This window comes from Gambusia affinis, linkage group LG22 (genome assembly GCF_019740435.1).
Source record: "Gambusia affinis linkage group LG22, SWU_Gaff_1.0, whole genome shotgun sequence".
NCBI lineage: Eukaryota > Metazoa > Chordata > Actinopteri > Cyprinodontiformes > Poeciliidae > Gambusia > Gambusia affinis.
The window spans coordinates 10020691-10296308 of NC_057889.1; the positions used below are offsets into that span (position 1 = coordinate 10020691).

General features: G+C 37.0%; 8 protein-coding genes and 1 pseudogene across 18 annotated transcripts; 6 read left to right on the forward strand and 3 right to left on the reverse strand.

The window, feature by feature from the left end:
* Positions 1–910: 910 nt before the first annotated feature.
* On the reverse strand, positions 911–8223 carry epm2a (EPM2A glucan phosphatase, laforin). Of its 2 annotated transcripts, none has more exons than XM_044107193.1 (5): positions 7813–8223; positions 6966–7140; positions 3234–3478; positions 2324–2450; positions 911–1558 (listed from the first exon to the last, which is right to left on the reverse strand). In XM_044107193.1, exons 1-5 carry the CDS (start codon positions 8057–8059, stop codon positions 1546–1548), a joined length of 807 nt encoding a protein of 268 aa, XP_043963128.1. In that variant the 5' UTR covers positions 8060–8223; the 3' UTR covers positions 911–1545. The 2 variants fall into 2 exon arrangements, with proteins under 2 accessions (XP_043963128.1, XP_043963127.1); XM_044107192.1 differs by having other exon boundaries at positions 936–1558; positions 2129–2450; positions 7813–8221.
* A 610-nt stretch (positions 8224–8833) lies between these two features.
* LOC122825685 lies at positions 8834–12146 on the forward strand (annotated as a pseudogene).
* Positions 12147–12779: 633 nt separating this feature from the next.
* Positions 12780–17037, forward strand: LOC122825686 (hydroperoxide isomerase ALOXE3-like). Its single transcript, XM_044107194.1, has 15 exons — positions 12780–12892; positions 13117–13277; positions 13461–13665; positions 13769–13850; positions 13920–14033; positions 14125–14228; positions 14334–14506; positions 14821–14964; positions 15159–15362; positions 15455–15541; positions 15630–15796; positions 15872–15993; positions 16061–16161; positions 16553–16723; positions 16810–17037. The coding sequence occupies exons 2-15, from the start codon at positions 13131–13133 to the stop codon at positions 16987–16989; spliced, it is 2001 nt and encodes a 666-aa protein (XP_043963129.1). The 5' UTR covers positions 12780–12892; positions 13117–13130; the 3' UTR covers positions 16990–17037.
* A 1459-nt stretch (positions 17038–18496) lies between these two features.
* On the reverse strand, positions 18497–23883 carry LOC122825687 (F-box only protein 30-like). The gene is made up of 3 exons (XM_044107195.1): positions 23711–23883; positions 19333–21394; positions 18497–19232 (listed from the first exon to the last, which is right to left on the reverse strand). Exons 2-3 carry the CDS (start codon positions 21349–21351, stop codon positions 19038–19040), a joined length of 2214 nt encoding a protein of 737 aa, XP_043963130.1. The 5' UTR covers positions 21352–21394; positions 23711–23883; the 3' UTR covers positions 18497–19037.
* LOC122825689 (F-box only protein 30-like) lies at positions 23864–27846 on the reverse strand. Its single transcript, XM_044107196.1, has 3 exons — positions 27693–27846; positions 25381–26625; positions 23864–25218 (listed from the first exon to the last, which is right to left on the reverse strand). Exons 2-3 carry the CDS (start codon positions 26584–26586, stop codon positions 25012–25014), a joined length of 1413 nt encoding a protein of 470 aa, XP_043963131.1. The 5' UTR covers positions 26587–26625; positions 27693–27846; the 3' UTR covers positions 23864–25011.
* A 3504-nt stretch (positions 27847–31350) lies between these two features.
* grm1a (glutamate receptor, metabotropic 1a) lies at positions 31351–71668 on the forward strand. 2 transcript variants are annotated; one of them, XM_044107197.1, is made up of 9 exons: positions 31351–31457; positions 32128–32959; positions 37770–38019; positions 54692–54927; positions 56913–57159; positions 57591–57759; positions 59278–59404; positions 60748–61684; positions 67447–71668. In XM_044107197.1, exons 2-9 carry the CDS (start codon positions 32266–32268, stop codon positions 68255–68257), a joined length of 3471 nt encoding a protein of 1156 aa, XP_043963132.1. In that variant the 5' UTR covers positions 31351–31457; positions 32128–32265; the 3' UTR covers positions 68258–71668. The 2 variants fall into 2 exon arrangements, with proteins under 2 accessions (XP_043963132.1, XP_043963133.1); XM_044107198.1 differs by having other exon boundaries at positions 67482–67728.
* A 924-nt stretch (positions 71669–72592) lies between these two features.
* On the forward strand, positions 72593–91167 carry rab32a (RAB32a, member RAS oncogene family). Its single transcript, XM_044107199.1, has 3 exons — positions 72593–73030; positions 85631–85908; positions 89913–91167. The coding sequence occupies exons 1-3, from the start codon at positions 72817–72819 to the stop codon at positions 90060–90062; spliced, it is 642 nt and encodes a 213-aa protein (XP_043963134.1). The 5' UTR covers positions 72593–72816; the 3' UTR covers positions 90063–91167.
* Positions 91168–91767: 600 nt separating this feature from the next.
* On the forward strand, positions 91768–133414 carry adgb (androglobin). Of its 5 annotated transcripts, none has more exons than XM_044107200.1 (39): positions 91768–91952; positions 92043–92181; positions 92708–92812; positions 95049–95120; positions 99692–99868; positions 101424–101563; positions 101662–101748; positions 101962–102134; positions 102331–102375; positions 103972–104042; positions 104522–104696; positions 105059–105112; positions 105229–105282; positions 106349–106442; positions 106550–106582; positions 106998–107136; positions 110058–110103; positions 110951–111041; positions 111138–111201; positions 111349–111444; positions 112264–112372; positions 112570–112720; positions 114358–114472; positions 115181–115348; positions 116046–116184; positions 116434–116568; positions 118898–118991; positions 120000–120131; positions 120593–120740; positions 120843–121030; positions 121142–121320; positions 122883–122956; positions 123403–123514; positions 126078–126232; positions 126510–126665; positions 126802–126871; positions 126960–127062; positions 129894–130077; positions 130207–133414. In XM_044107200.1, the coding sequence occupies exons 1-39, from the start codon at positions 91879–91881 to the stop codon at positions 130366–130368; spliced, it is 4503 nt and encodes a 1500-aa protein (XP_043963135.1). In that variant the 5' UTR covers positions 91768–91878; the 3' UTR covers positions 130369–133414. The 5 variants fall into 5 exon arrangements, with proteins under 5 accessions (XP_043963135.1, XP_043963136.1, XP_043963137.1 ...); XM_044107201.1 differs by having other exon boundaries at positions 92720–92812; XM_044107202.1 differs by lacking the exon at positions 102331–102375.
* An 11050-nt stretch (positions 133415–144464) lies between these two features.
* Positions 144465–240852, forward strand: stxbp5a (syntaxin binding protein 5a (tomosyn)). Of its 5 annotated transcripts, XM_044107205.1 has the most exons (27): positions 144465–145033; positions 147977–148074; positions 179129–179210; positions 180759–180859; positions 190557–190691; positions 198377–198440; positions 201232–201315; positions 211882–212005; positions 215280–215358; positions 216011–216165; positions 218149–218221; positions 218435–218582; positions 219930–219997; positions 221042–221082; positions 221426–221646; positions 223660–223835; positions 224127–224252; positions 224548–224699; positions 228721–228783; positions 230399–230452; positions 234095–234145; positions 235491–235772; positions 235901–236270; positions 237627–237792; positions 237920–238031; positions 238128–238348; positions 239002–240852. In XM_044107205.1, exons 1-27 carry the CDS (start codon positions 144884–144886, stop codon positions 239041–239043), a joined length of 3438 nt encoding a protein of 1145 aa, XP_043963140.1. In that variant the 5' UTR covers positions 144465–144883; the 3' UTR covers positions 239044–240852. The 5 variants fall into 5 exon arrangements, with proteins under 5 accessions (XP_043963140.1, XP_043963141.1, XP_043963142.1 ...); XM_044107206.1 differs by lacking the exon at positions 234095–234145; XM_044107207.1 differs by lacking the exon at positions 230399–230452.
* Positions 240853–275618: the final 34766 nt, after the last annotated feature.

Sequence of the window (275618 nt, forward strand, 5' to 3'; positions counted from 1 at the left end):
TGCCAAGATGTCTGGAGCTATGCCTGGAAGCAAAGTTAAAAAAATAAAATCTTTCCTTTGGATTTTCTTTAAACTCAAAAGAATAATAAAACAAAGTAAATGAAAAACATCTACCCTGAATCTGTAAACTGTGGAAAATAGTGTTGTTGAGATAAAATATAAATGCTATACGTTTTGCTGTCATACTGACCACTCAGACTGCTTTACACTGGAGGCATGTCCATTTGTGCTCACAAATGTGCACACATTCATACAGATATACAGATCAGTACAGTTAACTAAATATGTGATAGGAGGAAGCTGGAATAATATGCTGAGGTCCAGGCTGGATTCGAACCAAGGACCCATTGCCGTGAAGCAATACTTCCAAGAGTCCCAAAGTACAGTCCAAATAAAACAAAAATACTTAATTCTTTTTGGGTAGAATAAGATTCACAGTGGGACCTAGCTATCCATGACATTATTAAATTTTCCCTTAATGTAGCTTGGATACTGTTATTTAAGGGGTTTCTTGCCTTATAGAAGAGATTTTTGGACAAAGCTGAGTCATCACCTGAGTCTTAGCATAGCCATAAAGCAAGGGTGGCTATCAAATGAATGATTGAAAAAGATGTCTCTGTGGAACTCAATGATGTTCTGAATAGGAAATTCAGCTGCGCAGGAACAGGGACACATGAATATGGAATATGCAGGACATAGACTCTTGAAGACTGGAGTTGACCATCTCTGTCGTAAGGAATCTAAAATACACCTTGAGTTTTATGCAGTACCTCTATAAAGCGTACCAGGATTCTAAATCTCCTTAAATCAAATCATGTATAATCACTCATCATCTGTTCAAATATTTTTGTTTTAGGTCAATGATATATATAAGAAATGTTTAATACTTTCTTTAGAGTGACTGGACATCCTTGTGCTCTTGCATCCACAACATATGTTGTTCAAACAGATGAACATGGCACCTTAACTAATATGGAAATTGTACTAGAGGATGAACCAGACTGGTAAAAATCCACAATTCTCCAATTATTATTTTTGTTTATTTCATATGAGTTTCTCTTTATGTCACACATTCGAATAAAACTTGACTGATTCACCTCGGCAACATAGGAGCACAGCTCTATCCACCCACACATCCCAAATGACATCTAGCTCAGTAAGTCATTGAAAAGTACCAGTAAAGATTTTTGCTTCAGGAAAAAGTTTCTTAGCATTCAAAGTAACAAATTTTTTTAATCAGAGAAGGATAAAAAAATCTCTTTCAAACAGTCAACAGAGAGATTGTGGTGTTCAAAAAGGGAAGCTTGCTGTCTTAATAGATTATGTTATATCGATATGACCTGAAAATGATGTTGTTATTTTTCTGAGGATGGCTTCTGACGGAAACATGAAGGAGGAAATGCTGCAAATAAGAACTGTGAGAGATAACTGTACTCCTTGAAGTCTGGAAGGCAAGTACCTCTGGGAAGAGGGTAAAGTCCTTCTTGATTTACTGGATTAGAGGATAGACGTGTCTCTGGCAAGGAGTAGCTCCGCCATACGGCTCTACAATCTTCTTCTGCAAAACAAAGACAGCAACTTTTTCTTTCTAATGAAATTGAAAGGCAGATTAGCTAAAATAATACACAGCAATTAAGGCATACAACTATCTACAGAAAAACAAAATATGTAAGACAAAATGTTGGCAAGGAAGAGAGAACAGAATGTGTTTATTTTTTTGGCTTCCTACATGGATTTAGGCCAACCTTTTAGTATATTTTGTAATTTGACTTTCTACATGTTGCTTTTATTCATTGCAGTTTAACGCCTTTTCCAAATGTCGACTGTTTATTGATTGCAAGCCAAAGGGCCTAAAGTAAAGTTCTTTCCAAGCCACCCCCTGATAGCATATGCTGAAAATTACAAACAGGATCCATACTTTGTAGCTGTGAGTGGGGCAAGCCTTCAAAAGGTAAAAGCTAACACAGTAAGATTAATTGCTTGTAACATCCCTTCTGGCAGCCTGCAGGACTCTCTCTAAAGATTCAGAAATCAACCACATCCTGAAAGCCACTCAACTGAAGTGGGTCATTTGCATTCATTAGATTTTAGTAGAGCAGTTTCTACATTTACTATGTCTTATTTTCACCTTCTAGATCATTTTGTAGGAATGATGCCTGGTCTATGTCATGTTTCTGGGTAAGAAATGGATGATCGCAGCTGACCAAACTTCTGGATGAAGTCCTGCTGAGCCTGGACTAAAGCTTCTTCGTCTATGTAGACTGCTGGCCTCCTTGAGGTGACAAAGTACTGCACCCTCCTGAGGCTCCAGCCGACGACGTACATGAGAAGGCCGCATACAGCCGCCGTGGACCTGCCGACTCCGGCATTGCAGTGAACGTACACGGTGTGGCCATTTTCCAGGAGTCCATGGAGCAGGAATACAGCCTGGGGAAGCATCCTGATCCGACCTACAAAGAAAAACACAGATATCATGAATTAGTCATTCTCTCAGATCCATTTTTATATGATTAATGTTGCTAATTCTTGTTGAATAAAAGACACATATTCAACATTGAAGAATGTTTTTGATACACAATCATTCGTCAGCAGTTGCCATCTTTTTTCACATGCTTTTCCTTTTGATCCTCTCCTGAGAAAAAAGTATATATTATAAACAAATAAATAAGGTAAAGACAACTTTCTGCAGTTTCCTTAGAGGAACAGCCACATATATTTATAATAGTTATGTATTGTAATTAATAGGTGCACGTTATCAAAAATATGTAGAGATATAAGACTCAGAGTCTGATCATAACTACCTAAAATGTGACTTCAGACTTTTTTCATTTATCTTACCTTTGAGGAACTTAAAAAACAAATATAAATCTATACTGTGCTCTAATATTTGAATCATCTTTTCTCTAAACTATCAGGGCTGCTTCAATAGGACTTGAGGATGTCATACAGTTTGGGGGAACTCTTTCACTTTTGTTCCAGTTGACCTTTTTTCCAAAAAAAAAAAAAAAGCTACCAAACTGATTTAGTTTTTTTCTTTTTGTTTTCTATTGCCTCCTGTTTGTATGTTTTGTAAAACGCTTTGTTTTGCCCTGGTTGTACAAAACTGTATGTAAAGAGTGGCTGAAAAAGATTATTTCAATATTCTCTGCATATTGTAGCAGGTTCTTCTTTGTGACTGGTCACTTTTCCCTTCTAAAATACAAAAATAACCAATATGTAAACCTGCTTCTTACCCTCTGTGCTCATGTCCGGTGTTGGTAGCCACACATACACAATGCCACAGTCTTTGTACAAATGCATCAAAGCATCGGGGCTCATGGTTTCCTCCTGGTTACGTCTGCATCCACTGGAGTTGTTCACTATGTCCCACTCCGTCTGGAAGTTCATCACAGCAGTGATGCCCAGTTCGTGCTTCATCTTTATGGTCACGTGCTCCACCTGTCGAGGGCAGCTTCCCAGCCAGACACATGGCAGAACACTAGGATCAGCAGACAAGGACAAATTTATAATTCTTGTCAATTCAATTTTAATGTGAGAAAATAACAGAAATATATTGTTCAGCTAAGCCAAGTCTTCTGCTAGCAATTATGACTTGTACTTTTACAGCTATTGTGAAAACAAATTAGAAAACTCAAACTGCTAATGAGATGCAGGCTTTGCCTCTATTTTCTGTCTCTCAACATTCTCTTGTTCTCCGTCACAGCTCTGATGATATCTCGACTCGCAACCCTATTTTTTTCCCCCTGGTCCCCATAGTCTGGGGCAGACTCTGTTGAGTGACCATTAGTATGCACAAAGTCAACAAGCAGAGGAGGTGACACGTGAAAGACAGGACGGACACTGTTAATATGTGATGTCTCATTGTAGCACTTTGGTCTCGGGATTTTCTCATCAGGTGAACTGATGTTTTTAGGGTTTATTCTTTCAAAGAATAATCTCACAAAACAAGTTTTTTTATTTTTATTTAGCTTTAAGTAAAAAGAAACTAAATTCTACATAATCAATAGGCCTCTTCTTTTTCTATTTATGAGAACGACAGGTTAGTTATGAAATAATAAAAGCTCTTTGAATATATTGCTGACTTACCACAGAGAGTGTGTGCATGATTCTTGGGGCTATGTGGATGCACAGTTGGCGAGACGAAATTAGAAAGCCATTAATAAGCGAGTTACAAATTCACCGTGCTTCCTCCTGAACACCGGCCCTTGACATAAGACTTGTAAGGTCTTTTAGGCACAAATTAAAACCCGATGGCACAAGCAAGCCCAGCTCATTCTTATGCAAGCAAAGCACTCACAGCTTTAGGGATCTTTTTGTGCCTGCAGTAGCATGGCACTGACTCTGTGCTCTACAAAGACTTGATGTGTATGAGTGATTTGGTTCACAATGGTCTAAGATAAAGATGTATATGAGCATACAAAGCAGTTCTATTTTTTTTTTTTTTTTAATCAAAGTGAACGCTAGCTTCACTTGTTGCTCAGAATATGACATTTACTGTCTGTCGCTCCCACTGATCCTGCAGCAGTCAACCAAAGTTCATGTCTTCTCATAGATGAAAGGATGGCAAAGGACAAGAGGAGTAGTGGGAAAAAAAGAAACCAAACATGGTGGTGAACTGTCCTATACAGATGAAGGAGCACAGTACAGATAGACACTATTTGTTAATCTACAGTAAATAATACATTTCATGTAAAATTACCAGGGAGACTGTTTTCACTAATACATAATTTTTACTGTTGAATAAGGCAACAGTTTTGAATGCAAGCAGAGTTGCACCTTGACTAAATGCCAGTCCTGTAATAATTATGTTTTAATATGTGAATTTTGAAGAAACATAGTAGATAGATGCCAGCATCAACAAATAAGTACAAATGAATCTTACAGGTTCACAATAAAAAAAAAAAATCTAAACAAGAAACCACTGCTTTGAACTATTCCACAATATAGGAGCAAATTAATGATTAAACCAACTCAGTTTGTTTTTGAACATTTTCTTTTACAAATCCAAGTTAAAGAGAAGAATCCTGTGCTGAAGAAATAATGTTAGTATGCCAGATAAAGGCATAGGTTGGGTCAGATTTTACTTTGCGGTATTTGAGAAAGGATGCCATTTGCAAATGCACCGAGAACTTCAGAATTCGATCCAAAACTACAGATAACTGTCCTTTAGCTTTACAATTATGCACAAGTTTATGTTTATCAAATTACCGTATGTTAACACATAGGTCAGTGGCAGTAGCATGTCAAAATTTGAAAAAGTCTGCAGTGTATGAATACTTTTTATAGGCATGTTATACAAGACAAAAGTAAAAGGGAAAAAAATAACAAAAATAGGTAATATGAATATTGAATATTGCATTCAGACAGGCCAGGTTTTGTTTAGTATCCATCCATGGTAACGGTCTCCCTACAAGTAAACCTTGAGCAGAGCTCAACTTCACTGCAACTATTCATGTTGAGTCTACGGTGTGCAGGAAAGATTGGAAATAGAAAGGAGATTTCTTTTTCTGCCTCTCCCATCAAGAATATAGACAGTTGTGGTGTCAAAAGGTACCGAGGAAGAACTTTTTTACAGAAGAAATTCAACTTAGAGGCCAAATATATATTTATTCAAAACCTTTTTTGTTTTTGAGAAAGACGGCAAATGTCAAAAAGTGTGATTAAGCGGAGAGATCGGCCTGATGCAATCCTCCAGGCTGTTCAAGAAACAGTCGCTGTTTAGATTTCTAGAGGCCAAATGTTAAAGGCACACACAACAATAGTGTCTACATATCAGGACAGCTCCAAGTCAGGATATTCCTTCTGTTTGTCTGTGCTTCATTTTTTTATACTCTAGAAGAAAATAAAGCACCTCCCCAGAGAATCAGATTTATTGCTTACTGCAGAAAAGCTGGATTGTTTTCATTTTGGCATTTTGGAAGTTGAATGATGAAAAGAACATGCAAATAACTAAACATGACAAATGAAAAAATATCCTCCAACAAGAAGATATTACAAAGAATTTTTAATTAACTTACGTGCTGAGATGTAATACTTCCTTACAATAAATCTGCTTTTAATTTTTTCTTCAAAAGGTCAGATATGGATGTTGCTAAAATTCTTTTACTAACGTTGTCAAATACAAAGAATCATGTTAAGCATTCACTGGTTAATCAGTATTCCTGGCTATTGTTACATCATGAAGACAAAACAATCCAAGCCAATCAGAGAAAATATTGTTGAAAAGCACAAGTCGGGGGATAGACACAAAACATCTAAGAACTGGAGTTCAGTGAAATTCAGACAGGAAATGGAAGGAATATGACACAAATCGACCTAGATCAAAATATTGGCAGAAATCTTCACAAGTGACCATACAAGAAGGAGGCTAGTGAGAGAAGCCACCAGGTCACTCACGACTATGCTGAAGGAGTTACAAGCTTCAGCGTCAGAGATGGCAGAGGCACTGCAGTAAACGGTTGCCTGGGTTCTTCACCAGTCAACACTTTATGGGAGAATGGCAATGAGAAAACTACTGTTGAAGAAAACTCATATTAAGGCTTGACTAGTGTTTGAAATAAAAGGCATGACTCAATGGTCAAGTGGAAGAAAATTCTTTGGTCTGATGAGAAATGAAAAGGGCTGTGGACAGTCGATCATCAGGCCATCTGACAAGAATTTGAGCAGTTTTCCAAAGAAGAATTGAGTAAACTTGCATTGTCCAGATGTGAAAGCCTAACTATATCTACACAGATTCCATTCTGTGATTGCAGCCAAAGGTACAGCTACTAAATACCAATTTGTAATCACTTATTTTATGTAAAATATTTTGTCATTATTTTGCAAAAGTCAGTTTTCAATTACAGTTTTTGTACCTTTTTGTTAAAAATGTTGTTCTTCATGATTTATTAAATAATAAAAAGGGTGAAACAACCACTGGGGGTGAGTACTTTTCATAGGTGCTATCTTTCAAATTATACAGTTACCTGGAGAAATGTATGGCCTTCTGACCTGCAACCTTAAAGTAGAAATTGGTGGTGTGCCTCATCTCATCAGTCTGTCCCGTTTCTTCTAACCAGTGACCAATTGGGTGGCAGTACACTCCGTCCACCACATTTCTTTCATCATATAAACAATGCCTGTCATGACTTGGTCCGCTACCTATGGACAAACAAGACCACAGTTGTTTTTTTTTAATTTTTTTATTTTTTTATTAAAGGACATTTATATTTCAATTCTCTGACAGTGCATCCAATCAAACACCAGTCACTCTGTCGACCTATTCCATTGAAAAGAAACACAAATGTCCAATAACTGGACGCAGTATGAGTTTTGATGCATTTCTGCAGATTTTTATTTGTAAAAAAAAGTCAAAGCTTATACAAATTTATTTGACTAAAACAATTGGAAGTCTTCATACCAACCACAAGCACTTCATATTTTTCTGACAACTGATAGGCATGAAGCCAAATATTGAAAGACGTTTTGAACAACTCCTCAATAACTAAACACCCAGGTTCACGGAATAAATTAAATACATAAATGAATTCCTTTATCTAAGAATATTAATATTTTCAGCTGTGCTTGGAAACGTTATTTTAGCTTTAATAGAAAAAAAGATAGTAGTTAATTCGTTTTTATTAAATAATACATTTTTAAACTATCCAAGACACTTTGCTGCCATCATGTGGCTGTAAGTATGTATTACATCACATGCACCACTTGTGCAGACATGGCGACGTTCTTATTTTCTCTCTATGCTAAGATAACATGACATTGGTTTAATTTCTTTCGGCGTGTTGTGTTGCTGCATCTATGTAAATCGTTGCGTACCTTCCCAGATAATGGTTTCCCGGGCCTTTTTGATAAACTTGAACCACAGAGAGTGTTTGAACGGCTCGGCCAGCTCCACTTCGCCGGTCCACAGACACGGTTCATCTGGTGACGGCAGCTTCTGCGAAGCGTTCATCCTAACCGCCCTGTTCGGGTCCCAGTGACCCATTTCCTCACGCGAACCGAGAACTAAAACCTCCACGTCCGAGGACTCCGGAGTCAGAATGACACCGAATCTGAACAACATATTCGCAGCTGTAGCTAAACGTCTCTCTAAATCATGTCTTCAGTTTGAAAGCGCTTAGTATGGTACTAACAACAAGAGTGTTAGAGCTAGTCTGAAAATCAGTGAGGGACGCAGACTGTGGACTGTGATGCTAAAATAGACAGGCCCTGTCATGGTACGTTTGGCATCAAAGATATGGTATAGATGCAGACGGTTCACTCTCTCAGATTCCCGAGGAACCAATCCTGGGCCACATCGCTTTTGTAAGTCGAGTTCGGAGAGAAAACAGAAATATCGAGGAAAGCTTTTGCATATCGACGGCTTCAACAAGCATCGCAGAGGCGTCCAAAGGTTCTTTGAGGCCTGAGCACCAGACTTTCCACTCTTCCAAAAAAATTTTCTTTTATTTTAGCTGAAATCACAATCACTGAAATATTTAAACTAAGAAGTAAATTGAAGGAATTCATTTCAGTCCTCTTTTAAGAAGAAAGTGTTCCAATCAGCAGCAATTCAAGACAGATCTTGTGGATCTATTACTTATAAAACCACCTACAATTGATACCTGATTATTAGCCTTTTACTGAACTGCAATTATTCAGATGTATAAAAGCAGGGAACCATCGAAAACATGCAGGGCAGTAGGGCCAGGGTTAGGAAACACTAAGGAAACACTAATCTAAAATATTGGTAAAACAAAACAAAACAAAGAATACTTGGCAAGACTGTGTTTTTCAAGTTATATACCGGTAGTTAGATGTATTTTAAGTTAGCTACTAATGTGTAATTGCAGCGAGACTGTGTGAAAGAATGGAAAAGAACTTATTTCAGATTTAACAATTTTGATCTCTTCTATTTAGGTTATAAAGAAATGAGTTTCTTGCATACATTCCTCAGTCCTTTAGAGTTTGAAATGTCTTTCTTGTCTTTTTCTGCTTTGACATTCATCAGACTCTGTAGATCCTAATCAGCATGACTCTGTTCCAGCTTTGCTCTCCAGAAAGCAAGCCTACAGTAGGTACTAGTACGCAACAGCCGGTTTGTGTTTGTTCTACATGAACCCTGAGAGAAAACTGATTCCAATTGCAATACAGGTAGCTCAGCTCTGTAATGTGATTGTGAACAGAATGCAGTTTTAGCTCATTGGAATTTCTCATTATGACCATTATCTTATTTTTTTGATAACTAAACTTTATGACACGAAGGAACAAAAGTTACACTGATGGGAGACCAGCATCACAGCACTCATCTTAGCACAACCAATCAATTCAGATGTGTTTAGTCAATCAAAAGGTTCCTGAATGACATCAACATCAGGTGATAATCTACTTTTAAAAGCCTTAATAAAATCTTTCATTTCAGCTGCATCAACAACCCTCTGAGCAGAACCCCATCTTTCTACCAAGTGACCTGGAAACAGATTGGCTTCTGGCCAAGCTGTTTTTTAGGAGTTCAGACCAGATTGAATACCAGGCCGTCCATCTTCTCATGAGCGTTCACTATCTTTGCTGTTGCTACTCTCCGCTGCTTCCCAACTATTCATCCCCTTTATAAGGTATCAACTGACATAATACAGCTGACAGAGGAATGTTTTTAGTTAGACTTAGTTTTTTAAAATATATTTTGGTTCTATTTATACAGCTACTGATCCCACACTTCCGCCACACTCTACACATAACTATAATAAGCCGTAAAACTCTTCTTGGACCTGGTGGAGCTTTAAGTGAGGTACTGCAATTTAACATGCATTTCTAACACCACACTCCTATTTTGGCAATGAGAAGACATGTTTTGTTGTTGAAGACTTGCATGATTAACGTGATTTTGAATCATTTAATTATGCCGGACTTTATGGTTAATAGAGCTCTCTTGGAGAGGAGGGGCTGACAGAGCTCATGAGAAGAGCGCTGTCTCAGATGACCTACAGCTCCCTCTGTCTGCCGGAGAATATCGCTGCTCGAGGACTGGAGACAATTCCCAACTTCTACTACAGATATGATGCGTCGAAGGTCTGGAATAATATCAGCAGGTAATGATTTAAAATTTACTATTGTACATTTTTAGCAAAAACATATTTTGTCTACAATGTAAAAGTGATTGGTTCAGAGAAATGTAAGAATGAAATATTACGCAGAACATTTCAAGCATGTTCATACACCCTGAAATTGTACATATTTTATTAGGTTGCAGTGCCAAGCTTTATTATAAATTATTAGTTTCCTGTACTCGGATTTGATCTCGTCCAGTCAGAGCGCCTTCCTCTAGATGCCACTTCTTCGTCAAGTTCATTTCTAGGTTGAACGACTAATAGTTTCTCTATCAACCAATTAACTCTGAAAAGATTTCCTGTACCTGCTTAGTAAAAACTATTCCACAGGATAATGCTGCCACGGCCGCATGTTAATGTGAGGTCCATGCTGCCATTTTTTTTCTGTGGTGTCCCCTGCATATTTTGTGGCAAGTTATAACTGGGACAATTTCAGGCTGTTTTTTTGCTAACTTTTCCTTATAAACCTCTTCACAAAAGTGTTACATCTATGCTCAAATTTGGACATTTTTGTTTTTACTAAATATAGTAGCTGACTTATAACGGTACTTGGTTGAGCTGTACTTTATTTTGGGTTGTCAAAATAAGGATGAAAGGGCCTGAATATATAAACTTTATTTTATGAATTTATTTCCACTTTGTTTTCACAATTGGGTTGAAATAAAATTCCAATAAAATACAATGCAGTTTGTGGTTGTAATGTGATAAAATTATGCGTGTGAATACTTTTGCAGGGCGTTTTATTGCCAAAAAATGTACTGCAAAATTTGACAGTCAGATGCATACTAAAGAAAAGATGAATTTGTACTTTTTTCTACTTTTTACTAGTTTTGTGAATTCCGTGGTGGAATATTACTATAACTCTGACAGCAATGTGTGCAAAGATTCTGAGCTGCAAGAATGGATCAATGAGATATTCACACATGGCTTCCTGAAAATCAGGTGAGTGTCAGACTAACCTATAATATTGGTCTTGATCAATATTTCTTTATAGTTCCAAGATTTTTCAATGTAATGAGGTTCAAGAAAAATCTTACTTTTGCCAAATACTATCTGTAACATGTTGTTTTCATTGTTAATTTAGTTGGAGTTAAAACTAACAGTACAAATTATGTAATAGGTTGTCCATCATGCTTTAACACCGTGGCTGAAGTGACCAAGTTCATCACCATGGTGATCTTCAGAGTGTCAGCACAACATGCTGCTCTTAATGATGGACAGGTGGGAAAACAAAGATCTATACGACTAAAATGTTTAGGAAATAAATGATCTTCTGATTGTAAAATAATAATAAAATATCCATACTAAATCAAAGATCAACCATTTGCAACTTCTATCGCTTCATTTGTGTTTCTAACTAATGAAGAACTAATGAAAAAGTAAAACTTTTTCTTCTAGTTTGATTACAACTCTTGGATTCCCAATGGCTCCCTCCTGTTATGTAAACCTCCTCCCACCACCAAGGGGCAGTCCAGCATGCAGACGCTTCTGGAGGTTTTCCCAAATGTTGGAGACACAGTAAAGATTGTGTCAACTATTTGGATTCTCTCAGACAAGTGCACTGATGTGGTGAGTTTTATGTCTGTTCAGACTAGAATCATTATAATTCTAAAACTGTTCTTCAAATGAACTGGTGTATGAGCCTTTCTTAATGGCTTTTTTCTGACTGCAGGTCCCCTTGGGTACATACCCTGAGGAACATTTTGATGAGCCTCCCCTGAAGCAGATGATTAAGGAATTTCAAGCTGAGTTGTCTTACTTGAGTGAAGAAATTACAGCAAGAAATTCTCAGCTTAAAATACCCTACCCATATCTGAACCCTGCTGTTATAAACAACAGTGTGACCATTTAGGAAACAACGCCAGCAGATACTTCTTTTCTGTTTTCAGCTGGTTTCTCCTGAAAGTTTTACGGCTCTTTCAGATAATTGCATATATTGTGTCTTACTTATTTTTCTAGTGACATTTTTATTTTCTTAACTTTAGACATTCTCCGTGTTGCTTTGAAGTTCTGTAATCCTGGGAGCAAATCTAGACTTTGGCTTTATCTGCCAAAGGCAGAATAACTGGGCTGAAAAAACTGTGAAGATTTTGCTTTTACTCCTGATTATGAGATCTCTACAACTTTGCTTTTGTACTCAATCAACAGAAAATGCAATAAAATGTTCAAAATCTAAACCCTATTCTAGATTTTTTTATTTCAAATAGGTGACAACTTCACTCCTCTGCAATCTATTGCCATGACAGAAAAAAAAATTACCTACGGTAGTTTTATTATGGGTGTTTGTAGCAGATTATTTAAAGTTCAAAATAAAGTTCACAAATAAGAAGCTGGAATTTAAGGGACCTGCTTTCACAAAGATTTAATTCACTACAGCCTATTGTGAAAAATTACACAGGAAATGATGTAATTTATTTCATGAAAATAAATTTGTAAACAACATTCCCTTTGCACATTATTCCCCTGTGGCAGTAAAGTATTTGTGAATTCCAGTTTAATGGTAATTAGAATTTCTGTATAAAAAAAACTTTAAAAGAGACGTTTTGGTCATTTCATTTAAGTTTTTGCAGGGCTCATATTTACATTTTCTGAGCAAAGTGCTTTCACACTTCACTCTGCCTTGAGCTCTAAATTAACCTACTGACTGTCACTAATTAACAGCACACCTGTTTCAGCTTTCATAATTGCCATCTTCTTCTTTTTAACCTGCATCGCCTCCACCTGCTTCTGTTCAGTGATCTGACTTCTTTCAGTCCTCAAAGTTTGTTCTAGCTGTCTGCTAACTTTGTTAGGTGGTTATACTGTCACTGGTAAGGCAAATGAAACTCAATTTAACTGTTGACATCAGTCTTATGTTGAGAATCTGAAGTGAACTTTTTGTGTTCTGTAGCTTAAAGACCATTAACTATAAGATCTGCAGCTGTAACTTTATGTGCGATAATGACTACTTGGCAATTTCTTTCTCTCTCAGAGGAGAAAGTAACTTGTTTTTGTTTTCCCCAATTGAAATGTCTTGATTTTTCTCCTGCTGCAGTGTGTATTCAGGCTATGGCTGAATACAAGCTCAAGGTGACAACAGGTGCCATGAAGCATGCAGGCACAATGGATTGTGTCTACGTCGTCTTGATTGGGACAGAAGGGAAGAGTGAGCGCAAAGAGTTGAACAATTTTGGGATTGACTTCCTGAGTGGAAAGGCAAGCTGCTGTATATTTAAACATAAGATAAATAAATAATGTTGGCATACAATGTAAAACTGCATGTTTTTGGTCAAGAATTTTGTCATAACAAACATGGATACACTTGTTAAACATTCGTCACTCTGATATTGATATGTAGGACAGCGTGTTGACATTCATATTTTGTGTGTTAACTTTCAGACTGGTGTATACAAAGTCAAAACTAGTTCTTCTCTGGGGAAACTTCTGCTTGTCAAGGTTGAGAAGGATCCCTATCTATTCTTGCCAGAAGATGAGTGGTACTGCTCCAAAATAGAAGTGACGACTCCAGAGAATGAAGAAATTGTTTTCCCTTGTTATAGATGGCTTTCCAGGGGGGAAGTTGCAGAGCTCAGAGGAGGAAAAGGTCTGCTTTTTAAAGTGCATTGTTACTGTAGCTGACATCCTGCAAGTTTTACAAGGCTAATTATTAATCTTCACTATGGTATGTATTTTTTTGTGTGTCTAAGGAGTAACATTTATGAAAGAGGAATATCCTCTGCTGCTTAACCACAGGAAAGAAGAACTGAAGTATAAAAGGAATTCTTACCAGTAAGCTGACCAGTCAAGTTTCTCTGGAATTGCATCGGAGCAAATTTTAAACTTGATTTTTGTTTTTAGCTGGGCATTCATTGATGATGGGTTGCTGCACATCAGTCACTTCAAAGATGTATTTGAGCTTCTTGCAGAAGTTCGTTTATCCATGTCCGAATTGGAACACACACACAAAATAATGTGAGTCAATTATTCCAGGTTCCCCCTCATTCGTGCTCCTAATACCTGAAAGTTGAATTCACTGATTTCTGCTTTGTACTCTATTCTTCAGAACTCTTGGCCTGGAAATGGAGGGACTGGCTGAACCTGGTACAAAATGGAACCGAATTGAAGACATAAAAAATATCTTCCAGCTCAAAAAGACAAACATGTCAGGTGGTTGAAGCCTTCTTACTAGTTTAAATATTTGCATGTCCCCTCCTCAAAGTGTGTTTCAGAAAATCAGAATTGTGCTGTATGGTTTCCAACTTATTATTCCAGAGTACGTTTCAGAGCACTGGAAGGAAGATGACTTTTTTGGATTCCAGTTTTTAAATGGAACAAACCCCAATGTGATAAAGCGCTGCTCCATACTTCCCCTAAACTTTCCAGTGACTGATGAGATGGTGAAGCCTTTTCTGGAAACTGGAACCACTCTGAAACAGGAAATGAAGGTGAGAATACATTTGCGATTTCATGTGACAAATATGAAACAAGGCTTAGTGGAGGTGTTGAAGGATTTTATTTATTTTTTTTAAAGACAAATTTAGGGGCTCAACTAGGAAAGTACTTGTATTTTTTTCACAACTTTAGATTTGGACTTTTAAAGGGGACATGATACTGATGCACTTCAGTTTGTTGTCGAAGAACAATTTTTAAAATACCTGTTCGGCTTTTTCTCTATTCATTTTCTCAGAATAGAATGGTGAGGTTGTAATGACATAGGAAAAGTAATGTACTGAATCCAACTTGTTTCCCTCACACACAGGAAGGCAATATATTTCTATGTGACCAGAAGATAATGGATGGAATACCAACCAGACAAAAAGATGGAAATCCTCTGTATGTTGCTGCTGGTTTGTGCTTGTTTTACAAGAACCCTGAAGGAAAACTGCTGCCTATTGCCATACAGGTAATTTACTGAAAGGAGGAAATGCTTAAACATGTCCATGTCCCATTGCTAAACCTTAATCACATGGCATGTGAATATGAAAATGGGACCTAGTGGTACAAAAGTGTGACACTAATTGGGGACATTGGGAAAATTGAGTTCTATTTATGAACTAGAATTTTTTTTAAATTTTTCTTTATTCCAATTCTATGCAGCTGTACCAACAACCCTCTGAGCAGAACCCCATCTTTCTGCCAAGTGATCTTGAAACAGATTGGCTTCTGGCCAAGCTGTTTTTTAGGAGTTCAGACCTGATTCAACACCAGATACTCCATCATCTCATGCACACTCACTATCTAGCAGAAGTCTTCACTGTTGCTACACTCCGCTGTTTCCCAACCATTCATCCTCTTTATAAGGTATCAGCTGACATTATAAAGCTTGGGCAAGCAATATTTTCTTTAGGCTACTTGACCTTCACTTTTATCTTCGGTTTGTCTTGTCTAAACAGCTGCTGATCCCGCACTTTCGTTTCACTCTACACGTAAACATCTTGGTCCGCAGACTGCTACTTTCACCTGGGGGAGCGTTGAGTGAGGTATGACTGGAAAAAGCTTAGTGAAGCCATTCATGAAACTCTTTTGGTTTTTAAGAACAATGGAATTTTATTTATTTTAAATTAACAGAGCTCACTTGGAGTGGAGGGGCTGACGGAGCTTATGAGACGAGATCTGTCTCAAATGTCCTACCGCTCCCTCTGTCTGCCTGAAAACATCAAAGAAAGAGGACTGGAGTCGATCCCAAACTTTTACTACAGAGATGATGGGTTGAAGCTGTGGAAATGCCTCAATGGGTAATTAAACATGGCAGCTTATAGTTGAATGCATTCATTTCAGAATGCAATTGTATTTTTTCTTTTTCTTGCCAGTTTTGCAAAGTCTATGGTGGAGTACTTCTATTCTTCTGATAGTGATGTGATTAAAGACATTGAGCTGCAGGACTGGATCAATGAGATATTCACACATGGCTTCTTGGAGCATGATTATTTAGGTAAAGATCTGTTTCCAGTTCAAATGCTACTGCTGCTACAGAATAATGGACAGTGACTCTGCAACAGGTTTTCCATCATGCGTCAATACCATTGAGGAAGTGACAAAGTTCATCACCATGGTGATCTTCAGAGTGTCTGTACAGCATGCTGCTGTTAACAATGGACAGGTGGGCAAACGTTAGCCATTTTCTGCACTGGACTGTAAATTTTAATGGATTTGTTGATGCTTAAATGTGATTAAGTAAATCAAATCAGTGGAATACCTCATCAGAGCCACAGGCTGATCACCTTACACAATGGAGCAATGATTGCAGGAGTCCTCTCCTCCCACTCAGTATTGTGTCTGCATCCTATGCAAAAGCATGGACAGTCTTCAGTAGTAAATCTTTATTAAAATGTATTTAATTTGGTTTTATGTTAACATTTTTGAAGAGTTGACTGTAATCTCTAATTGAAATTGGCAAATGTCTGGGGGAAATCTTTCACTTTCTGATTTAATGTTTGAACAAGAGTCCAAGACAACCTAGCTTTTCTTATACATTTTATCTTTTATTCTAGTATGACTACAACTCCTGGGCACCCAATGGCTCCCTCCTGCTGTGCACACCTCCTCCAGCCACAAAGGGGCAGTCAAGCATGCAGACTTTTCTGGAGACTCTCCCAGATGTTGATGACTCTGTAAACTTTATGTTGACTGCTAGGATTCTTTCAGAAAAGTGCACTGATGTGGTAAGAAAATCAAGACAGATTTTTTTTATTTTAAAGTTCAGTTTTCAAATTTCTGAACCGGCCTCTCAAATGTCTGGTACATGCAGTTTCTCCTGGGTGAATTTCAAGAGGAGCACTTTGACGAGCCTCGCCCGAAGGAGATTATCAAAGCCTTGCAAGTTGACTTGCACTACTTGAGGGAAGAAATTGCAGCAAGAAATTCTCAACTGGAAATACCCTACACATATCTGAACCCTGAGGTAGTAGAAAACAGTGTGACCATGTAGGGATTGTTTTCATGTTAAAAAAAAATAAAATAAAGGCATGTGTGAAAAGCTTTGCGTTCAGTCTTGAATGTACAATTCACCTGGAACAGGGCTCTACAATGCTTATTTAAAAGTATTATCTTTGCTGTGCAGTATGTTAATGACATTATAGGGTGTCAAAAAGCTGTTCAGACAAAACATCAAATTAGCTGTTAAATTTCTAGCGAGGGTGAAAAGCATGCAAGTCTATTTAGAATAGATGAGGTGAATGACTTGAGTCATTTAATAGTTTGTACATTACAACTAAATGTGCCAAAGAGCCTGTGTAAAAACACTGGGATTTTATTTTTGGAACAATTGCATTAATCAGAAGGTACATTCAGGATTTGTGCACACAAATTGTTGACTTGTGAAGCTTCTTGACACTTTCTCCAGAATGCTTTAATAGTCTTGAGACTTCACCATACCTCGCACAGATTCAAGATGCCCAGTCCCAGATATAACGCAACAGCCCCTGAACATAACGGACCCTCTTCCATGTATCGACTGTTTTTGTAGGCTTCATTTTGTGTCTGAACACAGTGGATGTAACTTGCCAAAACGCTCCTGATTTCTCATCTGTGCAAAGGACATTCTCCCAGAAGCTTTGTAGTTTTAATATGCATTGTGGCAAATTCCACTCTTTTTATTTAACTTTCCTCTAGTAGTCTCCCATAAAGTCCACTTTGGCTGAAACAGTGACTAATATGATCTGACTCTGTACTTTGATCTTAGAGTTCATCTTTAATTTATTTGGAGGTTCTGAGATTTTTTTGGTTACCATTAGTATTATCCCAGAAAGGTTGGCTACATTGCCATGGACCTTGGAATATGAGCAACAAGCTGAAGATGATCTAATAGCCTTTACCTTTAACATGCTTGTCTGTAATTGTCTTTCTAAACTCCAAGGACAACTCTCTTGTTTGGTTCCTTTCAATTTCTGTAAAGTACACACCATGTCACAACACTGCAGTGACTACTTGTCACCCTTTAAGTAGGCAGACTAATCAGTACAAGCTCAAATACACCTGCAAGGCTAATTAGAAGGTGAAACATATTTCAATACTTTCATTGGCTCCCAGTTCTTATGTTAAATGTTTGTTTCTAAGAAAGCTCTCTAAAGGTGGGAATGGGATAATGGAATGGCCAAAAATGCAAAATCAGTTTGATGGTAGTACTTGTTGATGAGTGCTGGTAAATCACATAAAGTGACATTTGTAACAGTTGTCACTTTTAACCTATTCCCATCCTCTCACCACTGATGGGGTTTGGCAGTTTATTTTGCCCTTGAAACAGTTGTTGCACAATGAACCAATTAAACTAAGTACTGTATATATTACAATATCCTATTGTAATCCTCAGCTATGTAAGGGTAGTAACTTCAGTCTAAATTTGGATTAGTTTTTCTGGATTTGGCAAGACTTGCTTTCTATCCAAACATCTTACATACATATGGAAATTAACTATTAAAAGACACCTTAGAGAAAAATAAAAAGTCAGTAAACACTTTATTAAACTGCAGCAATCAGGTACATTAGTCATTCTGTGATATCAAACTGTGATCCAAACTTCAAATAAAACCAAACATAACATGCATACTGAACTTAACCCTTAGTAGTGATCAGAAGCTCTTCAGACAAGGTTCACTGTTCAGTTTGGAAGGAATTAAAATATAAAGTGCTGGCATGGTTTATAATATTCAGAAATAATGGAGTTTTGTAGTATTGATTTCCATAGCTACAACTCAAAAGGCAAAATAATATTTAATCTTCAGGAGAATATAAATCTATTGTGCACAATTATCTTTAAAATGTTTTCTTAGCAGAATAAAGGTGCACTTTCAGCACAAATCCATGCAAAGCAATTGTGAATGCTCACTTTCTCAATCCACATACAAACCATTAATAGACCTGAAATAATTTGTTCCATTAAGGTTTATTTATAATCAAAACTAATCAAAATCCATTTTAATTCATTAGCCACATTCACATAAAGCTACAGTGAATCTCATGCAGCTCAGCCTTGTTTGGTCAAGTGTTGACATGACGTAGGACGCGGCGGAGTGACAGTCCATCTCGTGCGGTACACATGGCAGGAAGAGGTATCGGTTCTGTCTTCTGCTCTACTACATTGAAAGGACACTTCTTAAGGTGAACCGACATGCTGGGGACCTCGGTAAAACCCCACGATGATACAGGAGTGAAAGCAGTGCTGAATCTCCACACCTGTAACAGTAAAATATATCTGAATGATCATAAAAAGATTTCGTTTTTTGTTTCGCAAAAGTATTCACACTCATTGAAAACTGATATATTCTGAACTCACCTTATTTTTGACCTGCCACGACACATTACGGAGCCCACTAGAACAATCTGTTTGCTCCCACTGCAGCTCTACAATGCCCCTGGTCTGGAGGAGACTGGCACACACTTCTCTCATTGTCCTTGACACCAGGGACAGCTGGCACAGGCTAAAACTATCCAGGAATCCAGCTATGTGCCACAGTATCTCAATAGGGAGCCCACTAAACCGGTCTGACTGGGAGTCTGTTGGAGGTTGCAATCCAGTGCAGGGCTGAACCCCAAATGCCTTAAGATGCCTATCGTGAACCACCTTTGCTCCTCGGGTAGATGGGTAAAATCTCCGCTGGGAAAATGTACAGCCATAATATGCAAGAGGGCACCGTTGCTCTATCCAGCCACTGAGCCAAGCGTGAATCTCCCCGTGGATGTTTCTGAAATGTGAAGAAAACTGGTCCCGCCTGAATGACTGACCACATAAGAAAGGAAAGGTGTGCTGGTGTTGGGGGTTAGGTGGGAGGTAACGATTATATGGGACCGCCTCCGAATCCAGCGCTTCGAGGACCTGGCCAAGGCGAAGGGTACGAAGAGGGCTGGGGTAGGCGAGCTGTGGTGCTGCATGGTCACAGGCTGAAACAGAGGCCATGTCACCCACTCTTGTATTAGTCACCAAGACTGCCGCAGGAAATGTGAAAGTCTGTGTGCCAAGGTCAACACGGTAACCATCAATGTATACCGTATCAGAGATCCTTCTACACTCCCTGGACTCTTCCAAACAGAAGAGTAGAGCTGGTGGGATTGCATCAATCTCCCCAAGACCCATAGGATCATCATCATGCTCCAAGTCTGAAGTATCAACTGCTTTGTCTTCCATTTCTACCTGGAGCCTAAATGGTGACTTGTCTGGTTTAGCACCTAATTGTCCATTAGTTAGAGGATATTGAACCTGGCCCTTATAGAAGAGGTTCAGGGGCAGCATTCTCTCAGGTCCAAGATTTCCTGAAAGAACTAGCTCTTTATTGTCCAGAACTACATGGTCAGCCCACTGTGCCACACCCTGGCTCATATGCACTGGGGATATCATTTGTGGAGTCACAGGTTCTTGTGAAGTATCAGCATTTGTTGCCTCCACCAATGATCCATTGGCTGTGGTTTTGTTCTGCATACTGATTCCTTCAAAAGCCCCATTTTCATCTAAGCGGCTCAGACTAGAACTGTTCCAATTTATGTTACTTTTGTGCAAACCATCAGTATGTTGAGGGGTTATGTCTTCCAGTCCATTCTGAATGCTTCCATTATTGTCCAAACTGCTTTGTAACAAGACATCTCCTACATTTTCACCTACTGAGCTACTTTCACCACAGCTGGCATTGCTAACAAAGTCTAGAGCAGCAGCTAAGCTTCTTGCAGTCTCAACTGTGGCCTCATACAGCTTACTGAGGTGTTCCTCTTTCAATCCATTAATCCCACTGAGAATTTTCTCCTTTGCTGAAGCTTTGGGGGCTGACTGGGATTGATATGAGGGGGATAATTGCGAGCTTGAGATTTCAGGAGCAGATGACTGTAAAGCTAAATGTTTCGCTTTAATCTCCTTTCTAGTGACTGGATCTTCTTGTGGAGATGGAGTCTTGGCAATCATCTTCATCGAATCAAGGAGTGTTTGTTGGTCCTGAAGTGCAAGCGCCATGTCCAGTTGCTCCATCTCTTCCAACAGACTAATTAGGCTCTCGTAAGAGGTGTAGTTCAAGCAGCTAACAGGCCACCTGTTCCACTCCATTGTGCAGGAGACAGCTCCTGCTGGACAAACATCCAGGTGTGCAGACATCTGGTTACGGATCAGCATGGCTGGGCAGCCATAGCCGCTATTAAGGCATGGAATCCTCATAAGTGGGCACAAAAGTTGGTGCTCATCAACTTTGCAGGAGTGGAACACAGCTCCACACACCAATGGACATGCGATTAGCTCACAAGAAACTCCTGGTTCAGGTTTGACCATGCATCTTTGGTTAACACAGGAGATACAGTGAACATGATGGTGCTCCATTTTAAGAGCCACTGAGGTGGTGGAGTGGTTTATACAGGTGCCTCTGTAGGAGAATATCATGAGAGATAAGAGTCAGGCACAAATTACTTAAATTATGTGTTTACATTATGTCAATGAGTTTTAAAGACACAAAAAAATATAGGGAATAACAAACAGTATTCAGCTCCTATAAGAAAATATAGTAAAATACAATATTTATATGTACTGAATCTATATAAATATCAATATACATACGCAGTGTGTAATGATTATTTACATAAGTATACATTCATTACACACTCCTATACTAATCATTAATAATCTGGATAATTTTGATGATAATGTAGTAACATACTGTAAATGAAAACCCAAAATATAGTGTCTCTGAAAGTTAGAGTATTACAAATAACAAAAAAAGCATATCTGTATAAAATGGTTTACTCAATTCATTTTGACTTGGTAGATGTAATTTACATGATCCACAAGGAGAGTAGTCCTCCATAGGTCATTGCTAACAAAGTTGGTTGTTTACAGAATGCTACATCCAAGCCTATTCATAAAAATTGCAATGGAAGGGAAAAAGTGTAGTAAGAAAAGGCGCACCAGCTATAGGGCCTTCATTACAGCTGAACAAAGCCACAGGCTGACCGCCTCCATATTAAGCTGCTTTGATGCAATAATTCATGCAAAAGGAAGCCCAATTAAGTATTGAGTGTATTCAAATAAACTCTCTTTTCAAAAGGCTGACAATTTGGTTTATTTTTTTATCGGTCTTCTGTAATATTCTGAGAAAGTGTCTGAGAAACCAAATTTTGGATTTTCATTCACAAGTCAATCATAAAAATGGCTAGAAATAAAGGGTTAGTATATGTAATTCTGCCTGTAAGGAATATATGAGTTTCAGTTGTTGAAATGATGTACCAAAAACAAAACATTTCTATAATACTTAGATTGTTTTAGATGTACTGGTATTAAGTAGACAAACTGCGTTTTAGTGATTTGTTTCAGACTCGTAAGACTGCTATTATAACAGCTACCAGCAGATGTCACTGCTACTGACTCTACTCATTGTTTCAAATCACTGTCGCAAGAGATCAATGATGTTTAGGTTTCAGAAACTTTGTGTATGCAATGGGATTTTGGTGAGAAATTTTTAGGTGATTTTGTTAAGAGCCATTTGAAAGTGAACATTAGCATTTATTTTATGTGCTAGATTGAAAACAGAAACAAGCAACAAATATTAAGAAAGAATGCCTCTGCACCTCAGGCTCTACAACAAAAGGGGTTTAAATCCCTTTTCAAGAGTTTCAGTTAGTTTACATAAAATTACATTTTTATCATGAATATGCCTGTTCAACCCAAGGTAAGCCAAGCAACCAATTGCATGTGCAAAACAAAAAATACATTTAGCTAAAAGTAGACAAAGCTTCTAAATTAAAGAAGTGCTTTGAAAATTAAAGGCAGTGCAGTTAATCAAAATTGCGTTTTAATTTGGAATCCAATCAAACAACCTACGCTACTGACCAAAAGACAAACAGCAAAAAATAAGCATAATAAGGGAAATTCCTGTCTCAAAGATTGATAGCATTGCAATTTCTATTTTGGCCAAAATAACTGAGATTGGATTGCTCCATATTGGAGCCTTCCAATCTGCAAGTTGTCCTAAAACTGCAGTTTGATCATAGATCTGCTGTTGTACATTGCTTTACTTTAAAACTGCAAATTAATTTTCTATAAATTTAACATTGCAACAACTAAAAACTTTTAAGTAGCAAAGTTAGTAAGGGCTTGATCACAGAGTGATGTTATAAATGCATTAATTTTCATTAAAACATATGAAAAGCAGAAGAGGGGAAAAATGTTAAATGTGAAGCAATAACTACTCAGATATCTAGAGAAAATTAAAAGCTTGTCTGTTTCTTCAGGACATTCCGATGTATTTGCTATACGTTTAAATAAAGCGTTTATAAATGAAGTATTCAAAACTCGTATCTTATCTTATCTTAGGATGGTTATCGAGTAAATAAAGCATTTTTAAAGCGAATTTACTTATAACAACTGAGACAATAACAGATTGGAGCTACTTCATGTCAACAGGAAAAGTTCAGTTGCAATTTGCAGCTCTGTAGCAAAGTTTACAACATTTTGTTTCGGGAATCTACATATTTTTATCCATCAACCTAATAAAAACTCTCATGTTATCGTCTGTAATTTTCTTACGATATCAACTTCTAAAGATAACAATAGAAGGCTAGCTAAAGCTCGGAGTGAGTGTTGCTAATGTTGGCTAAAAACAGCTAGCTCGGACGGAAGTTGAGCAGTTCACAACAAAAACAACTTTTCGTAAAATAATGTTTTAGAGGTTCCAGATGTTTCTCACCTGTGTGCCGTATTAACAGAAAAAGGCGAGTTATGACGTCTTTGATTGTTTCCACATTAATGCGTCAAAACCTGTCTATTAACTGTAGTTGCCACTGGGAAGAAACTGCTAAAGATAGCTAGCCACTCTCAGTCAGTCATCGTCTCCACCGGGTTTTTTTTCACCCCTCTTCAAAACTTTATTTAACAAAATGTGAAGTTTATGCCGTTGCAAAGTAATAGAGTGGGAGAAAAAGGAAAACACATTTCAATACTACAATATTGTAGTTTATACAGGTGAATTGCTTTAGTCTAGTGTTATAGATCAGATTAATAGAAAATCAAAGGGGAAATGTTCTAAGTTAAATAAACAGTAAGCCACAGAAGAGAGAGAGAGAGAGAGAGAGAAAGAGAGAGAGAGAAAGGGAGGAGAGAAAGAGAGATAAAACCAATAATGTTCATGATTTGTATCAGAATATGATTAATTACATTTGTGAAAGGCAGGCCACACAACATGCAGAGTGACAAACCAGTTGATATGTAAAAGTAAAAGCATGGGTCACATCTTTAAGGTCAAGATAAAAAAAAAAAGTGTTGTACTATTAAACAAATTTGAATCAAATGCTATTCCAATTTTTTTCAATGTACGAGTTGACAAAAGTCCATTCATACTGTAAATAATAATTTAGTCAAACAGTGGGCTTCATGAAAAGGAATGGAAGAACTTCAGTTGAACATCAGTCTGAGTACCATCAGCTTATAAATCAAAATTGTTATATATTCTGAAATTGATGCCATAATGGTGGGATGTAGATAAAAACCGCACCCAAAATGGATTGCTGAAGAACACCAGAAAAAGCAGACTACAGAGAAACTCAGAAATAATAGATGAGACCTGAAACTCTGTAGCATGTATTTTTAAAGCCACAATGACTTGAAGAAACTGCCACTACAAGTCCACTGAATTAGGGCCAATTAATAGATTAAGTGATTATCTTTAAACCCAGACTCTTTTCAAAAATATGGGCACTTAAAAAGTGTAATTACATATCAAGGCCATGGCCATTACATGAAAAATCCATGAGAAATTAATGTGGGGTTGGAAGAGCTTCCCCAGGCTGCCATTTATGCAAAACTTTTATTTGTAGCACAAATCCAAAATGTCTACTCCTCTCTTCTGACTCAAAATTACAAACTTGACTAGTACATCATTTTTTTCTGAATAATAAAAGTTCCATTTTGATTTAGTGCAAGAAAGGACATTTTTATTAGCAACATTCCCATAATTCCACAGTGAATCTCAGAAAAATCAGCTTTGCTTGATCAAGCAATGAGGCTACGCAAGGTTTGATAACAATGCAGGATTGTGAGTCTGTCTTGTTCAGTGCGCATTGCGGTAAGGGGTACTGGCTCAGTCTTCAGCTCAGCTCTGTTGAAATAAGGACACTTCTTCATGTGATCCGACATGCTGGGAACATCAACAAAATGCCACGAGTACACAGGACTGAAGGCAGGGCTGAATTTCCACACCTGCAACAGTAAAAGATAAGCAAGTTTACTAATACACAAAAATAAAAATAAAAACTAATTTGCAGCTGTTAAAGGTAGATCCACAATTAATTCCATGGTGCATGTTATATAAAAGGGATTATTTAAAACACACAGATACACAAGTTATTGTTTTTTACTCACTTTACTTTTGACACGCCATCTCACAGTGTGAGGATGACCAGGAAAATGTCCTCGCTCCCACTGCAGCTCTACTATCCCCCTCGAAGGGAGGAGACTGGCACACACTTGCCTCATAGTCCTCGACACCAAGGACAGCTGGCAGAGGCTAAAACTGTCCAGGAATCTAGCTATGTGCCACAGTATCTCAATGGGGAGCCCACTAAACCGGTCTGACTGGGAGTCCTTTGCAGGTTCCGCACTGATAGAAGGCAGGATTATAAACGACTTAAGGTGTTTATGGTAAATCACCCTGGCCCTGTGGGTGGATGGCCACAACCTCTGCTGGGAAAACCTACAACCATACAATGCCAGAGGACAGTGGGACTCTATGCGGTCACGAAAGTTGGGGTGAAAGTCACAATGGATATTTAGATAATGGGAAGGATATTGGTCACGGCGAAATGACTGACCGCATATGGGGGGATAAGTGTGTGATAGAAGGGTCACAGGTTCTTTTGAAATATTATTGGCTTCTGTTTCCATGAATGATCCATTGGTTACATTTTTACTTATTACACCAATATTTTCAGGAGCACCACTTTCATCCAAACACCTCAGACTAGAACAGTTCTCCTTTATATCTCTTTTATTAAAATCTTTGATTCCACTAACAACTTCCTCTGTTGCGGATCCTTTTGGAGCAGACTGCAATTGAAGTGAGGAAGACACAGTTGATGCTTCAGAAGCAGACAATGCTAAAGCTAACAGTATCGCTTCTTCAATAACAGAATCTTTGTTATTTAAGTTTTCCATCCCCATCTCCTCTATGGTCTCAAGGAGTGCCTGACGGTCCTCCAGAGCAAGCGCAAGGTCTTTATGGTTCCTTATCTCATCCAAGATACTTCCTAATTTCCTACCAGGTTTCAAATCCAAGATTTCTGTTGGGTGCAAGTTCCATCTCTCTGGGCAAGAGACAACCCCAGCCGGACAAACATCCATGTGAGCAGGGATTTTGTTACGGATCATAATAGCTGGGCAGCCATAGTTGCTATTAAGACATGGAACCTTCATAAGTGGGCACAAAAGTTGGTGCTCATCACCTTTGCAGGAATGAAACATAGCCCCACACATCACAGGACATGTGATAATCTCACAAGAAACTCCTGGTTCAGACTGTGCCATGCATCTCTGGTTAACACAGGAGACACAGTGAATATGGTTCTCCATCTTCAGAATTAAGGGGGTGGAATGGTTCGTCGGGTGCCTCTGTGAAAATAAATAAAATGTTTAATATGAAGACACACAAAGATATAAATGCATTGAAGATAATTAAAGATATCAACTCTTGGGCAACAAATGCAAAACAATTGAAATGTTACTTTTTAACTATAACCACAGGATATTACAAGGCTAATGGTGTTTGCCGTGTCAGCTTAAATCTCTGTTGCACAGTGTTACGTCCCTCCACTTTTGAGGAGGGGAGAATAACCCAACAACCACAATAAATTGACAGAGTCTCTGTAAATGTATAAATATAGAGTTTCAGAGCTTTAATTTATACAGTTGGGCTCTAACTACTTATACCTTAGGTATATTTAAGTTTAAGGCAATCTTTTTACATATTACTAACATGTCTGTTTAAACTGATAGTAGTATTACCCCATTTGGAGTGGTCCAGTACTTGAATCTGATAGAGACCCCAGAGGGAGCCAAAGAATAGACTGATGGCAAGGAAGCCATCCAACCTCAAATTTGGAGCACATCAACAAATATACCAATGGAAACATACAGTGCTTAGCATAGAAAACTGATAAATCACAATTAAAATCACAAAATTGTGACCAGTGGTCAGTGATATTTCAGTAGTCAAAAACATTTAGATGAGAGTTTTACCAGATTTTTCAGTTCGCATATATTAATAATTTTGAAGTTTAAATGTACATAACTAGTGTCCAATTAAAATAATTAAAATAATTTCTTTAATGGGAGGCTGAGGAACTCGATTGATTTCAGTCTGAAACAATATATTTCCACAAGGATTTGTATCCATTTACATGATTCTAGTGTGTAGAATCATGTAAATAGAGAATTTAAGATTACCTGGCTGCATATATCAACAAAAAAGTACGCTGCAACCATCACCTCTTCAGTAACCTTTTCAGCAATAAAATACTTTTGATATAGATATTTGTGCAACAGCATTTTCTTTTTTTGTTTAAGAAATTCAGCTATGCTATTTTGTGCTAAAAACAACTAGCTCGGGCGGAAGTTAAGCATTCCAAAACAAAGGCCGTTTTTTGCACAATTATGTAAGCTCTACTGGTTTTTCTTACCTCAAGTCATGTTCACTGGAAAATGCATGATACGACTTGTTTGTGTCTACATATATTGGGTAAACCCGTGTGTGAGCATAGTTGCCTCTGGAAACATGATTAGCTAGCCTAGCCACAATCGCCACCACTTTTTTTTATCCCCCTTTCGGAAACTTTATTGAACAGTGTAACTGTGGCAATGCCTGAGATACTCGACGGTGAAAAGAAACTTGGATAACGTAGCATCGAATTTATTATTCCAGATTCCTGTGTTAACTTTTTTTTTTTCATTATATATTCAAGTTTACTTGTTTTTATCAGAGTGGAGAAAATGGGCTTACATAATAGCTACAATTTTCTTTATTTTTTAAGTCATTTACGTATGTGGGGGGGGGGAGGGGGGGACGTAAAGCAAGTATAATTAACTCATTAAAGCTTTTTTTTTTTTTTTTTTTTTAGTGAAATGGTAAGAAATGACATGAAGGTATAGGACATTCTTCGGTTAATGCAAAAGTAAAAAAAAAATCTCTGAATCTAAAATGTAATAGCCTAGTTACAACAGGAGATGGCAGTGTAGCACGTGATTTATTTTCTCTCTTGAGGACAAAGGTTTGAACAGAACCCTGCACATTAATGTAGACAGTGGGAGATGCCACATTTCAAGTCCGGGGTCACCTACACAACATAAAACCCCCAGAAGCAGGAGGAGTTGACTCATGGGCACAGCAACAGCACTGATGACCACACTTGTCATCAAGACTTGAAACAAAACCATTGTATTGGACTTTACACTATGATTGCAATTATGTCACATCTAAAAGGTGTTATATATAAACATCAGAACAATTATTCTACTAAATATATATTATCTAATATGCCAAAAGCAATGCAGCTAGAATCTCAAATGGCTTTTGCCAAGTCAGCAAAATACATGAATATATATTACAAAATAAAAAGTAGTAGAAATATAATCTATTTTGGAAATACTCAGCTCAGTACGTTTTGGAATATTTGAATTTGAAAGTAAAAAAATGTTGATTATACTGGTTTTCATGTCTGCAAGGCTTTTAACTTGTGGCTAAAACATGGTTAATTTACACAAATGCTATATTTTTTTGCAGTATGTAACTTTGTGATTCACATTATTTTATTGATCACAGTTCAGTGTTCATTTTCACATTAACTTATTTGTGTTTTGTTGACTTAAAATGTCTACGTCTAAACCCAGTTTGACAGTATTTTCTCCAGACATGAAATATTCAGCAAACGTCTTCTCAGGATTATTCAGATATCATAAGCACAAGTGAAGATGCAGACATACACAGCTCCAAACAATATAATGAGCAGACTGACTGCTGCAAAACAGTTTAAACCAGTATATTCTTGTGCTTGTGAGTGTGGGTCCACTTCAACCTCAACAAATCATGACACTTAAATCCTTTTAATGGAGCTACACTGTCTCAAACCTTGTAATTTATTTAGAAACAGAAATACATTTCCTGAGTGAGTTTCTTGACACAAGTCATAGAAATAGGTGTAAGAAGAAAAACAATGTCCTTGAAACAATCAAATTCTCTGTTATATTCAAAAGTAAACTTGCAAAATAAAAAACAAACATACTGAATAATACATCCAGTTCATAAATTTTCTTTAAGGCAAATAAGTATGTTCACTACCAATAATTCATCATGATGATTATATAGGCCTATAGTGCTTAAGTCATTTCCCTTGCAGTCAACCCACGCACACTCCATTATGAGAATAGACCAAGCTTAGCCATAGCCCTTTGGCCTGAAGAGTGTCTACAGCATCCCATCCAAACAGTCTTTCCTTCTCCAACATGTCACTTTTATTCAGGTTCTATAACAGACAATCACTCCCAAAGCCTCCAGCAACAGTGTCACACAGACTTCTTAAGTTTATTTGTGATTTATACCGCCTGGTGTGAGTCACGACACAGCCCTTCATGTATAGGGTCTGTGTCCCCAAGGAGCAGAAAGTTAAACTATTTACCGAGTCATTTGCTACTTGGAGTCGACTGTTTTAACAGTATCTCATATTTTAATGCTTTTCAGTAGAAATGTTTCTTGCAAAGCTTACTAAGAGAATGCCATTACAGACCAAGGTTGCTTCACCTGATCTGTTATATCAAATACAACTTACATTTAAGATGAAGAGAGAAGTTCTCATCAACATCTATGACTCTCAAGGTGATGCTAAATGTCACATGATAGGAACTGATGAATTTCATCGGTTGTGTCTAAACTCACTACTCAAGACTCAGTTGCTATAGAGTCTATAGAAAAGGCAAATTTTAACTTGATTAAAGTTTGCTTAGAAGATTTGGACAAGCCAGTGAAATGTTGGGAGAATTTACATGAGGTCAAAGTGGAAACACTGGAATGTCACCTGGACGGAAGAAGACATCCTCACATCACCCCAGAATCTCCATGCCAATAGTGAAGTTTGCAGGTGGGACCATCATGGTGCGGGGTGTGTTACGGCTTAAAGTACAGGCATGGTTCATTTGAATGAAGGAAAGCAAAAAAAAACATGACATTCTTGATAAAAATCTGATGAAACAAGCGTGGCAAAAAAATATCCCAAACACACAGTCAAGAACACTCTTAATTAATTTGAGAGGAATAAGAAGTAAAACTGCTAATATGGTGCAGTTAATCACTGGACTTATTTGGAGTTGAAACTCTATAGTCAGAACTGATTATCAGAGCGCATAATGCTGGAGTGTCAACACATTAAAGATTTTTACCACAGGTTGTGTGGGAGAATGTGTCAATTCCCACCAGAGCGATGCATGTAGGTACTTTCTGCATTTAGAAAATGGTTGTTGTCATGACCAAAAAACATTACTTCATACATTTCTGTAAATATATTCTGTATTTTTATCCCTTACTTGATCTGTTAATTTAAGGGTAACCCCAATAAAAAATAAGAAACCAAAATAACTACATTGATATTTATAACTTCTGTGCTGCAGTGCAAAGACTGGCTCATTAAACAGACTAACTCCTGAATGGGTAAATAACATCAAATCCATTTTAGACCACCTTGACTGGAGTAATGTTAACCCTATGGATTATCAATTGAGATTAAATAGTCTTCATCTTGGTTAAGAGCACAATTATTGCAAATTGTGTTTCCAAATAAACTAGCACTATGCATTTTGCACAATTTTTGTTCATATTTATTTTTATAATTTTCAACAGTTACTCATGAACTTAAGTACTAATATGTTGTATTATCTGTAAAATTTTTGCACTTTTGGTCATCCATGAAATGGAAGCTTAGTAAAATGAAGCAAAGAGTTTTGATTTGTTGGTTGTTGCTTGGGATCCAAATGGATGCAGCAACTCCTAACATTTCATGTTGTCTTTTGATTTCAAGAATCTGAATTCACTTCATTGAATAATACAGCATTGTAATTAAGCAGCCCGTCTGTGAAAGTCAGATTTAGACTGCTTAAAGTAGTTCCATAAAGGGTGCCGTTTTTCTGATTGGGTAATTATTATTGTTGGAAATGCTTCAAGTAAAACTAATTAAGTTATATCCTAAAGATAAAGACTCAAAGACAGCTCTGGAAAGGGGGAAAAAAAGAGAGAGAGAACCTGGAAGTGGGGTGTTGTGGAGAGGACTGGAGGGGGTTCTCGTTATCACGTTTCGAGTTGGATGAGCGAGAGGGAGAGGGAGAGAAACTCAAGCAATACCGACAAGGACCACGCGGCACAGAAGACGGACGAAGGCACGAGACATGATCCAAGGATTGAGGTAAGTTTTATTACAGCAGAACAATCCATATGCATGGTGAGGAACTGTGTGATTGTGTGACCAGGCACGTTCTGTTTCGTGATTAAAGATTACAAGACAACTGGTATAATAATGTATCATTGATAATCCTGACTTCATCCGCTGATTGAGAGAGACTTCTAGAGAAAAAAATAGAGAATCCAAGGTCTATGAAAAAATAAGAAAACAGTCGAGGGAGGGAACCTGTTTTGTGCTTCTGTTCGTGCTAAAATAAAGGTGGTATTTTTTTTCTTTATATATTTATATATCTATATATATTAGTATATATATAGATATATAAATATTTTAGGTTAAACCGTGAAGAGTTTGGATCTGCGGGAATGATGCGTGCAGACAATAGTCACATAGAGGTCCTTGTAACGTATTTGGAAAGCGCGCTGTCCGTGGTACTGAAATCCGGTTTCTCTCAATGAATGACACTGGCAGTATCTGCACTCCACCAGGTGCAATAGTTAAATTCTCTTTAAACAATAATAGAGACGCAGTTGAACTGTGTTTTAAATGGTTTGTCCAAAGGCATACTGATCGGAGACTGTAAAACAGGGCGTGTGGAGAGAAACATGCGTGCTTAGTAAACTCTTAACCTTCTTTCTCCATATCTCAACAATTTTCTCGTTTTTTTTTTCTGCAGGTGCCTACGGATACACTCCAAACAACATTCCCACAGGTAATGGCTGGGATAAGCGTGGAAGCTCTGACAGACAGCAGATAATATGCCATCGCAGACGGCACGGCTCATGCTCTGTGGCACGACCTGGCACGCGTAAAGATGAGTTTTTTCGCTCTCCTGTGTCTCCCCGCATGCCTCGTGATCACCCACAGCAGCGGCAGCATCCACGAGAGATCGGTGGTGCCCCGCGCCGTGTCCCGTTCCGTGGCCCGCATGGACGGGGACGTGATAATCGGCGCGCTCTTCTCTGTCCACCACCAGCCGTCTGCCGAGAAGGTGGCCGAGCGGAAGTGCGGGGACGTCCGGGAGCAATACGGTATCCAGCGGGTGGAGGCCATGTTCCACACGCTTGACCGCATCAACGCCGACCAACACCTGCTCCCCAACATCAGCCTCGGCTGTGAGATCCGAGATTCCTGCTGGCACTCCTCTGTTGCCTTGGAGCAGAGCATCGAGTTTATCCGGGACTCTCTCATCTCGATTCGGGATGATAAGGACGGTTCCAAATGGTGCATCGACGGAACCCCGTCCAACCAGCCACCGCCTTCAAAGAAACCCATAGCAGGAGTAATCGGTCCCGGATCCAGCTCTGTGGCCATTCAAGTGCAAAACCTTCTACAGTTATTCAACATTCCACAGATTGCCTACTCTGCCACAAGCATCGACCTGAGTGACAAGACTTTGTTCAAGTACTTCCTAAGGGTCGTTCCTTCAGACACTCTGCAGGCCCGGGCCATGCTGGACATCGTCAAGCTTCATAATTGGACCTACGTGTCTGCAGTCCACACTGAGGGTGAGAAAAATTAGCACCAACTCCAGGGCCAATTTTTTGAGGGATCTGGGCCAGGTTTATTTAAGTTCATTTTTAAATAAAATTGATTGAAATTGATAGGTGTTAAGAGCCTAAAATGCCAAATAATTTTTCATTAAATATATAAGTTCAAATGTGATCATATAAACACAATTGAATAATTTTTTTGCAACGTGTTGATCGCTTTGAAATTCTCTGTGATTTGTTAAATCATGTACTTTATCTACCTATTAATGGTTTATGATTACAGTTCAACTAATAGTTGGTTAAATTATTTATTAGCTATATTTAAGGATAATCTCAATGTAGTCTCAACAAAACAAACACATTAATTTACAGTGTTTTCAGTGTAATGTAATAATGAAAAGTTAAAACTAAAAACTGATGTCCTTAAACAGTAAAATGTATTACATCATTTCAGTATTGATTTGATATTTTAATTCCTCTGTTGGAGTGCTCTGGAAAGTAATTATCACTGCTGCAAGTCATGGAGCCTGAAGATGATTGGTTACCCTAAACATGAAGTGAACTTTAAGCCAATCAATGTAAGCTCCACCCATCTGCTGACCCTCATGACAGTCTAGAGTAATTATTCAAACATAAAGAACGTGTATTAAAAATTTCGATTGATAAGAATGCAGAAATGAATAAATACATCATTAATTGTATGTGATACAATCACTGAAATATATATATATATATATATATATATATATATATATATATATATATATATATATATATCTATATAAGGTGGCAAAAAGCATGGACAAGGCTTGGTGTTATGTCTGACCTGCTCAGAGGTAACTTTGAGGTTAGAGGTAGGTCTACTATGATATCATTGCTTTCAAATAGTTTCCTTGGGTATAAATTATATCTATGAGAACCAAAGTAAAGTAAAACACCCTAATGTTACTTTTGAAATGCTCAAAATATATTTTGTGTTTCAAAACCTGAGGGTTCTAGGTTAATGTCCTAAAGACCTTTTAACACAGACCAACTCTGTATTGCAGTCAAGGATCTTATAATACATGTCACATGTTAATAAACAAAATACCTAGTTTATAGTGACCCAGGTTCTCTTGATTGCATCTTCAATTAACCATTTCATCAAAGTATTTCTTTTTATTAGGAGTGGCACAACAGCTTATTAGTGGTTACATTTATAAAAGAGTCATAAACTTTGACATATCGAGGATCACATGCTGCTGAGGTTTCACAGGTCCTCAGGGTTTTATGGTGGAATATAAATATGCACTGACCCCAGAGCAGTTTTTACTTGATTTATTTTTCTAAACTCCAACTGAGTGTGTTCTGTTTGTGTCAACCTTTCGAGGTTGAACTTGATATAATTTTCTTTGTAATAATGTCTCACACTTGGCAGGAACATTCACATGTAAGACCATAAAGAGTACTCTTATTGTTCCCACAACTTCACACCTAATGTGCTTTGCTAATCGGAAAAGAACGTGTGAACTTTCTGGCTTTGTTAGGATGGCCACCATAGCAAGTTTCAGAACTGTATTACAGCACATAAGGGACTATTTTAGAATGGACACATTAATATTTATTTCATTTTTAACTGGAGAGGACAAGGTTAAGAATTATACAACTGTTTCAGATTTCATCAAATATCTATTAATTAAACTGGACATAAATTCTCAAAAATACACTTAAATTCTCGCATTGTGATTAGCTTCTAACCTTTTTGAAAACTTCCTCATTTGCAGCACATCGGTTGTGTTGTGGTGGAGACAGGAGATAACAGAAAAAGGCGGGTTGGGTAGACAGAGTAATTACTGTGAAATGAATTATGTCCGTGGCTTTTCATTAAAGTCTTGGTGAAACACAGTCAGTGATGTGCACCCAAATTATGACTGACAGGCTGCATTAACCAGGATCTCTCTCTAAGGAACTGCAGACATGCTGGGAGTGTAAAACATCTTTGGAGAGTCTTATTATAGTTAGGTATGGGAGACGAGCTCAGGCTGGTGTTAGGTAAATGGTAAAGGAAGTTAAGAAAGTCTAGTACCTGAAGGACTATAGATGATATCAGGTATCTGACCCTCCTCTGGGAATGCCATCAGAAAATTTAGTAACTGCAGAACAAAGACATAAAGGAAAAGTTATCATTTCTATCAAATGCAATACAGAATAGCACTGACAAATCAATATTTGGTACAGAAGCTGTTATTTTGTGAGTACTTGTGATGTGAATACTTGCAAATCCCAAGTGTTCAAGCGATGTTCTTAGCAACATTTTTCATTACAATAATTATTTGCCAAATGCTTCTTACATTGTTAAAAAATCAACAAATTATAATTAATCCCTTTGTTTTGAAATAAAGAACAGTTTTTTTAAGAAAACTTTTCTACATTTCTGCTGCAACTGGCTGAGCTACAAGCACTGCCTTCTGCCTAATCAGTGATGACATTTGGGCATTTGTTGACACTTTTTAAAAGTCTCTTCAAACCATTCTACTCATATAGATCACTATCACTATTTCAATCTCTTTCAATCTGAAAGAGATTGAAATTTGTTTTAATACCCTTGACTCAATTCGTCATACTATGTCCATGAAAATAAAACAAAATTTTCCAAACTTGATTGAAATTGTTTGGAGCTAATTTAAGTATTTACAACCTGTGAACTTTTACACGTTACACTTCAGTGTCTTTTACCGGATTTTGATGCGATAAACCAGCAGAGAGTAGAACAGAATTGAGAAGTGAGTACATAAGGTTTTAATAACAAATAAAATCTGTAAAGTGTGGCATGCATTTGTAGTCAACCTCCTTTGGCTGTAACATAACTAAAGTGGTGTCAATACTTTTGCAAGGCACTATTCTTGTTTGTCTTGTCTTTAGTCATCTTGAATCTGTGGTCACGACTGGCTCAAGCTCATCACTTTTCTATCTCCACCACCCGAGACAAGTTATAAGTGCAGCTTGTTGCCTGTAGCAACAGCTAGAGCTGTGAAATTGCATAAATTACCTGTCTCGATTATCATCTCTGTGGTGATGAATGCTTAGTGCAGGTTTTTTGTTGTTGTTTGGTCATTGTGAGGTGTCAACTAATGCACCACCACCCACCGGTCTCGTAGCTGAGATGGAGAGAGTAAAATAATTGGATATCATTATTTCTATTTACTTGGAGCAGAATGAAAAGAGGCAATTGAAAATATAATCAAAGGACTATTGGCAAACCAACACATGGACGCATAATGGACCTGTGTAAATGAATTACACTGATGTCTATTTCTGCAGCAATGTAAAACTTCACCATGTGCAGATGTATGATTGTTTGTCCTCAATCATGCAAAACACGGCATAGACTTCCTTCAAGAATCGGGCTACTTATCAACTGCAAGACAAATGTTTTCACATATTTACAGCAAGGTGCTACTGATTTCCCTATGATGAAATGTCTGTTCAAAAGCAAAAACATGTTCTGTTGCACACAAGCGATTGGATTGTCTGTGTAATCCAGCTCTGGGTTTTCTCATCAATTCAGAGCAGCGTTGCAGTCTACATGGAAGTAGAAGATTTAGACGTAGAACAGATTTGCCAGGCTCTTGATTGGGATAGTTTAGAGTTAAACAAGGACAATCATCTTCACCCCTTTGGGCTTGATTGCAATCAGCAGCAAGTCAAGTCTGATTCTCATTATCAGTGGATCAGAGCTTTAGGTCAGTCAAGGATTGAGGCAGTGAGAGATGGCTGAGAGGAGTCCTTTAGGCATAACATTGATTATCTTTTACAGAAATAAGTAGGTTATGGCTTGTAAAAAATTTTGTTAACTGTACTCTGACAATCTATCTGCTTTCTTTCAAAATTAAAACCACCAGAGAGAGTACAAAATGCCGGTTTCAAAAGACGTTTTATTCTATCAAATAAAAAAAGACTATCCAAACTAACCTGACCCTGAACCTTGGCCTGGTTGTGCCAGTGATGACAACACCTGTCATGAAACATTTGCAACATCATGAGATGAGATTTTTTTCAGGCATAGTTTCTAAAATAAAAAAGGATGCATTTCCATTACAAATGTGTGCAAATGTTTTTCTATATTCTGCTAATGTAGCCCCCGCCCCCAACAATTTTGTAATTGCGGCGTTTCCATTAATTAAGAAATTAAATTAAATTACAGGTGAATAAGCTTGTTCACGCATAAGTCATGAAAAATATCAAGGTAGCGACTGATGTAAATGGATGTAAACATTAATTATATGAATAATTCAGCCATAACGCTAGCGCTTATCATCCATGAGTTATCAGAGGAGACACCAGCGTTTTGTTCAGGTGTCTGAGTGACATTCTTTGGGGTAATTATGTATGCAGACTTTTGAGTGTAATTGTAGTTGACTATTTTACAGACGAGCTGGGCATTCAATATGTTTGCCTGACACAAAACGTCTCATGAACTGTGCGATGTTGAGAGAGCTCTGGTGGAGCCAGCTGCACATTGTCCAAGAAACCAAAACCAAAACAAACATCATCCTCCTACTACTTCTCGCAGTCTTCTTCTTTCTTTCGCCAGCAGTGACATCCATGTGACTCAGGTGGTGCGGAAAAACTGTTTCCATTGCAGTTTTGCTAAATACATCTATTTCAATAAGGCGGGAAAAGAACCTCATGCTGTCGGAAAAACTTTTTAACAAAAACAGATTTTTTTTTTCTCTCTCAAAATTGACGTGTTTTCATTAAGCAATTTTATTTTTGTAATTTCATTTTGGGCAATTTTATGGTTAATGGAAACGCAGCTAATGTCTGCTTTATTAATCACCTTCAGGAAACTATGGGGAGAGCGGCATGGAGGCCTTCAAGGAGCTGGCCTCTCAAGAGGGCCTGTGCATCGCACACTCGGACAAGATCTACAGCAACGCCGGAGAGAAACACTTTGATCGCCTTTTAGGGAAACTACAGGAACGTCTGCCCAAAGCTCGTGTGGTGGTGTGTTTCTGCGAGGGCATGACGGTCCGTAATCTTCTGATGGCTATGAGGCGACAAAGGGTGCGTGGGGAATTCCTCCTTATTGGCAGGTATGGTTGTATGTATCTGCATGTTTCTTTTCACACCAGTCCAGAGTGTCTTGCTGGATGACAATAACTCTGTCAACAGGCAGGGAGTCTAAGAGAGGCTCTTTTGTCTTTCCAAAGCACATGTCACCAAGGCAACCAAAAAGAATTAGACTACATAAAAGTAGCATTGAATAGAAATGTTTGTCTAGATTGAATAATTATCATTTCTGTCACAGATGCACAAATAGACAGTCAATTTTCTTGTCCAATTTCTACCTGGCCTCTTTAGGGTAGATTTTCTTATATATGCAGTTGTTGCATTTTGTTTCAGCATTGACTCATTTGGATCAAGCACTTGAATTATAGACATTCCTCTTAATATGGATCATATGGATAATTAATATGGATATCCAATTAAGTTTTATCTCACAATTAATTTAGGCTTTTTTCAAATGTAAATATTCATTTGCATAAATACTTGCTTTTTGTCAGTCACAGCAGAGACTGGCTGGTTAGCATCACATTCACAAGCTAGGTTGAAATAATGGGGTGGTTTGTTGAGTGGAACCTTGATAGATCTTTTCAAAAGTTTTCCCCCCACAGACAAGGTTATTCAATGGAAACACAAACAAATCTGCTGAAATAATAATAAAAAAGAAAAATGGCAACATCCTTGTTGCATAAATATGCACACCCTTAAATTTATTCACTTCATCAAAGCATCTTTTGGTTTACTTTTGTGGCTCGGTCTACTTTGGTGAGAATTAAACAGCGTCTCACATCAATAAGCGCCCAATCTGCCTCTTAAAAGATTTCAAATGCTGGGGATTTTACGCGCATCTTTTGTCCACAACCCTGTTCACATGGCTACAATTTTTCTGCCATTTTAGTTTTAGATTGTGGCTTGGCCATTCTAAAATCTTACATTTCTTTTCTTTAAGTCATTTTATTTTTCTGTGTTGTATTTGTTCTTGCATCTTGGCCAGAAAATAGGTTTTTAATCTCTGTGGGTTTTTTTTTATCCTGGTAAAATAATGTTTCAATAAAAATATTTAATTGGATTTATCCTTGCTCTTACTAGATCACTGAGAAAAACAAAACAAATAAAGACAAAACAATGAGATTACAATGAAAGCCACTGATATTGATGCTGCTACAGATATATTCATCCTGCGTGTGAATAATGTTCTTTTTATAGTGATTTAATGTTGATTCTTATGTCAAACCTGCATGGTCGAGTTTTGGTCCAAAGTTCAAGTTTGATTTCAACAAATTGTGACACATTATCCCACAAAGTTTAGGGAAACTTTAGATAATTCTTGATGTTTCACTTGTAAGAAAAGATTTCAGCTTTAAAGGCCTCCTCTCTTTTTAGGTAAATAGACACAAAGGATGATATTGTCGTCTCATGCAGAAGGACACAGCCAGTGCTTGACAGATATTTCTTCAGTTTTCTTGGTGCTACTGTCAGCCTCTTGGCAGCTTTATTGACCACCTTGGTTGTTGCTTTTTCATCAATTTGGGACAAACTTCCAGATTTTGCAATGCTGTTGTTTTACTGTGGTTTTAGCTGTGCATGTCATTAAAACAGACAGGCAGTGGCTTGATTTTTTTTTCCTGTGCTGTTAATTTTCTAATCTTAGATTCTTTTTCTTGATGCTATGAGTAAATTAGATGCCATGTTGCAGAACATAAAAACTATGTGGATTACAACACCATGCTGTGAATAAAGTAGAACATTATTTTCTGTTTCTTTTTAGTGATTCTCATTCAAAAAATAGGGAATATCTTGTCAGTGTGAAACCAGTTTGAGTTTTTTCAGGCTCTCTGTTTAGCATAAGATAATTAAGTTTTGTGTTTTAGAAAAAAAAAACAACAAACAAATTAATTTTAACATCTGCACTCCAACAGGCAGGCATGCTGCCATGACTTGAACTTATTAAAGAGCGATGGGGGGAGAAACAATGGAGCAAACATAACAATGTTTTCAGAGATTTGTAGGTAGCTAGGGACTAAGGAGGAGATAAACACTGAAGAAAACCAAAGTTGGCAATTCTGGGTTCCATTAACTTAGTGGAAGTAGAGGGTAGTAAGAATAGGTGCTCATTGCAGAATACAATCTCATTCCCCATGAAGACTGCGCTGTACATAAACCCTAACTTCTTATTCATCATGTTTTATGAAAGAGTGAGGCTCTTGTACCTTCTCTAAAACTAAATTATCATTTAGATGAGAATCAGGATTAATCTTTTCATTGAGAGTTTTAATTATGCTTAGTATTTCCATGCAGATAGAGATCACTTGATCTAATCCAAACCTTTCATGTTGAAGAATATCTTTTTGCCATCGTCTTCATCTTTGAATAAGCCTTTCTCATAATCTGTATTATTTCCCATAAGCAGAACTGAAGGGGACTCAATCGCCGTTCTTAGCTGCCTGTTTATATTTCTACATCCAAGGCAACCATGCATATCTTAGTTCTTAGCAGGGCAGTCATCCTTTTTTTGAATACCATCTAAATTATCTATTGTAACGACACTCTAAGACTGGCTCCCATATGTGTCCCTTTCTCTTTCCTCCATAGGAGAGGAAAAAGTAAATCTTTTTTTAGCTTTTTGTGGAAATTTCCACGGGAGAAAGAAATGCTTCTAGGTCACAGAAAATAAAAGGAGATAGAAAGGAGTGTGTAAAATGACAGAGCAAGTCTGGACCAGCACACATGCTATGCCACATGTGTGGCCAAATAAAGCTGGCAGGTAGGTATTAGCTCACCAGCGGGAGCTTGTTTTCCTAATTTAAGCTTTCATCCTACAGGGAGCCTCTTCACATGACGTGTACATGTGCATTTTGGCTTGTTCTGTGTCTTACATTTGCATAAAGCAACAAGGGACATTTAGACTGATAGCATGCAGTTGGTAAACAGGCAAAAAAGTCCAACATTCTAAGTTAAGACCGGATTTTTGAAGTTTTAATCAATAATTTTGGATATAGGAACATTTGAAACACTGGTAAAATCTTACAGCTATATGTGAAAGTTCTATTTTGTCACAGTTTATGTCACCTGATATGGTTTGTTCCCAGTTGTAGCCAGTTGCTGCTTTTTGGTGAAAAAGCCCCTGGAGAACACTTTTCACTTGACAGCACACACATAAACAGATAAATTAGCAGCTGAACAACACGGAGTGCAAATGAACAACACTCCAGTATGTTTGTAATGTAAAAAAAATATCAGCTTAAAAAGTAAGGACAAATCACTACTTCAATCAGGCAAACCCGGTCCACGAAACATGTCTCTGCTTTGAAACTATTGTTAAACAACAAATGAAAGCAGTTCAGTGAGCGCTAGCAACCTTAGTGGTTTTGATATTTTTGAACTGGAAGAGCCACAGGCTGAAAACAACCTGTTCATACTCCAGAATCACAGAAACTGCCATGAATATGACAGCTGGTCATTTTAAGCTTTGAACTTTTGTAGAACAATTGAGATGTGAAATCATAAATGTAGTTTTGATCTCAACAATCTTATTTCACTTAGGATGTGTAATGTGCAACTCTGTGCTGCAAGCTATAGATCCAGTTTACATATCGGCAATTATTGAAAATGGAATGTTTTGGATCAATACAAGCAACAAAAGGAACCCAGCCTTAAACCAATAATCAACTTTTGCTTCATAACCCATAAAATTAGATTTTATAGTGAAGCTTGTATCTCTTTGACATTATCTCAATTGCTGCTGTGCCAAGAAATTGCAATACACCAAATAAAGCAACATAAAAGCTTTTGATTCAGAGCATCAGGATGAAATCATCGTTTGCTATCAGTGTGGTGGTTTTCATCCTCACTTCGTACACTGTGATGATCAGAACCCCACAGAGGCAGACGAAAACACTACAGCAAATGGGCACATCTGAGTGGTTTGAATCTGAGAGCTTTTTGTTGTTGCTGTTCATCTAACCTGCTCTTCAGACGAGGGCTGTATGTGGCGTCATCCTAGACCCACTTCATCCCTTGATTTCAACCTTTTCCATCCACTCTGCTTCTCTGTGGTCTGGGAGTCTCTTCTCGTTCTCTCTCCATGTTTTTAGCCATGATTGTCTCAACCAGCTCTCTCAGTTTCTCTATGACTCCAAATATAGAAACCAGCTATCAGTGTGGTATGAACAGAGAAAGAGGAACTTCCATTCCCAACACATTGTGCCCTACATATATGCATGACCCTTGAACCTTTTTCAATGTTGTCACCTTAAAACTACAAACGTCAATGTTTATGTTCTAATTCAATGGAAGAGTACAACATGGAAATAATAAAAAGAAAACATTTTCAAACTTTTTGACTTATAGATAGCTTTGCTTAAAAACATAAAAGTAGCAATAGCATTATTAGGTCTATGGAAAACACAAAAATGTTATGGATATACCTGTTGTGAAGTTTGTTGAATAGTTAGGCTATAAAATAATGTCTCAAGCTTTGGATGTTTCTCATCTTAAAATGGAAATTGTATTGCACAGCTGCAAGTCTACCAAGCTGGGGAAGTAGAGCATTAGTGGGAGAAACAGTCAATATTCCCCTGGTGTGGTAAAGTCCACACACAGGACCTTTATGAAAGCAGGGCAACAATAAAGTCATTGATGAAAGAAAGAAAGCTATTGCCCTGGTGAAGCATGGTGGTGGTAGGATCATGCTTTCTCTGACAGGTCAGTAAAGGAGAGGATCTAGATAGTTTATTCTGTGTGATCCATTATGTCATTATATGTGTTTTATCGATGGATTGTAATAAATAAAACACAGTGCAGACGCATTAAATTGATTCACATACATAGAAGACTGTGGGTGGTTTCTCAGCTCTGCACTAACTGAAGATGAATATCGATATTCTTCAGGTGTGGACTTTGAACTTTTCAGATTGAGAGATCTTGCAGAGTAACTAGTGATAAAAATAGATTATAAAAAAGAAAAAACAAAATAAGTAGACAGAAACAGAGAAATTGGAAGAAGATAAGAGAGCTGAGGATGGAGATTTTGTTAGAGTAGCATCTGTGGCTTTCAGTTATTTTCAAAGATTAAACGCTTCCCAGCAGACTAGAAATTAGTTTTTTGCTTTGCAGGGAAAGTGGAAAATGCTAGCAGCAACAATCCATAACCAAAACTTGCAGTTCCACCGTGGGCAGTTTTTATGCACCGTTAAAATCTTAAATGGCAGTTTATTATATAGGAATTAACTGAGGGGGTGTAAGCAGAATACAGACCCTAAAAAAGGTCTAGTTGTATAGACTGACTGAAAAATATTTGAAATGGAAAAGTGGATATCAATTTCAGACAATTTCAGATCGACCCGCCCCATTCAGTATTCAAGAATATTAATTTATACTTGACTCATACAAATTTAGAAAAGAAATGTAGAAATATCAGTGCAATGACCTTCCTGATGCACAGCATTAATAGAAGGTTGTGAAGTTTGCTAATGAAAGGCCGGACATCAGCTCTGGACAAAATCAATAGCCTACTAATTTATTTTTTCAGCAGGTCAATGAGGCTACTATGCTTTGTATGAATGAAAGACCAACTTCTACAAGAAATGTGAGCTATTCAGAGAGTGATGGTGCAGATGGCCACAGAGTTTTCACTTGTTAGTTATGTGCCAAAGCAACATGCACAATGGCTCCCAGTGTGCATTGTTACAGTTCAAACTTGATTTTGTTTCTTTCATATATCAGCGTCTTCACCAAATGTGAGTCCTTTGAGACTATAAGCTATAGATCTGTGAAGCATATTATCAAACTAAATTAGGGGCTATCTGTTCATATTCCCCCCTTATATAGGGAACAGTGCCTGGCAAAACATTCACAAGCTCCTTGAACTTTTAAGTAGTGCAATTTTGTGAAGTGGGAGGAAAATGAACAAATAAAAACCTCAAACGTGAACATAATTTCGATCAGATTTGTGGAGTAATTAAATCTACCATATGTAACTTTTAGAAAACAAAATGTTAAGTTCTGACAGAACAGCTGTGCACACATTAATATCTTTAGTCATTTGTTAGGTGATGTATAAAGCTTATGATTTAATTATGGGTGTCAGAGGACAAAGGGTTGAAAAGATCCATGCACACCACACTTTTCAAATTATTTGTGTAAAAGCTTCGAAGCTATGTTTCATTTTATCTCTACCTTGCTGTTTTACTTCTAGTTTGTGTTAATCCTTCAAATAAATTGCAATTAAAATACAGTGAGTTTGTAGTTTATAAGCGTAGAAGAACTTAAAACATTTAAGGGCTGTGAATGCTTCACAAGACAATGCAAATGTAATTTAAACCTTGACACAACTACCGCCATATAATAAAAATAAGTCTCTCGAAGTCAAAATTTGATTCATTTCCAGTTTATCTTTAGCTCATGTACAACCTTCTGATTGTATTTGATGCCTATTTTTTCAAAAGCCTGCAGCAAGTAAAAAAGGGAGAAAGGTTTGAGAAAGAGGCTCCTCTAACATTTGCTCTGTAAATTACACCAGAATCAGACATGAAGAGTCAAACCTGGTTTCATGTTGGCATTTTTGAAAACACTTCAGGAATTCATTTCAGGAATTCATTTATTTCAAAGTTGTTTTGTTGTGAGAGTGGAAAAGATGTTTGTGAGATGTTGCTGCATCTTAACAAATACTTAAATAGTGTTCCCTGGGGCCACCACCATTTGGCTTATTTTGCAGTTCAAAATGTTAAAAGGAAGCTCTGAATCCGGAATAGTAATTTTCCACCCGCTCCATTCTAAATAGAAAGGATCGTGGTATTCACGTCTGTCTGCTGAGCTTTAGTTTGTGCAGCTTCTCAAAACCAGCTATACATTATCTGTGCAGTGGCCTTTGTTATTGTTCCCTCTGCCGCTTCCCCCACCACCAAGTTTCTGAATGGTGGCATGCAGTGAATCCACCCACTCATTTGCCTGCCTGCTCTCTTGCAATTAGAAGCATTCATTTTCTCTGTCTCTCTAATGCTGCTCCAGTGCTGTTATTACCAAACACCATTTGCATAAGCTGCTTTTCCACATGTAGTGCTCAATTCTCTCCTTCTGCTACATGCTTGGCTTTTTGGTCGGGGTCCAATTTTCAAGACTTTGGTCTTGTTTAGTCTGTCAAAAAGGACATTGACTCGCTTGACACCCGTCATTACGATTTGCACGACTCTTTATCTGTAAGGAGAAAGCTGGAAATCTGAGCTGTATGTACCAGCTGCATTCAGTTGTACTATTGATTTTTTGCTTTTGTGTGTGTAAGAGGAGATTGGCGTTTTCCTCCAAGACTGAGTCATAAAATGTTTAGGGCTACAGGAGAAGAAGCGTTTCTGAAAGGACACATTCTACTGTCTTTATCTAGTCATTTCCCTGTGTGTCATCTTCTCTCCATCTCAACAAGAGCACTAGGGATGTCAAACTTTCCCTCTTGGCTTCTTGACACAAGTTATTTGGTAAATAGCAGGGCACGAGCAAAGAGAGAGGCTCCTTCTGTCAATAGCACTGAAAGCAATGATAAATAAATGGGTTTCTTTTTCAAGCAGCTCTGCACATGGTTTTTTAACTAAGCACAATCCATCCTCCTCAATAAAATGTTTCAAGATATTCAGAATGAAATTATTTGTGAAATAATCAAAAGATCAAAACGTTTTTGTTACATAACTCATTTTAAGCATCCCACGAATTTGCACTTCATTAGCTAAAAGAATGAAAGCACTACCATGCTTTATAGGATACATATTTTACTGATCAGGTTGTTTACAAAATAGGTATTAGAATGAAGCTCATAAATATTAAGGGTTTTTGATTATTGATGATTATTTGTCTTCCACCTACATGTGGATTTCCTTTCTATCTTATTTATTTTGTTTTGTTTGCAATTTCCCAGAAGGAAGACAAAACACGCTTTTAACATTAGTGACCTTTCTGCCACCTTATACACCTATGAACACAATATAAGGGGTCAAACTTTGGCAGGACTTTGTATTGATATTCAATTATTAATGCCACAAACAGAGTTTAGTTTCTAATTCCCCTGTTTCACATTCTTTTATACCTCACACAGACATGTAATAATGGATGTACTATTTCCATTTATTCTGCTTACGTCACTCAAGACTTGTCTGAAAAAAATACAAACAGCTTCATACCAGTTTATTAACTCTGAATTTCCTATGTGTAGGAAACTTAGGTGCTTTGAGATTTTTCTGTGGCTTTCCACATGAAAATTATTCTAGTTTATGTCTGCAGAAAAGAATTTATTGAACCAAAGCACAAAAAAAGTAAACAAAAATTAACTTGTGTGCTGCTTTCACCACAGTCTCCATGGAAACATTGTTTGACCTCTCGATAAAGTTTGTGTGATCTTCGCATTGCAGATCTGTTAAGCGCTCTGTCAGCGGGGCTTCGCAGAAGCCAACACAACGGCTCTTTCTCAGCAGACATGGCTGAAAATGTTCTATTAATAAGTAAAAAAAAATGCATCTATAAGTAAGGAATGTATTGCAGTAAAGGAATTGTTTCTAAATACACCAGTTGAATCTTAATTCATGTTGGGTGAAGATTGATGAATTTATTTGTCTTCACTTGTAGAGAACAATGTGCTGCACCTGGATATTTTTATCACACCTATGATGTTAATTGAGATCAGCCACACATTGTCAAGGGCATCTATCTTTCTAATTGATGCCTTGTGCTCCAAGTACAAGGATATGGCTCCACGGCATTGAAGGGATCAAAAATAGCTCACTGGCCTCGCATCTGGGCATAGCTGTCACAAGCTGATTAGTGGAAGCTGTAAGGCTTTTGCGCAGACAGAGGCCACTAGAACAAAGAGCGTGGGTGCTAGGCTTTTCTACAGAACAATATAACTGAACCGAGCAATTATTATTTTTTTTTTACATATTTAGTTGAATTTTTAAATGACATGTCTTAGATGTTTTTACATTCTGTGTCGACCTTGTGTGTTCAACGAATGAATGAAGCCATTTGAAAAGATCTGAAAACTGAAAGGAAAGAAAAGAGAAAGTGAGCTTTGAGTTTGCGAAAAAGAAAGCTGACTATGGTTGTACTTCAAAAAAGTCTATGCAGGTAATTACATCTACAGTGAGGTGAAAATGTATTTTCCCTTTGCTACTTTCCCTCATGTTTGATGTTACACTTAAATATTTCAGATCTTCCAATATGTATTTTTTCTCAAAGATAATCTAGGTAAATTGAAAACACTGTTTTCAAATGATACTTTTAATTTATTCAGAGAAAGAAAAACTATCTCATGTAACCTTATAATCCAAGATTTACAAGGCCATCTGTAAGGTTTTAAGACTCCACTGAACCACTGAGAAATCCATTAACAAATGGAGAACAAATGGAACAAATGTGAAACTTCCCAGGAGTCTCTAACACAACAAAAATATTTCAGGCGCAATATCAAAGGGTTTTCAGGAGGTGACAAAAGCAGAAGTGTTTAGGTTTACCCTGGAAACTCAGTTTAGAAACTGCAGTTTAGAAACCAGGTTTCTAAACTGCAGCTTCCAGATTTGTTGTGCTGGAGAAGGGATGCATCTAAAAGTTGCAGGATATTAGCATCTTAGAACTGGGCTGAGGGACCAGAATCTCTAAAAGCATCGTAGTCCTTATTGCTTTAACACAGAATAAGAGACTTAGCTAAATGTTGTGTATGTCTCACATTTGTCAGAAAGTATCTTGATGATCCCCGAGATTTCTGTGAAAATACTCTGTGGACAGATGGGGCAAAAAGAGAACATTTTGGAAGGTGTTCACCGTGTTTCCTCTTGCGTAACACCAACACAGTATTTCAGAAAAAGAGGAAAGTCCGGGCAGTCCAACATGGTATTGATAGTGCGATTCTCTGGGGATGTCATGACCTGGAAAACTCAACACAAATTTTGTCCTATACAAACTCCCTGCCAGGATCTGTATAAGACTCTCCATCCTTCAACTCCTGACATGTTTATTCATTGTTGGTTCACAGTGTAGAACATTTACAAACTAATTTACTCAGGCTCTCTTGGTCTGATGTAAATGTTTATTTGATCTGAATCATTTAAGTGAGGCAAAAATGCACACAGGACATTTTTATGATGCCATCACCTTTTTGTTGTAGTGTAGGTATCTTTTTTCCCGACATTTCACTGACAACATTCTGGATGCTATCACTGAACTACAAATTTTCTGAAACGTTTTACTAAATGTGCAGTAGATGTTGAAATACCCAAGATTATTGTTACCTGAATTTTGAAATGCAGCATTTTGTCTCATGACTAATAAGAGGTTCGGTAATGGAAAAAGACATAACGTAGATCATATTTTTGTAAGATCCATCCATCCATTTTCTTACACCCTTGTCCCTTAGTGGGGTTGGGAAGTGCCTATTTCCAACTTACATTCTGGGCGAGAGGCGGGGTTCACCCTGGACAGGTCTCCAGTCTGTCGCAGGGTAACACAGAAACAGACAGGACACACAACCATGCACACACACACTCACACCTGGGGACAATTTAGATAAACCAATTAACCTGACAGTCATGTTTTTGGACTGTGGGAGGAAGCCGGAGAACCTGGAGAGAACCCACGCATGCACAGGGAGAACATGCAAACTCCATGCAGAAAGATCCCAGGCTGGGAATCAAACCCAGGACCTTCTTGCTGCAAGGCAACAGTGCTACCAACTGCGCCACTGTGCAACGTTTTATAAGATACACAGAACAATTAATTAATGGTCCTTTATTTGATTGTTATTTAAGAGTTCACTCTTTAAGACAAATAGTCGGGTCTTAAAAGCTTTTCAGCAAAACTAATTGCAATTCTTTGGAGTTTACAGGCAAACAGGAAAATGTGAACTTCACCAGAACTGTACCCAGTTTAAGAAGAGCAGCTCTAAAAAATTTAACTAGTTGCTTTCAATATTTGAACATCTTTTATACCATTTGGGAAATAAATGTTGTGAAGGGATTTAGAAATGAACTGAATCCTTTTGTAGTAAAAAGAAAAAAAGACCCCTAACCCCAGTGGTCCTTCCTGTTAACGCTCAGGACACAGATCTCTCAACCTAAAGTGGGGCAAGATGAATTAATAAAATGGCAGCTTGCATGGCTTCCATAGACCACTTTGGGCCTATGCATCTCCTCAAGAGCGTTGGGCTTACTACAAGGCAGAAAAATGGATGAAAATTAAACTGCAGAAGGTGGGATGATATTTTTGATTGTGGAGTCTTCAGATGAATATGTCAACTGCCTTTGTACAGATGATATTGCATGTATTTTTCACTACGTTTGAAAGACATTGTTTATTGATGTAGATCATGTTTTCTGATAAGTATAAACAGGATTGTATCACTAGAGGCAGTCTGGCAAGACTGAGATGAGTTCTGCACATGATGATTCTAACTCTCCATCATTTAAGAAACTGAGTGCTTTACAGATAAAACCACAAATTTAGCATCATGCCTATTTTTAAAACCTCTGTTCATTTATTTGAGCATTCTATGTATTTAATGTTCCTTAGTTAAGTCCTGCTAAGTGTTCACCAGAGTTATATTTGTAAATTTCTTATCTATTCCGATTAAACATTAAACAAACTTATATTCTGTTATTTTATATCCTGCAATTTATTTAAAGTTTTGATGCATTTATTTATTGATGCATAAACAATATAAAATCTAGAAGTTTTGCGCTCAAACCTAAATTAACTTGAATTATCAACTTTTTAGCTTTTTCAAATGACTTTTTTAAATTCATCAACAAACACGTAAAATCTTGCTTTCTATTTTTAATATGAACTAGAGATGCACCAATCTGTCTCTCATTTTCCCATTTTTGTCTTGATTGGTTTTATTTGGTGATCAGCAAGTCAAAAATGTAAAAGAATAAACGTTTTAAGTGTTGAAGAGTGTAGGGACTTTAAAACTGGCATCTACACTTCCCACTAACAATAACCTAATTATTATTCCAATTTATGAATGATTACAAGTTTTGTTACTTTTAAATCCACACAGCAAATTTAGGAACTCTTCACTCTCCTATCCCACTTTTCTAAAGCAACTCTTCTCAGTCGTCCTCCAAGAAAAACGGTGCATGTGATTAAATCTCTTCCCTGCCAATTAATTCATGATTTTATAAATATACAAGTGTACTTTCAAACTGGAACCAGATCATCTGACAGAGTCCTCGATTCCCATATTTTTCATGCAGTTCCGTGAAATAACCTAAGCTGCTGACATGTGTTTTCTCATCTAAGAAATGGCACACATGATGATGTGTCAGTAAATCTATGAAGTACCAGATGAAACTGAGATCAGGGCTGACTTTCAGGAATAACCTGAGACATTTGAAAAGCATCATCTAGATATGCCTTTTGTGAATTTTTAACCTGTCGTCCCACTAATCTGGCTTAGTTAAAGGTTGTCAAGGACAAACTCTTACCATTCTAAGATATTTCCTGTTTTTGAGTGACTGTATCCTCAGAGGCATGAAAAAAGTAGTCTGTTACATAATCTGGTTGCATAATATTTCTTTGGCAAACTGCAACGAGGACGACTAGGATTTATTCATTATGTGATAAAACCTGCAATTATCTAAGTCAAATGTTATCCTTCACCCATCTTAAATGATTTAAACACATTTTTTTATGCTGAAGGAGCTATAATGAAGCTAATTACATTGATTATCTGTCAAATTTTCCAGTTTTTGACCACATTATAAGTCAACACATCAAATGTATGTGCATTTGATGATGCTGTTATGCTGTCTTATATGTTCATGAAGCATGTTCACAAAACCATTACATGACCTTCAACAGATGCACCGTACCTTTTCACTTTCTGCCTGGTTTGAATGTCAAACTCGCTTCCATCCAGAAAGCTTCACTTATGCTCTTTGACACCATTGGCATGTCGGCCGTGAAATTACAATTATATAGTTTGGTTGAAATGAGAATTAGACAAATATCTGTTTAAAAGCATTCACACCTATCATGTAAATTTACATTTGTCATGTTTTAGAGCTACAGAATATTTTAATGAGTCTAACACCCTTTTCCCAGTTGTCCAGTTCAGCCTCTTCTTTTCCTTGACAAACCTAGAAACTAAAGGTGCAAAATGAATTCACCTTTTCAACTATTCAGGTCAAAAATGGAAAAAGATGGTAAAGCTCCCATTACATAACAGTATATTTTTGCTCTACAATATCTGAAGTATCAAAAGTTGTGATCCTTTCTGGTAAGATTTGCTTATTTTTAAACCTTCTGGCTCTCTGTCATCGTGGAACCATCTGCGTCGCTAATGCCACACTTAATCTGTTCAAACAGGTGTTTCTCTGGTATGCCCAACTGCGCTTATGTAACAATGGACCATTCAAATATGCAGCGCGAAGGTGCAGAACATCGAGGTGACAGTAAATCAGATTCGGTCCCATTAGGCAGCCTTCATGGGGCATGGTAAACTTTGATGAGCTGTTTGGACCTTTGCCAGATAGAAATATTCTCAAAGAGAGAAGGGTGAGAAGAAAGAAATGTCATTTCACTTTATCACAAAACTGCACTGTGAGAGACAGTCAGGCATGTCTTCAGTGCGCTGTGAATTATTCATGTGGAGTGTTGAACAGCACTCCTCCTGCCTCTCTTTCGCTCACTGTCTTTATTTTAGAACCGCCTGCTTGTTTCTCTTTACTTTGACCAAAACATGAAATTGAAAAGCACAGACTTTACTAAATGCCTTTAACCTTTCACGCTAGCATGTTTATGGTGTGCTTTACATTTTTAAATGATAATGTGGGGCTTGTTTTTGTGTCATTTGTACTGAAGAAGAGAAGGAGTGACAGAGGTGGTACTGACTCAGAGAGAATGAAGGAAATGTGACTAATGACCCAATGACGTTCACGTGTTTCTGAGTCTTAACTCAATTTGGAGAATTCTAGTGGTGAGTCACATCAACTTTCCTTTTAAACAGTCAGCAGAAATGCAGGAAATCTTGTTGGTACATCATCCACAGAGATAATGTATTGGCATTTAAGAACACAGTAGGATTATACAAGGTTATTCTATTTTGTAGAATGACTGTTACACTAAACGTTAAAGGCAGCAAACAATGTTTGATTAGATCTTGTCTGACTGCTGACCTTTTTGACAACAAGTTAATGTTTAGCCCCAGTTATAATTTTTGGTTTAATATAAGATATATATGTTACAGTGTATTACAAGCCTGGAAGGCCACCAGGCTTTATTTTGGCCCCCACCAGACTAAGTACGATTTATTTTTTTAGTTTCTTTTAAATGTTTGCATTTTTTAAGACTTTATAGTTGGTATTCAAGCATTAATCTTACAATAACACATAATTATCAAGTGATATTTTCAAATTTTCTGTCAACTTTAAATACTTTTTAACTCAAAAACGTGACAGGCAGCTCAATTAGGCCGCTGAATGAATGACTGCCCTAGTGCCCCAACCACTGGGTTTAGCAAGTTTTGTGTTATTATGTCTGCAATGGACTGGCGACCTGTCCAGGCTGTTGACAGCTGGAGGTAGGCACCAGCACCCCTACCAACCCCAATGGGACAAGGGAGTAAGAAAGTGGATGGATGGATGTTATTATGTAGGCACATACATCAGCGCTGTGGCCTTGTAGACCAGTCAGAGACCACATTTTCAAAGCCTTTGTTTTGTGACAGTCTAACTTTTTACTGAATCGTGATTTGGTCTTGTAGATGCTGAATTGAGGGTTGTTGTTTTTTTTCTCAAGACCAAAGCATTTTTTGACTGGAACATAGTTAACACACATATTTGCATCCCAAATCAGTACATACTGTATATGCTGAATTAGTCATCAGTGGAAAATTTGAAAGGTTCACTACTGTTTCATGTTTTCTCCATTTTATGGATATTTTCTCTCAGCAGGGTTTACTAAAGTTCTAAATCATTTAATATATCTGTGTTACTCTTTTTAGAATAATTTATCAATTCCTTTTTTTGTTGTTTGTTGAGGGATTCAATCATTCTACAGGTAAAGTAATCGTTAGCTCAAGGCGTGGCTTGTGAAATTCCACTGTTCCACTGAAAGTTGTGAATAAATAGGGGCATTGTATGTAAATGTTTTAAGACATCAGACTGACCAAAACCCAACTGTTTCTGTACTGGTATTCTTATGAATTCATAAATGTCATGTGATAATGAGTCTCTGATCTTGCACAGTGGGATGACTACAGAGTATATTAACAAAAGTTTGATCAACTGTGGTAGTTCAGTTTTTAACAAGATGAAAAGATCAGAGGATCAGACATCAGAGTCAACTTCTGAATAACCTGAGCTCTACCTTTAAAATAATTTCCGTATCTTTCCCTTTTCCAGCTGAACAAATATATGCATGGCTTTTGCTTTGATAAGTTCCACACTTGGCTTCATTGTGTCTCCCACACAATCTCGCCAATTAGTTTGACTGTCTCCTTTTTCCTGACTGGCAGTAATTGTAGACAAAAAGGTCAGAGACTCTGAACTGAACTCACAGAGACATGTTTGTGTCCTTATCCATCACCCGGAACAACGTGTGAGGTAATTGGTTCCATGGTGAGTTGCACTTAATTGGTTTGCAGCTGTAGACGGTACAGGTATTTCAAGGCAGGAGCCCGGAGCTAACATTAGGACGACAGAGAGACACAGAGAGTCAAGGAGCTGAAAACTCTCTGGCTCAGACTGTGAGGAAAAAGGCAGCCCTGAGCGGCATTGTTCATCTGTTAATTTGTGTCACTTTCACTGATGTTTTTCATTTCTTTTTGAGCCCACTGGCCAGATATATCCAAATGAGCTTGATAGGATAGATGTTCAGGCACACTGGATTATCCAAGCGAGCAAACCAGCAAGCTGGAGAGATTTTCTAAAGCCAACAGTAGCAGTGAGATTTCCGTCTTCTTGACTTAAAGATTGTTGCAGCAGATTGTCAAACTCACATTTCTGTGCAAGTTTCACATCATACCACCTTCATATGGAAATAATGATTTAGTAAAACAAAAAATATTACACAATTTCTATCCGAACTGACCTAAAACAGGATTTCATGTCAAACAGTATAAAAAAAAACGAGCTTAGTTATCTCTTTATACAAGACTTGTAAATATCAAGTTCCAGCTGTGGACATGCTGTACCCAAAATACAAACACATTAACAAAACTTCATTTTGACATTTAAGTGCTTTTCATGACCTTCAAATGACAAATATGGGAATAATCTTTTTTTGTAATATGGTAGTAATCTTTTTTTGTATCCTCTTTGAGAGCTGCTTCAAAGCAAAACATCATCAGTATGTTGACATATCGATTTTAAGATTACTTGGTAAAACTGAGCCATCAATCTACCAAAAGGATTGTGAATCCAACCAGGACAGAGCTGTGTAACCAAACACTGCGTTGGCAAAATGAGTGAGCGAATGAAGGAATGAATTTCTGAGCTCTTGCAAATGTTTGTTCTTGTATCAATCTGATACTAATCGCAAATTACACCCAACAAGAATCTATTTTAAAAGGAAAGCTGACAGTGACAAGCAAAGTCTGTCATTACTGTCTGCAGTGACTTCTTACTGTTCTGTTGATGCTTTATTGTCTATAATTATCATAATTGTCTTGATGACTATGATTTATATTTAAGGTTTTTTTTTACATTTATTTGCATGTCACTGCAGCGATGGATGGGCTGACCGTTATGAAGTGGTGGAGGGTTACGAGGAGGAGGCGGAGGGAGGAATCACCATGAAGCTGCAGTCGGAGGTCGTGAAGTCCTTCGACGACTACTACCTGAAGCTGCGTCTCGACAAGAACACCAGGAACCCCTGGTTCGCCGAGTTCTGGCAGTATCGATTCCAGTGTCGCCTTCCGGGGCACCCACAGGAAAACAAGAACTACAAAAAAGTCTGTTCTGGTAGGTGGTAGCAGAGAAGTTCACATTTAGTTTCTGAACTAAAACAAAAGGGTTGCTTAGAATTAGATTTGAGGTAAAGCAGGGGTCTGCAACTCCAGTTTGAGTGTCACTGTTGGATCCATACCTGCTCTGAGACACCTGACTCAAATGAATGGTTATTAACCAGGCCTCTGTAAAACTTGCTGACATGTTGATGATTAAAGTGTTTTTTGCAAAACAGTGGCAATCGAGGATTGGAGTTGGTGACCCCTGATCTAAAGTGTCACTTTTTTATGCTTTTATCTTGGAGCGGCTACATTTAAGCAGTAACTCTTAAAAGAAAAGAAAATTTTGTTCTTGACAAAATCAACCACCACTGTTGATTCAATTGCACCGCGTGCTTTTCATAATAAAAGAAATGAAATCTCATGAATTTTACTGCTTCACACATGTACAGTCATTGTAATCACGGCTGCTTTTCTGCATTGTCTGTGTCGCTGCTTAAAAACAAATCTCCCAAAGATCTTCAAGGTGGTGAGTGTTAGGTTAATATTTATTTTATGTCACTTGCACATTGTTTATGTTTGATTCCTCAAAGGCAAGATGGATTTGGCCAATTTGAAAACAAGAACAAATCTCTGAGACTGTTATGATGTATACTGAGATTTTCAATGGTCAAACTGATATGTGAAGTAGTAAGCTGCTTTTTTAGGAGTCAAATTAAAGTAAAAAAAAAAAAAGGGGTTAGAGTTAGATTCATAGACTGCACAAATGAATAGCTCACACTGGCACCTCTGTGGATCTGGAACACCTTGTGGTTTCTAGAGTGAATGCATGCATCTGACACAGAGCACAGTTCACCTTTTGGCCTTTCTGAACCACAATTTATATGTATCAAGAGGATAAAACAAGTCGTAAGAATTCTTACATTTCATTTAATTAAATTTAAATACAATTTGAATAAGGCTATTTCATTTAATTTTCCTTTAATTTAAATGCATTATAATTTGGGGTTTTAAAAAAATGTATTTTATGCAGCAATTAGCATTTTACCCCAACTCCATTAATTGTTTTTCTGTCCCTTTTCCTCAAAATATGAGAGATTATGTTCAAACTTTCTGCACACCTCTCTTGCTGAGACACACGACCACTGGAGTCCCATAACTGAATATGATTGTACGAGAATAGATTACACAAAATGACCTTAAATTATCCATTCTCAAAATGAGCATCGATCACCCCTAGTGGAAGTAGAAACTGATGTATAGTCTCTGTGGATGGCTTTATTTTATTTTGAAAAAGCTAGTTATAACTAGCTTTTTCAAAATAAAATAAAGCCATCCACAGAAACCCATCACAAAGATTTCTAGACTTTTACCTTCAGAAGCACAAGGAAACATTATTTGGATCCACCTGAGGAAATAGATGTATTTGAATTACTTTTGGCTTTAGTTTTATTTTTGTTTGTTTTGCTTTTGTTTATTGTTTTAGTTTATTATTTTTCTGGGTTTTTTGTTTGCGTTTTACAGAATTTGGTGTTCCTCTGAACAGAGGAATTGGTGTTAACCGTTAAGAAGTTGTGGCGGGTCATAAAGTTCTCATTAGTAGTGACGCTGTAAAAATTTTTGAAAATGTAAATGAAATTCAAACTTGTGCAAATGGGTTTACTTCTGAAGTCGTTTCTTGTACACTTATTACATCCTGCAAAAAAAAAAACATAAAACAAAAAAAACTCTATTTGATTTTAGATTGATTTGTGTGTATGTAATTTACACACAAATTACACACAAATTACATACACACAATATTTTCCCGAATTTATCATTCGGGAAAATATTCTCCCGAATGTTTCCCCAATCTGTTTCCTGTGGAAATTTGGATGGATATGTTGATGTTTACGATAAAGAAAAAACAATGGCTTCCATTCCTGTTTACTTCATTTGAATCAGATTTCACCACAGTTCTAAGGCTTCCACTTCATGACTTTTTTTCTTTTCTTTCAACAGGAAATGAGGGCCTGCACGAAAACTATGTTCAAGACAGTAAGATGGGCTTTGTCATCAATGCCATCTACGCTATGGCTCATGGCCTTCATGATATGCATAAGGAGCTGTGCCCGGGCCAGACGGGACTCTGTGAGGCAATGGATCCAATTGATGGCAGCAAGCTGCTGGACTACCTGCTCAAGACATCCTTCAAAGGAGTGTCAGGGGAGGATATTTACTTTGATGAAAACGGAGACACCCCAGGCAGGTGAGAAAAGAAGAAGAGAAGCGGAGCTTTTGTGCATAAGCACATACATGTGCGCTGGGCCAGAGCACACAGAGGGATGTAATTAGTTTGGACTGGAACAGATTCAGCGGACGGTCCACTGCGGCAGTCCATTTTCATCTTTTTTTCTTTCCAGCACCATAGACACTGTTTGACAGTCGGAAAACAGAGCAGGGCCATTCCAACAATAGTGCGAGGTTAGGTGAAGCACATCCTGGCTCATTTTAAAAATGAGAACGCCGTGTCCTCCTGAACACACACTAACAAGGTCTCGCACTGCAAAACCAAATTTTAACAGACAAAATGGTTGCAAGGCTGTTTAATCTCTCTAAATTACCTCCCACTCTTCAACCTCATCCTGTTCATACCAATGCTTATCTGCCATTTCTCTCTTTTTCTCTCCATATTTCCAGGTATGACATCATGAATCTCCAGAATGTTGGTGACGATCGCTTCGACTACATAAACGTAGGATCCTGGCATGAAGGCATCCTTAGCATCGACGACTACAAGCTGTGGATGAACAACAGCGAGATGGTTCGTTCAGTCTGCAGCGACCCCTGCTCCAAGGGACAGATAAAGGTAGGGATTCAAATCCTGCTTAAAGGGGATTCTGCAACCGTAAATAAACACTGTCAGCGATTTGTCAAAATAGTCTGAAAGAAATCCATAGTCATTTAACAGCTGCAAATAGCTATTGTAGCAAAAGAGGATGAGCTTGGAAGTCAGTTGCATTCTAATGATTTTATAAATGGTTCTTGCTTTCTCAGTCAAAGGCAGCCTACATCACATATCAAAAGTGATGCCAGACATTTTCTAGAAAGTCGTGTATGAGGCTGCTGCTGCTGCTGCTGCAGATGATATCTGATTTTTGTCAGATATCTCTCACAGTCCTGTTTTTCATTCAGTGTTTGACTTTAACAGTAAGCACAATCATTTTCTGTTTATTAATTTATGAACAGACATATCTGTCAAATTACACTCGAACACAAGGATATGTCCAAAATCACTCAATATCTGCTTTACATAACAGGGCTTTTTTGAACATCCATACTTAGGCTAAGTCTGTATGTTGTGCAAGAGTTTATCTGTGGGAAACAATATAAACAGAGCTAAATACATATAGATCAAATTCCTTTTGATAAAATGTATAAACGCTATAAATCAAGTCAATCAATCAAGTTTGTTTGTATGTCACATTTCAGCAGTAAAGCAGTTCAAAGTGCTTTACATCATAAAAACACAAAAAATAAAGTCATAAAAACATCATTCATCAATTGAGAAACCAGTAGCAAAAATTACATTTTGTCAAGTGCCATCATCAAAATCATTAAAACACATAAAATATAAAATAAAATGTTGTTTTGCTGAAAATTAGGTATTAGTTTAATAAAATATATTCTATTTACTCTTCCAGCGTTCTATACAGGAATATGTCATCAATATTTAGTAAATATCGATGATATAAATATTTATATTATATTTATTAAATGAATACATTTTGACTTATTACAACCTTACCTGGTTGGAATAAGTAGTCAGTGATGGAACCTTAAAAAGGTTATTCTGGAATTATTTAACTTTAGATTATGCCACATATCGCGCACATATTCTAATAATACTGGGACATTTACCCTAACTGGATGAAGAGAAGCCCAGTTTGCCTCACTGAGTAATCAAACTGGTTCTGTGCCCAATTTCATGAAATGCCCCGACTGGCCTCTGCTAGGGATGAATAGTTTCTGTTGTTGTACACTGAGCTGTCCTGAAGGGAGGGTTCAGCCTCTCTCTGTTGGCTGCCCCTTACTTCTTCCTCTATCTGCTTTGTTTCTTGTCCCACTTATCACCCTGCTTTGCATATCAGTGCTGGTAACAACCTCCCTGGGAGCCGGATGTAAGAGAGCAGTTGGCCTTGTTTTCCAAACACTGTTTTTGACTCCAAAAAAAAAAAAAAAAAAGCACTAAAAAGATGCCTGACTTTGAAATTTTCCTTGATGTAAATTACGATTTTGTGCTTCTTAGAGTGTACTATGCTTTATGTGGTGGTTGGATTAGCATTGCGATTGGTTGAAACAATGCCTATTTCCTATCTGTATCCAGGTGATAAGGAAAGGTGAAGTGAGCTGCTGTTGGATTTGCACGACCTGCAAAGACAATGAGTATGTTCAAGATGAGTTTACCTGCAAGGCCTGTGAGCTGGGATGGTGGCCCGACGAAGATCTTGCAGGTAGGAAAATCTTGCTATGAACAATTTTAAAGCCTGATATACACATACACTGTATAAAAAGATGAAAAAAGCTTTTCTTTTCTAATTGTCTGGCATAAGATCAAATTAAATGTTTCCTGTTTTGATCAGTCAGAATTACTAGTACAAGATGTATGTGTCTACTGCAAAATCTCACATTTTTTGTAAATTCTCTTTTTAAATATTTGCATTTGATTAAATTTCCTTTTAAACTGTAAAGCATATTGTCAAATGCACTGGATATCTAGACACACAGATATCTGCCTATCGGATTTCTTCTGATGTCGCCTTGATGTCAAACAAGGAAACTGTGTTTGAGGTGGTCCTTGAAATACACCCACAGGTCAAAAAAATAATGTTGTTTTTGTTTCTATTTTTTCCTGTTATAAAAATCATTTTGGCAATAGTGTTTGATCTAAAACAGGAAATATTTAGTTTAATTTGAAGATAAGTGAGGAAAGGTATTAAACAAATCTATAATAGTTCACCTGTTTCAGCTCCTGTCAGGCTAATCCTTTACCTAATGTGAATAATTAGGTAGATGGAATAAAATACAAACTATTTTATACTTTTACAGACACTCTTCTTGCTGAAGGGTGATCCTCTCATTGCTTCCTCAGGCTCCTTGTTACTTAAAAAAGGTGATATTGCTCGCTTCCTTGCTCCCTGCTCCCTGCTCTTCACCTTGTATCTTGGTGGTTGTTTTGACAGCAATTTATGAAGTTGAGAGGAGCTCTTCATTCCCAGGTGTAAAATCCTATTACTGCCATGAGAAGCCTGGGAACACACTTCAGCAGTGTGTTGAGGAAGAAATTTCCCTTTCACTCTCATTACTTTGAGAGAAAAGAAAGGAAGGGGGGGCACTCGGTTTACTTAGAAGGGTTTCTTTATTTTAGAATTGTAACTGAAAGGTTCTAGAATGGCAAATTTAACTTTTTACCTAAAAAAAAGAAGCATGTTCTCTCACTGTTAACCAACATGGACTACTTTTAAATGTCAGATTTCTAATGATTTGACATGTTAGGCGTCAGATCAAAAGTGGGCTTCTAAGTGAAGTCATTTTAATGCTATTAGCAGAAGCACATCATTTATGGTGTGTTAAGCTGGGGAAGTCGAGGGATGTCAGTTTTTTTTTTCTCCAAATTAAGCTCTTCAGTATTCCTCCGCAGGCTAGATGACAAGCATGCAACTAGTGTAGTTAAAACACACATATTCATGTCTTGCAAAGCCAAATCGATGCCAGAAGACTATACCACTGCTGATAAAGAAATTTGTCCAGGAACACGAGCATGCTAATAAGTATTTGTACTGTAAATGTCTTTCAGGCTGCCAGCCCCTGCCTCTGAAGTATCTTGACTGGGCCGATGTGGAATCCATTGTCGCGGTTGCTTTCTCCTGCGTTGGCATCCTGATCACCTCCTTTGTCACCTTCATATTCATCCAGTACCGTGACACGCCTGTGGTTAAATCCTCCAGCAAGGAACTCTGTTATATCATCTTGGCAGGCATATTCTTGGGTTACATCTGTCCGTTCACATTAATCGCTCGTCCCACTGTCGCTTCCTGCTACCTGCAGAGACTCTTGGTAGGCCTCTCTTCTGCCATGTGCTACTCTGCTCTGGTGACTAAAACAAACCGAATTGCCCGTATTCTAGCTGGCAGCAAGAAAAAGATCTGCACCAGGAAACCACGCTTCATGAGTGCCTGGGCCCAAGTCATCATTGCCTTTATGCTTATCAGCGTGCAACTGACTCTTGAGATAACGCTCATTATTCTGGAGCCTCCCGAGCCCATCAAATCATACCCAAGCATACGTGAGGTCTACCTCATCTGCAACACCAGCAATGTAGGCATGGTGGCACCGCTGGGCTACAACGGCCTACTTATCATGAGCTGCACCTACTATGCCTTTAAGACGAGAAACGTCCCTGCCAATTTCAATGAGGCCAAATATATTGCCTTTACAATGTATACTACCTGCATCATCTGGCTTGCCTTTGTGCCAATCTATTTCGGCTCAAACTACAAGATCATAACCACGTCTTTCTCTGTCAGCCTGAGTGTAACGGTAGCCCTGGGGTGCATGTTCACACCCAAGATGTACATTATCATTTCCAAACCAGAGAGAAACGTCCGAAGCGCCTTCACCACATCCGACGTGGTGCGAATGCATGTCGGCGATGGAAAATCTGCAGCTCATTGTGGGAGCACCAACTTCTTTAACATGTTCCGTCGGAAGAAGGCGATTTCTGGAAATGCCAAGTGAGTATCTAATCTTTTTGATATTTGGGAAAATTATATCATCTTTGGTAACATATATTCAAATTAGAAGATACTGGTGCCTTCCCTTTGAGCTTGTAAGTCGGAATTTGCTTTCATTAGTCTGAAAGACATTTTCAAATCCCAGTTTTGACTTTAGAGGCAGAGAGATTGCAGCACCAAAATGAAATAAGAAAAAGAGAAGCCAACCACTTATATTTCCAAAGGCCATGGATTTGTATAGTTCTTATAAAGTGCAGTCAAAGGGAAAAGTTTGCATGAAATCATCATAGACATAAATGTTATGAAACTACAAAACAGAAATACATGCAGAGCAAGAAAACCTATTCTTTGGGCCCATCTGTATCAGAACTGCTCAGCTGTAGTGGCTGCAGTTTTATCAAGAACTGGATGACTTCTTATAAAATCTGGCTTAGCATATTTTACATAAGCTATTTCAAGTAATAGCTTTGAGTTGAGTAGTCTTTTAGAAATTTCTTAAAGATAAATCTCTTAAAAGTAATAATCCTCTTTCTCAGATCTGGATTGAGCTCCATTTACTTAACCTTTGCAGTGTTCATCATTGGTTAATAACTTCTGTGAAACAAACTCTTACCTAATGGGTTGACTTATGGCCATTCAGTGGAAGTCAAAGACACTTGGGAAGCTGACACCTATGTTCAGAGAGGACAAATACATATCTAAAAACCCACTTTTTTAATTCATAAGATTAATCCTACTTTATATTTCCCAATGAATTATAAACAAATCAAGCCATGACATCCATGTTCATGATGTATATAAGTTTGTATGTGGAATAGTTTGAGTTCTTTTTGTAAAACCTGTTATTGTTTATACTCCATGAACTTGTTCATATTTTTTTACATTAGCACCACAAACTTCTATGTATTTTGGGAGAGACTTTATGTCACAGACCAACCAACATGTAGTTATGTGAAACAGTGAAGTAGAAAGAAAAGGAAACATGGTTTTCTTTTTCATTTTTTTGCAATTGAGAATCATAAGAGTTTGGGTACAATTTGGATTCAACCTAATTTACTCTGATATCCATAAAAAAAATCCAGGATGACCATTTAGAAGTAGCCTAATTAGCAAATAAAGCCACAGACTAAGGCACTCTGTGAAAACAACTAATTTGTGAAGGCCTCCAAGGATTTTTGAAACCAATATGAATACCACGGACCTCACCAGAGACGTCAGGAATAAAACTGTGAGGAAAGTGTATAGCAGAGTTGGATCCCAAGCTCAACCCATCATCTACTGCAAAGAGGAAACTCCAAACATATCAAGACAAAGCTGTCCATAAAAACTGAAAGTCTGGCCAAGGGGACCATCAAAAAGAGAAGCCATCAAACGGCCCGTTCCAACCATGGAGGAGAATCTGTTGATGGGGAAACTGTTAGTGGTGCTCTCCACAATTCTTGCGGGGTTTGAAAGGATATGCTGTTTGTGATTTGCCCACCTGAACTAGTGATGGTGACAGCATCATGCTATGGTGATGCTTTTATTCAGAAGAGGCAGCAAAGTTGGTCAGATTTAATGTGAAGAGCTGCTGAACACAAAGCATTAATGGTCAAATTTATGTATTTGACACCTTTCACAGATTAAAATGTCAAAGTTCGCAAAGATTAAAATAAAAATATAGATTTAAACATCAAATTAAAACCTGATTGAAGAAAAAAAACGAATGAAATGATGAAGACAAAAATGCAATGCTATGTTTAAAGATCCTAAGGAAAAGCATGTTTGAATAAATGTACTTTAAATAAATGTCAGAGCCAATAAAAGTCTTGAGAAAGATTTACCCCATTCACACGTAAGCATGACCGAATCAAACATCAGACTTAAATTCAGCTAAAAATCTGCATGAAGGATTGAGAGTGACTTGAACAACAATTTTTAAAGCCCTAACATAAATTTTCAATTGGAACTTTTTTCTTTTTCCAAGGATGAATGAAAACAATCTTTCCTGGATAGGTGTGGGCTATAGTAAAATGTATCTCTACAAACTATTGTCACAAGAGGTTGGTGTGGGGATGAATGCCACAACTGTTAGATCCTTTCATTTTCAAGAATTATGAAAATCATGAATCCTTTTCCTTAAACTTCAGAATTAGGCAGTGCTTTCTATTGGTCTGTCCTATAAAAATCCTATAAAATCCATTTAGGGTGCAACAAATTGTGAAAAAGTTTGGGGTGTGTGAAATCATATCAATTTGACTTTTGGCACTCTAGTCTTAGTAATGTGGAACTGATATATATATATATATATATTGATAAATGATTTCACAAGACACATCCCCCTCCCCCTGAGTTCTAGAATATTAATGATGAAATTAACTTCAATTTATTATATTACTCACACACACACACACACGCACACACAAATGAGACTGGTTTTACAGATTTGAAGAGAACTGACCTTTCTTCATGTAAGTGATTATTTGAGAACAGATGTTACACAGTCAGTCAAAATTGTATGTAACATTTTTGAGCTCCACAGCAGTGACACGTGGACAGGTGACTGAAGTAAGGAGTGGGGCAGAGAATGAGACTGATCCTAAAATGTTTAGGTGTTGTCTCTAAATCCTTGCTATGCATCCTACCTAACATTAACCTTTACTCATCTACACAAGCACTGTAGATTCAAGGCTGGCAACTGCTGTGGCAAGGGGGTTTGTTTGTCTTCTTTATTGGAGGGCTGCACTGTCAATGGAGCTGTTTTTATTTTTGACATTCAACGAAGTGGCTGTTCAGTAACTGCAGTATAAAAATACAAAGGAATGTGTGCTATTCAAATTCTTAAATCCTTAAACCATTACCAGTTTGCTTCTAAAGCACGAGGGTTTCGATTAACCTTTTTAAAGTCTTTCTTTGTGCTTAAAAAAGGATGGGGAACAAGACGATGGCATGTCCAACCTAACAGCTCTGACACCAATATCAAGGTGTGTTTTAGTTGTCCTGTTGATGCAGGGAGAAAGGAAAACTGTACAGTCGTCTTATCTCTTCAATGGGGATTTTTTTTAGTTAACTTGCATTTCAGAGGTTACTGCTTACCTTAGAGTCTGAGCAACCCCATCACTCTTCAATGAAGATATTTGGTAAAATATTCCACTGCAAAATCTGACAGTAAACAAACCTGTCAATTAATATAATTTATTTTTATGTAAACAGACTTGAACTGTTTGAAGACTTCTTGCAAAGAATTGGGTGGTGATGTACTCAACATAGCACATTAGAAATTGCAATGTTTTAACATTTGTGACTTTTTCATTGGCACATCTTGTAGCTCTTCAAGAATCGCCCCTAACATTTTCTGTTTGTAGGTAGAAGCGGTACTTTCCTCTCTCCTTACATCACAAAAACTGAGTGGAATCTAAGTAACCCTTGGCATGATTGTCCAAAACATTTTAGATGGTGGTGTCAGAGGATGCACAGTTCTAGCTGGCAGGCACAATCTTGAATTTAATCTTAGCTCACTGTTTCCTATCTGGTCATGCATCCAAAGATGAAATGAAAAACAAACATGAGGTCTAAATGTGAAGAAAGGAAATCCTGTCTCTAAAATACATTTCGTGATTCTGATTAGTTTCTTTTTTGAATAGTGCATACATAGTGGCGTCAAGCGTTAGAATCCATGGTGTGCAGCTGCATTTGACAAATCCACAGATGTTCTTGGAATGAAATATTCATCATCTCAGTGAACTCAGTGGTCTGATAATTATGAGCCACATTACTAAGAAAGTAGGGTAAATCAATTTCAATTTTAGCTTAGAGCATCCGTCATGTCGAAGTAAGAGAATCTTCATCAGTGCAAACTCAGCAGAGGATTGTGTGAGATTGTTTTTATTCGGTCACTGCTGTAATATCTGAGTCACGGTTCCTTCAGTTCTGTGGCAGTGGAGTGTGAAAGCTGTAGTTTTCATGCTTCTTTTTATTTGCACATTGGTAGTAACCTAACTTAGATGGTGTTCAATTGATGCCCTTGTCGTCCCTGAGATTTAAATCATCCAAATGGTTACAGAACGTCTTCTTGTCTTTCTTATAAGGGTCACTGTTATATGAAGATATTAAAGCTTAAAGTGAAACAAATCCAGAGGAAGACCCTAGTGGGACCCTACAGATGAAAAAATATGCATTGGCTTTGTGGTAGTGCAGGGTGGACCTGTAGATTTAAATTAATTCTTACAATGTCTCATAAAGTATCATCTGTTAATTTTCTTATTACTTTAGGTACGTTATTGAGTTCATCTTTCCCTCTCTGTGCTGCAGGCTTCCAGTGTTAGAGGAAGCAGCTGCGCCAGTTAGCCATCACCATGCTTCATGGTGTCCTTTTCAGCCTGTGCTTCTTCATTCTTACTTCTTGAGAGACACCAGCCCTAGTTCCACTTTTGGTTCATCTCTAATTCAGACAGAATATTTGTGTTGTTGTGAGCACAGACTTTTCTCCTATTTTTTGTATAGTAATTGTGTCCATCTTGTAGTTTGGAGTCTCTCGGTGTTTAGTGAAAACTGAAACCTCAATTACTGTCTTGCTGTCGGTCTTTTGCAGTCAGTTGAGGGTTTCTCACCAGCTGCCTGCTTATAGGTCTGGTAGATAGTCATTATTGGCTTCATCTTTCTGCCAGATTCAGGTGGTATAACCACCATTACTTTAATTTTAAACTTGTGAAACATGACTCCCTTGGAAGGTTTAGGAGTTTTACTTTTTTATTGTACCTCTTTCCTTTGTTTGTGCAAGCTATAATCTCTTCTCAGACTTTTTTTTTCTTTCTGAAGATTCTCCAGATCTCTGACATGTCATAAAACATTACTGAATATAAGAGACTAAGACCTTGATTGGTTGCATCGGATTTGCTAAAGTTTGGTCTGATGAAGAAGTGCATTCAGGCGGTTGAATGATTTCATCCAAAAAATTGCCTTTTATGTTGAAAATAGTTTTCCTAAACATGGTATTCCAAAGTTTAAAGAAAAACTTTTGCAAATGTTTAGAAATTTAGAGAAATTCTTGTTTAAGACCCCTTTGGCTATTAGGAAGCATGATAGAGATTTGAAGACTTAAGATTCTTGAACAGCACATTTTTAGGTAATTAGGATATTCCACTTTTTTTTATTTTGCATTCAGCTACAAAGCAGTTTGCTAGCCACTGACGTATCACTCCCTAAATTATCTGGTCACTTCTGTGTTTTTGACACTGCAGCCTTCCAACGAGAAGACCTGCCACCCTGCTGCTTTTGGTTTATCCTGAATTAACCTCACATTTAACTTTTCTCAGCATGTACACCCTCCCTGACCACCCCTCAAACTAATCACATTAGAGCCAGTCCAAGCTCATTTTGAGCTAAACTGTATGTCTTTGTCAGGCCAGATCAGGGACAAAAAAAAAATCTGTGCAAATGCATGCATACTATTTTATTAAAAGCCAAAACAAAAAAAGGAATTAATAAATGAGTTGGATGGCTCTTAATTCTTTAAATGAGGATCATAATGCTGTCTGCAGCGCATTATGAATCACTGTTTGTTGAGCCACTGCGTGTAATGCTCCTAGCGGCTCACCAGTTAGCTCTCACAGCAAAGCTGTTAATGTCTAGTTATGTGATTAAAAGTATTTTGACATGCACCAGAAATGTTAAAATGCTATCACCCTGCTGTGGTACGTTGCTGCTGTTGTGTTCTGCTGTTTTTTCTGCCTCCACCTCCTGGTTTCCTTTGATAGTAACTTGGGTCTTTATCTCATTCATAGTTCTAATGGCAAGTCTGTGTCATGGTCTGAATCAGGTCCCAGACACCCTCCGAGGGGGGGGAATGTGTGGCACAGACTGTCTGTGCATGTGAGGAAACAGGAAGCCGGCTCGAATCAGACAGCGGTCATCAGGCCCCTAACTAACACCCCCGACCCCCACAGTTGTGAGCCCTCCAACGGCAACCATGGCACAGACCCCCAACCTCCACAGGACACGCCTGGCACCAAGCCTCCATGCAATAAGGCAGAGGAAGACGACCAGGGGGATGCACAGCGCCCCCTCTGGACCCCGACTTGCTCAGAACAGAAGCAGCAAGGACTGGAATTTGATTTAGATGAGCCGGCTTCTAATTTGCCCTCCGACTTCATACACCCAACCCATGAGTGCTTGCAGGGGGCGTTGTTGAACACGCACAGCTCTCATGTCCCTGCACTAAAAAGCTGCACTTCCTTTGAGCAAATTCCTGCCAATGAGCCTTTGAGCCTGATACCCTCTCAGTTTCCTTCAGACCCAAGACTGGGGGAATTTGAGGACGAAGGGTCTGAGGATGAGGAGCTGGACCTCTTGCACAGCTACATTTATGACGCCAAGGAGGAGGGGGAGGGGGATGAAGGAGAAGGTGAGGATTTAACTCCAAATAAGACCATCCTGGAAGATTCTCTGGCTCTGTCTCCCCCCTCCCCCTTCAGAGACTCGCTGTGTTCAGGGGATTCGGCAAACGGCTCCCCCATCATCGATTCCATGCTTGGTAGCTCGGTCTACACCTCAAATATCCTCCAAAACTTTGCACACAGCTCCTCAACACTGTGAGAGCAGAACCGGCGAAGTCAATGGACATTTGTTTAGAAACATCCAGATACACACAAACAACTTTTCAAATTTTTCATTAAGTGATTTGCTCGCTTGAATTTATTTCTTTTATTCATAGGTGAGTTAAAAAAAAGAAGAAAAAAACAGTTTAAGGATAAATATATGAGGAATTATTTACTGTAAAAGCGCTTTTGGGAAAGGCTGCTATTGCATGTTTTTTCAAAAAACATTTACATGGAAGAGTGCCAAAACCAATCGGAGGCTTGTGCTATGAAGCAGGTTTACTGGCTTATTGAAGTAGCTTAGGCTTCCAGATAAGATTTTAACAGACGTGTGAATCAATTAAAAGGACAGAGATGACTGAAGAGTGAAGCAGTGTCTTCTGTCTCTCTCTAAATTAGTTTCACTGAGATGCTGTTCATAAAGTACATCCCACCAGAATTGATATTTATCTATATGTATAACAAAGACTGAATCATCCAAGGTTTTTGCTTAAATATTAAAGAATCTTTAATTACATAATGTGACGTTGTAGATCCTAAGTGACTGAAAATGAACTTGGATATTTACAATACCTCATTACCTGGAATGTATCATTTTTAACTTGAATAGTCTTTAGGGTAAAGTGTGCGGAACAATCATTTTCTTAATATTTTAACTTTGTCTCAGGTCTCAATAACAGGAAACACCTGCCCTGCAAACACTGGACATCCAACTTTTCAATATATTAACCTCTTACACCCTAAGTGAGCCGAGGTCACATGGCAGCTGGACCCACCGGTGGGTCCGTCTGGTTCTAGAGGTTAAGAGAGTATTAAACATTCTTTTATACACGTATTTAATTTTCCACTTTTCATTTTGCTGTTTAGATTAGTGGATCTCATTTGGTCTGGCTTCAGGTATCACCAACAAACCTTAATGACAACACATAACCCAAATGAAGTCAACTCTACAACAATTTGGAATAAAAGTATGCAATTTGGACCTTATATGGTAGAATGGGCTGATACAGTATGCCATAGTATAAACACACACACACACACACACGCACACACATTTTCCCTTTCACACTAAATTACTAGCATTTTATTGAAAACCAACTTACTTTAGACTTGTTTGCCTTTCTGTAGCAAATTCAGAAGTGCTTTCATGCTCAAACATGAATGGAAATTTCAACTATTTCAACTTCTGAGAATGAATTTCTCTGTAGTTGAACTAAATGTTCAGTCCTCATCCACCATGCTAAAAATAACTGGTTTAGACAGAGGACAAGACAGGTTTATTATACTGTAAATATACTTCTCCAAAGTATATTTTTCTGCTTCTTCATTGTCGTTGAGTCTCTGACATCAAATCTGTCAATCTTATAGACTGACCAAGGGTTAGTTAAGATAGTTGAGCTAAAACAAAAAACCTGCTTTGTAGCACCGGCCTCTTGTTTCAAGCCAAACGAACCCTGGAAATCACGAGAGAAGATATAGCTTTGGTTTTGATGGTGCAAACAAAAGGTCTGTAAGAAAAACAGTTTTACTGAGAACATAGAGATGTAAGGATACATAAAAATCACAGTTTGGTATGTACCTCGTCTTTAACACCAGATGGGAAAACATCTTCAGTATGGTGACATTGAGGACAACAAAAGTTAAGTTTTCTTGGGGTTTTTTTTTATATAAAGTGTACCTGACTACAAGCTTCTTGCAGATTTTCCATTTCCTATTTTTCAGTTTAGTTTTCTATGTTTTACTTTTCAGAGTTTGACTTGATTAGCATATGTGCTCAAAACTTGTTTTTTATTTTATTTTATTTATTTATTTATTTATCAGAAAATCTTAAAATAATGCTGAAACTGCCTTTCCATTTGGTAGCTTGATAATGCATATTTAACAGTTCTTTGGAGAGTTTAACAAATTTAAATCAGTTGAAACTTATTTATTTAAAAAATGTACTGGGCTATTCACGGTTTTTTAAAAAATATATTTTTCATCCATTTGAATAAAATAAACAAACTAGAGACATTGGAGTTTTAACTTCTCCATGTTTCTCCAAAGTTGGAAAAAAATGCAATTTAAAAACTTATGAACTTTAAGTCTACTTGGGAACCATGAACCTAATATTGTTCTTGTATTAAAATTAGTGGGGGGATCAGCACAACCTTTGGATAACCTTAGTTTCTACTATCTTATATGAAGCTGATAGTCTGCTCGATGAAATGCTGGTGAGGGAAACTATAATGTGGCTTTACTATCTTACAAATCTGTTTAAAAAGGAATATAGTTGCAGACACATACCAAAAATGATAAATATGAATTAATCTGTCGCTATTCTAACAAAAAGACAAGTTTCATGTCTTTGTTAGAATAAATGCATCTCATTCTTGTCTGGATCAGAAGAGTAAAGAAATCTCAGCTATGTTAAAGATATTCTGTTTTAGTTCATATAACCTCCAATAGTTTTGTCTTGAGACCTAAGTGAGACTTTAATACAACAAAATATTAAGAAATGTGCCAAACATTGGTTACATGCTAATTATTAAAAGGTCTCAAACACCAAATAACGATACAAACTGCCATTCAGTTGAAGCCTTGAGCTGTATGATATGCATATCATGTGTCAATCCCTGGTTTTAACTCTTTTATATAAATTATCCAATGAAGGTGTTCGTGTGATTGTAGATCATGGCATTGCTATTAACACAGTTTATACTAAATTATAGCCCTAGGAATGAGTTTTAATGGTAAGAAAGGTGATTTAATGAAAATAAAAAAAGAAATGTTTTTTCTTCCTTTTCATGCTGCGCTGGTATTTTTCCACATTTTTCAAAGTTTTACTGTGTCATTGTATTTGAAACACAGTACAAGTTGTACAAGCTCTCAAAGTTTTTAATACTGTTTAAGCCATCAATTGCTTTTTTTCACAGGTGGTATGTTTGTAAAATGGATAAATGTTTATATATTTAGAATGTGAACAGAAAAAAAGTTTATACATTTTGAAACTGTCCGCAAAAGCTGTGCGTTTGAATTTTTGGTAACTTTTAAGCTAACTTGAGTTAACTGTATCCTCTTGCTTTCTGTAATGGGATCATACATGTTTCAGTTTCGCTTAAATCTTGCTATAAACTTAAGTAGTTGAATTAAGACTAGATTTCTTACCCTTACTTTTTTAAATCTTTAAGATGGAAAATAATTTTAAAGTTAAAGGACTACATGGTACATACTATAGTGCAACTGTATTGTATTTCCAAATGTTTTTAGTCGAAAATAGTGTAAGTTGTTTAACGATTTAAGCTGATGTAAAATATACAAGGTGCCACCTGTTTTAACACTGTTGAATCTAGAGTGAAATAGGCCTTCATGTTTTGAGTAAACTGGACATGAACAATGCTGTAAAAATAAAAGTTATTTATATCTAGAAGTCTGGTCACTGCCCACAATTGCTTTCCAAATTGCTACAATTTACACATTTTCAACTGTTTATGTATATTCTATCTGAGCCATGTTCCCAACATTAAAAAAGAGATGTTAAATGTAACTTGCAAGGTTAGTACAGCAGTCTATTATTCTTAATTATGACAGGATTTGTCCTCAATAAAAAGTCAACATAAGCATAGAACTGAGAAAACAAAAGCTTTGATTTTATACCCTCATGACTTGGGAAGTAGTTATCATATCCAAAAGCCATGAACTGATAAACTCACACTTACATTTTTACACATGGCTCATAATGAATTTCCCAAAACGAATAACTGCTGTATCAAATCACACAGCCCTCATGTATAGTCCCTTGTTGACTTTAGTGTAATTACAACAAGGCAGAGTACACTAAATTTGGGCAGCATTAACTTCTTGATACATCTTCCTTAAAACATACATAGGTTTGGGGTCAAGATCCTCTAAAGGTTAAGTTGTCGTTTTGTTACTAGGAACAGAACCTGTGTGAACCTGTTATCGTTTGTGCATAAGGACAGAACAGAAAAACATCTATCATAGAGGATAAATAAATTAATTAATTAATATTAACTAATAAGTTAAAGCGGGAGAAATATTAAAACAATAGGATATAGTATCATTTTCAAATGTCTTTGTAAGAAGTTTTCAGTTTGCTTTAATACAATTTTTAAAAACAGAAATGTGCACATAGACTAAGTTTTTCTAAATGTTGCCTATCGATTCATTAAATAAAAATAACATTACGTTGAGGAGACGATTTGGCTTTAGTGACTGATTACATGAAAGCAGAGAGCACAGAAAAGTGTCTGATTTATTATAATAAGCAGCGAAGGTTTATGGCACTCACTGCAGAAGCATGTCAAACTTACTCGATATTTCCGGGTCCTATGACTTATCAGGTGGTTACTGTGTAGCAGAGGGAGGAGGAAAGGAGGGAGAAGGAGGAGAAAAACGGAGAATTAGAAAGTAGTGGAAAAGGAGGGACGGAGTGGGGGACTCCCTGACCGACCCAGCTCTCTGACCTGCCCATTCTCCTCGGCTCCTGTCAGCGTAGCTATATGACCGAGAAAGCAGAAGTTGCTTAAAGTTTCGCTAACAGCTTTCAGTCTCAGCATGGCCGGAGGCTCGGTGTCAGAGTGTAAGGAGTATCTCTTCAAAGTTCTGGTCATCGGGGAATTAGGAGTGGGGAAGACCAGCATCATCAAACGCTATGTCCACCAGCTTTTCTCCCAGCACTACAGGGCGACGATCGGAGTCGACTTCGCTCTAAAAGTCATCAACTGGGACAGCAAAACGCTGGTCCGTCTACAGCTCTGGGACATAGCAGGTAAGATATTTACTTCTTATTCCGTAAATAGATAAAAACAGAATCTTCTGGCTTGGAGTTGATACTATTTCTAACGTTGTGTGAGTAAGAGTCATGTGTCAGTGAGGTTTCCTCTTCAGCAGATAAGTGTTAAGAGATTCTTTGCGACTTGTTGACAGTTAACCCGTGAAATTATGCAATGTGTCAGCCACGCTAAATCTGATTTGCAAGGAGACAGAATAGAATAACTGGTTTAATTCCGGTGGGCCATGAGTTCAAAAACTCCAGATAGGAAATTCCCGCGGCCCTCATGCCTGTTCATTGTGTTTCCACTTTATGATCACAGCAGCTCATAATTGTCAATGGAATGTAGGTCACGTTGTTATTACCGACTAAGCGCCGCCACAAAAAGTTGGCTCCTTTCAGTTTTTTATTTTATTTTTTATTTTTAAATATCTTTTGTTTAAATTAAACCAGGGTTCTCAAACTGTAGTACTCATAAAACTAGCACCTGGGCTGTCTCAAGTGGTAACTTTTAGCTAATTATCTGTAATGTAGAGCCAATAACATAAAAATTAAGTTGTCTAATCACACTAGTCTGTGCTTATCTTCTCAAAAAGAGAAGATAAAAACTTCAGTGCTGATGGATGAAAAATATTTTTCTTTCCTTCTTTTTCTGTTGAAAAGTCAAAACAAACTGTAAATGTCCAAATCCAGTCGCAGCATAAAATATAAAGTAATTGTTTTTTCTTCTGTTCTTAAGAGAACAAGTGTGTGTGGGAGAAAGTTTGCTCTTTTAGTCTTTTTTTACTGTTTATGTCTTAAAGTGCTGCTATAGCGCTTCATAACAAAGTCCAGGCATTGATTGGCTCCTTTAAATTTCCTGGTGGCTTAGAGGCCTATTTCCAGAGCAACAGCTACTTTACACCACAGTGTACTGTTTCTACACAAATAAAGTTAAATGAATGAATGACTGCTGTGTCTGTCTAGGTATTATTAGGACAGAAGTAATTAAGTAAGTGGTAAAATGTTTGAGAGCCATTGGAATGAAGTGGGTTTGCTCAAGGATTTAGTCTCTTATCTTTTTCCTGCTATGGTTTATTATTTTCAAACACAGCCAAATTATCATCCCCCATGTACAGTCCCATGTTGACTTTTTATTTTGGTTTCAACTTAAATAATCTTCTTTATGTAATGCTGCCAGACTTGGCCCACTTCCCAACCTGTTGCATTCCAGCAGCTTGAGTAAGCAAGCTGAAAGGAGCAGGGTAAATGCAAGTTAACCCCTTATGAAGTCAGCCAGGCAACTGATAATGCCATCTCAATGCAAAAATAACAGAGTTATCACAACAGTAAGAAAGCGACACGCTTGAAATGACCGATGAATGAGGAAGTGAGCAAAGACGTCATGAAGCTTTCAATTCACTATAGCTGTAGCCAGGCTGGTGTTACCACAGTTCAGTCAGCATGAACAAAGGTGGTGTCTGTGTTGTTCCATGAAATCCTTTACTTTTTATTATGCTTGATATGATTGTATTTATCATTAAAGATATGTCTGACATCAAAGCTTTTGAAATTCCTTGGTTATAACCCCTCATGAGCATGCTGGAAGTCATGAGGCCAATTCATGCTAATTATCATTGTGTGTGGAAGATCATGTGGTACAGGGCCTTTGAATGTGTATGTTTTCTTCAGTCATTTTGGAAAAGCAAAATGTAATTTGTGCAGACTTAACAGTTTTTGTTGTACTTTTTTATTTTTAAATCTTTTTTTTTATAAATATCCCATTTATTTAGACGTTTGAGCCTTGAGCAAACAAATTTCTGTCTTTTAAGAAATAAGGTATACTGTATAAATTTCATTGAAAAACCAAACATTTGATATAGCTACTTTGTAACAGTGATAAAGAGAATATAATTAAACAAGTGGTGCATTTTAATTTTTTTTTTGTATTTTAGAAGTATCAACATCAGGGTTCCCCCCATAAAACTTGCTAAGCCCAGTGATCGGGGCACGGAGATGGTCCACCGGCGGGCCACAGTGTTTCTGTATTAAAAGATGTTAAGTAGACAGGAAATGTAAAAAATATAACTGGGTAATTATATGTTACTGGAAAACATCGCCAGTGAAATGCTCTTTAAACCCACAACTAGTCTTAAAAACAACAAATTAAAAAATGCAATTAATATGAATATCAATTATTTGTTCTTCTGTTTAATCCAAATTAAGTCAGTGGCTCCATAATATCCATACAGATCAGCTTGTGTCCAGTTTGGGTCAAAGGAGGCGAGCGCGATCTGCAAAGAGGTTAACTTAATCCAGCTGCTGCAGCGCGCGAGGCAAGAGGCAACGCGCAGAGGCAACGCCAGCGGTGTGATTGGTCTGGCTTTAAATGCATAAACAATAAATCTATCTTCTATAAACATCTTTCAGGAATAAATCAGTTCCGCCAGTGAAAAGCTCAGAGCAACAGAGACGCTTGCAATCCGGCTTAGGAAAAAAAAAAGGAAGCTTTTTTTATTTTTTTATTTTCCTAAAAACATAAACAAGAAAGGGTTAGCCTGGCGGCGGGGCTAGTAAAGCATGTCGGCCACCAGGTCTATAATACCTATAATACACTGGGGGAAACCCTGAACGTATATATGACAAGGAATAAGTGATATCAGAATTTGACTGTTGTCCAACGAGTGAATTAGCTTTCTTATGTCTCTGCAATCATGAACTTTGAATTGTATGATATTATTAAATCACAATCTGTTTGTTATTAATGACCAATCAATCAAGCAAACAAAGCATTGGTTTCTGTAGTTACATTTTGACCTAAAACAAGACTAACCCTGGTAATTAAACTAAATGGCTGTCTTGAATTACTGTGAGCAAAATATTTTGATGATTAGATTAATAAATAATTTAAAAAAAATAATAGTACTGTTAAGCTTTCAGATTGTAGCTATAATGTCGGTGTGTTTCTGTCTTCAACAGTTGAATTTTCACCAAACTTGCTCGTAGAAGCTCTAAAAGTACAGTGCTAAATCCAGTTTCCCTTTGAACACACAGGCTTTCTGGAAAGATGTTCTCTGGTCAGATCAATCAAAGAGGGATTTTTGACCTTAGTAACAAAGAGCAGTGTTAGTTAATAACCTAAGACTTCTTATGAAGGAACTTCATGCTAACTGTTTTGCATGGTTGTGAAGATAATGCAGTTTTGGAGTACTGTGCTAACCTACGGTCTGGAGTGCTTGCTGTGATTAGTCTGTGGAAAAATTCTGCACTAAAACATTGCAGGATTACACTGACAGACCACCTAAGCAACAATATAAACTGACCATAAGTTAACAAAACACCAAGACAGGAAAACATGCAATTCTTTTTTTTTTTATTAAAGGTTAATGCTGTACTTTTGGAAATGTGTAGAGTTGAGTCAGTTTGTCTAATCAGATATTAATCAGATCTCATTTGATTAAGCAGATATGTCATTTTTATTTTTTTTTAAATAGAAAAATAACTGAAAACTTTTAAATGATCGTCCCTCTTTAAAAAAAAAAATGTAAGCATTTTTTAAAGCATTTTTTATTTATTTATTTCAATTACAGTTCAATTTAACATGCATGAAAAGGATCAAAGTAAAAGTTTCCCTTTGTAGGCAATGCATATAAAAGGCATACACATCCCCATTTAAGTTTTTTTTTGTTTGACTTATATTCTATATAATTCAATATGTCAGAAATCTATTAGGAGAAAAATACAAAACAAAACAAAAATTTGATTCAATTATAGTATTTGTGCTTTTTTGGTATAAGTTGATCAGCATCCTGTGTCTTGACTTGCCAATATTTGATCAGATTACAAATCAGATTTGTTAAAACCCGGAAGCCTACATGTACCAAACATTCGAGTTTTGAACTTGTCTCTTTAATTGGACAAGCATTCAGTTTTCATATTGACACCATACCAGTTCTCTGCTTTATTATTGATGATCCTTCTTTTCAGTCTGCAATGCATGAATATGTAATGCTGTAGACTTTTTTAATCTTTATCCTGACTGATACCTTTGTACTACAATATTCTTTTGATATGTTGTACATCCTCCGCATTCTAGGATTTTAGCTAAGGATGGAAATGTGCAAATTGGTGAGAAGTTTGAACTCAGGAAGACTTAATGTTGAGTTAAGTGCTCCAAAATTGTTACATTTGGAACACATTGCTGTAGTTTTTTAATATCACAAAAGACATATTTAAACAAATTATAAAGGGCATTCAAGAAGGCATTTGGATTTGGCAGTACAGTTACAGCTCATAAATAGTTTTGAAGTGTTTTTTCCCAGTCATTCATTATGCTTCAGACATTTTTCTCATCACCATATAAATTAGAGCTGAAACAAATATATCACAATTATGAAAGTAATATCAGTGTTTGCAATGTAATAATCTCAATTGAATTCTTAAATGCCGCTTTTGGTATGACATCATATTTTAACCATTTATATTCTGTATTCTAGTAATAAAAATTACAGTGTATATTGTGACTGTTCAGCAGCATGTTCGCAGTTACATATTTTTCCTGATATTGTGCAGCATAAAATCTTACAATAATCCTTAGGGTTAGGATATATGACTCCTGGAGCTTTGCACTAAGCTCATGTGAGTGCTGGTATGATTCCAATAATGTGACTTATTGCCATTTTGGGTTGATTTCAAAACACAAGTCACCTGAGGAGTTTTAATTTTTTTTATTTGTATTATTTCTAGATGTGTTTCTCTTGACAACATCTCCTTCTTGAGCTTCATTCGTTAGATTGAAAATCTAAAACTTTCTTTTCAAAACAGTTTTTTATCCTTTGGAAGGAAAAAAAATATGCCCTGCCTCTAGACACATTCTGTTCTACCCGCTCCCTCAATCAAATAAACCTCATATGCTGAGACAGATCGGGACAGATGGTTATAAAGGCTGCTGTTTTTTTTATTTTATTTATATATATATTTATTCCATTGCTCATAGCGGTGACAGAAAGGGGGCGAACGTTTGGGTGCTGGATAGGTCGTCACAACAACTTGAGTTTCTGTCAGAAGCGGATTGGCAGTCCAGGCTGACGTTCAGACCCTCGCAGCTCAAGCTCAGTGAGTGTGCACGGCATCCGTGACTAAACATCAGGGTGGGCCGGCTGCCTGTCACTGCAAATCATGACCTAATCAGAAGATCTGTAAGAGAAAAAAAAACAACCAAAAAAAATCATGATACTTTGCCTGATGTTTTTGTGGCGAGACAATGAATCATTTGCATATATTGAAAGAGCACATACTTTTACTCCCAACTAAAAAACTTCATGTTGCCCATCTCTACAACAACACTTCAGATAACTTAGAGAAAGTAATAATAATAAAAAAACAGAATGTGGGTGTAAGAGAGAGAGCTTAAGGTAAATTAGATGAGTCATTAATGAATGGCCTTCAGGTCATTTGGTCATGCAGAAAAAGAAGGAAGGTGAATTTATCTTGGAAACCCAGAAAGCAATTTCTGAGTTGCGTAGTTTTTGTTTTTTTTAACAAGCACAACTGTGATTACAGTCCGTGTAGAATGACAGTAATCAGGGGCTTTTATAAGAGGTAGGAAATTAGTATGTAGCTGGAGAGTAACCCAGCCCCTTTTCAGACACAATTGCTACTTTCGCTGGGATGTTTTTAGCATGTGGACAGGATGTGATTACCACTATGCTATATTGTAAAAGGAGGATGCATCTTGTTGGGCAGAACAGGTAGACAATTGTAGGAATACATTTTTATGGTCATCACCTGAAACTTGGGTTATTGCTGTCTTCAGTGTTCATCACCAGTCACCTGATATCAGCTGACCTATGTTCACACCTCTTAAAACATTGTGAACGGCTGATCTGGACACTATATATTCACTGTAAAGTTATGGAATTTTATAACTGTAACACTTTAACTCAACAATCTTAAACATAGTCCAGAATCTCCCACAGGAGCGCAAAGATAAGATATTGTGCATTTAGGATATCCTTCATAATTAATTTGCACTCCTATTTTTATTTACTCAATGAAATTTTTTTTTAAGCTTGTTTTTTTAATGACCAAGAGATCTTTGGCTAGAATTTTTAAAGTTAAACATTTGGAATACCATCTGAAAGGATTTTGGACTCCATAACTGGGATATGTGTTTTTACAAGCAGAGAGAACCCTGTAAGCATTTTACAAAACTTTAAGAGGATCAGTGAGCAGGAAGGGCCGTAAAGGTTTGACGGAAGTTGTGTCTGAGCTCCTGTGCTAAAATGAGCCTTTTAACCAAATACAAATTCTGTCAAACTGACAAGATGAACAAATTCTAAATATAAGTTGTATTTGTAAAGGGTATTGTTGTATTCTTTTACTTATTTTATGTGTTGTAGCCTTCAGGCCCATGGTTCTTTTAAAGTGAAATATCTTAATTTGAATGACACCTGGATAAATAAAGATTCTACATAAAATGCAAATGGTAGTCAGGCTCCTTGTTAATTGCCTAATTGATAATATTTTGGCAGTTTTGCCAAGCAGACCCTCAACTCTCTGTAGATGTCCATATAAATCAACTGTATGCTGAGGTGAGCGATATTTGTAAAGTGTAGACAGCAAAAGTAAAGCATGACAGAACAAATGTTTTCTGTGAATCATGGCTGTGACTGTGTACCTGTGGTTCCCATGTAATTCACATGGTCAGCAATTTTTAACTGGTGATAAATTTTTTTGAGCTGCATTTTTAATTTTGACCTAAGGTAGTGCCAGAACATTATTTTCCTTTCCCATTGCGCTGTCCGAAACTATTCAATTTAGTGTGATGGATGATTGTATTAGCATCAGCTGCAGGAATAACAAATGGGAGGAGCAGGTCTGAGCCTGAGGGTCACTTGGTGTTCTTTCTTTTTGAAAGATGTACAGGCAGTAAGGTATCTTCAAAAGGTTTTTCTAGTGAAGTCTAGAAAATTACAACACTGGTGACCCTTGGAGATGAACCAAAAATCCCTGCTCTACTTTCTCTGCTTCCTGTGAATGCGTTACAGTTCAGATCAATTTGTAGATAAATAAATCAAAACGGCTGCAAAGTGCTGAGATGTGCCACATACACTGAAAGCCAATTGAGCAATAGATTAGATCAGACAGATGAGATGCCATTTCATTCAACGTGACTCTGTGTTCTTCTTTCCAAACCTCACTCTACTGTAGCCTTTGCTAACTTAAGGCACACTGTCCTCACTTAGCAGAAGAACAGCTATAATTCTCTTGTCTCTGACAGAAAATTAGACCATTGTTGTGATTAGCTGAATGGTCCTTCAGTCAAACTGCTTACCCCATGCATTTAGCATAAGTCTGTAGGAACAGAGCATCAGTTCAAGTTCCTGCTGTAGAAGATCACAATCATATAAAATGAGAAAAGTTGAGGGATGAAATTATATTTCAGCAAAAGTCTTTATTGCTATCCTCATGCTGGAGACATTCTTGGAAAAAATAAACATCAAACCACACATTTTACAATCTGCTCAAATATTTTGGCAAACCCAAAAGCATTTAGAGGCAAACCAGACTTTAAATGCCTGGATTTTCTTTCAGGGATTACAAGGTGGTGAGGGTTGTAGGGAGAACAGTCCAAATCTGTCCAGTGGAAAGATGATTACCCAAAAACAGGATGCAGACATTGATGTGCAGGTGAACTCTTGTTTAGCTGGGGATTTTTTTTGTTGTTGCTCTCAGCCAACACAAGTTTCAGAAGGATGTGAGATTCAGCAAATTCTCTGTATCTATCTATGGCCACAGGAGTATGCAGTACTGCAATTTAAGTTAATTAAATTCTTTTGCATTACGATGTCATTAGATTATGACTTAACACAATCTAAAATGTATTTTAAATCATACCAATGTACTTTTAATGTCTAACAAGTTGTTAACCATAGTCTTTAAAAGATGGAACCAACTTAGCAAAAAAAGGTTCTTTTGAGGGAAAGCTAAAGAAGTATAAATTATAATTTTTTTGCTTGAGATTCACCCATGAAATGAAATGAAATTAGTTTACCATAGCATGTTTTGAAAGTAATCTCTATCTTCTACTTCTTTATGTTCAGCCTTACATCCATTGTAGGTTTTCTGGTCTATTAAAGTCGCCATAAAGCTCTGATTGTTTTTTAGACCGTTTGCATATCCAATCCTTTTGCATGTGGATTTTTGTTAAATCTTACATCAGATGGTTTTTCTTTATTAGCAATGAGAATCTTTGCACAATGTATTGCTCGCTACAGTGATTTCACTCCTCATCACAAAACAATTGTGAAATTCAGTTTAACATAATTCATTTGTTGAACAGTAATGCAATCATCCAGGTTTTTAGTTTTTTATTCATCGATCACCGATTAGGCCCAAAAATTTGGAAAGTGGGCCAATAACTTGCTGATTGATAAATGTTCTAAGAGGCTTTGTGGTAACACTGTGTTCCTACTTCCCCCACAGTCTTCAGTTTGAGTAACACCTGATTAAGATTGTCTGCTTTTTTTCAAATCCATGGTATTTTCTGAACAGTAAACAATTAGACTGGATTCAGTGGATTGAACATACAAATGTGTATTTGAACACCAGCGCCACAAAAATAGGTTCTTTCACTATGATGAAACTCATGTTTTTGCTAAACTGTAGATTTCAGTCAGAATTTTCTTTAAACATTGTCTCAAACTTACACTTTGTGACACTTCAAAGTAACCTACTATGATATTAGCATTTTTTCTGATTAATGATTCATACTTAGCAACTATACAAATGGTCTGTGTTGCTCCATGCTCCTATAGATTCACTACACATAACTTTACCGATACATAGTTTGCAAACTAAATGGAATAATGGCACAACAACTGTTCGTTTTTCGTCAATCCCCTCTAAGTCCATATTGCTACATTGCTGAAATATTTGCATACCAAAAGATTAGGATGCCCATTACAGATTGGTGCTCCTTTTTGTAGTTTTTCCTGATGTTGTGGGTCAGATATGTTGCAGCTCTGACACCTAATTCTTACTCTTAATACATCTGTTGCACTTACTCAAATGTAATGCATCCAGTTGAATGTAAAAGATGAAACGCTGCACTTGAATTTACAGAATTTTTCCCTCAGTCTTTGCTAAGCGCATAAGTAAGCTGCAGCTTTTCCTCACATGCTGCTCAGAGGAATTTTAACGTGTCGGTCATGTGTTCTTCACAGTCTCGCTATGGAATTCCTGCTGAAGACTACCTTAAAGACAGAGCTACTGTGTTGCTTTTCTTATTTTAGTGCTGTTGGGATGGGGGTGGAGGGTATGAGGAGGGTCACAAGCAGTTGGCTCCCTAACAGATGGAGGCTGCTGCCGCTGTTGCCGCTGCAACGTCTGGCTTGGACAGTTTCTATAGTAACCCACCCACAAGAGTCTGTATGACCATAGAGGAAGCAGGGGCTGCTGGGTCTATGGATAATGATGAGACTGTGCTTTATTTCTGTTTCTCCCACGCAGCAAACACAGATTAACCAGTGGCTGTAACTTAGCCATTTCATAAAGCAGTTGTGCAGGAGATCTGACTGATATTTATCTAACCAGGGTGTCTAATTGTATTTGAGGTCATGCACCGGTTCTTGTAACTTTGGTAAACTGAGCTAAAAAAAGTTTCTTCTTATGAAACTTGCTGTTTTCCTTCTAAATTTCTGCATCTTAATGTACGGCTTTGGATGTATGTATTTGCTGGCAGTTGCTTCATGTTGTACATTGGACACAGCAGCACGCATCTCATGCTCCTCTGTGGCATCCGCTGAGTAAATACTCTATTGTTCATGTAGTTCAGTCCATTCCCATGTTTTTTGCTGATTAGGTTAGCAGCATATGACACTCATTAATGTTTGCGGTGTAATTTTGTTTTCTCCTTATGTAACAAGACAAATCTTGTTGAGATATTCTCTTCCTTTGCTTGAAAATAATGAAAGATGACAGATTAAATAAAGCAGAAAAGTATGAGCACCATTAGAAGGATTTTTGCTGATCAGATTTTTTTTCTGCTTAATAGTTTGTTGTGGAAATAACAGCATTGATGCTAAATTAAGAGTTGCTAAATTTTGAGTTTTACATTATATATCAACAAGTTTGTTTAATATAAGCAGAAAAATGTGAGCATGAGTGGCTAAACAGTATTTCAGCAACCATTTGAGAAAAAAAAGAAATAAATACGGGCCCTATACAGAGTTATTAGCAAAAATGTTATGAATCAAAATAAATCAAAGTAAACTTCTTTAGTCATTATTTGAACCCTGACAGGTACACAAAAGGGGAAGTCCTGAATATTAGGTCAGTTGACAGCAAAATTTCCAAAAAATATGCCAGTTCTACTTTTCGAACAAAGGGATCTGTCTTAATAGGAAATTAAAAAGAAAAGCCTTAAAGTAAATTTGATATTTTCACTTAATCACTTAGTCGACTCACATATCAAGAGGAAGAGTATCCTTTCTTATGTACACTTGAAATGATCATTGGCTCTTCTTTCTAGAGCCCCGTGATAATGCTGGAGGAGCGACTAACTATCAGTTTGCATTCTACAAACTGGCCTGTTTGGAAGAGAACTAGAAAGAAAGACATTGCTGAAAGAAAGTCTGTTTAGGGTTTACTACATGGCATGGAGGAGACATAGCAAACACATGAAATAAGGGTGAGACTAAAATGTAACCTTTTTGATGTCAAATATGAAAAACATATACCTTGCCCCCTGTCAAACATGGTGGTGGCTGTATTGTGGTATAGGGATGTTTTCTGGAGCCACAGTAAGGGGGGTTAGAGAAGGTGAGAAGATTAAAGAAGCCAAATACAGGGTGATCCTGGAGGTAAATCTTTTAGGGCCTGAAAAAGATGTCATGCTATGGTAGAAATTCCCCTTTCTGATTGACACTGGCCCTAAATGTAGAATCAGAGCTACAATGGAAGGCTTTTAATCACAGCATAGTCACATGTTAGAAGGGTTTCATTAGATACTTTATCTAAATTCACTTAATTTGTGGCAAGGCTTGAAAATTGCCTATGAAAGACACTTCCAATCTCGTCTCACTTTGCAAAAAAGACTGGCTCTGGTCGAATCATATCCCCAAAGATAGAATAGAGGGAGACTCAAATGCATTCACCACCTGTCGTGTTAAGGTGGCAAAATGTTAAGATTGGAAACTTTTGAATGTGGCTGTATATCCTCATTGTACTTGCTATGACTACTACCTAAAGTTAGTTTGCTGAATTGTGATGTTCCTCAGCGTTCTCCTCCCCCCGTCCATCAACTAACAGTGATGATGCTGTGCGAAAATGTCAACCCATTTTGGCATAATTGTTGCATTTTACTCAGCAAGCCCATTAACAAGAGCAGAAGTTCACAGAGAATGATGAGGTCCTTTATTTTTGTCTGTATTCTGCCCTGGCCTGCTCAGTTCTGGACGTACGGTCTGTATAAGGTCTGGAAATAAAAGCCTTATTTTCAGTCCATCGGCTCTTTATCCCACTGTGTCGTGTCTCTGGTGAATTCACCTGGGGTTAAATCACCTAAAATTAGACTCTCAATTATGAGCAATTACCACTAGGCCTGTGGGCCCCACAGTGGATTCGCTCCCTCTCGCAAACCTGCACTGCAACACACCTCTCCAGTTTTCTGCGAGCTTGGGAAGGCACCTATACTGCAAAGTGAAAGTGTGCTAGGAGGAGCTTTGCTTACACTTCCTCAATTGCTTTCTAAACCCATTTCCTATTTTTGTGACAAAGATATATGGGCTGTATTTTCCTCAATAGGCTAACTGTAAAGTCTTTATTCTTTAATTGGAGCAATAGAACAAAACGTTATGTATTAAATCTGTCACATGCCACAAATCATTGGCGACCCTGTATGCGTGGACTCAATCTAATCACTTCTGTGCTGCTTCTAGAAACTGTCCAATAGCTTAAAAAAAAACATTCTGCCATTTCTTTGGGGATATGTTAATGTGTCTTGATGTCTGGAAAGTGAATCATTTCAAAAACCTCCCAATTATTAAATAACAATTAAGAGGCACTACCTTGTTATTACAAAAAATCCACCATTGCACAGTTTTGCAACTGTTTGCAGCCATTTTATGTAATATAAAATAAATGTTGAGTCGGAAGTGGTGGCTAGCAGCAGGTTTTTGGATTTTGAAGGGAGAACAGCTCATTCAAAAATTAGTTAAAAATAGACAGAACTGTAAACAAATAAATAGAAAAACTTAGTTCAGCCTCTTATGAAATATCATCATAGATTTTCCCACAGAATATTGACAGAGAAAGATTTCATGAGAGAATGAAATTGCTAGTATAACTTATTACATGTGGACTTGAATTTGGCTTATAGCAAGTTAGGGACTCAATTTAAGGACTGTGTGAATTCTCATTGGTTAAGAGTTTAAAAAAGAAGAGTGAACTACAATACTGTGCCTATCAGGGTGTAGTCCTATAATATCTTTGTAATAACACCCACTCTTAGACTGATCTGCAATATTTAAAATCTCGTATTTTTCTAAATCTATAACACTCCTTCAAGATTTTAGCCACAGATAAATATTTCATTCTTTCTTTCCATTCCTCCAGGGCAGGAGCGATTCGGAAACATGACGCGGGTGTACTACAAGGAAGCCGTCGGGGCATTTGTTGTGTTTGATGTGACGAGGGGTGCCACGTTTGAAGCCGTGTCTAAATGGAAGCATGACCTGGACAGCAAAGTGAAGCTGGCTAATGGCAACCCCATCCCCGCAGTGCTCCTCGCCAATAAATGTGACCAGAAGAAAGACAGCGTCAACAATTCAACACTAATGGACAATTTCTGCAAAGAGACAGGCTTCCTGGGCTGGTTTGAGACATCAGCTAAGGTGAGAAACAACCAATAACCCACATGTGGTGCCTTGAAAAAATACTTGTCACTTTACAGGTTTCTTCTGTTTTTGCTTTTTTTTGTGTCACACTTACATTTTTCAGATCCTCAAACTGACTTTAATGTTCATCAAACACATTTTTAAATGATATATAAGCAATATAATTTTAAAATTATAAAATAGTTTTGGCATGGTTGTTTGTCCTGTCTGTCTCTGTGTTTCCCTGCGACAGACTGGCAACCTGTCCAGGCTGTACCCCGCCTCTTGCCCAGAACGTTAGTTGGAGATAGACACCAGTACCCCTCCCAACCACTGTAGGGACAAGGGTGTTAGAAAATGGATGGATGAAAATAGTTTTGATTAACCAATTAGATCTTGCTCAGTTTTGTGAGTCAAAACCAAACACATTTAATACCATTCTTGTAGAATTAAGTAATCAGTTAAATAAAAATATTTCTGACAATATAAAGTAAACCAACAGGTCCCAAAAAGCAGGAAATCACGCCCCAATCTAAAAAAAAATAAAAAAAATAAAATCAAGAACAGAAATTGACATCGATCAGTCTGGGAATGGTGACAAAACCAACAAACTGCAGAAGTTAGATTATCCACAAGTTGAGAAAACAGAGTTAAGGTGTTGTCCATCGGCCAAATTTACTCTGCATCAGCAAACTTTCCAAAGAAAATAGTAAATAAATTTACATAGTGCTTTTCTAGTCATACAACCAACTCAGACACTTTGCATTAGAGCTACATTCACCCCACTGTTTCATATTAAATGCAGTCTGGTCTTGTGATCTAAACTAATTTAAATTGTAATACTGTATGTAATACAAATTGCTGTTGTGACTTTGTGTACAACCTTTTATGTGTTCTTTTCATCTCATATTCAGCATCTTCCTTTTTTTTGGTTATGTCATTGTGTTTCTTCATAGTGAATCATTCTGCAGCAGCATTAGATTCCCAATGTTGGAGTTGTTTTAATGTCATGACATGATGTGATTGTTACTGAAGAGAGATTATAGCTTCATCATGTAAGCTTTTTACATGACCCAACAAGAGACAAAAGTTGTCACCGGATGCGTTGCCACCTTCCTGAATGATTTCCTTTCTGCCACTGACTGACAGGAAATCCTCCAAAGTTTTCCTGTGGAGCAGCCTGGTCTCTTCTTCTCCTGTGGTTATTGTGAAAGTACAAAATGTTGAAATCTTTTTTGGCTCTGAACTTTTCAACAGCAAGTGTCTGAAACAAGCAACCATATTGGTTAAAAGTGTTTAAACCAGTCTAGTAACCACAGCAAAACAGATTTAATATGGTAGATTGGTTTGGGATTGGCATATAAAGGAAATGTCTTACTTTTCTTCCTTCTCCTGGTGTCATAAGTTACTGTTTTTATTTTGCTTACTGTGACCTTCGTAAAGTAGAATCTTTCAAAATTTTTATGAATACAATTCAGAACAAATGAGCTTTATTTTCAATTAAACTCTTTTATGGATACCCTAAAAATTAGCAGTAACCTTAGTCTCAGTATAAACTCTCAGAGGTTTGTAAATGAACATCAGTAACTAAATCACATGATAATAAACAAAGAAACAAACAAGTCACGTCTCAGATACAGTTTTGGAAATGTTTAAAGTGTAAACGCAGATGGATGTAAAACCTGGAGAAAGAAAGAAAACTTGTTAGAAGGTCCTGAAGAGACTGAGATGGAGATTCACCTTCAGCAGGGCAAAAGCAGTCAACATACAGTGAGGTGCAATGGAACAGTTTAATTCAAAACATGGTCATCTTTTAAAAGGGCTCAGTCCTGCACCCAAAATCTGTGGCAAGACTTCACTGATGTTCCCTATTCAGTCGTTCAGAACTTGAACTATTTGAAAATAGGCAAAACATTCTCTTTGTGCACAACTCATAGGTACTTCAAGGGATAGTACTTTAACAAATTACTTTTGTTATTTCTTTGGAGGGAGGTATTGTTAGTTTAAATTATTTTATATTAACACTGCTAATGGGTATTTTGAACAACAGAGTTGTACTTTTCACAAATATAACTAAAAGAGAGCAGGAAAATGTCATCCATATTTCTTGTCATCTCATTCCTCTTGCTGTTATACTTTACTCACTGGCATTATCAGTCTTTCTAGGAAAACATCTGAAGTCAAGAAACTGGAAACACTGCAAGGAAGAGGCTCCCTTACATTTTGAATAATAGCTAATAATAGCTAGCACTGTTACTCTTCCCTGTTAAGAGATGAGTTGATGTGTTTGGAATAAGTTGACTCTATTGATCTAATTATGAAAAGAACTTTTGCTCCTGGAGCTGTGTCATGTGAAGTGTGTGGTTGTGTGACGAGTGCAAAGCAGTTTCCTTTCTGTTAGTGCAGTAACTTGCTGGTCACATTAGTGTAAAGCCCCACCCACAAAAACCTGGGATGGGAGTTCTCTTAATGGGAGCCAAATGTTCACAGAACAATGTGTTCTCAAGGCCATAAGCAATAAAATAACATTGTCTTGGTGAAGTAAATCAATGTTTTTAGAGGGTTTTTGAAATATGGGTCTGAAATGTATTGCCTCGTTACTGGAAAAGTTGGGGATTTTTTTTTTTAGAAAATAATAGAAGTTAATCAACATAAAAAGTACTAAAATAATGTTATTTTGGATTAAAAAGAAATCCAAAAGAACATTCAAGACTAATTTCAGTTTTACTAAAATGCAAATAACATTTCATTGTATTCAGCAATTACTTTTGAAAAATAATTATCTCTCACTGTACAGTTATTTTGGCATACGCATATCATCAGTTTTGCAAGACTTCATGAGAACAGATGTAAAATAATCCTTTTGTAATATATCTACCTTCTGTTTTCCACTTAGATGCTGCCTTTCAATTGCAGCACAGGCCAAGCATCAAGTGAACATAAACAACTGCAAAAGAAAAAAACATTGTCAGCAGTTTTAAAAGGCTCAAACAATTAAAACAGCCATCTGCTTGTTAGAATATTCTGACAGCTTAAACTAGCATCTGATTGCTCCTGGTCAATTGAATCATTTTCCAGCTTCAACACCCATTTTCGACCCAAGAGTTGACATTTTTTCCCCACCTACTTCAGTTTGATCCCTAAAACAAACATCAGTGCATCAGTGCCATTTTGATGCATAGGGAACTTATTGCAGTCCTACAAAAAGCACATAAAATAGTCTTTTTGTTCTCAGCAGCCATCACGCAAACCACTTACCATTGGTTGCACATGCAAAAAAGCAATAGAAAACCAGTTCAAGGCACAACAGACAGATGGCTGTAAATTTTTATCTGGTGCTTGAGCGCCTATGTCCAACCCAAACTGTAAAAGTACAAAATGGTGGACGGGAGAAATGACCGGGAAGCTTACCACAGTTAAAAAGGCGGTGTATTTCTAGTTTTTAAGTAATTAAAATACTTGAAAACTCTCTCTGTTGGCTGAAAAAAAACAGACAATGTGAATTGTTCCAATACTCAGTCTAAAGGCAAAACAGAACCAAGATTTCAGTTGGAAAGAACAAAACTTTTTTTTGGTATATTTTGCAATGGTAATCAATGTCCGTTAGTCCAGTGTTTCCCAATTCCAGTCCTCGGGGCCCCTCTGCCTGCATGTTTTAGGTGTTTCCCTTCTGCCACACACCTGGATTGAATCTTTGGGTGATTAACAGGCTCCTGCAGCACTTGGTGGCTGCAGAAGATGTCATGCAATCATTTGAATCAGCTGTTCTGGTTATAGAGGCACATCTAAAACATGCAGAGCAGGGGGCCCCAAGGACTGGAATTGGGAAACACTGCGTTAGTCATTTAAAGCTTTTGACCAAAATGAAAATGTAGTTACAAACAAATGTTGTTCCCATGGCTTGTGTGAATCTATTTTGAAATTATTGTACTTCATATCTGCCATTTCTTTTTGTAGTACGTATCCTTTAACATCATGTTGTAGTATCCCTATCTTACTGAACTATTTTCTTGTGTTATTAGGACAACATCAACGTAGATGAGGCGGCTCGTTTCTTGGTAGAGAACATCCTGGCGAATGATAAAGGTTTGCCGTATGAGGAGAGCAACGGAGACCGGATCAAACTGGACCAGGAGACTGTAGCTGCTGAGAGCAAGTCAGGCTGCTGCTAACACTCAATCCACTCACATTAACCATCCGCCTCCCTCTGGTGGGGTCTAGTGAGTTCACCCAGCCTGTGGCTCCAGCTGCCTGATGCAACCTTGGAGACAAATATGATTTTTTTTTGTTTCTTCAAAGCTTCAGGAACTTCTTACACTGATGCCCATTTGACCTGTGCATCCAAGATTCTCATTACTCACTTTTATTTTCGATCTTGCCTTAAAGGTTTTCTATTGCATTTATTTTGCATTTGGGGGATTTTTTTTGCTGTTCCTTTAAAAATGCTTACAGTATGTACAGCTGATTTTCAAACTGTTGCCCTGACAACCTCTAAAGTTGTTTTTTTTTTTTTGGCAACTTCTTAAGTCTTGGACTACTATCGTACAAGAAACGGGGTGGGGGGTGTGGTGCATTCACTGCAGAAAGTTGAGCGCACGCTTGGAAGAAATTTTTGACCTTGTGATTGTCACTTTAGTGTATTCTTAATCAATATCATTCCATGTATGTCTTATTTTCTCACCTCACATTTTTCTGTGAAACAAAAAGAACACAAAAAAATAAAGATGCTGCAGCTTTTCTTCGGTGCCAATAGATGGACATTGCATTCTATTGCACACTGAATTTTGCCTGCTTTTTTCATTATTAGACTTGCTATTTGGCTTTTTTGCTATCAAGCTGTATTGCATTTGTCCACTTATCTCTAATTAAGTATTGTGCCATAACATTGCTATTATTTTAACAACAGCATGGGTAACAATTTTTCTGCTTCACATAGTACAATCAAAATTACACTGCAGTATTTCACAAAAAACTAACAAAGAAAAAGAACAAAGCTATATTGATGGTACTGAATGACTACAGAAGCAATTGCAGACCTTTGCTTAGCTATGTTTCTGCTAGTGTGGCTGTGTAAAGGCGTGTGCTTTTGAAATGTTTTGGGTCAAATGTTGCATAACTGACTGTGCAGCAAAACCAGACTCTGACAGAGGTCTCCAGGCTTTTGTATATGGCAACCTGTTGAGTTGTTGATTAAATGTAAATATTGTTTTAAACATGTTTACAGGTGAAAATACTTTAAATATGCAAAACCAAAATAGAATAAACATTTTGTCAGATCTTTGTTGTCAAGTTGTGATTTAATGCCTGTTGAAGGGCTCTGGTGATAGATGTGATCCCAGCTCCAGAAAGTCTCCAGGAAAAGGTAAACACAAAATACTTTATGGGTGAAGTAAGACGAACATTACTTCTTTAGTTGAATTGTAATTAAGAGCACGTTGAATGTTAAGAACACAAAATATGTGACTGCCTATGACCTCTGAAGAAACAGATGTTGTGCCTGGGTTTTAAATGACGTATGTCTAGTAAAGAAGGTTTATTGGTACCTTAAAAGCAAACTAATCCATCCATCCATCCATTTCTGTACACCTTTGTCCCCTAAAGGGGTCGACAGGGGTGCTGGTGCCTATTTCCAGCTAACATTCCGGGCGAGAGGCGGGGTACAGAGCCGTTTTCCTTACGACAAACAACTTCGACATATGTTTTGGAAATATGATAATTTACGCTAAATTGATTTTATATCGGCAGATATAAAATTTCTACTTCTTCTTAATGTTTTATTGGCGATTGGCACAAAAGTTTGAGCACATAGTGTCAAAATTAGAAAGTGCAGGAAATGCCCCTACTCTTGATCCCGCCCACCTTTAAGCTCGGTTGCGTAGCAACTGTCAAACTTCGACAGGCAGAAAGAAACGCTTATGAAACGAATATAGTTAAGGCGCTTTGTTTTACTTTTCTTTTTTTTTTTTCTTTTTTTTTGACATAAACACAATGTCCAAACAAGCACAGATAAAGAAAAGGGATCACGCCACCAGCAAAACGTCTGCATCTGAACGGCAGTATGAGTGAGTCATTAAATACAACTGCGTTGCTGCCTTGCCGTTTGCTAACAAAGAAAAGTGCACAAAGGTGAATCGAATATCTCGGTATTTTAGGACAGCCAACTCCTCTGAGAGCCTCGAAAAAACCAAAGTTTACATCTGGCCCGAGTGGAACGATACCGAAGTCAGCAAGGAGAAGTGGGACGTATCTAAAGGAGAAGGCAGAAAGTCAACCAAGACCAAGAGTAATTCTGTAAATATGGGGCGGGGGGTGGTAGTCAGTGAAAGACGGTTCCGACAGTGAGAAACGTGATTTCAGTATTTTCCAGGTCTACAACGTCTGGTCTTAAGAGCATGGACAAATGGGTGTTTTCGGATTTTATTCCGTTTCATCATCTAAAACGTTTTGTTGTTATCCTTCCTTGCTTCCTTTTGAGTCATTCCTTTTCAGGTGTCCTTTTCAGCTTCCCTCTTTTCCCTTCGTCCTTTCTCCCACACTTTTCTCTTTATTTGATTCCTTCCTTTCTTTCCTGTTATGTCTTTTCTTTGCTATCTTTGTCCTTACAGTCTGTGTTGTTACAGATCTGTCATTTAAAGCCTTTGCACTAAATATCCTATTCATTGTGAAACTTTGTATTTCATAGAAAGTTAATTCCGGAAAGCACTGAAAATGTTTGTGAAATATTAATTAATCTAATCCATATATGGAGGATAGTTAAACTTCATCACCACATTCAAACAAAAATGATTAAAATATGCATCTGCATTTGAAAATGAAGTTGCCTTTTCAGTCATTCTTCGACGATCCAGAAGGAAAGGTGTTTTTGCCCTCAGCCCTGAAGGTGCACACATGGAAACGTCCAGCTGAGTTTATTGTTGATAAGGTAATTATACCTTCCCTTTCAGAATTATGTTGTTTTGTGTTAAAACATAAACCTTTAGTTTCAGTTAGTTTTAGTTGGGGATAGCTGCTAATATAATAGTCTAGTACTTGTGTAGTGAAGCTATATTAACTTTCGCCATTTAGCAAATATGTTGACTCGTATTGAACTATAAATGTCCAACAGTGCAGTCTGTCCTGCCAAATGGGTAACCAAGTTTCAGCATTAAGAAAAAATCATGTTAATTAAGTGAATTGTTAGTAATAATTTTAACCGCTTTTACCCTTATAAGATAATTTATTTTGGATCTTGTGTCAGATTGCAACTAACATTAATTCTTATCCTTGCAAATATAAAAGCACTGATACAGTACCTCAAAATGGTACTCTTAATCCATTGAACCTTTATGCAATTTGTTACATTACGAACATAAAATTTTATGTATTTAAAAAAATTTCATGTGATAGATGAAAGTAAAGTAGTGTCTGATTGTAAATTGGAAGTTAAAACATATGTGAAACAATTGAAATGAACAGGTGAAAATTGTGGTATGCATTTGTATTCTGTCATAGGTTTTGAGAATCACCTTTTACTGCAATTACAGTCTCGTTGTTAGTTATGCTCATCTATAAATTGAAATGCAGATATTGTTTTCAATGGAAAATGGCTCAAGGTTAGACAGATCAGATTGAAAGTGTCTCCAAATTCTTTCAAAGTTCTCAATCAGATTTTGGTCTGGATTTTGACTGGGCCTTTAATGCTTTACAATAAACTTTTCTATGTAATTTTGGTAATATTATTGTTCCACTGGAAATTGAAACTGCTGTCCCCATTGCTAGTGTTTTCACAACCTGCTGCAGTTGTTTTTCTGATTAAATGGCATTTAGCTCCATATAGATTTACCAACCTGTAAAGTGTTTATCTGCTAATAGAATAGTTAAGGTAATTTACTCAGCAATAAATCCCTAAAGTAAATTTCTCCTTGCGTCACAATGTGAAAAGTATGCAGATATCTTCTCTAACCTTCTCCAATTAAGTGTAATTGCATCACTTTATTTTTCACATTGGTGTATGGACCACTTACTAACTGGAAGCTTCCTGTTATTTTGAATCAGTCTTTGCCAAGTCACATGGTGCCTTTTCACTCAAGAAGTCAAAACAAATTCAATGGTTTCATACAAAAGGAGCAGAGGCTAATCAAGGAAGCAATCAGCCATACAGAAGGAAGAAGACACTCTTCTGAAAAAGCTGTCTGTCTTGCTGAAGATGCACATTATGAAAGAAATGATTTAACGTCCTTGAAAAAAGTTGCTTCAGTTTGAACAACAAAAACGTCCTTCTTTAGCAGTAAACCTGTTTCTGACATCTGATGCAGGACAGGCATAAATAAAACAGTATTAGTATTTTATTTAAATGCATACATTTAAATACATGCATTTTAATTTAAATTCCTTATTTAAATTTAAGGACCTTGAATTGCATGTTATATATTTGACAGTAGATTACTACATAAATCAACCATTTATTTTCACTGTTTGACAATAATTTAGTCTTAATGTTTTCTCTGTCAGTTAGATTTACCAAAGGTATTTTATGTGATTATTATCAGAATAATGAGTGTTTTTGATCACTTTCTTGAAGTTCTGTAGGTCACCTACACCCAAACTATTTAAGTCCATATTATAATGACATGGCTTTCTAAGCTTCTGAATAAATAACTGGTTAACACACACTCGTGGATGTGTTTTAAGGCACAAATTCACTGCTTGCTTTTGTGTCATAAGAACATTTAAAACAAATGTGACAAGACAGTTAGAAATGTCAATGTGGACCTTCTTAAGTCTAGTTCATTCTTTGGTACAAATTTCTGATGCCTGAATGAACCACGATAATCTTTTTTTCCCCAAAAAAATCAATTTAAAAAGCCAGATTCTGGTTTGAAAATGCACAGAAACCTTAACCTTATCATGTCCCATTATGAAACTAAAGCTCGAGTGCAAATTTGTGAAAGATTGTGGACAGACCTAAAAAGCTGTGCTAGTAAAATGGCTCACGAACTTGACACATTTTCTGTCAGGAAGAAAGAGTTTAGTGTGTTATATTGTTACAAAAAAACTAAGGTTGTGTATGTGTTTTATAGTGTGTATGTAGGTATGTTTTCATTTGTATGTATTTATATTATAGTTGTGTTGAATAGTCAAATATCTTATAGGCAAGTCAGTGTCTCTGTCGTTTTTAGGATGTGACTGTGGTTGAAAACAAAATGGACTTTGACCTGGTCTCCCCCAACAATCATTTGTTTGGCTGTGAGGTTAGTTTTTAACATGTCCTACACTGTTAGCCTTTGCTGTATTTTCTACAGCTAAATACCGCAAAATGCCCAGTAAAACTAACATAAAACATCTTTACAATTAGTTACTGTAATTTGCATTGCATTATGGGTAAAGGACATAGTATTACAGTAACTTACTGTATGTTTTGAAGTTGCAGTATTTTACTGTTTACACATTGCAGTAGTGGTACTGTATTTATAATGTCTTGCACTGTTAGCCTTTACTGTATTTTTTACAGCTAAATACCACAAAATGCCCAGTAAAACTAACATAAAACATCTTTACAATTAGTTACTGTAATTTGCATTGCATTATGGGTGTAGTACATAGTATTACATTAACTTACTGTATGTTTTGAAGTTGGTAATTTACTGTTTACACATTGCAGTAGTGGTACTGCACTTATAATGTCTTTCGCTGGCCATGTAAGAATTCTATTTGATTTCCAACGGTCATCATAGATGTTTCATCGTGGTTCCCTGTTTCTGTATTTTTACTCCTTTAGTGGTTAACATATTTTAAGGCAGAAAGAGAGCATGTACTTTTGTTTTTTCACATCCTAGCTAACATTAATATGCAGTTTATCTGGCTACGTCATCAAGGGTGGCTTCGCTTCCAACGTTTTTCTGATGACGCGTTTGTTTTAAACTCGAGCTTTTTCCGTCAAGTGCAAGTGCAGCTCTGTCGCGTGCTGTGGGCTCACACTGCTTCAGCTCTTCGCAATACAGGTAAAAAACACTTAGAAAACTGTTTGAAGCCAAAACCTAATCTGGATATGTACATTTTAGATGGAGCTAACGTAACTTATAGCATCATGCTGTAATGCTATAACTTAGCATGAGGTGAAAGATAGAAAAATATGATGGTGTTATTTTTGAGCTGGTTCGAATTAACGTAAGCTAAGGTGCTAATTTAACCGAAGTTTAAAGCTTTACTTTTGCCGCTAAATCTTCCTCGAGCGACTAGCTTTGGGATGAGATAAGCTCAGTGCTGAGTGTCTGTTAGCATTGTTGTTACATCCTTTGTCGAACAATATAACGTTAACTGATAATTGATCCCCTTTTTAAAAAAAAACTAATAACTAATTAGCTAATTATTTTATTAGATAATAAAATAATCTAATAACTGTTCATTTGTTTAAACCATGACCTTGCAAATGTTAAGAGTGCAGATTAGCTAGGTCAACAAAGATGTATTCTAACTTGTTCTTTTTTTCTTTTTGTCAGATGACTTTTTTAACTCCCAAGCTTTTTCCTCCAAGTGGCTGTGCAGTTCTGTCCTGCTGAGTGCTAACATAGTTTCAACTCTTGAAAAGACAAGACAACAGGTAAAAAGACAGCTCTTCAAACATATTTGAAGCCACAAAATAGTCTGGAAATGTAGAGGAGCAGCTAACCTAATCTATAACTTTGAGCTTGCTACAGCTAGTTAGCCTGCTAAAGTACCATTACATCTCCAACATAGTGTATAAGAGTCTGTAAATGAGGACAAAGGTGGAAAACATTCAAGTGGTTTCTGTTATTTTTTGAGTTGGTTCAGCCACAGTGGCAGGTGGACAAAAAAGTTAATTTCCAACCCTGGTTACATATAAGGACTGTTCACCTGTTTAAACCATGCTCTTGCAAATTTAAAGTTAAGTCAGTACTAACAGGTGCAATTATGTACAGGTGTAAATTCTGCAGCATTTGTACTTCATAATTTAGAGAATTTTGTAGTCATGTGAAGAAACATCAACACACAGCTAATTATCGGTTTCGTTGTGGAATAGAGCAATGTCCTACTTCCGTCAGAGAAAAAGAAAACATTTCGAAGAAAAAGAGGACTCAATCTTCATCTTGGTTGATGTAATTTTATATCGACTCTTAACTTAAAACACACATCTTAAATCAGAATTGTTCAATTAATTTGTTAAAGGATCAATTCACCCAACTCACAAACATTTCATTTCATTAACCCATATTGTACTTAGCCATTCAGATACTGTATTTGTGGAATGTAATGCTTTCAAAAATGCATTTAGCCTCACAAACTGTCATTCACATCCGCTGTTTCTGAGTGGTAGCAGGATGTAGGGGTAAAGTCTAGTCTAGTCTCTGGGGTGAGGTTCTCAAAAACCTGTTGTAATCTGGGTGAACTGGCCCTTTAAATATAAATTACTACCAGTAATTCATATTTAAGAGTTTTCCTTTTATGTTTCAAAGGTATCTTCCACCAAGATGTCTGTTGAGATGGAAATGACCTTACCTACAACACCAAGGGTAATCATGCTTGGTAAGAGGAATATTTTCTATCACTATAATTTTTTGTAGCAATGTATGTAATAGTTATGGTAGTCTGTACTTTTACTCACTAGCATTAGCCTGACAAGGGTTTGTCTATTTTAGGAAATAGCTTGATGTCTGCAACCCGGTGGATGGTCAGTATGGAGGAGAAGGTATTTTTCGAGCCTGAGCAACTACATGACTTTGCCAGCGTCCTTGCTGTCTTTTTGGGTCATATTATGACTTCAATCTGGAGTATCAGGAGTCAGCATCCACCACGCTGGAGATGATACAACAGTAAGTACTCTACACCAAGCCATTTATGAATTAAATTTAATGACAGTTTGACTGATGATGAAGAACCATAGCTGATTGCTGTATTGTATGTCTTCATTTAAAAAAATACAATTAATATATTTTATTTCTGTTAAAAGATTCTTTGTGAGGATCAATCCAGATGTTGGTACCAAATGCACAGCCAAAGTCAGTACAAGCTGCAAGATGGGAAGTCTTGTCAAGAGGAAAGTAGTCAGTGTCAACTCCCGGATCAACACCTTCCTCAAACGACTCGCTGAATTTGAATGGAGGACTTCCAACTAGGTAAGCATTTTACCAAATGTTTATTATTTTATTGTCTTTATTGTCCACCAACAAAATGACTAAAAAGATTGTTATGACATGTTGTACTTCATCGTCTCCTTGGGGACATTTGCAGGTCTCAATACAGTACGCAATCGTTTGAATTAGTGAAGACTGACTGACTGCTTTTGCCATAAACAATCCAAAAACCTGAAGTGAAGCCAGTCCTGCTCATTCTTTATGCAGCTTCTATTATCACTTCAGTGTAATTGATTTTTTTTAAAGAAATTATCACCTTAATGCTGCTTTATACCAATGGTTTTATGCATTTGGACATTGTCACTTCAGCTTAATTTGTCAGCCTTCCTGTTGATTTGAAAATGTAGATAACTTCCTGACCATCTCATGACCTCCCACATCGTCTGTCTTATTCTTTACAGTTCAGCTTCCACAAGATGGATCTCACTGATTTTGTTTTAATGGAATAAAAGTTCTTCTGATGTAGGAAATGCATCTGATATAACAATATTTATTGATATGAATGTCTACCATACAGTACATTATCACACTTGCACTGTTATTGTGATGTATTGTGTAACAGTGCACATTTAAGCTACTGTGAACTGCTTTCTGACAATGCAGCCTCTGCTGGTTTTTGACTGTTCACCATTTGAATGATATACGTGTTCATGTTGGTGCATACCTGATGTGGTACATAAAATTTGTAGTGCCCAATTTTTTTAGTTGTTCTTTTGTTGTACAGTGTGCAACAAATAGAAAAGTTTATGCAAAGATTGTTACTGTTATTGGATCCAGATGCATTCAAGTGTCCATATTGAGTGAAATACAGTTCATATTCAAATGAAGTTAAGTATATTCTATATATTTTTTTAAAGTCAGTCTTTTAATAGTTTATGGCTGGTACTTGATGCACACGTTCATGCTGATACATACATGTGCCATAAAAAATATTGACATGACCTGTAGTGTGTTCTATGGTTTTGTTGTTTTATAGCACATTATATTGTATTGTGACATTGTTCTTTATGACATTGTGAATATATAAATGGATTTTATTTCAACAAATCTGCTGAAAATAAATACCTGTTTTTATTCACAGTACTTGGACTAAAATTTCTTTTATGAAATTTTTCGGTTTATGGTAAAATATTCTTGTATTAAAAAATGTAAACTTTAATTTACAGTAAAACTGACATTATGTTGTGAAACAAGTTTACAGTAGACCAGCTTTACTATAAAATACATTTACAGTTTTATGCTATAAACTACATTTACAGTAAAGCAGTTATAACTGCAAAGCACACTCACAGTAAAAATTAACTGTGAAATATCATGACAGTAAAGGTACCGTAGAATGGTAATTACAGTAACTTACTGGCAACACTGTTGCCAGTAAGTTACTGTAAAATGGCAATTACAGTAACTTACTGGCAACACTGTTGCCAGTAAGTTACTGTAGAATGGCAACTACAGTACCTTACTGGCAACACTGTTGCCAGTAAGGTACTGTAGAATGGTAATTACAGTAACTTACTGGCAACAGTGTTGCCAGTAAGGTACTGTAAAATTACAATAAAAAGTCTAACAGTGTATGTGTAAATATTGCTTCTGCATTGACCATGTAACACTTATACTGACAGTAATTTTTGCCTGTCTTCTTTGCTGTTTCTGTCCTACCTTCTGTTAAGCTAATGAGGTGGATCATCAGTGAGATCCATATTGTTTGGATGCTTTACACAGAGTTTACCTTCCAACACGACAGCTGGAAACCCTGGGAGCACATCTACTCAATGTGTGACGTGGTGAAAGGTCATGTGCCACTTTATAACAGCTATGGGAAATATGTGATCAGACTTTACTGGATGGTAAGCCTATCAGAAAAACATGCATTCATAAAGACATTCCTGAAGTCACAGTAGTTTTCTAATCATGCATGTCTGAAGGCACAGTGTTTTATTTCTTTATACAGGAGATTATGTCAGATTTAGTCAATGAAAATGTGAATGAACTGAAATAGAGGGAGGGAGGGATATGAGAATCTTATTCTCTGGACTAAAATCAATCGGTCTCACTGCCGTTCCAAAATGGATAAATTTAAATAGATAAGGCTTAACACGAGTCCGAGGTTTCTCAAGACTCAAGTGTGATAGTTACACTTTGGTTGCAGTTATATTATTTTGTACACAAGTTTTATAATATATATATATTTTTTTCTGTAAAGCGGCTCAGAATTAAAAATCTTTCTCTTAAAACTCCACTTTGTGAGTTTGTGTGCATCTTACTAACCTCTAAATTGATTTTTGTTTTTTCAGTTCTTTTCTCCACTTCAGTTTGGGTCAACTGGGAATTTTTTTTTATTATATTGGTGATTCTTGCTTTGACAAACAAGCATAACACAGTTGTAGCCATCACTTTCCATGCCAACCATAGCATCCCAACAGATGGTTGCTGAGATGTTATTAGGCACCCAGCCCCCACTACCCTCTTTTCCTGTTTCCTTTTCGCATTTTTGCTCTGACTGCTTAGCTTCTTTTTTTGTTCAGGTTTCTGCAATGTGCAAATAACTTATTTACATTTTTGTCCTCAGTTTGTCTTGCACACGATTATCTTGTGTTTTTAAAGTCTCTCCCTATACCCACTATCTTGCACTATCCTTCACCTCATCCCATGACCACATTAAGAGCCTCCTCTGTGGGGAAAATATATTCCTGGAGATAAAATGAGCTAGTGAGAAACTAAGTGTTCCACCCTTCCCTGCCTCTATTCTATAGAGGTTTGCAGTGCTTGTTCACACAATTCTGATAAGTAAAAGATTTGGTTGTGAGCAATCAGACACATCACCTGACTGCATATTTTCTTTATAGGTAACAGACAGACTTATTGTGTAACAAGCTATTACTCTAAATCTAATGGCAGTAATTGCTAGAAGGTAGAATGGAGAAAAGCATGAATCCTGACGTTAGCATGCAATAAATGTAACTTGTCATTATTACTAGAGTTACTCATATTACCTACTCAATTCCCTCATTGCTGGCACTGTGTTTTATACAATATATGTGAAACAACATCCAGTCTCCTACAGTGTTACTACATGCCATTATTCAAACAAAGAACTGTGTTATAAATTTTTTAATGTTAACTAATTACCTAACATTATTTTTAAGTGCCAGTTTAGTTTTTATAAATGCTCAGCATAGTATTTACAAGGTTTATGGTAAAATCAAATAATTACAGTTTTATTACTTTTGGGTTTTTACAATGACAAAACACTGAAAATCAGAAATTCACGAATGTAAGACTTATATATTAGTCTTAATGTTTACATAAAAAACTGGGTGACAAATATAGCATATTTCTTCCACTCTATCTGAAAGACATGCAGCTCATTCGGTTTCTTCTATCGTCCCTCTTTACCCTCAGGGTTCCTGGAGAAAGATGATCGTGGATGATAACATGCCATTTGATGAGGAGAATAATTTGCTTCTCCCTGCCTCTACTTGTCAGTCAGAGATTTGGCCAATGCTGTTGGCTAAAGCTCTAATTAAAATAGCCTGCACAATGTAAGTTACTGTGTTTTACAACATAATTAAGCATTTTATATACTACAGTTAGCATATTTTTAATCAGTTTTGATGTTTTTTTTGTTTTTTTTTCTCAGTCCAGTTTTCAGGGTTGGTGGCGAGATGGGTGATTTCACCTTTATCCACTCCCTCACTGGCTGGTTGCCAGTAATCACTCCTATAGTGTAAGATTGTTACCGATCTGCTGGATGTTTGTTTTAAACAGTTCTCTGCAGGTCAGGATGTCGCACCCAAAAACACTAAATACATTTCACATAAAAACCACATAAAACATTTGCAATTTCACTATTAATGCCTCTTCTTCTTCTTCTTTTTTTTTTTTTTACAATGAGTCATATTGTCTTAAACTAATTCTGTTCTCCTTTACACCCTCTTAGGCCAAAGCACTCAGGAAAAATATGGGAATTCCTTCTAGACACCATTCCTAAATTTACACACGATGAAACGGGTTTCGGAACTTCGACGTCTGACAGTGACGATCAAGTTGGAGGGAATGATTATCTTCCTCAGGACAATAGGAGTCTGGTCCAGGAGACAGAAAGAAGCACAGGTCCAGATTGTTGCATAATTAGACACACGTTCATTTTCACCGAAATACACATTTATGAACAGATTAATGCCTACATCATATTTCTAAATTGCATCTGGTATTAAATTAGTCAACCAATCATCTAACATCTGGCCATATCCAGTATGTATGTTAATTTATGTCTCATTTCTTGGTATTATCTTCTGCATCTATGTAGACAGATCCAGGAGACCCTCTGCCTCTAATAACTTTGCTGATCCAGGTAGGACAAAAATACTCCCAGAGAGAAATTTTATCTGAAGATAATTTAAAAAGACCATTTTATGATAAAGTGGAACTGTTAAATTCTTGTAGCAGATCGTAAAATAGCATTAACACTATGTTAAAAATTTGGATGAAAACACAGAAGGTTTTTTTTGTTGGTTGTATGAGACCAAGTCATTTTCAGCTACCAAATATTTTAAACCGTTCTCTTTTTTACCTACTGGTTCTTTTTTGTTTTTACAATAGACTCCTACATCTTCCTTTACCAAGCCCTCTTAAATGTAAATAGCCTTAGCAAAGTAAAGCTATTGACACCTAAAATTTGACCTCCTTACATATATTTTCTTTGTCAGATACATGGCTTGTGGTACATTTCAAGCAGTGCTTCTGATGGATTTCTTTAAGCGACGAATGTCTTCTTGTCACTCTTCCCTAGAGGCCAGGCTTGGGGAGTGCATAAATAACAGCTATCATGTTAGCAGAATCTGCCAGAGTGGTGTATTTATGCTGCTCCTACAGCTCTACCATTGGCCACTTATCTACCTCTTCACACTGATGGGAATACATTTCTTTCACCAGCAACAATGACTGACAGAAGAAACATTTTACTAGCCATTAAAAATTTCACAAGCAACTATTAGTTTCAAACTTATGTCTTTATAGTATTTGTATTGGTTACAAAAAAATATAAAATTAAGTTCTTTGGGGCCCTATTAAATGTGTATGTTTTTTTTCTCCACGTTCCATCTTAGTTTTTCCCAAATAGTTTTTCCTGTTCATCCATCCAGCCGTACAATCATTATCTTTGCAGGCCCGTGGGTGCTATGGTACTGCCTATGTCCAGTAGTCATTGGCCGAGAGGCCTCGTACACCCTATGTATGTTTGTCCATCACAGAACAACTTAGGACAAACAACCATGCATGTGCATACTCACTCCTGGACAATTTAGAGAGACCAATTAACCTAACAGCCATGTTTTGGAGGTTTGGGAGGAAGTCAAACTACTTGGATAGAACCCATGCAGACACATGAAAAACATGCATACTCCATGCATAAAGACCCCAGGCGAGGATTCCTAGGACCACGTGTTCAAAGTGTTTTTGCAAAAATGTAATACATTTTTTCAGTTTATACCACAAACTCACCCTTTTTGTAGGTTGATCAAAGTTACCCAATACCTGCTACTACATACATTTACCTGAGATTTGGCCTTTAGCCAATTTCAACTCCTGCTTCTCTAATGAATCCTCTCTTTACCCAGCTTGTCGGATTAGATAATGGCTATTTCTGGGATGGTCTGCTATTGCAACACACTCTTTCTATTTGTGGACATTAAATCTCTCAAGCTTTGGATATTTTATTTTGTGGCGCTGGTTAAAACGACTCCACAGGTTGCTCCTTGAGAAGTCTACTGTGTTCCTTGGTGAAAACAGTGAATGTTTCGCGCCCTCTAATGTTGTCTAACGAACCTCTTCACTGTATGTTATTAGTGATAAAATTGTAAAGAGGGCAAGTTGAAAATGCACACCTCAATTTCATTTCACTTTTGTGTTGCTTACAGAACTTTAAATAATTTTTATTTGTATTTTTCAGGTCCTCTAAAAGTTGCAGTATGTGCCAGCTTCTACCCTTCTCTACAATATTCTATTGGGCTTGTTCAAACGGTATTTATGTTTCTAGTGTTGAAATGAAATGAAATTTATTCGAACATGATACAAATATAAAAATAAAATAGTGCACAGTAACAAGAAGTGCATAAGAAAGAAGAGAAAATACAGATTTTTTGTTTCAGTTAACATATCATGCTCAAAATGGGGTAGGAAGAAGTTCTGCTCTTGCTGCCTACTTCAGGTTTCAATGCTGTTACAGCCATTTATTAGGTTTAATTGGGCAGACACCGTTTCACATAGGGCTAAATGTGTTTGTATAGTTAACAAAATGATTATTTGAATACTGGATTTTGTTTTCTGAAATTATATTTATCCGAGATTGACATTTATTTAATGATCTGTGTGGCAAAAACAAAAATAAGCAGTAATCTATAAGGGGCAAATACTTTTAACTTTACTGTTTTAAACAAGTATTTATAACTTTCGCTGAAGATGTTTTCATTTCTGTGCATCTGACATTTGTGGTCATACAGGCAACTTCCTCAGAGCGTTTACGGTTTTATGGTTTGTCGATGCTGCACAGCCATGTTGTCCTGTTGACCAGAACCCGATCATGTTCGCTGATACCTCCTCCCAAAGCTAAGATGGTGTCCCGATGGAAACTCATCCGTCTGCGCAAGAAGATAGTAGTCACATCTGAGCCTCAAAGTAAGAAAAAGAGAAAAGGAGACATTGAATTATGTTTTGAAATAAAAGCATGGTGAAAGGAAAATTGGAAGAGAATGCATAGGAGTATATCAAACAAACAATGTGCAGGCAATTCCACAGTGTGTTGGCTAGCTGGATAGATTTGATTGATTGATTGTTTGATTAATTGATTGATTGATTGATTGATTTGCAGCATTGTCAGCAAGAATTTACATGAAAAGACACATATACACACATTATACCATGACATTAATACCAAAGGGATTTGAATGCCTCAGTAATGTATGGTACCTTTTTTACTGTTTAATGATTTAATTTTTTGTGGTATGAAAGAAAAATTTTGTCCTGTTTCTTGAGCATAGAGGAAAACAATTCCTTATCCCTGAGGGAATCATCTCATATGAAGATCTTAAGGGGTATGTATTGTCTGCTATAACCTTGTTTGCCTTCCTCATAACTCTGTCCATGTATATTTTGTCCATGATTGGAAAAGTGGCATGAAAGAAATTATTATCCTGTTTCTTGAGAATAGAAGAATGCAGTACCTTCGCCCTGAAGAAATCACCTCAAATAAAGTTCATAAAAGGTGTGTATTGTCTACTATAAAGTTGTTTGCCTTCCTTATGACATTTACCATGTATATTTTTACTGTGTTCTGCAAAGTGTTCCCTTTGTGGCTGTGGTCAGTGGACTTGTTAAGGATTTCTTCTGAACCTCTGTAGCATTGCCATGCTGTCAGTCTGTCTTTCAAAATTATAGTCTCTATTGAGCTTTGTTGCTGATAAACACACTCCATGAGTCCGACTTTAAATTACAGTCCAGAACCACGCCCAGGTTCACGTAGCAAGAAACAGTCTTAATCTGCTCTCCATTGCTGAAGGTTGGAGATAATGACTGAAGCTTCCTGAAGTCTATGGTCAATTCTTTTGTTTTAGTTGTGTTCAGAATTAGTTTAGATATTTTGAACTAGTTAATGAAGAAGTTTAGGACTGGTCCTCTTGTTATTTAAAAGCTTACCAGGGTTGTGTCATCAGTACCCTTACAAAAAAATCCCATGAAAATCACATGTGATTTTCACATGTGGTTCACACAAATTTTACATGTGAATGATATGAATCACATGTGAAAGCACATGAATACATGTGATTTTGGAACGTTTCGTGGTAAAATCACATGTGATTCACATGTGAATTACACATTTCCACATGTGATTCACACATTTCCACATGTGATCACATGTGAAAACGTGATTTTTTTGGTGGATTATGTGATCACATGTGATCCCATGGAAATCACATTTAATCACATGTGATTTTCATGGGATTTTTTGTAAGGGTATATGTACTTAATTGTCTATTTGGAAAAGTACTTATGCAGTTTGTGTTGGTGTATAGAATAAATACCAGTGAAGATAAAACATCCCTAAGGAGAGTCAGAGCCGGTAGTTGTTTTGTCAGAGTGTTGAACACACTCAGACCTGCCGGACTCTACCTGTTAAAAAAAGGTCAACCAGAATTACATGCTAACTTGAAAATATGAGCTGTGCTGGTACATAACTTCTGGTACTAAGTAGCTCTTTGTATCACCTGCTGATCTCTGATCAAGTAATGTTGGCATGATATGTTTGAGTTTTTATTTTTCTCCATTTGCAGAGGAACCTGAGCCATCAAATGAGAAATTCATTGAGGTTACCAGCACTTTTGTATTTCGCAGTGCCACAGTCTCTGGAAGCATTGTCCCAGAACCGTATGTTCTTTTAAATGACCAAACAATGAAACTGAGTTGAATTGTTCTTTCTGTTTTGGTTTTGCAAGATACTGTTGTCTTTTAATATTGGCTTTTGTTTTTCACAGTGACATAAGCAGTGACGCCTACAACTCGGAACCGTATGTTCTTTTAAATGATCAAAATATAAAATGAAGTTGAACTGTTCTTTCTATTTTTGCAAGATGCTATTATCTTTTAATATTGGCTTTTAAATTGTGCTAATATTATATTATTATAATATTATGGAGTCAGTTTTCTTGCTTTCTTATTGCTAAGGTAAAAAAGCAAGAAAACTGACTCCATATGTTGTTCTAACCCAAAATGATGCTACTTATGTTTCTCTCTGTCCTTTGATGCAAAAGGCATTACAAGATTACTTGCTCAGAATTGTAAAATATTAAAATTATGCATTTTTTATTATCCAGTAATTTAAGTAATTTAAGGTAGAAAGTGTATTCTTGGCATTCATAACTATTATCTGGGTAAAATGACTTGTTCCATTTATTATAATGACAATGTGTTTTCGTGTGGCAGAGAGACCAAGATGAGCACACCAAGGAAGCGTTCCCATAGACCCAGTATGCTTGCGATTACTGAGTCAGAGGAGGCAGACAGACGTGAATCTGAAGGAGTTGAGCCAAGCCTCACTGGCGAAATCAAAGTGTCTCCACAGGTCTGCTTTTAATATATAAATTTAGAATAAATGGATTTAACATGCAAAACTTAACCATTTAGGGGAAGTGGACTGATAGCTTCTACAGAGTTTTAGGATATTTAAGAAATTGTATTTCAGTCCTGTAAAAAAGAAGTGATATTTTGTACCTTTTTGTGACTACCTTCCATTGTTTCATTCTTGTGCCCTCACACCTCTTTAGAGTCATTATCCATGCAGCTGAAGGCTGATCAGTAGAGTCCTGTGTGTTTGTGACAGCACGGCTGCCATCCACCACTCTCAAAGTCACTTCTGTTATCTCCTGGTCAGACCACCACTGACCAGAGGCACATTTGGACTAAAGAAAGAACCAGCTCAGAAAGGGAAATACCAGAGGCTAGCATTCAATGCAGGACACATATCCTTGATTCTGTTTGAGACGAAGACAGAAGCAAGGATGGCAAGGAGCACAGAGAGGCAACTACTGTGTAATAGAACAGGATATAAAAAGGGGCACCTATGCACTTATCATAAGTGTATAGGTGCACTTATCATAAGTTCACCTATGCACTTATGATAAGTCCATAGGTGCAAAGCATGAAAAGACTCTGCAGTGTGGTAATGTATAGGTGTCATACAGGGAGGTGTCATGTACTATGCTGATGTAAAAAGGACTGCAATTAGATGGTGAGCCATGAGTGTCTACATCTCTCGGGGGCTTCATTATTATATTCCACCCCCAGCATACGCAGGAAAAAATAGCATTCATATTAATCGCCCTCTTGTGTAACTGAGCAGTTATAGGGCAGATAGGTTAGGACAGTGTTGGCATGCTAATTAGATTTGTGTGCGCAGACTTCTCAGATCAGTTTGCATGTGTCATGTGTGTGACACTTTTCATGGCGAGCACATGGTGGATCACATGCTGAGACTGTGAATCGAGCAAAGAAGGTTTTCTTGCTCTATTTTCCCCTCCCACTGTTTTTATTAACCTTGACCAATAGAATTAAGCTCTACTGCTGACTCCAGGATAAAAGGGAGGTGCTATCACATGACATCATTAGTACCCTCTCCTGGAGTAAGGTTTATACTGTTAGCTCATAATACAAGCTCCCTGCTTTTACTTATTAAATGGTCGGATGGTCATCCGTACTTACAGTTTGCTTTATTGTTGTAATCTCTGATGCCAATATTTAGAACATCCAGTCTTAAAATCCTATCTCACCACAGAGATGAGTAGTCTCATGGATGGATATAGAATACATTGCATGACTTGGAGCATGACTTAAAGTTTTATGAACTTTTGCCAACAAGTTCATAAAACTGCATATTGTTTATGCAATAGACATCTGCATATTGGCATAGACATCTGCATATTGGCATAGACATCTGCATATTGGCATTTCTGTTGCAGCAGAGCTCTTTTACAGTGGTAGAGAGGAGGTCAAGTGTGCCTCCCGATCACAGTGCCTCTTTCCGTCTGTCTGAATCTCTGGGTACTTATTTGAATAAGTGGTGACTCACATGCAGCAGCAGCAGACACACTCTCTGTCTCTCTCTGAGTCAGAGAGTCTTGGCGGGGGATACTTTGAAGCTACACAATACAACATGATCATTCTTGCTCAGCACTCAGTAAACCCTTGGACATTCACCAGATTGGTTCCTCAAGGGAATGTTTTTCGACAAAGACTTGAAATGAAGGGAGGAAGGTTTAGATCAGTGAGACATGGGCATATCTTGTACTTGGCTTTGATATCAAAGACATACTTTTCTGGAACAATCACCTTGTTTTTTGTTTAAATTTACTTAAATTAAGCTCACAGCAAAGCTCATTTTACGGCACTGTAAATTAAGAATAAATTGGTAAAATTGAAATCTAAATACTCCAATGTGTTCCACTTCATCACTTACAACCTGAAAGTCCTTTTTTTTTATTTAATGTTACAGGAAAATATGAAGAAAAATGATACTTGTGTTTTGAATTTTTTACAAGAAAATGGAAGTACTCCAGCTTTTGTGTTTGGCCCCCTTTGCTCAGAGAACCTAAATGAAATAAAATACATTCAGTTGCATTCACAAGTCAGGTCTTCTCTCTGGCAAACAGCATTAAGTAGAGAAGACAGCAAAGGCTCACGATAACTCTGGTGGACTTGCAGAGAAACACAGCTTGGGTAGGAGATTTTGTCAACAGGACAACTATTACTTGTGTGCGCCACAAGTCTGGTCTTTATGGGAAAATGGCAAAAGCAAAGTCTCTTTTAGAAGTCTTTCTTTAAAGAAAGAGACCATGTGTAGGTCTGTCACCTAAAATCCCAACAAAAATACCATGTAGTTTGTGGTTGCAAGGTGAAAGTGTACTGTGTGGAAAAACTGTATCTAGATGTTCTGAATGTATTTGACTAAATCTTTATTCAGATTGAGTCCTTTTATCCTTAACTTCATTAATTTCCCTCACTTCCTTTTACTACCTTCTTAATAGTAAAACACTTCAAGTAAAAGCAGCCAGGAGTATTTAGTGGCAGACTGAGGGGACAAGAAAGGGAAACGAGAGGGAAAATAGCTTAAGAAAACATTTCAAGTATATAATTATGACTCATTAGTGCTATAACGTTAAAGAATTGGGCACACTTACAGGGAAATCAGAGCCACTGTGTGAATCACCTCTAAAAAGAGTAACAAACTACACAACACAACAACTCCTCCTCTGTCACTTGCATTCAAAGTAAATTAGAGCTGGTATTCCCTGGTGGTGATTTTAGTTGGGGCGGAGCAGGCCCTGTCACATTAAACTGTGTCTCTGTGTCGGGTGAGAATGGCACAACACCACAGCTGGCGTGGAATAACTAGAGGGTAGAAGCATATCTCTCGCAGTGGTACTCTGTCAGCATCCCACAGTTCATGCCTCTCTCCCTTTTTTTCTGTCTCTCTTATTATCCCTCTAGGTTACAGCAGAGGACAAGATAAAGGACATTGATCAGATCGCCATTGGTAAATGCTATTTCATCGCAATATTTTCACTACTTAAAAGAATACCTGTATGGAAAACTGACTTGTAAGAAGTCAAATATTTGACTATAAGACAAATTACACAGGGTCTTTCATTATACCTCATGAAATGTTACTATATTTGGTCTAGTTGAAAGCATCCGTGGCGTTCAGCCTAGTTAGTAAGATGGGAAATATTTGCAACCATCTTTCTGTCTCTCTGTGGGCGAAGTGAACATTTGAAGAAGACAGGATTGAAATTTCAGCTTGTAACATCAAACCGATTCTCTGCCTCCTCTCTGCCCCTTTTTAGTTGCTTAGTAACACCTGCAGTTTGAGTTAGCAGACCACCATTGCTCAGCGGCAGAGACGCTTGCCCTCGCAGGCTCAGCTTACTGATCAGAATCTTGCTTCAAGTAGAGCTCAGGGGTAGACCGTTTGCATGTGCGCATGTGTTTTCTTTTTTTGAGATGGAGCCTATATGCATGCATATGTCTGTGACTTTGGCCAGGATGCACAGAGATGGTGGGAGTTTGGGTGGGAGTATGGACGTGCATGTGTGCTTACACTGTGCCTTTATGTGGGAGTTTGGCCAGTTCAACTTGCTGTAATGATTTGAGTCTAGGATAACTTGCTATGACTCACACACATTTACTTGCAGCATTTTAAGACTAGAACTATCACTGTGACATGAAAAGCGCCACTCATTTCAGTTGTTAATCATCTCAAAAAGGTCATTATGTTGTTCACTATATAATTATTTAGTGTGTGTGCTTCAAATACATCCTATGACAAACATTCCTGTAGTCATGATGAATTATTGCCCTAAGTTCAATCCACTTCCTTCCAGAACCACTGTCATTTAGAGATTCTACAGTCAAGAATGTTAAACCCCTACTGACCACATGGGTGGACGTGGACGACTTTGCAAAGTGTTTTCAGTGAGACAAATGCAAATAAAAGCAAGAAATATTACAGTGCATGAGGTAATGGTTGGGTGAAACAAAAAAAAATCTTTCTTTGTTGTTTTTCTTCAGGTCATTGTTGGTCTTTCACAAACCCCAGATGTACTCTCATCATATCCAGAAATCACAATTCAAGGTAAAAAAACAAAGCATTTCAGAATAAGTGACTAATATCTGCATTTTTAACATGCTGTTACCTGACATTTCATTGCTTTGTGCTTTGGATATTATCTTAATACTGATCATTGTGATAACCGTTCCCTGACTGTTCCTTTATCATCAGAGCACTCTCCTGTCAAAAGACATGGGTAGTATCAGCAGCTCTGGAACGTCTTGTCAATATCCTATCAATAGATCTGTGGAGGTAGCAAGTGCTGAGGTACATATGCAAACACACATTTTGAAAAATGATTTTCTCCTTTTATAGGTTTGGTCTATTTCTTTCTTTTTATGACATGCCAAAGTTTCCAATCACCTAATGCATTTTAACTTAATTATGACTAAGGTTTTTGTTTTTAGAAGCTGGATTAAGTAGTAGTAGCCACACATTGTCTCAAGTTTTTCTGACATGTAGGATCAAAATGTCACTGAAATAGAAGCTGTCTGATAACATAAAGTATTATCGAATTTTAAGACATTCAAGAATAGAAAAGAAACTAACTCAATTGCATTGAGACTCAAGAAAACCACTTTGATAACTTCTGACCATACATTTTGAAAGCATAGAGCAGTGGTGAACCTTCTCAGCAGTGACCATTACTCCCATGCATCAACAACACATCCAGAACTATCAGGAAAGAACCTAAAACAACATTTAGCTCTGCAGGCTTCACATGCCTTTGTTAAGATCCTTGGTCATGAGTCAACAATAAGAATGAGACTGGACAAAGGCCCATTTCACATTTCTCAAAAAATGCATTGATCCCCGAGACAAATGTAGGAATTTTCTGGAAGGCAGCTCGTTTTCATTAAACAGTGAAATAATCATTAGAAAATTGACTGTAGTATTCAAAACTAGAAAAACCACACTAAGAAAATATTTAATATGCATTTCACCTTCTAACCTTCAGTTTCTCCTGCTAAGAGTTTATCTTCAACATTAGTTTTTCCTCCATAAAGCTTTCCTTTGTTTTTGTTTCAGTCCTCTTCCAGTTTTTATTTAAGAATACATCGGTCTTGTGTGTGTTTCTTGGCACAGTGTTCAGAAGTAAGAGGAACTTACTATCTTTTTGTCGACTCCCTGGAACCTTGCGAGATCCTCGTCAGTTTGTCTGCCTTTCTTCACTGGGGAGACACTAGTGAAAAGAGTGAGGGATTATCTGCACATGAACACACACTGAAAATAATTATTTTCTGTGCACTTTCTGTAAGAATATCCACTTACTTGCGTGTTGTGTGTATATCAAGTTGTTGCTAAAAAATGATAACGTTTGTGTTTACCTGCATTAACATTTTGTAACTTAGATTTATGTTAAACTGTACAACCAATTGCTTTCCATTTCAGCATGTTCTGTTGAGAAAACGTCATTCGGAATACACAGGTGTGCAGCGCTTCTTGTTCAACCCCAGTCCTGGACAAGCTTGCAGGCTCAGCTTCCAGTTCTCACTATCAAGACCACCTTCTCAAAAGCAGCTGTTCTTAGCTTGGCAGCAGGGTAGGACTTGTTTGTTAAACCTGCAAAATAATTTTAAATTGCACTGATAAACATAAAAGCAAAGGCACTCTCATTGGCATCGGTTAGTACTTCATTTATTGGACGATAGTGCTTAAAGATTCCACATACAATTGTACATCAAAACAAAAGAAATAATAGTATAAGAAATCCATACTTTATATGAATTTTTTAAATTCCCTACAGATGTAAATAAGCAGTTCATTATTTCCCTTTGTGTGTGTGTGTGTTCACAGCCATTGAAAAATCTACAAGTGGCTCTTATAACATGAGCACATATATTTTCCCACTATAGTTGTCCTGAAAGGCAGCAAAAAAGTATCTGTCCTTGTCTCTATTAATGGCAATAGTTTGGCCCAGAAGGAGAAAGCCTAGTTTCTGGGGTCAGGTGCAAGTGTGCAGCAGTGCAATTACTGCTGAGCCATAATCATGCACAACACTCAATTGGCAATGCCCCATAATACTTCCTCTCCTGTGAACTGTTATTATGCTTTTTGTTACGAAATTTACTGCCCTAGCTCATCTATGTGTTAAACTCTTTGTTCTACTCTATCCTTTTCCACTGTGTTTTGTTTCCTTCTTTTCAGTTTCTGTAGCCCTAGCCAAGTTCTGATTCACTGCTCACCCATTCACTAAATGCTGTGATGGCTGAATTGTATAAAGCTTCAAGCTTCCATGCTTCAGTCCCCGCGAACTCAGCTGAGCATTTGGTAGTCAAACTCTTTGACTGGAGCAACTCTTGACCAGTTGACCCACTGATTACCACAGAGAAAAATGGAAACATGCAGTACCGTTTGCAAGAGTGCAGTGAATCTGTCTAAAATACTCAGGAGCATTTTAAAATACTAGGGTTCCTACTCGGTGTTGAAAAGTATGAAATTAGCTTTTGGTAATTTTCCATCTTTGGTTAAATATGATAATAGTAAAAAAATTGTATTTAAAGATGCTCGGATTTTCAGATGCTTTTCTCTGGAGTATAAAGAAATGTTTAATAAAAAAATAAAGTAGAAAGGTGTAAGGAAAGTAAAACAACAATGGTAAACTCAATACTAAATTGATTTTGGGTTGTACTTAATGCTGAATAATCCAGTCCATATTTGATAATGAACATTTTACATTTTCACACCTTTTGGTAAAATAGAAATGATGTGAGAAAAAGAGAAAAGAAAAAAAAATACATTTGTCACTTTGCCAAATAAAATGCCAAATTGCATATTGTCTCATGGTATGTGGAAAATCTGGATAATAAAACTGACTTTGTTCATTTTGTTACTTGTTTGAAATATTGTAAAAACTGAAGAAAAATCTCAAAATTGTTTCAACAAGAAACATACTAAATAGAATAGTAAATAACATATTAAAATAAGAAAAAAGAAAGGAAAAACATTTCTCAGACTAACAATGAAAAACACTTTTTTTTAATTTAATTTTATTTAATGTGATTTGAATGCAGTATATACAGTCTCTGATTGTGAAAGGGGTCTATTGGTGAAGGAGCTCTTTGTTTTATTGAATAAATGATAGCACAAGTCTTTATAGTCTGTTTAGCAAACAGTGTGAGCTGCAAGTCCCTGTTTTAATGTTAAAAATTTATTTTGTCACTGTCTCTCGTTTTTCAGGCGCAATGTGTTTTGCCTCCATGTACATGCGACTCTAGGCTACCACATCCATCTGAGCAGCGAGACTCAATTCATGTTAGGAGATGAAGAAACCATTATGCCCACCCTTGGAAAGGTGACACAAAACTGTTAACAGCTGATCACGTTGGTGGTTCTAGTGGACAATATAGTATCTTTGATTCTAAACAGATTATTTTTATTTCCCTTTTGCTGGACAAATCCATTGACTGTTCAGTTTATTTCTGATGTGTGTACATTTAACCAGTTAAGTAAGAAAACCACTGTGTAACCAAAAAATTCAGAATAGAAATATCTCTTCATGTACCTAGCTGGGAGACTTCAGGAGGGAGAAGTTGATGAAAATAAATTGACAAATCTTGTGTTTGTCTATTTCTCCAAGAGTAAAACAGCATTTTGTTAATGAACTAAAGAACACGTGTTCAAGCAATATTTTGGATTTTCTTTGTAAAAAAACTAATTATGAAACAAAGAAACAAAACCAGAGGAACTTGAATTTATTTTCCATTTTTTCTTTAAGTATTTACTAATATAAACACTTTCTTTTGAAATATTTTTGTCTAAAACACATTGGAATTACTTTTATTTTTACCCCTCCAGCTTTTAAAAGTGTACAGCTGTCCGTGTACTTTTCTTCATGTTTTAAATTAGTCTCTCATTTGCATATTTTTTTTTTCCTGTTTGCCAGCACCGTTTAGTTTAAACTTCTTTTTTTCTGCTACAGTTGCATCAATTTTGATTTAGTTTAGTTTTGTTTAACTGGCAGCAGAAAATAAAAACATATGCTATCGTCCTGCCTTAACAGGAAAGTGTTCGCTTCACTGAGCAGGCTTGGGCCATATTCAAAGCCTTATCCCACGTGGTTGCTTCCTTTTCTGATGAACAGAAGCTCCCGTCACTCAAACAGAACCTGGAAAAGACTTATTTCCCCCAAAGTGTCTTTTCCAAAACTGGGACAAGAAAACACCAAAAGGTAACTTGTGATCATAATGCGACATGAGATCAATGCCAATCAATAATGATCTTATTGTGCAGCACATAAGTAAGGATGGTGCAGAGAAACTTGCTAAAAGTGCTGGGCTCAACACCTGAACTGTACAAAAAGAAGTGGTGATGTGACTTTGACTGTTACAGCTATTATAAACAAGTGTAATTTTGGTCTATGAACATTTTTGTACTGATATTCACATAATTATCTACTATATATGATATCTCTCTCTATTGTTAGCTTGTTATATCCAAGTTCTGCCACCTAAAAACCTTATGGTAAGGCTTTAATGTGCTTTACTAAATCACCCATAAGGGTATTTTTTATATATTGGAGAAAGACTATTTGACGGTGTGTCAAAAATTATTTTGTAAAAGTTATAAGTTGGTAAAGATCTAATAGCCCTAGCAGAGAACCTGTTGTGAGTTTATTTTACATATACACAAGAGTTTGTATGTAAAAATAGCAGTAACAAGTCATCTTTAATTAATAATAATTACTATGTTTAACTTTTAGCAAGCATGCAAAGTAATTGTTATTGTAGTCCAGTTGCAGTCATAATCTTGCAACTGACTTTGCAGGATTATGACTTTGCATAACTATAATCCTGCAAAGTCATTTTATTTTCACACATTCATGTATGTATTTGTTACTTTGTGTTTTTTGTTTGCCGGAAACAAAGCTGTTTAACTTGGCAGTGTGCCACATGTTTCGTGAGGCCCAGGGCAGAAAGCTGACATCACAGGAGCACTTTGCACTTCAAGCCCTTACTGCCGACCCCTCAATTTGGGCCCCAGACATAGAAGTATCACCTTCTACCCGTAGGTCTCATTTTTATGTTGAAAAATAAAATGTATACATTTGCATATGTTTGTAATTCACAATTATGGCATGCTGTCTTGCAGCTTATATTTGCAACACCTGTTATATGTGCTATAATCTGTGCATTTACTCCTAAATCCAGAACTGCTTGATGGAAACCATTTTAGAATATAGCATTTGAACTTTTTATTTTTTATTTTCTATCATCTTAACATGTGGGTTTATTTCTCTCTTTGTCCTGTTTCTAGCAAATACAAAGGTCCCTGAAGTATGGGAAGACAGGGAGCCAACAGACAAAGAAATCCAGGCAGTCACAATTCTGCAAGCTCGGTTAAAAGGGTATTTGGTCCGAGCGGCACTTAAAGCCTCAAAACCTGGCAAAGGTACATATCAGTATATGAGAAACATACATTTAATAGAGAGTAACTTACGGTTTCACTCACTGTTAAAATTTGCCTGATTTATTAAACTGAGCTGTGAAGCAGAAGACCCAATAATGCAGGACCTCCATTCTTACCAATAGACCAAGACAAAGAGCTCTGTAAATGAGGAAATAGAGAAAAACATTTAGCTAGTTGCTCTTACATGTTCATACATTAATACATAGATCAGTTGCCACGCTGAGGTTAAATGTCATTGCCACAGGTCCTGAGTGTCTGGACTGCTGTAACACTGAGCACAATCTGAAGGATAATGAAAAAGAAGTCAGCAAGAACAACCAAAGCGCTGCCTTTGTCATCCAGATTGTGTTTTTCTTTATTTGTTAACAAACAAAACTTTTACAATGTACAGCATTAATGTTGTCTTGCAGACCTGGTTTACTTTTTCACAGGTAATAATTGACTTCACACATGACCCTTTTCAAATTTCCATCCTTCAATTTAGAGGAAGACAACCAAGGTACAGTGTACCAAACAGGATAAATCAACTGTTAAAAATAGATTCACAAGATTTACAAAACAAATATATAATTTAACTTAGCATTATTTCAAGTTTAGCCTCAATTCACACACTTTATGAACAAAGAATAGTTTCTCTACCTTTAACCTTGCCTGGACTCACTTTACTCATGCTCTGAGCTACATTACAAGTCAACGACCAGTAAGATATCATGGCCTACTATCACCTTCCCTCGCGGGACTTTCCCAGCATGGGCTGGTATAATTCCAGCTTTACTTTTGCCCGATAAAACTGGCAACTACTGGTAAAAGGGTGCACAGAAACCATAACACAGTGCTATCTACTAGTCAAATAAGAGGAACACATCTTACAGAGCAGCCTTGGTATGTCTTCACCAAGTACTGACCTGAAGGATAATAAAATAGAAGTCAGCAATGACGATCGAAGCGCTGCCTTTAGCATCCAGATTGCATTTGAGGCAAACTGGAACTCCACCCCAAAACCAACCCAGAAGCAACGCCCCCCCCCCCAAACAAAGGTTCCGCTTCTCCACTATTGCTCCCAATAGGATGAGGCAGAAGGAAACTGTCCAACCAACAAATTTCAGATTTCAAGTTGACTACTGTACACATTGGGCCACAGTGCCATCAAATAAAAATCAGTTAATATCAACCCAGTTCATTGCAAAAGTGCAATCATAGTCACATTCAGTGCAGTTTGATCCCAATTAACATATGTTACAATCAAAGCTACTTGTTTCAGACTTTATGCATGTGCAATCCTTTTATAAAAAGAAGTAGAAAACAAAATATGATGTTCGATGCCTCTGACGATATTCTGAAGGTGACATTTGTTTTTATTTCAGTCGCCTAAGGCTAGTTTTGGCAACTCCAGGTATATGTGTCAGTAGCATCACTTAAAAAGTATAGTAGCATCACTTAAAAAAGAAAAAGTTGACATGTAGTTGGAGTCTTCAAAACTTCTAGAATACTTACACTGTTATAGAATCCGCCAGCACTGCCAGAAAAAGTTGAAGGGAGTCATATACCATTGACCACAGCTAAGGCTTAGCTGCTTGATCAGTATGAAACCGGACTGTCATGCTTTGGTTTTCCCTACCTCTTTCATGTTAGCATATTTTCTCTCCATTTCTCTTTTTTATTTGAAGCAGCTTATCCCCAAAAACCCAGGCATTGCACATTACCACATTTAATTTGAAAATGTGGCCATATAAGGGGGCAACGAAATAACATTGGGGTCTTGGATAAAACGCAGTATGAGGCATGGTATTGGGAAAAACTTAACTTGATCTTTACAGAGGTGTAAAAATCTTGTCATAGATCCTCCACTTCACCTAACAGTAGACATTCGGTTACCAGAACAACAAACTAAATTTAAATTTAATCTAATGGTTGTTATGTTGTTGCCAAAAGTGGTCTTTGAAGATTTGTTCGCCATTTTCTTGACCCCCATCTATCCCAATGAACAGTTTCAATAAATGCTGGACTGCGTCATATCATATTTATTCAATAAGATTTTGAGACTTTGGCTTATTTAATGCTGAATTTAAATACCGAATTTAGCTAAATAAAAAGAAATAAGAATCTTTCTAAAGGGACTAAAAGAAAGGAAAATAGAAAAACCCACCGACTGGCAAAGTGAATCTGATTTCCAATTTATGTGGCCCTCTCTGAACTAGCTCGTTAATAACAATGGTTTGTGTTTTACATAAGCATCCAATGTCTTTCAGCCTTAATAGTGGCTGTTTTTCTTACTTGTTGTTTTTTTTTTGTGTCCTCTTATGTCATTCAGGAAAAAAAGAAAACCTCCGTGTTTCCAAGATCCTTTCAGATATGTGGCAGAAGATTGAAGCAGATGCAGCAAAATATTCTGCCTTGTTGCTACGGTAAATAAAAGATAGATTTTTATAATGTGAAACTGTTATGAGGAATAGAGATACAATGATACAGGTACATCTAATTAAATTGACAAGTTTATTTATTTAAGTAAATTCTATAGGTAAATATAACATTAATTGATTTCAAACAGATGGATGTTTTCAAGCCTCTATTTCTGTTAATTATGATGACTTTCTGCTTATAGCTTGGGAAAACATAATTATTTTATTTCCTGGAAGATTAAATTACTTCTGACTAATAAAAATAATACAAAACTGTTGGGGTACTGAAAAGAATGTTTAATATCTGCTTGAAGATTGTAATTTTTAAATACACTTTTAAACTAGTTTCATCAAAACGTATACTTCAATTTACTGAGATATGCATCAACGCTTGACTTTTGTTTCTGTAAACATTTGGAGACAAATACCAACATTAGAGAAAATGTAACATCATTCCAGCTTTAGTTTTTTGTGAATATTGTGCAGATTGTGTGATCATATACTTTGAGTCTAATCTACTGTATACCCAGAGTTTGCTCCCTCTCCTGGTTGTGGCAGCCTGTGGGGGCCATGCAGGGAGTATTTTCCACATTGTGTTCCATCTTTTCCCAGTGGTACCATCTGCTGTTTATACTCACCCCGTACCAATCAGCTTGCAGCGTCTGTCGAATGACCTGCTGCCTGAGGAAGTATATATGTGCATGGACACTGAAAGCTCAGTCAGTGTGTATGGAGGACAGAGGGAGCATTTTTTGGCTGTTGTCAACCTTTAAGCATGTGCTTGTCTTAGCTGACAGAAGCATCTACTCCATGCTGAGAGGCAACAAAACAGCATCTCCTCCTCTCCAGAGTAGCTTTTTGTTCCTGTGCTATCCTTAGTAGCCTTCATTCACTTTCTGCTAAAGTGTAAATGTTTATTTGTTCTGAGAATAAATTTTAGAAATTGTGTTTAACCTTTGCAGAAAATTTCTTTGAGTTTTTAAGTATGTTCTGATTTCTGTCTTCCCTGTCCAGATACATTATTGATAATTTAGAGGAGGGAGAAGAACTGTACTCCTGTCTGGAGGATGAATCGTCAAGAATCACCTTCGCTGATTACTCCGTCTCTTTCCAGGACACAAACCAGTCCTGGGCTTTGGTCTTCAGGTTAGAGAACAATAATATTTTAAAGGCTAGGTTTGGAAATTAAACAGTTTCCTTTCAACCTTTCGTAGGTCTTATATGTTTGGTTATTCAAAGTCACTCTGACAAGCCACCACAACAACAATACAGTCAAACGTTTTGGTAGGCTTCATGTTATCTGCTAAAACTGTAATTTTAGCAGATAATTTTTCACTTCCTAAATAAACCAATATATTGGTGTTATTTAATCCCTGCCACTCTTCAAAGTGTCCATACCAATGGGTGTTGTCAGCCAGACCTGGTACCACCAAGCCTGATACACAAAAAGATCAATCAATCACCTATCAGTGTCAAGTCAAGCTAAAATATTGGCTGATTCTGGTGGCAAGGCAATTTCTTGTTGCATCTCTAAATTTTGTCTTGTGATTACTCAACAGCAGACGTTGTATCTCTAGCTGACCACTTCATTTTTGTTTTTTATATAGAGAAATATTCATTGTTCCAAAGGAGATGCAGCTGGTACCGATCATCTTCTCTCCAGTTCCTAACTGTTGTCTGCATGTTGTTAACAATGACACGGGAGAGGAAATCGAGATGATCAAAGTGGTGCCCCATGTTTATAAACCCAATAAGGTTTGTAGATACAAAAATTTGTTCTACGTTTCTTCTCAAAGCACCATACAATCTTTTGTTATATTTACATTCTTAATATTCTTTTCTGATTTTGCTTTGCAGCTTGGTTATACGTTTGTTGCAGAGGTGGTAAAACCTGGATTAGCTGTTAGTGATAGCAAATGGAGGATGCGGTTGATCGGTTTAAAAGAGCCACTTCCAAAATTGAGCCGTGAAGTTCCTGTCAGTGCCTTCTCAGTGAAGCAATTCCAAGATTATTACATTCCAAGCGACAAAAATCTCATTTGTCGGTGAGAAGACAAATTATGCTAAACTAACAGCTTAAGAAAGTATGGACAGGCTAACGGTAATACTCCTCTGAGACTAAAAAATAACTATGATTTTCTGAAAATTTCTTTCAGTTACAGTGTCCAGGTGATGGCAGATGCTATGGGCACAATTCAGTTTGAAACTTCTGACCCAAATGTTTTGATACATTTGTCTGTTCTGGACAAGGAGGAGGAGATGGCTGGCATCACTGGGAGGGGCTTTGTTGTACTACCTATATTCTTCTTCAAGGCAAACAAGGGTCAACAGCCAGGTAAGTTAAGTTCTTTCTGTTCAGATCTTTTGTATTATGAGAAAAAATTATTATTTTAAGTTCTTCATGTGGCAGAAAGTTAAATGCCTCATAAAAATATTTATATGCTTTTAGTGTCTTTTTGAAAGTGTAAAGACATCACTGAGTTTCATTTGAGATTTAAACATCCTAAAGTGATGGACATGAAATTGACGGAAAAGCATAGTGTGAGATGTATTTTTATACACTCATACATCTAATAAAGCCCACATTAGCAAATAAACATCTTCATGAAGACCAAGGAAAATAGCAAACATCAGGGTGGAAGTTGTATATGTGTTTAAAAGAGCAGTATTATGTAAAATAAACTTTTTCTTTTAGCTTCACAGCATGTTATAGTGTTATAGGGATATTCCCTCATCAAAAGCATGCCTGGAGTGCTGCATTGATTCTTTAATGCATGTTTGAGAAATCCTTTAATCTCCCGTGGCAACCATTCAGCTGTGTAAAACGCTTGGGGGAACCTAGGACGAAGCTCCTCCTCAGAGCTGCAGGTTCCAAACTTCGAAGTTTCCGCCCCTTAGAGCAGTCCTCCCCTGTGACTCTTCCACTCAGCTCCTTCAGACTAGCCAGCAGCAATTAGCAAATGCCTGGTGGAACTGCACACTTGCTGAGCTCATTATATTAGCTCAGGGGTGGGCAATCCTGGTCCTCAAGGGCCGGTGTCCTGCAACTCTTAGTTGTCTCCCTGGTCCAACACACTTGAATCCAGCAGCTGACTCATCTCCTAAGTGCAGTCAAGTTCTCCAGAGTCCTGCTAATGACCTCATTATTTGGCTCAGGTGTGTTGAAGTAGAGATACATCTAAAGGTTGCAGGAGACCGCCCCTCGAGGCCTGGAGTTGCCCACCCTTGTATTAACTACTTCTTAGAGCAACGCTGTTAAAAACGTTACTAAAAGATTAATAGATTAACAATGTTGTGATGACTTCCTTAAGGCGGACTGTTAAAGAGCAGTCCTTTCTTAAAGAGACAGAGGCCCAATTCCAAGGTGTTAAATTACAAAGTCAAATTTCCTTTGGGTTATATTTGAAATATATAATTTTTATAACAACTGAAGGTAACATAGTTACCAATTAAACAAGTATTTAGTGTTTTTCTTTTTTTCTGAAGATTTTAATGCTAACATTTTTAAAGAATGAGCAATCTGTTTTCTGTTTTTGTTGCTCAGAATAAACAAAAATCCAAAGATAATAGAAAAAACATCAACATTTAAGATTTTAATGAATTTTTTTTAAACAAATAGAGTTTGTGTTTCAGATCTTCAATAAGAACAATTATTGTTACAGTTACAGTTCACTCTTCTTTTAAGTCAGACATCTTTATTCAGTCAGACACCAATTAAAATTAATTATGTCACAATTGCAAACCAACTAACTTTGTGTGTAGCCGCACCTTAAAAAAAAAAAAATTCTGTCATCCTGGAGACCCACACTTGTTGAATGAGTATGTTGTTATGGTTAATGATTGTGCTTCATCATTTTTTACTTAAGATATAAACCGATGTAAATTTTGTGTTAACAGAAACCAAGAAGGGAAGGCGACAAAGCGCAGAAGCTGCAGTTGAAAAATCAGCCCAGCCCTCTGACGCCATCCCGGTACAAAGACGTTCTATGCTTGTCCCTCTCACCTAGTTAGTTTCTTCCTGTCCATATCAGTTTTTCTTCCTGCATACTGATTTGTAAGCATGCTCACACATATTGATTTATATTCACCCACACATACACTATACTGTCAAAAGTATTAGCGCACTTTTTCTAAAAGTGCATACCTGTACAAATAGAGAAATTTTCTCCCCTCCATTGGAGAAAGAAAAAAAAATGTGAGTGTTTCTCTTAAGTTCTGAAATGTTTTTTTTTTTTCTTTCACACTCATGATTTAATGTTAACTAACCAGGTCTTTGTTTTTGCTCCCTATGTGCTTTAGTCAAAATGTGGATATGCTGCGTATATCTATGCATCTTTTTTGTACTGTGTGAATTTCTTTGTTTATATATTGCAATGCTATATTTTTATGTGAATCTTTGCTTATTTGTGTTTCCCAGGATCATAAGTATGTGGTGCAAGCAGAGATGCTCTGTAAGAGCTGGCATTTAGATGAAACCCAGCAGGACTTTGTCCATATGCTACAAGAAATGAAGAAGAATGAAATCAGAGGTATATACTATATAAAAACTATGTAGATGCCACACCAAACAGCTATTCTCAACAGCCCCTAGGATAGCTAGAACAGCAAGTCACTCAAGTGAATCTTGATCTGAACTTGCAGCTTTTAGTATGCATTCCACGTGACTCATGTAGCCCCCTGATACATGTAAGCCTATAATAGGCTTTGCAGCATTTAGGCCTCAGGTTCTAAATGTTTTTTTCTGTTTGTTGTTTTTTATTTTCTCATCATCATTGCTTTTGTACATCTTATTCTTTGTTTTGAAGTGTTATTGATACTCAAGAAGCAGTGTTAGAGCTTAGGCATTTCCAGGCCTCCAATGGTCAGAAGCCTGTAATTACAAGTCTAACGCAAACCAGATGAACCACAGCAAATCAAAGAGATATCTGCTTAGCCTGTTTATTATTGACTGTTGAAGCAATCTTGGTTTCTTGGATCTGGGTTTCTAATTTTAACCATTAGATCAGATCAGTTGGAAAAAAAAAAAGAAATTGGTTTAAATTTTATATAATCCTTTGAACGGTTTGAAGAAAATGCATCGAGTGTAGCTGTGTTGCTGTGAAACAGATCAGCATGAGAAGAGTATGTATGATTGCCTGTAGAAAAAGGCCAATTTGCTGTCATTTAATTCTGACTGCGTTTGTTACTATTGACAAATTTGCTTCCATTTCCAGTTGGAATGAGATGTTCACATACACTTAATAAAAGGATAAAAAATTTTAGGTACGTTAGAAATTATTCTACAATAAATATGCCTTCTTGGTAAATATAGAAAAAAATATCCCTTTCTTTAAAGTTATAAATTTACATAAATTTTGTTTGATTTTAGTGTAATTGCCTTTAAATTGTTTGACTTAGGTCAGAAATTTTCTGTTTTGTTCCACATGGTTTACACAATTTGCTAAAATCTTTGCTTACACTTCCTCCCAGATCAGGCATAACTGCATTAGGTTTGTAGGCTGTTTTGTTACACCATGATATGCAAGTATCCACCATTTTTCCCTGAATATGTATTTATGGTCTCTGTCCCTTAATGCATTAACAAACAGGAGAAGTTTCATAAACTTACTAACATAAAACTTGGCAAGTTTTGACTGAATAAACATCAGGTAAAATGTAAGGTGAAAAAGATAGTAATTTCCTAAAGTCTGTGTAGACATCTGATTTCAACTGACATCTGATGTCACCCATTTAGACAATGGATAGATGTTAAATTAGATCAAATAAATACATTTGTTTCCAGTGAGTCATGGAAGGTAAAAATATGCTTATGGACAACACTAAAATGTGTATATTTTATTATTTGTACAAAGAGTGGGATGTACTACCTGTTCTCAACTCAGCTTATCGTCTCAAAATATGCAAAATATGATAGCATATTGCAATATTATGTCCCTTGTAATATATCATAAAATATTTTTTATTGTTATATGTAAGAAATTAATACTACCCCAAAAATAATATCAACCCAACTTATAATGTGTCATCACAATTTCTTTGTTCTTTGATTTAAATGGCTAAATGATTTGACACAATATCACTATAATCCATCCTATCAAGAATGTTCAGCATTTTGTCACTGAGTTTGTTCGTATGTCTATGAAGGGGTCAGTCCTCAAAAACCTCCTGTGTTCTTCAGATAATTTTGTAGAAATGGGTCAATGGGATGTCAAATGAAGTTGGCTCTTGCCCCCTGGTGCCCAGGGAAATATCAAAGCAGAAGACTGGATTAATTTCACCCAGTTTAACTCTGTCTCAGTGGTGGAACTGTGCCCTTGATCATGCTCCCATCACACTACGCAAATACACATGTAGTGCATGCCATGCAAAAGCTTTTAAGCCTAATTTACAAGTTACCTAACATGATGCAATTAAAACACTGCACTGTGTTTGGCACATGCACAATATTATGTGTCAACTATGTATTCTTTATTTTTCCATTAAAACACCATGAAAACATAAGTTTAGCTAAAACCAATGTTTTAACAAACCCAAAGTTATATTTATTTTTGCAACAACGCACATATATTTAGATACAATAAGAGCAGCAAATTTCTACAGCCATAGGAGAATTTATCAAAGTGCTTCAGAGAGAATGGCAAGAAGTTAGCTAAATGATGATAAAATAGTAGGATTCACTGCATTGAAACTTAGTCTATTAGTTTTAGCTTTTGAAGTGCAACAGTGCCATCTAGCATACATGTGATTGTACAACACATGCACCTCTTGCCACACTTAGTCAGTCTCTTTTACTTCTTTAAATAAGGTTGAAAATCAATTTTTCTTTGGAAAAAGAATTGACTTCTTTTTAAATGCTGCTGCTTCTTTCCATCTTAGAATATCTCATTGAAAAACATCAAGTAAAATTTTTAAAATGTAGTGGTAACAGTTTAACACTGAATTAAAAGGGTTTGCAAACCAGTCCAGCATGTTGTAAATTATTTCTATTTTCTACAGTCCTGAAGCATTTTCTTGAGCTGTTTGTACTTAAGCGAATGTTCAAATGACATCGGGCAAAATAATAAATGCTTTCCTACTATCTTTAACATTCAGTGTTCAAGCCTGGAGATATTAAGTCTCCGTCTAGAGTCAGCACATCAAGCCAGAATGGTACCAAGATTGAAGCACCAAAAGCAAGCCGAAAAAGTGATACTGACAGGCACAGAGGAAAGACTAGTGTCTCCATAAATGTTTCCAAGCAAGAATCGGTAATGTATCACAAAATTACAGTGACAGAAGACAGTAAACCAACAAAACAGACACATTGTATGGCAGATCATATTTATTCATTTTAAATCTGTGAGGTAGAAGAAGGGTGTCTGGCAAGTATAACTTTTCCAGCTTAATTATTAGTAATATATCATAACTAGAATGAATTTCTAATTTAAAAAAGCATCATAAATAGCAGAACAATGACATTCAGCGTGTGCTTGTTGAGATGAGCATGATCTTTGTTATCTTGTTTGTGTGTGGATCTCTGCACAGAACCTGGACCTGACTAAGCCAAATTACACACTGCGTGTTGCCACTGACCATACCAGCCCAGAGAGTGTTGAAGTAAAGAGAGATACGGAGAGAGTTGATCAGATTAAATCCATGAAAAAAGCCTGGGAAATGACTGACCCAGGGCGTTTTGAAAAGGTAGCCCAGATAAACCAGAGAGAGATTTCAAATCCAGTGATAATCTAATCCTTACCACGAATGGAAATACGTTTTGATGCATTATTTGCTCATACATATGGAATTCTATAGAGACAATGTTGTTCTGTTGTTGTAGGCTTCTCATTCCCGCCTCCAGTTCCTCAACCAAGTTAAGCAACTGGAATCTGATCATACTTCACCTCAAAGCAAGGGCCATGGAATTATTCTACAAAGACTTAAAATCATCTATTTTGTCTTTTGTCCTTTTAAATACAATCATTTCATTCTTTGCAGCTTCACCGACCTCTGATCAAGTTACCCAGCCCGCTCCATCCAGCAGTGAAATTATCACCCCAGCCTTGCCAGATCTGTACACAAAGTTCAGTCATTTGTTCAGGTCTGCTTTCGTTGCTTTTGCTTCTAGATTGCTGCTCATACTGTTTCTACTTGCAGTTGCAGGTGTACTAAGACTTAATTTTATAGAGGGATACATTGTGTTTAGACATCGATGTTTCAGGTTACATAATGCATTGTAGAAACATGCATTTTTGTAACCACAGAGCGGCTTAAAAGCTACCCGAAAAACTTTTGGAGTAATTTCCCTTAAGTGAACTTAGCTCTTATTAGTGCAGTGAAGAAAGATGTCCCTTGACTTTTCCACATCTTGAAAGGGCAGTGCATCCTGTCTAGAGGGCAAGTTTTGAATAATTGTTTATGAATCAACTAAAGAGTGGTGGCTATTCACACAGCTTGGTCCTAGCTTTGCTGTTTCTCCATATTTACAACTGTGTGGTTAGTCTCAACCTTTAAATAACACCTTAAATTAGATTAATATTGCCGTTAGTCATAGTCAGTATTTTTAAGAGTAAAGTCTTCACCTGAGTTCCCACTGGATCTCCCACGTACCTTTTTTTAATCCCTCTCTTCTCCTCTCCCATTGTCCATCCCTCTACAGGACAAATTAGATAATATTTGGGTCTGTTAATTAGAAAGCTATTTCCGAGCCCCAACGAGTCCGTTGCTCCAAAGAGATGTGCCCTTTTTCCGTCACCTTTCTTATCCTCTTGTGACACTTGCAAGTATGTGTGATCAGGTGTGTTATTATGGCCAGGCATGGATGACTGCAAACACCTTATCCAGCAATTTTAGAAAAAATAAGGATCCAAAGCATTGGTCTGTCAGAGGCACCGGTTGAAACCAGCAGTGCACTAGTCTTACATATTTGTGGAACAGGACGCTGTGTTATACTTATTCAGACTTACACAATTTCTCACACCGTAACAAAGAAGGCTGTTGTTCATTAGCCTGTGCTGACATTCTCCTCCCCTCAGGTAAAAATAGCCATTTGCATGGTGAAAAACATTTATAGAGTGCTCAATAAATTTGATGTGAATATATTAGGATGCATCAAAACATTCAGTTATTTTAGTAATTTGAACAATTCAAAGTAAATTAAATTAAGTAAAATGCAGTCCCAAAGCCGTCCATGTATTACTTATGCTATACAGTCTTGTCCTACTAATTTTAGGAGGCCAACATTTCTATATTTAAAAAGACATGATTGTTTTATGTAGCCAGCTACTAGTGAGTATTGTGTTCTAACTTTTTTCTAACAAGTATTTTTTTTATATTTACCTCCATAACTTTGATGGGGTTTCCTAAATTTTCACAGCTGTAAGTCAGCCATTAAATCATAGATGTCATGGTTTGTTGGTGTGCATGTTTCTGTGTGTGTTGGGTTTTTTCCCCCTTGTGTTTTGATTCTGATTCCTCTGTGTCCAGTCTGTGTTTTAGCGCCACCTTCCCTCAGTTCCCTGCTCAGCATCTTCCTCAGCTGTTCGGCATCTCCCTGATTATAACTGGTTTCCATGTCACTAAACACATTTCCTGTGTATTTAACGTCTCTTCTTTTTCTTTTCTGCTGCCCTGCCTGTGTCTACCTGCAAGCTTTGTCCTTAGTAAATCTTTGAAATTCACAGTGTAGCTCCTGAGATCCTACCTGTAATTTTTTCCTCTATGAACACACTATTGTGACAGAAAAGCTGTCAACCACAGATGTCTGTATATTTAGGTAATTTGCACCTATTTTTTCCCTCTTTCAAATCTTCAATCTGTCCCTTTCATATTAATGTTCTTTGTCACTTCTTATTCACAGATGGATATATAATTCAACACCTTTTCCAGATTCTGTAAATAAGGATCTATAAATATGCCAATGTAACTCATCCACATATTTGGTTACCAATAGAAGACCGCCTGTCCCTCTTCCCTTGCTTTGCTACTTAGTTTTCTTGCTGGGTGATTCAGCTGTACATGTCTGAAGTACAACTCTAAATTACAAATAGAAGTGTTATTGTTTACCCTTTCAGTTGCTCTGCACAAAATTAAAAACACAGTATACACTTCGATAATCATTTCAGTCCTGCTAAAACTGGCTTTTGTTTCGTTTAATGACACCTGAACTTTGAGATGTTATACAAGACATATCCATCACATGCTGATGCAACCAAAATTAGCCAAATGACACTTAAATATGGCAACAATGACCCACTATCCAGACACTGTGCCTGCGCTAATGAAAATGCACTGACCTTTGCATGGTGAATGCTCATTTCTCATAGACTCATAGAGTCATTATTCACAGCTGGTCAGATGATCTTTAATTATGTAGCAAATAATAATAATAATAACTTCAGTCTTTTTAAACACTGAAAAGTACACAATCTTGATCCAAATAGCATGCACTATACAAAGCAAAAGCAACACATATTTTGATGTTTCATGATTCCAGGATTAGATGCATATAAAATAATTTTTGATATGCCAAAATACGAAATAGTGACTTGATGTCCATACTACTTGGGAATAAAGTGCACAGCCTCAATTGCGTCTACAGAGCCACATGAAAACTCAAGGCGTGCTGGCTTTGGTTCCTGGGCCTTGAGTTTGACACGTGATGTAGAGAAAACATTTGTACAATTTTCGCTTTTTTGGACAGACCTCTGACATGAAGGACTCAGCCTCTGGAGTTGGACAATGTTACATTAGAAAAGGTTTTGCCGTGCACTGTTTATGATTAAACTTGATCCAAAATGTGCTACTTACTCATGAGTGTTCATTCTGAAAGGAGACATCTCTGAAAGATGTGAAACGTTAACATGACTGTAAATTGTGATGCAGACATACGTGCTTGAAATGTTTTAAACAAGGCTTTGTGCTTGGATGCAGACGCCAGAAAGATGTTCCAGAGCTATTGGATTCACAGGGAGAGGAGGCCAGGGAGAAGAAGCAATATGAAAACATCCACAGCTACCGGTTGGTCCGTGAAAGCATGATGGAGCGCTACAGGCAGCACATGATTGAACAATATGAGCTAAAGAAGCGTCACTACGAGATGTATGAGAAAGTGCTGGTCAGTGAAACAAATACAAGTGTTGTCTGTAATTGTTTTAAAAAAAGCAAAAACAATAATGAGCTACATTTGTCACTGGTTTGACATCTTCCTATCACTTGTTTCTCTCTGCTGCCATTTTGTGTGTAGGAGACTAGTGAGAAATTATCTGAGGATTACAAAGAATTTTGCAACCGCATGCTAACGTTGATAAAGGAGCAAGAAGAGAAACCAGCTCAGGAGGAGGCTGAGATGCCACCTCCATCCACTCCATCCGCTAAGCAAGGCAAGAAAGGCAAGAAGAAGAAGTAATCAGTGACTTTGATCTTCAATCTCAGTTCACCTCAACGAGTTTGCTGAAGAATCCTAATTTTATTTCTTGTCTGTTCTTTATGGCACACTGCCAAACTACAGGTTTGGTTGCATAATTCAAAGTTGTTTGTCCATTCATACTGTTTTATGACTTTAAACTTTACTTAAACTGCGTTCTGCAGTTGTTTATGGATGTTTGTTATGGTATCCAGGGGCAGCAATTTGATTATCATTGGAAAGGGAATTTATTTGAATAATTCAACTCAAAAAGTGTAACTTTTATTACACAAATTGTTAGAAATTTTGTTAAGTCTGGTTATTATAGCTTGCAGGTAATGAAACCGCCCAAAAATTGTTTATTAGAAAATGTCATTTTGTAATTCTTTGATAAAGAAATGTTGGCCTACTGAGTATATGCACCTAATATGTAGATGGATTTAGCTTTTATAAGTGCAACGTTGTACCTCAGCATCAAAGTGTTCATCCTGTGCCTCTGCTGAGATATTAAGGAAGTCCAGGAGACTTTAATAGTGACTTTCAACTCATCTGTATCGATGGGTCTGGTGTCCCTCGTTTTCCTTCCTTTCTCCAGACTTTGAGAACCATAATTTTTCTGATGAATTAGTTTCCAGGCTTTCATTAGCTGTAGGCTTTATCCATCCAAATTTACTGTCTAAAATTATTCTGCATTGATGAATTTCACATTTTGAGTGGAAGTACTGAACTAAATTAACTTTTCAATTATATTTTTATTCTTCTGCAAGTTTTATTGTAACAACATATTTACTTTTTTCCGCTTGTATTTAGTAACTTAGCATGAATAGACTTTAAAATGCATAATTCTAAGGTTTTCCTACCCAAATCATCTTCAATCATCTTTGGTTTTGGTGTGACCCAGACTGAAATAACCTGCTAAATAACTATCCAAGATTGAGACAGTTTTACCATAAGTAATAAGAATGATAATTTTTTAAATTCTAAAACACAAAATATTTTACATTACATTGACATATCTGATGAAGATTGTTAAACCTCACTTTCATTTACAGACAGGAAAAAAAAGCTGTTAGTAGCTTTGATTTATTCTTTGGATCCACTTGTTTTTCTTTGAGTCTGCCAGAATGCCTAGTGTGCCTATCAGATTCGGCTAATCTTTTGTTTGGATGAAGGTCATTGTATTGACTGTCTGACTCGAGTCTTGTCGAATACAGCAGACCTCCCACAAGCTGAGTGCCACTGATTGATTGGTCAGTAGATAAACTGTAGTCTCTCTGAAACCCGCCACAGTCACATTCTGCAAGATGATGTGAGGCTTGAGAAAGATTTGGCAGAGAAAACCTCAGGGTGAATGTGTTGCATTTTCAAAACCTTATAAAAGTGTTCATACCCCTAAGACTTTTAAACATTTTGGCAGATTAAAACCACAAACGTCAAAGTAGTCTATAATTAGAAAGTGGAAGAAACATCGTCCCCACATGGATCAGTAGTTTGCATGTTCACCTTTAACTGCAAATACAGCTTCAAGAATTTTGGGGTTTGTGTCTGTTGGTTTTCGATATCTAGAGACAGAAATTACATGTCTGTTTAAAGCTATGCAGGACTTAAAAAAAATAAACAAAAACAAGCATGGACTCAATCACTCTCAGCTATTAAAGGGTCAAGGAGAGCAGCTAATGACTTCATAACAAATATTTTTTTCCTTAATTTTTTAAGTGAAGCAAATTAATGTTAGTGGTCTGTTATTAGTTTAGTATTTAGAGTGCGTGGGGTTTTCTTTATCAGATTGGGCTGACAAATGAGAATGAAAATTGGAAATGAAAGGAAGGATGATGCCATCTAGTGGCTGCCTTCATTAATAAATTGTCATTAACATGTCTACTGGTTATTCACTGTTGTTGTCTGAAGGTTATATTGGGATTATGCTGTGCATGTATTTGTGTGGCATGTGTGTAATAGAGCAGAGTTATCTTTATTTTCCCACAGTTCCACCCTGCGGTATTCTCATCCAAAGCTTCTGAACTGTGTGTCTGACAGTGCACAGATTATTCTCAGCAAAACGTTGAAGCTTTTTAAGGTGGATGACTTCAAGTGCACACGAAAGAGTGTTATAACACTTGCATTGTTTTAAATTTTAGAATAGTTTGAATACATATGTACCCATGCATGAAAGCTTGACCACTCTTTATCTGCAGCTACCTGTAGTACAGTTTTGGCATTTGATGAGTGTTAAGAGATGTGTTTCAGAGCTCACTGAGTCAACCACGGCTCACTGCTCCTGTTGAAAACAATTAGCCAGTCCGTTATGTCTACCCTGCACCTAAATCATGTTTTCATGAGTGTTTGCATGCTGCAGTATTTTGCCTGCTACGAGAGAGAGATCTTCTGACTCTCTAAGTGGCAGTGACACGTGTGTATTAACAGAGAGGCTGTGTGTTAATTGGCAGCTGTTGGCTTGTGGTTTGATGCAAATGCGTTGTGAGCATCACAGGAACTCCAGTTTAACCTTGAAAGCAAGAGGACACACAGCAACTCGCTCTGTGTGTGTGAGAGAGGGAGAGAGTGAGAGAGACTTCCCACAAGTAATAAGAAAATATTTGATTCTTAAATGGACCCACGTTGTAGATGGATGATGAAATTAAGTGAAAGTAGATACACATTCCTGGAGTGCTGGGGAGACTCTCCATTGTCAGGGCAATAATTCAAGAATGCTTTAATCAGTTTTCTTTCTGCTGCTTTAGTGAATGATTAAAGAGCATTGGTCCTTATAATATATGCTTATTCTGCAAAATTATAAAAATACTTTATTAAACACAGGGGGAATTTAAATAATTAATCAAATAAATTCAACTTAGAATACGTTATACTTGCATTAGTTCTTGTATCCAGCTGCACAACTTCATTCCTGACATTTCAAGTGTTTCCTTGAGTTGTATGATCCTGAATATTCACCGATGTTGGCTAATGTTCCATACTTAACCCTTTTCTGAGACAAAATAGGAAGTTGGACTTTTGCAAGGCAAAAATAAACCAAGCATGCATAACACCATGTTTTTTTTTTTGTTTGTTTCATCTGATTTCAGCATTTCTATTTGTCCATCTTCTTATCAATCTCCAGATAGTGATTAATACAACAAAACCTTTTTAAATTTTATTTGCTGGAATGGTGGACAAGCAATATGAGATGCATTAGCAGATCGACTCCAGCATTACCAGCAATACATAAACACACGACAGGAATGAAACATAGTCAAATTTTAATTATTCATCATAACCACCTGGTTATCAGCACACTCAATCCTTGCATAACTAAACAAAATTTCTTCACTGGGGTTAGTTTGTATGTGATTATGTACATGCTGAGAAAAGGTATAAAATGTGTGTGGAGGAAGGAGGTGAGGTCAAACAAACAACTGCATCTTCTTTGTACAGCTTAAAAGACTGAGTGAGAAATGAGTGGACACATGTACATTTTTTCATAGTGAATCTCCATGCCTGAGATGCTGACAGGTGGATTTAGCTCACAGACGCAGCAGGACAGCTGTGCACTCCGTTTCACTTCATTTCTTTCAACTAAAGACCATCACACAATGTATTAAACACACAGTGACTCATCAGGGGAACATCCGGTCTAATACCAGTAATGTCAAACAGTGAGAGGTGGACAAGGAGTTCTTTTATGCATATTGACTCAACATTCTGTAGCATTGTGTTGTTGTCTCTCCCTCTGGAACTGAATGTCTCCCGAGATCTGTCCTCTGAGCTTCCTTTGCTGATAAAAGACAAAGCAGCGCGGCTTAGGGAGCGAGAAGTCTGTGTTGTCACAGCTAAGACTCAACTCAGACGACAAAGATGAAAAGGCCAAGCCTTTGTGTTTTTCGAATGATAAGGCTAAAGTGGTAAAAGGTGAGAGCTCAGAGAGTAATGCCCAAGCTTTGCTGCAGTAATCGATGCTCCCCTGAAACTTCCATCTTACGAGAAATGTGCTTTCATGTCTTCAGAGGACATTACATTGACTTACTATCATTTCTTAGTCTCTATAACCTTTACTTTTAGGTAGCGTTCAAGTTCAACCAGATCTCAGTTTCTCGGGAAAGTTTAATTTCTAATCCTTTGTGTAAGGAAAAAACAAATGTACCCAAGTAGATTTAACAGTTTTAGATTTCAAAATATATATATTTGACATTTTACAGACTTAACTCACTGGTACATAAGATTGTAAGGTATTCTGCAGCTGCTCTAACCGTCTCAAATATATCTATAATCTTATTCTAATCATAAACCTAAAACCAAATCTTCCCCCTCAGAAACCACATGTAACTAGTGATGAGCCTGCTGCTTGAATAAGGAATAATAAGGAATGAAAGTTCACCTTGAAACACATACTAAGACAAAGTTAGTTATTTACATCCCATCCCTGGAGGCTTTTTGCCACCTCCCTCTAAGATGGAGCCTGCTGCCTTGCTGTCTCATTATTTCTCACCATTATCCTACTTGTTTTACTACTGCTACCAATGTCTAAGTCCATCAAAACTCAGCAAGGATCATCTTCCCTGTCAGCTAACACAGAGTCTATCGCTGTAGATAAGCGACAGAAGTGAAAAATCAACAGCATGTAAAAGAAAAAAAAAAAAGCTTAAAAATTGTGAGGTTCTCTTAAACTAAACCAGTTCTGATAATTAAAAGATTAACAGTGATACCACTTTAACTTTTTTTCCACAAATTAGATTTAGGTGGACACCATTCTATTTCACTCTGGTTGTCACTTAATGATTCATCCAAGCCACCAGCTCACAAAGGTCCAAAGGAAGAAGCCTTCTATTTGAAGGTCAAATCATGTCAATATTTAAGCATGGCTAAGAAAGCCCATGTTGGGGCAGAGTTATAAACTGTGCCTGAGCCTGTGTATGCACTTCAGGATTCAACACTAGCAGCAGTGCAGAGAGGCAAGTCCCTATTCAGAGCAAAGGCTTATGTTGACATTTACACCAGAGGGGATCAGAGGATCGTGTGTATGTGTGGGCATGCTGTCATGTGAGGTGCGGCAGTGAAATGATGGCCGCTAATGCTGTAATTCCATTTTAATGAAGAACTTTTTCCCCTCCTTCCCTTCAGTTTACTCCCTCAGAGACTGCACATCACTGCACAACACAACAGACGTTTATTATTCAACTGTAATATCCATATGAAACATGGTGCCGTAAGCACTGTAGCTCAATTGGTATATTTTTATCTATTCCCCATTGTTGATCTGTCTCCCTACTGAGAATTATTGTATATCTGACATCCCTTATGTTTAAATAGGGAGATTTTCAATGCCATCCAATGGCAGAATTTTTTGTCATGTCATTTTAGCAAACATATCGTTCCAGCATAAGAAAGGTTTTCATGCTAAGTTTCTTTGAATATATCTGTTGCTCCACCCTGTGAGGGCTTTTTCTTTTGAAGTTTCTTCTTCTACATACGGAAGTGTTCCTTATTTGAATTTAAATCAGATGTCTGACTTGACTGTTCAAGAAAACTCACTTTTAAGAAATGAGGAGCTCCTGGAGTTTCATTGGGACAGTTTTTCCTCCATATGATGAATAACAGTAATTACAGAAGCAAGGCCAGTTTTTGGTCTTTCCGAACAACTGAAGATAATTAATCACACTTGGATTATCAGACACCAGGAAAGTCCATTGTATTGTAAACAAAGGACTGTAATGTACACTTATTAATTGCTGAATGGTTTGATTCTAGGTCTTTAAATGATGAGCAGAGGGGTAGCTCAAAAAAATTTGTCTTTGTCCCAAAAGGTGTAAAAACCACTGTATACTGTAGACGGCTACAAACATCAGTAAAGTCTTCCTGAATACATTCTTATTTCCTTTTACCTCAAAGATTGATTATTGAGCTGTACAAAAAATAAATAAATAAAAAAAATATTTTAATATGTTAATACTGTATCAATCTACCAGAATAACTTACCAGTGGGCAATAACTTATATTGTGCATCACTTGCCCTTTCTGTAGCCAGTGAAATAGTTGGTAGAGTTGGATTGTTTTGCGTAATAAGTAAAATCATCACTTGGAATCTGCATTCCCTGCTCTCTTTGGCTACCTTTGTTTGATATTATAATAAGCAACTTTCTTTTGAACCACTTCCATCATTTGATGTTCCAGTCTCGATGCTCAGCCTCAACCAGCATGTGGATGAAGCAGGATCTATAGATAGCTGGCTGCAGGGATACACACAATTTCCTCAAATAGCATCACAGTGACAGCTTGAATTGCTGTTTAATTGCCTCATATTGGAGATGATTGCATTAATTCAGCAGTGCAGACTCAGTTTACACAACAGAGCCGGGAGGTGCTGGGCTGCCAATAAAACAGGAGTCTAAGTTTCATCCCTCTATATTGGATTGTGCAATGGCCTTTGCCAATCACCAGGGATAATTGCTCAGCTTAATTTACCATCAGAGGCCACAAGATGAGAGGAGTCCTCCATACGATCGCTCTATTTATGCTCTGCAAGGGAAAAAAAAAATTAAAATCCCTCAAAATCCTCTTTCAACAATGCTGAGCTAGATTTCACAGCAGGCCCGCGTTAGCTTTTGGATTATGTTAACACGTCCTGACAGACCTTCGCTTCTAATATGTGGATGAAGGTGGTGCTTCACGTGTCGTCTCACACCAGTCCTGTGGCCCTGGCAAGGTCACTGTGAAATACTGATATGATAAAGTGTGAATTGATTCAAGCTAACACAAACAGCAGGTGGCTGCACAGGGAATCATTGATAACCTGCACAGAGCTCTGTATTGATTATTACTCTCTCAGGCAACAGGAGCCATGTTTCTGCTGTGCATAGAGATAGATAATTGTGTGTTCTCTGGTTTACATGTATTTAAACTGCCCAGACGATAAACACCGAACAGCTGCTTTGGTTTTGGGGAACGAAGAGACATAATTACTAGCAACATTTTTAGCAAAGTTTGGTGTTTGGTTTGGAATAAGAAAAATCCAGTATAAAGTTTGTGGTTGTAATATTACAAAATGTGCAAAAGTTCCCGCTCCATAGGTACTTTTGCAAGCCACCGCATTTACTTTTAAATGTAGACAACCCAGAAGAGAAACATTAAACTCTCAATAGCCTCTGACTGACTGTATCGGACTCCTGCCTCTGATTCTGCAGAGCTCTAACAGCAGTGGCTGTCTCAAATCACTGAGTCAGTGAAGCTGATCCGAGGCCAGTGTGCTCTTCACCTCTCATGCCTCTTCAATCTCCAGATGACTGGTTCAAGTCAACTTAATACCGACTGTGGCTTCTTTCTGGAGCTGAATCTGTCCATGGAGAGACTCAGCATCACAGCAATGGCAGCACTGGCAATGCCCTTTGGTTTATTAGTGGCATCCATCTGCTCCACTGTGTTTATATGCTTGTGTGTGTGTGGGTGTGTGTGCAGTTTGATGACCATCCTATCGCCTTGGCTGATTATTGGAAACCAGCTGTGCTGCCCAGAGTGGCAACAAGCTGACGTGTCATATCTATCCCCTGAGCAGTTTGCACAAACATCCCTGCATGTGCTCACAGGCTCCATCAGTATAAGCCATTTCTGACATTTTAAGTACTTATGACCTTTTGACATAAAAATAATAATAAAAATCCAATATAACAGCACATCTTCCCAGGAGATGCATGTTTTCTCTTATATTCTTCTCAGGTCTCTCCGCTGCCTTTCTAATGAGGAGCTGTGTGAACACGATGAAGGCTTTACCCTGTTTTCAAAATCTCCTCCTCCACCGCTTCATCTTTTCCATCAATATTTATAAGCCTTACCATGGACATAACAGTGAGGACAGTGAGGTGGGGCACTTACGGATGTGCCATTCAGCTGTGTTTCACATGAAACACATCTACATACGCATCTGACATTAAAAACACACCGCGCCTAATTCCCTCAAGGGCGATGGCTCGTTAACAGCTGTGTATGTATAATCTATGTGGCATCCTTTTTTTTTTTCCTGCTTTGTACATTTCCTCCTTGGTCTCCGGCTGTTTGTGTGACTGGAACACCCATGTGACAAACAGCTTTTTGCACGAGTGTCTTGTTCACGTTTCCTTTTAATCACCAGCCCCAGGCGCCGAGCGGGTTTCTTGAGCTGATGTATGTCCGCTCATTTCTTGGACAATCACTTGCAGGAGGGAGCGGCAGCTGGACAACGCAGGGAGGTTCGGGGTCATAAATGTTAAACTCAGGTGGGCTCTGATGTGCGTGATTAACTACAGCTGCCAGGAAGGGCAGTAGGCCACATCCCTCCAGTCCTTTTGCATGACAGGCACACGCCCGACTCTCTGCAACCTGACATTCTCCCTCCTTACATGTCCCCCTGGGTTTTTCACTTTCTCCAGACAGCACAGGGACTTTGTTGCTGTAGGGGTCAAACAGGGTTTGCTGTGATGCCGAGTGCTGGGACTGGATCAGTCCTAGACATGTGGGAGTCCGACAAGGTCCATTCCTGTTCGGTCATCTGTGAGATTTTAAGGGGATAAGTTCACTTGAGGGTATTTTGTATACCAAGCCACTTATTCTACATGGTTTTATGCAGACAATTTATATAAATTACTGTGACAATTCAGACCTTAAAGGTTTTTTTTTTTCCACAATACAGCCACAAATGTAAATGTATTTCATTGAGATTAAGTTTTCTTCTTTGCCATCATTTTTTTAGGCTAGTATTTCAAGCTAAATGAAAATCGAACAAAAGGGTGATCAGACACCTAAACTGACAACCTGAGAAAAGAAAGAATAAATCAGTGGTGCAGCAAAGAGGTAACTCTGGAAAATCTGCAGACTACCACTGCTGAGCTGGGAGAATCTGTTCACAGGGCAGCTATTAAAGGTGTGCTCCTTTTTGTAAGAGTGCTAAGAAGGAAACTGCAGAAAGAAAGCCATAACAAGTCCAGTTTGACACAAGCCATGCAGGTGATGCTGCAAAAAGATGGAAGAATGTGCTCTGGTCAGACGAAACCAAAATTGGGCTATTTAGCTTTTTTGCCTTTTGCTTGTTTTCTATTGCATGAGGTGAAAATCTAACACCTCACATCAGGGAGAAAGTGACCTCAAATAATTTGCAGCAATAATTGTAGCTAAAAGTGATTGTAAAACTTATTTCTTAATGCATTCAAATGTTTCCATTTTTTATATATAAAAAAAAAACAGCTGAAAATCAATATTGTTCTTTCTCTTTATTATAATGTATAATTATGATGTGTCTGTCAAATAAAAATAATTGCATTGGAGTTTGCATTTTCAATGGGGACATGGATACTTTTCCAAAGTATCCATGAGGACAGATTGAGGACCTTATTTGTTAGAGGTCATCCAGATTTCCACTGTAGGACCAGAAAGACAAGTTGGATGTGTGTTTATATAAATATATAGGTTAATGTGATGGAATAATCTTAAACCTTATGCCAGCCACTGCATAACACATAGAGATTAACTGATTTTGGTAGGTTTTTTTCATGTCTGACAATACATCTCGCCATCTGTGTTTCCATAAAATCCTAAAACCCAAAACAAAATGCAAAACAATTATTTTGGCTCGGCTGCCCTTTATTTTATCTAAAATGCATAAATCTACCATGACTGTTGGTTTTGCACACATATAAGTCAGTCCACTATTTGAATGCAGGGCTTGCTTGATGCACTGAGAGTTTACTGTAATTGTTTTTGGCTCATCTGTCAGCACCTCTGACCTGCAATTAGCACTAGATTATTTCCTCAACCATTCACACCAAAATCCAATGTTCCTGTTTTTCTAGCTTGTTTTCTTGGATCAATATTCAAACACTGCCAAAACTGCAGAGGTGAGGAGTAGCCCGCTGATTGTATTCATCTGCATAAGTGCTGCATACAGTGAAAGAGGATTTTCTGTTTGCACTCTCTTGATGTATTCAAGAGGAATTAAACCACATTTTTGATGCTTAGAAGTTATGAGAGCAAATTAGAATGATAAATATAATCGTGTCTGTTGTGAAGTACATATATATATTTGTAACATACCTTCAAGTAGGTTTTAAAAAGTCTACAGATAGCGTCATCACTTGCATTTCAAAGGAGAAGCTAAATTCCTGTCCATTTTCAGACACTTTCTATAGAAAGTTAAGTGGGCAAATTTTCCAAAATATTCCAAATTGTAATCTTTTTGTGAAAATAATATTTATGGCAATTATTTGGACATTTGTTGTTGTTTTTTTAAGCCAACTGTCTTATTTAGACAGAACATATTCTATAAATACCCATATCATTGTCATTGTGTATGTAACATGCACAGTAACAGTAAAGACAATTTATTTCTACTATTGTAGAAATGTCATGGGCAGAAATCCATGTGATCTTTGCTAGTCCTTAATATTACACATCAAACACATTTACCCAACAATCTCATCTGTTATGGCTAAATTCAGACTCAGAAATGTGGTTTCAGTGGTTGAAAACATCTGTGGATGTGATGGAGAAATGAACAGTGCGGGCAGAGGGTGTGGCCTCAATTGTCCTGCAGAAAGCAGTTTGCTGTGTGCAGCGTAGATATTCCCAAGTATACTTTCATGAAACATAGTTGTATTTCATGAATTCATATCATTTTTTCAACCAAAACAACACAATGTTAATTAAATGTTAACTTTCAGTGTTCAATGTCTTAAATTCCAGCTTTATTGCAATATATTCATGTTAATTGCCAGGGAAAGTTTCCAATCTTGAATATTCCCTGGAGTTTTGCAAACCCAGTCATCACAGCGCATCATGTAATAGTTTCACAAAAACTAGTGGTTTCACTATAGCTTAAAGCCTGAACTTTTATAGTTATGAACACTTCTGGATGCATTAAAGAATTCACACAGGCAATGAATAAATAAACACTGCATTGAGAGATTTTATTTCCCAAAATAAACACAGTCTCCTTGTTCTGCTGCTTTTCAGCTATGACTCCTCATAATAAATAAACAAAACTGCATAGCTAAAAACATTCAGACAAAAAAAAGAGAAAAGAAACCCCCAACAGCGCAGGCACAGTGCAAAGCCCTTATCAACATGTACAAACACAGCAGTCAGCCAGCAAATCCAACGCACACAAATGCATATGACGCAGCCAGATGAATGGCCTGGCCACTACACAATGGTGCTAAATTAAATCAGCGATGTCGATGTGGCCCAAAGCTCTCCCACTTGCACAACATGCACTCACACGCAACAGAAGATTGACTAATAAGGCAGCTTTGTCTGCACGGTGCTGCATTCAGGATCAGGTGATATCGGCCGGGGCCTTGAAGATGTGAGTAGTCGATCGCTGCTCATTATGCAAATAAGCACAACAACAATTGTTCTCAAGCCCCGTCGTTCTGATTCCTGAAATAATGATTTGCTCCCCAGACCTTTTAAAATCTTTTGCATGACCTTCTATTTAAAGATCAGCTCACGCAGAAAGGCAATTGAACAAGCCAAAATGGACAAGGATTTATTTATTTTTTTACCTTTTGCCAGACTAAGCATCAGGTGTTAGGAAGCCGGGGTACAAACGCGCCTATTATTTCCACTGCTTCACCTCTGTCCCTACAGCCAGCAGGCACCTGTCTAACATGGGCAAGTTAGTAAACAGGTGGGAACATCAGTGTCACTCAGGCATGAGCTGCCCCAGTTGAGCTTGTCAAAGCTCATATGTTCATCTGTGCCCTTACTAACATACCCAGCTGAAAGTGAGGTTATGAACTCAACCTAGTTTGGAAAACAGGACGATGGCTGAAGTTTTACAGAAAGTGATTGATTGTTGGCTGACAGAACAAAAAGGATTAATGTCTTATACGTTTAATAGCCTTTGAAGAATTGATTTAGAAACATAAGTCAAATGACCTTATCTTTATTTAGCCAAACTCTTTTTTTTAACCCATGAGTCCAGTCCAGATTAGTTTGAGCAAAAATGTTTAAATTAATGCATCTTTTTGGCAACTAATGCTCTTTTTGGCAACTAACCTTTTAGCCACACATAGACTTTATTAAACATATCTATGTAGATGTTGTTTTATCTTTCCCTTTTAATAAGGATTTGCTGGGAAATATTTTTATTTTAATCTTTAGTATTCAGAACTTTATTTTTTTCTGTCTGATGACATAATTTTTAAATATTGAATTAGATGATCTGATCAGTTTCTCACCATTTAAGTAACCTTTTTATTCAATTTTTAATCTTGAGTAATTTCTTGAATGGCTCCTTTATACTTTTACTTGAGTAAAATATGTTGAAGTAGTAATTCTCTTACTTGAGGACAATTTTTGTCAACTCTGTTCACCTCTGATAACAAGTTTTATAGTTAAATTAACAATCACTTGCTAATTTAGAATACTAGAAATCAAAAGCACATTTATATTTTTGTAAAAAAAAATAAAAAAAATAATAATAATAATAACAGTAAGTTTTTGAATATTTTTGTGAAGATGATTTGATTGAAATAAGTCTTAGTTTTGCATCATTGTTAGGCCAAACAGCCAATATGAGATCAAACAGTTCTCTGCTACTAGGACTATTCCTAATTAAAATACAGTCTTCAGATCATTATTGTTATGTTCAAAACTTTCCTCACAATCAGTTTTCCTTTGCAGATTTTAAATGAGATAAAGGTCTTGACTCTGACAGAGCCTCTCTCATGATGGCTCTCTATCAACAATTTCCTGACCACAGTGCCGCTGTCTTTCTCATAATCGTCTTATTAAAAGCAACTCTGCTGCCCAAGGCCTGGATTTCATACAGACAACCGGATGCTTTCTGCCAGAATCTTAATGCATTATTCTGTTTGCTTTAACAAAATTGCCAAGCTCATTGACTGAACATTGCATTTGTGCCCACATTTAAAACAACAGCATGAAAACAGGAAACATATTAATTTATCTTGAAAAAGTAACGGTGATCTTTGACATGGCTTTCTGCTCTGGTTGGTATGCCTTTGAGCCCGCTCACCAGTGGTGGGCACAGCTGATGGTTGAAGCTAGGTTGAACAAAAAGACAGTTCTAAAATTGGTCTTCAATCACCTGAAGAACTTTTCCAGGACTAAAGTACAATAGCGTCTCAGCAAGAGTTTGAGAAACTCGTCCATTTGCTGACCATAGGCAAATAACTAAAAAATCAACTGATTACTGAAACAGTGTTTTTACAGGTCTCCCTAAAAATTTATACAAGTGCAGCTGATCCAGAGCGCTGTTGATTGTGTTCTCTCTAAAACTAGGAAACTGAAATTGTGTTCAGGCACAATTTAAAACTACAAGTTCTAAAAAATATATGAGCTCAGGTTAGCTTAATTTCTCCTGACAAGTACATCTTAATGATGTTCATAATAGTTTCCTTTAGCATTTCAACTTATAGTGTAAAATTATTATAGAGATTAATTGCATAAAGTGACATTGTAAATGGTTTCTAATTTTGATTACCAGTAAATGAAAACCTACATATATTTTCTCAGAGAATAAAACCAGTCAAGAATGATTTTTAACAGAAATTTGCCAACACCTTTACTGGTTTTATGTATGTGAATGGAAAGTTGAGAGGCTGAGAGAACGTGGTAGAAAAATGTGTACAAGCAAAGGAGAAGCTGGTCTTATGTAGTATTCAGATTTTCTAAAATCTCTACTTCAAAATGTATCACTTTCTAAATCATCAATACAACAAAGTAACTTTTTGAAAATTATTTTAGTTATTAATATAAACCCCACGTTAACTTTACAAAGTGAGCAGTTTGCCATTTAATTCACCTACACCACTACTTCCTGGTGTTTCCATGGACAGTCTTCCATACAAGCTGACAGGACCTGGGTGCAATGGAAAAGAATGGTGCAGAAGCAGCGGCTTGTTTGCTTGTCTTTCCCCACGCAGGATACTCACAAAGCTGTAGCATCCCAGGATCACCAGGTGCAGCGGAGCAAAACTCCACAACGTGGCCGCGAAAAGGGGGAGTGAGGCAGGGAGGGGGCGTTGTCGCTAGAGGCAGATGGAAAAAAAAAATGAGAGAGGGAGGGCATGGGCTGGAAAGGTGGCAGGATTTTAGTTGAAACCTCCATTCTGTCAGACATGCGCAAGAGGAGAAGCTTCTCCACCGCTGCGCAGCGTTTCCGCCTTGGCTGAGCAAACGCGGGCGCACACAGTCCGAGAGGGGCGGGGAGCAAAGCCGAGACGCAGTGGTGGTAGAGAGGGAAGACGCAGCGAGCACGGATTCGAGCAAATTTCACGCCAGCCTCCACGTTTTCCCCTCTTAGAGAGGCGACCTGTGCGGCGCGCACCGAAGCCTTCCCAGCATGGATACTGCGCTAAAGGAGAGGCACTAAGATGTGACGCTCGCGGGACAGATTAGGGGAGACAGAGACCGCGCGTGTGCGTGCCTGTGTGTGCGTGCTCGTGGGGAAGAAAGTGGGCTGCACTCGTCTTTTTTTTTTTTTTTTTTTTTTCCGTTTGCCGGTGATTTTAAATCTGAGCTGCGCGGCGAGAAGATGAAGAAGTTTAACATCAGGAAGGTGCTGGACGGCTTGAAAGAGGCGTCTTCCTCCTCTTCCTCCTCCACGCCGTCTGTCCAAGTAGGGCCCCAGGAGAACAACCTGATCCAGGAGACGCTCCAGTCCGAGCATTTCCAGCTCTGCAAGGTGGGGGAGACTTCTGATTCTTATCAGCTCGTTGGGACTCCTACTAAGCCATCCTGTCTGTGTGCGCCGTTTTATTTTTTGTTTGGCTTGCTCTCATCCCATTCCAGGATGCACACGATGCGGGAAAGCTGCAAAGAATTATATAATTATTAGGAGATCCTTTGTTCTTTTCAAATCTTCATCTCAACTATTTCCAGGTGTTTTTTTTATTTATTTTATTATTATTTTTATTTTAAAAAAGGAGACACGGGGAGAATCCACCGTTCACTGATTGCATTGTAGTTTGTAAATCCATTGAGAGGCAAATCTTACGATGAAGTGACTGTACGCTTGAAACAATTTCAGTTTAGTTGCATTTTTGAACCTTTTCCCACCATACCAACGCATAAGGTGACACGCATTGGTACACTCTGTGCAAAATATTGGAGTTTGCTGTGTGTGTGTATGGTCTGAACTGTCATATCAAGGGGCTGGGCACAACTGATCCTTTCTTGCATAATCCGATGGGTTTGGATTAGCCAAACGCTTATCATGTGTATGTGTCTTTCCTTTCACACACACCCCTCCCAATGCTCAAATCTTAACTCCACTCTTCACACATAAAAAAAAACATTACTAGGCTCTCTGTCCTGCAGGGAGTGATGTTGCCTGAAGTGATTTGGAGCCTATTTGTAGGAAATAATGGAAAAAAAAAATGTCTGCATCTCTCCATCTAGAGTGCACAGAGTAACAACAGAGGGGATAATTAAACACTCATGCAATTTTCATGCAGTGCATGCTACATCTCAGCCCACTGCAAAGTTAATTTGGCATTTCCCCAGTTGTGCTTTAATGATGAGGTGTGGAGTTTAATAAACCACACTGTGTGTGCTGGGTATCGATTCCCCCCCCACACTTCTGACCTGCGTGGTTGCTGAAGACTCAGTTCCGGATTCCTTTTAAATTTGTGATTTGCCATGACTGTTTTCATGTGTCTCCAACAGAGACAGACCAATAGCTGTGTTAAACACTCAATCAGAGTTGGGGTGGTGAAGCTTTTACAGAAATCAAGTTTAGACTTATAAAGACAAGATGTGGGGATCAGACTTTTCGTGGTTCAGACTTCTATCTCTTTTATTTTTTTATTTGTTTACTTGAATTTTTACCAATTATGATTTTTGTTTCCCTTTGAGCTGTATCACCTAGGAGAGAGAAAGGAGACCAGAACAGTATTTTCCTACAGGAAGTAGTTTTAGGGCTGCTGAATTAGGATTGATGCAATCTATGCATCAAAAGATGACCTTTAGCTTTAAAGATGCAACAGAATAAATTAGAGTATAATTTATTACAAATTATTTTCAATATTTTTTCAATAAAAAGGAGAATCTATTACATTGTAGATTCACAATGTTATTTAATCCATATTCATCCTAAATGAATATTTAATTTCTATTCATTTAGATGATTATGGATTACAGTTAATAAAAACTTGAAGTTCATTTCCTTAGAAAAAATGAAGACTAGATGAAAAAGACAGTTGGCTTTCCAGTTGTCCTGACAACCAACACAAGGACGGTGACTCAAAAAAAGGTCATTGCTATAGAAGCTGAGTGTTCATAGAGTGCTGTACATAATGTAAAGTTAAGTGGAATGAAACACTAGTTGAAAAAAAAAATCCCACAAGCTATAGAAATAACCACAACCTTTTGGGAGAACCATGAACCAAAGCTCAGTGGAGGGTTTACATGTTGTGAACTCTGCTGGAGTCACAGCTTCAGAGCCACCATACTCATATGTGTCCAGGACCTGGACTCCAACTATTTCATTCCTTTTGCATTTAAGACGCTGCCTAATAAAAATGTGTTTCATCTTTAAATTTTAATCTATGAACTAACTACAACAATATATAATAATGTATTGAGTCACTCCTCAATATACACAAAATCAGCTGTGTTGATGTGTTGCTCCTGATAAGCATCAAAATTGGGATGCTGGAAAATCCGAATGTTCCAGGAAGGCACATAAACCCTGTTCACTTTTGTTTTGGGGATTGAATGACTGTCGGTATGATTTTTGCGTTTGTTTTGCAAAAATCAAAAACGTCTTACCTCTAAAGGAAAAAAAAAAAAAAAAGCAATAAAGTGTTAGCTTCTGGATTCATGTCAACATACATGAAACGCAGGGCAGATCGGGACCTTCTGTAGACACAGCAGTTCAAGCATGTTTAAAAAAAACAACAAAAAAACAGCCAGACATCTGATTGAAGCATCTTCAAATGAGACTTCACACTTCCTCTTGCACCTTCCCCGTCTGCCTAGACCAGAACTGTCTGTAATGTCTCTGCAGGAGAGGCAGGTGTCTCTGCTGCACTGAGTCCCCCTTATGTAACATGCTTTAGCCGTCTGCCACAAAGCAAACAAATCCAAGGGCCCACCGATGACTGACTGATGCCATAAAACCACATGCACCAACCGAGGAACATTTTTTTCCCCCCCGTGTCATACAGGCCTGTGTAAGGGGACCAGATCATGAGCAAATGCACTTTATTGATGTATTTTATTTCCAGACTTCAGTGTAATCACGACTTTATGTGGGAGGCGGCGAGAGAGGAAGGACAACAACATAAAACAAGAAATGAGGGAGAAGAAATCTGAAAATAGGCCTGTGATTAGAAAAAGAGGCCAAAGTATCATCCTTTTGCAGAAGACAAACCAAGACATAAACATAATTTGTTCCTTTCCTTCATTCTGTTCTCTCCCATCTTTGCAATTCCAAGCTTAATTCTTCTGTTTCATAACAGTCATCCACATCCATCTGGGCTATTTGTTTACTGAAATCAGGTGTGTGACATCCTCGAACACAGCGACACTCCTGCTGTGAAATTCAAATTGATATTTTCTGTTCTGAAATCTGACTTTTTTCCCCTCCCCTCCGTCTCCATCTTCTACCTTCTTGTCGCACCAGACTGTCCGTCATGGCTTCCCCTATCAGCCTTCGTCGATGGCTTTTGACCCCGTGCAGAAGATCCTGGCCATCGGTACCCAGAGTGGAGCTCTCAGATTGTATCCTTTCATTTACCTTTTGAACTGTTGTAAAAGTCTGCGCCCTGAGGCGGCAGCAGGTAAGCGAGTGAACATCAGAACTGCCATAGTCTGAGGCTGATGGACAGTTCTGCCCCAAGGTCTTGAGTAAACTTTTGTTTTTATGTGTTTTATTTTTAGGAGTGAGACTTTCTAGTAACCTGATCATCAGTTTTTGCAGTCTTTCTATAGGTATAGTTTCTTTTTTTCCCCTTTCAGTTTGATCTGGTTTTTCTCATTTTTAGCCAGGCTCAGTTGTGTTTTAACAGTCTGAACAACACTTGTTCTTGTCCCTTTCAACTTTTTTTCACAATGTTTCATGTTGAAACCACCACTATCAATGTGTTTTATTTGAGCTGGGTGGAGGATTGTAATTGGTGGATTAACACAGGGCAGTTTGTAGCTCAAAAGTTAAAAATTACAGATATAACTTCAGCAGCTTCATTACCTCATTTGAAGAAAAAAGGGCTTGTGGGAAACCTTAAGTAGGAATTCTTATGGCTTCATTTTAACAGTAGGTTTCTACTTGTTGCTCTTCCTTGAAGGTCATATTTGCCGACTGTGTGAGTAATAGTTGTCCTGTCGACAGATTCTCCCACCTGAGCGGTGAATTTCTGCAGAGTTATCACAGGTCTCTAGTCTGCTTCTCTGATTGATGCTCTCCTTGCATCAATCAGCTAAACCTAACCCATCGGCTTAGGTCTTGCTGATGTGGTATATTCTTTTCATTTTCAAATGATAGATTAAGCATCTCCCTGATATAATTTAGTAACCTAACCCTTTCTTTTAAACTTCTCCATGGCTTTTTACAGACTCTCTTGCTATGTTCTACGTCTCTACTGTGTTTTTCACTAACATTCTCTAACAAAGCACTGTGGCATTTTCTGAAAGCAATTGGCTCCTCTGGTTTGCATTTAGGGATGGCAAAGTAAAAGAAGAATATGCTAATAAATAGCACACTTTTTGTAAGCAGCCTGTACATATTTCTGTTTTTGCATGTGTGTGCAGCACTTGTCAGCTGTGACTGCTCCAAACTGCTTTTATAAAAGAGGTTAGTATGGTAAAGACTTTTCAAAAATGATGCACCATTTTATGTTGTGTAATTGCATAACATCCTGGTGAAGAACTCTCAGATTTATGGTTACAACCAAACAGAATGTGAAAAGTTCAGCGTTGTAGTATGTGTTGCCCTTGTTTTGGATGAACGGCTCTGCAGAGCATCTGCATTTTTGAGTCTCAGTGGTAGAGGAATTGTAAGTCTGCAGTTCTCTCATACCTTTAAGATAATCATGTAGTACGGCAATGATGAAATGTGTTAAATTATACCAACTCTGCAGTGCTACTTTATGGGGCCTTTTTTCCCTCCTGACATTGCCGTTGAACCTTTTGTTACATATTTGAAGTGACTGGGTCTCGTCATGTCCTGCGACTCGCCACTAGTGCACCGCTGTCTTGCAATATGAGGACATTTACGCAAGCAAGAAACAACAGCTTGCCATGAAATGACACCACGGGGAGTCCTATAGCCTTGGAGAACGCCTGCAAGCGAGCCTGCATGAGGCCACCTTTACAGCTCCTCCATGTGTTCCTCTGCCTGTCCAACAACCCTTGCCAGCTCATTACAGTGTGATGAAGAGCCGTCCGCCTTGTTGTCGCTCCTTTTCTACCTGCTGGCAGCCGTGCTCATGACTCAGTCCTCACCTGTGCTGCAATCGAGAGGATCAATAGCAAAGATTCTCTCGAACAGTCTGCAGAATCACAGTTTCAGCTAAAAAAACCTAGCCAGAGGAGATTCACACACATTAGTTGACAGGCGATGAAATGTTTGTGCTGGTGCATTTGCAGGAACTGGAGCATATAGACTTAATAGGGCTTATCTCTTACATGCTACTACATTCTTCCCTGGGATAAGCAAAGAAAGGCTGCAACCAAGAAGTCTGGCACCAATCAGCTTGGAGATCAAAATGCATCCTCCCTTCAGATTATCCTCAGCTGGGATCCTGCTGGGGAAAGTGGTCGCTTTGAAATCGAACGAGGGGAGGAATGTCTCATGTTTGACTGATGTGGATCAGATAATTTTATCAGTCAGACGAAAGTGAAATGGGAGGCGTATATCTGCTCCTTGATGCTCGTTCTCCTCCTCTGTTATTCTGATGTTTAGTCAGCCCTGATGCTTTATCTGATGCCACTGTGACATTGAAGAAGGGGTGAAATAGAGGCTTCACGACTCATAAGTCTTGCATTGCTGTATGCTTTGTTACTAGATCTGTTGTAGTTTTGGCTGGTTGCGTCCCCTCCAGGGAATCCCATGCTTTATGTGCATTTCTGTGCCTGGGCGACCTCCCGAACATTTGGTTGCACCACTCTCCCTTTGGAGCATTTACAGGAAGCTCAGATCAGAGGCCTTAGCCTGGCAGTGCAGCAGAGAGCTGAGAATTACAGCAGAAGCCAACGTGTACCCTCTGAGGAGAGGCCTGATCTGTTCACACCGCAAAGCCAATGGAGGCTTTGTGGCTCTTCCATGAAACGGTCCCAGGTTTAATGCTAGCCTCTGCATTTGCTTTGTCCTTCATCAACCGGCCGGAAAAACATCTGGTCAGCAAGAGAACCTGAGTTTGAACTCAGGCTGAGAAAAGATGTAGAGAAGGGGCGGGAGGTGGAAGAGGTCTTGGGGAGGCAGGCTATCCCTTTTTCTAGAGTTAATGGCCAAGAATAGAATCTTTATTGATCTGTGTGTGGTAATGCACTGAGTCAGATATGCCCAAGTGCATACACACACTTTATCACTCTCTCTCTCTTGCCTGCACGCAGAGTCAATTGTTTTCAGCACAATATATCCGCAGTGAAAAGTCATGAGTCTTAGAAAACAAGTTCTGCTGCACAAGCAGTCACCTCATATTAGCTATGCGCTGATTTAACTTTGTAATTGTAAAAAAGGAGAGAAAAAAAAACAACAAGCAGGACCAATGGTGCTACATAGCAAGGCTACGGCATTTCTATTTAAAGGCGGAATAGCAAATAATAACAATAATAATAATGAAAAAAAATGTAGAGCCCTTTTTGCTTATTGGCCTCTTATGTTCTAGCCAAAATGAACAGAACTACCAGAACAGAATCTGTATTCCTTGCAAGGTTATCCCAGAGCAATGAAATTAAGTAAATGTAACTGGCGTACAAGGAACACTGAAGGCCAACTATCAACATACATTACCTGCTTGATGGAACGTCTGACTTCATTACTTTGAAAGCATCAGCTAATCGACAACTGTGCAAAAAAACAAACAAAAAAGCACCGTCACAGCCATATCATTTTTTATTCTTTTAATAGATGGCCTCACTAGCTAATTCACAATTGCAATTTTCCCTCTAAGCACTTTCTTACTATTTTTGTGAAAACTATTGTACTTCAACTATCCAATTTAACCAAAATCCATAAAATAGCTGAAGGCGATTTAAAGGAATTATAAGATTATTTCAATTGAAGCATCAGAAATGGTTTCTAGCCCATAATCAGAAGCAGAACAAAGTGCATCAGTAATGATTTGGTTGGTAATGTGTTTATAAGCCAAAAAATATGAGATGTTTCTTCACTGATACATTAAATATGCAGTAGAAATATATTGATATTTTTTTTCCGCATTTGACCTACCGATCACTGGTGAGAGCCCGATGAAGGGAAAACTGGTCAATTGATAGGTGCATCACTGTTTCTCAGTATTTTTACTTGCCACTCACATACTGTATACACACAAAGCCAGATTCTGTGTTTGAATGTAAGGAAATATTCTGACAATGTTTTCTTTGGGTTTTTGTCATTTATAGATCTGTGAAAAAGTATTTTCCTCCTTAGCTGTCTTAGCTTTTTTCAGTTTTTATTTTGTCAGACACAATAATAATCATTTGAATGTATTTCTTATTTGCTCAGGCCATCTTTATCTATTTTTAAGATACATTTGAATAGAAACATTTAACTGTGACAAAGTGAAACTGAAGATATCTGTGAGAGCTAATATTGTTTCACAGCACTGCATTTAGGAGAATCTTTGTAGTAATTCCCCTTTTTTTGTCATTGAATGCATATTTCAGGTCAGTAGAACTAAATAGTTATTTAAAATAAATCTATACAAGCAACAATTCTACAAGCCTTTAATAAATAAATATTGAGCAAGTTTTTTTTATATATATGATAAACTGCAATATAATTACCATTGACATATTAACTGGCTAAGTTCTTCTTTACTTTGCATTTCTCCTTTTAATAAGACATTTTAAAAATATGAGCTAATTTTAACAGTGACTCAGAATTTACATTAAAAAAACCTGAATATGTAATTCTGAGTTCAAGCTCATTTTTTTTGCCTTGATTTTTGTGTTCAAACTTATAATGCAAAAAATTTGGCTGTAGGATAATTGATGTAGGAAGTGTAGATAGTGGAGTTGTTCAGACTAGGTCTTCAGATGCACTATTTGTGCTTCTCCTTTTTTAACAGCTGGTGTCACTATTGAGCAAATTTACCCCTTTTAAGTGAGGCCAGAAGAAGAGTTCTGGTCACAGTTTGAATTAGCATCTTATATTTAAAGCCTTAAATGTTTATTTGATATTTGCAAACAGTATGAATAATTTTTTTAGTTCAGAGACAGGAGGCATGTGGAAACTAACTCGCTCACTCTTCCTGGAACCTTTTCCTTCAGTATGAAAGGTCAATTGTGCCAAAATATATAAAGTTAGTACAGCTTAGAGTCTGAGGTCTCTGAGCGCTAGCGTTTGGGAAGTTGGCATCAGCTTTCCAGATTCCCAGTGTTAGTCTGTAAGGAGCAGAGAACCACATGTGGTAATATTCTGCCTTTTGCATATGATACTTTTCATGTAAAAACCCATAAAACTGGCATTTTTATTCAAAATCATCTTAGCTTCTGCCTATCCTTGGTTCTGTAATCCTGTTGTTTGCAGATTAAAGCTTCTCATTGAATATTTTTTAAGACCTTTAATAAATTTCATCAGCTTACAAAAAATGGTGAATTATCCGTTTTCTCCAGATGGTGATGGAAAAAAGACTGTGCATTATTTTCCTTTTAGAGGAACTGCATCATTTTCAAGGTTTTGGTTCGAGACGTGAATATTTTTAGCATTTTAACATGAATATGTTGGCTTTTTGGGGGAAAGGAGGGCTCTACAGCTGTGTGTGACAATATTGCTGATTCCCCTCCTTATTGGTGGTGGTCAGAGGAAATGGTAGCACCATAACTCAGAGGCTCCCAGGCAGTGGAAGAGATGCAGATCAATAGATCAAATTGTCAGTCTGTGCTCTTTCCGATTATCTCATCGACAGACTCAAGACATCATAGCTCTCACACACCCAAATGAGGGCAACACGCATTCTTACTCACGCGGATATTATTTCAGAGCTGGTAGACAGAACATCAGTTTGTCTTTTGTGGACACATCAGTGGACGAGTTGCACAAATGTTAATGAATTTGCACGCAAATAATGTAGGCTGCACATGCACAGAGATGTTGGCGGAAACATGTTTGCAGACTTATCTCTGGACACACACAGGCATCATCAATAACTGCTGCGTCTGATAGTAGGCCTGTACATCTTCTTGCTGCAGCAAGGATTGACTCTGACATATCTTTATCATTAATCTTCTTTCTGATTCACTCAGTATCTGTGCTGCCGTTCAAGCTTTTTTTCCCCCCTGCAGCTACAAGAAAACCTCACTGAGCTGTGAGCTCCCTGACTGGACTACAGAATAGGAACAATTTCTGGTGTTAAGGCAGGGAATACTCCAAACCACATCGGTCAAGATGCTTCCCCTTTAATATGGATGCATAGGTTCCTGTGAACAATATTGTATTGAAATTTGTTTGCAAAATTCTAGAAAGTTGGCACCTGCACCCCAGCATTGTCTATTGTGTGTTTTTGTGAGGATTTTTGTAAGAAAGATTCACTTTATTATCAGTGTTATTAAAACCGTGATGTTGGCTTTGCAGTGTAATGTACTATTTTTTTTTCTTGCTTACTCTCTTTGTTATAGTTATAAATTATTTATTTTAGGATCAAGCATGATAAAATGCAAAATTTGTGGAACAGCTATTTTAAATTAGAAAATTAATAGTTTGAGTTAACTGAACGTTTATCATATTTTAGTAATTAGCATAGTAAATGTTACTATACCAGCAGTTTGTCTCAATATGCAAGTGTTGATATACTGCAGAAGATATGACTTCCTTTTAAATTGCTTCTGGCATCTTCTAACTTTGCCTGCAACTCATTTTGAAACAATGGCAACAAAAAAAGCAACTAACTTTGAGTTCTTGTTCTCAGCAACTACATCCACACTAAAGAGCGTATTCAATGTGATCTTGCGTGTAGTGCCTTTCCCTAATGGGAAAACATTCTTTCTCTTTTACATTTTCAACCAAAAAGGTGCCAGTGTGAGCCATACAAAATGAAAACTATTAAATTCACCAGCCAGTTTCTCTTGTCATTTTATTGTTTAGCTTTTTGCACTGGATGCTTTTTGCTGTGCCAGTGCATCATAGTTGCATAAAGTGCAGAGGTGCCCTTAAATGAATGCCTCATTAGCAGAACTCTGCAGAGCTGAATGACTGGCTGATGAGGAATTTCAGCCATTTTGATTCAGGTGTGTTGGGGAATGGATGTTGCAGGATTTGATATAGTGTGACATACTAGTCTAAATAAGTGACTAAGAAGTTACTATTTTACCCAAACTGACCTTTAAGGTCAGAGCCTTAGTTTATCAAATGTGTGTGAGTGCAAAGATTGGCTGGTGAAATTGGGGAGGATGAAGGGATAGGTTTTCAAGTAGAAGAAAAATGCTGTGATGCCGTTTCTTGTCTTTCATGTCATTTCAGTGCACATCTGCTTTACACCATTAATGGAACACGGGATGTTTGTCTGAAATGAAGGACTGTTAATCAAAGACCCCTCGCGTACTCTGGTTTAATCTTTCATGCCTTCTAAAGGTACTCAAGATCTTCTATTCTATACTTACTTTTTTTAGATATTCTGGGGCTACAGCTTTTTTAGTCAGTTCACAAACAGGGAGGAGAGAAGGAAGACATGAACTAATGGTCAAGATGTCAGGAGTAAAACCTTGTACAGCTGCTTCAAGGTCAAATAATCATTGTACATGGGATGCCTGATCTAATTTTGCATCTGTGCTCTCTTACTATTATTTCTGTCATATTCTTTTTGCTTTAAACGACAGCAAATGTGACCAAGCTTCAGAAGCTCTGCTGCCGTGTCGCTTTGCCTTAATATATTTTTAGATTTGATCAGATTTCTTTTCCCTTGCTTTTTGTCTGCTGATGGCTGACTTGCTGAATTGTTTCTTGGTGTTGGATAGGAAATAACCTTGAGGAGTCATATGTTAGACCAGGTACCTACTCACAGATCAGAGCTGCAAATCCAGCAAAATGATGTCCGTCTTTGTCAGTGACTCATCAAAATTTACAAGACCATGCAGGGCTTTTGTTCAATTAAAAAGTGAAAGGGGACATCTGCTGTTAGTGGAATACTAAGTGCTGCCTGTAAATGATTGTGTTTTGTAAAACTTAATTTTGAGATTTCTTGATTCTTGTCGCAACAGAAAAAACAATTTGTTCACTTTGCATTATTCTGGAGAGGGAGAAAATAGAAATGAGGCTGTTAGTGGGTATGTGTTGTTTTGTATATGGAAATTATCAACACGAGAGGTCACCAATCTGTGCACTAATTGTTCCTGCAGACATGCTTGAGTTCCTCAATGAAAATGCCCAATTTTCATGTCTGGTTCGACCTTTATTCATTCTCAATGAGAGAAAATTTATGGTTTTCATATAGTTGAGGATGGAGTACAAGTGTTAAGTGTGAATCAAAAGCAAATTGGGAATGTCTTAAAACCATTAAACCCCAGCCAGAAAGGAACGGTTATAAAAGTATTTTAAAGCATCATAATTTAACCCTAGTGTTTGTCTGTTTTTTTATTAGAACTTTTATTTGTCTTCATAGAATATCTTTGTGAGATTAAAATATTAATTAAAAAAACTTGTCTGATTTGAAGATAGAGTTCAGATCTTATATTGTATTTTGCAGATCATAAGACGAATCTGGACAACTGCAGGCTGTCTTTTAAGATGAGCATTGAGCAGTGAAGTGAATGTATCCATGCTGCATGCACTGGATACTTGTTTAATTTGCTTTTTCCTTTCCATCCATCCATCCATTTTCTGAACACCCTTCGTCCCTAATGGGGTCGGGAGGGTTGCTGGTGCCCATCTCCAGCTGCGTCCCGGGCGAGACTTTTTCCTTTCCCATCCTTACAAACTGTAATTAACTGGCTTAAAAGAAAAAAAATAAAAACTTGCAAAAAATCTAATGAAACGGTATTCCCAAATTAAACTGCAAGACCAGTTTTAAAGAATGATAAATGTTTATATGTCACTAAACTAAACACAGGCCTGAGATGGCTTTTTCCCACATTTGCATTAATTTTGTAACAGTTGACTCGGTGTGTTTAAAGGTAACCCGGCATCATGGGGCATGGTGGCTCTGATGTACTGCTGATATACAGATTGAAAGCTAAAACAATTGAGGATGCTGTGCTTCATTCATTAGCGTGTTGACAGCTGCCAGTAACTTGATTGTCAAATGTCAAATGTATTTGATGACTGATAAGATCATTGTGAAATTGACTACATCTGCCTTTATTGTTTTGGAAAGACTGATGTGAAGGAAATGTCCACCTGGTATTTCTTGTGCAATACTTCATGTCAGTACTGGTATAGTATGGAATGTTTGGGACTGATGCTTCATGTGGCATTATGTTGTATTTATACTTCCAATATATTAACTCAATTATTGTGTAGGGGTTGTTAAAGATGCACAGTCTTACTGAGCTTTACCTTTTTTTTTTTTAATTAATTTTTGTTTTCTATTATTCTTGATTTCAGACTTCCGCAGTCATTATGTAACCCGGTATTTCACCAAGCCAGTACATCAGTGTTTTATGATGGAATTGACTTGGCTTCTTTTGCAGCAATGTTTACGCCCTCTGTAAGCATCATGTTCTTTCTTATTGATTTGTGCTCATATTAGTGCAAGTCAATATGTTTCTGTTATGTGGAGATGCTCTGTGACCAAAGGGTTTGACCGCTGCTCACTCTCTATCCCACAGAGATCCCCTAGCATCAAAAGTGAAATTTTCAAAGTAAGTACTGTATCCTACACACTATTGGATTTGTTTAAAGCAATCGATTCAGGACTTCTCATGCAGGACTTTACCCCCTAGTAACACTATGCCTTCTATTGATTTAATTTGTTGGTCTGACGTTCCTATTATGTTGACACTTTGGTAAACTCCCCAAGGATGCTGCTTCAGAAAAAAATCAACACAGCAGTTTCCTGACAATCAAAACAAATATTCTGAATATTCCATATGAACGGGCACTGGTGGACATTTTGAAGCACAGGCTGTCTGTGACACGACCAGAGAAGGACATGAACTGATGGCTTGTCCAGTTGTATGAATATAGACTCGGCATACATTCTGTGAATCCATTGCTTCGTATAAACATCACTGTCATTTACCGTTCTGAAAGTGACATCAATGGAGACTGACTTGCATGAAATCTACTATGCGTATTTGAGGTTGCATGAGAACGTAACACCTTCAATTACCTTAAGTAAACGCGATGTGTGCGAAGGAACTGTGATTGCCTGACATTATCATCCACAGGTCATGTTGTAGGGATTTTTATGTACTCTGCTGCCTGAGAAAGTTAATATGTGAGCCAAGAGCTTATTTGATCTAATAAGATTTTTGTTTCAAGGTGACCTGACCGAATAAAAAGTGTCTACAAACTCACAAATTGCCTTTTACGATCTAGGGATCACCCTAAAATAGCATTTTGCTTGACTGTAACTTTAGTTTTAGTGGTTGAGACGTTGTGGTTTTGCCTGACATTGTTGTTGGGGTGTGGAAGTGTGGTGGGGTTGAGTCAAACTCCTGCTGTCAGGTTGCCACAGTCCCTGTGGTGCTTGTAAAGGGGACTGGCTTACAGAATGCTGTGAAGCACAAAGATTTTGTCATCTCGCTTTTCTGCCTGCCTTTCATGTGACCTTCGGGGCTCCGCTTGGCCGGAACATACTGACATAATTTCAAGTGTTTCTTTTGCTTTTCCTCCTCCGCCGTGCTGTTTAGTTTCTTAAAATCTCCTTTCTGCAATTTTCAATCCCATGGATGTAATTATTTTGCTGTTTCTGGATGGTAAGATTTCTCTTAACAAGGTTTACAGGCTTGTTTCTTCTTCCATGCACTCCCTCGTTTTGCTCCCGACCCCGTGTTTCATTATGTTTGTGTAGCTGCTGTAGATAATCTGCTGCTCTGGTTTGGGGTGGGGGAGGTTTGGGGAGTAAGGTGGGAAGTGTGGGGGATAGTCTCTGTTCTCTTCCCATTAATGTTTCATATGTTTTCTTTCTATTTGTCTCTGTAACATTATCCTCTCTCAGCTGCCTCGCCCAGACATGCAGAGGGTGGCATTTTTAATCTTCTTCTCATGCTCTTTGTTCCTCACCTCAGGAAAACAATATAATTAAGGACCAATTCATTGTGAAATACATAAAAGGAGTTAATGTGACCTTTTGTTTTGTTACTACTGTAAACAAACAATGCAATGGAATCTGCCAGTTTGCATAAACAACATCATTTTTAGAAGTTACTGTTGAAAAATGCCCAATGCTTTTATGACGCAAAACCAAATGGATCCTATAAAACTGAATATACATTTGGGATGCCCTAATCAAGATGTTTGGTCCACTAAATATGGAGTCGTTCAGCATTCAGTTTTTCTTGACATTAGTGGGATACATTAATTTTGCTTACTACATACCACAAGTACAATAAAGACCAGCAAATGTTTGATCAATGAGAAAACGACCCTGTGTGCCATGAGACCAAGCAGTGACATTGGACAGACCTCTGAACTCCAGCCTATCTGGAGTAAATCAAGTAGTAGTCACATCAGATAACATACCCTGCAGGTGACATTGAACTTTTTTCCACCAGTTCAGATAGGGATGTGTCAACAGAGTTCGGGGTGATTGTAATCACACAAAAATGCCATTATGTGGACCTGTAGCCAGTGGTTTGGATGGAACTGGGGCATCCTTAAAAGAGAAGCAATTTTCAGGTCAAGGTGAGGTACAGATTGCAGGAAAACTGAGAGACGAGCTGCAACTTGACATGCAGGGTGTCACAGCCACAAAAGTCCTGCTTTTGTGACTGGCAGAACATCTTTGAAAGAGTTGCCTCGACTAGCTACAACATTAGTTTTCTGTAAGGTTTTAGGTTTGTATTTTTGCCATTATCTAAAAGACAATTTGACTGCAGTTGGTGAATGCATTTTCTGCTGACTGGGGATATTAAAGATATCTTAACCTTGAAGGATGGTGACATTTCAGTAAAATTAAAACTGTTTATATCGCACATTTCAAAAGTTCTTCATGTTTTCACTGAACACAACAAGTTATCAAACAAATAAACAAATTACTCTATTCAGTCTAAGGGGAAGGAAATGAGATGAATGCTAAACAGAAAATGCCTAAGATGTATAAACAATAAAGATATATATATATATATATATATATATATATATATATATATATATCTTTCTTTATATATATATATATATATATATATATATATATATATATATATATATAAAGAAAGATGTTTAATTAACCCCAGCAAGGTGTTTGCAGCTATAAAAGCATATTTTTTGTTCTCTGTACTTCTTTTGGAGCTTACATCTAACTTTGTCTTTGGTGATGTCAGTATTTTTTTCCCTAGAAATCCACAGGGACAAATTACTTTTCAAAATAGTTTGTCCTGTTTCATCAACAGTTAATGATGGACTTGTGAGGCTGCAGTATTTTTGCCTACTGTCAACAGCAGCAAATTAAGGCTTGAAATTTTGCTTAGCTGAAAAGACGGGCTCTTAATATCATCTCAGTGGCTTAAGCCTTGCTGCTCCAGCCTAAATAGATGGCATTTTCTAATGGACTTATCTGGAGTAAAGCCTGTGTCTGAAACCTCAGTCAACTGGAGCTGTGATGGCCTGGATTTTGGTGCTTTTGTCTGTTAATGAAGAGTATGCAAATGAAAGTGCTTGCGAGAATCAATCCCCCTGTTGCTCCAATTTATATATTATACTATGCTGCCTTGCTGAGCGCCTGCAGAGAAGATGCACACATGTCGCATGGCATGATGACTCAAGCTTTCATGCCCCAATGCCAACCCCGCCCCCTGCAGCTCTTAGCTTGTTTGCGATATATAGGCCCATATTTGAGTGCATATGAGAGCTAATGTTAATCGTCCGTGCCAGCAACAAAGATGGTTGTGAGGCTGCTTCAAATGTTTTCACTGTAGGAAGTACAAAATGGATTGTGCTATCAAAATAATAAAAAAATGGTAGGTTTGATGCAAGAATGTCCATGCAAATATATTTTATATAAAATAACATCTGTTTCTCTGAGCTCGTTTTTGAAAGTTTTTTTTTTTCTTCTCATCCGCACTAGAAATTGCCAGAGAGTCAACAGCGTTACAAGAATCTTGAGACACCTGAAAGCTGGATTTGACCTTGGTGTGTCATTCACTGCTACACAAGCAGCAGTCTCTCTGCAGACAGAAGAGACGAGATGGAAAGAGGACTAGTGTAATTATGAAATTACTGCAGACTGACCACATTCAGAGAGGAAGGGAAACTTGACAAAAACTGATCTGTCTGGAGTCCAAAAGAGCTGTCACACTGTTTCTTATTCTTGCAATATCTATTATGCATCTAAAAATGAAGAAGGGAACCAGATTTTGTGGAACACCAAGTTTCGTCCCATCTGTGAATTTTTGTCACCTCTGTTTTGCCCCTGTTATGTATCGTGAATGTATGATTAGGGGTCAGTACAAACTGGGTTCCTTTTACTTTGATGTCAGCCTCTTGTTTTTCCCATCCTTAATATCCTGAATATGAAAGTTTATGGCCCTTTGTACAACCTGAATGTCCCCAAATGATCTAATAGTTGAAGGACCTGCACACAGTTGAAGCAGCTCCAAAGGATCCAGCATTTATTATGTAATCTTACTTTTGAGTCATTTTCGCACATTTCTTTGCAGCACTGTCTGAGATGGTACATAACTTTGCAGAAACGTAGACACAAACTTTCCCTTTTTCCCGATGACAGCTTACCTGATGGCTTGGAATCAAAACACCAAGCTGGTGTAACACGGCAGATTTGCTCCATTGGACACAAGACAACCAAAACTAGAACAGTTCGGAATGATGAAGGGGCAAAATTACCACAGTAGTTTGGGATTTTTTTCTAACTCGATAGTAGCTGATGTATTGCTCCTGTCTTATTGGTTTTTCACTAGTTATGCCAATACAGACAATGCCATATTGTAACATATATTTCTGGTCTGTTTAAAAAAAAAAAAAAAAACTGTGCCTTTGATAAAAAAAATCCCCATTACTGAGAATAAAATCAAGTACTGAATATTTGTATTTGCACTGCATTGGTGTTGGAGTTTTAAATTTTAGAATGATGAAACCCTAATGTGTGGTAATTATGGATATTCTGAGTTGTGATGCTCATGTGAAAAAAGGTTTATTTTTATTTCCAAAACATTAACAGCATCTTGTGCAAGCTGATGCTAAAATGATCTATGTTACAGTGTCAAATGTAAAAGCAAGGTGATGCTGTCACATTATACCGTTGAACCTGCACTTCCACTGAAACACAGAGCAGTAATGCAGCACTGCAATATTTGCATTAGTTATTCTTGGTACTTGCAGATATTGCTCTTAGTGTCTTGACTCTGAGCTCTGTGGTTAGTTTTTTGCAGAGATTCAAAGGGAAACGACTGGCTTCTGATCAAACTATAATCAGGCACTCTGGCTGTTTGTGTGCTGCCAGATCAAGAGATAGACCCCATAATTTCCAGAAATAATCATCTTTACTCTAAATCAAAACAAGTGCAATATTTGAGGGAGGGGACAAACTTGTAGCTTGTGCATCACTGCTTCAATTTCAGAGATGAAGCTGCTAATTTGTTTGATACACCAAAAGCCCCTGCCATCCCCCAAACGCCAGTGGGAGTGAATGATGAGCAGTCAGTGGAGGAAGTCTCAGCCAGCGCTGCCACTAGGCTTCTATTAAGCCTCGATTGGGGTCTATTGGCCAGATTTCTCTTCCTGTCTGGCGCTTGGCAGCACTTTACCCTCACATTAGACGCAGGCTTTGCGTGTTGATATCACAATGAGGAAAAATATTGAAAACATTAACTTGTTGAATTTGCTGCTGCTGATTTAACTTCATAAATACATTTAAAGCCTTTGTCCATGCCTTACTTATCGGATTGTAAAATTGTTTGAATTATCATTGTTTTTACTCCGTTTGGATCTTCTACTCATTTTAATTTTCAAATTTTTAATTCCTTTCCTTGTTTTGGTGGTTCGCTGCATACCGACCCACAGCCGGCCCTGCTGCTTGTTTTAGAAGCTGTTGCTGCAGTGCCTTGCATTTTTAATGTCTTAGGCCGTTGTAGCAGTGTGTGTATATTGGTTGTACCTTTGTTCTTTAGGAGAGTTCATGGTAGTCTATTCATTTCTATAGAAAATTTTAAATAGTAAATATAGTAAATTTTGAATAGTAAAAATAAACAAAAACAAAGGAGATCCAAATTAATTTGGATCTTAAAAGTACTTTTGAAAAGGTGTTCACATGAGTGACTTTAATGCAGGTAGTTCTATGCTGTCTGATTGTTTTGTAGAAGAGCGTTCCAGAGAAATGAGGCTTTGCAGTTGAAGCATCTCTCCCCCAGGTTCCGAAATTGGTCCTGAGTGGCAGATGTGTGAGGTTGGAGTTTTATGACTGGGGGGAAAAATGGTAGTGTAGCACTGAAATTCTGTAAAATAAAACGGGTCCTGGCCATGAAGGGCTATGAAGGTGAGCATAAGATATTCTACTTTAATTTTAACATATGGAATTCATCAAGGAGTTTGAAGGGAGAACTATACTTTGGAGTAATTGAGCCAAGAAATGAGTAGATGAAGATTTTAGCAGGAGTACAGAGTGAACAGCAGACATAAGCAGTGAAGGAGACAGTTCTGGAGGGGATGATGATGTGTCTGTGTGTAGGGGGGGAAGAGGGACCTATTATGGAATGGCTCAGAGTAAGACCAAAGGTTAGTAATCAGGTTAGTAAAAGCATTAGGTCCAGTTATGCTTTTGACAGCACAACTTGACCTTTTTGATTGGGTTCAGCTCTGCTATGGGGAAGTGTATTGCAGGAAAAACTGAGAAATCATGTCTGAGTTCTCAGTGAGTGAGGAAAGGTGAAGCACCCTTCCTTTATCAGGCAAATTATCAGTCTGCAGCAAGTTTGTGGGTAAGGGGGAACAATGGTGCTCTCACTTTTGGTTAGTCTTTAACTTTATTTGGCATCTCTAAAAAGGCTTTAAGGCACAAGTTTTTAAATGTAGGTATGTCTTGACACCACCAACTGACCCATACCTAATGTAGAACAACTAATCCTTTAGGCGTGTGTATTGGAGGAGTTATACATTTCTTCTTTCACTTTATGGAAGAAAAATTGGATAATTCTCTAGCAGTTTATGCCTGGAAAGTTGAAAAAGAGATGACTACTGCTCTAAATAAGGCTTGATGCTCACAGAAACCTCATCAAATGCACCTGTTGTTCCAGTTTCAGAGGATAGGAAAAGTTTGGTGCTAACACAGAAATATTATTAGTCATACATACACAAAGCTCAAAATCTTGGTGCAGCGTTGCTCTTTATGTGCGCAGGTGTGTTCTGAATACCAGTACGAGAGTGAGCTGGCTGCACAGCAGGAGTCCTGAAGGAGTGATGGAACAAGGAGGAGGAAGTAGGAAAAAAGAGATCAGACAGAGAGGTGATACAGATAAAAATGACAGTGATGGTACTAGCAAGAGAAGCGGAAAGACGACAGAAGGGATTAGCACCAGAGCGAGAAAGATCTGCTTTCTCTTTTTTGTCCCCTGAACTCTCCTCTTTCTCCTTATTCTGTCTCCCACATGCTAAGCACACTTTTGCTAAACACACAGTGATGAAACTGACTGTATGGTCAGTGTCATCACTGTGTGCCCTCCACACCACATGGCATGTCTGCAAATACCCACATTTACAAACACAGACAATCCTCTTGACTTATGTAACGGCCTTTGTGGTAATCTGTACTCCCTTTAAACCCACCCAGAAGCCTATATATGGTGAGAACCGTGCAGTTCTCACCAACTGCACGGTGAGAACATGTGAACTCCATCCCAAGATCTCCTGTCTCCCAGAGTCATAGCAAATATTTTCTAACCCATTGCTGTAATTAACAACTCCTGTAACTTAACATAAGATGCAGGACACAGGCCATAAATAAGGAAAACTGAAAGTGATTAATAAAACATGTTTTTATGCTGCTGTGACTTAAAACAAGTAAGATAGATGAGACCCCACTAGTGCTCCATTTCTCTATAGTTGGTCAGGAATTAATTACTTTTTGCTTCCATATTAATTACCTGGTATCCTTATATCTCATCGTTTCAGGCCTTTTTAGTTTTCCTTAAGTTATCTCCTAGCATGAGGTGATTTTAATAATGTAAGTCATATGTCTTCTCTTTAACAATTGTTATTAAAATGTTAGTGAATACATATAAAAATGTATTAAATGTGCTTTCTACCCTGCCTGTTTTTTTTAAAGTGAAACCTGTTGAAGCATAAATTACTGCGTAGCACCTAACGTCTGTGAGGCAGATGGTCACCAACATGGGGAACTTTAAACTTTTGTCCTCCAGTCAAAGGACACTTTCAGTGCTCTGTGTGTGTGTGTTTCTCAGTGTGCGTGTGCGTGTGTGTGCAAATGTGGATGCTCACTAATGGTTGCCACTTAAGTGCTGGGAATATTTGGCCATTGATTCCCTATTGAAGAGCAAAGGACAGAGCTCAGGTTCATATTTTATATGCTCTGTGGGTCTTGGCAAGATGCCTTTTTCTTCTGGCAAAGGGACAGTGCCACAGTGTATGGCTGGTGTCTAATTAGTCCTGAAGCAAAATTCATGCCCACAGGGAGTGATGTATAGAAAATTCAATCCGTCAACATGCATAAATCTATACATTATAATACTGAAGGTTTAAACTGCCATTTTTGTGAGACGAAGAAATTAAAACCATGATAAATGATTTAAAATTTTTGCTCCCTTTTTAATGTGACATATTTTGTCACATAAAAAAAAAAACCAGACGTTAGGGAGGAAATTCTAAATAACATGAGTAAAAATGTTGCAACATCCTAGTTTCACAACTCTGCTCAGCCATAAAACATCTGTGGATTCAATTCCAGCAGTTGGTCTTCTTCTTTTATCAGAGTATTTGCACCCCATATCTCATCTTTGTGATATCTGGCAACTCTCATCTCCAAAAATTGTGCCAATATACAAGATTGAATTTTTCTAGTCTACAGAGCTCTTTATGTTAGACTGCATATTTTCAGATTTAGTTTAGTTCCAAAAATTGTATTTGGTTCCAGAGAAACCGTTATCTGGTGACTTAATCTTACCTCCGTTGTATCTAAGAAAACGTAATTCCGTAACATGATGCTGCCAACGCTATATTTCACTGGGCTGCATGTTATCTTGGTGATAGTGAATGTCAGTTTTTTTTTCCCCAAACATGTCTTTTGATATTGTGTCCAAGTATACCATGTTTTCCCACAATGTTTTAGAGTATTCCAGCCAAGTCTGGATATTTTGCTTACAACATGGAAGCCTTTTCTTCCAATCTTACTAAAAAGTAAGATTGGATATAAAAACGATGCAAGAGGTTGCTAAAGTTGCAAATGGGGGGGAAAGATCAAGAAATCTTCATTTTAGATTAATAAATTGAATTTAATTGATCTGAAGTGTGAATTCTTGAATACTGAATGACTAGACCATAGAGTCAGAAAGAGATTATAAAAAAGTACTAGTTTAAGGGGAAACATGTTTATGCAACTAATTTACTATGCCTTTTAATTTTTCAACCCCTCTTCAGATGCATTTTTGTGGCATTAAAGGTGGAAAACCTTTTCCAATATTTCTCACAAAACTCGTTTTAGCAGAGGGGTGTACACATTTTGTAGGTAAGTGTACCGATATCTACAGTTCGAACCATAATTCGAAGTTTAAAATAGCTAGGACTGTGACAAACACGGCTGGATGAGGACCCATGTTTATTTTGGGATGGGAGGACAGGGGAGGAAAAGAAAATAACCCCTAAAGCTGCTTCTTAAACTGCAGCATTTCTAAGATTATGCTGGATGGATATACTCGGAGGGTTTTTATACATCGTTCCATGGACTCCCAAGCAGTGAAGGGCAAAGAGATTATTGCATGCTACAAAGTCATCAATTAGTGAGGTCTTGCGTCTGTTGATGATGTTTGCACATGAAAGCCTTTGCTGAAGTGATTGAAGAGCTTACTGCTTGTTTACACCCAATTGTGTCTTGACAAAATTTACAGAAAGAATAAAAAAAATAAATAAAATAAAAAAAAATCTCCACTCCCCTTGCAGCTCTGATCACCACAAGGCTGAATGGAGACTGAATAATAAAACACAGTGACCGAAGTGCTACTGCATGGTTGGCAATATGCTGATTTTTGCTTTACTGGCAGCTTGCAGGCACCTTGAAAGCAAGGCCTGGCTCTGCATTGGTTGGCACATTGAAGCATATTAGAGGCCAGCAGTGGCTGATCTCCCATGGACTTACCTTTGAAAAGATTTGTTTGATATCAATGCCAGAGGGTGAGTATGTGTTTGTGTGAATGCTTGAGTCCAGAGAGATGAGAGGACACATTGGACTTTGATTGCATTGGGACAATTTTTTTGGGGAAATATCTGCATTTGTTTGCAAGATATTTTTAGCACTGTACACAGTTTCCAAGTTTCTTTAGTCACTACACTGGTTAGCATGGTGTACAAGAAAAGCAGAGTACAGCATGATCTTTTTAGATTGAAGGATTTCATCCTGGCTGGAACACATTTTAAAATAGTTGTGATTTTGTAAAATAAATGTGTATAATGTTAATTTTAGATGGGGTTTCAGTTGCAGAGGTGGAACACATTTCTCTTTCTGCCATTTGAAAAGTGTAACACAAGTAGCTATCTAAATGCATGTGGTTGCTCCCGATTCTCACATTCATTATTCATAGAAAGGAAGAAAACTTGTCAAAGACTTCTTTCTCCCACTTTTCTACTGGTATAAAGCCAAGCTGTGTTTTTCTTAAATTATTCCCCTCATACTCTTTTTAAAGTGTCCACTTGGGTTTTGTCTTTGAAAGTGGTACACCTGTTTTTGTTCCTTTTTCTTCTTCCACTGAGACTTGCGATCGCTTTCGTTTTTTGTAATTGAGAGAGAGATAGATGCTTAGAGACAGGAATGTGGGAATTTGTATAATAAATCCACAGTAAATGATTCCGTTCTCCTGGCTGTGGACTTCAGCTGACAAAATGAATGACAGGAAAGGGCACATAGATCCACTTTGCTGGCTGCATTACATTTAGGCCAGCATAATGAAAGTCTGGGTCATAGAAGAGGCACCTAAAAAAAATTCCCATAGGTTGGACATTGCTATCATTTCTTGAGCTTTGAAATCTGCAGGGACAATGTTTAATATGTATAAAGTTACAACTACGGAAGTGAAAATGTGTGTCGAGAAAATACAATATTCTGAGTTATGAGTGTTTCTGTTCTAGCCCCTTGGAGATGTGAGGATTGTGCATTATAATCCCTCATACATCATGAGGGATTATTTCTGTTATAAGTAGATAGAGATTCAGACAGAGTGAATCTGTCTGAAATATTTGATACAACCAATGCCCCCAGAGATTTTTGAAAATACAGGCAATATTTATTATGGAGATATTGTTGTTTCATAGAATATACATTTGTGAATCTAACCTGGTAAGATTAGATTCTTATGCATCTCAAATGCATCTCAAGTCCAGAAACTGATTGATACCAAGTGAGAAATGGCAAATGCATATTGTTGACTTATCAGCTACATTACCAACCAACTTAATCCCACTCATCAAATATCAATATATTTACCTTCATAAACTTGGACTCTTCCATGTTCACACATAAACATGTAACTCCATGTTTATGAAGTCACAAGTCTTTCTTTATTGCTAGTTGGCTCCTTTTTAATATAGATGTTGAGTCTGAAAAATGAAAAACGCAAGTAGTTGGTACAAAACAAAATGCTGGTCTGAAAATCCAAAACTCAGTAGTTGAATATTTGGTTCCAGATGCAACACATGGAACCAGTAGCTTCTACTCCATGATGGATCAATGTGCCTTGAGTTTTTAGCACAGCACCGGCACGCTGCTCCTATCTCCCCTCTCCAGTTGGAGCATTACTTTAACACACAGCGACATCACACCTGTAAAACTCACCGGGGATTAAAGACGAGATTAATTTTACGGTAAAATGAAAAATTACCCACGGCAATTTTGTTGCAGACTGCAAACTGAACTGAAAATATGAGCTTTTTCCACATATAGTGAGGCTAGGTAATAATCTCCCTCGTTATACAGTGTGTAGTCTCAATGGGCCGTATTACCCTCTTTGCACATCCACGCATGCCTGCGGGAATAGCTGAATAAGATGGCTAAAACCTGTTGATTTCAGCAGGGTCTTGGTGAACTTGTCGCACTGCTCTTGCATTTGCTCAGATTTCTATCTTCACATATTGCTGTCTGTCAGTTACGATGCAAAATGAATGTCCTGCTTAGTTTATTTTATGTCGCTGTAGAAATGTATTGACGCTATGTACATGTGCTGCACTGTATTATACTTTCCATGACAATGAGAGATTCAGCCGGTTAAATGGGGTCTCGGGACAGTGGATCTCCATCACTTTACAGGTTATCCTTCATTTTGTGCCCCTTTCTAAGGCTGACTTGCTCTTTATTATGAATTGCATGAAAACATGATTAACATTAAAATCCTGTTCTGAATATTAAGTAGCATGTCTACCAGAACATCTCTCCAAATTCTATACACTCTCATTTGAAATGTGACTTTTAGCCAGCGTTGGAGGGGAAAAAATTGCAATTTTTTTAGATCATATGAGAGCTTTAAAGTTCATAGGGACAGCAGCCGGGCAGCAGCCGGGCAGCAGCCAGACAGCAGCTTTGTCCCTGTGCTTGTCCTTGGTCCAGCACTCATGTAGAATACCTAATCATCCTGTACCAAGCTAATAAGTATCATGTAAAATATGGGCAACACAAACAAACTATTGTAGATAATGTAATCCACAAAGCTGCATGCGTTGCACTTTTCTTTTGATTTGTTTCAGAATACTTTCATCTCCATTTTTAATTGAGAACACCATTTAAAAAGGCATCAAACTTCAGTTTTCTTTTTTTTAAATTACCTTAAAACTTGAAACAATGTATTGATTCTATATTTTGAAGTTATGAAGGAATAAACGTTTGATTAAAAAATTATGGCAACTGGGCTGGATATTAATCACAGCCCATCCACTTTCTTAAATTATCCTAAACATTCCTATGGTCATTATTCCTGACAAAGGGTAATAAAATAAAGATCAGCGGTTCTGACTCTCACCGACAGAAAACTGTACGTGTTTTTCACGTAGGGGCAACAACTGTCTGTGTTGAATTCCTTCTCAGAGCAAGACTGACAAAAAAATATAGCCAGTGGAGACACTGTCTTGGCCCAGAGGCTTAGATGTCTTTCTTTCAGGTGCCGTCCCCAGGGCTGGGACTGCTCTGCCTCAGTCTCATTTACTTTCTGCTTGCGAAAAATCCACCTCCGCCTTGAGTTTCCACCTGAGCATTAGCCACTCTACCTCGATTTAGCTCTAGTCATGTGAAAATTAAAAGCCTTGAATATTGTTTAATTTGAGTTGGTTCTTTATTATTTAAATTAGATTTCATAACCAAAGCCAACACACACTTTTTTTTTCTAAACTAGTCCTATAGTTGCCGAGAATCTTTTGCTCTTTTTTTTGAAAACCTGATGCTGTCATTCTTCCATTGATCCAAAGATTTAAATACCAAAAAGAAACCAAAAGCAAACGTTTTTTTTTGACAGTACTGGAACATGCTGTTTCAATCAGAAACATTTTAGACAACTGTAGATGTGATGTAGTTTAATTATCAAGTAGTAATCTCCCACATGTCACGTTGCGTTTTATTCCTTTTTGTAACGTAAAGCATTTTATTAGCTTGACATTGCTAGAATTACAGACCAACTGATTTCCATTGCATAAAAGATTTATATCTTATATTTGGCACAGACAATAGAAGTTACCTATCTCATGCACAGTTATTGCTAGTTATGTGTGTGTCTCTTTTGCTTTATGTAGTGTCTCCTCATCTTGAAATTCTTTCACTGGCTTTTCTTCCCTGACAGCCTCTCCCACCCTCTGCTCATGTCTCTTCTATTTTCACCTCATGCTGCCTCTTTTTTAAAATTTCTTTTACTCTTTCTTATGCTTTGCATGCATTCACTGCAAGGGTCGGCCGCAAGCTGTTCAGCTGACTCAACATTTATTTTGCTCAGAGTTTGTACCCCCTCATCCCCTCCAGCTGCCTTTTCCACCCTTCCACCCCTTCACTTCTCCATCTCCTCATGCTCTTTTCAGCCTTTAATTTCCATTATAGACATATTTTTTTATTTTATTCTTTTTTTTTTAGGATATTTTATCTTCACACTTCATGTACAGAAACATAGTGCTGAGTTACTCTGGTAGAATAAGATGGTGTACTGGGTTATCAACACCCTTCTATGAGTAGAACTGGTTTTGTTCCAATAACCAATTATTCATATTATCTCAACAATATGGGGAGGTCCTCTTCTTTTTTTTTGTCTGTCTGCACTCACACTCCTTTGTTTGCTGGCTTACTATGAAACCTTTTTTTTTTTTAACAGAGTAAGATCATGCTTTAAGTGTTGCTTTTCAACATATTAAACATACAATTGATATAGACCTAAAAAGATTCTTGTCTGAAATCCCTCACTTGACTGGTGGGTGGAGCTTGTTCCTTTTAAACCCCTTCCAGCCAATCAGCTTCAAGGAGTAAGTACAAGAATTCGTCACGCGCTCATTCACGAAAGTGACACAGGGGCACGTCAGAAGTTTTACATAATAGGAGTTTGCCTCAGCATTAATTATTCAGATGAGACAGTAAATTAGGCCCTTTTCTACCTATACTATTCTGTAGTAGCCGTGGTTGTACAGTGTGCCTTGAATTAGGAATAAGTCCCCTAAATCATTACACGTCCTCCTCCATGCTTTACTGTAGAAATGAAACATGTTGAAATTATTTGTTTAACATTTCTGCATCTCAAAGATATGGAAATTGAATCCAAAATCCAAATTTTGGACTCTTTGGCACAAACAGATTTTCTGTGATTCAGTGTCCAAGTATTTTTCTCCTGGTTGTCATATCTGCATCCTTTGATACAATTTGGCCATGAAGGCCTGATTCACAGTCTTCTCTGATGTTGAGATGTGCCTTCTTGAAATGTGAGTTCTCAATTCAGGTGCTGTTTGTTTGAGGCTTGAGGCGACTAAGTCCGTGCATCAGAGGTAATGCTTGATTTAAAAAAAAAAAAAAAAATTATTCTTTATTTTTTGCTGGGTTCAGTTACCATGAGTCAGTTTCATCATTGCACTTGATGGTCTGTGTAATTAAACTTTACAGTACTTTTTAAGGTCCTAAACATTTAAGTTTAGGACATTCATTATTGACATTCATGTCTTAAATTAATGATCATTTTGCTTTCTTTAGGTGAGAGGCTGATGCTATATTATGAATTACAACTTTAGTGAAATATGTTTACTTTCGGGATAGACCTTTGAATCTGCCCTACTTGTGCACAACCAACCAGCTGATAGTTTCAAACACATTAAGGAGGCAAGACCCTCCAGAAATTAACTCTTGACAAGGTAATTAATGGGTTGATTAAAAATCATTTCAGGGAACTACCTCATGAAGCTGACTAAGAGAATGCCAAATGTTTTCAAGGTAGTTGAAGAAAGAGATGGGTACTTTGAAGAATCTTAAATATAAAACATACAAAATATTCTGTGTTCTTTCATAGTTGGATGTCTTCTGTGTTAATTTATAGTGTAGAAATGGAAAAAAAAACATATGATCTCTGCCAGCTATGAAACCATGTCTCTCTTTTTATCTGAGGATTGCTGCAATGTTGAACTGTGTACCTCAGCAAATGGCTATTGTCAAGAATGTCATGTACATGAATCTTTGGAGCAGGGACCATAATAGAGGTAGGAGTTGGAAATGTGTATGTGTGTGCACAACAAAGTGCTTTCCAAGGCTAGTAGGTGCAAGCTGAAGCAGTGACCATTATTTAGTGGCTTCAAAGCAGTTTAATTTTTACAGGCATAATAAATCAAATGTGTCGAGGGAGATTATTTATACAAGGGATGTGTTAAACAAATCAATCACCGGTTTTCCCATCTCTGGGTCTTTATCTTTTTGCGATGTAGCCTTTGTGATCAGGCCTAAACATGACTTTAGTATGTTACTTGCATTTTGGTTTGATTGCAGGAGATTTGTGGATCCTTTCTTTTCTCTGTTTTTTTTTCTTTTGCAGCTTATGACTATGAAACTCATGAGGCAGCTGGGTTTTCATAGCTTCTCCAGGCTCTTTCTGTCATTGATGTATCATGGGCTGCTTGAATGCTCTGGCAGATGAGGGGAAAGGAAAACAAATGAACACAAATAAGTCATAGGGGGTCCTAAAGTGCTACAATGTGTAAATCTCTTAAGCTCAAGGGGTGAAGACCTATGTGAGCAGCGCTGATTTAGCTTGCGGCCTTTGCAAGATGGGAGTCATTGCTACTGTTGCTAAGCGACAATTGAAAACCTCCCTGAAGTATTTTAGAATTTTTGCTTGAGTTATGATCATTTCAAAATTTTTCTGTTGCATCTAAAGTTCAGGATAGAAACTGATGGAATGTCCCCTAAAGGAAAACTTTAAAATGGATCAGTCAACAACAAAGAACATTGCTGCACAAATTTACAGTGATGAAAGTAATAAAACTGGCAAAGGTTAGAAATATTTTTTAAAAAGTTGAAACCAAATCTTCACATTTGTTACTGTATATGTTCAAGCTAAGGTTGGCACAGTGCTCTGTTAGAGCACACGTAGCTCTGACAGATTAAAAGGCAATTTTCTCCTGTCGTTTATGATCCTTGCAGTGATTTTTCTTCCAAAGAAACCCAATACTGATGGCAGCTACATTGGTGAATTTCCAAAAAGCCATTACATGAGAAATGGCTGTTATTAAAAAAAAGGTTTTAGAACATGGGCTCCGCTCCGGGTTCTTATTTATAAATGTAACATGCACAAAATACACCTTGAAACTGCTGTACTCTTTAAAAAACCAACTTGATGGGAGAACGTTGAGTTCCTCAGGTGAACACTGACCCTCTGATCCTACTTATACTCATTTTGAAGTCAGGGAAAACTGGCGACGCAGATGGTGAGTTGGGGAATTGAATTAGATTATACCCCAGATCTCTGTTCTCAAGATTAGTTTTCTTATCCTTTGGAATCTTGAATTGAAAAACTGGAATCCACTGAGGCTAATCATTTGAAGGTTTATAATCTTTTAATAACCTAGGATGCTTGGAATTGTTCTATATAATGATCTTGCTTACTCCTTAGTCTTTCTTTATGTGTTTATGATTTTTCTCTGTTTATGGAGCTCTGATTACATCAAGTCAGAGCTCTGTCTTCTAATTCCAACAAAGACAATTTTCTATTATTCCTTTTAATAATTATCTTTCATGTTGACTACTCCTACTTGGCCTAACACAGTTTGCCAACAAATGAGAAGTTTAGTATGCTTAATTAACTTTTGTCAAATTTAGTGTATTTAGACATTAAACCTGAAGAGTTGAGATCCCTGCCTCACAATTGATTTGTTTGCATTATGTAAACCTATAAACTCTGTGTACAATTGTGCTGCTTACCATAACGTAATGATTCAAAGCAATTATATTTGAAGATCTTTTACTTTAAATTAACAAACAGAAGAAAGATAGGTGTAACAAAAAACAACAATCCCACCCAGAGGGCAAATGGTAACCATTGCAATGTTGACTTTTTCAAAAGTAGTTAAATTTGCACAGTTGTTGAGAAGGCTGGGAGAAAATCTTCTACTTTCTTCTTGTAAAGAAAGTTCGATTTTTAGGAGAAGTGTGTATCTTAGTAACTGGCTTAGATCATTACAGGATCAATTGTGTGGAGGAAATCGGCTCTCGGCAACCTCTAAATCAGATCTAGCTGAGATGGATGACAAACGACGGTTCAATAGCCTGATGTCAAGGTAGGCTGCAGCATCATGGAAGATTTGTACTGTGGGAACAAACAGCTAAACTTCTGTTTTTATAATTTAAATGGGTTGTGAATTTAACTCTGTTTAATGCTGCAAAACCTTGTCCTGCTCTGGTCCTACTCAGGCTAATTCCCTTTTTTATTTCGTTTTTTTTTTTTTTTTATCACTTTATTCTGTTTTCTGCCTCCTAACTTCGGTAGCCTGATTCCTTCCTCTGAGCCCATTGCAGATCAGACTGATCTGGTCCCAATCCCCTCCCTGGCAGAGTGATGTATGAGTGGCTAGCTTCTACGTCATTTCAAGCCCGACGTCATAGCAACTCAATGCTCCCAGGCTTGCTCTTTCTGGCGCTTTCTCTCTCACCCTCCATCCTATTGCTTTTCCTCATTTTCTTTCTAAATATTCTCATCATTCATTCTTTTCTGGTGTACACTACTTTGACTTTACTTTGACATTTCCTGACCTTTCTGTGTTGGAAGAAATTTTGAACAAACAGTATTTTAGAAAGGGTGTACATGTTTTCTTTTGAACCAGGTAGATATCTTATCAAGTAAAATACAAAAATAAAAAATTGTGGAGAGAATCTAAAAGCTGAAAGCCCCTCCTCTGGTCTCTTTCTCATCTATTTTCAGCTGCACCTTTAATAATATCCCTCGATATAAAAAATAAAACAAAACTTTTAAATTTTCCAGTGTTCTCCATTGGTATCTTCTTAGCCAAATACCCAGTGATTTACCTTTGTCCATAAGGAAATAGTCCTGTGGCTTGGACATAAATGGATACAAGAAGAGCAATATGAAAGCGAATTTAGTCAACTTTGACTTCTAGAAAAGCTCCAGAAATTTTCATTGGATTTGACGGGACATGAAGCTGACCCACTTTCTGCTTTCACTCTCTGTCTTCCTGTACTCTTGTCTTGTTGCTATCGCTGCCTGCGGCCAGTCTGTCTACTTATAGAGTTGGTGCAGTGTGGGGATAGGATGTAGACTGGGATAGAGACCTCAGTCGGCTTAAAAGGAATGAGGAATGCTCCTGTCAGCAGCATCTCCTGTGAGGCCTGGCCCACGTTGATTGAGAGGGGGCACATCAGAGGAACTTTAGGTCATGTTTGTTAAAACAGCGGAAAAATATGGACAGCTCAGATGTCGGTGATCTTTTCTTGGAAAGTGCTGGGTGTTTTTGAAATTCAGTAAGGGACAGAATGTTTCAGGCTGAAATGCATTCGATTATAACTAATGGACATTAAACACATGCTGCTTATTATTTAAACGGGGATTCAAATTGGAGATTTGGGAGACCAGATATATGAAAAATTATACATTGGCTTCATGGGGTTAACTGTTTTTATTTCAAAATGAAGACAGCTGCTCCTAAAATAGCATTGATCGTTTGTTACTAGAATAAGTTTTAGCTTGATTGATTTAGGTGTACACTTGAGCAAAAATCTAAACATCTGCTAAGTTAAGTGCCAGGTTTTAAATCTTTTTGTCTTCATTTGGATTGATTCATTGTTGCACTTATTTGTTGTCTGTTATGGACAGAGAATGTTTATGATTGCCATAATTTCTTACAAGATAGTTAAAAGATTTTTGTTCAACAGTGTCAACGATTAATAATGTTAAATTAAAATAATGTGCAGAACAAAACGTTTCCTTGCATCCAGTCTGTCCATGGAAAATTGTAGTGAACCTCTTGCTTGAGGGAAAACATAATATTTTGTAACACAGCATTTAGAAGGAAGTGTATATTTGTTTTTAAAAACAAAGCAAAAGCATTGTTCAAGACTGAAATGATTCCTATGTTTATCTTGATAATTATACCAACCCCATGACTAGTTGGTATAGTCATGGGAATTATCTCCCATTTAAATGCATACAAAATGCATAGATATTGTTAAAACATTTCCAAGATGTTTTTAAGTACTGTCTGTGTCACGGTGTGTGTGTGTGTGTGTGTGTGTGCTATGATAATGGAGTTGTCGGACGGCTGGCTCTCTTCAAATAGAAGGCGAAATGAGCAGTTTAAAAAGCACATCCTTAAATCCTTTCCTCTCTCTTTCTGAGCCACTGGAAGATTTGGTTGCCAGGCAACATTAGGACAGAGCTTTCAATTAACTCACTCTGAGTTGGCTGGTTTGCACTGTTGTTGGGTCCAAAGCATTATGCCTAACACCTAGCTGCGCTGCTGTATTTATCCTCATTAATGTTCTGTGCAGAAATGAAGGGTAGGTTCTGAACAGAGGCCAATTTTTGAAAGTTCCCAGATTTACACAGATCTGCAGGGAAACCTGCTTGTTTTTGTGACTTTGTAAGTCATACAACCTTTTTGACTTTTCCCACTATTATCATTATCGTTGTTATAAAAAATAACAGTGCCCAATATCTTACCAGCACTAGAGGTTAATCAGTGTAATTTCAGTTTGTAGAAACAGTTTGAACCCTGTTCAAAGGGCTTCAGCTTTCCCAAAAGCTTACTATTTCTACAAACTTTTAATACCTCTTGGTTTTCACCGTTTTCTGCTTCAATTTAAACTGGGAGCTTTTAAAATGTAAGCTTAAATGTCTAATTTTTATCACCAGATATCTCTCAGCTACCTCAACTGTTGCTTTTGTCACAGTTTCAAAACCTTGGGTATATAACACACTAGTTATGATGATATGTGTTATCTTAGTAAAAGTAGAACTAGTATTTTTATTTTTAAATACCAGCAATGTCATGATTTAAGACTGTATACATTTTGTATAAACATTTTGTGAAGCTGTGATAAGATTGTTATAATACAATCTTATGTATTTCTGTTTGATCAAACACAATCCTTGTATATTGGTTGTTTATAATATTCACTCTGAACCCAAAAAAAAACCCAACAAAGTTTATTTTCTGAGACAATCTTTGATGCTTCACTTTACCCCATCACTCTCATCTGTATTCTGAAGAAACTTGATTTATATTTTTAATAAAATCTCTTCATACTCTTGAATATCTCTGCATTTTCTGAGACAGATTTGGCTCTCAGAGGTTTATCGAGGTTTAAACAGGCCAAATAATTTTCATGCTTTTTAAGCTAAGCTGTCCACATGACTTGGTGAAAGATTCGATTGTTACTGACTTGGTTGCACCCTCCTGGTCTTGCGGTTCAAATGTCTTCACTCCCCCTGGAGGCTTATTGGCTTAAATCCACAAAAGCTGGTTGATATTTTTTCTGGTCAAGGGATCCTCAGTGGTCAGATTTAATCCTTGGATTGCCTCTTTAAGAGAAAATAAAATGGCATAATTCCTCTGAAGAGTCTAGAAGCAGATACGAGGAAGGTGAGAAGCTCCTTTCCCTCTAATATCTTGCTGAGACTTTTAGGTGGGGGAACCTTGCTACATTCTCTTGTTGGTTTAAGAAAGGTGTCCAAATTATGGTTGTTAAATTTCTTCATGTCTACAGGTATATGCAGCTTGGTGGCTTTGCTGACTCCAAATAAAGTAACTTCCGTCAGTTCATGCACATATTTGATAAACAGTAGTGTTGTTATCTCTAAGATGGTTACACCTCCATGAGCCCTTCATGATAAATTGCCACTCCCAGCTGATGTTCTTGGGGAGAATGAATGGATATAATCAGTAAGGTTACTCATTCATCCTCCTTGAACAGTACAAGCCCTTATTCTCTGTCAGTCTCCTCCTGTTTATCTTTTCTTCTGTTTACTTCTGAAATTCAATTCCTCCCTTCTGCTCTTTCCTTTCTCTGTAGCTGTCATAAGAGTTCGTCCAATTGCATTTATACTCTCACTTCAGTTTTCTCTCTGGAATCATTTTTTAATACTCTTCATAATGTCCACCTTTTGTGTCCTGATTCAGTTTCTGATTATGGTGGTCCACAACTGTTTGACCAGGTCACCTTATTGTGCTGCGAATTTATGCCTTCATACTTAAGCAGCATCCGCTTCGAGTGCAACTTAATGCCTTTCTAAATAGTAACGTTTGAGTGCAGATTAATTAATTTATTTTTTGTTACTTGTTTCTTTCAGTGTTTTGAACCAAACTGAAGAACATTTATTGATGTGGCAATTACATTGTCACCATGCAAATGCCAGATTTTCTTTCCTTAAATTGTATTTTAAGCCAGATGTAGTGATGAATGCGTCTTCCAGAGTTTCGCTTTCATCTCGACAGTCTGCAAAATATTTTCCCAAACGTCTTAGCAAATCATAAGATGTTGTAAAGTTATATAGTCAAAATGGAGCTTCATGTGTACAAGTTTGTGCTTTGCCAGTCCTAATTGCACACTTCAAAAGGGGTGTACCTTTCAATAAACTAGAGTCTGTTAGTTCAGGGTTTTCTTACTTTTTTTATGACAGTTGTTAAAACTTAATTCTATATCCAGATGGCTGAGACTGTTCACCAGTTTCTTCTTGCATATGAGAGGAGAGATAGATCAGCATAGTAACACCCTTATTTGTGTATACATTTCGTGAAGCTTCAATCAGAAGTAAATAAAAGTGGTATGGTTACTTTAAAGCCTTCCTGTTCAAACTCACATATCTGCACATATGGTTCTTGACTGAGATTCTCCAGGTTTGGTCGTCCTGGGGTCGAATGCTACTGTCAGCATGAGAGCGGAGCAGCCGTCATCCAGCTCCAGTTTCTTATCAATGAGGTGGGTTCCATTTATTTTTATGCCTCGGTGCCAGACAATGACAGCTTTGCTGTGCTACAGCCTAAAGTGTTCTTTAGTACGAAGTTGAGCTCCAAGTTGCTTGTCATGGTATTGTATAGGTGTGGATGGATGAATTTATCTTGTGAACACCTTTTGTATTTTTGACTAGAAAAGTTTTGAATAAATTCAATCTCAATGTTTTGTGATCAAAGATTTGTGGTCCATTTTTGAATCTGTTTCTTGTGAGTTCATTATCTGCCGGATTTAGCCAATTACTGTTTCTCTATATTGAACATAATTAAATTCTGTTCAAAATATTTCTTAATGAAAAATGTTTCTTTATGCTAAAGGAGTAATTAAGAAAGTAATGTGTGTGTGTAATATAATTCAAAACAGTGACAATAGGAGTAAGGAATATACATTTCATGTATATTTAACATTTCATACTGCTGATTAGCATGGTTAGCTTTATTAAATGTAAATATCTAATGCTGTGTCTACTGCTGTTGTCTACTCCCAACAGCAGTATCTTAGATACTATTGTTCTTTCCTTGGTTCAACACCTGAATCAAATGATGATTAATCACCAGGCCTTCAGTCTTTTACAAACTTTGTGCTTCCTTTCATTTACCCCATTTAAACCTGACTTACCCGATTTAAAATGGATGAATTTGCTTTGTTACAACTTTCATACCAAAGAATAGTAAAGGACAGATTTTTGAGCTCCTGGGTTCCTGAAAGGCCGACCACTGGTCGGGTGTAAGATCAGCCAATTCCTATTGCACTCAGATGTCTTGGAGGATGACTGAGAATTTAAAAAATGCTTATGAATACCCCTGATTTAAAAATACATTTAAAAAAAAAACAACCCTCAGATGACATTAAAAACATTAATATTAACGTGCTTATAGTCCTGTTTTCATTTAAAGAAGCACTTTTGAGATAAAAATTCACAGCTTTTGAACAGAAGTTCTTATTCCTTTTTTACTTTTAACAGCTCAACCAATACCTTGCTTTGCAATGGCTCAAACTAAATTCAAAATTCTATCCATATATTATTATAAACAATAAGACAGACGCAAATATGGGCGTGCTCTGAGTGGGAATCAGGAAGTCTTAAACATGCCCGTGGTCTGGATTACCTCCAGGCCGTTCTGAGTCACGTAATAAAACCAACTTGATTATGTTTTGAAACGTATTTGGTGAAAGCAGCATTTCATGCTCAGTCGTGTGTGTTTTGTCTGTGCGTGCGTGTGATTCTGCGTCTGTGTGATTGTGACTCAGCAGCTCAAACAAATCCTTCGGGGAGATGGAGATGATTTTTAGTTCCTCCTACATGCACACATACACTTTTATACATCTTATGAATCATCATCGTTACCTGGGAGCAAACTGCCTGGGAATGTGATTAATGTTCTTGGAGGGGGGGGGGATGCAGACTGAGGACGTGTTTTTGAAAAATTCTGTTTTAACCTCATGTATTTCTGAATGTTGGATGTTATTTTTTGAAAAGTTAAAATAAAAATAACTTTATCTATGATGTAACAGGGAGCGCTGGTGAGTGCTTTGGCCGATGACAGCGTCCACTTGTGGAACCTGAGGCAGAAAAGACCAGCAGTCCTCCATTCCCTCAAGTTCAACAGAGAGAGGTAATCTGTTTACAAAAACACTACAGCAGATGACAATCGGGATGTCCGCGTCATTGTTTTTTTTTTTTTCCTTCTCTTCTAAACGAGACCCTCACACTTAGTCTGGTGCAATATGAACTGTGACTTTCCGAGCAAGGGCATAATCACACTTTGCTGCCTGAGTCAACTGCAAGCTTTTGCACTTGTACAGTATGTAAACAGACAGCATTTCATTTGGCAGCACTGTTTCAGCTCCTGGAAAACCATTTGCAGGGCAAAGATGCTCCCGGAGTGGCTGCTTCTCAGCTTCTATTGTACTTCATCTGTTTGTCCCTGCTGATATTTAAACACTTACTAATTGGGTTACTTAGCTTTTTAGGATTTCCCATCGCTTTGGGACAGGTGTGATCCTTACCCAGCTGCAAGGGGGTAGACTTGTACATATGTGCCTCTTCATAGATGTTGTTTTGTTATCAGAGCATTGATTCTCCATCTTATGTCAGCGTGATTCCATCCAACCAGAGGATAATGAGGTACATCCGGTGACTTTACTAAAACTGCAAACATTCCAACTACCAAAGCTATCAGCTATTTTATATTTAGCATCAGGTGAAAAATAGAACATTTCACTTTTTTTGCACATAGTCAGAAAACTTTCAATGATGGTAGATAAATACCTCTATAAATATTAAAAAGCTAAAAAAAAATTTCTGATTTCTTCCAAATATGTCTTAGAATTTTTTTTCCTTTTTTCATAAATATTGTTCAAGTTCAAAGAAGCAAATGGAGAATAACCTCACCTCAAGGAAGTTTGTGTCCACTGTCTCATCCAATCACAAACGTATTCACTATCCATCATAGCCAATCATATCATCTGACAGTGATTTGCCTCGATGAAAAGACGTGAAGGGGTTAAACGTCATAAGCAATAACCTGAGAAAGCGCTGATGTGATGGGCAGGTGGCCAGCAGCAGCTTTTAGGGCGGATTGTGTTCTTGTAGAGGCGCTTGACCGCCTCTGACATTTAGTAAGCATTTTGGACGAAATGACCTCAAGTCACGGCGCTGCAGAAGAGCGGAGTTTCTGCGTTGCTTAAGAGATGTCAAGATGGGAAAGATGGGCTGCAAAGTCACTTGACACATTTCAAATGTGGGGGGAAGAGGAGTTCAACTTCTGTAGCACAAGAATATAGCATATTCTTTTTGAAGACTTATGAGAAATCAAAAGCCAGACAACTGGAATAACAAAAAGTGGTATCGAAAGATCAAATGCTTTTGGTTTTTGCTTTTTGTATTAGGTTCATGAAGATTTGTTTAACAAGGTTGTTGAGTGTACTTTTTTTTTTTTTCTTTTTAAAGTAAAGTATTGCGGGGTGCAGTGGTGGCGCAGGGGCAAAGCACATCCCATGTATCGAGGCATTACTCCTCGTGCCAGTGGTCGCAGGTTCGAGTCCCGGCTTGGCAACATTTGCCGCATGTCTTCCCCCTCTCTCATAACCCTCTTTCCTGTCAAACTACTTTCAAATAAAGGCCACTAAAGCCAACAAAAAACCCTTAAAAAAAAAAAGCAAAGTATTGCGTCTAAAGGGATTAGCCATGTTGCAATACTTTGCATCATCTAATGAGTATCAGCTGAGGAATGAAAACATCAGTCACCCAAGTCAAATCCAGTTGCTGGTAGATGCATATCTAAGTAAATTAAGAAAAAAAAAAGAATAGTTGACATCTACATGACAAGTAAAACTGAGTTTTTGTAGTCTTTAGTTTATGATAATTTGATTGCAATTGCAATATAGACCAGCACAGGGAAGGCATTTTATCATTGCGGGTCATGATTTGAGTGAAACTGAGCATTCTGGGCTTGTTGAGCTGTTGGTAGAGGAGCAAAAGCAGTAGATGCATTCAAATGATAAACTTACAGACTACATCAACACTATAACCTATCTGTCATTTCCAAGCTGAAATTACAAATATTAAGTAGATAGGCAACCAAAAATCACAGTTGGGCACATATGTCTTTTTTTTTTCTTTCATAAAACAACATAATAGATGCAAATATATTTCCATCTTGCCACTCTAAAGGCTGCTATCTGTGTGTTAGCAAATGTATACCTTTGTTGAGTAAATATATATAAAAATAATTATTCTGCAACAGAAGACAAGCTGTTATGCATCTAGCAGCATTTTATGCTTTTTGGGTCAATTTTGGGTGCCTCATTTCTGTAAGTGTGTTCTGAAAAGCATCTTCACAAGAAGCACTAAGACACAGAATGAAAGCGAACACGTAGAAAGGCAGATGAGCCCCACACACAGCAGGGAGTGTGGTTGGTCCTATGGTAAATTGCAGCATTTGTAGTTTAAAGTGAGCAAATCCCCTTAATAAATGACATTACTTTTGTAATATGTTTTCACTCATATGATCTTTGTCTGATTATTCAATTAGTTTGATCTAAAAAAACCCAGAATAAACTTGTAAGGGGGCAAACTCTTTTCCTTCTCATTGTAAATTGTAAGTGAATGAAAATAGACTGAATCATTTGAAAATGGATTTTATAATTAATATGAGAAAATTTTGTTTTTCTTAGCTCAGTATTATCTAACCTACAAGAGATATAATTCCACTAGCTGATAGCCATACCCTGAATCGCTGCACAGCAATCACCTAGGGGATTTTGCCATATCAAGGTGGGTCTGGACACAATCCCAGTGTCAGACTGCTTCGTTAGATGGTATCAAAAGGGAGAGGGAACCAGAAGAAGCATGCTCAGCTGAACAGAATGCTTAATGTAAGACATACAGGGGGAGGAGTGTTCCAGTACTGCCCCTTTATCTACCATAACTCATGTCTCTTAAAGCCTCCCTGTGTGCCTTTTGAAATGGAGCAGTTTACCTTGCTCATTCTTTCAATGTGCAGTAATATTGTTCTGTGGAAGGCTAGAGAGAAGTGGAAATGGAGCCCGGTGCCTAAAGCATACCACCATATGAATGAATTTGAAAGCCTACTCTGGTTCACTTAGTGTCTGTAGTTAATGTAAATGAGGCACATGTGGCCAAGTGACTTGCCATTGGAATGTAACATAAATCATTTCAAATGGTTAAATAACAAAATGATGGAAGTATAACTGGAATTAATATTTAATTATTGATTTACTCTGGTGCAAGCGGTCAACCATCCATTCACCTGTGACAAGAAAAATGTGTATCATAATGGTCTGTGCTGACTTCACATGGTTAGCTCTTTGGCATTCTTCCGTTGGTCTTGACCTTGCTTTTTACTGTCTAATATAATTCAGTCATACTTAAAAAAGGCTCATTCTTCAAGGTTCCAGAATAGACAAAATAAGGGAAGGATTTAATTTTAAACACCACAGAATACTCTTTTTTTTTAAGCCAGTTATCACTTTTTTCCCCTGGAACCATGCTTATTGCTCAAAATATTGCACTTTCTGATTTCCTCCAAATGTCATCTGCAGTTAGACCTGATTGTTGAAGTGACGCCTAGCAACAATGTCACCAGATTTTAAGGTTGACATGTAAGATCGAATGAGACAGATCTGTAAAACTAATAAAATACTTGCTCTCTGACACTCTGTCCCATCTTTTTAACTTTACTTCTCTCTCTCAAATGCTTAAAATGTGACCGGGGATGAGGTGACATTTTGAAACATAATAGTTTTACAGATGTTTACAGTACAACCACATCCTGGCCAGTAGTTCATTAATGATGCATTCTGGGTACAGAGAACATAGACTCAAAATATTCCTCATTTGTTTATCAGTTGTACTTGTCATTTGCTGAAAAATATTTGAGCAAATGATATTGCTCAAATATCATTTGAGCAATATGGGGGAGGGGGGTTCCAGTGATCAAACTTTCCCCGCCTTTTCACTTCACTTCAAAAACATGTCCTTCGTTATCTCTGCTTAACAGTATTCCACACTACATTTTGGTAGAATTTTAGTCAACTTATTATATTTAGCAATGAGACAATTTTATCAAACATGAAAGAATGAATGAAAACTGTAATTATACATAATAATGTGGTTAAGAATGTCATGAAAAATGCTTATATTGATTTTACGGTTTCCAGATCATCCCTTGTGCACATAGAGAGAGTACACATAGCATGAGGTGATATCTTTTCTTTTGTATTATTTACATGTACTATATAATGAATATACCAGAACATTGTTCCTCTTAAAAGACTTTAAAAATGTATGTTTTCACCTAGAACAACAGCATAAACACTACACCAAAAGTCTGGTTTACAAGATATTACTGCAGGTGTGTTCAGAAAATAATTTTCTTGACCTGGTTGTCTGAAAATATTTGCAGACATTCAGACTTCCTATTACCTAGAATCTATTTTCAGTTTTTTTCTCAACCAACAGTCTTTTTTCGTCACCCCCCAACCCCCCTTCCTCCCTTCTGACCAGAATTTGAGCTGCTGGTTGAAAGCGTTGCTGCAGAAAGCGTCAGCATCCACTCACATCTGATCACAGGCTCCAGAAGCGAGAAGAGAAGCGATGAGAGGAGGAGGAGTTGAGACAGACTGGGCCTCAGCCAGTGAGCAGTGATTCAGTATGTGGGAAGGAGTGTGGGGATGTAGGGAGTGCAAAAGAAATTCTGCCGAGTCATTCTGGCGTAGGATGCTCTCGTCACCTCTCCGCCTCGTAGGAATACGTTGCAGAAGTGGATGCTTTATTGTCAAAGCAGGGTGATATGATGCGATGTAATTGTGGAGGAGGAGAAACGCTAACTTACATCATGACTAAAAACGGATTTTTCCACTTTTGCTTATTTGCTGGAGATATTGGGGAATTTTGTTTCCATTGACAAGAACACTTTTAAGCTCAATTTAACTTGGAGCACTTGAACACCATGCAAGCTAGTTGAAAAGTGCTTTCAAATAGTTAATGTGTAGATAATTGCATGACACTTTTGTGTGTTTTTGCTTTTGATTTGCTTCTTTTTCATAAAATCACTTTCACGAAGGACACATCTATACAACCGCATCTGTATGCCTCTTGCAGTTTCTTGCACAGGCCTTTAGCTGCTACATTGAGTTCACTTCTTGATCGACTCGTACAATGACACTTTCATTTCCTGAAAATGAAAAGCATGTCTTGTTGAATATGGCAACTTATTTATGAGAAACTGCAGCCATGTTGGTATTAAAACTTGCAGCAAGCATCTCTAACTTCTAAATTAGAAAAAAATGTTAAGACATAAATCAGAATAGAAAAATATGTATACATGTGGATATGTTTTAAGCAGTCCCCATAAATGTAGTATGAGATGGTTGGATTTGTTCAAATGACAACACTAACTGTTGAAATTAGTGAAATATGATTACAAAGTGGCAAATAACTGCTGGATACAAACTTGACAGGTGTATAACTGCCTCATTCTTGTCTGCTCTGCATTTAGGGTATTAAGATTGTTTTTACAAGCAGTGGTTAACAAAATTGATTGCTTTCCCTTTTTTATATTTACCCAAACACAAAATATGCCAGGAATTCACAATGTTGCTTTTATTAGTGATCCTTTGAGGTGTAAATAGCTGTAGAGTTTATTCAAATTTCTGAGGATTGCAAATGAGCTTCAGACTTTTGTGAAAGTTTCCCTGTGATTAATCTGTTATGTTGACGCTGTGGAAAAAATGAGGAAGGTTGTCAGACATCTTCAGGCATAAAGCCTCATTACTCTGGCTTTTCTACCAAATATATGCAGACCTTGACGTACTGTAACAGAAGTCAGAAAAACCTGTCAGGCAGCTGATCCATTAAACAGACAAACTAAAACATTCTGAAGTTTGAATACATTTGGTTAAAATCTACCTTACTCAGTAATAGGCACCTTTGGTGGTGGCAGTGGATGTTCATGTTTATTCAGTGAGGCACCAGGTGAGCTTGGCTGCCACTGACATCTTTGGAAAAGTTGATCAATTCCACCACATGAGTGCTGAGACTTTTCCATGCCATGTGTACCAACAACAGTGATTAAAACATAACAGCATTTACCCATTGACACGTCAGTACTTATTTATGCTACTTTTATGCATATAGATTGGATCATCCATATCTAACGTTGTCATGCATCAATGCTCTCATGTCGTCTGTCAATTTCTTAAGTAGGCTTTGTTACTATGAAATGTCACCATCAGAAGCCAGTTCTGAGTTGACTTGAGAATTTAGAGGGCAGTGTCAGACAATACCATGTTGACCATTGATCAACATCTTGATGATGTACACTCAAAAAGACATACAAAGATGCACCTCAGTAGATGGAGGGGTGTGAGGATGACTATTGTGATAAAAAAAACAGTCTTTCTTTTTTGTTTACTACACAGTAATGTACAGACATGATTTTGCTGAATCCAATGAATTTTGCCTTTGCTCTCAGTGAAATTCTGAATATTAGTGCACCAAAGAAACGTTGCTGGTATTGACATTCCACTAAATTTCCTCACACTTTTACCAGCATAAGAGGTGTCTTTTGAAAAAGTAGAAAAACACCAGAATACATGGTGAGACAGAAAACAGATAATAGCTGTGCTGCCTTGTGCTTGTCTACAATGAGATCCCTGAATATTAAAAGCTGTATATATATATATATATATATATATATATATATATATATATATATATATATATATATATATATATATATATATATATATATATATATATATATATAATGTATGAATAATGCCACAATCAAGTGGGGTATTAAGGTTATTTTTAATTTTATTTTCTTTACAGTCTGATCTTGTTGTTGCATCAGTAACTGGCACAAATCATCTTTTTGGCAAAAAAAAGTGTCGCTGAAATTTCAATTATGCCAAGATGTTAATAAATTTCCACATCTAAATACAACGGACAGAAAAACATGATCAATTTTTAAACTAATTAACATTGTGTTAGATTGATATTTATCATTTATATAATATAAAATATTTTATATTTTAGTTAGTACTATATTTCTCTGGCTGCATCATCCTCTGCTGTCGTAATCCAGTCCAGTATGTTTGAATGAATTATGGATCTACATTTTTAAAAAGTCCAATTTATAAATTTACTGTTTCACAAAATTAGCAAAGCTTAGTTTTATGAATTAAGCAATTCATATCAATTTTGTGCCTTGAATGTTTCTTTCCTTACTCAGCAGTTATGCCTCTAGACTGGACTGCAGCTCAGTAAAAGTATCTCTGCAATAAAGAAAGCGATGCTACACACAGGTCTCTTTAAATGGCAGTATTTTTATGAAATACTTGAACAACTACTGTAATCTAAGAATCAGCCTAGTTAGGAACACAGAAAACCATACATCACAAAGGACAATTTTCTGACTTATCCTGTCTCTTTAATTCATTTGCAGTGAACCATGCTCTCATATGTCTAGCCCACAGTGCAGTGAGTCTCAGAGCAGAGCTGTGTGGCAGGCGTCTGTCATTTCTGAGGCAATGTGTTTGGCCCTGGGCCAGCAAGCTGGCAGCTGCCTTTGTGTGTCGTGACCACTTGAAGCTGGAGATTTTACCAGGAGACACATGTATGCACAAACAATCGGGTGCATATTTGCACATGTAGACGCACATTGTGAAGTGGACACACGCATGCACGCACACCGACAAATTGCAAGCAAATTTGTATAATTATGCTCCTGACACTGCCTCTCAGTTTGCCCTCTCAAACTGGCTCTCAGAATACTTAATCTGCTAGCTTTCATGCACAAACGAGTGCATGCACAGACACACGCCGAAATTATGCAGCAGATATTTTCATGCAGTACGTATGCAGAAAACATGAATGCATATTTCCCGCTGGGAAGCGTGTTGTACACAAACACAAACAGGCAAGCTTTTATGGGCCCATAAATGAGAAACAAATAGTCACTGAGAGCACACAGATTGTATTTTATAGAATAATATTTCTGAAAAGCTGAACACAGAAGTAATTGTGTATAAAACTGCTGCAGCTGTTAAAAGGGGCACTCACTTACAGACACAATATTTTACCCACTAGATGCAGGGGTGCTACAAACTGACAGCCCTTAGGTTCTTAGGTTGAAGTTACTTAGCATGTAAAAAAATTTTGAATAGCCTTTTTGCAAGACAAAAATGCTATTTAATTGCAGATGCTATGCTTTACGTGTATCCGCTTGTGTAGATAGTTAAGAAGTTGTATTCTCTTTTTTTTAATGACTTTTAAAAATGTACTTTGGAAATATTATTGCATTTCTGGTAGCTTATACCAAAACGTTTTGCTGGAAATGAGCAGGACATCAGGCTTGTGCACTGGCTGATATGACACAGATAATGAAAGAATTCGGTTTTTGGCTGCTAATTCAGTCAACTTGTCAATAATAAATTATGCATTGTTGTAGCAGTGATAGTAGTTTATCATCATTTCCATCTTATGTTTTAATCTCATGTTAATTGTTGTCATAAATTCTCCACACACCAACACATTATTAAGTGTTGACCAGTAATGCCTGTTGATGCATATTTAACTCATACCTAATTGTGTTCCCATACAATGGCTGGGTTTAGGCCCAATTATGCCTAATACACGATGTACTTCAATTTACATCTATTGGGTCATATTTAAATTAAGAATATCCTCTTGATTTAGAATCTGTTTGATTGTAAAAACAGAAAATTGACTTTTTAAATCAGTTTAGCTGGTAATGAGCAAATCAAAATGGGCAACCTGGCTGAAAGGTGTATTATCACCATGTACTAGATTGGATTGCCAAAAAGGGTATTTGTAGGCAATCTAATAAAGTCTCTCATAACCCAATATTTCTAAGCAATTTATTTTGTTGCCAATTTTTTTTTACTAATTTATTTAGTCATTTTAATTAGGAGACTTTCAGTTAGCTTTTGCAAAGTACGTTCATATAAAACCTGAGTTAACTATTGAATATTGCAGAATTATGCAGTATAATTAAGAACTGTAATTGAGACATAACATTTTATTAATCTCAACTCTGATATGGCGTTTTCATGTGTTGAATGATTTAGTTGCTCTGTAGCAGCTAATTCTGTTGTTATCACAAAGGAAATATTTACATGCTTGATCACAGGATGACATCATCTGAAAATAAAAAAGCCAGACTTTTTTTTTTCTATAATATTCATACTCAAGCAGTAACTTAAGGGTTCCATCTTAAGCCTCTGAAGTCTAGAGCTTTGTCTCAAACCACTGTGCAGAATCAGACAGATCACTGGAGGATCTAACTGACCTTGAAATATTAGCATGCTGGATTACCAAGGCTGCACATTATTATTCCATGGGAGGATGGATGAAAGAACACAATGATGAAAAAGGGATGAGAAGATGAATGGGCAGCTACGTTAAAGGAGGGAAGGGTTTATAACCTCTCATTAAATCTAAGTCTGATGGATGGATGAAAGGAGGAGATACAGAGAGATAATGAATACAGGAGAATTACGCTTGACTCTTGCCCTCACGTGTCCTATGGATGTACAGAAAAATGGGCTAAATGGCTGAGTAAAGCCCTCTTTGGTGTGTCAGTCTTATCTTGAGTGCGCCGACCTGTTGGAGTGATAAATAATCCCCTCAAAGTTTGGCATAATTTGTCACCACTTATGAGACACTCAGTGATTTCCAAGAGTTTTCATCGTTATCAAAACATTTTCCCCTAATCTTCGGACAATGTCTCTAATGGTTGTTGCTTCTTTTTCCTTCCACAGAATAACTTTCTGCCACCTGCCATTCCAGAGTAAATGGCTGTACATCGGCACAGAACGAGGGAACATCCACATCGTCAATGTGGAGTCCTTCATGCTCTCAGGCTACGTCATCATGTGGAACAAAGCCATTGAACTGTAAGTGGCCCTGACCTCTTTTTTTTTTCTTACCCTCTGATGGTTTCTCTCTAACAAATTTTCTCTCAAGTCTCTTTCTTTCTCCTTATCTTCCAGTTCCCACACATCTGAACACAAGGCTCAGGCCTTGTTTTCAAATTTCAACTTCATATTTAAAAATTGTCTCGTAGTTGGTGGACTTTATAAGTCTGAACTTTCCTGTTGCAATACCAGGCTTTTGTGATTGGTAAATAGAATTATTGTAAATATTTTTTTGTAATTAATAAAAAACATATTTTTTTACACTTATAATAATACATACAATTTAAGTAAAAAAAAAAGAAAAAAAAAAAAAAGCACAAAGCAGAAAAAAACATTTAAAGAATGCAATATCTTAGGTAAACAAGTGTTAACTGTCTCAGCAATTTTAGCATTCCACATATCAACTTGGTTCTATTCTACCCTTAATGTCCAAATATGATTTCCAGGATATATTTTGTCTTCATCCTTCTTCTGGTGACCCCATAAATTTTAATTTTCACATTTTAACAGACTTGATTTTGAGTTTTAACTGAGCTTTTCCAAAACATAATTTTTCTTCTAAAGAAGACATGTTTGCTGTTGATTTGAACAAAAATAACATGCTCATGGGGAAACGGCAAAATAAAATCTCATCATCTTATCTTCAGGTTTCTCAAAAACACCTAAAGGTTTTTGGTCTAAACTGACTGATATGTGAGGCTGTTCATAACTTCACCTGAAGAAAATAAACAGTTTTGAAATAAAACAACCCCACAGCATGATGCTGCTGTCCCCCTGTTTCATTGCGGGTAATGTGTTCTGTAGACGAAACCCACTTTTGTTTGTGTGCCAAATTTAAGTTTTACAAATGCTGGTAATTTTCTACCCATCACTTCAATTTTTGGAATAATCTACTTCTGTTTCTTTTGTTCCTTGTTTTTGTGGATTACTTGAGTTGTTGGTGTTTTTCGAGGTTTACCGTAAGCAGAATAGCTTTCTAAGCTGAGCTATAGTCTTGTAATGACATAAGAAGTTATTCATAAGTGTCATTTCAAAGCACGGTATCAGGTAGTGAGGATGCCATCTCTGCTGTTTGAATGGATCCGTCAGGATGACAGGCTCCATTTTGGCTCCCCGCTGTAGAGACTTAAATTATTCACTGGAGCATTTTGCTTCACACTTTCCCCTCATCCCTCTTCTTGCATGTGAGCCCATATGCATGTTTGTGTGCAGATAGCAGGAAAAGAGGAGGAGGAGGGAGTGGGTGGAACAGGTGTCTGCCGAGATCAGTGTATGGTACACACAGACGTCTCGTCGACAGGGCTGCGGGGAAGAAAAGGCGAGAGTTGAGTGGTGGGAGAGAGAGGAGGGAGCGGGATTATGACAGAGGGGAAAGAAGCTGAATGGATGAGATGGGGCTTTCGCCTGGGGAAACGGACGCCCATAGAGTCAGAGTGATGGAGGAGATGGGTGGAGTTGTGATGGAGGGTTAAAAGCAGGTAGCACAGGGCAGAGCAGATAAAGGAAGTTGTGCAGATAAGAGATAGCGTCTAGGGAGAAGGTTTCCAATTAAAGAAAAAAAAAAGGGCAGAATGTAAAGAGTGATAATGATGAGATGGAGAGACGATATGAATGATAGAGCAGTAGATACCATATGGCCTTCAGATTAAAGGACAAGCCTTAACTTTGACTTTTCTTGACGGGGCTTTCTTCCTCTGTCCCTCACCTTCACAGTTCACACTCTAATTTTGTTTAGAAAGAAAGAATTCTAATAAATTTTAAAAGTATATCAAAAAGACGTTTTGTTTCAATAAAAGAAAACATAACATTCTAAATGCAAAGCATTAATCAGTTATAATTGATTGTCTTGAAATGATTGTCTGTATTTATTTGTAAAAAAAAATCCTGTTAACATGACAATATGCAGAAATTAACTATTAACTGCATGTTACCAATGCACTTCCTACACATGATCACTGAGTCACTTGGCAATTTTAGAAGAAAATCACATCTTTTAAGATGGCAGAGGTGTCTGGACTTATTTCTCTGATATGCTACAGAAGTGCATGGTTTGCATATTTTTGTGCACATGTGTGATTTGCTTTGAAGCAGATCAGAGAGGTGTGAGCTGAACCCCTTGTTCTTTGTCCTTGTATCTCTGTGCCAGCTGTAGAGGTCATAGGGTCAGTGTCCAGAAAACAAAAGCTTCTTTACCTCTTCTGTTTGGCCGCTTGTGTTTTAATAAGACAAGGAAGGCGATTACAATTGCAACTGGTACAATTGTATAGGTAATTTAGATTTTTAACGGGTGTTCGTGTTTCCACTTTACTGGAATTAGCTCTTTACAGATTTGCACGTTTCACATTTTCCGAGCTGATTGCTTTTTATAAGGCTTTTACCTGCTGATGCTGATTTTGTCCGATTTCTCTTTGAGGAGTAGTAATAGAATATTAGAAAAAATATTATTTTCAAGTCATTATGAATTTATATTAGGCAATGTCATACCATAAGTGAAAGAGCATTCACTGTTGGAGTTTTTTTTTTTTTATATTTATACCCAAGACGAAATGATCACAGCCTTGACATTTTTCTATCTTTCTCATCTTAAATTAGCTGTTAGCACAGTAAGCACTGCTGTTATTGTTAAAGAGAACTCTCCATGCATTCAGTTTCATGCCTTGACGTTCCAGAAAGCCATCGGCATTTTAAAAAAATCAAGTATACTCCATTACAGACACAGGTTGAAACGTCAAAAGGGTGAAAGAAGGCAACTTTGTTTACACTGTTTAGCCTTCCTGTTATCTTCTGAAGAGTTGCTCTTTCCCAGCCTAAATGATCACAAAGAATGTCTTGATATACTGCATAAAATGTTCGCGTAAAGTGTCTTTTGTCGTCTTTTCTCTAACTCAGTTTTAACCATCTGACTGTTTCAGAGCGATGACTCAATGTCAGAATTTCAGAATCTTTTTCAGTAACATGATGTCAACTTGACCTGGTAACACTTAGTTATAGTGCTTGTGTTGATGGGGGAAAAGATTGGAATTTAGATTTAGTTTAGAAAACTGAAAGTAGTAGCTGTTTTGAATAGAATTTGGATTCTGGGAAACCAAATGTTTTGCTTTGTTAAAACAGTCTTGAGACAGTTTTTTTTTTAATTATTCTCAATTCAAAACACACCCCCTGCATTGTTACCATTAGCATGGGCATAGAGTTGCAAGAAGTACTTAAATGTTAAGTTCCACACCCTGCTCAGTGCACCACTGTTCTCCTGTGACTCCTAATAGGCCACGATGTAGCGGTTTCTGGGGTCATTGTTCCTTGGGCCCTTCTATTTGGAGACAAGCAGCACTTGCTCTGCCATTTAGCCAGAGGCCTGGCCAGCCCCAACCCAAACCAATGCTATGTGCTCATGACTCACACCTCTGTTTCAAAGCCACTTTGCTGGAAACTGTACCGGAATGTAAAGCAAACACAGTGCACTATTTTGTGCAAATACACAAAATGTCTTAACATATGTGCCTGCCTGTTTGTGCTTCTCTGAGTGAGTTCAATTTGATTCAGCCACATAGTTACTGGCAACAAAAGTCCAAGATGTGGTAGAGTAGAGTGATGAATCTTCACAGCTTCCTGTGACCGAGTTTATGTGAGCATTTTGACTTGCGGCATCTCCTGTCCTGGTTCTCTTTTAATTTCACCTGTTCTGTTACTCAGAGGCCAGCAGCTGTTGTAAATGTGTTTTGTCTTTTAATGCTACTATTTCTTGCAAAATGTAGTTATGTGTATTTGTACAAAGATGTGACCGTATGTGTGAAAAGAGGGGGGAAAATGTCTCTAAGCCATTTAGTGGTCACTTGTCATGCAGAATCTGGTCTAGGTGACCTGAATTTTTAACTCCAACCATTATTGAAGTGACTACTTAAAGAAAATAATCTTGTCTTGTCTTAATTTTTTGTAAATAATACATTTTGAGTAAAAGACTAATTCATTTCAAGTAGGCCTCACAATTTTGTCCATTTGTTTTGTCCTAAATAATCTAAATATTAAAACAATAGTTTATTTACAGTCCTGATGTTGATTATACAGCTGCCAATATTAATAATGTACTAATACATTTAATTCATAGGAGCCTGAAACAATTTAAAGGGGAACCTAGATTACTAGTAACGTTTGAAAGCAATATTAGCATTAGCTTTGTTGATAACTTACTCTTGGTCAGAGAAACGGTTAAACACAAACACTGGCAAAAGTGTACCTTGCACTGGAACACTGAAACGCAGATGATACAATTTATTCTATGTAAAAATAAAAGATTCCTCTACGTAAAACAAAACATGAAGAGCAAATATGATTTAAAATGACTGTAAGCACAGGTGAAATGTGTTTACAGTCACATTTCACCTGTGATTGTAAGGTGAAATGAGGCCACATATGGCATGGACAGACTGCAAATATGCTGCTTAAGCCACACTGCTTCACTGAAAACTGCAAGCTGCTTCTGAGATCATCACCTGTGATGACACCAGATGTTTGAGTCTTGCTCTCTGTGTGTATGCTTAAGTGTTGGTAAAGTATTCTTTAGATGTGTTTAATCACATTATATATATATATATATATATATATATATATATATATATATATATATATACCTCATATGCTACATCTTAAATACTGGGAATTTATCAAGCACAAACATGAAACTTCTTGCGTTTCCCCTGAAGGGATGTTGTTGAGTTTAGTGAGGTGTTTCTTTTTCTGTTGCTTAAATATCCCCACTGTGCCATCAACACACCCACCAACAATTGCTTAGCAGCACTTGTGTGCTTGCTTGCAAAACACACCTAAAGTAATAGCCCATTCTCTTTAAATGCACTGAAAGCATGGTTGGGCAGTGGTGATACTCAGAAATGGATTTTGGTGCAGGACAGGTGCATAAAAGATGAGTGTCTGAACCAAAGCTACCAAGGTTATACTTGCCACTGGGTATTCAGTTTAACTCAAGCGGTCGCCAGGTTTTGTGAGTGTGTGCTTGTTTGAAATGAAAATCCTTGAATAAGTAGCTGAAAAGACTTGAATGTGATAAATGTGAAAGGTGCTATGAGAATAACAGCATGGAGACGAGCAAGCACACATGCATGTACACGCCGACAGGTGTGTATGTGTGCAGTAAAGCATGTCCTGACAGCTTTTGGTTTGTGTGGGTGTGTCGGTTTGCTCGTGGCAGACTACAGATGGTTTTTGGGAGCCTATGTGCACTCTGCCCATCCTGCCTCTGTTGCCATGGTGATTCCTTTATCTCCAAACCTGAATGTGTATTTGGAGACTTTGTGAAAATGTTCATGTCAGATTTATGTCCTGTAAACAATTTAATCAGAATTTTTGAAGATGAATAGCAAAGATGGAATCAAGTCGTTGGACAAGTAAGTATAGCTCGCTATGACAATGGTGGATTTTGACTTCCACAAGGAGATTGTTTATGCTATTGGAGATATTGTTTACAAGTGTGAAAGTGTTCAAATATGTCTTAATTGTGGTGATATGCATGGTTTTGACTGTGGATGTGCCTGCAGTCAAAAACATGCATTTAGCTCACATACAGACAGTGAATGGGTATTAGACACATCAAGAGATCCTGCTGCAGCAGAGCTTGGGTAATAAGGCTCCAGTACTAACAGGCCAAATATAGAGACAACCGACTGTCTGCCTGCCCACTAACTGTTACTTTCTTATAGACAAACGAGAACATAGACCCATTGTTAAATATGTTTTTCTACTTTTGACTTTATATATAGATCCTGGCAATGCACATCTCTTTAAAAAAAAACAACAAAAAAAACCAAATAAACTTTTTTTTGCAGTTTAATTTCCATCTACATTTTTCTTAAATAATATAATACAAAATTAAAGTATACTCAAATTAATCACATGGTGACCAGGAAGAAATTTGATCTGGACCAGCTTACTGAGTCCTGGATGCTCAGTTATCGCTGATGTGGTTTATTTTATAAAATATCCTTCTTTTTTCAAGTTTAAAAGTGAGATTTTAAGTTTCCCACCACCACACCTCAAAGTGTCCTTAGGCAAGACACTGAACTCCAAGTTCTAAACTGATTTTTACCTACATGTCCATTTGTGTTTGTTTGACTTAAAAGAAATCAGTTCATTTTCCATTTATCATAACAACAGATTTATAAAAGACCTATGACGTACAATGTCAATTTATTTCTAGTAAGATTGAGAATAAGCTGTCATTGTATGAGAGTTTTTTTCTTTTTTATATACTTTGCTGTAAAATTAGAAAAAAAAAAGACTGCTATGTATTAAAGTTCACAGAGATAAATTATATTTGACCTAAGCTGATACTGGAACCAGAAACCGTAATTGTAACCTTTCATCAGTACAACTCCATTTTTATTTTAGCATCAGAAAATCCTATCTGTCACCTTCAGCTTTTCAGTGTGCCAAAAATATTGTGCACTGTCATAACATGGACCAAAGCAAAGGTATCCAATTTTCCTCAGTTTTGTGTTTCTTTCATTTAGCTTTACCTTCTTATCCTTGTGTGGCATCCTTATCCTTCCTCTGCCGTATAAGAGTTATGCTTTTACAGCAACAAGAATCACTGTTTTTCAGCAGTGACCTTCCCATCTCACCGCGTAAAGGAAGAGCAGGCTAGGAAATTTCTGAAATGGGGAATTTGACACAAAGCTGTCTGGAGGGTAAGACACAGACAGGAGGACGAGAGAAGAGGCGTTTTAGGCTTTCTCCACGGACATGCAAATTAACAGACGCATAAACTCACGTACACACAGCCACCAGGGACTGACACAGTCATTTATCACAACCTTTGGTGAATCTATGACTTTCGGCTGCTCTTTTTCACCACGGGGTGAGCAGCAGCAGCATTGTCTTCTCTCTTCTCCCTTCAATCCTTTTGCTGAAGAAAAAGGTACATTATTCAGTTTTATGTTCTTTTCAGCTGAATTATTTTGAATAATAGTCGTTTGCTAGTCAGACATACATATTGATCTGCATTAACCACTCCAAGCACATTGTCAATTAACATATAATTGTATACGCAGAATGCTGAATAATGCTTCCATTGCTTTTTTAAGCTAGTTTTAACACACAGTTTTCACACAAATGCAATATGAAAAATAGATAAAAAAAAAAAAAATACTTATTTCAATATAGTCGAATGAATAGCATCTGTTTTTGGCTGTACTTGGCAACATAATTACCAATGTAATTGTCAAATGACTGGAATCGCCTACATAGAACCTGTTTGACAACATGAAGTAGGCTAAAAAGTCTCTAAAACAACACATTATATCACAATATAAATGAATTCAAGAACAAGTGGTTATTGCCAAAATATATAAAACCAATTCTAAGGCTTTTGGAGTTTACCTCTATGCTTTTGGAGAGTTTTATTTTGTTGTTGATGTTTATGTACCGTAATGATAAAAAAAATAAAAGTAGTTTGCTTTTATTTACTCAGGTTATCTTTGCTATATGTTAAAAACGGTTTGATTACCTCAAAGATTTGGGTCTGACCAAAAAACTGAAATAATCTGTAAGGGGGGCTCAAATTTTTCCCCATGGCATTGTAGCTGTTTTTATTTTGTGTATCATAGATCAAAATGGATAAAATACATTTTCTGTTCTGTCTTTTTGTCTTTCATAAGTTCCTCCAAGACTCACCCGGGACCCGTTGTCCACATAAGTGATAACCCTATGGATGAGGGAAAGGTAAAGCACAATTTTTCTTTGTCCACAGCTATAGATTTCTTCATTGTGGTTTATTGCTTAGTCCCACTTACAGTCAGACGTTTTCATACACATTACAGGCACCAATGTACTTTTAGTAGTAAGGGGCTTTCAATCGTGTATTTGAACAAATTTTCCACTGAGTGGAATGATCATACAACAATATCAGATAATGAAAAGTCTGAATTTAAAGTGGATTTTCTTTATTTAGTAAAATCTTCATGAAAGTTGCACATAATGCACATGATTTCTTTATTTTTTTAAATTTTTTGGCAAATCTAGGAATAATTGGTAAAGCTCATTTAACCTGGCTGGTTCCCTTAAGCCAGTGCTTCTCAATTCCGGTCCTCAGGCCCCCCTGCTTGCATGTTTTCTGTGTTTCCCTGCTGCTACACACCTGGATTGAATCTATGTGTGATTAACAGGCTTCTGCAGTACTTGATGCCAGCAGAACAGGTAATGCAATCATTTGGATCAGCTGCTCTGAAATAGGGGCACATGCAGAGCAGGGGGGCCTGAGGACTGGAATTGAGAAGCACTGCCTTAATCTGAATTTTAAGCAAAGTCTACACACATTCTCAGCATACTAAAGTTCTGGGTCATCCTCAAACTTCATGTTACTTTTCTATTTTGATTCCAAAACCATTATTGGGATGTGTTTAAGATCGCGGCCAGTAGTGTCCAGTATCTGTTTTGAACGTTTAAGAACAACCCAAGAAAAAAACAAGTTTCAAGCCTATTGTAAACAAGAAGTTAGTGATGCACCAGAGTTCAAACTCACACCTAAACAGGTTTAAAATCAATATGGACTGATAGGGTGCTGACCAAGAAAGAACATCCTGCTCTAAAACAAATAATCAAATGCTTGACTAAAATTTGTGACTGTTGACATTTACATTTAAATGCTGCCTTAAATACAGTTTCAAGTTTAAGCAGATAAGATTGAGCTTTTTGCTTACAATAATGAGAAGGATGTTTGGAAGTCTGTCAAAAAATTAAGAATACTGTACCAAGTTGCTAGCAACATGGTGAGGATTTTGCTTTCAATTCCACTGATACAGGTGAATTGCACAACATAGTTGGAAAAAATGGTCTCACTCCAAATTCTTCAATTTTGTTTTAACATAACATATAGATGGTTGAATTTAGGAAACAATTAGTTGTCCCAACTACATAGTCATCCAAAACACAAATTAAAACTTGTTTGATAATTGATACAACATGTTAACATCAAGTTTGTGGAATGACCTTGAATTTAGCTTCGTTAAAATTTTATGAACTGCTTTTAAAAGCTGAGTCGCTGCTTGTAAATTAATGTATTTAAATGCTCTCAATTAAATATGCAGAGAAGCATGGTGAATATGAATCATATGACATTCGTGCATATGAGATGAAAACTTCTACCTTAAAGCAGGTGGGCTTTTATCACCTGAATTTAACTTGCACTTTTAAATCACCCATGCAAAGTTGGAAGTTTTCTGAGGAAGGTCAGAAATGGTTCATATTAAATGAACCATTTCAAGTTGAAGAACAGAAGTAATCTAAAAACGCATATTAAAGGTTATTACATAATTTTTTTGTTTAGACCACACACAACAATGAAACTACCGTAGATGTTTTGCTTGTGAATATTCAGTAGTTTTTTTCAGTTCTTATTGCAAATTCTTATTCTGCTTATCCCTTCTTCAGAATACTTGATAAATTGACATTTTTATGAATGCATGGGGTAACCAAGCAACTCTTTTCTAAAGATGAAAAATACATGACTAGAAACTTTTATTCTGTCGACCAAAAGAAAACCAAATATGGTCACATAGACAGAGTACTGCTGTACATCTGTTGTTGCAATTTGCTGATCACTGTGTTTCAAAGAAATGAAACGTCAATGTGTCGCAATCCTTTTTCAGTTGCTGGAAACGCCTTTGTTACTTGTCCTTTTTCCAACAATACCTTTCAAATAAATCATGCTGATCTAATTTATGCTTGTTTGTTATGCATGTTTGTGGCACACTTACTGTCAAACAGATGAACATGTCTTCTCCATGTGTTTGTGATTCGTCCATCTGCCTGTTCTAATAAGTCTGTGAGCTCTCTTAGCCATCATTCCATCAAAAATTGGAGCACTGTTAAAACCATACAGGACTTCACGTTTGTATGAACGTGCACATTGATGTTACAGCGCATTTCTGCATATAGGCTTCCCCCTAAATACAGTGTCCACAATATTCCCTGTATATAGAGTATCATTCCTACCTTCACATTTTGTTACATCACAGCTTAAACTTAAACTTAAATACCTTTAAATCAGATTTTCCTAAAAGATTTTAAGAAAATTATTTATCTTCATTTGTAAAGACTTACTGTAAGAATGCCCCATTACAGTGCTTAGATCTCTTTTCACAGTATGTATGTGCTTCGTGTTTTAAGATGAATCTAAAAGTCTCAGCACATGTAAAGCTTTCTGTTTGCTTTTTATACATATATGTTTTTAGACAGATGTGAAACAAACAGAAATCTGAATGTACTGAGACTGTGTGGTAGGTGTTGATTCCTTAAATAGGTTGTCAAGAATCAAAGCAGCCTTTTGTTCTTTTTGCAAGCTTTTTTTTTTTTTCGCCTTTTCTGCTGTCAACCAGGAGTAACAGGTTGCTACTTACACTGACTTTCTATCATACTGTGCTGGAATGTCAAGAGTATTACTCCAGTTTCAGCTCATCAGAGGGTCGACTCTATCCCCCGGTTTCACTGAATGGTTGTTGCTCTTCCTCTGCAGCTTATAATTGGATTTGAGTCTGGGATCGTGGTCCTGTGGGATTTGAAATCAAAGAAAGCAGACTATCGCTACACTTATGATGAGGTAGGCAAATCTCACTTTATTTCTTCCCTTTTGAGTCTTTTCCTTTCATTTTCAATCACCAGTAAACTTACCCCATTGTCTCTTTTATAATCTTGTAACTGGATAAAAAATTTTATGATCTGCCTGATCTGTGTTTTCTAACTGCTAAAGTGTTTGTTAAAAATGTGTATTTAAGTAAGATTAAATTTATCAGATCTGGGGCTTGCTTTTTTTTTTTTTTTTTTTTTTTACAATACTATTGGAAGGTGGCAGCTGATTCTGTAGAAGCACCTGGGCTCTGTCGTCAATCAAAAAAGTAAAGTCAGCAGGATGCCCTGGGCCACTCTGCTAGAGTCCCATGGCTTTATTGACTTCAGTTCCATGTGACATTGATGAAAACTTAGGTGGACATGCTAATTTTTACTGAGTGTTTGCTTTGCTTGGAGCTGTAAAAATAAGTGCAAACCATCAGTAAGTTTCAAAGCTCACATTTATTGACTGAAATGTCACACTGTGGCAGAAAATTGACAGGAGAACAAGGGCTGGGACACCATCTGCAGTGTTATGAAGACATTGTTGTCAGCATCTGTGGACCAGTGGGATCTTTAGCATAATAATGTGTTGCCTTTCAGCACATTTCTTTCTAATTTCCAGAATAGACAATTTGCCTTCTCGTTCTTTTGTCATATGGGAATAGATGTGATTGTGAAAATAGAGAAAATGTAAAAACAATAAGTACATGTATACATATTAAAACATTTACCTTGTAAGTAACAGATCTGTTAAATTGGTAAAAATCTAAATGAAAACATCTAAACAAATCGGGCAACTGAAAAGTACAAAAAGTGAACGCTACCCGAGTAACTTTTAATACCAATTAAAAAGTAATTTAACAGTGACATTGGCACTGAGGTTAGTTACTATTTGACTGTGGATAGATCTGCTTTGATCTAAATAAAAGGTCTAAGCAGATGGGGGTTTTGTTGTTTTTAATTTGTTGCACTTTTAATTCATTTTTATATCATTTATTTATATTCGGTTTTGGCTATTGATTTCTCCCAAATCAATAGCCAAATATGGAATAAAACCCATACACAAAAATAAAATTAAATATAAAAGTGATGTCTCAGACAAAACTGTTTTTAAACATCATGGACTGCACCTTTTCTTTCTTCTGCTATTCAGAAGCTTTCTTTCTAAGCTATTCACAAAGCACCTTAGGCTTTAAGAGAGGTCCTAATGTGACAAAATGTCTGGAGTAGAAAGGAGGATTTTTACTGAGTCTAAAGTGTCTTAGGCAAGGAAGACTGGAAAGGAGAAATATTCCCCATACGATGGATAGAGCACTGCCAACAGCAGCCACTGCTCCTGTCCTGTTTGGCTTTCACGTTTTTTACTTTCCCATTTTATGTTAGTCGTTTCACCAGATCATACAAGTTTATACAAACAGGCGATCATAGAAATGCACTGACAGCTGAGTGTCCAGGTTAATATCAAATAGATGATGTGGGGAAATTACCAGCATGGCAAGAAGCTGAGACATATCAAAATGATAATGAGGATGTAAATAGAGTGTGATCAAACATGTTAATGCTGTGTGGCAACTCATTTCATTTTGCATGGTTTCATCATCATAACATACTTTTCTTAATCCAGTCAGTGATTGGTCATTTCTGTCCACTGATTAATGGGGTATATTAGCTCTCAGCTGCTGGCTAACTCACCCTTAAGCTGGGATTCCTCTGCAGGATGTTTTAGGGGAAGACAGGAGCGCTTTGAAAATCCTTGGGAATACAAGTCCTGTTTTTAGTTTTATGTTAAAAAAAAGTATGAACATTTTAGGTGGCAAATTAACAGAATTTTGCAGCTTCAGTTAACCCTCTGTCGGTGCAACATATTCACACTGTCTGGGGCACATTATCAACAAATCCTTATTGTTAAATGAATGTAATTAATATGGAGGAATAAAAAAGTCGTGGTCAGTACATCCTTAAAGGATATCTGATTTGTAAAACATTTATATTATTCTTTAGAGCAAGTTTTACAAATTGACAATTGGGTTTACAACTGTTAGTGTTTTCAGCATTGGTATGAGATTCTCAGAAGCGACTTTAAAGGAAATAAGTATCTAGCACTCTGGCCTTAGCTAAAAAAATAATAAGCTAATGGGAAATAAGCTAAGGAAAAAGGCAAGTGACTCAGACTGGAAAATTACCTGGAGCTTTTCTATCAATCCTGGTTGGCTGTGTACTCAAAAAGTGGCACTAGCATGAACTGAAACTTTGAAGAGGAGCTTGTGCTTATAAACCTAAATCTTATAAAACTAATCGGCATACACACAGTCAACAGGCACTTGCTTTTACACTGATCTCTGTGGCACTGTTGTGACCACCAGTTAGGGATAATCATATCATTTTTTTTCTTGGCATGGCTCTGAGATACAGAGACTCAAACACAAGCAGCACAGAGGATTATGTATTTTCAGTACGTTAGGAGCGCATTCTGTTGCGTCTGCTATGCCCATCTCCCTTAGATAAACTAATGACCTCTCTCTGCTTCAGAGCATTACAGTTTCTAGAACTGAATCTTCCCAAAGGGGCTTATCCTCATCCTTACTCTAACTCTCCAGAGACTGGGCTTTTGCTTTCATAGGGTGGGAACTGGAGGAGTGAAAAAGAAGTGCTCCTCCATTGCATTTCCTTAGATTTACTTGCACATGAAGGATGAAAAGATGCCGAAACACTGACCTCTTCTTTTGCTTCTCATTAAAAACGTAGCTATCAGATTCCTAGTAGGCAAATAAATTCAATTAGAAAACATCTGAGGTTTTTGGAGCAATTTGGCCTGGAATCCTCCTCCAGATTGACCATATGCCACATCAGTAGGGTACTGTGGCTAAGATTGTGCTGTGACTCCAGTAATATTCTGATGGACACGGCTGATGCAACATTTGATTAAATTAACTTCACAACGAGGACATGGATTTTAAATCCATTTTTATACAAGATGTTCAGGAAATTGCTAATAAAATTGGAATGCAAGATTTTCTTTAGTTATAAAAGGTTGGGTTTTTTTTTTTTAGCCCAAAACGTGAACGAGAGCTTTGTATTTTAGTAAAATACACATGAAATGGAGTTTACTGCGCTTTATAGGATTTTCTAACAGGAGAATGGAATATGTGCACCACCAATCATTCAACAATGAGTCTTCCATGAAATCATGACTAAGTGGAAACTCTTTCTCGTGAGGTGAAAAAGATTGTAGTCATCTATTCATCTATCAAATCCCTTTCCAAACCACATTGTACACTTCTAGCAATATTCTGTTTTTGTTGTGTTTTCAATCCAACCCCAGTGTTTGCCCAGAAGCTTGCTGCCAAAAATCAAAGTCGTTGACAGAAATGAACACGGAAGTTTCCCGTCTCATTGTTCTCAAAAAGAGAGCAAGTAAACATTCGAAGCAGCTCTGGATTTAGAGTTTTGAATAAGCTAATATTGAAGCCTGGTTATCATGAAAATTTTGAGTGAGAGATGGCTACAATTAAAAAGATGGCTACAAAAAAGTAATGTAGGCTGATAAGTATAACGTTCATAACATCTGCAAGTAGCCAGAAGTGAACATTTTTTTTTTTTGTTTTGTTTTGTTGCAGATGATGTCTTATATTTAAGAATTGTCAGCAAAATCTCAGAAGTTAACGTGTCTTCTAAATAACCACAACATTTTTGCTGAAGTTTGAACAAAAAGCTGAACCAATAAAACTTTGGTTTTACAAGCTCTTAAAGAGCTGAGAGAGCACATCATCCACTATGTTTCTTTCAGTGGTTTGTCTGTTATTAGCGGCAGATCAGCACTATGGGTTTCCAGTAAGTGCCAGCCAGAGAGCATCTGTCAGGCTGACCCTTCCTCCCTTGTCCATCTGACTCAACACCTTTGGACACAGTTTGAGCATAAAGAATAGTCCAAAATTGTAGCCAGATCGTAATTATCTGCCCCTCTAGCCTCTTTTGTTTGTCTAATGGTTAATGTTGCTCTCTGACAGAATGCCGGATTTTATTTTATTTTCCTGTCGTACTCTTAATAGTCCTATTGTTCAAGCTCTCTCATTTATTTTGCTGTCAGCTTTACAAACAACCTACCATTTGCCGTGCATCTCTGAACTCCTTTTCTTCTCTACATTTTGCAGATTGCAGTCACTTTCTCAGCACTCTCATTTATTTATGTTTCAATATCTATATAGAATTCTTAATATTTTTATATGTATATGGAGCTTTTTGTAATCTTTTCTTTGCTTCTGGCTATCAATGTCTTGCTGTTAACGCTAGTAAAGATGAAATTATGATAGTGTTTCCATTTTCTAGAGTAAATGTAAAAGGCAAGAAGTTTCTTCTTCTTTTTTTTTATAGAAGTGCTCAAACTTGTATTCGAGATTGTACACAACTTTTAAAAATTTACCCTCCAATGTAGCCATGAGTTGGACAGCAGTTGGCCTGTGTCTGATGTAGATGGGCATCAGCACCAGCTGTGTATCTAATCTGTTGGGTGTCTGTTTGTGGACGATTGAGATTTGTGAAAATACATATTATATAAATTATAAACACTAAAGGCAATATTTCAGTTACAGCAATAAATTATACACTTCTTATTATTTTAATTCAATACTGAGGCATAATCTGAGAAAGCTTATCATTATTCTGGAATATCATTGCCACTGAATAGCAACAGTCTAAAATATCCTGACTATGATAATTTAAAGCGTACCACTTTTTTATTGTGCTGCATTATTAATGTGTGCTTAAATGTACTACTTGGCAACTGATTTAATAAAAAATTAGCATGCTATTACCATTGTTAAAATGTTAAATAATGTTAAATAATAAACTAGTGCTATAAAATTGATTATTTTAATGTTTGCGTAGAGACACATTAATACAGAGAAAGAGGTGAAGCTTATTTTACACACTCAGACTCAGTCGTGATCTCAACAGTCAACACAAACATGCAAAATCACCATAATGCTGAATTTATTTTGAATTTTAACTAATTATTCAAACTTCCAAGCAGACCTTCCGTTCTGAACCTGACAAACCAATGTTAATGAGTTAGTAACTTGTTTTATTTGCCTTAGAAAGGCGTGCTAATTCTTGCAGCTGTTTGCAGATGTAGATTTCGATATAGCATCACCTGGAAACTTGCACACACTGTTGATGTTTTTGAAACAGTGTGTGCACTGCCGTGAACCTGCTGTGTCAGACACTGGCACTATTGGGTAGCTCTAACTGCTGTCATATTTGAGGAGCATCGAGTAGCACCACTGTGTTTTCCCCTTCAGTCTTTTTCGTTGGAGCTCACCTTTTTAGGCCATAATACTCAGCTGACTGATGACTTTCTTCTAAACCTGCTGAGGAGAGTTTTAGTGACAATGTATTGTTCATAGAACCAGGAGAAGTTATTATAATTTCAAAACAAAAACAATCATGGGATGAAAACTCTTGTAGTTTTGAAACCATTTATTTTTTGCATTTGTGCTTTCAAATCTGAAATGGATTATTTGTGGTAATCTGTGGTTTCATAATCTTTGTTTTTCTTCTCCAAGATTAGTTATGAAGCCAGACAGATGACCATTCAAACTGTCTAGAACCAAGTGATGTCCATCAGTGTGCTGAATATTTCTGTTTTAAAAAAACTCCATGCTTCTACATAAAGCTAAGAATAACTTATATTGTTAAGGGGAAAGTATTGCTGAGCTTTGTGTATACTTTTGACCTTTTATCTGAATTCACAGTTGGGATTAAATTTCTCTTTTGGTACAAATCTAATGATTAATCAGGATACAGCAACCCCAAAATCTAAAATGCATTTGTTTCAGGATGAATTTTATCTAAGCCTCTTCCCTCGCTGCAGTCATGAAATGTGATTGTGAACCATCTTTTTATTGTAGAAAACATCTTAACGAGCTCAATGGGGATTGTTTTATTCAGCGCTTATATAACGATAGCAACTCAACAACAGACCAAAGTGGATTTCTCATTCCAAAGCAAAAATGAATTGCTCAGTGGGAATCGGTGTTGACATTTTGCCCCGAGTGCTTGTTTTTGTAGACTTTCTTGTCATAGATGAATATTTGCATGCACACAATTACCCAAGTATGTCTTGTGGACATAAATCTGTATTCAGTCACATTTTGGGGAGTTGCATAGTTTTTAAGGACAAAGGTCAAAAATTAAATTATGTAAATATATGTTTTGGTGGGGAAGATTTATTCAAGCCTAGACTTACAAAATGCTAAAAATCAGGAAGTAACTGAGAAATGAATGTTCCTTGGTACTTCTGATGTTTTTGTCTGTTATCTACAGGTGCATCTTATTTAGATTCTCATAAAATGTATTTAAGCAATCCAATTTGAGTTTCATATTCACACAGTGTCATATCTAAAATATATCTCTGTTAAAGTTAATGATTTTGACCAAGAGCAAATGAAAAACCAACATTCAGATTAATAAATAAAATACAATTCTGGAGATATGTAGAGCTGCTGTCTAGTTCATGACTTGGCTTTACTGGTCATTTAAAATAAATTTGATTAAACAGTTGATTTTAAGACCATCTAAATGTATGTGACTACAAAGGCTTTGAAGTGAGTGGGATCTGATCCATATGAGCATGATTGAATTTACTAGTAAAATGTGAATTCCAGCTGTGGTTACAGCAAGAAAAGATGCAACTTTGTTTTAGGATTTTTACTCTTAATTTGATTCATGGATCTGTTCAGGAGCTACTCTAGCGCTGTCCTTCAGTCCTCCACTGCATTTATTACTTGGTTGAAGCTCCTTTTGCACCAGTAAGTGCAGCAATGAAGTTTTGCATGGAGGTGATTAGCCTGTAACAGGGCAGGTTCCTTTGCCCTCGCCTCTTCTGCTTTTTTGCAGAAGAGGCAATCTCTTCTCTCCTTCTTGGCGATCCGCCAATCAAACACAGTAATACCATGGTCATTAAAACGGGTATTAGTGGTTAATAAGCAAATGTAAGCAAATGCCAAGTCCTGTTGGAAAATGAAACTGTTTTTTTTTCTATAAAGCGTATTAACTATACATTTCATAGGCACCTTTTAAGGTCACCTTAAATTATGAGTCAAATTTTAAAGGAAATTTGCAAAATAAAAAAAAGTAAAACACCACCTCACAGTTACCATAAAACTACTGTGGCAATTAATGATTCCAGCTTCTTGTAAAAAGAGGGAAGTATTATGAAAATTTCCCCCTAGACCGCTTTGCTGACCTGATAAAAGATGGTGTACCTACAGCAGCACATAACATGGTTTTCTGTTCCAGGCTCTGAGACTTCATTAGCAATAAAATGCAAAAATTACTTTCATCCCAAGGACAGACTTTGTACAGCTGAGGAATAGTATGTTTTTTATTCTTCTTAGCCCAAATAAGATTCTTCTGACATTGTCTCCTGCTCCAGCCATAGTCCTTGCCTTGGGAGATTCCATTCAGTTTCTAAATTGAGCTTTGCTCCACAAACTTCTAACGGATTTTACTTGTGGAACTTTTTCTACCAGAGTTTTTCCTTTAGCTAAGCTTTCCATTAACATGCTTGCATGCAGCACTTTGTAAAACATCCAGCTTTTGTGGCTTACCTTAACTGGTTATGGTGTCAGTAGATGTATGTATTGAAAATGCATTTTTATTAGTTTTATGTAAAGTGTCTTTTTTTGCTCAAAAGCCTAGAATATTTTGATCATTTCATTATTGTAAGTCAAAATAAACAAAAAATGATCTTAAAATATGGTAACCTATGTATGCAATCCACGCAATGTGTCTCTCCTTTTATTATTCCTAAAGCCACCTTTTAGTTGAGATGCCAAATTGAGTGCTGCCAGTATGTGATCCTAATTAAAGAAATCAACATAAAATGGATTTTTCAGAATCTTATTGTTTCTATCTGACTAACCTTTACAGTCTTGTGAGGGATGGAAAAAGTCTTTAAAAGCAAAAAAAAGAATACAAAGTAATTTTTCTTTAAGTGCTCTCTCTTGGTCGGCCTATTGTACTCTGAAGTGATTGAACGAGACGTTTGTGTATGTGGTACTTTAGAGCTCCTATGGGTCCCAGCATGATACAATGCTGCCAGACGATACCCCAGCTAAAGCTGGGATATTGACGTCTGTGCCCTGCATCTGGTTTCTTTTGGCAATATTAATTTGTGCTTATTAGCCTTGCTGTAAGTGCATGTGTCTGTGAGTGTGTGGTGCTATCCTGTGACAATAATGAGTGTTGACTGTATTCTCTCTTCCCTAAAGACCAATCTGTGGAAACGAGCCTAATGTGATAAATCATGAAATTAGTCTTTTTAATTGGTATTGTTTGATTTGATGAGTACCATGTGTTTTAATTACCCTACTCATTCTCCAATTACGTGTAGTGGATTGTTGCCTATCGGGACTGTCAAAATGAACAGACTTTTAGAACTCTGAAGGTTTGCTGCTGTCAGGAATCTATTGATGGTGTGAATGAAGGATCTTGGTAATGGAAATATGATTGGTTTTTGTTAGGTCTTTCAGTTTAATGCCTTGTCTTTAAGAGTCGATCTCATTAAATGTATAATGTTTATAGCACTTGTTGTTTGATCAGTTCTTTCTCATAGATAGTTTGCAAATTTGAATTGAAAATACATTGCTTACAAATAGGGTGTAATGAAATAGCATGTAATGAAAAAGCATGCTTAAAGTGTCCACCATTCCCAGTGTCATCATGAAATGCTGATTACAAAACGAAAAAAAAAATCAGCTCAGAATGTTTGAAGAAACAGGTGAATTATTCATGGATAACTTGGACTATTTCAAAAGCGTGTAGTCCAGATATATTTTGCAAAATGGGAAATTTCTTCACACGTCATTCAAGACACCTACAGGAGTACATCCACGCCATTTGGCGCAGCACTCCAGTGATTCATTTGTAGCGAATTAATGACAAGCCCATCTTTCTTCCTTGGCTGCAGCTCACTTAACCCATCACTTTTACCATGCACAACAAATCTTCATACAAAGGAAACAAGGAAATTCTATAAGCATATATCACTAAATCTTAGATAACATGTTAAGGAATCATGTTTGAAAATAACTCTATGTGCTGTTTTGGATCAATTAGACTTTATCCTTGACTTAAAGGAAATCCTACTGTGTAAATCTGTGTTTACTCCTTAACAACACTTGAAAAGAAATACATTTAAAAAGAAGCTTTGGTATTCTGAGCTGCAAATCCATTTTCTGTGTTGAGGTAACACTAATTCATTAAATTTATAAAGATTGAATAGTATCTCCAGTGTAAGATAATAAACATTCCTTCTTCCAAAACATCTTCTTTCTTGCCCAGATATTTGCTTTGACACCATCCAGTCTCACTGGTCAACACACAGTTCCTTTGACTTCATTGCTTAGTTTCTGCCCTCTTCTGACCTCAGCTGTGAGACCTCCTGTAGATGAGTGTGTTTAATTCTGAATCATGTTGAGTTAACTGAATTTACTACTGTGAAATTCACTCATGTTTAAGAAAATTTATTTTATTATTCTTTTATTATTATTATTATTATTATTATTATTATTATTATTATTATTATTATTATTATTATTATTTATTTATTTATTTCCTGATAATAGTCGTAAACATTTAAGTAGCTGGTTTTAAATGTTTAAATCTGTTATGCGTCTACAAACACTCTGACACTGGGTGGCTGTTATGGAGATTTTCAAAATAATATTATTCATTTTGGTTTAGAATATGTGGAAAAAGTGAAGGGGTTTGATTTTTGTTGTTTGTTTTCTCTGAATGGATATGTTCCTTTTGAAATTTAACACAGCAAGACTATATAAGTGAAAAAGGACAAACACTAACCACTGGTGTGGTATGAACACAAGCATTTTCCCATCAGTTGTAGTTATTTTCTTAAAATTCAGCAAAGTATGTAAGCTAGACACACCACAACAGTTATGATTAATGATATAAGAGGAACTGAATTAAGATTCATTAACATGTTTTTTTTTTGTTTTTAAAGTGATAAATAGTTTTGAGTTTTTAAACTTGAAACACACGACTTAACTGGTAATCTTTTTACTGTCGCTATAAACCTCTTACAAGTAATAGTTCAAATACAAAATGTTGAAATGTAAAATATTGTATGAGATGTGCTCTTATTCCATACAGAAGATCCTTCTGTTACTTCAAGCGTGTTTTACATTTATGATGTGAAATCCTTATGTTTAAACTTAATCCTGCCAATAATAACCCATAAGCATCTCTTGCTTTCTCATGATCAAGAAATGGCTCTTAAAATACTCTTCTGACTGTAGCATATCATAATAATAATTCAAAAGTCAGGGCATTCTTTTTTTCTCACATCTACCATCTGTTCATGAGCGCACAGTCACAGGCTTTTAAACCACTTACAAGTAACGTGTACCGTATGGCTTCAGCACTGCAGCAAACGTGTGGTGTAAGGGACATGGTGGCACAGGACGTTCTTATCCTGTTCAACCACTTTCCTCTGACCTCCTCCATTCTCTCTGCCTTTCTGTCTGTAATTTCTTAGGCTATCCACTCAGTTGCCTGGCATCATGATGGAAAACAGTTCATTTGCAGTCATTCAGATGGAACTCTGACTATATGGAACATCAGAGGCCAAGGAAAACCCATACAGACAATCACACCGCATGGTAAGGGGGACGAAGACTCACAAGCTCTGTCTTCATTCACAATATCACCCACCTATTTAATATTTTGTTACCAACACATGCTCTGTAGCACTCTCCAGAAACCTGGAGTTTACAACTTAATGATCCATTCATCATAAGGAAATATGTATGTCGATTTTAGTTTTTAATATTAGATGCAACAAGTGACAAATACCAATTGGTATAATATTCAAAATTTCAATAGGAAATGAATATCTATCAATAATACATTAACATACAATATGAGTTCATGGCAGCATGAATGATGTAGCCTTCTAAACATTACACAGATGTGCAGTGAAACTTTAAATATGTGACTCCTTTCATACACACGACAATCTATCCATCCATTTTCTTACACCCTTATCCCACCGGGGTCAGAGGGGTGTTGGTGTCTATTTCTGTTGTCAACGGGCGAGAGGTGGGGTACATCGTGGACAGATCGCCAGTCCATCGCAAGGCCAAGATAATTCAAAGAGCTTTGAAATCATTCATTTGCTTCTGGACCTGAGTTTCAAAATGTTAGGAAGAGTTCAGGCTCTTGGGAGTCACGCAGCAGTCTTCCCATGCCCTGGGTCACATGCAGTACAATCAAAATTTTTAGTTTTCAGAAAATTTGCATTCGGAAGCTTCCATATTTAGAGCTTCTACTGTATTTGTTATTACGCTCTGTCCAGAAAGGCCTGTGATGCCATGTTTCTATTTGTAATATAAGCATAAACTAAATAATGTCTTGAGCAAAGGGTTATTTGCATTTTAATTCTGTTTTAGAATCAACATATCCACCGTAAAAGTTGTTTCTTTTTTCCTGGTAATTGACCTATTATGTAATGACCTTATTAGGGTCAATATGATAACTTGTGCAGGAATTGTTATACACCATCATTGCTGATCACAGATTCTTCCATATCCAATTAGTCCCATTTCAGCTCCTTCTTCTATGTTGTGTGCTGCCATGTTTCATTTGTTATAAAACTTTTTGTACATTTTTTTCACGTTTTAGCTTAAACAAATTTCTTCGTTTATTTTGAAGCCTGTGATGGCAGGTAACACATAATTATGTTTTGGTCATGAGAGACACTCGTATGTCATTTTCATTGAAAATGCAATTACCAGGTTAATACTAGGATATTAACCCGGTTACTTCATTACCAGGTCAATATTTGCAGTGGAAAGAGAGAGTTGTAACATCAATGTAGTAGATGTACGGTTCATCCATTGTGTGCTGCACTCACTGCAGGTCCCCTCTTAAACAGTAGATGTCATGTCAGAATAATGCTATTCTTCCCAGCAAGAATGACATCAAATGAAAAGAAGTACAGGCAGTGCATTCTTCATACACAACCTCACCACAGTTGGAGTGGCCAGCATTTAATTAGGAGCCTAATTTTCTTAAAACAAAGCAGTATGTTCCCATGGGTAGATTCCCAGCTATATGTTACCTGGGGAACATAAACTGAAATACCTAGGAGATATTTAGCTGTCTCTTTTGTCCTCATCCACACTAGCCAATTCCCCTTTAAATAATTTTTTGCTTTTCCATGCAGCCCTTTTGCTCCACAGATGTAGTTCATCAGCAAAATTTCCTGAAGCAAAAAAAAAGAGCCTTTGAGCTGTCTTCAGTCTTTCTTGTTGCAAAGAACCCCAAAACTAGCAAATTCATGACTGAAAAAACTGCATTTACGAGGCAACCATTTTTAACAAAGTTTATATTTCATGATTTAGTACTGATTGTTGCTGATTATAGTTTTTTACTTAATAATCTGCAACAATTTTGTCTCCCTAAGTGGTATTTTCAGGTCTAGAGTAACTAGAACACTTTAAATGGATCAAGATAACATTTTCCCAAGTTGGAGAACTTTGTCCAGTTATTGCAGAAAGGATTACTGATTGGCTCATTTTTACCCTATGCAAAATGACATTATTTATTTTCAAAGGGGACAATTCTTCATCTTTTTATCCTACTGAAGAATATCTCATTACTTTAAAATAATGTTAAATGGTATTGTCATAAAAAATATTAGTTTTTTTGTTTTGTTTTGACTCCACACATCTGAAAACCTTGATTGTACTGATTATTTGTTGTTTAACTTTGGAAATGATGCACACAACTTATTCATAGAACTTGCTGCATGAAGATATTTTAAAATTTTTACAAAATGGTCTAAATATATCCTATTTTGCAAACATATCTATTTAATCTGCTTTGTCTAAAAAATAAAAATGATACCGCTTTGGTTAAAAATCGACATAGTCATTGATTTTGTTCTTTTTCTTTCTTTCAAAATCCAAGCTGTCCATTAAACATGCATCGTGCATTTTGTTAGATGCGTTCTCACTGAAAGCATTCTTCCACGTATTTGCCTGCTCATGATTCCCTTGCAGTTTCAATTAGAGGTTCTATTGTCAGCTCGGTTATAATCCGCCTCTGTTCGCTGTACCTCGTGCCTTAATACATGCACTCTATTGCTGCGGCTCTGTTTATGCCGTTCTACTCTTATGAAGATGTTTCACTTCATACCTCTCTACCTCCCTACATCACATATTCACACAGAACACCTCGACAGTTTCTGGACCTCAAAAAAAGGGGCAGATTGTGTGGGAGTGTCAACAAGTTGGAGAGCAAAAGAGTCTAGACGAGAACAAAGACAGTAATTAAACCAAAGAGAAAAAGTTAGACTTTTCAAGCTGTTTTTCTATGCAAGGAAATGCAGAAAGGATTTCACCACACCAGCTTTTTAATTAGTTGTTTCCCTCACTGCTTCATACGTAATTACTTTGGTATTTAATGGGCAATTATGCAAATTCCTTTGACTGATTTAAGTAAGGCTTTTAAGTCCCTCCTTAATTGTCTTTTTTGATATCGGTTATTAAAAGTGTTCCTTATTTTAAACAGATTTGCTCTGTACACCCTGCAGGAGGGATCACCTTGAAACATCAGGAGTCATTATGTCCAATGTCTTATCGTTATACAAAAATCTAAATACATTTGAATTTCCTATACACTCGAAAACCCCTGAGGTTTAAATTGATTGTTTTGGAAGAAGCACCAACAAACATCAGACCTCTGCACATATCCATCGTTGTCTTCCTCTCCTCTGTTGTAGAAGTCTTCTGTTGCTGTTACGACTGTTCAGCCCAGCGTTTTAAGTGTTGCTTCAGGGGGAAAATTAAATGACGAGAAACACAAAGAAAGGAGGAGAAGAGAAAGCAACGAACGGGCAAAGTAAAGTAACTTCTGTTTGTTCTATTTTAGGAAAACAGCCCAAGGATGGAAAGAAGTCAGAGTCGTGTAAACCCATTCTTAAAGTGGAATATAAAACAACGAGAAATGGGTAGGCTTTAATAAAATAAAGTTTCTGAAAAAATTATGTTTATCTCTAGCTAAACCAATTATGGTACAGTCTAGCAGTGTGACTTTAATAATATGTACCCAGTTTGTTAAATACGCAATGTTTAAAATACTTAAACTTCTATTTGTCTATGTATTTTTATTAGAGATTTTCACTATAACTTGAATTTTTTTTTTTTATTGCCTAATATTAAGGTGACTAATGTTAATGACAACCTTGCAGAAAACCTCTGGATAGACATATCACGTGTAGCTGGTCAGTTTTAAAAATGCACGTACCTTAACAAGAGTGACAAAGTTTACTCAATAGTTTTCACAGCATGATTGTGGTTTTTCCTAAGGGAAATATTTCCATCTATTATTGTTCCAAACATAGAAAACGTGTAGCAGCTTTCTTTCAACCAGCGGAGCAGAAAGGTGTCACAACAAGTGGGGTAAAGGCAGAGCAGTTACTCTATGCTAGTTATAGAGTGAGAAACTAGTTGGTTCTGCACTGATATTGGGATCTACAAATTTATTAATTTATTAAAAATATTGGTACATCTCGATACCAGTCATCATGTTTAACATATATTCAAACTGTTGCAATAGTCTGACAAAATATTGTGTTGCTATGCTTCTCCTTATATATCCAGGGACCCTTTCATTATATTCTCTGGTGGTCTGTCTTATGACACGGTGGGACGGAGGCCATGTCTGACAGTCATGCACGGAAAGAGTATTGCTGTGCTGGAGATGGATTATCCTATCGTAGACTTTCTCACGCTATGTGAGACACCATATCCTAATGGTAAGTTTTGGTCAAAATTGGCAACCTTTCGCCACATCTGTAAGCAATATTATCATGCTCCTTGTGGATTCACACACGCATACTTCAATCTTTTTTAATTATGTCAGATTGCTTGTAGCTTTGTGTTACCGCTTTTTGCAATAAATTTCCCAACGGAATGGATTCTACCTCTCTTTCATTATCTGAACAACAAAATATTACATTTTAATTTCATACCTTCGTACATAAAAGGCTTCCATCAGAATTAAATTATCTTCTTTCCAATGCTGGTGTGTCAACAGTTTAAACAGGTCCAGCCTTTGCTGAACGACATGGGGTGCTGAATGTGTGTAATCCTGGGTGTAATCTCTGCTGCTATGTAATGTGCCACATGTACAGTTTGAGGGAGGATTAGTAGATTATGTAACAGTCCATTAAATCGCTGGGAACCTGATAGCCCCATCCACTGCTTTTTATCCGGTGATGGTCACAACCGGGTTTCTGTTACTGCACAAGACATGTCTGCTGATAGTGTGTGATTGTGTGCACTTAAATCCTCATTAAATTGCAGCATCTGTTTATACGGTACAACAATTGGCTTTAGAACATGCTGTATTCCTAAATGTAATAACACTGGAGGGTGAAAATAAATGGCTTGCACAGTCCCATGCATCGTATTAGTTTATATGCATTCAAAAGACATGTTTCTGCTGGCATGGCCCAGTAGTCATTAACAGTTTCTTTTGTTGATGTCCATGTGCCACTCTGATCCTGTAAATATTCATTTAATATTCTCCCTGCACAGCCAAACAGGTCAGCATTAAAACATTGCTCTATTAGCCAAATTTAATGTGTTCTGATGAGCGCTCACCTAAAATATTTTTTTAAAAATGTCATTTATTTCTGAATATATCTGACTCAAAACTTTCGGCCAGTCTTTAATCAGTTTAAATGTTGCTCCTGTTGGCATTATTTCTTCATGCAGAGCAATTTGCAGAAGCATGTTACTACTGTTTTGACTCATTGATCATTTTGTTGGTACCATAACTCATTGCACATCCAGATAAGAATTGCACAAAAAGTTCACTTTTAAATTAAAACACTTATATTGTCAGGGATGGCCTTCTCTTGTCTTCAAACTGATTTGCATAGCCTGCCTAACATTTTTCAAATTATGAAAATGGAAATTTTATAAACAACCACACAGGTTTTTGGTAATATTATGGATAAAATTTACATATAATTCCAAATGAAGAGTACAAGATGTTCAATAACAAACATTTAAGAATGTTTTTGTTGGACTGCAGCCTTGATCAAGCCACTCAGAACATTCCTCTTTTATACTTTATACTTGTCTGATTAATGGAGCTTTGCATTAAGTGACTTTATATACTGATTCATGCAAAATTTACAGTTTTAATGAACTTTTAATGCAACTTTTACTGCACCTTTGCATGTTCATGACAACTGTTTTGTCATGTTTATGATAGTTTTCATGTCTGTCTTATGGACACCCCTTCAATTAATTCAATTTATTGTAAGCTTTAGAGAAAGCCTGAAGCCAAAAAGCAATTTAATGCTAAAAAGACAGTTTTGTGTTTTTATTCCTTTTTATAAAAAACAAAAAGAGGAAAAAATAAACTTTTTCAAGGTCCCCTAAAAATAGGCTCATAACTTTAGGCTAATGTCATTAAGCAGCTTAGTGATCGCTGTTGTCTCTAAAGATTAAATATTTGCATACATTCACTATAAAAACGAGCTTGAATGGGGTGCAGGTATATTAGCTACAATGTTGGGCCTGTGAATTGTTCATGGATTACATGTTTTCATAAAAATCTATAATCAAAATTTCTGAAACTCTTTTCAAAACGGGTTATCCAGATAAATCACAGACTGATCCAGTTTGAAATTTTTATGATTTTTTTATATTTTTTTATGTGGTTTGTAGGACTCAGGGGAGTTCTCCCAAGTGTTTAATAAATAAATATCTATTAACTTTTACAGATTTTCAGGAGCCTTATGCTGTGGTGGTCCTGTTAGAAAAAGATTTAGTGGTGATCGACCTTGCACAAAATGGGTAAGTCTTACTTTCTTAACTGCATTATCTAAAGCTGCTTTAACCACAAGAGTTGACCTGGGAGTATCTCTGTTTCCATTTATTGTTCTTTTTTTCTTGTCATATTCCAAAATGCAATGTACATGAAGCAAGCATTTACCACTTCTGTTAATGTGGAAACACTTCATGCATAACAAGTTGTGTGATCAGTGTTTGTTCCAACCTTGTTAACAGTTACCCCATATTTGAGAACCCATATCCTCTAACGATCCACGAGTCTCCTGTAACCTGCTGTGAGTACTTTGCCGACTGCCCTGTGGATCTGATTCCTGCACTTTACTCTGTTGGTTCACGGCAAAAGCGACAGGGTTACAGCAAAAAGGTACGGTAAAGAACAGCTACCACATCCCATTGATAAAGGCCTCTTTCTTTGTTCAATATCAAAGAGAAAAAGAAAAAAAAATAACTGTAAAAGCCTCCTCAGAGAAGGAAAATAAATCACAGAGATCCTCTGAGCAACACATCTGCAGGAAATGCATTTTTCATTCTCGGTATGATCAGTACGCTTATATTGTATGGATCAGTAAAGAAGCATTTACAGTGACATTAAGACACTCATCACTTTTATATTTGCTTATACGTGTACTTTCTTTTTTTGTCACACTTTACTGTTTCAGATCATGAGACATATTTTACTAGGAGTCAAGAAAACCTGAGTAAATACAAAAGAAAAATTAAGGATTTGACATATTTAGAGAAAAATTATTGAACCAGAATGAACAGAATAATTTGTTTAATCAAGTTCTCCAATTACAATTTTTATACTGTGTTTGGTTCTAATCAGCAAGTATTGAAAAAATTGACTTATTTGCATCTATCAGTTAATATTATAGATTCATAGATGCAGCAGTTTAGACTTTATTTCAAACCAGGGAGTTATAAAATGTGCTGATTTTAATTTTTACCCTTTATAACTTACTGACTCATAATATACAAATTATGTATGTACATTTCTTTAAAAACACCTTGTAACCTTTATGCCATACTCCAAAAACAATAAAGTTCCAAGGATAAAGGGCAGTTTTATGTAACTACAAATTGAACTCCAACAAAATCTCAACAATTTAATTATATCTCAAGTAATATTAATTAATGTCGTCATGAAGCAAGATATGCATAAATCTACTACTTCTCAGCAATTCTATTTTTTCTTTCTGCACACCTCCAGTCTCCTCTCATTCTCTTCTTCCTTTCTTATATCATACCAGACAGACCCCCCTCCTGCTCTTTCAGCCATTATGTATGCTTATGTTCTTTTCCTTGTCGCCTTGTTCGGCTTTCTTTTGGAAATGTCAGAATGCACTGACCTGAACTGGCAGCCTACCCTCTTCTTCATTTTTTTTTTTTTTTTGCTGAAGAAAAGCTTCACTAAGCTGCAGGGGGGCCTTCTCATATGAAGATCACTATGAGTCATACTGGTGACCTTTGTATGTGTCGAAGACTAGAGAGCTTGACCCCCCACTGACACACACACAATCTCTCACAGAGGTGTATAATGTGTTATTGCAAGACACACAGAGAGATGCCGAAAGACTCTCTGCGTGTTACCATCTGTAAATTCACACGTGGAGACGTTCATCATGACATCTCTGTGCAGAAGTGGCGTGTACAGCAACAGCTGTTCATTGACATACCTGTTAACTAAAGTGTGTGTCCTCTCTTCATCAAGGAGTGGCCTATTAGTGGTGGAAACTGGGGACAGGGCACACAGAGCTACTCCGAGATCATCATCACTGGGTAAGATAAAAAGCACTGTCACTGACTAAATGCTGCAATTATTGTCCACCTTAACTGCACTCTTTAGGTCAACTCAGTAAGAACGATTTTTACGTTTTCCGTCGCAGCGGGCTCCTAATTTATTTATTTATCTTTTTTTATGCGTTATAAGATTCAGCAGAAGCAGGGTTCAGTCACACTGCACAGGTGACACTAAGAATTTCTCTCTTATTCCTTTCTGTTCACCTCTATGACTGGCTGGATGAACGAATGAAAACCAATGAATCAAACCATAATAACATTTGTGAAATTGAAAGGTTCTTGGTCAGTATAAAGGAATGATAGCATGCAGTGAAAAGAAAAATAAATATTAATATGTCATGAACCTTTTTGATATTTTCGTCACGTTAATTCTCATTGTACATATGTACAGTGACAAACAGTAAATTCTTGTTTTTATTCTTATTACAACCTTTAAATCTCAAACAGGACAGAATTGTGGGGCAGAATGCTCATTTTTTATTATCTTTTTTCTTTCTTTCATTCCAGCTTCAAGCTTCTAAAGTATTGTTTCATATTCACAATGCGATTTTGGTTGGTCTGGATTTGACCATTCTGACAGACAATGATCTAATCATTCCATTGTTGGTCTGGCTAGATGTTTAGTTGTCTTATGGAAAGATGAGCCTCCCCCCACTACCCTGCATTTAGCTCCAACAGTAAACTCAACTGCAAAAAGCATCCATGTTCCTGTTTTACAAAAAGCAACCCTCACAACATAAGGCTGCCAGCATCATGTTTCAAAATAGGAAAAAAATGCTTAGGATGATATGCCACATTAGTTTTCCACCACACATGTTATTCTGTATGTACCGGTAGGCGAAAAGGTGTGGTTTCAGCCTCATCTCACCAGATCACTTTCTTCCAGATTTTTGGCTCTGTCTCCTATCAAATGTATGGCAAATGCCTAGCTAAAATTTATGTGTTTTTGTCACTGTCAGTGTTGACTTCCTTCCTGTTGGTCTTCCACAAAATGTCTTTTTTCTCCCTTTTTTTAAATTCCAGTCATGCTGATGGAACAGTGAAGTTCTGGGATGCCTCTGCAAGTACGTCATTCCCACTGTTAATCTGTGCATCCTGTTTTCTGCTTATTTTTTAGAATATCATTTTGTTAAAATATAACTTTTTCCAAACTTTGAGCCAAAAGGATATATTTTGGCTCAAATGTACCAAAAGTTTGTACATTTTGGTACATTTGAGCCAAAATGTACCAAAATTTTGTTTTGGTACATTAGATATTGAGAAGAACACCTAAGATATTCAATGTTGGAGATTATTTTTGGTTTGTTCTCACAGAATTGAATAAAATAAATAAAGGCCTCATTCAGTTCTGAGTCTTTATCTTTCTGACACTGCAACTAATATGTTTTTTTCTTGGCTCCTTTTCAGTAATGCTCCAGGTGCTTTACAAGTTAAAAACGGCAAAGGTTTTTGACAGGAACCGATCCAAGGAAGACAAGGGCAGCACTGAGGTGTCGGACGAAGATCCCTTTGCCATTCAGATTATGGCCTGGTGCCCTGAGAGCAGGATGCTGTGTGTGGCCGGGGTGTCAGCCAATGTTATCATCTACCGCTTCAGCAAGCTTGAAGTAACTACTGAGGTGGTGCAGGTGGGTTCCAGTTGTTGCCTTTATTGTAAATGTTGCTTTCTACTTTTCAAAAAGTCAGTTGCAGCAATGCAAGCACATAGACACTACACAGTTCCTACAGTTTGACAAAAAAAAATTGGATTATCAGTTCCATTATTTCCATGTCTTCCTTCTATCTTTCCTTCTCCCACTTTTTGTTTTGTCAAGATCAATGTTTAAATCCTTCTCATCATTGATATATTTGTCATAAATGTATGCAGAACTTGAGTCTTCTATATTTGTAAATGCACATAAATGACTAAAAGGTCTGCAAGGCCGAGTCTTGAAAAGTTTTGATTTTTAAAAAAAAAAAAGAAGAAAGAAAACCTGTGTTCAGGAAAACAAGGTAATTGAAACAATCTCCATCACCAAACACGACCCTTACTTTCTTGTGATTGGCTTTCGACACTCAGTTCCTGTCCTGATTTAAGATGTTTAGACATATAAACAATACACACACTCAGAGGCAGTAAGGTTGCCATGCCAACAGACAGCAGTGAAGCAAGAAAAGCTAAACCAACGTTATAATCTTCTTTGATAGCAACTTAAGTGTTAATGGCAGTGCAGTGGGAGTCTGTGTTTAGCTGAATAAAAACAAATGCAGTTAATCTATTCTCTGTGCTGTTGCTGCACCTGGCTCTTTTCAATCACAGTGTGTGGGCAGTGCTGTGATGTGTCTCACTGATGCCCTCTTTTTTTTAAGTTCAGAACTGTTTGTCATAAATATTTAAAACCCTCAAAAAGCATTCATGAATTTAAAGAGCCTCATCAAACTTACACACTCTTCCCCCACCTCACAAATGCTGCAGTGTGGAATCAGTGCTTGATATGTGGATATAGCTGGAAAAGTGTTTTTTTTTTTTGTTTGTTTGTTTTAGTTTTTTTTTTTTTGCATAAGGCCAAACTTCTATACAACCTTGTAGGAGTGAAGAGAGCAGAGGGAGGGAGAGAATCTGAAGAAGGGCACTGATCACTCTAAACTCCCACATGTCAATGGGGCTAATGAGGCTGACAGAATGCCAAGGAGGAAAGCTTATCGGCATTGTGTTTAAGCTCAGGAGCTGTGTGTATCTTTGCGAAGGCGGAGGTTGCAAAGGGGTAGCCTGCAGGGGGATTTAGAAGGAATAAAGTATTTCAGTATTAGAGAACCTCTTTGACTTTCAGTCTGCCCACACATATGCAGATCTGACAAATCCAATTCATCAGAGGCGACTGTCTGAATGCATACACATGTCATTCACCATCACGTTATCCTGTTGCTTGAATAATTGTTGTTGCCATACAAAGCCATGTGTGAATGTTTCCACGTTTTGTCACATTTACACTTTGCTGCTGTTTATTTGAATTTTATGTGAAAGTGGAACTCATAGTAGCCATTAATTTTGCAGTTGAAGGAAAATGACTGTTTCTTTAAAAAAAATAAGGGGCAGATTTTTGGAGTGTATGACCAATAAATAGTCCTGTTGACAGATTCTTTCCCACCTGAGCTGTGGATCTCTGCAGCTCCTTCAGAGTTATGAAGGGCCTCTTAGTTGTTTCTCTGACTAAGGCTTTTGCTGCTCTGTTATTTTAGACTGGCATTCATGTTTTATTGGCTTTAAAGATGTGCTCTGACCTGCCCGCCATGTTTATTGATCTAATAAAGACCAATAAACGCACCTGCGGTTGAGTTAGCAATTTTATGAAGTCCTTCTTTTATACAGAGATGAAATAGCACATAATTTTTGGGGGGTCCAAGTATACAGAGCTCTGTTTATAATGTGTCAAAGTGAGAAAAGGTTGCTGTGTGTGTATAATTTTGCAAGACACAGTATTAATGTGGTATCTACAGTACCAGAAACACTTTATATGTTAATCTGTAAATTTCAAAACCCCTATCATAAAAAAGAATGAAATTTGACAGGAAATAAAATTGAAAATGCATAGGAACCCTGAGATTTGCTAATATATTCTCATCTCTCCTGTCGTTCTGTGCACATCTGTGCGTGTTTTCAGTTACTAGAGGTGCGAATGCAGTACGAGCTGAACGAAACAGAGTCTCCAGATGGTGGAGGTGGCGAGCAAACGTCGGCACATCCCACCCCTGGTGCCTCCCCTCAGACAAGCGGCCCACCTTCACACCCTTCTACCAGCAGCAACAACTCTGACGGAGGCAACATACCCTGCCTTAAGTACGAGACAGACGTGCACAGAAAAGGGCTCACATGAAAGAAGTAGGAGCACTTGCATACACACTAACACACACAAGTCTTGCTTTCAGCCTCAAGCACAGCTGCATAGAGTTATTCAGAGGCCTCAAGCGTTCTCAGCCACAAACCTCCATCTCCCCCTCTCACACAGAGTTTCATCTGCTACACATATCCAGCTGCACTACTTGTACTTCTCTTGTTTTTGTGCTCTTCTTTTGCCTTTTTCTCATTCCTTTTTTTTTTTTTTTTTTTTTTTTTTTGTCTCTGCTACAGAGTGCGAAGTTCTCCTTTGAAGCAGTCTCCAGGCTACCAGGTGGATTTGGTGGTCCAGTCAGTGTGGGTGAGTGGAGAGCCTCCTCAGCAGATCACAAGTCTGGCGATGAATTCCTCCTACGGCCTGTAAGTTGATACACAGAGAGTTTGTAAGAACACTGGGATCTGTTTCATCTTTATATAGAGGTTTCGTTTGATATTAGCAAACTTTCTATGTTACTATATTGCCTGATAAAATTACTTGTATTATTTTGTCCCTTTGCAACCTTTTCAAATGTACTGTGCATTTTAATCCAGCTGTTCTGAGTCGATACTGTTGGATAACTTTGTTTCTGATCTATGCGTTTTTATCCTTGTTTCTTAAATTTCTTGCCCTTGTGCTTCTTCCACTGCCTACATCTTTGCTTCAACTGCTCCCTAGATTGGTGTTTGGCAACAGTAACGGCCTGGCAGTGGTGGACTACATCCAGAAAACGGTAGTTCTTAATCTGGGCACGGTGGAGCTTTACGGATCCAATGATCCCTACCAGAGACAGCCTCGGTCGCCAAGAAAAGCACGGCAGCCTTCCGGAGGTAAAGGACAAAGAAGACATGTGAAAGATGAAAAGTTTGGAAAATTTTCTGCAACCAGCCTAAATCAAGATTTTAGATTTTTAAACACAGGTTGTGTTTTTTGTTTTTTTTCTTTTTCCCATGAGACGCTAATGGACTTGCACCACATGTAGAAATAGGACATTGCTCAAAAAATAAAGGGACTCCTAAATAACACAATCTCTAAGTAAAATCAAGCTGTCCAGTTAGAAATCAGCACTCGATGTGAATCAAGTTCACCTGCTGTTGTGTAAACGGAACAGACAACAGGTGGAAGTGAGAGGCAATTAACAAGACAACTCCTATAAAAGGAGTGGTTGTAAGGCTGTCTCATTCTTTCTGGCTGACATCTTGGTCATGTTTGCATGTTGTCAGTGGACCCTTAGTGGTAACATGCAATGAGGTCTACAACCCACAGTTAACAATCCACATCAAAGTGATGTGCTATAAAGCTTTGCAGTGTCTGTCAGTACAGTGTCCAAAAGAATGGCAGAGGTACGGAGAGACAGGCCAGTAGATGAGGAAAGGGACCCATAGGAGGGAAACATCCCAGCAGCAGGACAGCTTCCTTTGTGCAAGTAGGAGCAGGAGGAGCACTGCCAGGGCCCTGCAAAATGGTCTCCAGCAGACCACTATATGCATGTTTTGCTTAAACTGTCAGAAACGGACTCCATAAAGGTGGCATGAGAGCCTGACATTCACAAGGGGAGTCCTTGATTACAAGCCATTATCGAGCAGAAGATTGGAATTTGCTAGAGAACACTAATATTGGCAGATTCATCACTGACGTACTGTTTTCTTCACGGATGAGAGCAGGTTCACGCTGAGCATGTGACAGACATGACAGAGTCTGGAGAATCTTATTCTGCCTGCAACGTCCTCCAGCACGACCAGTTTGGCAGTGGGTCAGTAATGGTGTTGGGAGGCATTTCTTTGGAGGGCTGCACAGTCCTCCATGTGCTAGCCAGACATGCCCGGACTACCATAAGGTACCGGCAGAAGATTCTTGTATTCACTGTGAGACCGTATGCTGGTGCCGTGGGCCCTCAAATGCCAGGCCTCATGTGGCTGCTGTGTTTCAGCGGTCCCTGTAAGTTGAAGGTATTGATGTTATGGTCTGCCCTGTACATTCCTCAGATCTGAATCAAATGGAGCACATCTTTTTTCATTCCATCCACCAACACCACATTGCAGCACAGACAGTCCAGGACCTGACCGATGCTTTAATCCAGATCAGGGAGGAGATCCTCCAAGGGAACATCTGTCACTTCATCAGGAACATGCCCATGAATTATAGGAAAGCCCTATAAGCACATGAAGGTCACACACAGCCCAATTCTGACTTATTTTGAGGAATTTCCTCTGAAGTTGGATCAGCTTGATCCAACTTCCCAGTCCACCATAGGATAATGATTTCATTTCACATTGATCAGTTTTGTTATTCCAAATGCATGTTCAAAATGTAATGTACTAGAGCTTTTCAACATTCTGTTCATTTGTATCTATGATGATATTTTAGTGTCCCCTTTATTTTTTGAGAAGTGCATGGAGGGTATACCTGAAGCTTAAACAAAATGATGCATAAAAACATAAGTGAAACCAAAATATGAAGCAGACTAATGGTCTTTTTTTAGATACGTCATGATAAAAATTATAGATCAAGTTAAAAATTATCATGCAATGACAAAATGACAATTATAGCAAATATTGAACAAACTCATACTGTAATAAAAAAATAAATCTAAGCATGTAGACATATTACTCTGTTATTTTTAGCTTTTCACTGGTGACTATATTAATACACAAAATCCCACAGGAAATTAATTCAAATTTGCATTTTTTGTAAGATGACAGGTTTAGTTTATCATTAAGCATGATGACTTGTTATTGCCTCGAAAGCTTCACCACTGGTGCTTAGTCCCTGATCTAATCTGTAAACTTATCTAAATATGAGACACACATACACTGCATCCACGGTGGCTTGCTAAAATATTCATTCCCAATCATTTTTTTCACATCGTTTCAAGAGACAGCCGCAAATTTTATGTAGTAGAGATACTTAGGACTGTGGAGTGGGAAGGTTTGTCATTTGATGTGTACTTATACCAGTTTTATATATCAAGTCTAAAATATATGCCCATTCCTTTTAGCAGAATTACTCATTCAGTCAGATTTCATGAACGGTTTCTGTGAACATTCATTTTCAAGTATCACAAATCAACCCGAGTTGAATTTAGATGTGGATCTAACTAGGCCATTCTGACAGAAATATCCTTTAATCAAACCATTCCATTTCCTTTTGTACGTTTAGCATTGTTATCCTGCTAAGAGGTTTTCATACACTACTGCAGTGGTTTCAGCTGCAATACTCTACCCTATGATGCTGCAAATGCAAAGTTTCACATTATGTATAGAGCGAAGTACAGAGTTTGGTTTCTTCATACAGCATTTTGGTTATAAGCAAATTAGTTGTCAGCAAACCCTTCTTTCACATTTCCTGCTTCATAAATATCTTGAAATACTAAAGGTTCCCTATTGCTTCCTTCAACATTTTTTTTTATTCTTGCAACTCTTCCATCAAGGTCAGATTTGTTAGGTGCAAGACAAATAGTTATTCTTGTCAACAAATTCTTCATGTAAGCTGCTCCTCTCTTCAGCTCCTCTAGAGTTACCATGGCCCTCTTGACTGCTTCTCTGATTAATGCTCTCTTTGCCGAACTTGTAGTTATACGCAGACAGGCATGTCTTGGTAGACCTGCCATTCTCTTTCTATTTTTGGCTGATGGATTGAATGGTGCCCAGAGTTCTGTACAAAGTTTGAGATATTGTTTCATTACCTAACCCTGCTTTAAACTGCTCTGCGGCTGAATCCATGACCTGCCTGCTGTGTCTGCTGGTCTTTGTTATGCTGCTTTTTTACTGATATTCTCTTAACAACTCGCTTAGGTCTTCAGGGAATTGTTGTATTAATATTGACATTAAGTTATAATTAAGAGGACAGTTTTAATTAATACTTTTTTTTCATCTTTGAGGCTGCAGTGTATTTTTTAGTTAAAGGTATTAGAGTGAGGGTCACTAAATGAATGGCACATCTTTTAGATTTTTATTTGGTAGAAATAAAAACCATTCAATACATAATTTTCTGGCTGTAACATGACAAAAAAAGAAAAGGGGCAAGTGTTATGAACACTTTTGCAAGGCCAGGTAAATTGATGCTATCCAGCTCTAGTGTGCTAGGCTTATACATGACAAAGCATTTTAACACAGTGCTCACAACTTGACCTTTTCCATTTTTGTTTATGGTCTCCACATTTCTGCTCCTGTACCTTTTGATTGCATGTTTTTACTCTCCCTTAGCTCCAAAGTATCTGCAACACGTAACGATGCAACACGATTCAGTGTCGACACACTGCCATCATGTGCTGAACAACAGCAGTGCAGATTCATTGCCTACTAGAAACCTAATTCCCATTTGTCTTATTAGCAAGTTTGCAAGCAATGCACACATGCTGAGTGATGACCTTATGATAATGATTCATTATCAATTGCTATTGAAAACAACTATCAAAAACTGGAAAAATTGAATTTATTCATCTTCATTTTCACAATGTTGCAAAAATGTGCTGGATAAATACATCTGGTGTCACTACGGGTACCAGGCTAGTTTATGTCAGGGCTTGGCGAGCTTGAGCTGTCATCAGACGTCCAGCTGTGTTTGTGTGCCAAAAGGGAGAGCGGGCTGACTAGCTTTCTGCCTCATAAGACAATGTCACACATGCGCATAACTGCACACGGAAACATGTTCCGGCATAAAGAGAAATACACATTTAAACTGTATGAAAACAACGCCATTCTTTTCAAAGCAGAAAACTACCCATCTGTTTGTATGTTTTGCTTATTTTAATTGCATTTTTTGAGCTGAAATTTATTGTTTACGTTTTCAAAATAAAGACTTCACTCATTCAATTTAATGCCAATTTGTGTTTTATCTGCTCCGCTGTAGGCTTGTGTGACATTAACGAATGTTCAGCCACATCAGAGGACTGCTGCAAGTCTCCAACTTCAGGTAACATGTCCTTCAGTGTGTCTGTTCAAACAGGTTTGTCCAAACATTACACGACCAAATTATGCGTTGTTTTATACAATGTAGACAGAGGCAACAGTTATTAAACATCAGTCTTTTTTGCTGTTTTTCAGAAAATAATATTCTCAATTGTTGCTTATTAAAGCAGAACTTTATGGTGCATATTTTTGTTAAACCATTTCTTTGCTTTACTCTCAGTTTCTCTCATCCTCAGCGCATTTTTTTACTCCATACAATATATTCCCATTTCCACACATATTCATTTACCTCTTCTCAGAGTCCAATAGACAAAATTCAAATTTATTTAATAGATCTCCATATTTTGTGGAAACTGTAAATCTTTGTAGCATTTATGAGCTTAGTGTGACTGTTGATAGTTGCAAAGTGAATGCAGCTCTACATTTAACAATGTGTAAGACAAACCTATTAATTTGCACTATTTGTTTCAGTTAGAGAAATGTAATTTTTGCAACACGTAACCTGCGTAATGGCATAATTATAGAAAAAATAATAATAAAAGCGCTTTGATGCATTTAATTTGTTTCCAAGAATATCCAAATTAATTCTCAAATTTTATGTCAACGTCCTTCAGTTTTGTCAGGGTCCATTACATCTATTCCTCCAAATGCATAAGCAGATTTTGTAAGCTGTAACAAAATACAGATTTCTGGTTTGCAGAGATGCTCCTCTGTTTGCATTCATATAATCTACATTGCTGATACCCTTGGAAAACAAAATGGCCCAGTTTCATCTCATTATGGGTAACTTGGCATCTGTGCGATAAAATGATGAAATTTAAAGGTCAGATACAAATCACGTCTCTAAGTCTGCCTGCTGTTTCCAGGTGTGATTGTAGTTCCAACCCCCATGTCTGGTTACATCACACCCCACAGTATGATACATCTGTCTGCTGTGCATAATTTATGGTGAAGAGAGAGATAAGGGGCTTTCCAGCATAAGTTATATGCTTCAAATTTTCATTTGGTCTAAGCCCAAGTTGTTGTTTTGGTTTTTTTTTGTTTTTTTTCAGAAATGTATCGGGGTTTTCTGGTGGGGTAAAAACATGGATTGCTTTATAGAATCACAGTTATCCTCTAAATTGTTCAAAAAGAATAAACAATTACATAAGCACACAACATAAAGAAATTAAAACTTTATATGGTTCTTTTTCTGTTCACTTCTGCACAAGCCCATACGAAAAGCTGAAATTAAAGCTGCAGTTTATAATTTAAATGAAAAAATACTTCTTTTTTTTGCATATTTGTTAAAACTGTTACTATGTCCTGACCACAGAACATGAGATGTATAATTTGTGAACAAATAAATCTTCTCTGGCTGTAATACCACAGTGGGGAGACAGAGGAACTCATTTTTTTGTACAGACTATCTTTGTCTTATTATAATTGATATAGTGATAGTTTTAACAAATACTTAAAAAAATATATTCTTTATAAAAGATACTGTAACTTTAAGCTGATATTCTGAAGAACTATTGAGTTAAAAATGATACTTTGCCCATTACAACTAAACTGACTCGAGAAGTTGTTTCTAACTGTACATTTACTGTACTTTACTCCCCCTCCTCTTATCCCAAAAGTGTTGATGTCACACAGCAATCTTCAACAGTTCTACAATGGAGGTGGTAGAGGAGGTAAGACTGGCCCAAAGTTTCCATAAGAGGCTCTGTTGGCAGGACAAATATGGTCCCAATTTGGTACCACAGTTTTGTTTTGTTTGTTTTATTTTGTTTTTCTATGTTGTGAATACACTTTCTCTGTCCTTGGTGTCTATAGTCAGCAAATGCTTCTTGGAATAAATAATTTAAATGGAGGAAACAAAAAAGAAAAAAGAAATTCCAAAATATGTCAAGGTTAGCTTCTGTTCCACTACCTTTTTGTTCTGTATGCATTTCAATATAAGTGGATGGCTTAATTTGTTTTTAATGCAACAAATTCTTTTGGTAACACTTTAATTGACAGGTTATGAATAAGACTGTCATGACACTGTCATAAACATGACATAACACCTGTTATGAACATGAGTAAGTCTTTATGATTATGAAGACTTTCTCATAAATATTAAACTTTAAAAAATATGTAGCTTTATGTTATTAAAGCTAAAGTTTTAATCAGTAATACTTTTATAACAAATTTATGTCAGATCATGGTTACTTGGTTAATGTCAAGTTGTCATAATGAAGATATTTTGAATAATGTCAACTTTGTATTTAAAGTGTTAAGATTTACCAAATGACATTTTATGACGACAGTCATAAATATTCATGAAGACTTACTCATGTTCATAACAGGTGTTATGTCATGTTCATGACGGTGTCATGACAGTCTTATTCACAACCAGTCAAATAAAGTGTTACCATTGTATTTTTTTATATATTTGAATACAAAAAATACATAACATTGATAAAACTGAAAGTTCTTGGAGCAGAGGATGACCTAGAATGATGATGACATTGCAACTGCTTTGAGACAACTTAGTTGTATGATACACATCTTGCATGCTACTTGTATGTAGCACATGTGTCATACTGTAAGTGTGTTTACGTTTGCTGTCTGTCCTGAGATGATTGTTTATAATATGGTTTGAAACCCCAGAGCTCATCATTGTTCCAACTTTGTATTAATTTATCTCCAGTGTTTTGGTCAATGGTAAAAATAAAGTCTGCAAAAGCTGTAGTGTCACATTTGAGATGGCCCTAAACCTTATATTGAAGGATAGACCTATAGATCATTTCATTTAACAACTGAGCTTTTCAGTCCAAGTTTTCTATGTGTCGTAGTGATATTTGAATTAAGAGGGACTGGATTGACTGACATATCTCTGTGTTTGTGCGTGTGATGTGACCTGCTCTGTGCTGCTCTCAGACATTTCCAGAAAACGGTCAGCGTGGGAGGAATGTGCCCAGAGCACAACTAATACAGGACTTATAAAATATTTGACATTTAAGCTAAAGTGCTAAGTTTTTAGGACAGAATAAAAACTTTATAAGTTTTATGTACACTGGATTGACTGGAACTGTGTTAAAATATTTTGCGAGAATAATGCTAGACAACTTCTGTCAAAACACATAGGAAACACTGTAGTTTTAGTCCAGCAATTTGCTCCACTTGAAACACTGTCACCAGGAGCTAGACATGAGTTTATAGAACATTGCAACTCTATTATGTCAGACTATTATATTTTTGTGTTAGTTAAAGCAAAAACTTAAAGAAATTGGCAGAAGAAATCAGGAGTGAAGCTTGGGGCATAACTGACTCAGCACAGGAAACGTCTTCCTGTGTTAGATTTACAAACTAACAGACTGATAGCTTTTCTGGATTGTGTTGGTGGTGTTGCTTGGCCGTTTGTTGTCTTCTGGTTAATCCTATTAAGAAACCAGTCTCTGTCATGCAAACTAGTTACTTGGCTCTATGCTGTTTTCCTTCGAGGGACAAGCGTTGTTCAGCCACATGAGATTGAGCAATAACAGGTCTGTACACCGCCTGTTGATACTACAGAGTGGATTGGTAAGTGAGGTACTTGGACAAGCCATGTATGAATCCTGGCATGAGGCTGAGAAAACCACTTGACTACCTAAAAGTTAATGTTATACGGGAACCTGCAGATAGACCACTGACGGGGTAAAACTGGGTTTAAACCATCACGCCCCACCAGTACTGACTTGGCAACTGCAATCAGGTCTGTGAAGAGTAATGTTGGTTAACTTCATGATGCGAGACCTCCACTTCCTGTCCGAATCCATGTTTAATCTAGGCCCTCACCACAGAGTAAGCATTCCTCTTGTGTTCTTTATGACTTCCACTGCTAAGTGTACAGTCCCACCAGCTGTCCTGTGCTTGCACTGTTGGTGCACAACGCCCAAGTACTGGTAATTCACAATCCGGCAGCACAACTTGGAACTCCTGCAGTGTTGTGCTTCTGTTGCCCCTCATTTGCTGATTGTCACCAAACTCTAAAGCTGAATAAGTGTTTGTCTTACTTATGTTGAAGGTGTTATCAAAACATCATAGATGTCTTACCATCAGCTTAAGTCTGCAATGTAGAAACTCTGATCCTGTCAAGAAAGATTTATGCTAGAACAATCAAATTTTGTGACTGAGTTGAGTGATGTACAATGTTGATTGTACATACAATGCGGATAAAATTTAGTAAGTTTTTTTTTAATTATTATTTTTTTAGCATATGCTTGCAAAACATGTTGACATGTTAATGTTGTATCTAGTTCAGATTGTGCAAATACTTATTTACATGCCTCTAAACTGTAACTAGAAAAAAATCTCCTGGTCACTATATCTCTAGGTAAAATGCATACAATATATGCAATTTGCCTGTTTTTAATTAGAAATAAAAAAACATTAAATTTTAATAAACTTGGTGACTTCACCTGATCACATGGTTTCAGACGTATGGTGCGCCTTAAAGTTCTATACAAATCGGCATAAATGAGATGATGCTTTATGATTCAGCATGTTAGATCTAAAAGTGAAAGAATTGATTTTGTTTCTTTTATTTCTAAAAGATCTTAAACATACACACATGCAACCTCATTTGTTCTTAGGATATGGGTATAGATTTCACTTTTTCTCTTTTGGAATAGAGTCTGGTCATTTATTAAAGCACTAATGTTAACTACTGGCACATCTAAGCTTCATAATATGTAGAGAATGTTATATCTCAGTGAGTGAGTGATAAAACTGTTTTTGTACATCTTTTTCTTTCTTCTTTCTACTGCAGAGAGTGAAACAGCCTCTAGCCTTTATTTACTGTCATTTGTTTTTCACTTCCATAAAATGTTATGTTAAAAAAAATATTTAAATAGCTGTAAACCCACACCAGTCGACTTGAATCACCTTTTTCCACTATCACTGTCTTCTTCCATTTCTGATGTTCTTTATTATTTCTTCCTGTTTCTTGCTGCATGCTTCTTTGGCATGACAGTCCTGAATGGCCCTTGCAGTTTTGGTCTGTCTTACCAGTCTTCTCTTTAGGTATTTGTACAAATAGAGGTCCCCTGTTTTTGTGTTCTGTCACAGCATGCCTTCGAGATATAGGAGTTGCCGCTATGTTTTTACGTAGAACTTTTGTATGTAAAGCATTTTGGCTCCTCTTGTCAGTAAACCAATTCCCTGGAACATGTTGCAGCTTTTCATTTTTTCTTTAGGTGTGTCTCAGCATTGTGCACAATTCTTGTCCAGTGCTGGATACCTGGCTTTGCATGGCACCGTCTCATAGCTTAGATGTGTGTTTGTAAAGAGGGATGTTCTCTTTTTTCCAGCAAAGATGTCACGGAAATTAAGCTTACCTACTGAGCTAAAGCCAGACTTGGGTAAGCCTTGACTTCGTGTCTCCAAACATTTTTTTTAATATCATTTGCAGTATGATTTTATTGCTCTGACTGGACTCAGCCACATTCCATTAGTCCAGTGGAGTATATTTCTCTGGTTTTTAGTCTCAAAACTGGCAAGCTGTGCAGATGTTCTCCTGAGTTTGCATGTGTCAAAAGTAGCACTGATCTGGCCGTAATTAAAATATATTGAGCAGAACCAAATTGTTGGATTTTTTTTTTGTTTGTTTTTTTTTTTTTTAACTGTATTGGGGTTTTCATAAAAGGTCAGTGGTGCTAACTGCTCACCCCTTCTCACTGCAGAGCTTTTTGTAACTTTTTTGCAGCTTTCTTTTTCTTCTGTGTTACTTGTGTATTTTCTTTTCTCTGTGTGATTGTTTCTTTTAACATTAAATGGTTTTCAGTTGGTAAAATGGAAATGTTTACTTCCAGGGACATTCAGCTGTTAGATTGTCATGTTCAAGACATTGTATAGTTTCAGATCACTAGTTGACTTAAATAATTAAAATTCTAATTGGATGACTGAATGATATATTGGATGATATAAAATATCTTTGTGCCTGATATACAAAAGGAAAAAATAGAAGACAGCGAAATGTTTCTGAAAATTTAAGTAAAAATAATATTTTCCCGATCTAAAGCGTATATGAGAAGCTTTTCAGTTAAGAATTTAAACGTCAACATTACCAATAGATAGATTTTTCACTCATGTATCATTTTATTGTGCGTATCCTTTGAACTTTGTCCACTATTTGCTCCATTAAAAATTCATATGTATTCCATTGGGATTCCATGCGATTGACCAAGATAAAGTAGCACATAATTGTAAAGTTGAAGAGAAAACAATTTGAACAATTTGCTTTTTTATCATTTATTTACCCCTAAATTTTAAAATTGTGACTCTGCTTCACTCTCATACTTTTGTATAAAACATTAATGAACATATGGAACACACCAGACAAAGATAAAGCTGAGATGAAGTATAAATCACGGTTAAACACACAGCTAGTGCTCTAGTGGACTTGTTTGGATTAAAAGCATATCCAATTGTTGTAATAGCCCTTGCAACACTCAGATAAATTTACGCTACAATTGTAAAAATAAAAAAATGTTTGAAAACCATATATCATTTCCTTGCACTTTACAGTAATACTTTGTGTCCATCTGTCAGATTAAATCCCTATAAAATAAGTTGAGTTTGGGATTGCGATGTAACAAAATGAGGAAAAGGTTCAAGGAAAATTAATACTTTTGCAAGGCAATGTACAGATTAAGTTGATGTTGCTGCGTTGCAGGTGCTTTACCTCTCTCTGTTTTCTCCGTACTGTCCTCCTGTCCGTGTGCCCACCGCGGGCTGCCAACCCCTTAGACCACCGGGACAACTCTTTCAGCCGCTCCCGCTCCTCCAGCGTCACCAGCATCGACAAGGAAGCCCGAGAGACCATCAACTCCTTTCACTTCTGTGAGACTTTTGCCCGGAAGGGAGACAGCACTTTGACGCCCTGTCTATATGTCGGCACTTCGCTGGGGACTGTACTAGTTTTGGCACTCACTTTGCCACCTGCAGGGGAGCAGCGGCAACTGCAGCCAATTATCATTTCACCTACTGGTAAACGTCATATAGTTTCTTATTGGATTTATTGAATTACATTAGACTTAAGCTGTAAGATAAACGGTACAAAAGACCAGCAGCAGAGATGCCGAGTGTGAAGCTTGAGAGACTATTTCTTTTCACAGGTATGTTGGTGCGGCTCAAGGGAAGCATCATGCGGATGGCTTTTCTGGACTCTGCTGGTTCCCTGCTACCTTCTGCATTTGAAACGTGGTGTGAGCCCAACGTCACAGCTGATGGTGAAGAAAGAGAGAAGATCCGAAAGAGGCGGCCTGTCTCCGTTTCACCTTCCACCTCACAGGAGCTCAATGAGAGCCAGTTTGCTGTGGTGTGCTCTGAGAAGCAGGCCAAGGTCATTTCACTTCCTTCCCAGACCTGCATCTACAAACACAGCATCACAGAGGCTTCTTTCGTCTTACGGGCAGACGTTGTACAGATGAACCAGTCAGTGTGCATGGCTTGTTTTTGTGCCAACGGCCACATAATGACCCTCAGGTAAGGAGTTCAACCAAGGATTGTTAATCAAACAATTAATTTAAAAAAATCTAAATGGATTTGACTTTTCTTTTCCAGTAAAAGTTTTTATCTTTCTTCAAATTAAATAAATCCATTTAAATGTTATGCCAAATTTAGCATACTTTAGTGCCAAAATGGAAAAATAGTTGCAAATTGATTTTCAATTAACTGATTGTACAACAAATTGTTTTCATTAGACACCATTAAATGCATATTAACATATATAATTTGTAAGTCAATAACTTACAAATGTTATTAACTTACAAATAACATTTGTTATTGATATTACTTTGGATAAAACTGGTAATTTGGAAAGACCAGACTGCAAATTTGCAGCCATGGAGCCTGAGCTCCACAGCACTCACAGATTGGACGAGACATATGACCTCAGTTGGTTCCTGCTGTTGAGTTGTTACATCAAGTACTCAGTTCCACACCATTCCACAAGGCCAGCAGGTTTCTGTTATCACAACAAGGTACTGAGTATCACACTGACCATAAACACTGACCTAAAAGGCAGGACAGACGATACAATTAGCTGAGGTGACATGAAGCCACCTATTTTTTTTGTTTGTTAGTCTTATAATATACACAAAAAGTATTTTTTACTGTCTTAACATGTAACCCACACATTAGCTTTCAATAATTTTAGTTTTAAAAGGTTAATATGTATAACTTTTAATTTATCAGTTTTTGGTAGCATGCCTTTATTGTGAATAACTGATGGTACCACATTTTCTCCACTCAATTTTCAAACGTCTTTGAATACACTTTGTGAATGGCCAGCTTTATTGGCATGTACATTTGTGGCTTTCCTCTCTTATGGAACGTGTCATGGTATGATCTGTCTGACTTACCAGGATGCACTTTTATTGTGCACATTGCGCAGACGATGTGTACCACATTCAGCAAACCGTATCCTAAAGCGTTGTATCCAACGTTGTAGCTAATGAATTTGTCAAGGTTGGAAGCTCTCCACTCAGACAGCAGGTGGATTTCTATGCAGCGTGTGATGGGTTGTAATTGAGGAGGGGTGTATCAGTGTGACGGTTGTTCTCATCAATCATGGTTTCCTGAAGTGACAGACAGACATATGGGTGTCTGTGTGGACAAAGCGAGGACGTCCAGCTGTTTCTTTGTGTTACTGTGTTTGTGTCATTATGTGCGTCTCCTCCAAATTGTCAGTGCATAAAAAATGCTCAGACATTCAGGGGATTTAAAGGTTTCAGGCAGTTAATAAACTCCATCATGTTTAAAGCCTGGATAAGGTGGGAACAGTTATTAATAATCCATTCATTTCAAATAATTTCTATTGCTTCTGTGCCTCCTTCCTAGTGTGCCGGGACTGAGACCGCTCATGGATGTAAACTACCTACCTTTGACAGACATGCGAATAGCCAGGACGTTCTGCTTCACAAACCTAGGCCAGGCCATGTACCTTTGCTCGCCTACTGAGATTCAGAGGATAACTTACAGTCAAGAAACCTGTGAAAATTTACAGGCAGGTTACTCTGTGTTGAACCAACTCTTATGTTAGTCATGTCTGCAAGCTTTATGAAATGCAAAAAAAGAAAGATATTATATACTTTTAAAAATAAATTCAACTTACAGAGCTTTTTATATTTTAGGAGATGCTGGGCGAACTTTTTACACCAGTAGAGACACCAGAGGCACCAAACAGAGGGTTTTTTAAAGGTCTCTTTGGAGGAGGAGCGCAATCGCTTGACAGAGAAGAACTATGTAAGCCAGAGTCGTCATAAACATGTTCTCTTAAATGTGTGCAAACAAGCTCAACATAATCTTTTTCTTCTTCTGCCCTGTTCCTGCTTCACTAAGTTGGTGAGATAGTGGCTGGGAAGGCATCTCGAAGTCTGGCCCAGCACATCCCCGGCCCAGGTGGCATCGAGGGGATGAAGGGGGCGGCTTCAGGTGTGGTCGGAGATCTGGCACGTGCTCGGATAGCACTGGACGAAAGAGGCCAAAAACTGGGTGAAATGGAGGAGAGGACAGCTGCCATGATGGCCAGCGCAGATTCTTTTTCCAAACATGCCCATGATGTAAGAAAATGTGTTCAAAAATAATAAGAATAAAAAAAAAGATAACTTGTCAAGAAATCTCTCATAAAAACATGTAAAAAAAAAATGTTTTTAAAGAACTTAGCATGTTGTTTTTCTTTTAGTGTGGCAAGAATTTGCTAATTTACTGATATATCTTAATAAATACAGAAGCAAATTTGTTGTGACACAATATGCACAAAAATTATTTTTAAAAACCAAGTGAACAGGTGCCTTGTTTGAATGTTCAGTACATTTTCTAGGTTTGATGTGATGGATCAGATTTTATTTTTAAAAATTCTAAAACACGCTAATGTTTACCATTAAGACATGTTTTCTTAACAGCTGAAACATTTTGCCCTTTCTTCGTTGCTATTCGTTTGGGAAAGCTAAATGACTTAAAGCTAAAGCAGTTAGCTTTAAGTAATTTATGCATTATAGGAATTACTTCTCCTACAATGCATATTTTGGTAAATATTAATTTTATTCATTTGTCCACTAGAGGGCAGGATAGAGCCACGTATCATGACCTACGTATGTGATGTGACTTGTGTACAAGGCCTTTTTATTTTCTTTGAAAATTTACATCCAACAGTTTGTATGTTGTTTTTAATTCACTGTATTTTCTCACTTGGACATTTTTCTCCTCTCTCCAGATGATGCTGAAATGCAAAGACAAAAAATGGTACCAATTCTGACGGGCCACTGACAAGGAGCAGAGCTCTGTGGTTACAACTATCTCACTGACCTTCCATCTGCTCATCTGGACTCACACTGACTCCTCCCGCCATCTGTCTGTCGAGCTGTCTGTCTGAGCCTTCTTCACTGAAAACATTTGGGAGTTTTTTTCCCTAGCACAATGTTGGATACTGTTCTTACCTCAGTGTGAAGGTGGAACTGAGGTAAAGAGGGGCAACCTCAGAGGAAAGTAATACATAAATGGTGACATTTTTTTTATATATATATATATATATATTTTGTTTTGGGCTTTTTACTTTTTGTCCATGTTAAACCTTCCCTTCCAAGGCCTCAGATTGGTCCATGCCCCTGAGGAGTCCTCATTCTCATTTTGCCAAAACATCCTTTTACTGTTGTCTCATCTGTGTACCCTCTTGGCCAATATTCAGACCAACCAATGGCTGAAAGAAGACTTAATATTTAACCAAGTTACAATGATTTCATGTACGAGGAAAGGAGTCTAAATAAATCGATATATCTATACATAGATCTAATAAATGTGCAATGCTGTATTCACTTGTAGACTTTTGTACTTTAGTGACAATTATGAAAGAATGGGATTTCTCATCAAGCCGATGGAAGAGAAGCGTGCAGAGTCTGCAACAATGTGGGCAGTCACGAAGATTAAAGCTACTCTCTGATTTATGCTGGGTATTTCCTCATTTTATTTGTTCTCAAAACTCTCCTCTGTATCTTAGACTTTTAAACTGTTACAGAGTGCGTGTGCTTGTGGGCATGAGGCAGTGTGTGTGTGTGTGTCATTACTCTGTTTAATATTTCTTGGGGTTTTCTGCTCTGTATTATTCAAAAACTTATTTTTCTAACGGTGTGAAAATAGTCACAGACACAAAATTACTTTGTTCTTTTGAAAAGGGCTGGAATCTATGAGAAGAGCAAGGCTATCATTTCTTTATTGTTTTATATTGAATTGGATCTTTAACATTTGACCCACTAGTCATCAGTCCAGAAAAGAAAAACTATCAACTTCTGTCTATCTTTGATGTCACAAGCTTCTCCAATTATATATATAATTGCAATGCTTCTTGGCAATAAACTTTAGACAGCAGGTAAATGTTTTGTCCCCCCCACCCCCCCAAACAGGTTGCCACCTTTTCTTCAGTATAAATGTATTTGTGGGTTAAGCAGCATAATGGAAGATTTTGGATGCATCCCTGAGAAAAAAAACTATTTTTCTCAAAACTTTGAAGAAACAAGACCTATTGAGAACTGAACAATTGATAATATTTACCAAGCACTGCGTTATTTTTACATGCACTCCAGCAGTGCATGGAAGCACTGCAATCAGCCACAACAGCGTGATTGTGCATGCTGGCCATGAGCTCGGTCATTTACCTCTGTAGGATGACATTCCATTCTTTAACCAGCATTTCTCTCAGCCAGTTTGGTTGTTTAGTGAGGTTTGAGTCAGCACAAAACGCTAGCCACTCCATCCTCTCATCCATTACCCTATCGCTTCAACAATATGCATAGAGTTCCCTGCATATACTTACACTATGACCTTGCTATCCAAATGTTGCAGGAATATTTTGGACCTAGAACTATTACCCACATTAAGGCTCCATTGTGCCTGTTCTTGATAATATATTAAGCACCTTATTGTCAGTTCCAAGGGAACCAGACGCTCCCAACAAGAGTCAATATACTCAATTCTGCTGCTCCCCCACGACTGTATTTCCTTACAAATGTGGCCCCATTCAGGAGTAGATAAACTACTGCTCACAGCATAAGCATTATTGCCATAAAGCATTGCTACAATATGATTATATATATATATATATATATATATATATATATATATATATATATATATATATATATATATATATATATATATATTTTTTTTTATAGGATAAAATTTGAAATCAAATTCAAATTATTTACATTGTCTTTGTAAGATAACTTTCTTTGTTTTCTATGTTTATTTATTCATGAAGGAGACTTGAGTTCAAAATCGGAAACATTCACCTTGATTATATTTTCTGAGTTCCAGCTTGTTTCTGATGGTGTTTGCAGTAAGCCCCTCCTTGTGGTATATCTCCTGTGTGTCAGGCATCTAACCTTTATTTGTATATAAGTAAATATTTTGACAATCTTAGACCAACTAGAAAGTAAACATTAAGGTTGCACAAGAAACAAACGAGGAGACAGGCCATATTTTTTCTGACGCCAAAGAGTTTCTTTAGCTTGTCCATTGAGTTATTGTTTGGAGCCAGCGGTCACCCAGACAGACATACATATTCACTTTTTAATAACTTAGAATATTATTGAAAAGTTTATTTATTTCAGTAATTTAAGGGAAAGAGAAACTCACATTATTCGGGTTCAATATTCAGAGTGATATATTTTAAATAGTTTTTTTCTGTTAATTTTTATGATCATGTCTCATTGCTAAAAGTAACCAAAGTTCAGTTATTCTGTCTAGTCTCCCCAAAACTCTTGAACAAACTTTGCATAAAAATCCAGTTATCCCTGTTGATTGTACACCTTTTCCAATCACACTTTTTCCTTCCATCCATTTTACCTTTATCCTGGTTAAAGGCAGCCCTTGGTGAACAGCCACTTTTAATAGCAACTACCTCTTCTGTCATTAGCTTCTTTAGCTAAAGCCAGAAAAGGCGGAGAGCGTCAGAGACAGTCTACTGGATAACTGCCAAGTCAGCAGTCTTCCTTATGATTGTGTAGGACTTAACACAATATTTTCTTTAAAATTGGCTTGTGCAGTATTCCAAATTTCTGTTAAACTGAAATTCGTGCTTTTATTAGCTGCAACCCATAATCACCGCAATGAACAGAAATAAACACCTGAAACATGCCACACTATTTAATGAATTAATCTAAGGAAAAAAAAAAGAAAGAGTTTCGCTTTTTGAATTAAGTTACTAAAATAAATGAACTTATAAAAGTGTTGTGATACATTAGATGTTCATATATGAAGAGTGGACAAAGACACAGTTGAACTTGGGAGTTCTATCGCCATCGCCATTTGTTGTTAAAATTACGATCGAATGCCATTTATTCAAAAGTACAAAATGTGATGTTTCATCTAAAGTTCAATGTTTCAGTGGACCAAGCCGTTCCTTTCAGTCCAGAACCGCAGCTCACCTCATACAATACGTATGGTGTTTATAAATGTGGGAATGCGTGTTTGGATGTCTGTACGTCTGTGCCCATCTGAGTTACGTATTACTAATATTGTTTTCTGGTAGCTCATGTCCAAGTCTCTCCTTGTTAAAAAAAAAAACTGAATCTGGGTGAGTGTCAAACTACAGTTAACAGAGCCGCCAACACAGAAAAAATTGTGTCAGAGGATTAGCAGATGATGTCAAAATTCTGGTTTATTAAAACACGTTTAGTCTGTATGCAAATAGCCTTCGATTTTCAGACAAAGCTGTTATGTATTACCAAGTTGTTCCACAGCTATGGTGGATGTCTGGTTTTCTGTGTTCAGTATGGAGTGTGGATGCTAGCAGAAAAAAAAGGAAAAATAGCCTGTCTTTTTTTCTTCTATTTGTGTTTGTCTTTTTAATTTTGTTCCTGCCCAACGTCATGCTTTTTTTAAATTGTTATTATGTTTTCGACCTGCTTCTGTGTGGTTTGTTACAGTCTGCAGTATTCTTACCTGGTACAATCCACACACTCAAACAGTTCGAGGGACTCCTATGTATTTCCACACACCGTCTTCTGTCCAGGATTCAAAACTCATCAGTGGGGTGCAGTATTTTTCTCATTGTAGCCAATTTTCTTGTACAGTTTTATGCAAATTTCACATGGATGTTATGACTTTATCTGCTGCCACAAAATCTAGAAATTCTGTAGATAGAGATTACTGTGCAATGGAAAATAAAAAGTGAGAAATGTATTTTCTGTCCTTTATATTTATTTTTTGTTTTAGTTTAGCTAGAAAGGAGAAATAGAATCTACTTCTGTGCATTGCAAATATTTACTTTTAATGTGAGGCAATTTTCCATGGAAGTTTTACAGTGTTGCTTTATTACCTGCTATAGCTGCAGGAGCCTGTGGGCTCTGGAAAAATGTTTGAAGTTGCAAAATTTGGTTCACAGAAATCAACTGCAGTGTAATGGACTGAACATAAACATTACTTTTAGCTATACAGTTTTTTTTTCTTTTCTTAGTTAATTCATTAAAAAAATCCTCTAAATTTTGAATACTTTCTACTTCAAAATGAAGATAAGATAAAACAGCTTAAACACAGAGCTTTTTGTTATTTTCCTGCTTCAAATTACAACAATCATAGATATGCTGGACTTGAAGCAAAGCTGATGAACAACTGCTTCATACTGGTTTCTGCAAAGCTTGTCTAAAGTTGTACTGCAGTATTCAGCTTGTTTTGCAGTCTGCTTTTTGATGTATTTTAATGACCGGTTTTTGGACTTTACATTAACAGAAGTAAAGTACTTTGCAAAAGTACTTATTCCATTCGAACTTTTTTACTTTCTGCCACATTCATGGATATTACTCAGATTTTATGTGATAAAACTTAAGTAACCCATAAATGGGAAGTAAAAAAAACATTTATTTTCTAAAATTAGTTCCATTGGCTTTTTGATACATTATCTGATAGTTTTGCTTTTATCAAACTTCTAACCAGCTAACTTTTGTTGCAAGTTTCCACCAACTTTACACTATTGGACTGAATAATTTTGCCCATCTTGCTATGCCAAACAGCTCAAGATCCATCAGATCCGAAGGAGAACATTTGCAAAAATAATTTTTCAGGTTTCGCCACAACACTTGTCCATTGTTTCATCTGAGCCATTTCTTTGTTGGTTTGGTTGTATACTTAGTCATTGTCCTGCGGTTTGGTAAACCTTTTGTTCAGGAAACAAGTTTTTCTTCCAATGCATCTAGCTCCATTACTCTTCCCAAGAACTCTTATCAGATTTCCTATCACTGTTGAAGAAAAGCCTTCCTAGTACAGCCATCACTGGCCCGTTTCACCATGTTGATGGTGTGTTCAGTGGGATATCTCCAGTGATTTTTACATGCAGGCTAAATTTAATTTTGTTTTCATTTGACCAGAGCATGTCCTTTTACATGTTTCATTTGTCCCTGACTTGGCTTGTTCTAAGATCTAAGCTAGGTGTCTTTTATCGAACTGTCAACAATGGTTCCTTTGTTGCAGAGTGAATAAATAATAGTTTTCCGGTCGACAATCTGCCGCTTTTCTAGAGTTACCAGGGGCCTCTCAACAGCTACTCAGATTAACTCTCTCAGTTCCTTGCATGGCTGTTTCAGCATAGTCTTCTTAATTATTTTTTATAATAGATTCAACAGTGTTCTATTATATATTTAAAGTTTCAGAAACTGCTTCATAAGCTTTATTCTCCTCCCCAACTTTGTATATGATCAGTTTCTCATGATGCTGTTTATTCGCTGATGTTCTGTAACAAACCGCTGAAGCTTTCATACAATAACTGAATTTATACTGAGGTTGAGTTACATGCAGGTGAAGTCTACTATGGTGAATACAAATGCACACTGCACTTCAGATTGTTCATCTTAAAAACCATGTTTATCTTAAAAATATATTTATTTATTTTTTATCTTGATTTAGTTTATGGAGGATTGCAAGTCACCGTAGCTTTCTCTGATAGTTAGAAGCAATCCGTGTGTGTTCATTAGAAAATCTATGGTCTCACTAATTGCAAAACATACTTCATAATCAAAACTGAGATAGATGCAAGAATGAAATGTGCCCTGCAAAACTAAATTTAATTAAAACTGAAAAAAAAGAACCTTAGCTAAAGTTATATCCAACAAATAGAGTGCTCTTTTACTTGTGTCTGTAACAGTCTAATGTTATAGTTGAAGTTTCCACATGGAAGCATGCAGTCCAACAGCAATTTCTACATACAGGTAGATGTAACGAAGTATTACGATGATTCTCTAGTTTCTGAAATGTTTGAGTCTTTACACTAGAGGGCAGCAAATACACATTGATGCATGCAACGAGTCTGAACAGAACAAACACCTTTGTTAACCGAAGCGTTATTAGATGTAATTAACCTATATCAAAAATAGAATTGTGAATATTTAAAGAAATGTTAGTAGCATTTCTCGAGAAAGGTGTACCTTTATATTTTTTTTGCTTGTTTTTTTTTTAAAGTCTGTAACATCTTTATGTTTAATGGAAATCTACAGTTTTAGCTATCATAAAATATATATATATATATATATATATATATATATATATATATATATATATATATATATATATATATATATATATATATATATATATATATATATATATATATATTGGTTGGATTTCAATCATATTTTCTGAAACTATAGGTATTTTTGATATTGTAAAGGAATTCTTTCGCACACCTATTTTATGGAAATACAGGCTTACAACGTACAAAAAAGAAAAAGAAAAAAACCCCATTGCAAATACAACACTTCTTTTACGTGGAAAATGTACTGGTACCTCTTTTTGTTTGATTTTGCCCGGTAAATGAATAACAGAGAGAGAAAACATGCCGTCATCATCACTCACAGGGCTGCCGTGTCTTGCAGCATTGGAACTGGTGATCTGCAGTCACTGTCATACCCACTCAACTTTTCAGGTTTTGTCACGTTACAATCGCGAGCACAACAGTGTATTTTATTAAGATTTTATTTTAGAATAACACAAAGTTTCATAAAAAGTATATTTTGTGAATATATTTAATAAACATATTGGAATAATTTATGCCAAATTAAAAATAATTATATTTAAAATCCTGACATAAAAAACGAATTGCCCAACACTAACCCATGAAATAGCTTTTGAGTCAGTTGTCCAGTTTCTTTTGGTCCCTTTAATAGAAAGGTAATACATGTTAAGAAGCTAAATTTCTTAAATGTTTCATCCATTTTGAATGCAGATACTCTAAAATCTAAACTTAGAGTCTGCATAATATGATACATTATCATTAGATAACTGTGAATAGAATATGTTTCAGTAAAAGATTCAAAGAAAGAAAAACAAAAACTTGTGCCAGTGTTCAGATATGTATGGACCTATCTGTAGAGTTGTCTAGAAATAATAAGCAACACATGAATAAACCAACACAAAACCTTAATTGAAAAACAAAACAAAACAACTAATACTGATAGCTGGAGGGACAAAATCGACTGTGATTAAATGATCCCTTCACAGTGCTCCACTGATCATCAGTCAGACTAAAAGCAGATACAAAACAGTTGAATTACTGGTTCAATCATACTTATGGAAAAGAGCAAATTTGGAAATTGTATTAATTAAAAAAATATTTTAAACAGAGCTATGCATTCTAACCTGTAAGCAGCAAAGGGATACTCAAAAACATGGAAGTAATTTTGACCACTCCATTTCCTCCTCCACCAATTGTCATGAGTCAGGATCATTAATGAGACATTGTGCTACTGTTGCATAGAAGTTAAAATAATCAGATGAAGCAGAGTAATCAGCATAAAGTGCTGGGTTTTTCATCTGCGATAAGCTTGTGTGGCTGAGGGAAGTTGAAGGGTAAATTAAGGTGAGAGTGGCACACCGCAGACACAAAGGGAGAAAAATCGGTTCATTGGGGGTAAAACGTGTTGTTTTGTGCAATTTGGCAGAAACCATAAAGAGAAGGTCACTGGGCAGAAGTGTTTGTTGATGCATACTGTTTGTACTACTGACTGACTGAGAAATAGGGTTAGGCAATCCACAGCCTGGCATGGTGCACAGCAAATGACAAGTTGGTGAGCCATTGTTGCCGTGGTGACTGGAAACATGAATGACCTAAGCCATGTTCGCACCACAGGAATCAGTGTGACACCAGAAAGGGATTAAGCTGGTGGCAAGCATGCAGGAAGGCAACCTTTCCACAGGGGCTGCAGTCAGAGTGTTCTGCTGCTCATTGCAGAATCAGATGACTGGGAGTGTTGTAGTTAAAACCACTTGTTAAAAAACCAATGGAAGCAAGACCGTGGCTGAGGCTACAAATCTTGGAAGAAAACTCTTGAGACAGCTCATTTATAGACATATAGCAATACTACAAACTAGCTAGTTGCACTGATGCACCTATCCTTTCAATTTGGTCCACTGTCAAAGTTTTAGTTGATTCCAAAAAAAAATTTTCTCAACTTGTAAGCAAACTTTCAACTATGCCACTTATTGAAGACATTTGAGAAGATGGTAATAACTTAAACAGAATATAAATAAAGGAAAAGAGACCAGATAGAGGTTATAAATGACATCCTCAGCAACATAAAATCTCTGGAATACACTCTTTCCACATATAAGTAATCCATTGAAGTTTACACCTAACTTGACTAAAGCACTATTTTCTCACAGTTTAACTGCTAATATTCTCACTCCTTGCAGGACGTAGCTGTGCTGCAGTGCTGGTGTCAGCGTGTACATAGGAAAACCATATTAAGTAGTGGAGAAATTGGTAAAACTGTTTTTCCTTTCTCTATAATAGTGAAAGATTTGTATATAATGTCCTTTCTAATTAGAAATCTAATGCTCTTTGACGATAAGTTAATATATTAATTTATCAACATAATAATAATAGTATTTAGTATATGGTACAGCCATAATAGTCCAGTAAGATCATTTGCGAGATGATGGTTTTTAGATTTCAGACTGATTTTATAGGTAGGGGATCCCAAATTATTCATGAGCCTGGCAAATTTGATTTAAATTAATCCTTTAATTTTACCCAAATTTAATCATATGACTGGAAGTAATATTAATGTACTGGAGATGCCAGACAGACTCCTGTTTTGAAAAAGAAAAAGAATCTGTGGCTGAAGTGACAGATTAGCATGATAGCAAGGGGACCATCCAGTCTCAAAGACTTGAAACTCAACACTAAAAACACACAGATCAAAATACAATAAAAAAAGCATGCAAAAGACTGGTCATCATTAGGGAATGGAATTATTTTCCACAGATTTTTAAGATTTTTTATTTTTTTTCAAAACTAATACTTCTTTTACATTGTTTCATTATCTTTTCTGACATATTATGTGGATCTGACTGTGGTATGCGGGAGACGTCTGAGTTGATGCTTTATTTGAATTGGTGTGCGAGCCACACCTACTTTGTGGCATCAATTACCTCCCCAGGTAACAAAAAGTGAGCAGCCAGTCCTTGCAGATCATCATCAGTCATTATCCCCTTCCAGCTGTGGCTGATTATGTCACAATGTGAGAACTGTCAGCTGAAACGATAGACAGCATTCTAAAGGCCTTTCATGAGCTAATTCCAAAACACACTCTTCCAGTTATGAAGGTATTAGACCCTGAAGTAGAACTGGGAAGATTGCATGTGGGAATTACTTGGCTCAGAGAAAAAAAAAAAATTATCAAGCTTTTAAACAGAAATGTGAAAGCAACATGCCCTTCAATTGGGGATGAAAATAACAATCAAGCAACAACTAAAGAACTAAAGCTCTATTTCTATTGTGTGTCCCATAATTCTGCCAAATAATTGTTGGGTGTTGCCTGTGCTTTCAAACCCATTTACTTTAAATTGTCTGCTACTACTTGGTAGAAGAATGCCCAGGAATTTGTTCATTTTTGATAACTCAAACCATGTGTTTCTCCAGGAAAATATGAGCATGTGAATGCCCTTGGCGCTTTTAGTGTTTTATTTTCTTGTTTGGATTTTGTTTTTCCAGTTGTACAGCCACAATGGTGGCCCACACAGCCAGCAGACCTTTTAACATTGCAGACATTTAGATGTGAAATTGAACCGTGGTACAAAGTGTATTAACAGTTGCTTTACACTTTTGCACCTTTAGGGCATGAAAAAAAGCTTTAATTATATAAATAGGCTATGAGTAATTAAGTTTGGAGGCCACATTTTCTGTAATGCTTTTGCATTAAAGGTCAATAATTTCTTAGAAATGGTTACTTAGTCATACATTTTCTAATTTCAAATTTTATTTTACTTCGAATGAAAAAAGTGCACCACACATTAATCTATGCAACTTCTGTGTTTTGCTGGTACATTGAAGAGGATCTTCTCTATTTACTTCCACTCTACCTTGCAGAACCTTATACTTCCTATGAAACATTTTTCAATTTGCAAATATTTGCACCGATCAATTGAGACAGAAGTCAAACTTGCTGGTCTTCATATGCTCTGCATATTGGAAAAACTAACAAAGCACATCACCATAAACAAAACATCCCCACTTTGAAACACTTTGGTGGCGGCATCGTGCTGTGAACATGTGCTTCTTCTTGAGGGATGGTAAAACTTGTCAGAGTTTATGGCAAGACGGATGGAGATAAATACAAAGGAATCCTCGAAGAAAGCCTGTTGGAGGCTATATAAAACCTGAAACCAGGATGGAATGAAAATGTACACTTGCGTACTTGAGATATTTTATTTTGGATTGTGTCTTTCTCCTTCTGCTGTGCAAATCATTGTTTTCAGCTATCACATACAATTTTCATTGTGGTTGTAATGTCACAAAAAAGCATCAGAATGAAACATTTTTTGTTATATTCATACATGTTTTTGTGCCAGAGTTGAAAGACATGTAGAACACTGACATGGGTGTGGCTGAATCTCTGACCTTGTAACTTAAAAATGACTTTAGGTCAGTGGTTGCTATCCCAGTGAGAAGACCCTTAAGGCAAGGACTCGGTGTTTGAGTTGTGCCCACTTTATCCTTCAATTATAGACAAAAAGATCCCAAAACAGGGTGGTTTTCGTTTGTCCACATGGATGCATGAAATAGACTGTGGCATATGGAATGCATACCAAAACGAAACACCCGCCTACATGAGGAGTTTAAAATTGCTCTTTTATTTGGTTTCAAAATACCGCAGCACAAATTGACACAAATTGAGATTGTGTGCATGTGTAATTACAGAAACTTTCAATCTATCTAGTTCTAGGGAATTGAGGACTTGCTCCTAGGACAAAGAAATAGTAGAGGTTTCTCATCTTATGTAAGCGATTCAGATGCTTTGCTTTCTATAATACTACAACACATATAGATAATGTTCATATATATTCTGGATCAAAATAAAGTGGGGGGTTTTTTCCTGGGTGAAACTCCAGTTGTTATTCCAATTAAGAACAATTTGCTGCTATTCTCTGCTGATCATCTTTATGTCAAAACAAATTAGGTTTTTTTTTTCCTGGTATGCACGGAGTGATTTGGATTCATTTATCCTGCTGAGCTCAAGTGCTTCACTGCATATACTTAGTCTTAAAATGTTTTGTCACTGGGGCCCTCTTATGCAAGGATAAATGTTGTGTGTGTCTGCGAATTCTTAAATATTTCACTCATCCAAATATTAAACACTGTTTGGGATAGAGTGTCTTTGCTCTTTTTGGAGAGGGACCAATTGAATATGCAAGGCATGCTGTGTCGACACATAGGGGATGAATCTTTCATGGCTGGTTTGAAAGCAGCTGAACCGCTGGAAGGGCGACTGGCAGACATTTTCACGAAGTGACACTGATTCCTCCTGCTGCTTAATCGGTCGTTAATCCTCAAATAGATTCAGGAAATGTTGCCCTTTTTCTTTCATGTGCAATCCTATAATCAGAATTTCCTGTGATTACTGTCTTTTAGCAGTTATAGTTGGATGCAGTGACATTATATATATATATATATATATATATATATATATATAAATCAAGTCATATGCACAAGCTTTGAAATCTTCAACTAGTTTCCTTCGAAACTAATGTACACTGAGCTGAGGCGTGCTCAGTGAGCACACCATCTGGCAGACAATTTCATGCAACCTGGTTACCATAACAAATTAATTAAGGATGTTCCCTGTCTGCCACAAAGTGTTTGATCATACCAGGAGTTCTAATCTAGAGGTTGCACCACATCAATGATTAACAGGAACATCCAGGTAGCTGTTTAGATGTCTTTTGTGGCAACAAAAACTCGTCTTTATGGATCGTGATGGTTTTTGTTACGGCACTGCAGCAGTTACAATGTTGGCCTGCAAATTTGTCACTTAGGAATTTTCTTAAAATCTAAAGTGTTTAATGTACAGTGCTTGACTAACCATAATCAAACAATTTACCCAAGTGGATTCAATATCGTAATATTTAAGCCCACCAAAAATGTTCAGAAAGAAAACACCTGTCATCTCAGAGGCTGGTTTTATGTAAGAATTTAATCACATCTTGCAGCTTTTAAAAAAAAAAAAAATAGCAAATCATCCTCAGCTCTTGGGATCATTTGACCTCGCAAAAAGAAACAGATTAATATATTTCATTTGTATTTTAGCTATTTTAAAGATCAATAAACTTGCCATGCTTGGGCTCCCTTTAATGAAAAAGTGACAAAGCCATAAACATAATCGGCTTGGAACAAACCCATTCATTGTCCTAAGCTTTGCAGCCAAGGACAGGCTGTTCCAAATCAAGGCGCTAATGTAACATTTGAAGCTTCCAGTCGGCTTTTTCTGTTTGGAATATAGCAATTAGAGAAGCCTGAACTTTTCTTTAGTAACACCTTTATCTGTGTTTACTGTTTGCTTGGTTGTTGTGGTGATGCATGAGTCTTGGAAGTGAATGGTCTTTCGTCAAAGAAATACAAAGTCAACTGTAGTCACATTCAATAAATTAGAAATTGTGTTCCAATGAGGTTTGTTTATCAGACCAAAGTACCTTTTGAAAATAAAAAGTATGTTACCTCTAAAACGGTAACATACTTTTTTATTTTACCCCAGTTATGTACACAAAGGCTGTAAAACATTAGTCTGTGATGTTTTGTCTTTTCAACAATATTTTAATTTATAGAGCAGATCTGTACAGATGCACACAAATCTGATGGTACCCTTCCAAACAAAGTTTCTCCATCACCCTAAACAGGTTTGATGGTATGCCTGGGTGTTTTTTGTTTTCTTTTTTTTTGGGGGGGGGGTCCCATAAAAACACACCAGAATGTGTTTTGGATTATTGACATAAATGAACATTTTAACAAAATAAAAAGCTCACAAACAATATTGATATATTTTGCAGCAATACCAACAAATTCTAGTACTTTGCAATATGATGTCTGTATTTGCAACAAGTAATCTGGGGTAGTCTTCCTAGCATACTTCTCAAATTGGGGTTTAAAGGGTGAAGTGTCTACCCTTTGAACAAGATATTTCCAGATACTTCAATTGATTTTCAACAGGATTAAGATCTGTGCTCATTGAGTGTTATTTAAGAATTTTCCCAGTTTTAAGACAGTTTTAAGTGATTTTTGCATTATTTTCCTGTTGAACCATCCATGATGAGGCTAATCTTGTTGACACTGGGTTGTGTGTTTGACACAACCCAGTGTTGCTTAATGCTTAAATCTTTTCAGGATTTAAGCATCCTGAAAAGATTAAACATTTTCTATTCCTTTAAAGCTGTTTTGCTCTATGTGCTAATATGGAGCTGATTTAAAAAAACAAAACAAAAAAACGCTCAAATCTTTTCAAGTCTTTTCAAGATATCCTTTCAGAAACATTGGGGCTTGTCAACATAAAATTTTGGTTCACTCTGGCTTCCTTGTATGTTACTGTCAATAGTAAACCCTTCCTGGCTTGTTTTCCATGGAGCCCATTATAGTTAAAAATGCAACAGATGTTGTGATTGAATGGGATAAATATAGTGAAGTAGCAGCAGTGTCAGCGAATAAGTACCTGGAGGTGAAGTAGTGGCAATGTCACTTAGGAATTCTCATAAATTTATCTGAGAATAGGTATGTCTGAACTTTGCATGCCGCCTCTATAGAAACTGCAGGTGCTCATTTATGGCTTTGCTATAACTTTTACACACACTTTTCCCTGAATGTCTTTAGGTCTAAAGAGAACTACAGTTTTTATTATAGATATTAATGAATAACAATCTTTGTCTTTGGTGTCATATGCAATGTTTACAAAGAAATATGTTTTGTACATATATATTAGAACTGTCACCATGTAGTGACAGTATACTGTGACACAGGCAATCAGTGAAAAGATCGATCTCCTCCTCTTCCGAGCCTCCTGACCACAACTGGTTGCTTCTAAATCGAACTGGGAGCACTGGGAGAAGGCAGAGGAGCTATCCTTTTCTCAGATTGTCTCTCATTCCATACTGTTACAATAGTATGGTATGAGATATACATATTGCAGCTTTTAATAGCTGTTGTTTCTGAGTTGTCAATGCATGAGTTATTGATATCAGCATCAAAACATCAGCCTTGGAAAAAGATTACAGGGGTAATCACCATTGATCATCATTGACAGGTAGCACAGTTCTATCTGTCTATGAGGGTGTCCTTAGTGGAAAGTGTCAATTCTCATTTTTCATATTTTCTAAGCTCCTCGCAGCTTTTGCCTCTGTTTTCTTTGCTCCATGTCCAATATGATTCACACAGCAATGCCAAGCTACCCTTGTTCTCTTTAAATAGGCTGGATAGCTGATGAAAAGCTTGAAGGCACCTGTTACAAGGCTGTCAAGGTCCAAGACTTGGTTCTAAACATAACTGTATTACGAGGAGTTTGAGAAGCACCAGCAAATCTTTCCATAGTCTTTAGGCATAACGAAAAAACAAAACATTTTCTTATCACAAATATATTTCTTTACTATCGCATATAAACAGCTCATACATTTTTTTTTAAATGACACGCTTTTCCTGAGAAATCAAACATTATTTTTAGTTTTATCCTCAGCAACTACAGTTTTATTTTTCTTTAAATGTTACATTCCACAAGTTAATATGTAAATACTAATGAAAATGTTTGAAACCGTTTCATTATCTACCCAATCTATGAAGTCACCTTCCCTTTTTTGCTTTAAAATACCCACATTGTCTCAATTTATCTCAACTTACTTAATGCCCCATTGCTTTTAGCTGAAGGCCTGCAGCATGTCATGATCGTAAAATGTCTAGGTTACTGTGAGATTAAGTCATTCGTCTATTTGCCACATGCCGCTCCTCACCAAACAAAAGATTTCTTAGGTTTTAAATCAGTCCGTGATGGACTCCTAAAGTGGGCAAATATCTGTTGATGAACCCCACATGATTTAATCAAGATCTCCACAACAGCTGTTGGAGGAACCTCATGCAAAAAATAGTCTTAATAGACCTCCCATTTTTGAATGCGTTTATGAATAGTTGGCCTTTTTACTTTTGCTATCTGCTTGGATAGCACATCGGGGGTCTAATTAACATGTCTAGCCAGTAAATAGCCCTGTTCTCCCACAACAGCAGTAATAAAATAACTAGAATGAACAAACACAGCTGCTCAGCATACAGCATCCGCAAACATGAAGACAGCTTGTGAAACAGAAACTGCTAAACACATAGTTTTCACAAAAAATGGTTGCCATTTTGGTTTATCCAGAATGATTATCATTTTACACAAAAAAAGTTATGTCAAAAACAAAACAAACAACAAAAAAAAACACAATGACAAGAAATGTGGTGGCATATGTTAATCTCCCTCGTTTGCCTTGTGTGTCTTTGGCAGACATTATTCCCAGTGCAGGAATTTTCAAAGATCCAAATGCTTCATTTTGGAATTTCTAAATGACTGCCTGGCAGCTGCTGGCGTTTCCAAGGCAACGCTGTGATTGGGAAAGGGGATTTGAATGGCTGCTATCAGAGAGGAAAAATGAGTGCTGCCACAGCGATACATTTTACCCTGTGAGAGTTTGTTAAATGTGGGTCAATCATAAGACTCTATTAAGTCTTCACCCTGGTGAGGCATATTAATTTGCATGTTGCTAGCCTTGCCTGTACTCCATTAAGAGTGGTGTGCTGCCTGCTGCTTTCATGAACTGCAGTGTTATGTGTGATGAATGTGTGGCGGTAAGCGGCAGGAGAGGATAAAAAGAGATCTACCGGTTGTTGCAGACTAATGGAGGCGGATGTCATCCGGCACTCTACATGCCTTTTCATCGTCATTCTTTTGTTTATTTTTTCGGTTTTTTTGATCAAGCAGCTTATATGTTGAACAATTTTATGGGAATTGCTCAATAGGTAATCTAACAAGACATTTTTCTGGGATTTACCCAAACCTGCTTTATGCCAGGAGATTCACATATATTACTTTCTCAGTGGTCCATTGTGTTTGTCATTTATTTACTCTGTTGCAGTAAGCTTAATTGTATTAATATATGGTTTAGAAATTAAAATAGGCCTTCATGTCACCAGTTATTTGAAGTTCATTACTAAAAGTAAGCTAAAGTAAGCTATAGCAATCTGGATTACTGTGTTTCACAGAAGTGATATCACTGAAGGCAGAAATTATGTTCCTAAATTTAACAATAACATACATTTAACAATTTTTTTTGGGTGTCTTACTTTTTGTCATGGATTGCTGAGTTGGAGGACCCAATTTCATACTGGAAGAAGTTAGAACAGTAAATGTATTGATAGGGAAAAGTCCAAATACAATAAAAAAATGGAGGTAATACGGAGGAAGGAACAACTGTCATGGGACAGGGAGTGTATTGGGGGGAAAAAGCAGAAAATATTGAGGAAATCTGACAAAGATGACAACTGGTGAGGGAGGTAAATGCTGTATTTGGGGAGTGATTGCTGAATGGAGAACTGGGGAATGATTAACTCAATGATAAATGGCAATGGGGAAGCATGGGTCTAACGGCAACAATTAAGAATAAGCGGAATCACTAACCACAGTCAAATATAGTATTTAAGGCCTTCCAAACTCAGACTACCAAAATACCAGTGACTGGTCAGATTTTTGAAGGGCTTTCTCTGCTAAAATGCCAAAAAGGATGTTTCCATTAATAACTGAGAACAACATAAATATTTTTAATATGCTATTTCTTAATAGGAAGTAAATTTAGCAGGCAATGCTAGTTCAGGCAGTCAACTGGAGCTGTGCTCCTTCTACTGATGGATTGGGTGGACTGTATAAACCATAAAACTTACAGCTGCTCTCTTCATTTTATGTGCTGCTCCTGCTTGACTGCCTCCCTGCCTGCTGCTGCCAGCTTCTGCTCAGTTCTCTTCAGCCTCTTCACCACCCCATCACCCAATTGGAACACAAGGTCAGAAACAACATTCTCACTGCCTGAAATTCAGAAAACACGATCAGAGGAAAGATATGTGCTCATGTTGTGTGGCATGACCATGGATGCCAAACTCAAACTTATACCATATGTGCTGTTAAAGATATATTTGATCATTTAAATGTTTTTATTGCTGGAAAAGTGCTCTGAACAACATTTGGCACCTATCCCTGTTTCAATGTGAAGATTGGAATGCTTAATGTGATTTCTAGGGGACACATGCCGTTTCAACCAATGACCTGAAAACACTGATGCATATTTATTTGATGTCAGTAATGTCTGTTTAGAAGGGAAGTAATTTAGACTATTTTGTTTTCAATTCTGATGTCTAGGTTGCCTAAACTCACAATTAAATAAAGGTTTTCTGTTATTAGACATATTCATGGGATCTTGTTTCCATAAGCCTTCATCTTATACTCAAAAATGCAGTTGCATGCGGAAAGAGAAAAAAAAGAGATCACAGCCTATTTATTTATAGACACATCCTTCATCAAACGGATCTGTTAAAACACCTCTAAGGATACATTCGAAGTGAGATTCTGGTGATAATATCTTAGACAGAACAGTTAGGAATGTTTCACCAACTCTTATTTGCAAATTGTTCAAATTTAGTTTGCTTTGATACTTTTCTACCCAAAACCTCCTTCAGTCAGGAGCATTCAGTATCCTTAAAATGGCAGTTCTGCATTCAAGTATATCTATAAGATGGCATAGATGAGAAATACTTGTGTATACATTAAAAGCAGTAATGAACTCTTAACTATCACTCTAGTCTTTTTGTATATATTGTATAATATATTTATTATGTGGGCATTTATATTTGTATACATTTATTTTTGCTGACTGATTTTTTTTAAGTGTGTAGGGAGATTATTTGTTCCTTTAAATTGATTTTTTAAGAGCATTAAACACACGAGATGACCAATAGACCAATAGAGAAGTCCATTACCACCATAAATATGAAATTTTGTAAAACCCCTCTGACTATGGTTTCAATACCAGCCCTATTAAACATATTTTATTGAGTCTGTTTCAGGATTGTTTGTTCAGCTGCAGTAAAAGTCAAATCAAAGTGTAAGTTTGGTAGAATTTTTTATGAAGTTTATTGTTTTCTGTGTCCTTACAAACTTTCCCATTAATCTTATCTTTGTAAATGTACTGTAGCAAAATAATCCTATTTAATGCACTTTGGGAGTTATTGTGCCGATTTTCTCTGCAGTATGAGCACAGGAGTATGGGAAAAAAAAATCCCATGTGCCCAGTTTTTGTTTGATCTTCTTTTATGTCTTCTTTTCTGTGGAACAACATTTTCCCTTCTTGAAAACATGAGCCTTGGCATCTCTGAGAGCATTACAGTCATTGTGTGATTTACAAGCAAAGTAATGACAAGTCTGAGCAGTGTTCTGCTCCAGCACTCATCAAATTAAATCATGCAAATTAGACATTTGAACATTTTGCCCGACAGCTGCACGCAGGTTTATAAGATATGTATGTGTGGAACATTTTATAGATGACTTCTGTTTGGAAATATGGCAAACTAAAACATAACATTCTGTAATATGATGGATACAGTGCCAGGTTTTAGATTTTTGAAACTATGTAACAGGAAGTGATTAATAACACACTTCTTTGCCCCAAAGGAGACTTCATTTGCATCCTCTTGTATTTGCTAACAAAATATCATAGTTTTGAACTCTGCTGTGTCAAGTATTGTTCTCTTTCTTACTGATACTTGGCAGAAAAAGTTTCTTTCCACATTTCCCTTAGCAATTAACAGCAATTAAAAACTCATGTCTGTTTTTAATTCAACCATTCCTTATTATATAATTAAATAATGTACATAAACATACTGACAAAAAAAATATGTTATTCTTATACATTTATATATAAAATATCTTCAATGAAAATAAAATGAACAAAGTCAAATTCCTTGTTTGTGGACACAAACTTGGTGAATAAAACTTATTCTGATTAAGCTTGACCTCTTACAACGTAAGACATTTGATATTTATTTTAAATGTAAATTTTCACATACTCTGCATAAGCTGTGAGAAAGCAAAGTAGTCTTTCAGTCTTTTATATAAGAAAATGCACAAAGGTGACTTTGGAATCACACTGCTCCTTGGATCTACTAAAACAAATTCATCTACCATAAATAAGCACAAACATGCAGAAAAGCCACGGTTATTTGCAAGTCATTTGGTAATCAGTAAATGCAACATGAGTAATCTTTCACAACCTGGAATCCACTGGCTGTTTTCAGCAGTTGGTGCTGCATCATCTGTGTGATGCACCATCAGGTCTGACATTCTTTAATCACAAGCATCAGAGAGGATTCACATATAAATGCAAATGTGTAGACATCGGTACTACACAAAGATGAGAAGCATTATACCCTTGTTCACTTAATGCTAACATAACGGTTTCTTTGCAGGGAGTGAGACCCAGACATGGTAGATGATGCCTCACTTTTTTGTTCGCGGCTGTGTTCAATTTGGACCTGAAATGGGATTCTGTCTTCCCTACAATTTTCCAATTTCGTCCAGAGCACTTCCTAACTCACAGAACGTTGAGGATATCAAGTCACACTGCATTAAATAGGAGGAAATTAATAAAATTGTGTTTCAACTGCATTGTGTTTGAAGTCAGAGGCCTTGCCCCGTAGTTATATTTGAATAGAGGTGCTTTTTGTTATTCTTGAAATTTACGTATACACTTACACACCAAGTCATTTCGGATTTTTTGTGTAAATAATTTTAATGCAGCAATCAGACTCTACTGTGAATAATATGGAGCTCTAAAGTGAGCTACATACACTAAAGAAGACATGAAATATGTCATCAAATAAGTTGAGGCGAATGTGAATATTCATGTCAGTGTATATGTTTATTATAAATAAAGGGATTACAAGATATACAGGATTTCCTTTTAGGTTTATGTACCCCAGAAAAAACATTTTAAATCTCTTACACTCCCTTAACTTTGGGAGCAAAATGATTTAAACAATATAATGTATCACACAAAATTTTCTTTGGTCTATTGTAGAACTAAATACATTTAGTTATACATTTAGACCCAGGTTTTAACAAATATGTAAAAAACATTTTTTATTAAAGTTACCTAATGCAGCTTTAACTGTGTCAATAGCCGATGAGAGGTCAAACAAGATCAGGACTGTTTATTCTCCACAAGCTGCGGACATCTTAATATGACTGTAGTTTTAAGTAGAATTGCCTGAGTGGAAAACAGTTTACAAAAAAAAAAAAAAAAAAAAAGAAATGGTAAATTATCATAAATGTTGTACTCGATGCGTATCATAGATGTACTCGATACATTTCCATGTTCAGTACAGGTTCAGAGAGAGGCATGTATGGCCATTCACTTTCCAAGACAAAAATAAATCATAAAACTGGAATGGGGCTGATATGCAAAATCAAGTAAATAAACCCCAGAGAATACTTCAAAGGTTCACGATTTCAGGCAGCTCTTTTGATTGCATTCAAAGCTGAAAGACTGTGCCGAGGCTTATGGAGTTCTGACACAACAAACATATTCTTGAATCTGGAGTTTAAACAAAACCACATATTTTCAATGTACAAGACCTTTAATAAATATCTTGTGATTAATTTGATGCCAAACATTAATGGACAGAAATTTGGCTGCCTGGCTACATTTGGAATAAATTTAAAGGCCAACATGATCAAGGATTCAAAAGAGATCCAACCAGAAAGCATGAAAGGCATCAACATGACAGCTCAGTCATAAACTGAAGGTTAGCTGTGGGCGGCCTCGCTAAATCAACCCAAAATCCATTAGAACTGTGCAATACAAGTATCTGTTGTACTTATTTGAGGAGTTCAGGGGCAACTGAAGATTTCTTGTAAAAAAACAAAACAAAAAAATAAAACTTGCTGACAAGGTTTTAAAAATGATGAGAGCCAGATGATCAGGTCTTCACCTTTAGTAGCTTTATATTTTACAGTAATACAAGCTGGAATGTAAATCAGCTGTCTGAGGACTCAGCAGTAAAACCCTCTCTGGCTCTCATTCTGTTTTCAGAGCAAGTAACAAAACAGACAAGATGTTGCTTGGCAAACTGGTGAATCTGTAATTCAGGTTAGGTATCAATACTACATCACTAACAGTCCATTTTTGGTAAAGTTGCAGTATATCCCAGGATTGAAAACAAGCAGTAGATCTTCAGGCATCTTCTCTGGCTATTGTTTGGCTCCTACCCAGATTGCAATCACATACTTCTGTTCTGTTCTGTTGTAGATCCTTTACATGGTAATATCGGGTGACAGATGTGTCCCAAACTTAATCTAAACTAAACTTTTCAACCTGCACACGCACATGCTCAACCAATATCTGATTTAGGTACTTTTTGCAGTCAAAGGCTTGCAAGAAAGCAACACTAAAAGCTTTGGAGGAGTAGAGGTCATGGGAGGCTAGTGGCAGGGAGGTGGATGGGCGGGCTATTAGCTGAGTAATGTTTTAAGGATATGAGTTCAGGTTCTGGCCCACAGCCATGACCTCAAACATTTCCAGGGCTGTCAAAACAAGCAAACAACATCAAACTTGTTGCTTGGAGTCTGTGCAGAGTTGAGTCACACACTTTTGTGGGGTACAACGTGTTGCTGAGCCTTTTAGTTCCTGGAAACAGCAAGACATAATTTTGTATTGCTTTTCATTGCTTCAGCTTTTATGCTTTTTATCTTGCGTTAAATTTATTTTAACTTTGCTTCATAGAAACCAAACAAATATTTAAATGGATAAAATCCACAGAAATATTAATAAGATTTATATGGATTTATCATATCAATATGGTAAAATTCTGGCAACCACAGTTGCTGGTAATTTGCCTTAAATTAGAGAGATTTTTTTCTGGTTTTTTTACTTGTTTTTTTTGTTGTTGTTTTTTTTATACATTGTATCTGTTGATAGCATGATACGTCAGCTACTTTGTCATTTACAGCACTACAAATATGAACTACTTTCTGGTATGATCATAGTTTCTTTAGCTTCTTGTCTAAAATCCCCTGGACTTGCTCATCAAATTTGCCATGACAAATGAGTCGACATGGTCTCATAGCGTTGCGGTAGTCTTTAACACTGTGGTACTGGAACGTCTTCAGATCGAACCATAAAAATTCAGGCTTTATATAATCATGTTTATATTTCCTTCTTGTTTTTTTCTATTATTATTTTTGCTTTGCCGAAAGTCTGTCTTATCATTTTAATTACAAATAAAACTAGTTTTTTAAATCCTGGCATAGGCTTGGTGAAGATACTTGTTTCTTCATGTTGCCGCTCCCTGAAAAACTCTGATCTAAACCAATCTATCATATCTGTGGATGTATGCTAGATGTATACGTTTCCTGTTTTCCTGTATCACTCTGCTCCTTTATCAGCACCAGGAAACAATAGGGTAGGGGTAGGGGAACAAACTAGTGGTGACCCAATCAAAGGTCTCCACTCTTCTAATTAAAACATCCAATCCATTCATCAGCTTCCACAAGGGCTCCACAGAAAGTACCAGACGAAGGCCTGATTTGAATGAATGGAGGAATTAGACACATAAACAAAAGGGCACAGCCGTAGATAATTGCAGAGGAAAAGAAGCTTCAATCGAAAGTGACATCACCAACATAAACAGCCTTCTCAGATGAAAGCACATCCTGAATCAGGCGCCTCATATTCAGAACTAGAGAAAGTCAATACATTACAGTACAGTGCATCAATACAATGGTAGCACGGCTTGTTAGTAATTGTCTGAGTAAAACTGGAGTCATAGTGGCGATTGTTCACAATGGCTTGTGCCATGTTCCCAGATGAGATCAACTGAAGCAGGCAACTGTATTGTCCTCAAAATACAGTTAATGCTGCTGTGCTTAATGGTTTCTCTGACAAGTAGAGACGTTTACAGAACATTGAAGATATGACTAAATATATTAGATTCAATTGTTAGTGAACTAAGCTAAAAGGTTAGTTAACATATGTTTTAAATAACACCACTGAGGCAAAATTGGTCCTTTGACATCTATTTAATGTCAAAGGACTGGTTGAATTAATTAAATTCAACCGGTCTATGCCCTCTACAGATCCCATCATATCCACCATGTGTTTTATCATGTGATCCAAGTGCCTCCTCTGATTCTGACTATAAAGATATTTATAAAATAAAATTCCTGTCTTAAAAATATACAACTTATAGAGCAGAACTTGAAACAAGCTGTCTATTTGTGCACAGAATTACTTTTTGAAAGATGACTTTTTGAAAATTTTTACTATATAAATCATAACTGTTTTCATAGGAGTAGTTTTACTTACCTGTAAAAAGTGGTGCAAGACCTTCTTTTGCATCATTTTGGAGTTTTTGCATGCTATATGATTACAGACTTCAGACGTTCGCACATCCAGGTATTTCCCAAAGGGGCTATTTAAAGATTGTAAATAGCTACTTTGAAAAATGCTTGAACATACCTGCTAAAAACCTCTTCACAAAGGGTATTTCTTATATTATCAAATTATAAATTTTAACTTATAGTTCACAAGTCTTGTATCTGGGATCAGAAGATCCCAGATCTCTAGCCCTCCATAATCTAAATATGCTCTTTTCACTTTTTTTCTAAATTAGAATTCTTGCAAGAAGTGGTTTTCACTGGATAACAATGTATTTTATAAAAATAATAAAAACACTGCGATCAACTATGGAAAAAAGGCATCACTGCAACTCATTATTGTTTTCAGATATCTGCCAGCTATATGCAGGAAGCCCAGAAATATAGACCATTGCCTGCAGAAGTATATTCATTAGACTACAGCAGATGGGTTACCAGATTGTGCTATAAGTATTTATAGTGTTGACCAATTGGATTTTGCAAGCATATTTGTTATGTATATATAGAACTGAAAAGTTGAGTTTGAATAATAAATAACGCAGGATAGAGGGGAACAGAGACACTATGCCTTTTAAATGCATAGCTTCTACAACCCCCCGTCTTAATCAATGAATAGCTGAAGCAGCCTAGAAGGTGTGAGGCACTGGTATCTGACATTCTGAGACTGGAAACAGAGACAGTATTAAAGGTCAGGTGTGTTCAGCTGTCTTTCTGTCTCAGTTGGGCTATATGGACAACTGAGCAACTGCGACAACCGATACTCCACTTCAAATGAATGGGAATGCAAACTTATGGGAGAAATTGTGTATTTATATCAATCAATGAACATATATATGTGGTATATGATACTTACACAAATGTGCATTGCTGTCTGGAGTCTTATTCTTAGCACCATTTAATGCAGTTATAGAATTAGTATGTAGGAGAGGCAGTTCACTGAGGCTCTCCTAGATATTTCTATTGAGATTTATGAGCAAGATTTGGTCCATTATTAGCAAGTTTATTTTTGATGCAGCTATGTGCATGCTAATCATTCACAAGCTGCATAGCACATTCTCTCTCTGCTCAAAGCAAGATTATGTGGAATAAAATCCAATTTAGGCATGGGAAGTAAAAATAAAACAAGCTTCCTTTAATGTCATTAGTACCAATGGGATGATGAAAATGATGACTCAACTACATCAGATATTTGTGTAAATTATGCTTAGATATTGCAAAAACTGAGAAAAAATTGACAAAAACATTTATAGTAATCAATAACAATGACGCTAGGCTGTGAAAATCACCTAAACGTTCATCCTGCCTTCCTCTGTCTTGACTGTTCGCCTATAAGAACAGCTTTTTCCATAACCCTATTCACAGAAATTTAGATCTAACCAAAATAATTCTTACTTCATGTATCATCCCTGGATTTTCAAAATATTAACAGATTTTTGCACTGAATAGGTTGTTATGGCCATGTTAGAGAGCACACAACAGGCAAAACAACTTGATCTTATTTTGTCATTTCGAAAGTAAACCACAGCAGAAGAAAATGGAACAAATGTTGCAATTTTTTATCCCAAATCAAACCAAGTCTACTGGACTATCAGGTGGGAAAACACCCTTGGAGTTTGGAGAATATGTTCAGTTTCTGTGTTCATGTGAGTTGTGGCTGTCCCGTTTGCTAGCAAGAGCAACTTGCCAGCTCTTGCAAGTCATGCAAGTCTTGCTTGCACAAGTCATGACAAAGCCATGACTTTTGCAAGCAACATGGCTTGCTGGAAAATTTTGTTTTTCACTTTGAATTCAAAGCCAGGTTGGATAAAAGGAAGAAAAATATGTCAAACCCCTTCAAGAAAGATAATAAGGTGACATTGAGCACATGTCTAAGGCATGCTAGAAAAAAGTTCTTGAGGAAACTGAAAATATGACAAACCTAGCAAACCAAACAAGGTAAACAAAAATATGTACTGCACCCGAGACATAGTGATCAGTCTTGGATTTGACTCGACAAGAAAGGCATCACTGAGTTCTCTGATTATGTTTTTCAGAATCTCATGGTATTCTCTCTGTAGTACATGAGCAGATGTCACAAGAAACCAATCAGTCCAATCAAAGGCAGATTTTGGAAAACATAAGGGCTATTTCATGTTCCAAGTTCTGGGAGAAATTAATTGTATTAATTTCTTTTTCTAAACTAAACTAGAGAGAGGCCAAAAATTTTACCAAGTTATTGTTGAACTAGGGTCGTTTTATCATACAAAGTTTCCAACATCCAGCCTTAAATAAAAAAAAAGAAAAGGTTCGAAAAAATCAAAGTAGTCAGTATTTAGAGTTATCTATAACAGTCTTACTGAAAGATTTTTGAACTTCAATTGAAAACAGAGCCCAACTGTGAATATTTTGATCTTTGAGTATGTACAGTTATTCAGTAAGTATCTCAAAGTTTGGTGGAAGAATGTGAACAAAAGTAGCTTTTGCACTATTTTTAAGTCAAAATTAATGCACCTTCTGGACCATTTCACAGCAAATTTAGCAAGGCATTGCTAAATTTTTCTAACATCATTTGTCCTCAGAAGGTGACACGTGACAGCTGTCACATTACGTCTCAACTTGTCACCTCGCTCTCTAACAGCTTTCAGGGTTTCCTTTCCCTGGACACCTTCAGAGCTTGCAAAAAGCTTTATATGCACTTTGATTCACACCTACACAATGCTCCGACTTTGCACAGTGCTCTTCTACCAAAAATGGCCTTTCTCTTGCCATCCTTTTGTTTTCCCTACGTGTGTTCAGCCTCTTCACATCTGCTGCTTCTGCTGTCAAGTTTGAGGTCTTATTTCATCTCTTCCTACCTCTTATGTATATATATATATATAAATATATATATATAGATAATGTTATTTTGAAAGTAGCATTTTATCTAAGCAAACATACATCTATTTTATACATTGCACCATGGAATATTGCACCCGCAGACAGAAAAGATAGGAACAACACTGGCTATGTAACAGAAATGAATGTGCTATTACACCCCTTTCGTAGCATCAGATGTGCAAAAAATAGGACATTACACGGTGTTCCTCTTTAGACAGCATCTCTGATGTAACTAAATCTAGCTATGCTCATGTCTGCATTTTGGTCAGACAACAAACAAAACCCTTCCGCTATATTTAAACAGAGAGTCTATTGGAAACAGTTTGTTTTATGCAAAGACAAACTAAAAAGTAAATTAACAGTGTGAAAGTTTTAAATAGAGCATTATGTGTTACCATTCGTTGTAAGTTGGGTTCAGTTAATCAAGCTATCTATACAGCATTCTTGAAATTCAATGGTTTCTGGCAGATGTGGGCAAGTTAACTTTTAAATGTAATTATTAATGGTTATTACATTTTTTAAAAAGTAACTGATTTAGTAACTGAGTTGCTACCTGGTAAGAATAACTAATATGTAGGGAAAGTAAGTATTGTGCTACTTTGATGGAGAAAAAAAACAGCTTAGGTATGTAAGACCATTTTGGATCCCCTCTTACTATAACTTTCAAATACATGTTCAGGTGTTTTTCGATTATGAAAACTTTAAAATCTCTAAGAAAGAAAACAATGCTTTCACTGGTTGAGGTCCTGGTTTTTGGGAGGCTTCTGACCCACATGCAAGACACTCTTGAGACTCAAATACTAAAATACACAGATTAAGTTTATTACTTGAAGACAAAGAATGTGCAGTCGTCTCGAACCAAGGGGTGAGGTTCTTGAACAGAAAAAAGAAAACCAGTGGAAACGAACAATTGCTATAATTAAATGAGGAATGAACAGCTTATGATAGATAGAAGAGAAGAACATCAGGGAGGAATGAGCAGTCTAGAGCAGTGGTCCCCAACCACCGGGCCGCGGACCGGTACCGGTCCGTGGACCAATTGGTACCGGGCCGCGCAAGAAATAATTAAATATGTATTGAGTCTGGAGGAGCTTTTATTTTGAAAATCGTACACTGGATGCCGAGGGTTGAGTCTTGCGCCAGCTCACAACGCACGCACGCAACTGCTGTTGCACAATAACTTTTTTTTCTTTTTATAAACCCTTAACTACAGTTATATTCAAGTACAACTAATATATATATATATATATATATATATATATATATATATATATATATATATATATATATATATATATATATATACAACAGCAATGGTGGTTTTAAAGTAAAATTGCCCAGGTTGCCCTACTTTCTGGTGATTATTACATAGCTTGTCATTTGTCAAAACTGCTGACTGCTTAATTAGAAATCCTAATTAGCTGTTATTGTCAGCCTTGAATCAGTATGGCACTCAAGAACCACACTCTCACCATTACAAAAACAGTATAATTTCTATTCCCTTTTACTTATTTTGCTTTATTATTTAAATAATTAGTGATTCACATTGTGAATCTATTTGCACAAATTACTGCAGGTATAAACAAGTCACAAAAATAAGCACATTCACCTCTGACAATCAATTCAACCTGCTTCATCAGTGGCGACAGCCATTTTGCATTTTCATAAATACTTTCTAAATGGATCATGCAAATCAGGCTTAGAATTAGCAGGAGGGATGGTGATGATTTTGTCTCCATCTGTGGCATCAAATGTGGCATCAAATGTCCCCGTTACTACGTAGCTAATTGATAATCGCTGTCATTCTACTGCATTTAGAAATGGGAGCTGGTCCCAGCTGCATAAATTAAGACTTGTGCTGTTACCTAATTGCTCCGATTAGCATGAGCTCTGTGTCAAAATGGTGATGCTAATCATAGTACAGGTTCTCCAAGCTTCTTCTGACGAAGAAGCTTGCAGAAACCACATTATGGCAATATGGTTTCTTTGCAAAAGCCAAAGAAACCATATTGCCATAACATTTGGTAAGTAAATAATGACAGCCTGTGTGTGAAGCTTGGTAAAGAGAGATAGCATTAAAGGTACATTACACCTTTTTCAGTTTTGTTAGTTTTTTGTGTAAGAGATGAAATATTATTCTGTTAAAACAATGAATACAGTTGAAAGCCAAAATGCAGAGGTACTCAAGACTACAAGAAAGTTTGACCTGATGGTGAAAAAACAGGATGTTTCTTTTTTTTTTTTATTATATCTTTATTGATTCTCGAGAAAGTATCATTTACATGACAATAGGCATCACCAAACTAACTTCAACATTTGAAATAAGATTAACATATAGACCATTGCCTTATAACAGTCAAATCAAAAATGTAACTACACTTCTCTGAGAAAGATTTTAAAGTGATTATAAAGAAAAGAAAGTGTGAAATAGAAAAAACTAAGGAAGAAGAAAGAGAAAAAAAAAAGGGGAATACAGTAACAAAACAATATAATATAAAATAATTATAAAGTGTGGCTATTCTAGGAGAGTGGATTGCTGAGGAAGTTTAACAAGTTTGGTCTTTAAAAATGAAATCAGGTCTTTTAGGTTTTACATAGTCTACCCAAATCTTCCAACACTGATCAAATTGTTCAGTCCTGTGATTGAGAGAGGCTGTTATTTTTCCCATTTAAAAACAGGATGTTTCTAAAAGAAAAAAAAGTAAAAATAAAATTCTTTGACGTAAAAGTCGGTGAAGAGCTACATAAAATCTGTAGAGAACATCCTCAGGATGAGAATAATTTACTGCATGTACAGCATTAAATTAGTGGCCTTTGTCCCTTTCCTCTCCATGAGCCCATGTTATCCTTACTCTCTTATAGATTGTTTCAGTTCATGCATGACTTAATGGATTCTCTGTCTCCTCTTTTGTGCAGAGTATAGACATCAAGGAGTGCTGATAAGACACTAAAACAGGCAGTCATGTGAATTCAGGTGTGTATGACACAAGGAAAGGGAAGGAGTAGTTTTCCTTTAAAGCCTCAGTTTGACAGATTGCCAGTTAAACCACTTCAAACCGGTGGCTGTTGTTGCCGTCCACCTAGGATATCAGGCTAATGAAGAGCATGAAGAAGACTAAATGACAGGGGATTGGGAAAGTGACTAAAACAGCAGAAAGGGGGATGAAAATCTCCACATGGGGTCATGCATTAAGCTGATCAGTTGGGTGTGAACCCAGTTTAGCCGACTTAAATGAAATCAAAGTGCATTATGCGAAATTGAGCAAATAAAGGTCTGGGCAGTTGTTAGCCTGTAGTGCACCAATGCCATGCAGTACAACATCCTCAGAGGTTAATGCACACTAATCCTGAGGTTTATCACATGGGTTGGTTTTAAGAGATTTTCTGTCATGCTGTAAAAATTTGTTAATATGTTGGAGTAAAGGATTGATGCAGTGAGACATTATCTATAATTTGACTTAAATATTGCTTAAATGATTAGTGGACTCATTTAATATAAAAAAGTAGCACCCAACTAATGCATGTTATTCTGGGTAAAACCTGTCTAAATAGAGAGGGAAATTATTTTGACATGCACAGTATCAAACAATTTTACTACATTAAATTATGCATAATGTATTATTTAATATTCCAGACACTTATAGCACAATCAAGTGTATTACCTTCAGCTGTTATTAAAACGCTGCATATGTCAAACATAATCCAAAAGAAAACTGACTTTGCAATTACTCACTTTTAAGTGAAATCTTCCATGAACAGGATGACACAGTCAAAGCAGCTGCAGACATAAGCAATAGGGCCAAGCAGAGAAATTTGCTGACAGCACGAAAACCAACAAAGGGCATTGTTTCAGTTTATATGCGCTCACAAGGACTCACCATGATAAGACAACTAAGAGGTAACGGGAACAGTATGTGAAGGATTTGTGTCCTAAAATTAGTTTTAATAAAGGGTCTAGAATAAAGCAGAATTATTAAAAGTACACATCCCACAAATCGTAATTTTCTACAAACGGTTACCTAAGAATCCATAAATAAGAAAATTGCCGGAATCTTCAATTCAGACACAACAGAATTTATAAATATTTCAATGAAAAATTGGTTCTCTTTTAAGTATTTTTTGTCACTGCCTGATCCACAACTGTGTTGATCCCTAGAGAGACATCCGACATACAAGCCATTACATTCAATGATACAAAACTGACAAACCAATCTTTATCTCATGAGGGGTGTGTTTGTTCTTTTGATGTCTAACATTTTTTCAAATGTTAATTTTTTTTCTCTTATTTTGGCCTGCCAGTAACAACAAATAGGTTCAGATGACAGCTTCACAACAGCTGTCATCTGAAAAAAGTTATTTTCCTTTATTTTTGTATCAATTGTGTGTAAATAAGCATATTATAGTCTGTTTAATTAAGAATGCTCTTTCATTTGGGTTGGTGATCAGACAGAAGATAATTAAGAATGGGAAACATGAATGGGCAAGCTAAATTACATACTTTCAGAAATGGGCTCAGGGAATATTAAGTGAACAGAATGTCTCACTGTATTGATAATGTTATCAGTTATACATTCAGATCTTGTGTCTAACTGAACAGGCTGTGGCTTAGTCTGGGACATTAGGAAATGTGCGGTGAATTTTAAACATTTGTTTGAAAGAGGGGAAATTGGTATATGAATAAAATGTATAAATATCTCATGTTTTTGTCTCTAATTCTTTTTTAACCTTTTTAAAAGTTCATTACAGCATAACAAAAACTCGAATAGAGACACCATCCATTATACTTTGGAGTTAAAATATTGCATCTGTCAAGGAATTGTTGACAAATTGGAAGAATTTTGAAAAAAAAAAAGATGAGATGACAATCAAAACTGTAGCTATCAAAGCGCACATTCAAAGACAGTTGCTTGGCCAGAGAAAAGGTAATATGTAATTAATGAACCTTATATGTACAGTAACTGACATCTAAAACTGTTTTTCTATGTTTTTCCCCCACATTACCACCCTCTTGCTCCCCCACCTCCTTTCAGCCTCACTTCATCTCCCCTATGAACCCTATCTTGCTCAGTGAAACATTTCCATGCACATGCTGCTTGAGGAAGGCAGCTGAGCCTCTTTGAGCACCAACAGCTGCAATGGTGTGATAAGGTAGCAAAAACCCAGGCCCGGGGTTTATTTTTTAGCCACGGTCAGAATCCTGGTGTTGTAGAGGTTTGGAGCACAACAGCGATACATCACCACTAAGACCATTTTCATCATTCCTCATACAATTTTATAGCCCTAAATGAAGACCTGCAGCCCATGTTGAAGTTTTTACCTCAACTGCTTTGTCAAAGGAAGAGAAAAGAGGATAGAACAAGAATGGATAAGATGAAGCGAGGAAAAAAGCTAAAATGACAAAACTCCTCACAACAAGGCCATTTTCCATTTCCATCTAGGTGACAGTGATCTATGTCTCCTGTTGAGCAATATACTTTGTTTTCTCCTTCTGTCCTTTAATCTCAGATTAAACAATATAGATAGAGTGTACATCAGTTCAAGGAAGGATAAGGCCCACCCTGTGGTGCTTTATCAATGACATTCTGCTGGAAATTCACTGTGTCAGCGTACTGTACAGATTACTTGTAAAGCATGCCCTTTCCATCGATTCCAAGTTTAAAATGCATTACTGGAACTACGTCTACTGTTGTTGGACCGTAGAACGCCTTTCACTTGCATAGCCTGAATTCATATTTATTTATATGGTACACAACAGTACCTGCATGCAACAGAGTGTTTTCAAAACATAGAAAAAGAAGATACAAATAACAGCATAATTAATTTAAGAGGTTCCAAAAAATAAGGCAGACAGTGTGTTACGTGCAACTCTAATTCCAAGATCTGAACATGTGACACTCACAGTGGCAAATTAAGCCATATGTTAATGATTAGGCATCAAAGGCCCACAGTTTTAACCTCCTACCCTTTTATTTCACATATTTAAAGGCTACTTTTAAATGTCAAGATTTCTCATAGTTACAAGGATGTTAACCTACCCACTAGCCCTCACATTCTCACACTCTCTGCACAAAATCTGATGCTTCCTGACATATTTTACCACTTTCTATTCCCTATGTCTTTTCAATTACGGATAATTGCCTCTCTAAATACGGGTGGATAGTGAAAAGATGACGCCTGAAATGCCAAAGTCATTGGGCTGCTTATTGAAAGCAACGTTCCTCTGTCCCAGCATGCAATTCCTGCATTGATTTTCAGAAGGCGACGCTGTTGATCCATGAAGGCAACATGGTGGCATATATTAGAGTCATTTGAGCCAATTAGAGTGATGTATGTCTCGGCAGCCGGTGGTGCCACAGTGTGCGACACACTCTAGTAGAGACACCCTCCATCATATTTCAGAGTAATTAGAAAAACATCACGGGCCACGAGAGGCGTGTTGGGCTGAGCGTGCGACTCCTGGCACACTGTGACACTGGACAAATAGCAAACACTATTTAACGTTGATTTATGATGCAGATTTTTCCTCCATATATCACTTCATTTGTCTTCATTTTAGGGGGGGAAATATCTTCTTCACAAGTCAAATCACAGATGATTTACCTGACAATATTAGGAAGGGAACACCTCCCCTGCCTGCTGAATTAAAGCTTTACCCCAGAGCTGCAGGGAGTGCTTTGGGTTCCTTGCAGGTCCCTCAGAGTCATAGCAAAGACTAAAAGGAGCTTAACTCAAGCAGCCAACCTTAGGAGGCCTATTTCTGAAAGAATTGGGATGGTAGAGTTGTGTGGAAAATATAAACTGTGTTTGTGTGTGTGGGGCACAAACCCTATTTTTCTCTTCACTGCTCCCATGGACAGCCTCCTAAATCCTCCCCTATAGACCCATACATATATAAACAGCAAACAGTTGCTACAGTTGTTTGTGTATGTGGGTGTAAAGCTTTATTTTTACACTTGTGAGTAATAAATAAAACTGACAATTGCATGTGCCACATACATAGTTGAAACAAGATATTTACACACACCAAATAAAGATATACACATTTTTTTACACTGAAGTAAGATCAAACAAAATTTGTCTGTCAGTCAGATACTGTAAAGCCAATAAGCTTGTTTCCTCGTGTTCCTTGTGCGTTGTAATATTACAGATTCAAATATTATCAGAAAAAGGTATTATATTATCTTGTCGCATACACTGTAAACCTTTACTTAACTGGGACAGATTTGGGGTGAAATGGAAACATAGATTGAAACGATAAGAAGCTCCAGTGCAGAAAATTAGCTCTGTTTTTTCTCTGTATGACAAATTGAATCGAAACAATATCCCATACTCTGACAGAGTGACTGTGTCCTGTTTTACCTTTTGCTCTATCTGCATTTGTTTGTTCTCAGCAGGTTCAGATCAGATTACGCAGGTACAAAGTGTTACATGTGGTACAGGTGCCACTTGAAAATATGCAAAACTGTCACTGACTTCTCTGACAGTTGTCCTTACAAAATCAACCAGACTCCTTGATTTTTTATTTATTTATTTATTTATTTTTTTATTTATTTAGTTAATTAGTTAGTTATTCATTTAATTAGTTATCTTTTTGGGAAACTGATGAGTGGTTTTCAGCATGTTTTACATGTAAATTACTAAAAAGTGTGGAAAGTATTTGTATTAAACCCCCGTTCCGATATACCCCTCTGGGTGTTCTAAGCAAACACCCAGAGATACAATTGGATGGTATAGATAAAACTGTACTGATCTGTTAAAATCCAAAGAAGACTTTTTGGCAAGATTTTAAAACAAATGTTTATTGAGGCTCTTCATCCAACCTGACTAGGCTTCAGCTATTTTGCAAACAGAAATTGGAAAAGAATTTAGATGGACAGATGGCTAGGTCTGCAATCTTCCAATATTCATAAATATAAATATATATTATCCAGATCTGAATTAGAAAATTATCCTGTCAAACCTTTATTTCACAAAATCAACATAGGTCACGTTGAAAATTAAACAAAACACCAAGAATTAGCTGTGTTTATGATGCAGGTTGTATAAAATGGACTCTAAGTTATGTTATGTTGTTACCTGTCCTGCTCCTTCCAAGTTTCTTTTCATCTTTCCTGAGGCTCTTCCTAATCCAGACAGATCCTGTTTTTTCTTGAACGGAACACCAAAAGGGATTTCAATCATTGGTAATTGAAGACCCTGCTGCGAGTAAATGAGCTTTAATCTGACAGACGGAGTGTGAACCATTAGCACTGTGGGTTTAAGCATTTGCATGGCACTTTTAGTGCAGTGCAGATTGAGGGAGGATTTATCGAAGTGTCAGTAGCTTTACAGTTGTGCTGAAAAGCCATTTCTGATTTCAGCTGGTTGGGTATTTTTAGCTCATGCAAAGCATCTTGGATAAGCACTCCTTTAATGCACTAGAAACAGCTCTGACATTAAACACAACTAAAAGCTGTTTGGATTGTGAAACACGTACATACACACATATTGTTAGTCATCATTAATTAATCATTAAGTCTTACCACTGTTTCATATTGAACAGATAAATTCAAATACATTTTCCATTTAAAATATGCACCATGTCCACATTCTGTATGTTTTATATTTTCATTCTCCATACAGGTTTAATGCCGCAGTTTATAGACAGCTTGATACCTCAGTTTATAGGCAGACAGAAATACACAAAAGAAATTTGGAGATATGACATTAGCATGAATTAAAAGTTAGAAAAGTTTTACATATAAACACAGCAACCTACGGAAGAGGATTAGGGCCACTGGAAAATAAAAAATAAAAATTCTGACTTTAAAGTCAGAATTCTGACTTTTTTGATTCTGACTTTAAAGTCAGAATTCTGACTTTCTGAGGTTAAAGTCAGAATTCTGAGATTAAAGTCAGAATTCTGACTTTCTGACTTTAAAGTCAGAATTTTGAGATTAAAGTCAGAATTCTGACTATATTCTCAGAATTCAGAATTCTGACTATATTCTCAGAATTCAGAATTCTGACTTTATTCTCAGAATTCAGAATTCTGACTATATTCTCAGAATTCAGAATTCTGACTTTATTCTCAGAATTCAGAATTCTATTTATTTTATTTTATCTTTTTTTTCGGTGGCCCTAATCCTCTTCCGTAGCATCTGGATCTTTCTGTGTGAAAGAAGATTTGTATGTATTCTTTGACTGATTTAATTTTCTGTTTTCTGTAAAGATTTGACCAGTCAGTTTTAGATGATTTTTCTTTAAGCATTAGAACTCATGAGGTACAAAAACATTTCCTTTTAGCCTTCCAATAATCATTTATATTAAAATTAGAAACAACGTGTTAGTGTGAGAGAAGAGTCACTTTAAAGCTGATGTACTCAAAGCAAAGACAAATGATTCAAACTCCACATTTTAGAGGATAGCATTTTATATAAACTGCTATCATGTTCGCTATCATCAATCGCCATTAATTTTTTTTATCGGGAAATTTGTCTGTAACTCTCAGGTTTCCAAAAGATGTAAAATATAAATCCTTTAAATGTTTTAGAAGTTTCAACTGAAATTTCCTTATACACGCTTGTGTGCTCCTCTTTGACCTTATCAGCACCTGAAGTGTTAGAAGTTGTCTTCCACAGGTGGATTAGTGGCTTCTGATCTGGCTCATCTACAGATTAAAATCCAAATTTTTTTGCTGCCCTATTCTTTTACTTGTAATTAGTTAATCCTCTAATCCAGCTCCTGGTCAGCAGGAACACTCTCCAAAGACAGCTTGCTTGCTTGGCCAAAGCTTAAGCTGCTATGACGAAAAGCTGTTGCCAGACTCTGAATCAGTTTTATAACAAGTGGTGAGAATACACAATTTCTTGTTGTCAGATTTGTGTGAAATGGATCTGGCTAACTGTAAATTTGTAAACTTTGTCAGACTGTGTAAAAGATGGAACTGTGGATGATTTGTAACAACTGTGAGGATTTGCAGTTCCACTTTCTTGGTCCAGTCAGATATGCATCAAAGTTCTTCTAGTTGTTCACAACAACCAAATATTCATTGTTTTATTCTACATTCTTCTCATAAATACCTAGTTAAAAACACACTTCACAATACCAGCATGCTCTTACAGTTAAAAATGACTCTTATTTGTTAGTCCCTTTATTTTATCAAATACATTAAATACGTTACAAGTTGAGCTTCTGCTGTGTTGTCAGGTGTAGAGAGTTTTTTTTATTCATATTCATTGCATTCTGA

Excerpts from the sequence above, each read along its gene's own strand:
- epm2a (XM_044107192.1), bottom strand. The coding sequence starts at position 8,059 with ATGTTGTTCAGATTCGGTGTCATTCTGACTCCGGAGTCCTCGGACGTG. Across the intron at positions 7,141-7,812 it reads GGAAACCATTATCTGGGAAG|GTAGCGGACCAAGTCATGAC; the intron begins GTACGCAACGAT and ends GTTTGTCCATAG. Across the intron at positions 2,451-3,233 it reads ACCGGACATGAGCACAGAGG|GTCGGATCAGGATGCTTCCC; the intron begins GTAAGAAGCAGG and ends TTTTCTTTGTAG.
- LOC122825686 (XM_044107194.1), top strand. The coding sequence starts at position 13,131 with ATGGCTGAATACAAGCTCAAGGTGACAACAGGTGCCATGAAGCATGCA. Across the intron at positions 15,363-15,454 it reads CCATTCATCCTCTTTATAAG|CTGCTGATCCCGCACTTTCG; the intron begins GTATCAGCTGAC and ends TTGTCTAAACAG. Across the intron at positions 15,797-15,871 it reads CTGTGGAAATGCCTCAATGG|TTTTGCAAAGTCTATGGTGG; the intron begins GTAATTAAACAT and ends TTTTCTTGCCAG.
- LOC122825687 (XM_044107195.1), bottom strand. The coding sequence starts at position 21,351 with ATGGAGCACCATCATGTTCACTGTATCTCCTGTGTTAACCAAAGATGC. Across the intron at positions 19,233-19,332 it reads CGTGGCAGGTCAAAAATAAG|GTGTGGAGATTCAGCACTGC; the intron begins GTGAGTTCAGAA and ends TTACTGTTACAG.
- LOC122825689 (XM_044107196.1), bottom strand. The coding sequence starts at position 26,586 with ATGGAGAACCATATTCACTGTGTCTCCTGTGTTAACCAGAGATGCATG. Across the intron at positions 25,219-25,380 it reads GATGGCGTGTCAAAAGTAAA|GTGTGGAAATTCAGCCCTGC; the intron begins GTGAGTAAAAAA and ends TTACTGTTGCAG.
- grm1a (XM_044107197.1), top strand. The coding sequence starts at position 32,266 with ATGAGTTTTTTCGCTCTCCTGTGTCTCCCCGCATGCCTCGTGATCACC. Across the intron at positions 54,928-56,912 it reads CTACAAAAAAGTCTGTTCTG|GAAATGAGGGCCTGCACGAA; the intron begins GTAGGTGGTAGC and ends TTCTTTCAACAG. Across the intron at positions 59,405-60,747 it reads GCCCGACGAAGATCTTGCAG|GCTGCCAGCCCCTGCCTCTG; the intron begins GTAGGAAAATCT and ends AATGTCTTTCAG.
- rab32a (XM_044107199.1), top strand. The coding sequence starts at position 72,817 with ATGGCCGGAGGCTCGGTGTCAGAGTGTAAGGAGTATCTCTTCAAAGTT. Across the intron at positions 73,031-85,630 it reads ACAGCTCTGGGACATAGCAG|GGCAGGAGCGATTCGGAAAC; the intron begins GTAAGATATTTA and ends CCATTCCTCCAG. Across the intron at positions 85,909-89,912 it reads GGTTTGAGACATCAGCTAAG|GACAACATCAACGTAGATGA; the intron begins GTGAGAAACAAC and ends TTGTGTTATTAG.
- adgb (XM_044107200.1), top strand. The coding sequence starts at position 91,879 with ATGTCCAAACAAGCACAGATAAAGAAAAGGGATCACGCCACCAGCAAA. Across the intron at positions 121,031-121,141 it reads GACAAAAATCTCATTTGTCG|TTACAGTGTCCAGGTGATGG; the intron begins GTGAGAAGACAA and ends AATTTCTTTCAG. Across the intron at positions 126,233-126,509 it reads ATGTTTCCAAGCAAGAATCG|AACCTGGACCTGACTAAGCC; the intron begins GTAATGTATCAC and ends ATCTCTGCACAG.
- stxbp5a (XM_044107205.1), top strand. The coding sequence starts at position 144,884 with ATGAAGAAGTTTAACATCAGGAAGGTGCTGGACGGCTTGAAAGAGGCG. Across the intron at positions 224,253-224,547 it reads ATGAATTCCTCCTACGGCCT|ATTGGTGTTTGGCAACAGTA; the intron begins GTAAGTTGATAC and ends ACTGCTCCCTAG. Across the intron at positions 224,700-228,720 it reads AGCACGGCAGCCTTCCGGAG|GCTTGTGTGACATTAACGAA; the intron begins GTAAAGGACAAA and ends GCTCCGCTGTAG.